The sequence below is a fragment of the Pan paniscus genome, chromosome 1 (assembly GCF_029289425.2).
Source record: "Pan paniscus chromosome 1, NHGRI_mPanPan1-v2.0_pri, whole genome shotgun sequence".
In the NCBI taxonomy this organism is placed as follows: Eukaryota; Metazoa; Chordata; class Mammalia; order Primates; family Hominidae; genus Pan; species Pan paniscus.
The window spans coordinates 178,340,899-178,629,256 of NC_073249.2; the positions used below are offsets into that span (position 1 = coordinate 178,340,899).

At 39.2% G+C, this 288,358-nt stretch overlaps 3 protein-coding genes, 1 non-coding gene and 1 pseudogene across 16 annotated transcripts; 2 read left to right on the forward strand and 3 right to left on the reverse strand.

The window, feature by feature from the left end:
* The first annotated feature begins 14,080 nt into the window (after positions 1-14,080).
* On the forward strand, positions 14,081-222,956 carry SPATA6 (spermatogenesis associated 6). 13 transcript variants are annotated; one of them, XM_063601220.1, is made up of 15 exons: positions 14,087-15,063; positions 33,195-33,303; positions 33,874-34,011; positions 34,815-34,859; positions 35,418-35,466; positions 73,743-73,784; positions 75,306-75,430; positions 83,036-83,116; positions 87,280-87,573; positions 91,567-91,654; positions 101,573-101,613; positions 124,426-124,610; positions 128,595-128,694; positions 178,467-178,558; positions 185,459-188,362. In XM_063601220.1, exons 4-15 carry the CDS (start codon positions 34,857-34,859, stop codon positions 185,637-185,639), a joined length of 1,281 nt encoding a protein of 426 aa, XP_063457290.1. In that variant the 5' UTR covers positions 14,087-15,063; positions 33,195-33,303; positions 33,874-34,011; positions 34,815-34,856; the 3' UTR covers positions 185,640-188,362. The 13 variants fall into 13 exon arrangements, with proteins under 13 accessions (XP_054949179.2, XP_063457292.1, XP_054949168.2 ...); XM_055093204.2 differs by lacking the exons at positions 33,195-33,303; positions 34,815-34,859; positions 185,459-188,362 and adding an exon at positions 222,677-222,956 and having other exon boundaries at positions 14,081-15,063; positions 128,595-128,646; XM_055093200.2 differs by lacking the exons at positions 33,195-33,303; positions 34,815-34,859; positions 185,459-188,362 and adding an exon at positions 222,677-222,956 and having other exon boundaries at positions 14,084-15,063.
* LOC100969488 (STE20-related kinase adapter protein beta-like) lies at positions 45,889-51,160 on the reverse strand. Its single transcript, XM_063601234.1, has one exon. The coding sequence runs from the start codon at positions 50,939-50,941 to the stop codon at positions 49,685-49,687; it is 1,257 nt and encodes a 418-aa protein (XP_063457304.1). The 5' UTR covers positions 50,942-51,160; the 3' UTR covers positions 45,889-49,684.
* On the reverse strand, positions 140,059-140,165 carry LOC112438276 (U6 spliceosomal RNA). The gene has a single exon (XR_003026731.1). It is a non-coding gene; the product is annotated as a U6 spliceosomal RNA (small nuclear RNA).
* Positions 150,784-163,413, forward strand: LOC129393236 (nuclear inhibitor of protein phosphatase 1-like; annotated as a pseudogene).
* Positions 222,957-235,767: 12,811 nt separating the features above from the next.
* SLC5A9 (solute carrier family 5 member 9) lies at positions 235,768-261,360 on the reverse strand. The gene is made up of 15 exons (XM_063601241.1): positions 261,068-261,360; positions 259,171-259,242; positions 255,349-255,453; positions 255,126-255,200; positions 254,844-255,008; positions 253,601-253,706; positions 252,678-252,758; positions 252,152-252,357; positions 251,801-251,936; positions 250,564-250,671; positions 248,447-248,597; positions 246,479-246,647; positions 244,788-245,003; positions 241,715-241,874; positions 235,768-236,999 (listed from the first exon to the last, which is right to left on the reverse strand). Exons 1-15 carry the CDS (start codon positions 261,227-261,229, stop codon positions 236,791-236,793), a joined length of 2,121 nt encoding a protein of 706 aa, XP_063457311.1. The 5' UTR covers positions 261,230-261,360; the 3' UTR covers positions 235,768-236,790.
* Between the last annotated feature and the right edge of the window lie 26,998 nt (positions 261,361-288,358).

The window sequence follows — 288,358 nt, forward strand, 5'->3', positions numbered from 1 at the left end:
TCCACCTGCCTTAACCTCCCAAAGTGCTGGGATTACAGGCGTGAGCCACTGCGCCTGGCCAAAAAGAGTATTTCTTATAGTCCTGTTTGATTATCTAATCCTGGTTATGAAGACATGCTAGAAATAGAGCAAATGGGTGATGAAAGCAGGAAAAGATGGAGTGGGAGGTAGGGAGATGGAGAGAGAGGAAGGTGAGGGGGAGAGAGATGAAAGTGAAGAGAGGTGGAGGAAGAATGGAGAGACTGAATGATCCTTTTAGTCTTGCATTAAATATGCCCCAATCCAGCTAGATCTTCCCTGTTTTATGAGCAAATAGTTTCTAGTTGTGTCTGCCACAACATATTAATCACTATCCCTATCCTATTACTTTTCCTGTCTTGCTATTTGAGTCCCAATTTTGTTCCAGATGACATCATGGATGAACCATTATCAAGAACCATTAGTTTAAGCCAGTCATGAATGTTCCTTTCCCATTTGTGAGGTATTCCACCTTTAGCTTCCCCTCTACCTACAGAAGGCTGTGACCTTAGCAAACTGAGGTCTGTTGGGAGGCTTCTGGAAAAGCTTTTACTTTACCATAAAAAGGGACAAGCATGACTTGCCAGTTACTTGGTGCTGCCCATTCTACTTTTTGTGGTAGGAATGTAAACAAGCAGCCTGAAGACAACCAGCATGAGGACAAAAACAAACAAAACCCACCAAAACGTGCTGAAAACAGTAAAATGGACAAAAAGAAAAGGCCTGGGCCTTCAGACCAGATGATCCTCTCCAGCATCTCTCTCCTCATCACCTGCAGACTTCTTATTATATGAGATAATTAAATATCTTCATTTTTTTAAGCAAGTGATAATTGAGTTTTCTATTTGCAACTAAAAGCAATTCACCTATTTGGCATTTTCTTATGCTGAAAGTTATTATTACTTTTTATCCCCTTGCAAAGAAGTATACCCCATGCTAATGTTCAGAGTTCAGATAATGAGTGTTTCTAGGATAAAAATGTTCAATGGATTTGATAAAAATTTTTAACTGGTATACTGGCTATACTAGCTTTGTTAGGACTGCCGTAACAAAGTACCACAAACTGGATGGCTTAAGCAACAGAAATTAATTTCCTCACAGTTCTGGAGGCTAGAAGTCCAAGACAAAGGTGTTGGCAGGGTTTCTTCTGAGGTCTTTCTCTGTGGTTTGCAGATGGCTATCTTCTCTCTGTGTCTTCACATGGTCTTTTCTCTTTCTGTGTCTATGTCTTAATCTCCTCTTTTACAAGGATACCAGTCACGTTGGACTAGGGCCTACTCTAATAACTTTATTTAACCTTAATTACCTCTCTGAAGACCTTATCTGCAAATACAGACACATACTAAGTTACCGGGGTTAGGACTTCAACATGGAAATTTGGGGGAGACACAATCACATTGGTGATTAAAATTTGGCCAGGAATAGGGTTTATCACTCAGTTAGAACAATGGTTCACAGTCCTGACTAATTACCTGGGGAAAATTTAAAATATAGATGCTTATGCCTCACTTCCAAAGGTTCTCATTTAATTGGTCTGGAGTGGAATCAGATATGTATTTAATTTCAGGTGTTGTTAACCATTATTTCTTTAAGCAAGAGATAATTTGTATTAGTCCATTCTCACACAGCTATAAAGAACTATCTGAGATTGTGTAATTTATACAGAAAAGAGGTTTAATTGGTTAACAGTTCTGTAGGCTCTACCGGAAGCATGGCTGGAGAGGCCTCAGGAAATCAACAAGCATGGTGGAGTGGGAGAAGGACAGTGAAGGGGGAAGTGGTACACAATTTTCAACAACCAGATCTCATGAGACCTCACTAACTATCACAAGAACAGCAAGGGGGATATCCGTTTCCATGCCAGTCACCTCCCACCAGTTGGGATTACAATTCAACATTAGATTTGAGTGGGGACACAGAGCCAAACCATATCATGATTAAACCAATTAATCATATATAAGAGCTCAGAAGTTTGAGGGAGAGGTGAAAAGCCAACCTTATTCTGATGGCCAGAAGCTGAGAAAGCCTCAATACAGAAGAGTGGGTCTTCAGTATGGGAATGGAGCTGCAATCTCATTGAGAAATGGAGAAAGATCCAACTCATCTTCACTCTTCCTCCCTATAAGAACAAGTGGACTTTGGGAGGCCGAGGCAGGTGGATCACGATGTCAGGAGATCAAGGCCATCCTAGCTAACAGGGTGAAACTCCGTTTCTACTAAAAATAAAAAAAAATTAGCCAGGCATGGCAGTGTGCACCTGTAGTCCCAGCTACTTGGGAGGTTGAGGCAGGAGAATGGTGTGAACCTGGGAGGTGGAGCTTTCAGTGGAGCCGAGATTGCGCCACTGCACTCCAGCCTGGGAGACAGAGCGAGACTCTGGATGCTAAGAAACCATCCTTAATAGACACCATAGAGGAGTTATTTACCTGAGGGCATGGCTTAAAAAGTCCCCTGAGCTCACTGTTTGTGTTTTGATTTTAAAATTTGTAATTTCTATTGCAAAATTGATTCTGGACTAGTTTAAGAAATTTGCAGTCAGCCTATTTCACTTTTAACCCACCTGCAGATTTTGACCAAATTAAGTATTGCATAAGGTTCTTATTGCTGCTGTAGTATATTATCACAAACATAGAGGCTTAAAACAACACAAATTTTTTGTCTTATGGTTCTGGAAGTCAGAAATCTGAGATGAGTTCTACAGGGCCAAAATCCAGGTGTGGGCAGGGCTGGTTCTGGAGTCTCTAGGGGAGAAGCCATTCATTGCCTTTTCCAGTTTCTAAAGGCTGTCCTCATTCTTTGGTTCATTGCTCTGTATCACATCTTTTTTTTTCCCTCTGCTTTCATCATATCACCTTCTTTCTGATTGACTCCTCTGCTTCCATTGCAACTACATGAGGCCCACCAGGAAAAACCAGAATAATCTCCCCATCGCAGATCATTAACTTGATCACTTATACAAAATCCCTTTTGTCATAGAAGTTAACATCGACAGGTTCTGGGAATTAGGATGCAGACATCTTTGGGAGGCCACTGTTCCATTTACCACAATTACTCAATGTCTCTGATACTTAAAACTTGGTAGTTGTGGACAAAAATAAATGGTATCAGAACCACTTATTTCAGAACCTTCCTTCCCCCAACAACTTCCTAGCTTCAACACCAGAAGGGAATTCTTCCTCATCCAAGGCTGTTATATGAGAAATTGGAAGTGATTCCTCATTGGCATATTACTTTCTAAAACTCAGCCAGAGGCATAACAATCTAATTATTATTGATGGAACTAGCATATCTTACTTGGAGAGACAAGATTAATAAAACAAAACATTCTTCTGGGTATGTATTATTAAAGTTGTATAATGCATTTGAAGCCCAAACACATTTTTTCCAAGATGTACAATTCATATTGTTCTATACATGAAAATTCTTACCAGGTTATTCCTGCTATATCTTTTCATTCTAAACTATATAAGAAATTTAAGAAGTCTTGTTTCTCTTAAATCATCCAAACCGTTCTCAGTGATAAATAAATCTAGTAGTAGAACTCTAGATGTAGTACTACTTTAATAGATACAGAATCATATTAGATGACAGGAACATGCTTTCAGAAATGCAAATTTCTATTCAAATTCAAGATTATAGTAACATACAAAACATGTATTTTATTGTAATAGTATAACAATTACTGTTGTCATCATGATTATCTGGTTGTATTGTATCTTAAGCTAATTGGTATGTTTGTTGTTGTTAATAATAAAATATGTGATAATGAGAGGCAGCATTTATAACAAATAGAAGGCTGCTTTTGGAGTTGGACAAATTTAGGTTTAAATTCCTGTTCTGCCAGGTACTATCTGTGTGACCTTGGGCAAGTTAATTTACTTGGACTTCGTTTCCTTATTTGTTAAATGGGGATAGAAATACCTCCCTGTAGAATTGTGTGAGGTTTACTCAGATGTATATAAAGTACCTTGTAGAATGCCTGATATATAATGGACTCTCACTGAATAGTTACTATGACTATTATTGTTGTTAATAATCTTATTACTAATGAAGACACTGATTTGTTGGAAATTACTTGCCTTGTGGAAAATGAACATGAATGAAAGACAACAGAGGTCTCTAAAAATGCCTCTGACCTTCTCATCAGTTGGCCAGGCAGCCTAAGCTACCGTCCTCACTTCGTAAATGCGAAGTAGACTATAAAAGAAAAAAATGCTCTAATTCATTCCCTCAAAGTATTCATCAAATGAGGTAGGATTTCTGGGAAAGATTAAGAGCTTACATTTTTCACTGGACTGATTTCCCATAAAATTTCATAGCGAATAAAAGGAGGGGAAGTGCAGAAGCAGTACTATTTGTTTTATCTGCTACCTGTGATTGTAAATCTTCCTGAGAGATCATTAATTATAATGGTGCTATTCATAATGCTGCTCTTCAGGCCATTTCCCCCCCCCCCCCACTAGATTTTATGCTTAGGGCTTAGAAATTGGCTGCTGAATTTCTGTGTGAGGCTGAAACTTAAATGCAATAACAGAGGGAACACTCTCAAACTGGTTATAACATGGCATAAGAATGATATGTAACCAGGGGTTTGGACTGAACTGGGGATGTTTTTGTTCATGATACACTGCTTCAGAACAGCTCAAAGAATTCAAAGAATAGCATAAACTCAAACAATCCAAATCAGGCGAGACCTCAAAACACCTCAAACTTGGACAGTGCTTATCTGAGAATATAAAGGAAAAGAACATAAACCTATTATCATTTAGCCTGTTATATTGGGCTATCATGGCTAAGGACTTCACATTTTTCACAAACTTGTAAGGAGGACCACACATACACAGAGAAAATGAGGTTCAGAGTGTTGAAACCACATGGCCAAGGTCACATAGCTATCAAGTGGTAAAGGTAGTATTAACCTCAAATCGGCCTGCCTTCAAAGGCTGGATTTTGTCCATTGAACAATATGGCCAAAAGAAAGAGATCCTCAGGTACAAAATCCCCTTCCAAGGGTCTTCAATTCAATCCAACACATTTGTAATTCAGTACCTTTTTCATGCTAAACTTTCTTGTTTTATACAAAGAAAATGAAGATGTGGTTATTGCTCACTAGGAGTTTACAATCTTGAGAAAAGATGTAGGCCAAGTTACTTGACCTCTAACTACTTCTTTTTCTCATCCACAAAGTGAGACAATTGGAATATTTTAAAAAATATATATATTTATATATGTGTGTATATATATATTTTATATATATGTGTATATATATTTTATATATGTGTATATATATTATATATGTGTGTGTATATATATACATTTTATATATATATGTGTATATATATATATATATTTTTTGAGACAGAGTCTTGCTCTGTCGCCCAGGCTGGAGTGCAGTGGCGCGATCTCAGCTCACTGCAACCTCCACCTCCTGGGTTCAAGCCGTTCTCCTGCCTCAGCCTCCCGAGTAGCTGGGACTACAGGCACGTGCCACCACGTCCAGCTAATAGTTTTGTATCTTTAGTGGAGATGGGGTTTCACCATGTTGGTCAGGATGGTCTCGATCTCTTGACCTCATGATCCGCCCACCTCAGCCTCCCAAAGTGCTGGGATTACAGGCGTGAGCCACCCCTCCCAGCCTAAAATATTTTTATGATCAGATTTTTTTTCCCATGGATATTTGGAAGAATATATATATATACAGATAAAATAGGATGTTAAGGGAGCACAGAGAAGAGGCACCTAACCCACACTTCAGATGGGATAGAAGTTCTTAACGATTTTTACAATTTGATATCTTACTTTCCTTATGTGGCCCAGCTAAAATGAAACCTTTTATGATTCCCCTAATTCAGAATTTCCCAAACTGGATGCTTAGTTAAAAACAAACAAACAAAAACAGTGGTTAGGAAAGGTTAAGAAGCTATTTTAGATCCAACCCTATATAGATGTTCAACACTATGACTTCTAAGTGTTTTTGACATCATAAAGTACTATTAAAGAAAGATTTAACTCAAAAAACAACTTTAAACACAACCTATGAAACATGCCATTCATTTAATATTTCCTAGCAACAAGCCACCTACTGATACATATTAAGGCTAAGGATAGTTAATAGTAAAACAGAATGGAATTGGTACTTTCACATCCACTCACAACGGAATAGCTGGTGCCAGATTAACCTTCTTGGTTTAAACAAATATTAAACTGGATGAAATATAGGAAGCAACTGTTTTCAGATGGTAGGCAATAGGTAGCACAATCTGTGATCCCTGAGATAATGAAACTGTAGCAGTTGCTAATGGACAAGCCTCTGGAGGCTCACCCTGTGCATGTAACATTTATCCCTCAGCCTTGAATGTTTGGAGAAACCCCTGCTAGGTTTCTGGGTCTCTCTCTTCAGGGTTGTCTTTTCTTAGATTCTCTGAATTGCAGATTCCAGCTGCTTCAACTGCCAAACTGATCTTGCCTCCTCAGTTCAGGGATCTGCAAGATAAGAGCATTTGCTTTTATATATGCTCTTATTTTATGAAGTTGGTATAATCTAGATTCCAAAATCAGGAAAGGGCAATAAAAGAAAAAAATTATAGGTCCAATTCTCTTATGAATATGATGCAAAAACCTAAATAAAATATTAACTAACAATACAGAAGCATTTTCACAAAATAACAGTACAGGGCTACAAGAAAGGTTCATCATCAGAAAAAACTATTGATATAATTTATTTCATAAATAGGTTGAAGTTGAAAGCTCATATGATTATCTCAATAATCAGTATAGAAAGAGCACTTGACACTGTTCAATATCTATTTACTTTTTATGTGTTAATATGGAATTAAACATAAACAAAAGTAGGAAAAAATAGTAAAATCAACTCCAGCATACTTGGCACTAGCCTTCAACAATTACGTGGCTAATTTGTTTCATCCATACCTTCACCTACTTTCCATCACTACCACTTCCAACCTCGCTTGGAGTATTCTGAAGCAAATCCCAGACATCATATTTTATCCATAAATACTTCAATGTGTACCACTTTTTTTGAAAGAGCTCTTTAAAAAAATAACAGGACCCTAGTATTAGTATTATACTTAAACATTTAACAATAATTCCTTAAGATCATGTATCCAGTAGCATTCAAATATCTGCAACGGTCTCATAAACACTTTACATTAGGTTTACTTCAGTCTTTTTAATACATAAAGTCTTCTTTGCAATTTATTTGTTGAAGAAATAATATTGTGTTTATTTTGCTGCTTGCATCCCTATGGTTTTGTCTAACGAGTTACTTTACATTTTATATGTCCTGTATGTTGGTGACAGATTTGGATGCTTGATCAGATTCAAGTTTGATTTTTTGACATGAATGGTGATATTGTGTACTTCTAATTGCATCATCTCAAAGGACATACTGTTTTTTGTGATATTAAGATTGATCAGTGTGTTTGAGTGCTATCAGACTATCTATTATGAAATTCTTCATCAGCTTTTCAGTAATGGTTTTTAGCAGCCAAGAATATTCTAATTCTTTATTCTTATTCATTTATAGTGGGGATTTTTCTATAAAGAACTTTCTTTCATCAGCTCTTTGGTCACCCTGAGGTAGAGTTCAAACAAGATATTCAGGATAAATGCTTGATTTGTTTTATTTCTCAGTTTTTGGAATGAACTGGTTCTTAAAGTCATCCAAATCTGACCAATGCTTTTTTCCCTTTGAATAACATTACCAACTCATGAATTTTCAACATATTTGATGTACTTCAATGCAATACAATTATTATTTGTTTTGGTATTTGTGGTAGGCAGAATAATGAGCCCCCAAAGATGTCCATGTCCTGATTTCTGAAATCTGTGACTATGTTATCTTACATGGAAAAGAGAATTAAGGCAATCAATAGAATTAAAGTGGCTAATCAGCTGACCTTTAGATAAGGAGATTACCCTGGTTATCTTTGTGGGCTCAGTGTAACCACAAGGGTCCTTAAAAGTGGAAGAGTGAAGTAGAAGAGTAGGTTAGAGTGATGTAATGTGAGAAAGGCTGAATGAGGAATTGCTAACTTTGAAGCTAGAAGAAGGGGACTATGAGATGAGGAAAGCTAATGGCTTTTACAAGTTGGAAAGGACAAGAAAATGGATTTTCTCCTAGAGCATTCAGAAAGGAATCCAGCCCTACTGACCCCATGATGTTAATCCAGCAAAACTTGTATTGGACTTCTGACCTACACAACTAAAAGATAATAAATTTATGTTGTTTAAGCCACTAAGTTTATGGTAATTTGTTATGTTAGCAATGAAAAATCAGTGTAGTGCTTATCATCTCTGTGAGAATAATATTAATACTAACAATGGAACAGAGAAACTATTTCAATCAGCAAGGGTTTAACAGATTTGCCAGGATTAACTTATAAAGACAAAATTTCTGTATAGTTGCAATAACAAACTAGTAAAAATAATTAAAACTTAAGAAACTATTCTCAATATTATAAAGAAAAATCTACAGTTAAATACCTAGGAATTACATAAGATCTCTAGGGACAAAACTTGAAGGACATAGAATATGTCTGATAGAGATACAGTCCAACTGGGCACGATGGCTCATGCCTGTAATCCCAGCACTTTGGGAGGCCGAGGTGGACGGATCATGAGGTCAGGAGTTCAAGACCAGCCTGGCCAATATGGTGAAATCCCGCCTCTATTAAAAATACAAAAATTAGCCGGGCATGGTGGTGGGCGCCTGTAGTCCCAGCTACTCGGGAGGCTGAGGCAGGAGAATTGCTTGAATCCAGGAGGCAGAGGTTGCAGTGAGCCAAGATTGTGCCACATTGACTCCAGCCTGGGCAACAGAGTGAGACTCCATCTCAAAAAAAAAAAAAAAGAGATATATTCCATGCACTTGGGTGGGATGACATAATATTACAAAGATGTCAATTCCCTGAATTAATCTATAAGTTTAATGTATCATTGTCAAAATTCCAGCTGGACTACTTGAGGAACTTGATAAAATTACTCTAAAATAAAAAGAAGCAATGAAGGATCACAAATAGCTAAATCTATCTCCTAAAAAAGGAGACTTGCCAAACAGAAGCCATAGTAATAAATAGAAGCAGTGTGGTACTGTTGCAAGAATAGACAAATAGAAGACTGGAACAGAAGAGCAAGGTTGAAATCAGAACTTTGGTAGTTAATACATAAGAAAGGTAGTACCACAAATCAATGAGGGGAAGCATAGAATGTTTAGTAGGTATTGTTGGAAAATCTAGCATACATTTTTAAAGGGGAAAACAACGACAACAAGAAAGTGAATCCTGGATTACTGTTTAACATCATGTACAAAAATTGAGTCTTAATAGATTAAACATCAAAATGTGAAAGGTAAACTATAAAGTTAATATAAGAAAACAGAAAATACAGTCTGTTTGAATCTGGGGACTAGGAAAACTGTTCATTTGTTTGTTTATTTTGAGACAGGGTTCTGTTACCCAAGCTGCAGTGCAGTGGCACAAACATCGCTCACTGCAGACCCCACCTCCTGGGCTCAAGCAATCCTACCTTAGCCTCCCAAATAGCTGGGACCACAGGCATGTGCCACCATACCCAGCTAATTTTGGGAAGACTTACTAAAATGTTAAAAACACAACACAAATATAAGGCAAAAATGATTGATTTACATCGAAGTTAGGTTACTTCTATGAACGAAAGTACACCCTAGTGGCCGGGTGCAGTGGTTCACGCCTGTAATCCCAACATTTTGGGAGGCCGAGGTGGGTGGTTCCCTTGAGCCCAGGAGTTTGAGACCAGCTTGGACAACATGGTGAAGCCTCATCTCTACAAAAAATGCAGAAATTAGCCAGGCGCTATGGTGCACGTTTGTAGTCCCAGCTACTTGGAAGGTTGAGGCAGGATTATCATTTGAGCTAGGATGTATTAGTCCATTTTCATGCTACTGATAAAGACATACCTGAGATTGGGAAGAAAAAGAGGTTTACTTGGACTTACAATTCCACATGGCTGTGGAGGCCTCAGAATTCCACATGGCTGGGGAGGCCTCAGAATCATGGCAGAGGCAAAAGGAACTTTTTCTTTTTTTTATTTTATACTTTAAGTTCTGGGATACATGTGTAGAATGTGCAGGCTTGTTACATAGGTAGTATACACATGCCATGGTGGTTTGCTGCACCCATCAACCCATCATGTACATTAGGTATTTCTCCTAATGCTATCCCTCCCCTAGCCCCCCACCCCCCGACAGGCCCTGGTGTGTGATGTTCCCCTCCCTGTGTCCATGTGTTCTCATTGTTCACCTCCCACTTATGAGTGACAATATGCGGTGTTCGGTTTTCCGTTCTTGTGTTAGTTTGCTGAGAATGATGGTTCCCAGCTTCATCCATGTCACCACAGAGGACATGAACTCATCAAAAGGCACTTCTTACTTGGCAGCAGCAAGAGAAAATGAGGAAGATGCAAAAGCAGAAACCTTTAATAAAACTATCAGATCTCATGAGACTTATTCACTACCACAAGAACAGTATGGGGGAAACAGCCCCCATCATTCAAATTATCTCCCACTGGGTCCCTCCCATAACATGTGGGAATTATGGGAGTACAATTCAAGATGAGATTTGAGTGGGGACACAGCCAAACCATATCATTCTTTCCCTGGCCCCTTCAAATCTCATGTCTTCACATTTCAAAACCAGTCATGCATTCCCAACAGTCCCCCAAAGTCTTAACTCATTTCAGCATTAACCCAAAAGTCCACACTGAGACAAGGCAAGTCCCTTTTGCCTATGAGCCAGTAAAATCAAAAGCAAGCTATTTACTTCCTGGATACGATTTGGGTACAGGTATTGGGTAAATACAGTCATTCCAAATGAGGGAAATTGGCCAAAACAAAGGAGTTACAGGGCCCATGCAAGTCCAATGTCCAGTGAGGCTGTCAAATCTTACAGCTTCAAAATGATCTCCTTTGACTCCAGGTCTCACATCCAGGTCACGCTGATGCAAGATGTGTGTTCCCATGGTCTTGGGAAGCTCTACCCCTGTGGCTTTGCAGGGTACAGCCTCCCTCCCAGCTGCTTTCACAGGCTGGTATTGAGTGTCTGTGGCTTTTCCAGGTGAATTGTGCAAGCTGTTGGTGGATCTACCATTCTGGGGTCTGGAGAACAGTGGCCCTCTTCTCACAGCTCCACTAGGTGGTGCCCCATTAGGGACACTGTATAGGGGCTCCCAACCCCACATTTCCCTTCTTCACTGCCCTTGCACAGGTTCTCCATGAGGGCCCCACTCCTGCAACAAACTTCTGCCTGGGCATCCAAGTGTTTCCACACGTCTTCTGAAATCTAGGTGGAGGTTCCTAAACCCAAGTTCTTGACTCTGTGTACTTGCAGGCTCAACACCATGTGGAAGCTGCCAAGGCTTGGGGATTGCATCCCCTGAAGCCACAGCCCTATCTCTATGTTGGCCCCTTTCAGCCATGGCTGGAGCAGCTGGGACGCAGGGCACCAAGTCCCTAGGCTGCACACAGCATGGGGACCCTGGGCCTAGCGCATGAAACCATTTTCTCCTAGGCCTCGGGGCCTGTGATGGGAGAGGCTGCCGTGAAGCCCTCTGACATGGCCTGGAGACATTTTTTCCATGGTCTTGGGGATTAACATTTGGCTCCCCATTACTTGTGCAAATTTCTCCAGCCAACTTGAATTTCTCCTCAGAAAATGGGTTTTCCATTTCTATCACATTGTCAGGCTGCAAATTTTCCAAACTTTTATGCTATTCTTCCCTTATAATACTGAATGCCTTTAACAGCACCCAAGTCACATCTTGAATGATTTGTTGCTTAGAATTTTTTTCTGCCAGATACCCTAAATCACCTCTCTCAAGTTCAAAGTTCCACAAATGTCTAGGGCAGGGGCCAAATGCCCCCAGTCTCTTTGCTAAAACATAACAAGAGTCACTTTTGCTCCAGTTGCCAATAAGTTCCTCATCTCCACCTAAGACCACTTCAGCCTGGACCTTATTGTCCATGTGGCTATCAGGCTTTTGGCCAAAGCCATTCAACAAGTCCCTAGGAAGTTCCAAACTTTCCCACATTTTCCTGTCTTCTGAGCCCTCCAAATTGTTCCAACCTCTCCCTGTTACCCAGTTCCAAAGTCACTTCCACATTTTCGGATATCTTTTCAGCAACACCCACTCTACTGATACCAATTTACTCTATTAGCTCATTTTCATGTTGCTGATAAAGACACACCCAAGACTGGAAAGGAAAAAAGGTTTAATTGGACTTGCAGTTCCACAGGGAGGGGAGGCCTCGGAATCATGCCAGGAGGCAAAAGGCACTTCTTACATGATGGCAGAAAGAGAAAACGAGAAGATGCGAAAGCGGAAACCCCTGATAAAACCATCAGATCTTGTGAGACTTATTCACTACCATGAGAACAGTATGGGGGAAACCACCCCCAAGACTCAAATTATTTCCCACCAGGTCCCTCCCACAACACATGGGAATTATTATGGGAGTACAATTCAAGATGAGATTTGGGTGGGGACACAGCCAAACCATATCACTGGGTAAGCAGAGGTTGCTGTGGGCCGAGATTGTGCTAGTGCACTCCAGAGCCTGGGTGACGGGTAAAACCCTGTCAAAAACAAAACAAAACAAAAAACACCCAAAAAACCCCAAAAGAAAACAAAATCCTGGACAAAGTTTATAAAAATACCATAAAGAGAGAAGATTTTTGTAGTGTCTTAGAATTAATTTATTAACTAACCAGAATACACAAAATTCCTAAAAAAAAGACAAAAATCCTGATAGAATATGGGGTAAAGCATTATGAGCAGATGATTTTTAGTAAAGATAGAAAATCTTATAAGCATATACAGACATGCTCAGACTCATCAGTAATCTGAAAAATTCAATAGTGAGATAACACTTTACATCTGTTATGTTGGGGGAAAACAAGAACCCTTGATAATGCCAAGCCTGGGAAGAATGTGGGGCCGTAGTAACCTTCGAATATTGGGAGCGTAGACTGGTATGGCATTCTGGAGAGCAACTTGGAATTATATGGTCAAACTGAGAATACTCATACTCCACGACAACAATTTATCTTCTGTTCATCACAGACTATATGTAAAATTAAAATACAAACACAAAGTGGAAAGGATATTTGCAACATATAGAGTAGACATATAATTATTATCCAGAGTATATAAAGAACTGAGAGAGAGACCAACAGAAAAGGGGGCAAGATAACTACTTGGCAGTTCAATAAGAGATAATGGAAAGGCTAACAAAACCAAAGGTACTCAACCTCTACGGTACCCAGAGATGCAAGATAAAACCACAATGAAATACCTAAAATACACACATCCAAATATACAAAAGTTAAAAATCCAAACACAAATGTTGCTGATGATGTGGAAAAATAAGAACTCTTATACATAAGTACCAGAAACATAAATAGGTACACTACTTTGGAAAATGGTGTGGTCTTACTTTTTAAAGACCCACATGTGCAAAACCCTAATACCCAGCTAACCCACTCCTACGCTAGTACATGTGCATTAATAGACACAGACTTGTACTACAATGTTCACAACATAGTTAATAATAGCTAAAAATGAAAACAGTGTAAGTGATCATCAATAGTAGGAAGGATAAATCAATCTATATTGGAATACTGTCCAGCAATGGAAAAAACTTCAGCTACACAGCATCACCGGTGGCATAATATTAAGTGGGAGAAGCAAATCACAGAAGAATACATGCAGTATTAATACCATTTATATACTATCAATACCAGAAAACATTAAACAATATCTTGTTTAGAAATGCATACATGAATGGCAAAAGGAAGAGAATTATTGTACAAAAGTCAGGGTAGTGGTTACTCCAGGGCGAGAAAGGCAATGTAATCGTTGCGGGCATTTTTCAGGTGCTGGTAATGTTTTATTTCTTAACCGGCTGCTAGTTGTACAGGTACTGTTCACATTAAGATAAACGTGTTTTATACACTTCTGCATGTATAATGTATTTTGCAATACAAATGATTTTTAACATGATTGGATTGGGCAATCTCTTAGGTTCTTTTATCTTTGATGGTCTATTGTCAGGCCCTTCACAGCTGGACTTATTGTTGGCACCTCATTGACAGTTCCACTTAAGCAATATGCATTAAGACGCATACATGGGTGAATTAGACAGGAAAATTTGAAGGGAAAAGGGAACGCGCTAACAAAGGGAATCACAGAATAGGAGACTAGGGGTATGGACCATCTGATGCAAGCCCCTCTCCTCAGGGAGGCAACTGGGGTTTAACTTGAGAGCTCCTGGATTCCAGTCCTGGTTCCGACTTTGATTTGGGCAAGTCTCTTCCCTAATTCCCAGTATCCTCATGCTGGCTTTGTAAACCGTGCCGTGAAATTTAAATAGGAGGACTAACAATAATTATTATTCTTTTACAGTTGGGAAAACTGAGGCCACAGTGGGTCGCCACAAGCCCAAGGTGCCATCACCACGTTGTAACTCAGGGGTTCCCTCCGACGGCCTTACAGGAACTCCAACTCCCTGAACAGAGCACCGTCCCATTATACAAACAGCTGCTCCCTTTCGTCCGGCTTTAGGCGCAGTTTGACGTCACAGAAGAGCTGCCTTGCCTCACCCTGCCCCTTCGGAAGCCCCGCCCCCTGCCCGGCTCCGCCTCGCTCGGCGTTCGTCAAGCTCCGCCTCCAGCGCTCGTCCCCGCGCGGGTAGCCCTGGAGTGCCCCGCGCGGCCTCTCTTCCGGCCCCGCCCCTCCTGGCTGCCATGACAACGAGTCTGCGCCCCGCGCTCAGCTGCTTCTCCGGCGGAGCCCAGGCTGGACCGCGGGCCCCGGCCTGGGGGCCACTGCTGCCACCGCCGCCGCCACCTCGTCTCCTCCCCGTCCCCGCCCAGCCCCAGGTCTCCCCGCCTCACTCGGGCCCGTGGCCGGGGTCACTTCCCGCCGCCCCTCCCCGCACGGATGCCGAAGGTGAAGGCGCTGCAGTGCGCCCTGGCGCTGGAGATCAGCTCAGTGAGTACCGGTAGCGCCTCCCACCCCCGGGCATTGGCTCAGGGACTCCCTCAGTCACCTCCGAGAGCTCGGAATCACCCCCAAACCTCCTTCACCCTCCGAATCATCCCTAGGGAGCGTCGACCTCACGCCCCTTCGGTCCTGCCCCACCTTGTTCTCATGAGCGCCCTCCCACTCCGGCCACGCAGAGGCCTGACCCCTGCTCCGCTACGCTGGCTTCAACCCGACTTCCAACTTGCGCGCTTTCAGATCGTTCCCAAATCACTTCAGAGTTCTTTCCTCGCTGCTAACTTTCCAGTGAGAGAGAGTGTATGTGCGCGGCGCGGGGGCTTTTCATTCCTCTTTCGGGCTCCAGTTCTCTTAGAGAATTATTGCCCCCGCCTTTCCCAAGTCTGGGGGTGGGGGTCGCATTTCCTCCCGAATCCCTGCAGGCACACCATTTCAGACCAGTTTCAAACCCGCATTAATGAAGGGGCCTTTCTTTATTCTGTCTTCGAAGGAGAATCTTCACATCCAACAACTGAAATGTGTCATTGCGCAAAGTACCTTGCCTTCCCTCCCAGGGCCTTACAGGAAAAACCCAACTCCTCAGAAATCACTTCAGGCCCCTCCCGTCCCCAGACCCTTCCGACTTTGTGCCAGCCATTGCAAGAAAGGCCCAGTCATTTTTATGAGGGAAACACCTCCTTCTCCAACCTTGCAACCCCACCCCTTCACTCTCCAGACTTGCCCAAGAGGATGCTTTCCTCCATCCTCCTGTGGAAGTCCAGCTGGGGCAGAGAACCCCACTCATCCAGTGAAGGGGCTGGACCTCTCCATGCTGGGAGAAAACTCTATTCCCCTTGTTGATCTCAGAAGACTTCCAAGGGTTTTGAACTTCTTCCCCTGCATTCTTTAGAGAACCCTCTCATTCCCCTGTTTAGAGGAATACTCCAGCTTGTGTGTTCTGGAGGAAATCTCCACAAGACCCTTTCCACACCCCGTTTTAGTCCTGCAGGAACAGACCTGTACGGAGTTTGGAACCAAAATTCACCATTCGGTCTCTTTTCACTCCTTCTTACTCAGTAAGTCTTCTTATGTATATTGCCTTCTGTTTGATCTCCTAGGAAAACTTGGGGGTTGAGAGTGCTGAAATATTACCATTACTCTCCTGGGTGCTGCAGCCAGGAGCCCTCTGCATTTCCTTCCTGTACACCCTACTGGCCAGGCTCCACTTAACCCGTGCTTGCAGCTTCCCGCCTTTCCTGGCTGGCCTTCGTCACGTTAGAATGAGGTTGCTGCAGCACAGAACTTAAACCCCTAGGAAAATCACAGGACTGTTTTAGGTCTTTTGTTAGGTCTTAAAGAAGGCAAGTGTGGGTGGGGCAGAGTGTGAGGCAGTGGTGGTGAAGTAGAAATTTTCTTGGACTCTCCCTTTATCTTCAAGCCTGCAGAGATTTTTCTCGGAAACTCCATAGCCCTAGCTTTGCTTGTTTTCCTCCCAAAGCTGCCATTTTTGACAACTTTTTGTAAAGTAAAATTAGTTTAGCAAGAAGAATGCACGAAGCTTTCTCGATCCCTTGGCCCAGGACACAAGTTAGTGAAACTCCTTCAGAGTTCAGCCTTAATGGATTTTGTTACTGGCTTCTTCCTCCTCCTGCCAACTAATGGTGTTTAGCAGTCTGGTGAGCGCAGCTGCCTGAGTGGCTGGCTGCAGCTTCCCTAACGTTGCCAATACAAACTTTCTAAGAGGAAGTACTCTGTTGTAACTGATTACTGCTTGAAGGAGTCGGAGGAATAGCTACATTTCTCCTGAGTATTAGTTGTATTGCAGAAAGTGAATGACTGTGTAATTCACTGTATAATGGAGCTTTGTTACTTATCAGAGCTAAAGAAAACTATGCTGGTGGAAATAATATTTTTCCCCAACAAACATTTAAGTCACAGAATTTTATAGTTCCGAGACATCTTAGATGGAAATCATTGGATTCAATCCCTTTTTACAGCCAAGAAAATCGATGCTTAGCATGGCTATTATTTATCTAGGATTGCACAACTGTTTAGAAGCAGATGTGCAAAATGTTCCCGAATTTTTGAACAACAAAAGCCTTTTAAAATGGCCCTGATGCTCAAAAGGAGCAAACAACGCCCCTGACCGCCCCCCCCCACAAAAAAAACCCCACTAGCAGACGTAAAAGTTAAACATGTTTGATTGATTGATTAATTTGGCTTTGATTGAATAGAAAGGTTATATGACCCTAGATATTTTTAACATCTTCATTTTGATTTTAGTTCCTTTCTTGTCTATTTCCTTTTTACATTTACATGGTTCAAGTTCAAGACTATAAAATGATATACTCAGAGAAGTGTTGCTTCCAGGCTCAAAACTATTTCCCACCTATACTCATCTGCTTTAACCATTTGCACTGGTTTTGATATAAACAGATACACAAACTCTCTCTCACATACCACACTATATATATATATATATATAAATAGATATTTGTTTTTATGAAATAGGTAGCGTATAAACTATTCTGTACATTTGCTTTTCTTCGTTCAGTATGTCCTGGAAATCACTCTGTATCTATTAAAACTGGCATCTTTCTCCCCAACTTTTTAAATGAAATTTTTCAAACATACAGAGTACTTAGAAGAATAGTTCAATGAATAACTGTCACCCATGACCATGTACATTAATTTGATTTGTCTATATGTATGTGTATGTTTATGTATAAATTTTTTATTTTTTTGCTAAAAATTGAAAATAAATTGACATAATGATACTCCACCTGTAAGTACTTCAGCATGTGTCTTCTAAAAATAAGGATATTAGCTGGGTATGATGACAGGCACCTGTAGCTCCAGCTACTCAGGGGACTGAGGCAGGAGGATTACCTGAACCCAGGAGTTTGAGGCTGTAGTATGCTGTGAGCACACCTGTGAGTAGCCCTGCACTCCAGCCTGGGCAACACAGTGAGACCCTGTCTCTTAAATAAATACATACGTAAATAAAATTAAAAAATAAGGAGATTGTTCTGTATAACCCCAACACCATTATTACACCTAAGATAATTGGTGAGAAATTATTAATATTTAGTTCATATTCAAGTTTTTCTGGTTGTCCCAAACATGAGTTCCATAGTTAACTTTTTCAAACCGGGATCCAGTCAAGGTTTATATATTACCTTTAATCATTTGATTGATAGGTCTTTGTAGTTCATTTTAATATAGAGCAGTTCTATTTTTTTTTTTATTCCCACAATGTTCCTTTTTTTTCCTCAGTTGGTTTTGGTCAATTCATACACTCATGTCACCATCACCCAGATCAAGATTTGGAACACTTCCATCACCCCTCGCAATTCCCTTGTTCCCCTTTCAGGTCCATTCCAGACAGAACTGCTTTCCAGAGAGAAATAAGTATAGGAGATGATGGAAATGTTAATTAGCTTGAATTAATCATTTCACAGTGTACATACCTGTAGCAAAACATCACTTTGTACAGTGTAAATATATGTAAGTTTTGACAAAAAAGAATGGATAAATATATTGTAGTATACACATACAATAGAATACTACTCCACAATTCAAAGGTACTACTGATAGAACCAACAACATGGATGAATCTCAAGAACATGCTGAGCAAAAGAAGTCAGATACTAAATATCACATACTATGTGGCTCCAATGTGAAGTTTAAGTACTGGCAAAGTAATCCATAGTGATAGAAATCGGAATAGTGTACACATACACCCCCTCACACACACATCTACCACATTTTCTTTATCCATTCATTCATTGATGGACACTTAGGTTGCTTCCATATCATGAGTATGGTGAATAATGCAGCAATGAATATGAGAGTGCAGATCTCTTCCATATACTAATTTCCTTTGGATACATACCCAGAAGTGAGATTGCTGGATTATATGGTAGTTCTATTTTTTAATTATTTGAGGAAATTTTTCTTTTTTTAAATTATTTGAGGAAATATGCTTTTTGTAATGGCTCTTCTAATTTACATTTCTACCAACGGTGTACAAGGGTTCCCCTTTCTCCACATTCTTTCCAACACTTACAATTTTTTGAATTTATTATAGTAGTCGTTCTAACATGTGTGAGGGCATATCTTATTATATTTTTGATTTGCATTTCCCTGATGATTAGAGATGGTAAGCACCTTTTCATACACCTGTTGGCCATTTGAGATATCTAGTCAGACCTCTTGCCCATTTTTAAAATTAGGTTTTTTGTTTTCTTGTTATTGAGTTTGGGTCCTTACATATTTTGGATATTAACCCCTTATCAGATTTTCTCCATTCTGTATGTTTACTGTTAGTGGTTTCCTTTGCTGTGTAGAAGCTTTTTACTCTGATGCTATCCATTCTCTTGTTGATGGTTGTTTGAGTTGTTTGCAGGTTATGGTTATTATTGGATAATACTATTATGAATATTCATTCTTGTAAAAATATTTTTGTGGACATTACCTTTTGAACATACTTGGCTCGGTTACAGAATAGTTCATGTTGTATTATTGCCTGATTTTTTCTTCTTTTTGTGGTGACATTCAATTTTTTCCCAATTACTATAAACTGGAAACTAGGTGTTATCTTTGATTGCCTGTTGAAAGTTGCAATCTCATTCTTCTCTACCCCTTCCATGCTTATTTTTTGCTGAAGTTTTGTGTTAGTGGCAATCTCATCTGTGTAATACTTTAGTAATATGAAAGTAAAAACATAGAAAGGTTTGGATGTGTCACACAACATTTTATGTTGCCCAACAGAGCCATATGACATGAGAGAAAATATATTGCTAAGAGGAAAGTGACTTTTCTCAATGAGTCTTTGGAGAATGATATAGTATGCTAAGTAACTTCTTTTTAAAGAGCATCAGAAGAATTATATTTTCCATCACTTACATTTTAAATCTTTAAAACATTTTATCTTTGATGGGAAGAAGTATTATTGCTGCTTTATCTCTTTACCTTCTTTTTATATTTAATATTTCAATTTTTATGAGCTTATTTGGGAAAATGGAAGATATTGGAGGTAAAGTAATAGTGTCAATTTGGGATTGCATGTAATTCTCACTTCATCTCATTACCTAACTGAAACTAATGATAGCACTGTGGCAGACAGATCTGGCTTCTTTCAATCACTACTCATCTGAACATTTATCTTTGTGATCCTTATCCAGGTTACTGTAGGTAGTGTCTCAGTCACAGTTAAGCCACAGTTGGTGGTAAATTTCGCTGTAATATAGACTTTAAAAAATTTTGACTATAAAATAGTTCAAATTTATAGAAAAAAAAGCTGAATCCTTTGATGCCCCACCCCCCATTTAACAAATGATAAATTTTACATGTTTGCTGCAGATTTTTGTTTTTAAGAAATATAATGTTGCATGTAGGTGAGTCCTCCTCTGTGCCTTTTACCTCTTCCTGACCACTTTTTCCTCCCTACCTTCCTTAAAATAACTAATATCCTGAAGTTGTAGTGTATTCTGTTTGTTCAGATTTTTGTACTTATTACTAAGTATTTGTGTATGTCTGTGTATAACCTATGCTGTAGTTTTGTTTTTAAATTTTGCACAAATAGTATCTTACTTGTATGTATCCTTCTGCAACCTGCTTTTTCTGATTCACTGTTTTTGAGATTTTTCAGTGTTGATTCTTGCAGGTCTAGTTCATTTCCTTCATTAGTATAAAATGGTATATGTTTATATTAACAGTGATATAATTTTTGTTCCTCTCTTAATGGACTTTTTATTAAATACTAATAGTTAATGCACAATGTTTCAATGAATATATTTGCACATATTTCCTAGTATCATTGTGTCTGTTGTTCTCAGGGGTGTATTGTGTGCCCTAGGGAGCATTTTACAAATTGACTAGACTACTTTTGTTTGTCACAGTGGTTGGGGAGTCCTGTGGTATTAATTGTTCGGTATCCTGCATGACTTGAATGTCTCATTGAATATGTAGATGAAAAACCTGTTTATAATTACTGGAGATTAATAACATAATAGCAGTTGATAATCAATTATCTGTTTATTTATAAACACAAAGTCTTCTTAAAAGGTTTTTAAAACGCATTTTACAGTAATGCAATTGCCATGTAAATTGAGGAAAAGAGTACACTTTGTTTGGTTTGGTGCTCTGCTAAGAGTTTACTTTTTTTGGAAAATCATGGCACCAGAGGCAATGCTGCTTGTGGTGTTTGAGTTGCTAGTATGGGATGTTTATCATCTCACGTTTGAAACTGCCCATTTCACATAGATTCTGTGTATAGGTGCAAATATATCTTCCAGTGTAGTCTTGCCCAAGCATTTACATGTTAGAAATATGTATTTTCTTATAAAGTATTTCTGTATTTTTTCAAACTTTAATTAGGATATTGGTTTATTGTTTAGTTATATGTATAGGTAAGTTGAAAATATTTTCTGTAAAAGGATGATTTTGGGTCTTATAGAATGGTGACCCAGTGCTCTAGGGAGTAGATCTAGAAATGGAACTATTGAGTCTCAGGGTATCCGGTTAGTTTCCTAGGACTGTCATAACAAATTATCACAAACGTGGTTGCTTAAAACAACAGAAATTTATTCCCTCACATTTCTGGAGGCCAGAGTACAAAATAAAAGTGTCAGCAGAACGGTGCTCCTTTCAAAAGCTCTAGGGGAGAATCTTTCCTGCCTCTTCTAGTTTTTGATGGTTCCAGGCATTCCTTGGATTGTGGCTGCTTAACTCCAATCTTGGATCCTAGAGGTTTCCTTTTCTGTGACTACCAATATCCTTTGTCCTTTAAAAGTGTATTCTTGTTTTCTTCTTCTTGTTAAATATATTTTGGATACTAAACCTTTATTGGTTATATGTAATGGAATTTTCAAAGATCGTCTAGTTGAAGTTTATATTTTACTTTGTTTTTGCTCTTTTTAGTACTGCATGTTTTTCATTTTCTAATTTTTTCGTTTCTGGTAAACAAAGAATGCTATTGATTTTTAAAATGATTATTTTACTTGACAAACTTGTATATATTTATTGCGTTATTGATTTTTTAAATTAAGTTTTTTATGGAACTATAGCATATATTCATAAAGTACACAAATCGTAAATGTATAATCACCAATAATTAGAATATTATCAGAACCCCAGATTGCTCCATTGGGCTGTCTCCCTCCCGCCACTTCACCTACCCCTGTTCCTCTCCCAAAGGTAACCACATCTTGACTTCTCTTACAATATATTTTGAAGTTTTGAAATCTAGCTATATCTATCTATGATCTGTCTATTTTGTATGGTCTGAATTCTTTTATGTCTAACCAATTTGTGGGAGTTTATCCTTGTGGTTTATGAGGCAATAGCCCTTTTTTCCCTTCTTAAATGAATATACCAATATTTATTCATCCTATTGTTGATGGACATTCTCATTGTTTCTAGTTTGGGGATATTACAAATTGTGCTCCTATGAGCATTCTTGTATATATCTTTGTTGCACATTTTATATTTTAATTTTGGATGCAACATTAAATAACATGAAATAACATTATTTCAATAGTTGTATTTTTTATGTGGAAAATGACGTTGTTTGAAAATAGACAGTTTTGACTTTTGCAGTACAATCCTTTGTTTTGTTTTGTTTTGCTTTGTTTGCCTTGTCTTTATGTTGATGGCTAGAATTTCTAGTATAGTGTTTAATGTTAGGGATAACAAAGTAGGTATCTTTGTCGTTTTTTCTAATTTTAAATTATGCTTCTGAAGTCTCACCATCATTAGATCAAATCCTATGAAATCGCTGATAATGGGCCATTTTTTTGGCTTAAAAAAACCTGAGCCATTTCAAATGTAGTTGAACCTAATAGAATATTGGCTGTAGGGTTTTCATTTATTGAGTTAGTGCAGTTCCCTTCTATTCTAATTTTAAAAAATCCTGAATGTTGAGTTATTTGGGATTTTTTTTTAATCCAGTGAAATTATTATATAATAATGCTTTCATAGTCTGTAAAAAAATGACACTTTTTGATGTTGAACTATTCCTATTCCTGTAATAAGTTCTTTTAAGTCAGGATGTACAGTTTTTACTCTATTTTGCTGGATTTGATTGGCTAATTTTTTATTTAGGATCTTTTATTTGTATTTGTAGAGAGATTTTAGCTTTATGAGTCAACTACTTTTTTTCACTTATTTTTAAAACATTTATTTTGAAATATTTCAGACATATAGGAAGTTATAGAGTAACATTTAATGAACACCTGTGTACCCATCCAGGTGAAGCATCCTGTAAATCTCTGCCTAATAAAATCGCTTTTTCCTTCTTCTTTTTGGCCAATCGGTATCCTGAATTTTGTATTTACCACTCCTCTGCAATTTGCAATATTTTTTCTCATTGTAATATCTGCCTTTAAGGCACTTGATTTGCTTCCAGTTGCTGTTTAACTGGCATCTCAAAGCTATTGATAATGTTTTAAAATCATTTGGCTCTAAATATTTTATAATTTTTATTATGATTTCTACTTTAGCTTATGAACTATCTAGGATTTGTTTTAATTCCAAGATGCATAAGATTTACGTGTGTGTAACACTCTCCCATACTCATACTGTCCCCCCTACCTATACACATACATACCTACACATATACATATATATTATCTTTTATTGTGGTATTTTAATGAATTGCATTGGGGTCATGTATTAGGGTTCTCCAGAAAAACAGAACCAATAGGATATACTATATAGTTATTTAATAGGGAATTTATTATGGGGATTGGCTCACTTGATGATGACGGCTTTGCAGTCCCATGATATGCTGCCTGCAAGCTGTCTGCAAGCTGTCTTCAAGCTGCAGAACCAGGGAAGCTTGGTGATGTAATTCAATCTGAGTACAAAGGCCTGAGAACCAGGTGTAAGTCTTGGAGTCTGAAGGGTTGAGAACCTGCAGTTCTGTTATCCAAGGGCAGGAAAAGATGGATGTCCGAGCTCAAGGAGAGAGAGCACATTTGCCCTTAATCTGACCTTTTGTTCTATCCTTGCACTCAACAGATGGTATAATCCCTGCGCACATTGGTGAGGGTGGTCTTTGTTACTCAATCTGCTGATTCAAATACTAATCTCTTATGGAAACATCCTCACAGACACACCAAGAAATAATGTTTACCAGCTACTCACGTATCCCTTAACCCAGTGAAGTAGATACATAAAATTAACCATCATAGCTAGTGAACAAGGTCTCTATGATATTATGTTTGTTATTTCCTTTGTGTCCTGATACTTATCCAATTGTTGTAAATGCTCTCTACTTGCTTAAAATAATATATAATCTCATTTGTTGGATGTATGGCTCTATCTGTCATTATCACACCAATCTTACTTACTCTGAAATTCAATTCCATATTAAATTTTTTGTCTGCATGATCTACCCATTTGTAATGGAGAGGTATTAAAATCTTCACTATGATTATGTATTTTCACTTTATCCTTGATGTATTTCAGTACACTGTGATGTATAGAGCTGTGGATTTATTTGTTTATTCTGTTTTGCAGTGGGTGTATGCTTTCCACTTGAGAATTTAAGGTTTTCTGTAGTTCTTGAAAATTCTTAGCTATCATATTTTTTATTTTTTGTTATTATTGTACTTTAAGTTTTAGGGTACATGTGCACAATGTGCCGGTTTGTTACATATGTATACATGTGCCATGCTGGTGTGCTGCACCCATTAACTCGTCATTTAGCATTAGGTATGTCTCCTAATGCTATCCCTCCCCGCTCCCCCCACCCCACAACAGTCCCCAGAGTGTGATGTTCCCCTTCCTGTGTCCATGTGTTCTCATTGTTCAATTCCCATCTATGAGTGAGAACATGCGGTGTTTGGTTTTTTGTCCTTGTGATAGTTTACTGAGAATGATGATTTCCAATTTCATCCATGTCCCTACAAAGGACATGAACTCATCATTTTTTATGGCTACATAGTATGCCACAGTGTATATGTGCCACATTTTCTTAATCCAGTCTGTCACTGTTGGACATTTGGGTTGGTTCCAAGTCTGTGCTATTGTGAATAGTGCCGCAATAAACGTACGTGTGCATGTGTCTTTACAGCAGCATGATTTATAGTCCTTTGGGTATATACCCAGTAATGGGATGGCTGGGTCAAATGGTATTTCTAGTTCTAGATCCCTGAGGAATCGCCAGACTGACTTCCACAATGGTTGAACTAGTTTACAGTCCCACCAACAGTGTAAAAGTGTTCCTATTTCTCCACATCCTCTGTAGCACCTGTTGTTTCCTGACTTTTTAATGATTGCCATTCTAACTGGTGTGAGATGGTATCTCATTGTGGTTTTGATTTGCATTTCTCTGATGGCCAGAGGAAAGGATTCCCTATTTAATAAATGGTGCTGGGAAAACTGGCTAGCCATATGTAGAAAGCTGAAACTGGATCCCTTCCTTACAGCTTATACAAAAATTAATTCAAGATGGATTAAAGACTTAAATGTTAGACCTAAAACCATAAAAACCCTAGAAGAAAACCTAGGCATTACCATTCAGGACATAGGCATGGGCAAGGACTTTATGTCTAAAACACCAAAAGCAATGGCAACAAAAGCCAAAATTGACAAATGGGATCTAATTAAACTAAAGAGCTTCTGCACAGCAAAAGAAACTACCATCAGAGTAAACAGGCAACCTACAAAACGGGAGAAAATTTTCGCAACCTACTCATCTGACAAAGGGCTAATATCCAGAATCTACAATGAACTCAAACAAATTTACAAGAAAAAAACAGACAACCCCATCAAAAAGTGGGCAAAGGATATGAACAGACACTTCTCAAAAGAAGACATTTATGCAGCCAAAAGACACATGAAAAAAGCTATCATATTTTTGAGTATTGTTTTTCTGCTGTTCTCTCCTGTCTTACCTTCTGGCAGTACTATTAGATATGTATTGGAACTTTTATCTATTCTCAGTGTTTCTTAAGAGCTTTATTTATTATTCTTTAAATTTATCAGGCAGCCCTTGAACCAGAACAGGTTCAGAGAGGCTCCTAAATGCTTTTTTTTTAACATTAAAAAAAAACTTATTGTTTTTAGATAATTCTTCAATATTAAATTTGTACTTAATAATTTAAAATTTATCTCCTGTTCTGGGATTTTTAACTTAATTGACTAAATTTTCCAAAATTCTCATTTAGTCTCTCTTTTTAAATATCTGCCAATTTTCATTCTTACCGGTATATATTGACTTTATATTTTGTGACTGTGAAATTTCCCTATTATTTCTAGTAGCACATTTTGCAATAGGTCACAACTAAGATGTTTGAAAATACATTGTTTTACTTCTTCCTTTTCAACCTGTGTGCCTTTTATTTCTTTCATTTCCAAATATCTTTTTCTTGTCCTTCTGCACTGGCTGGAACCTATGGTGCATTGTGGTATAGAGGTGTTGAGAGTGGACATTCTTAACTTTTTGCTGATATTAGGGGCAATTATTAGTCTTTCAGTGTCAAGTATGTTTGATATCAGATTTAGGCTTTTGCATAGATATTCTTTTTCAGTTGAGGAAATTTCCTTCTGAGTTTGCTGAGAACATTTATTATGAATGAGGCTTACATTTTGTCAAATGCTTTTTTTCCAAACAGAAAATTAATTAAAAGAATTTCAAAGATTTAATGCTGTAATATACCTTTTAGAAGTGATTTAATAAGCCTGGTGCAGTGGCACATGCTTGTAATCCCAGTGCTTTGTGAGGCTGCGGTGGGAGGATCACTTGAGCCTAGGAGTTTGAGACCAGTCTGGGCAACATAGTGAGACCCCATCTCTGAAAAAAAAAATTAGGCAGGCATGGTGGCACCTGCTTGTAGTCTTAGCCACTTGGGAGGTTGAGGTGAGAGGATTCCTGGAGCCCAGGAGTTTGAGGCTGCAGTGAGCTATGATCACGCCACTGCATTCTAGCCTGGGCAACAGAGCAACACCTCATATCTTAAAAAAAAAAATGACTTAATTACATCCCACAAATTTTGATACGTTGTGTTTTCACTTTTATTCAGTTGGAAGTTTTTTTCTAATTTGTCTTATAATTTCTTCTTTGACCTATGAGTGATTTAGGACCCTATTATTTAATTTCCAAATATTTAGGTATTTTTTTCAGATATTTTCCCATTACTGATTTCTAGTTTAATTTCATTCTGGTTAGAGAATATACTCTGCATGATTTTTAAAAAAAATTTATGTCCTTTTATGTTGATTGAGACTTGTTTTATGACTCACAGTATCATCTATCATGGTGAATGTTTTTATGTGCCCTTGGAAAAAAATACGTGTATCCTTCTGTTGTTGGATGAAGTACTCTGTAAATGTCATTTAGGTCAAATTAGTAAATATTGCTTATATCTTCTATATCTTTAATGATTACTTGACTGCTTATTTTTGTTAGTTATTGAAAGGGAAGTACTGAAATTCAAATGTGTAATTTTTTGCTTTATTTACTTTGACACTGTATAATTAGATGCTACTATATTTAATTTAATTTGATTGTGTTAGTAAATCAAACTTTTAATCAATATGAAATGTTCCACTTTATCCTTGGTGATTTTTCTCTTTCTGAAGTCTACTTTATGTCATATTAACATAACTACCCCAGCTTTTATGATTAGTAATTAGATGATAGATCTTTTCCCTCATTTCACTTTTATTAGTCTTTATCTTTTTGAAGTTGCTATATTATTCACATCCCACGAAATGTTCTTTTTTTTTTTTTTTTTTTTTTTTTGATATGGAGTCTCGCAGTGTTGCCTAGGCTGGTGTGCAGTGGTGCAATCTTGTCTCACTGTGACCACCGCCTCTTGGGTTCAAGCAGTTCTCCTGCCTCAGCCTCCCGAGTAGCTAGGATTACAGGTGCCTGCCACCACGCCCAGTTAATTTTTTCTATTTTTAGTAGAGATGGGTTTTCACTATGTTGGCCAGGCTGGTCTCAAACGCCGGACCTCATGATCCACCTGCCTCATCCTCCCAAAGTGCTGGGATTACAGGTGTGAGCCACCAGGCCTGACTGAAATGTTCCCTTTTAAAGTGTACAATTTAGTAAATTTTAGTATATTCACAAAGTTGTGCAAAAATCACTACTAATTTCAGAACATTTTCATCACCATATAAAAAAATCCTGTATCTGTTAGTAGTCATTCCCTATTCTCCCTCTCCCACCAGCCCCTGGATCTAATTCCCGTATCTGTAGATTTGCCTATACTGAACATTTCTATAAATGGAATCAAACAATATGTGGCCTTTTGTATCTTACTTTTTTTTACTTAGCATAATGCTTTTAAGGTTCATCCCTCTTGTAGCACATATCAGTACTTTCTTTCTTTTTATGGTGAATAATATTTCATTGTATGGACATACCATATTTTGCCTATCCATTAATCAGTTTGTTAGAGTAGACAGCCAAAAATGAGCAGACAGGGTTGCCTCTGGGAAAAGAAGTCCTGGATACTCTGCCCACTGACAGTCAGCAAAAAAGACAGCAAAAAGAGTGGCTACACCTGGCCTTGTGCTTTTAAAACTTTTTTCACTTAACATAATGCTTTTAAGGTTCATCCATGTTGTAGCACGTAATAGTAGTTTATTTCTTTTTATGGCCAAAAAATAGTTGGATCATAGTTTTGAATCCATTCTGCCAATCTATACCTTTTGGTTGGAGTGTTTAGTCAATTTATCTTTAATGTAACCACAGATAAGATTTACTTGTGTCATTTTGTCTTTTGTTTTCTGTGATTATTTTGTCTATTCCTCCACTATTGCTTTTTTTGTGTTAATTATTTTTTAGTGTGCCACTTACATTTTCTTTTTTTTAAGCTGTAGTTTTAAAGTTACTTTCTTAGTGCTTGTCTGGGGTTTACAATTAGCATCTTAATTTATAATCTAGTATGGATTAATACTAACTTATTTTCACTATTACATAAAACCTTTCTTCTATTTTGTTCTGTTCTCCCTCCCTTCCTTTATATTATTCTCATACAAATTACATTTTTATAAATATAAGTATACCAGCACAGTTTTATAATTATTGCTTTCTGTAATTGTCTTTGAAATAAAATAGGAGAAATAAGAGAAAAATGCCTTTACACTGTTTTTATATTTATATAGTTTCATTTACTGGTGCTCTTTTTTCTTCTTAATGTGGATATGAGCCTATGTCTAGTATCCTTTCAGTTCAACCTGAAAGATTCTCTTTAAGTATTTTTGATAGGGAAGTTCTGCTAGTGATGAGCTATCTCATTTGTTTATTTGGGAATCACTTAGTTTTACTTCCTTTTTGAAAGAAAATTTTTGTGGGTATTGAATTATTGTTTGAAAGTTTTCTTCTGTCAGCACTTTGAGTCAGTTATCACTCTGCCTACTGGCTTCATGTTTCTGATGAGAAATCAGCCGTTAATCTTATTGAAGATTATTGATGCCTGCTGAATCACTTCTATCTTGCTGTTTTCAAGATTCTCTCTTCTTGAGAGTTCATTGGATTATCTTCTTTTTTTCTTTTTTGAGATGGAGTCTTGCTCTGTTGCCCAGGCTGGAGTGCAGTGGTGTGATCTTGTCTCACTGCAACCTCTGCCTCCCCGGTTCAAGCAATTCTTCTGCCTCAGCCTCTTGAGTAGCTGGGATTACAGGCATGTGCCACCATGCCCAGCTAATTTTTGTGTTTTTAGTAGAGATGGGGTTTCGCCATGTTGGCCAAGCTGGTCTCGAACTCCTGACCTCAGGAGATCCACCCATGTGCGCCTCCCAGAGTGCTGGGATTCCAGGCATGAGCCACCACGCCCGGATAGATTATCTTCTGTTGAAAGTTTATTAGGTGCACAGGTTGGAGTTCTGTGATCTTTTAAAAAGTTTAAAATTTTTTTTTTTCTGTAGAGAGAGGCTCTCACTATGTTGCCCAGGCTGGTCTTGAACTCCTGGCCTCAAGTTATCCTCCCTTGATTTCTTTGATCTTGTTGGATTCTTTTATTGGTTTTCTTTAAACATCAGAAGATTTCATATGTCATTTCTTGTGATATCCTTTCTGAGGCTCCCATTCTATTTATTTTACTGTGCTTGGTGGTATCCCACAGGTCTGAAACTCTGTTCATTTTTCCTTCTGTTAATCAGACTGGATAATCTTAATTGACGTATTTTCAGGTTCCCTTATTCTTTCTTCCGACAGCTCATATCTCCTCTTGAACTTCTCTAGTGAATTTTTAATTTAATTTTGGCACTTTTTTAACTCTAGAATTTTTATTTGGTTCTGTTAAAAATTTTTATCTCTTTATTGATATTTCTTATTTGATGAGACAGCATTGCCATACTTTCATTTAGATCATTAGACAAGATTTCCTTTAGTTCTTTGTATTATTTACAATAGATTTCAGATCTTTGTTTAGTAAGCCCAACTTCTGGGCTTCCTCAGGGACAGTTTTTATTGACTGCTCTTTTTTTTTCCCCCATGTATAGGCTGTGCTTCCTATTTCTTTGCATGTTGCAATTTTTGTTGAAAATTAGACTTTTTAAATTATGTGGGACTGTGTAAATCAGAGCTCCCTCCCTTTCTCCTGAATTTGTTATTGTCTGGTATTATTGTTTTTTGTTTGTTTAATTAATTTCCTGAACTAACTTTGTAAAATCTGTAATCTTTGTCATGTGTAGCCACTGATGGCTTTGCTCAATTAGCTTTATGTTCTCCTAAAGAGTGGCCTTCTATTTCCTTAAATGTTTGAACCAAGAGGTCTTTCAGCCATTGTCAGGGTTCTCTGTGTATATGTTGGGGTATGCTTTCTGTGCCCTGGCGCCATTTGCAACTCTGCCTTAGCCTTCACTTCCAACTTTCTCAAAGCCCCAAGGTCAGCCAGAGGTGAAGGGTTATGGCTTTCTCAGGTCGTTTCTTGGCACATGAACAGCTTTGCACATGTGCATGCTCTTCTAAATTGCCAAGTCTATGTCATAGCTTGCCAAGGTGATTTAAGTCAACCACTTTGCTAGGTATTTTCTGTTTGTCCCATCTGATTTCTTTTAACCTCCCTTTTCTGGCTTTCTTTTTGGAAAGCTGCTGGGTGTTTTTTTAAGAGATAGCAGAATTTGTAGAATTGTAGATGAAAAAAACAATGCCTTCTTGCATATGTTACAAATTGGATAGAGCTTCAGCAGTTTCCAATGAGGACAATTAGAGCAGTACTGTCCAGAAAAAATATAAGAGCCTCAAATTTGAGGCAAGGATGTAATGTTAAATTTTCTAATAGCTACATTTAAAAAAGTTAAAGTAGTAGGCCAGGTGCGGTGGCTCATGCCTGTAATCCCAGCACTCTGGGAGGCCGACGTGGGCAGATCACAAGGTCAGGAGATTGAGACCGTCCTGGCTAACATGGTGAAACCCCGTCTCCATTAAAAATACAAAAAATTAGCCTGGTGTGGTGGCGGGTGCCTGTAGTCCCAGCTACTTGAGGCTGAGGTAGGAGAATGGCGTGAACCTGGGAGGGAGAGCTTGCAGTGAGCCTAGACCGTGCCACTGTACTGCAGCCTGGACGACAGAGCGAGACACTGTCTCAAAAAAAAAAAAAAGTTAAAGAGGTAGTCAAAAGTAATAATATGTTTTATTTAAATCAATGTATTCAAAATATCCTTTCAACATGCAATTAATATAACAGTTATTAATGAAATGTTTTACAGATTTTTTTTACTGAGTCTTAAAAACCCATTTCATATTTTACACTTACAGCCCTTCTTAAGTTAGACTAGTTGTATCTCTGGGTGTAATTGGCTAGTGCCTACCATTTTGGACAGCACAGATTTAGAGGGAATCTAAGACGATTTTAGTTTTAATGAGGCAAAGCAAGAAATGAACCTTATGGACAGAATGAGATTTGTTGAGGACCCTGGTTTTAATGATCAATTGGGAATATATTAGAGCAAAAGGGGAACATAGAGTAAGAGGGAGATGGAGTCAAATAGCTGGCAGAGAAGATAATTAGTATGTACAAAAGGATGTGAAGTATTTGTCATTTATTCAACGTAATAGTGTGGTAAGATGGCAGGTTATATGGTTTTTAATCTAATAATTGTGATAGTATTAATGAATGTTCTGTCAAGCACTGCTGTAAGCACTTTGAATATATTAACTTATTTAATCTTATGACTCATTTACTTTGTGACCTTAAGTTAGTAGATCACTTTAACTTCCCGGGGCTCCGTTTATTTCACATATAAAAAACTCAAAGCTAGACTAGATAATCTGTATGCTTTTTCTTAAATACTGAAAGTCTGTATCTTTGGATACAATGATGAGGAAAAGAAAATTTCTGTCCTCAGGAAATTTATGATCAAGAGGTGATATGTACCCTCTTAATTAAAATGCATGTACACAATGATTTGTACCATAATTACAAAATGCTACAGAAATTTAAGACATACTTACTTGCATATAGTAAGTTCATAATAAATGTTTGAATTAGGTTGACTTGAATAATGGTGAATCAAGAGAAATTTGGTATAGGAGATGTTCATTGATGTATGTCTTGGCAGGTGGTAGGAATAAATGAGGAGGAGATGGAATGGAGTAGTAAGGAGTTACTGCTCCTTACATTGTATTATATTATGTTACATTATACAATGATGAAAGAACATGAGTCAAGAAAAGAGAACAATAAAAAATATACTTTGAATGTGTTGTTGGGAGTGTTGGGTAATATTATATTGTACTCAAATCTTAGAGAGCCTTTAATATCCTGCTAAGGGTGTAGTTGATCACTGGCAATAGAATATGGTAGGTACTGGAGAGACTGTGCTATGTGTTATTTAATAACCACACATTTTTTTGCCTATATTTTCTGTCAATCACAATGAGGATAGTTAAGTGCAATTTAATATGCACTTAACTATATAAGTGCACTCCAGCCTGGGTGACAGAGCGAGACTCCATCTAAAAAAAAAAAAAAAAAGAATATATGATATTTTACTTATGACTGTTTCTTGGTACTTCTTTCTGTAAGTCTTTTTTTTCCCCCTAAAACTGCAGCTTTTGGTTAATTATGACCAATTGTGTTTCTTACTTTTTAATTTCCTTCTTTCTCACTTTCTTTCCTTCCTTCTCACCTTCCTTCCTTCCCTTTTTCCTTCTTTCTTTTCTACTTTTTCTCCAGAACCTACTCTATTCTGTGGACTTTTCTAGGCACTGAGGACACATGGTAAACAAGGGAAAATCCTCCCCTCTGGGAGCTTTCGTTGTAATGGGGGAAACAGACAGTTAAGGTATATGCATTTAACTATATAACTAAATAAGTTAAAGTAAAAAGTACTTTATTGGGCTAGAAACTTTCATTTTATTAGCTTTGAAACTTTGTCATATGACTTTTGATGAAGGTATCTATGGACTGTGATTTTGGGTGATAGAAGTCAGATTTGTGGTTTTTATCAGCGTTTTTTAAAATTCTCTAATATAGTGTTTTATTTCTGCTGAGTGTTAATCCTTTGTGATTAAATGATGCTGAATAACTTTATGTCAGCATTCAGCATAAAGTGGGAGCCTCAGGCTGACTGTTTAAAACTATTAGTGTCTGTCCCAAGAGCTAGTACATAGAACTTCAAATGTGGCACAAGTAACCAAATGGAAAATTGTAGTTTTCTCAGAGGGATGGAAGTTATAAAAGCATTTCATTTAACTCTGTAAACACTAGTCTCTGTCTCTCTCTCTTTATTTGTGAGTATTTTTTATTAGATTACCAGACTAATGTTTTTATGTAATATTTGATAAGTTATTTTAGTAGGATAGTTCAGGGAATTTATAAAGCAGTTACATCCATTTTATCTAATTTCTTTCAGGTAACTTGCCCAGGAGTCGTGCTTAAAGACAAAGAGGACATCTATCTTAGCATCTGTGTGTTTGGCCAATACAAAAAGACACAATGTGTCCCAGCCACTTTTCCCCTGGCCTTCAATGCCAGAATGGTGTTTGAAAAGGTGAGTTCAAATATCAGATCAAGTATTAACAAACAAAACATCAAAGTGGTTCCAATTTTTGAATAAAAGCCTATAACACAAATTATTACTGCTGACTGTGTGCTTTGGTTTAATTCAAAAGGACATTTGTAACCTAAGCCTGGAAGCTTGAAAATTTGCATTAAATATGCATTGAATCAGTGGCCTTTTTTCCCTTGATTAGCTTATTCCTAAAATTGATTTAGTGGACTTTATGTAACATAGAATCTTGATTTCTAAATAATGATTTTCATTAAAAGAGAGCAAAGTCATTAATAGATAAGAATATATCAGCCGTGTGCGGTGGCTCATGCCTGCAATCCCAGCACTTTGGGAGGCCGAGGCGGGTGGATCACCTGAGGTCAGGAGTTCGAGACCAGTCTGGTCAACATGGGGAAACCCTGTCTGTTCTAAAAATACAAAAAATAGCCAGCTGTGGTGGCACCTGCCTATAATCCCACTTACTCGGGAGGCTGAGGCAGAATTGCTTGAACCTGGGAGGTGGAGGTTGTAGTGAGAGGAGATAGCGCCACTGCACTCCAGCCTGGGTGACAGAACAAGACTCCATCTAAAAAAAAAAAAAAGAATATATGATATTTTACTTATGACTGTTTCTTGGTACTTCTTCCTATAAGTCTTTTTTTTCCCCCTAAAACTGCAGCTTTTGGTTAATTATGACCAATTGTGTTTCTTACTTTTTAATTTCCTTCTTTCTCACTTTCTTTCCTTCCTTCTCACCTTCCTTCCTTCCCTTTTTCCGTCTTTCTTTTCTTCTTTTTTTCCAGAACCTACTCTATTCTGTGGACTTTTCTAGGCACTGAGGACACATGGTAAACAAGGCAAAATCCTCCCCTCTGGGAGCTTTCATTGTAATGGGGGAAACAGACAATAACCAAATAAATATGTGAATAATTTTAGATAGTGATAAGTGCAAGAAGAGAATAATGGGCGGGTAAGGGGATTTGGGGGATTGTCTATTTTAAAAGGTGGTCAGAGAAGGCAATAACATTTAAGCTGAGCCTGAATTATGAGACTATATTACTCTTATTTGAAGGTCTAGGAGAAGAGCATTTTAAGCAGAGGAATAACAAATATAAAGGCTTGTAGTTGAAAATAATCTTGATGGGTTGGAGGAACACCAAGAAGGCCTGGTATGATCATGGTAACAGGAGGAAGAATGCTAGCAGAGGAAGTTGGAGACGGAGGCAGCACAAGCTATAAAGGTTATTTGTAGAATCTTTTGTAGTGATGGGAAGGAGAGAGGAACTGACAGTTCTCAATAATGTCAAAAGTTTCTGTGATTGTGAAAGGAATGATATTTTGGGGATGAAGGGAGAAAAAAAATACATATCTTCCTTCCTGCCTCTCCCTGTATCGTCTCACTATAGGTGTTCCCGGACGCAGTAGATCCTGGAGATGTGGTTACACAGCTTGAATGTAAGTTTTTTAACTTTTTAATTCCTGATTCTAAGACATTTTAGGATTTATTATCCTTATGATCTTTAATCTTGGGTTAAATAAAAGTTTAAAAGGGGTTAGTAGAACTTTAAAAATCTTGAGCTGAGACTTTTTAATACTTTTTAGAATTTCAGAATATTCCTGGAAATAATAAAAGATATACATGCTGCAGAGAGGCTGAGAATTATTTCTTTTTTTGTGTGTTTGGTCTGTGGAAAACAGAGACTTATTTAAGCTTTTTATTGATTAAAATGATATGGGGTGTTTGTGATATAATGACAGAAATTTATGTTAGTTGAGATTTTCCCCTGCAAACAGAAATATGTCTTCTACTTCAGTGTATTTCAAGTCAAGAGAGTGAATAACAGATCAAAGTAATGGTAGCTTAAAATATATGCTTTTGCACTTTACATTGCATTCATTACATTAATAAATTATTTGAAAAACACATTTTTTCAAGGCTCTGCATAACAAGTAAATTCTTCAAACTACTTAGAATAAGTATAAAAAGATACAACTATTTGTGAGAGCAGCAATGCAAAAGTGTACACTTTTTAAGCTCTGAGTGTTAAATGAAAAGCTCCGTTAATTTATCTTTGTAATTTGAAAGGGCTCTGGGATCACCAGATTGATCTAATGTATAAATGTGGCTCAAAAGGCCAGTAAAATTGAGCATAATCATTATTAACTTTCCTTTCCATTTGGCCTCCCCTGCTGGCCCCATTGCGACTTCAGCAATGTAGAAACATGTAGCCTGGAACATGCAAGAATCTGAGTATTAGAGGGAAGAAGAGTCTGGCCCATTGTCTGTCTCATGGAGCTTATAGTTTAGTGACTCTTCTCCAAATAACTCTTTATGGCCAATGTCAATATCTTATTTATTTTGTATAGCTGTTCTAGCCCTTGGTGTTATATTTTCCACTGTTGCAGACTAGCTAGGTGGCAGTGTGGTGCTAATGGATATATGAATTTTAATATTTACTGAACATCTTGTTCAGTATCTGGGAAATTGTGTATCTTAGAAAAAAATGAAGATACACATTTCTCTCATTTTGAAATTCTTCTGTTAAAAAACAATGCCTTTTTTGTCCCATTTGATTTGAAATTTTGAGGCTATAAGAAGAGTACTTAGTGGTTATTATTTTTTGGAAATTTTCTTTCTTTGATTTCCCTGATTTTTTTTTTTTCCTTGGGCTCTCTTCCCAACCACTAGTATTCCATTTTTTGGTACCCTTTTTAAATTCATCTTTCTCTGCCCTATCTTCAAATATTAATATTCCACTGGCTTTCTTCTCTGATCTCTTTTTATACTTTGTTTATGGTCTCTCCTTATATAATACTCTCCAAAGACTTGGCTTCATGTATTACCTATCCTCCAATTACTTCCATGTTAGTCTTTATCCCTGACCTCTCTAATGTGCTTTGGGCTCTTTTGTCTTTTACTCCTCCCTTACTGTACTGTTTTGCAGTCTTTTTCAGTTCCTTAATTAAAAAAAAAATGAGCGAGTTTATAATACCCACACTAACAGTGGAGAGAATAGAATGTGATGAAGTCCTGTGTATCTGTCACCCAGCTTCAATATTTTTTGACATTTTGCCAATCTTATTACATGTTCACTCTGCCACCTGAAGAGCATTGCTGGAATATTTAAAAGCAAATTCTATGCATTATGTCATTTCACCACAAATACTTTGGTATGGCCTCTAACAGATAAAGGCTTTAAAAAATACAGAACCACCATGCTGGTATCACACCTAACAAAATCAGTAATTTCTTAATAAGATCAAACAGTCATAATTCAGATTTCCGTAGTTATCCTCAAAGTGTCTTTTTGCAATCGATTTGTTAAAATCAGGATCCAATCAAGGTGTGGTTCACACACCATATATGTCGATTTCTCTCTTTTTTCCTATAGTAGTGTCCTACCTTTTTTGTTTTTAATACTGTGGATTTGTTAGAAAAACTAGCTCATTTAGCATGTCATACAGTTTGGGTTTGGCTGATTGCTTCCTTAAAATGTTGTTTGGATTGTTTATTACTTGTTTTATAAACTGATAATTAGACATAGAGGTTTGATTAGATTCTGGCTTATTTTGTTACTTTGGCAAGAAATCTTCATAGTTGGTGCTGTGTACTTAACAGCATTATGTCAAGTTGCATAAAATATCTGATTGTTTTACGTTTAGTGATGCTAAGAATGATAATTTGGCTCCAGGCAGCATCAGCCTGATTCCTCCATTATAAGGCGCCCATCAGTTTTTTCATCTAATAGCTGTAGTATCCCTTGAGATCCATTTTTTCCTTAGGGGTTGCACATTACTATTTTTCTAATATTGTCATTCTTTTGTATTTATTAGCTAGAATTTTTCTATAAAAGAAATTTTCCTAATCAGCAATTTTGTTACTTTGAAATATAGTTCCTAGAGGAAAGGCAGGGCAAATCCTTCATTCCCTCCTTCCCTTACTTTATTTAACAGCTTTAGTGAGGTATAATTTATATATCATAAAATTCACCCATTGTAACTATAGTTAAATGATTTCTAGAAAATTTATACAATTGTGTATCATCATGATTTTCTAATTTAGAATGTCTCTACCACCCCAAAAAGTCCCTGATACCTATTTGCAGTCAGTCCCTATGCCCACCTCCCAGTCCCCAGAAACCAATGTATTTTCTGTCTCTATATGTGCCTTTTCTAGAAATTTCATCTAAAGAGTTATATAATATGTAATCTTTTTTCTCTGGCTTCTTTTCATTTAGAGTAATGTTTTTCAGAATCATTCATGTTGTTCCACATCTAAGTAGTTCATTCCTTTTTATTGCTGAATAGTATTCTGTTGTATGGAATGTTTCCCTTCCACATTGACTATTGACTATTTGATGGACATTTGGACTGTTTTGGGCAATTATGTTTTGGGCAATTATGAACCATGTTGGTATGAGTATGTGGATATGTGCTGGGAATATGGGTGTGCTCAGAAAAGATATATTGCAGCTGATGGGGATGGAGAACGTCTTTTTTTTTTTCCTGTGGGGACACTGAATAAACTTGTTTGTTGTGTGCCTGCATTTTGACTGTGACCCATCATATGACGTTAAGTGTGGAATTTTCCACTTGTGGCATAATGTCAGCATTCAAAAAGTTTTAGATTTTGGGACATTTCAGATTTCATGTTTTTGGATTAGGGATATTCAACCTGTACCTACTTTGCCTATGATTTGCTCTTCCTTTTTCAGCTTCTCCTTTTTTTTTTTTTTTGAGACAGGATCTTCCTCTGTCACCCAGGCTGGAGTACAGTAGCATGAACATGGCTGACTGCAGCCTCTACATCCTAGGTTCAAGCGATTTTTCCACCTTAGCCTCCCAAGTAGCTGGGACCACAGGCATGTGCCACCATGCCAGCTAATTTTTTTTATTTTTTGTAGAGATGGGGTTTTACCATTTTGCCCAGGCTGGCAGCTTCTTGAGATGGAAGCATAGATGATTGATTACAGATATTTTTTCCTAATATAAGCTTTTTATTAGCAATAATCATGCCTTGGATAAATCTCATTGGCTGCGATACTGCCAATGTGCAAAGCTTAATACTAGCTTTTAAAGGTGTAAATTTCCATCTTCCCACTGACTTTGCCCTATTTCATGAGTTTTGATGTTATTTTTTGTTTCCATTAATTTTAAGATATTGTCTAATTTTTTTGGTTTGATTTCTTCTTTGACCATGGGTTCTTTTGAAATATCTTATTTCCAAATATTTGGGGATTTCCTATATTTCTTTCTAAAGTTAATTCTAATTTAATTCTGTTTTGGTGAGAGAACATAATTTGTAGGATTTTAACTTTTTTACATTTATTGAGACTTGTTTGTGGCCTATCCTATGATCTTGAGGATGTTCCAGCGCACTTGAAAAGATTGTGTGCAGTTGACCTTTGAACAAGATGGGAGTTAGGGGTGCCGTCTCCCCATGTAATCGAAAATTCATGTATAATGTTTTTTTGTTTTGAGATGGAGTCTCACCCTGTCACCAAGGCCGGAGTACAGTGGTGCGATGTTGGCTCACTGCAAGCTCCATCTCTCAGGTTCAAGTGATTCTCCTGCCTCAGCCTCCTGAGTGGCTGGGACTACAGGTGCGTGACACCATGCCCAGCTAATTTTTGTATTTTTAGTAGACATGGGGTTTCACAATGTTGCCCAGTCTTGTCTGGAACTCCTGACCTCAGGTGATCCGCCCACCTTGGCCTCCCAAAGTGCTGGGATTACAGGCATGAGCCACCGTGCCTGGCCACGTATAACTTTTGACTCCCCCGAAAGCTTACCTACTAATAACCTATTCTTGACCAGAAGCGTTACCAATAACATAAGCAGTCAATTAACATATTTTTTGTTATATGTATTATATACTATATTCTTATAATAAAGTAAGCTAGAGAAAAGCAAATGTTATTAAGAAAACCATGAAAAAAGAAAATATATTTACTCTTCATTAAGTAGAAGTTCATCATAAAAGTCTTCATCATCATCCTCATGTTAGCAGGCTGAGGAGGAAGAGAAAGAGAAGAGGTTGGTCTCGCGTCTCAGTGGTAGCAGAGGCAGAAGAAAATTCGTATATAAATGGACCTATGCAGTTCAAACATGTGGTTCAAGGTCAACTGTATTTTGCTGTCATTGATTGCGTTAATCTATGTCAATCTATTTCTGTCATTTAAGTTGATAATGTTCAAGTCTTGTGCATTCTGATTGTATTCTTTTGGGAGGGTTGGTTGTTTTACTAATTACTAAGAGAAAGGTATTTAAATGTCTAATTATAATTATTGAATTATTTCTTCTTTCATTAATATCAGGTTTTGCTTCATATAATCTGATGGTTATCAATTTATTGCACCTAACCAAATTCAATCTTCTTTCCTGTTCTGTGGAAATTGACTTAAACCCTTAAATTTTTTTTCTCTACCTGGCACTGAAGCTTTGTATATTAGAGGACCCTGAAGAAATACTGCAGGGGAACAGATTTTGTTTCCAGGTACCAATGTATTCACTTGACTTTTTCCAGCACCAGGCTTCTGAAGCCCTTGTAGCTTCTCAAGTGGCCAGGTATTGCAATACATGGTGGTCTGCAGTGTTTTTCCCCAGCTGGCCTCTCTTTTGGATGGTTCTATAGTGAAGCTTCTGATGAAATACCTCCCTTAAATAGCCTCCCTGCTATCCTAGAGGGAGAATTTCTGGCAAGTTCCAGAGGGCAGATTTTCAGTATATACCACTGGCACGGCAGTAGAGTGATTTCTTTTTCAGTGAGCTCAGACTGTACCCTCTCCAACAAGGTCTGATCTCAACACTGGGGAAGAGGGCTTATGTAGAGTTTCTTTGTTGGTACTCTGAGCCCTAGGGGTAATGGCTGCTTTTCTACCTGCTATTCCTATATTATTTTAAATTCTTTTTACATCTTCCTCGACAGTCTCTTACTCCTTGAATACCCTGTTTTAGTTAACTGTTCTTTATATTAAACTTTTCCTATGTGGCTTCTCTCTCCTAATTGGACCTAGTGTGATGTATTTATTTTGAGGCTCGGTCTTGATTGCTTATACATTTATAATTGTTATATTTTCTTGAATCTTAACCTAATTTATGGCAGCAAAATTTATAGTAGCAAAATTGCAGTGGTCTCAGGCCTCACATCTTCCCCACCATATCCTTAAGAATAAATAAGAGGTCTGTGTTCCATACTTTTCATCAAGTCTTGAGGTTTATTCTAATCAGAGTAGAAAGGGGGATGTAGTATGCTGTTGGCATAGCCTATGTACACATGTTCTACCTTTCGTTCAGGTGGTACATGTGTTAGCTGTTTTTTTTTTTTTTTTTTTTTTGGAGACAGAGTCTCACTGTCTCTCCCAGTCTGGAGTGCAGCGGCGCGATCTCGGCTCACTGCAAGCTCCGCCTCCTGGGTTCAAGCCATTCTCCTGCCTCAGCCTCCCGAGTAGCTGGGACTACAGGCGCCTGCCACCACGCCCGGCTAATTTTTTGTATTTTTAGTAGAGACGGGGTTTTACCATGTTAGCCAGGATGGTCTCGATCTCCTGACCTCGTGATTCACCTGCCTTGGCCTCCCAAAGTGCTGGGATTACAGGTGTGAGCCACCACGCCCGGCCGTGTGTTAGCTTTTTAAGAACTACGTAGACCTGTAATGGAAGGGGAAAGGAGGGGAATAGATGCCCTGGCAGCACCTCATAGATGTTCCTACAATGTGTCTCCATAGTACTGAGCCTTTAAATTTAAACACAGAATGATAGCAGAAATGACAGAAATAACCCATTTAAATAAAATATAAAGTCAAGCCAAAATAATCAGTTTGGCTCTATGTCAGTGGAAGCAAAGAGAAGAATTTCAAGTAAGGAAAATTATTGAACCAATGTGGAATCTTCTAGAATTTTCAGCTACCTATTCTAGTACTGGAATTGAGTCATATATACATTTCCTATTGTCTAAAATACAAAACTAATATATGCTTATCTGTCTGCCTAAAATCAAAAATTTATTAATTAAAAATGTTATTAAAAAACAAATTGAACATGCTCCAGATTGTCAAGGGGACCCTAGCACCCCTTTAACTGGAAAGCCTATAAATGGTCAGATCCTTGAGTAACCCCAGATCAAATGATTCTGACAGTCCTTGTGTGTCTGGAGTTGGTTCCTTCTGGTGGGTTCTTGGTCTCGCTGACTTCAAGAATGAAGCTGCGGACCTTCGTGGTGAGTGTTACAGCTCTTAAAGGTGGCACGGACCGAAAGAGTGAGCAGCAGCAAGATTTATTGTGAAGAATGAAAGAACAAAGCTTCCACAGCATGGAAGGGGACTTGAGCGGGTTGCTGCTGCTGGCTGGGATGGCCAGCTTTTATTCCCTTATTTGTCCCCGCCTATGTCCTTCTGTTTGGTCCATGTTACAGAGTGCTGATTGGTCCATTTTACAGAGTGCTGATTGGTCCATTTTACAGAGTGCTGATTGGTGTGTTTACAAACCTTTAGCTAGACACAGAGCGCTGATTGGTATGTTTTTACAGAGTGCCGATTGGTGCATTTACAATCCTTTAGCTAGCCTCAGTGCTGATTGGTGCGTTTTTACAGAGTGCTGATTGGTGCATTTTTAAAGAGTGCTGATTGGTGCATTTACAGTCCTTCAGCTGGACCCAGAGTGCTGATTGGTGTGTTTTTACAGAGTGCTGATTGGTGCATTCACAATCCTTTTGGTAGACAGAGTGCTGATTGGTGTGTTTTTACAGAGTGCTGATTGGTGCATTTACAATCCTTTAGCTAGACACAGAAGTTCTCCAAGTCCCCACTCGACCCAGGAAATCCAGCTGGCTTCACCTCTCAGTCCTCTCTCTAAACAGGACAACCCAACTCCTATTGGGAATTGGGCGATGACTGCTCTAGCTACTTCCTGCTGGATGGGGTGAAGAAGGGACCCTGCAGTTGTAGTGTCCTCCAGAGGGAAGCTCTTTAGGCCAGTCAAAAGGCCAGTGGGTCAGTCCAGGGGTCCTCAGTAGAAGTTGTTGGTTGAGCTCATTTGGGGTTCCATTTGTAAGACCATCTATAGCTTGATGGCCTCAATCCTAGAGGAAACAAATTTGACAAGGAGGTTAAAAATACAGGGCCTGAAGGCGAGTAATAGCAAGATGGCTGTCACAGGACCTAGAAAGGGAAGAAGTCATGTTGCCCAACTCCAGAGGTTGTTATAAGAGTTTGACAGGCGTTGTCTGATTTCAGAAGCCTTTTCCTGTAAACGCCGGGTGGCATCTCATACTATCCCTGACTGGTTAGTGTAAAAGCAGCACTCTTCCCCTAAGAAGGTGCAGAGTCCTCCTTTCTCAGCAGTGAGGAGGTCTAGGCCTCGGCAGTTTTGGAGAGTCACTGCTGCCAAAGAGTGTATTTGGGATTGTAGTTACTATCCTTACTGGATAGATTTTGTTGTTTCTTGCAAACTGTCTGAGAAATCCTTTGAGAGTGTGTGGTAGGAGGATAATGAAGTAGATAAACCTGCTTTTCTGGTTCCTGTAGCAGTGGCCATTTCTAACCCTATAAGTAGGGATATTAGTTGTATGGCCCTGTGCTGACAGACTTGAGCTTTGTGGGGCACTGATAGGGTCTGATTTCTATAAGATTTGAAGGTAGGATAATACATGTTACACTGTTAACTTTTAGCAAACTTTACTTTCGTTGAAAACCTTGTAAGTTTGGGATTTTAATTTTTCTTTGCTATTAATAAAACCTCGTTCGGTCCATATTCACTTAGAAGTGGTATGGATGGCTCCTTCCTGATTCTGTAAGTACTTTAAGGTTTGGCTGAGTGCCAACAAGTGGCACGTTGGAGCAGACCAATTGTTAGGCAATTTTCCTAAGTCTGCTTCCTTATCACTTACTGAATACCATTGTGTCTTTTTTCCTTAATTGCCTGGGAGGAACTGTCCTGAAGGGAGTTCCTTCTAGGTCTGGTTGGACTTTTGTATGGTAATTAGTTAAGATTTAGATTCCCTGCTAGGAAACCTGCTGGGTTAAGGATTTTTGATAGGAAGGCTATGGGTTGTCAGTGGCCTCAGTGCTTTCAGGCTACGCCCTTGTTTACACTGACAACAAGGTGGTATTGGAGTGTTACAGGGTTGCAGAGAAGACCTTCAATTATCATTATAGGTTTTAAATTTACCCTGGCTTTTAAAGGAATAGGGTACACTGTTTTTTTTTTTTTTTTTTTTTTTTTTTTTTACTACTTCCATCTCTCTTTCTCTTTGACTTGTCTTTCTCTTTCTCTCTTTCTGACTCCCTCTTTGTCTGTTTCTTCCTTTCTCTCTTTGACTTTCTGTCTCTCTCTTTCTCTCTCTCTCTTTCTCTGACTCCCTCTTTGTCTCTGTCTCTTCCTCTCTCTCTGTCTCTCCGACTTTCTGTCCCTTTCTCTCTTTCCTTTCTGCTGGTCTTTCCCTGCCTCTGCCAGCCGCTTATGCTGCTGTTCTCCTCTCTCCTTCCCTTTTTTGATGGCTTCAGCAGTGTAAGACTGCCACCTCCTTGGGTTTTTGCACTGCATGCAGTAACTCCATGATTTCCTTGTGGTATTTAATGGTGGTTCCCCCAGTGGTTAGGAACTCCGTTTCTTTCCATATTGCAGCATGGGCATGTAGGATTAGATAAGGATATTTGCTATCCGTGTACACTTTTATTCTTTTTCCCTTTCCCAGTTCTAAGGCTTAGGGAAGTGCCACTAGTTCTGCTAACTGGGCGCCAGTCCCTGGGGGAAGAGGCTTACTTTCAAGTACTGTTACATCACTAACTATGGCATAACCTGCCCTTTGTATCCCATTCTCCACAAATGAACTTCCATCGGTATATAGGTTAAGGTCATGATTAGCTAAGGGGACTTCTAAGAGATCCTCTTGGGCGGCATAAGTCTGGACTATAATTTGTTGGCAGTCATGCTCGGTTGGTTCCCCATCCTCTGGGAGAAAAGTAGCAGGGTTGAGGGCCACACACCTGCATATTTGAAACAGTCCCTCAAGGAGTAGCTCCTGGTATCTAAGCAGGCGGTTGTCTGATAGTCATAAACTTCCTTTGGCGCACCTAGTATGCCATTTACATTATGAGTAGTCCAGATAGTAAGATCCTTTCCTTGTATTATTTTGATAGCCTCTGACACTAAGACGGCCACCGCCGCAACTACCCATAAACAGTGAGGCCAGCGTTTTGCTACTATATCAGTTTCCTTACTTAGGTATGCCACTGGTTGTGAGGTTGTCCCACGAGTCTGAGTAAGGACCCCAAGAGCTATTCCTGCCCTCTCTGTGATGTGTAAAGAGAAGTTTTGTCCTATGGGAAGGCTTAGGGCTGGAGCTTGAGTTTGTTCCTTCCAGTGCCCAGACTTCAGGGTTGATTCCCTCCTCAAGCAGGGGACAACAAATGGGTAACTTGTTTCCCATATTCATGTAGATAATAGCTCCAGCTTTGGCTAATATGTCCCTCCCTAATAAGGGTATGGGACTTTCAGGCATAACAAGAAAGGCATGTGAAAAGAGCAAAGTCTCCCAATTACAACTGAGGAGGTGGGAGAAATACCTGATTACAGGCTGTCCCAGGATTCCTCGGATGGTAACGGACCTTGAGGACAGCTGTCCGGGACAGGAGATTAACACGGAGAAAGCTGCACCAGTGTCCAGCAGGAAGTCAATTTCCTGGCCCTCAATGGTTAAACATACCCGGGGCTCAGTGAGGGTGATGACATGAGCTGGCACTTGCCCCGGGCACCCTCAGTCCTGTTGTTGGATCATCTGGTTGGGGGCTTCTGGCCCAGAGAACCTTTGTCCTCTGGGGCAGTGCGCCTTCCAGTGATTGCCTTGGTGTAGTGGACATGGCAGGGTGGGCAGCTTGTTTCTTGTTGGACAATCTTTTTTATGGTGTCCTTGCAAACCACACTGGTAACAAGCCCAACCAGGTGACTGGCCTGCTCCGTTTTCTGTCCTCTCTGAACTGCCAAGGTTTGTTTGTCTGAGGGCCATGACTAAGGCTGCGGCCTTTGTCTGATCTCTCTTTTCCTTTTTGGCCTGTTCTCTTGGTCCCTATTATACAACACCAAGGTTGCCAGGTTTAATAATGCCTCCAGATTTTGTTCAGAGCCCAGGGCTCGCTTTTCGAGCTTTCTCCTGATATCTGTGACTGATTGGGTAATAAACTTATCTTTTAGGATCAGTTGATTCTCAAGTGAGTTGGGTGACAGGGCAGTATATTTTTTTAAGGCCTCCCGTAGCCACTCGAGGAAGGCAGAAGGATTTTCTTCCTTTCCCTGAGTTATGGTGGACATCATTGAATAATTCATGGGCTTTTCCCTAATTTTCCTTAGTCCTTCTAGAACACAGGTCAACAGATGTTTGCGATTGCAGTCCCCATGATCGGAGTCGAGGTCCCAGTGGGGATTCATACTGGGGGTGGGTTGCTGACTGGTAGGGAATTTGTCCCTTTCTTCAGCTGTCATTCTGTCATTTACTTGACTAAGATACCAGGTATCTCCAAACTCTTGGGCTGCAGCTAAAGCCACATTCTTTTTGTTAAAGGCCAGGGTTTGATCTAACAATAGTATAACATCTCTCCAAGTGAGATAGAAGGTTTGCCCTAGACCCTGTAGGACATCTGTATACCTATCAGGATCATCTGAAAACTTCCCCAGGTCTGCCTTGATCTGCTTTAAATCAGAGGGAGAAGGGGACATGTACCCGGATTGGGCCAGATTACCCTCCCCCTACAGCTTGAAGGGGACATAACCAATAGCCAGAGGGTTTTTGTGGTCCCTTGGAGATGTCTTTGCTTGTTTCCTTCTGGGTGGGGGAGATTAGAGGAGGCTTATCTTTAATAGGAAGGGGAGCTATGGGGAGGCTAGGATATGGGGGTAAGCTGAGAGGTCCTCTTGTGGGATGTAAATTGCAAGCTTTGCATAGTTGTGGATTCTCCTTCAATGAAAAGAAAGCTTGGACATAAGGTGTTTCACTCCATTTGCCCTCTTACAGAAAAGGTCAAACTGTAGTATAGTATTGTAATTTATACATTCCTCAGGTGGTCGTTTTTTCCCCATCAGACAGAGAATATTGGGGCCAGGCCATAGTGCAGAAAAAAATAAGCTGCTTCTTTTTCAGGGTTTGCGGGTCAAATTGGTCCCAGTGGCTTAGGATGCATTTCAAGGGTGAGCCTGTTAATAGCCTGAGTGTTTACTATCTGAAAGAAAAAAACACCGGTAGTTTTGGTTTGTTTGTTTTCCCCTCTTGCCCAAGAACCTACAACGGTCCCTGGACCCTGCTGATTGGAATAGTTGCGCTCACTGATGCAGCAGCAGAAACTCCTCTTGCCCAAGAACCCAAATGGTCCCTGGACCCTGCTGATTGGACTAGTTGCACTCACTGATGCAGCAGCAGAAATCACTCTTGCCCAAGAACCTGCAATGGTCCCTGGACCCTGCTGATCAGAATAGTTGCGCTCACTGATGCAGCAGCAGAAACCCCTCTTGCCCAAGAACCTGCAATGGTCCCTGGACCCTGCTGATTGGAAAAGTAGCGCTCAGCATCGCAGCAGCAGAAACACTAGTTTTCCTCCTTAGACCACAAGGAGGACTGAGGAAGGTTGGATTTAGTGGCCCTTACCGATGCATTCTTGAAAACCTGCACCCTTGCCTGTCCTCCTAGACCACAAAGAGTACCGAGAAAAATTGGACTTAGTGGCCCTTACTGACTCATTCTCAAAAACCTGTTAGAGTCCTAAGTGTTCTCCTGTTAGTATTGGGACCTTTCCCCTGTCTTATAAAGATGTTATGCCCCAAAAATGAAGTGGAGGGCCATACCCTGAGGGAGGGAAGGGATCTCCAGGGTTGGAAGGGTGATGCCTTTTGTCCTCATTTCTCATCATATGAATAGGAAGGATATCATTTCTGAGGTTCCCCATAGCCTAGCTTCAGGAATAGCTTTTGTTAGGCCTGTGCTAGTCTGAGGAAGGATCCTAAAATTCCAGATAGTCCCCCACCACCTGATGGGGCTTTGGGCAAAAATTATGTCTTTATGATTGGTGAGCTCAGGTGCCTAAAGAAGATAACAGAGTCCTGAAGTTTATACTAGAAATCACTCTTATAGGAGAAACTAGAAAAGCACCAGAGACAGGGAGTGGTTTTTAGAAGCGGGACTAGTCTCGGAGAAAAGAGGTGAGAGGAAGTTTGTCTGACAGGCGTTAGAACCCAGGAGGCAAGGGTCAGGATAGATAGGATAGATGGGTGAGTCTTGCTTGGGTGATGTAACTTTGAGAGTTCCGATCATGGCTACAGGGCCAACCAACTTTTTGTCAGGACCCTGGAGCTGAATGTCTTTCCTCTCTGTTGACCGTCGGCTCAGCCTGGAAGTACAGGAAAAACGGAAGCTGGTTCCAGGCAAACCAGTGCTGCCAACTTTGAAGAGTTGGGGGTTGTTAGAAAGCTCTTTCCCAGAAAGCCTGACAACTGGGTCTTTAGTCCGGCGGCTGCGCTAGTCGCTTTTAACTGGCCAACAGGTGCCCAGTATTTAGCCCCCAAATTCTAAGGAAAAATAGGACAGAATAGTAAGCAAAAGGGGTTCGATGGTACTCACTGCTTGGCGATGGTCCCTTTGTGGTTGCCAAGATGTGTCCAGAGTTGGTTCCTTCTGGTGGGTTCTTGGTCTTGCTGACTTCAAGAATGAAGCTGTGGACCTTTGCGGGGAGTGTTACAGCTCTTAAAGGTGGCATAGACCCAAAGAGTGAGCAGCAGCAAGATTTATTGTGAAGAGCAAAAGAACAAAGCTTCCACAGCGTGGAAGGGGACCTGAGCGGGTTGCCGCTGCTGGCTGGGGTGGCCAGCTTTTGTTCCTTTATTTGTCCCCGCCCACATCCTTCTGATTGGTCCATTTTACAGAGCGCTGATTGGTCCATTTTACAGAGTGCTGATTGGTGTGTTTACAAACCTTTAGCTAGACACAGAGCGCTGATTGGTGCGTTTTTTTTTTTTTTTCTCAATTCAGTATATCTTTATTGAGCTCCCACGAGGTGCATGAATTTAGGATCTATAATTTACAAAGTAGGAAAGTGTTACTTTAGCCCCCTTTTTTAAAAAAAAGTAAATTACAATTTCTGTATATATTTCAAGTGAATCATTTAATGTGAGTGAGGCTCAGTTAGGTGTTACCATAAGTATTAACAGAAGAAAAAAGGAAAGCACAAACATTTTCCCTCTACCAGAAAAGGGTCTGATGTAAGATAAACTAGCCTGCTGGTTTAACAATAGCTCATTAAAAAGGCCAGAGAATCTGGGAGAAGAAGATGTACTTGGAAGCACTGTCCTCTGAGGGCCCATTCCCAAGGAACAGCAAAATACTGAAAAAAATTAACTGGCTCAAAAATTATATTGAGAGATAAAAAGAGTTAGTCACAGCTTAGAAAAAAATTCCAGAATAAATGACACTAGCTAGATTGGTAATTCTGATGTTTCCTTGTCATAGTACTCTGTGCAAAACAGAGGGACTACAAACTGGTGCCCCTTTGAACAGAGTGGTTTTAAATAATAGATTCTCCAGTGCACCAACTGTATTTTCAAGTATAATTCTGGTATTTGTACCTAGAAATACAGAAGAAAAAGCAGCAAGGAGAAAGTGTCAAGTATATAGGACATAAAATGATTTGGCAGCCCTAGAATTCCCAGTATAAGTCTTTTTCATCAGGAAAATCACATTCTGGCTCAGTCCAAGGTAACACTGGAGGCAATGGTATTGATGGCTTGTTATAAGCAGGAGGCAACCGTGAAAGTATTGAATCCTGGCTTTCTTCTTTCATCTGTTTGAAGAAAACATGGGACAATAAACTGCTTGCTGATGGCCTTTTCTCAGGATCTTGTTGCAAACAGAGCTGTACCAAGCTAAAGAAGGCAGGAGAGAAAGTTTTTGAGGATGGTGTGTGTAATCGGTCACTATTTACTGTGTGAGTTCCACTGGAGACAAGCACACTTTCTCCAATCCCAGAGTCTACACCTGACTGGGAATTTTTCATTCTGGATTCTGATTGAGGGAAAATACTGATATCCAATGGGCTATAAGGAGGACCTTTCAGTTTCTGTAACAGCATCTGAGTTCTATGCATGTCCTGGAAAGGCACCTGCCCACTGGCTAATTCACATGCTGTAATCCCAACACTGTAAATATCTGACTTCACATTATACCCATGTAGATCCTGTCTCAGTAGTTCTGGACTCAGCCACGGCTGCACTGATGTGCTGAACTGTGGGAAATCATACACAGCCCTATGCCTCTGTCCATGCTTAACCAAACTATGCAGATGGGACAGGCCAGACAGGGTCACTAGGCCATCACCAGAAATGAGGATATGGCTGGCTTTAATACTCCTGTGAATACAGCCATTTTGGTGCAGATAGTTCAACCCTCTCACAGCTCCAAAGAGAATGTTTCTTATTAAAGTTTCACTCATTCCTTCAGGAAAACAGGTCCTCAAGAGTTGACTTGCTGAACCATAGGCCATAAATGGAGAAATAACCCAAAGCCAGCTGCCAACAGTGAAAACTGTCCAGTAAGTTGTAATATTGGGATGCTGGAAAAAGTGGGATAGAATCACGGCTTTCTGTAAAGCTTTCAGGCGTTCTTCATTGCAGTTTTCCAGATTTGTAATTTTTATAGTTACCAGTGTTCCCGTGGGAGTATGCCGTGCAAGATGGACAGAAGTCAAGTTGTCAAATCCTCTTCCTATTTCTACTTGGAGCTCGTAGTGAGAAACGTTGGTGGAACATAGTACTTCACTGGCTCTAGTGGATGGAGGTGACCAGGAAAGGGTTGGCTCATCAACCAAGTATTGATGGATACTGGTTTCAGACTGTTTTTCAGGTCTGAGTGATTCAACTTGTGTTCTTGAAGTGCAGAAGCAATCCAAAAGAGACATTGAATCACTTTAGTTCACACAGAAAGTGACAAAAATCCATCTATTCCAAAGAAGGCTTTTGTTTTATCTTCCTTTCAAGATGCAGATATATCCTACCTAGCGGTGACCACGGCCAGCGACTCTCTTCAGGCTGCCAGCGGTGCGGACAGGGGCGGGCGCCAGAGCCCTGCTCGCGGAGGGGCGAGGCGAGCGCTCTAGGCCCGCTCCCGGTGCAGGGCGCGGGAGGGCGGCGAGGCCGCGACCGGGGCTGTGGGCTTGGAACTCTCGGTGCATTTTTACAGAGTGCTGATTGGTGCATTTACGATCCTTTAGCTAGACCCAGAGTGCTGATTGGTGCATTTTTACAGAGTGCTGCTTGATGCATTCACAATCCTTCAGCTAGATGCAGAACACTGAGCGGTGTGTTTTTACAGAGTGCTGATTGGTGCGTTTACAATGCTTTAGCTAGACCAAGAGTGCTGATTGGTGCATTTTTACAGAGTGCTGATTGGTGCATTCACAATCCTTTAGCTAGACACAGAGTGCTGATTGGTGCGATTTTAGAGTGATGATTGGTGCATTCACAGTCCTTTAGCTAGACAGAGTGCTGATTGGTGCGTCTTTACAGAGTGCTGATTGGTGCATTTACGATCCTTTAGCTAGACACAGAGCACTGATTGGTGCGTTTTTACAGAGTGCTGCTTGGTGCATTTACAATCCTTTAGTTAGACACAAAAGTTCTCCAAGTCCCCACTCGACCCGGGGAGTCCAGCTGGCTTCACCTCTCACTTGGACATACTAATTACTTAAAATGTTCCTTGTTTATTATTATTGGTGATGTATTATTAGTGTCAGTACATTAGTATTATTATAGAACTTTCCAATTCTATTTCATACCCTATATGCCCCTCTAAGGAATCTCCAGGGACCCAGAATCACCTCAGGCTCTAGGGAGATATATATTAACTATATGTATTGTAATTTAATAAATTAGTTATATAATTATATTACATAAATTAATACAATTATATTAAATGCCCATATTAAAAGCCATAATAGGGCAATTTTACATTCATAGAGAAGGTTTCCTCTTCAAGGAAATGGTTTTAATTCTGGAATCTACCAGAACAAAATAAGTTATGCCTAATGTATACCCTGGGAACCACTTTTAGGCAGGAAAGAGAATGAAAAAGTTTTCTATTTCATAGAGTTTCTGTTGAAACTGGATTTTCATCTTCTTTCACTGAAGGTTTGTAGATTTTCATCTACAGACACACACACACACACACACCCCCGTAAGTGCACCACAGATGTTCTCTCACTATACTGCCACAAATGTACTGCCTGAAAAGCTCTTCCTCCAGATGTGTATATGGCTTGCTCTCTCACTTATTTCCAGTCACTCCTCAGATTTATCATAATCAGAGAGGCCTTCTCTTACCAACATATATAAAACAGCACCCCTCTTTGGTCAATGTCTCAATTCTGTTCTATTATCTTTAGATCTGTATCTTGTACACCAGTATGTTTTGAGAGTAAAGGGGTATGCTAATAATATTTTTGCCAAAACAAAATGTGTGAAAAGGTACCACTCAGGGCAAATGGAATGAATGGTTCTACTGTTTTTCTTTCTAGTACTGACATATTATTTATTTTTAAATTTTTTATCTCACTAGAATAACAGTTTTATAAGAGTAGAGATTTTTCCCGTTTTTTTTTTTTTTTCTTCTTTCACTGCTGTATCTCTAGTGCATAGTGCCTGGCACCTACTATGCGTTTGGTATCCAAGGAGTTAAACAAAATATCATAAAATGCTTCATATAACTGCCTCTCATTACCACTTTTATGACTGTTGGAACTGTCCTATTTAAAGACACCTGTTTGTAGTGTTACAATCTTGTGATTAGGAAATGTATTTTGTATTTGAAAATTTATAATAGAATAGCTGTTTCGGTCTCCTTTTTCCACCACTTGGATAAAGAGAAGATATGATCTTTATTTATATTGCAGTATGTTACTGGGTGTTTCTGTTGATTTCTCTTCCCTATAGGGAGCTAAAATAGCAGTTTTATTAGAGCTCCTGCTTCTCAGCTTCTAGGAATTAGTTCTTACCTGATATCTGGAATATCAGGTAAAGTCTTTTTTTTTTTGAAGCCCCTTTAAACTGATTTCAGGTGAAGTTTTGAGGCTAAGAATAAATTCCTCTAAGTCTGTGCATGAGAATATTTCTGGCTCAGTCCTCAGGAGAGCTTGTAGGACTAAGGATTTATATAACAAATATATTCAAACCAATTTATCTTTATAGTTTGGGGAGGTAAATAGGTATTCAGAAAAAATTATTATAGCAGCTGTTTGTGCTGGTACAGAGGTTTAATAGTAGTCTGGCACGTAAGTTATTTCCTATAGCCTTTTGATTTACTATTTTGCTATAATATTTCTGGAGTATCATAGTACATTTAATTCGTAACTCACAGTAAAAGTACATGTGAAAATGAGAAGTTTTACAGAAGAAGAAGGAAAATTATTTTTAGCTATAAGATAGTAGACAGTTACAAAATAAGATTATATTGTATGTTCCAGTAGATTTAGTTTACATTAACTTAATATTTGTGTTCCAGCAGCATTAGTTCTCCATAAAGCTTTTCTTTAAATAATTTATAGTCTTTCTCCTTGAAGTAATTTTTATTACAGTAAAACATACATAATGAAATTTACTATCTTAATCATTTTAATTATACAGTTTAGTGGTATTAAATACATTTATAATGTTGTGCACCCATTACCACCATGCAGCTCCATAACTCTTTTCATCTTGTAAAACTGAAACTATACCCATTAAACAATAACACCCATTTTCCCCTCCCTGCAGTCTCTTGCAACTACCATTCTGTTTTCTGTCTCTATGATTTTGAGTACTCTTGAGTATCTCAGATAAGCACAATCATGCTGTATTTATGTGTTTTTTTAAAAACTGGCTTATTTTACATAGCATAATGTTTTCTAGGTTCATCCATGTTGTAACGTGTCAGAATTTCATTTCTTTTTAAAGATGAATGATATTCCATTGTATGCATACATCACATTTAGCCTATCATTTCATGTGTTGATAGACACTTGGGTTCCTTTTCGTTTTAGTTATTGTGACTAATGCTGCTATGAACATGGGAGTACAGATATCTGTTTGTGATCCTACTTTCCATGCTTTTGAATATATATCCAGATGTGGAATTGCTGGATCATATGGTAATTATACTTTTAATTTTTTTCAGAAATTACCATACTGTTCCATTGTAGCTGTATCATTTTACATTTTCTTCAACTGCACAAGGATTCCAATTTCTTCACATCCTCACCAACACTTGTTGTTTTCTGTTGTTTTGATAGCCCTTTCAATGAGTGTGAGATGGTATCTCATTTTAGTTGTAATTTGCATTTTCCTAATTATTAGTGATCTTGAGCATCTTTTCTTGTGCTTATTAGCCATTTATGTATCCTCTATGGAGAAATGTCTATTTAAGTATTTTACCCATTTTTGAATTTTTTTTTGGTTTCGTTTTAGGAATTTTCTGTGTATTCTAGATTGTAATTTTTTATCAGATATATTATTTGCGAATGTTTTCTCCCATTGTTTGGATTGCCTTTTTACTGCATTGATAACTGCCTTTTTATGCATGAAATTTTAAAATTTTCATGGAGTCCTATTTGTGTATTTTTTTAAATTGCTTTTGCCTTGGTTGTGTTATCCAAGAAATCATTGCTAAATCCAGTGTCCTGAAGCCTTTGTTCTATATATTTTTAGGAGTTTTATGCTTTTCTAGGTCCTTAAATTGTAAAGTTAGTTTGTTGATTTGAGGTCTTTTTTATTATTTATTTATTTATTTTTGAGACAAGGTCTGGCTCTATTGCCCAGGCTGGAGTGCAGTGGTGTGTTCTCAGCTCACTGCAGCCTCTGCCTCCCAGGCTTAAGCCATTCTCCCACCTCAGGCTCCCACATAGCTGGGGCTACAGGCATGCACCACCATGCCCAGCTAATTTTCATATTTTTTGTAGAGACAGTGTTTCACCATGTTGCCCAGGCTGTCTCGAGCTCGTGAACTCAAACAATCCACCCACCTTGGCCTCCCAAAGTGCTAGGATTACATGCATGAGTCGCTACACCCTGCCCTTTCTTATTTTTTTAATGTAAGCATTGATAGCTGTAGATTTCTCTCTTAGTACTGCTTTCCCTGTATCCCATAAGTTTTGGTATTGTATTTTCATTTTTATTTATCTCCAAGTATTTTCTAATTTCCTTCATGATTTCTTCTTTAATCCATTGATTATTTAAGAGTGTGTTGGTTTATTTCCATAAATTGGTGAATTTTCCAAGTTTACTTCTGTTGTTGATCCTTATCCCATTGTGATTAGAGAATATACTTTGTATATCCATCTTCCTAAATCTATTAAAATTTAATTTGTGGTCTACCATATGGTCTATCCTAGAAAATGCCCCATATATACCCCATATATACTTGAGAAAAATATGTGTGTTGTTGTGGGTGGGTAGAGTGTTTGGTAAATGTCTGTTAGAGCTATTTGGTTTATTGTGTGTGTGTTTTTTTAGGTTCTCTGTTTTCTTTCTTAACTTCTGTGTGGTTGTTTTAACCATTATTTAGAGTGGTTATTGATGTCTTACTATTATTGTAGAACCATTTGTTTCTCTCTTCAATTCTGTCAGTTTTTGTTTCATGTATATTTATGATCTCTTTATAGATGTATAAATGTTTACAATTGTTACATCTTTTTGCCACATTGAACCTTTTATTAATATGTAATGCTCTTTTTTGCTTGTAATCTTTTTTGATTTTAAGTCTATTTTGTCTGATATTAGTATAACCACCCCTGCTCTCTTTTAGTTACTTTTTGCATGGAATATCTTTTCCCATCCTTTCACTTTTAAAATGTGTGCATCTTTAGACCTAAAATGAGCCCCTTGTAGACAGCATATCCCCAGGTCATATGTTTTTATCCATTCTACCATTCTTTGTCTTTTGCTGAGATGCTTTAATTCATTTACATTTAAAGTAATTACTGATAGAGACTTATTTCATTTTGCTATTGGTTTTCTATATGCCTTAACAACTTTTATGTCACTCATTTTCTGCATTACTGTCTTCTTTTGTGTTTAGTTGCTATTTTTGGTAATGAATTGTTTAAGTTTCTGTCTCATTTCCTTTTGTGTGTATTCTGTGTCTGTTTTCATTGTGGTTACCATGAGGATTACATTTAACACACCTATGTTGTAACACTAATTACATGTTTATACTTTGTGTGCTCCAAAACATAAACTAATAATTGAAAAAATATACTAGTATTTGAAAATACATTGCAAACAAAAATGTGGAGTTACAACCCATTGTTATAGTAATACTAGCTTTTATAACTTCCCGCTTATTTACCTTTATTGAGATCTTTATTTCTTTGTATGACTTTGTGTTACTGTCTAGTGTCCTTTCATTTCACCCTTTAGGACTCTCTTAAACATTTCTTGCAGGACAGGTCTAGTGGTAATAAACTTTGTCAGTTTTTATTTATCGGGGGACATCATAGTTTCTCCTTCAGTTTTGAAGGAGAGTTTTGCTTGATATAGAATTCTTGTTAGTTTTTCCTTTAAATATTTTGTATATACGAGCCTACTGCCTTCTGACCTCCAGTTTCTGATGCGATATCTGCTAATAATCTTTTTGAAGACCTTTTGTAAGTGATGTGTGGCTTGTCTTTTGTGCTGTCTTCAAGATTCTCACTTTGTCTTTAGAAATTTATAATGTGTCTCATTGTGGTACTTTTATATTCATCTTTCTTGGAGTTTGTTGGGCTTCTTGAATATTTACATTTATTTCATTCATCAAATTTGAGAAGTTTGCAGCCATTGTTTCTTTAAATATATTCTTTGCTCCTTTCTCTCTCTTTCCTCCTTCATGGATTTCCCCAGTGTGTCCATTGGTCCTTTTGATGGTGTCCTACACGTTCCTTAGGCTGCTCACTTTTCTTCAATTATTTTTCTTTCTGTTACTCAGACTCAATAATTTGTACTCTCCTATCTTCAAGTTCACTGATTCATTCTTCTTCCTGGGGAAATCCTCTTTTGAGTCAATCTAGTAAATTTTTCATTTTAGTTATTGTATGTTTCAGCTGCAACATTTTCTTTTGGTTCCTTTTAAATATTTTTATTGATATTTCCATTTTGTTCATACATTGTTTCTCTGACCTTCTCTTCATCTTTCTTTCCTTTTTGAGCATCTCTTTGACAGTGATTTTAAAGTCTTTTTCTAGTTTATCTGCCATAAGGTCTTTTCCACAGGTAGTTTCTGCCGATTTATTTTCTTCCTTTGACTGCAGCATATTTCTTGTTTCTTTTATCCCTTATGATTATTTTTTGTTGAAAACTGGGCATTTGATTCTGATAATGTGGTAACTCTGGAATCCAGATTTTTTTGTCTTCTCTAGTTTTTCCTGTTTCCCTAGTTTTTTGTTATTGTTTACGATTTTTTCATTGTTATGGGCTGTCTTTGTGTTGAAGATCAGCCTAAAGTATAAATGTAATGTCTCCTTAAGTATTTTCAGAGCCTTCCCCTGAGCATGTATGGTCACTTTATAATTTTCTCTGTATATGCAGTTGTTTTTCAATGTCTTATTCTTTAAGGCTCCCAAAAAGGGAAAAAGAAAAATAAAAGAGGGAAGAAGAATTCTGGTCCTTGGGAGGGGCTTGCAACAATGGGGTGGGGTGCAACAACATGGCCATAAGGCTCTTTATCTGCATCTCTGTTATTGGGGAGCAGAGTATAAATCTCCAGTATTTGGAGGACAGGATTTTTTTTTTTTTGCCCATCCTGGCAAACCTGTGTGCAGGTTGCTCCTAAAAAAAGTACTTATCTGCCTGCAGTGGGTTGGAGTTTGAGGGTTGGGTAGCTGTTATTGTACTAAGAGCTGAAATTGACTGAAATTGATCACGGTTTATAGTTGAAGCCTTCCCCTGGAAGTTGCAAACCTTTGATAGACTCTAGTCTTCCAAAATAGTTACATCAAATAGATCTATTAAATAGATCTGTCACACACACACACAAACACACACACACACGTATATATATATATATATATACACACATATATATACACACATATATATACACATATATACATATATATATACATATATATATACACACACACACACACACATATATATACACCTATACAGTTGACCCTGAACTAAGTGAATTTGAACTGTTTGGATCCATTTTCTTCTGTCTCTGCCGCTCCTGAGACAGCAAGACCAACCCCCACTTCTTCCTCCTTTACCTCAGCCTGCTCAATGTGAAGACAAGGATGAAGAACTTCATGATGAATATGTTTATGTTCATACATATTTCCACTTAATAAATAGTAAACATATTTTCTCTCCCTTATGATTTTCTTATTAATGTTTTTCCCTAGTTTCTTAATATAATATATGTGCAATGCACAAAACATGTTGACTATGTTTTTATGTTATTATGATTATTAGAGACGGAGTTTCGCTCTTGTTGCCCAGGCTGGAGTGCAGTGGCGTGATCTCAGCTCACTGCAACGTCCACCTCCTGGGTTCAGCGATTCTCCTGCCTCAGCCTTCAGAGTAGCTGGAATTACAGGCATGTGCCACCACGCCCAGCTATTTTTGTATTTTTAGTAGAGACAGGGTTTCTCCATGTTGGTCAGGCTGGTCTCGAATTCCTGACTTCAGGTGATCTGCCTGGCTCAGTCTCCCAAAGTGCTGGGATTACAGGCATAAGCCACTGCGCCCGGCCTGTTTTTATGTTATTATTAAGGCTTTGGGTCAGTGGTAGGCTATTAGTAGTTAAGTTTTTAGGGAGCCAGATGCATATGGTTCCATATGCATGGAGCTACAAGAAAGAATAAAATCATGTCTTTTGCAGCAGCATGGATGCAGCTGTAGGCCATTATCCTAAGTGAATTAATGCAAAAGCAGAAAACCAAATACAATGTGTTCTCTCTTACAAGTAGGAGCTAAACACTGGGTATACATGGACACAAAGATGGGAACAATAAACACTGGAGATTTCAAAAAGGTGAAGGGAAGGAAAGGGGAAAGGGTTGAAAAGCTATTAATAGCTGTCACAGGTGCTATGTGCACTACCTGGGCAATAGAATTATGATTAATAGAAACCCATACCTCAGCATCATGCAGTTTTTATCCATGTAACAAACCTGCACATGTACCCTCTAAGTTAAAAAAAAGTTATATGGAGGTTTTCAACAGTGTGTGGGTTTGATGGCCCTAGCCCCCATGTTGTTTAAGGGTCACCTGTATATGTAAATATCAGTGTCTTAACTTTTAAAATTTGGTTTTTACTTATATCAAAATTATGTCATTTTTAATTGGTTATAAAATTAGGTTGTTTTTCTTTAAATTCGTTATATATATTCTATAAGTCTTATTATAGAAAACAGCAATAATGTATCCATTTCAGCAAAGTTTCCTGAACGATAGTTTGTAGTATTCATTTTCTTTTTTTTTTTTTTTTGCCTCAATTTTCTTTATTAGGAACTACTATTATAGTATTTTGGATCATTTTGCCTGTTTAGTGTTTACTTTCTGTGCTATTTAAAATTCTTTGGTTTCTTTTTGATTAAAATATTCTCATTTTCTTGTATTTTAAGGCATTATATCTGTTGTATTATTTCCTCTCCTGTTTATTTTAATTCGTATTCAGTTATGAAATGATTTCTGATTGGGTGTGTGGTAGCTCATAAATATAATCCCAGCACTTTGGGAAGCGTAGGCTGGAGAATTGCTTGAGGCTGGGAGTTGAAGATCAGCCTGGGCAACATAGTGAGACCCCCATCTCTACAAAAAAAATTAAAAATTAGTCAGTTGTGATGGTACATGCCTATAGTCCCAGCTGCTCAGAAGGCTGAGGTCAGAGGATCACTTGAGCCCAGGAGTTTGAGGGTACAGTGAGCTATGATTATGCTACTGTACTCCAGCCTGGGTTACAGAGTGAGACCCTATCTCTTAAAAAAAAAAAAGATTGAACTGACTTTTTTCTCTATTTTTACTTTTTTCCTGATTTATATCATCTTACATCTATGTTTTTCTAATTTTGATTAATGTAGTTCTTCAGTTTCTTGTATTACTTCCTTAATTTTTCAATAGATTATAATTTTGCTCTATTTTGCTAACATGTTTTTTGGCTGCTGTCATTGTAGGAATTTTCTTCTTTTGCCTATTATTATTTAAACAAGAACTTGGTAAAATATTTGACCTTGATCCTTTTCTTTGTTCATTTTTAATTGAATTTAAATTAAAAAAAATTTTTTTTCTTATTTCTTAGAAGGAAGATTGATTCAGGACAACATTTTAACTTCAAAGAGCTTCCGTATGTAGTGTTCAAAGTGTGGTGGCTTGCTTTCTAGGGTATTCTGTCTCTGTTCCATTTCACTTTTGCTGTCCATTTTTTTCCTGATATTTTTATTTTTGTCCTGCTCAAGTTTTATTCTATTCCCTATAGTTTTTCCTAGTGTCTTGGGTTTTATCCTGCACAGGAACCCTGGGTGGTCAGTTTCTGTAGTTCTTATGGGCTACCAGGACTAATCTACCGTCTTCAGACTCTATTGTACAACTTTTGAATTTACCTGCTATTGAAATGAACAAACCCCTTTCCAGTTTCAACTGCTCTTTTTCAAATTGATCGACTGTGCTTCCTAGTATGTGTGTATTGGCTGTTTAGGGATTATCTTTCCAGGTCCTTTAGATACACTCTTCCTTCTCCTTGTGAAGTGCCTGTCTTTTGCCCGTTTTTCCATTGGGTTGTTTGTTCTGTTCTTATTAATTTGTAGGAATTCCCTACATTTTCTCATTTCAAGCCATTTGCCAGTTATATGTTTCAAGTATCTTGTCCCACTCTGTGGCTTACATTTTTAATCCATTAGCGATTCTTGTTCTTTTGATGAGCAAGTTATTTTTAACACAATCTGACTTAGTAATGTAGTTTGATTTATTAATATTTTCCTTTGTGCCTACTGCTTGTTTTTTTTTTCATTTTAAAGAAATCTTTGCTTACACCAGTTATGAAAATATCATTCTACATAATCTTCAAGAAGCATTTTTTTTTACCTTTTACATTTTGATTTATAGTCCACCTGGATTTAATTTTTATATATAGTATAAAGTAGGGATAAAATTTGTTTTATTCATATGTAATCTCTAATTACAATACGATTTGTTGAAAAGACTTATTCCCATTGCTTCATAGTGTTTATTTTGTCATAAATTAAGTGCTTGCTAGGGCACATGTAGGCATGTGGAACTTTTTTCTAGATTCTGTTCTGTTTCTTGGGTCTGTTTGTCCATTCTTGCATAAACATTATACTTTCTTAATTACTGTAGCTTAAGTTTTGCTATCTGGTAGTTTAAGCCTCCAAGTTTATTCTTCTTTTTGAAGATTGCCTTAGCTAGTCTTTGTATACTAAAGTGTCTAAAGCAAACTACACTCCTCTTATGAATACACTTCAATGACTATTGACATTTGTATATAACCATATAACCACCACTCACTGAAATACAAAATACTTGCAGCATCTAAAAGGTTCCCTTCTGCAGACACATAGACCAGTGGAACAGAATCAGAGAACCCAGAAACAAATCCATACACCTACAGTGAACTCATTTTTGACAGAGGTGTCAAAAACATAACACTGGGGAAAGATAGTCTCTTTAATAAATAGTACTGGAGAAACTGGGTATCTATATGCAAAAGAGTGAAACTAGTTCCCTATCTCTCACCATATACAAAAACCAAACCAAAATGTATTGAAGACTTAAATCTAAGACCTCAAATTATGAAACTACTACAGGAAAACATTGGGGAAAGTCTCCAGTTCATGGGTCAGGGCAAAGACTTCTTGAGCACTACCCCTCAAGCACAGGTAACCAAAGTAAATGTGGACAACTGGGATCACATCAAGTTAAAAAGCTTCTGCACAGCAAAGAATACAAACAGCAAAGTGAAGAGACAACCCACAGAATGGGAGAAAATATTTACAAACTGCCCCTCTGATAAGGGATTAATAACCAGAATATATAAGGAGCTTCAAACAACTCTATAGGAAAATATCTAATAATCTGATCAAAATATGGGCAAAAGATTGAATAGACATTTTTCAAAAGAAGACTTACAAATGGCAAACTGGCATATGAAAATGTGCTCAACATCATTGATCATCAGAGAAATGCAGATCAAAACTACAATGTGATTATTGTCTCACCGTAGTTAAAATGGCTTTTATCCAAAAGACAAGAAATAACAAATGCTGGTGAGGATGTGGAGAAGAGGGAACCCTTGCACACTGTTTCTGGGAATGTAAATTAGTACAACCACTGTGGAGAACAGTGTGGAGGTTCCTCAGAAAACTAAAAATAAGAGTTACCATATGATCCAGCAATCCCACTGCTGAGTATATACCCAAAAGAAAGGCTAACAGTATGTCAAAGAGATATCTACACTTCTACATTTGTTGCAGCACTGTTTACAGTAGCTAAGATTTGGACTTAGCATCCATCAACAGATGAATTAATAAAGTATACATTTACTCAATAGAGTATTATTCAACCGTAAGAAAGAATAAGATCCAGTCATATGCAATAACATGGATGGAACTGTAGATCATTATGTTAAGTAAAATATGCCAGGCACAGAAAGACAAACATCACATGTTCTCACTTATTTGTAGGATCTAAAAATCAAATCAGTTGAACTCATGGAGATAAGAGTAGAAGGATGGCTCCCAGAGGCTGGGAAGGATAGTAGCAGGTTTATGGGGAGGTGGGGATGGTTAATGGGTACAAAAAATAGAGAAAGAATGAATAAGACCTACTATTTGATAGCACAATTGGGTGACTATAGTCAATAATACTTTAATTGTATATTTTAAAATAAAGAATGTAATTGGTTTGTTTGTAACTCAAAGGATAAATGCTTGAGATGGATACCCCATTCTTCATGATGTGCTTATTTTACATTGCTGCCTGTATTAAAACATCTCATGTACCCCATAAATATATACATGTACTATGTATGTACCTACACAATTTTAAAAAATAATTAAAGCAGGATGCAGTGGCTCATGCCTGTAATCTCAGCACTTTGGAAGGCTGAGGCAGGCGGATCACCTGAGGTCAGGAGTTTGAGACCAGCCTGGGCACCATGGTGGAAACCCCATCTCTACTAAATACAAACATTAGCCGGGCATGGTGGCGGATGCCTATAATTCCAGCTACTCGGGAGGCTGAGACTGGAGAATCACTTGAATTCGGGCGGTGGAGGTTGCAGTGAGCCGAGATTGTGCCATTGCTCTCCAGCCTGTGTGACAAAAAAAAAAAAAAAAAAAAAGAAAATTAAACATTAAATAAAAGTTCTGTTTTGCCCCTACCAGTCAATACCTCTCCCCAGGATAGTCATTTTTCTGGTTTTTTTTTTTCTTTTTGAGATGGAGTTTCGCTTTTGTTGCCCAGGCTGGAGTGCAATGGTGCAATCTCTGCTCAAGGCAACCTCCACCTCCTGGGTTCCAGCAGTTCTCCTGCCTCAGCTTCCCGAGTAGCTGGGATTACCAGCATGCACCACCATGCCTGGCTAATTTTGTATTTTTAGTAGAGGTGGGGTTTCTCCATGTTGGTCAGGCTGGTCTTGAACTCCTGACTTCAAGTGGTCTGCCTGCCTCAGCCTCCCAAAGTGCTGGGATTACAGGTGTGAGCCACCATGCCCGGCCTACTTTTCTGACTTTTTATCAGCATTGATTAATTTTATTCTTGGACTTCATATAAATGAAATCATGTAATATGTATTTATTTGAATATGTTATTTTAATTTTTTTAACTAAACCTAGTGTCTGTTAGAATTATCTATGTTGTTATGTCCCAGTAGTTCATTCTTTAATGTTGTTTAGTATTACATTGTATGAGTATACTACCATTCATTTTTCTATTGATGACAATTGTTTTAAATTTTGGATTATTATGAATAAAACTATTGTGAGCATTCTTATAAATATCTTTTGGTAAAGAGATATACTTAGTTCTTTTGGTATATTCTTATGGGTATATGATTCTGAATCATAGGGTAGATGTATGCCTGTTTTTAGTTGACATTGCTGAATACTTCCCCAAAATTAACTGTACCATTCATGGTTAATTTTGAATATGTGGCGTTGTATGTGAAAAATTGTAAAAATAATTGAAGGTGTAGTATCTTGTTCTCTTTCTCCAGATAGGCTTTATGTTTGCTTTTTATTTGTTTATAGTAGGTTGCTAGTAGTACTAGCAATCCTTGATGATATCAATCCAGTGTCAGGCATTGAGATTATTTGAAGATGGACTTCAGTCCTTGTAAAGACCAGGTTCTTTTGAGTTAATCCTTATTCCTATGATCCTGTCTTTTGGGGGCCCTATCCAAATTGAAGAGACTTTATAAAGGCTTCCTCTTCTTGGTAGACCCTGCACTCATATTCTGCTTCTAGTCTGTGAGACCATAAAAATCTCAGCTCAGCTTTTCCAGTCTTTCATTTCTCTTTTCCAGAATTAGCAGATGCTCTTAGGGAGAAAGCAGCTTCAATGTCTGGTTCATCTCCCTGGCTTTGCCTTCTCCCAGATCTTGGCTTTGTCATTTGTCACTGCCTTATTAGCATCTCTGTGAATACAGGCAGATTTTAAAAAATAATTTGTCCAGATTTTCTTAATCTTTTTAGAATGATTGGTCTGCTTTGTGTAAATTGTCATTATAGAAGCAGAAATCTGTTTCTCTTTAATATATTTTCTTCTCTCACATACTCTCCCATCCTCCTTTCCCCCCATTATGCCTGTTTCATTATTCCAAATCTGTATTGGACTGATAATGCATAGTTAAGCATTACAGCTTTCTATGATGTATATTCTTTCCATTTGATACACACATTCATATTCCTGCATATTTATTTTTCTAGATGAACTTTGAATCATTTTTGAAGGTCTAAGATAAATCTCTTTGAGCTTTAATTTTATTTTGGGAGAATTGCCATTTTTACATTTCCATTCTTCCCATCCAAATATGTGATGAATATTGATTTATTTAAACTTGTTTTCTTCCAGCTTGTTACTACTAATGTTTTGGGGACTGTGTGTATGTGTATATTTGCTGTATATTTCTGACTATATTTGTTTTTAACTATTATATTTTTCTTGCTGCTTTTGAGAGTAAGATTCTTCACCCAATTTGTTTTCTTTTTTTCTCTTTTCTGTTTTTAAGGGAAGGTGGGGTTGATATATAGTAAAGTGACAAAAATATATTTATCTTATATTCAGTCATTCTACTGTACTTTCATATTATGTCTTAAGTCTTTTCAATCTATTTCAAATATTTATTTACGATTGGCTTAATGATCTTAAAAATATTATTAGTTTGCAATATAACCATAAGATGTGGCTTATAATACTACTGGTTCTTGGAATTTATTGACTTTTTCCTTGAACATATAAGATAGAGATCAAATATAACATGGCTACTTAAAAGGATTTGTTCTTTTTGTGTTGGTTACATTGAAGCTTTCTTTTTTTTTCAAGTTTTATTTTATTTTTAATTGACATAATAATTGTGCATATATATAGGGCATCATATGAAATTTTAATACATTTATACATTGTGTAATGATCAAATTAGGATAATTGGCATATCTAGCACCTCAAACATTTATTGTTTCTTTTTGCTGAGACTATTCAGAGGCCTCTCTTCTAGCCATTTTGAAATATACCATACATTGTTGATAACTATGGTCACCCTACTGTGCAATAGATCACCAGCATTAGTCCATCCTATCTAACTGTAATCTTGTACTCATCAATCAGTATTTCCTCATCCTCTCTTCCTCTTAACCTACCCAACCTCTGGTTATTACTATTCTGCTCTCTACTTCTGTTATATCATAGTTTTTTTTAGATTTCACCAATGAGTGAAATAATGCATCATTTTTTCTTTCTGTGTTGTGCTTATTTCACTTAACATAATGTCCTCTAGGTTTATGCATGTTATTGCAAATGATAAGATTTCATTCTTTTTCATGGCTCAATAGTATTCTGCTGTGAAACTTTCTTTCTACATCTTATTTTACCTTATTTATTTCATTATATCAAATGTCACATCAAAGCTAACATGTAGTAGATTCTTAATAAGCGTCTATTACTGGGTCAATGCTGCAACTTGCCTCCCTGGCTCTTATACTAGGTTAGTTTGTTGTTGCTTCAAGCCATGTTTTTCTCTATTCTCTTTTACCACAACAATCATCAACACAGAAGAAGACTTCTGTGACCAAAGTGGTAGGGGTTCTCCCCACCACCAAGCAAGCAATAAACTTCTTCAGCAGATACCAACTGAGCGTCCTCCAATTTAATTTTGACCCTTTCTACTTGGAGATAGTGTCAGATCCCACAGATTGAGGGGTTTAGTCCCTCATATCCTGCAGCCCCTAAAGACAGCAGGCCCAAGTCCAGGCTGGAACTTCCTCCTGACTGGCTTGAAGTTGGGGTTCCCGTGATCCTCTCTTTGACTAATTTGCTAGAGCAGCTTACGAAGCTCAGAGGAACACTTAAACCTATGTTTACCAGTTTATTATAAAGGCTAGTATAAAGAATATGGATGAAGAGATATATAGCATGAAGTATAGTAGAAGGGACACGGAGCTTCCATGCCCACCCTGGATGAGCCACCCTCCAGGAACCTCCACATGCTAGCTATTCAGAAACTGTCTTCTTGGGTTTTTACAGAGGCATCATTACATAGGCATGATTGTTTAAACCATTGGCCATTGGTGATCAACTTGACCCTCCACTCCTCTCTCCTCCTAGAGTTTGTGGGGGGTGCTGCAAGTCCCAACTCTAATGATACTCTTGTCTTTCCAGTGACGAGGCCCATCCTGAAGCTATCAGTCAGTATTGGCATACAAAAAGACAGTCCTTTGGAGGGGGATGAAGACCAAATATATATTTCATAGTATCAGATTGATAGATTCTCATGACCTTCAAATCAGTACCATCATAAATTGCTTCTCATTACTACCTTGAACTCCTTTTACTTCTTGGAAAACTTTCTCTTTAATTTCTATCATTGATATTGTAAACATATTCATTTTTCATATCAGGTGTCCCCTTGTTTAAACTCTAGTATTCTTAAGATGAAGAGATGATTACTTCCCATTTCACTGACCAAAATTGAGGTAATAGTAGTGATGTGCCTAAGTTTATTGTGCTCTGTCCTAAAAGTAACCTACCCTTACCCATACTTATCTTTGCCCAGTCTTACAGGACGAGGTTTCTCTGTTCTGTTTAAAGTTATTCTGTTTACATGTCTTCTTTATTTATCTCCTCATGCCATCTCTAGGAGCTTGTTCATTAGATGTATCCCGTAAGCCCCATTTCCTTAGTGTCTTTCTCGTTGCTGCTTTCTTACCCTATATAAACATGTTGTACATTTCCACCCTAAAAAGAAATATTTCCTGTCTTCATCCTTGTCTCCCTCTAGCAACTGTCTTATTTCTTTATTCTACTCCTCATTCAAATACCACGTATATTTTGTAAATCACTATTTTCTAGTTCTAGTCGAGTTGTTAGTGAAAAGAACACAGGTTTGAAGACAGTAATACCTGAGGTCAGGAACTGTTATCTTTGATAACATTAGCCTTTAGTCTCTGTTTTTTATCTGTAAAATAGAGGTAGTACTTACCTTGTTAGGGTTGTTTTGAGGATTTGTTTGAAGCTAATAGAAGCTTAGTCTTGACACACAGAAGATACTGTTTAAATGGTAGTAAATACCACTGTTTTGATTACTCATAAGTTTTTTGTTTTTAAAGTATTTTCTAGTTTGTAATCATGTTTTTCAAATAGTTGAGGTTGCAGAGTAATTGACCTCAGGAAAAATATAGTGTTAGTATATATGGAAAATTAAGAAACTGAGCGTATCCTAACATTGTTTAACTCATTTGATTTCTTCTTCCCTTCCCTTTCCCTTTTCTCTTTCTCCTTCCCTTTCTTCTCTCTCCTTTTCCTTCCTCCCTCTCCTTCCCCTCCCCTCTCCCCTCCTCTCTCTCTCTTTCCCTCCCTCCCTCCTTCCCTCCTTCCCTCCTTCCTTCCTTCCTTCCTTCCTTCCTTCCTTCCTTCCCTTCTTCCTTCCTTCCCTCCTTCCTTCCTTCCTCTCTTGCTTTCTTGCTTTTTTCCGGGTCTTGTTTTGTTGCCCAGGCTGGAGTGCGGTGGCAGTCTCAGCTCACTGTGACCTCTGCCTCCCAGGCTCAAGTGATCTACCTCAGCCTCCCAAGTATCTGGGACCACAGGCACATGCCACCAGGCCCAGCTAATTTTTTTTTTTTTTTTTTTTTGTAGGGATGGGTTCTTGCCATGTTGCCCAGGCTGGTTCGAACTCCAGGGCTCAAGCAACCCTCCCGACTTGGCCTCCCAAAGTGCTGGGATTATAGGAGTGAGCTACCATGCCCAGAAATTCATTTGATTTCTAATGAAATTTTATTGTATGCTCAGATATTTTCTAGAAGACAGGATTTTGCTTTGTGCTTAATCATTATAATTATTGTAAGGTCAGTCAAGTTTCATAGAAGCCAAACTCATATTAGTACCACTTCAGCATTTTCCCTTTTTTGTTCTTCCATTTATTGATAATGAGATTAGAAGAAGCATGATGTATTCATAGGATATATTGTGTTATTTGAGGGTTGATAGAAAAGTCTTTTTAAGCAAAAGTTGCTTATCCAGTGATCTATGATAATAACTAAGATTAGTTTAAATGTTTTTAAATTACCTGTACAGACACAATTACTAAAATAGAATATAGAGAATTAAGAAATGCATAAAATACAGACCCTTTGTTTAAAAGAACATCCATTTTAGTAAAAGAAGAATCAGGTATGTAACTATATAATCAGAATCCTTCCATAGGTGTCCTGGCTTTGAGGAGGTCAGAGAACTATCGGATGAGTCATTCACATGGATGTTGATGTTGTTCAAAATCAAACAAAAAAAACCAAACAACAACAACAAAAAACAAAAATGTTTTTTGTTTTGTTTTGTTTTTTTTGTTTTTGAGACGGAGTCTCGCTCTGTCTGTTGCCCAGGCTGGAGTGCAGTGGTGAGATCTCGGGTCACTGCAACCTCCGTCTCCCAGGTTCAAGCGATTCTCCTGCTTCAGCCTCCCAAGTAGCTGGGTAGCTGGGATTACAGGCATGTGCCACCATGCCTGGCTAATTTTTTTGTATTTGTAGTAGAGACAGGGTTTCACCATATTGGCCAGGCTGGACTCAAACTCCTGACCTTGTGATCTGCCCACCTCAGCCTCCCAAAGTGCTGGGATTACAGGTATGAGCCACCTCATCCGGCCTCCCTGTTTTATAATTTTTAAAATAGTCTTGTGTTTGAATTGAGACTCATAAATTCCATACATTGTGATTTGTTGATGTCTCTCAAATATATATATTTCTCTATTAATTTTCAACTTCTTTAATTATACATGATAATGTAGATACTTTTCTGTGTCGCAGTCTAAGCATCTTTCATTCAGTATTGTTCTAGGTATTTCACATTTAAAAAACAGATTATAAGATTGTTTCTAATTGTTGCTGTTACATAAAAATACATTTGACTTTGGCATATTATCTTTGTTTTAGCAACTTTGCTATATACGTTAATTTAAAAGAAATGTGTCTTTAGATTACTTTGAACATTTTGTGTTTGCATTGTCTTTAAATAATGAACATCATAGTTTCTCTTTTCTTGTTGTTAAATCTTTTAATTTATTTTTATTGCTTTATTACAGTGGCTCAGAACTCCAGTAAAATGTTGAAGTAAATGATAGCCATGAATGAAGTGTATGTCTTACTCTTTATCTCAGAGGGAAAGTTTCAACTTTCACCACTTGGTATGATGTTTGCTATAGGTTTTTGGTAGAAAGCCTGTATCACATTAAAAAAGGTCCCTTCTAGTCTTAGTTTGCTGAGATTTTTTAAAAGCATAAATAGTGGTTAAATTTTATGAAACACCTTTTTTTCTCTTTTATTCTGTTCATTTGGTGAATTATGCTGCATTATTTTTTAATATTAAACCATATTTGTATATTAGTGGATTTGAGTTGATAATATTTTGTTTAGGATTTTTGCATCTCTGTTCCTGAAATAGATTGCCTGTCGTTTTTCTTTGCTTATAAGGTCCTTGTCAGGTTTTAGTATCAAGATTTTGCAGGGCTCATAAATAAGTTGAGAAGTATTCTTTCTTTTACTGTTTCCTAGGAGTATGCACATCACTGGCATTTTGAAAATAAATTCACCAGTGCAGTCATCTGGCTTACGTGTTTTATTTGTTGTAAGGTTTTAAATAAAATATTATTTATTTGTGTGTATTTGTATGTGTGTACATATATACACATACATAAATATACACACACATGCACACATACATATGTGAGTATTCACTTTTTCCTATATGTTATGTAAATGTTTTCTTTTTGTAGGAATTTGATTTTTTCATACATCATTATTTTGAAGCAAATCTCATATATCCTTTTATCTATATATATGGATATTTCACTCTACTCTCTTCTGCTTGAATGGTTTCTGAGACAAGTCAGATGTATTTCTTATCTTTGCTTTTCTATAGGTTCAGTATTTTTTCCCTTTGGCTTCTTTCAGGATTTTTCATTTCTTTTCAAACTTTGTTTTGAGAGAGTCTCGCTCCTTCACCCAGGCTGGAGTGCAGGGGTATGATTTTGGTTCACTGCCACCTCTACCTCCCTGGCTCAAGTGATCTCCTACCTCAGCCTCCTGAGTAGCTGGGACTAGAGGTGCGTGCCACCATGCCCAGCTAATTTTTGTATTTTCTGTAGAGACAGGGTTTCGCCATGTTGCCCAGGCTGGTCTTGAACTCCTGAGCTCAAGCAATCCACGCTCCTCAGCCTTGAAAAGTGCTGGGATTATAGGTGTGAGCCACCGTGCCTGGTGCAAGAGTTTTCTTTTGTCTTTGATTTTCAGAAGTTTGAATATGACATGCCTACGGATATTTTGGGGGGCATTTATTCTCTTTGCTCTTCTCTGACCTTCCCGTATTTTGGTTTGGCATCTGATATTAATTTAAGGAAATTTGTTTTCATTATTGCTTCAGGCACTTCTGTGTTTTTTTTTTTTCTGTTTCTTCTCTTTCTGATATTCTCATCACGTGTATTTATACCTTTTGTTGTCATCTCAGAGTTCTTGAATACTCTGTTCTGGTTTTTTTTTCAGTCTTTTTTTCTGTTTGCTTTTCAGTTTTGGAAATTTTTGTTGTCATATCTTTAAGCTTTAAGATTCTTTCTTCAGCCATGTCCCATCTAATAGTGAGTTCATCAAAGGCATTCTTCATTTCCATTACAGTGTTTTCAATCTATAGTATTTCTTTTTTATTTGTGAAAATTGTCAGAATCAAAATCAAGTTGTCTGTGTTAAAAACAAAAACAAAAAACAAAAACACCAAAAAACCCCTGACGAATATGGGGAAAGGCTATGAAGGGAGGATTCTCACACTTATATGCCTGATAACAAAACTATCATAAAAGACTCTATAAAAATCTAAGCCTTGCACAAAGGCCATCGCAACCTAACCCAAAAACTACTTGCGTGAGCACATCTGCCCAGCAACTTCCTGTCCAACCTTGGACTGTCATCACCCTTGTTATTGATACTTGTAGTCAAGACTAATCATTTCAAAACAATTATGTAATTTTCCTCACATTCCCTTTAAAACCGTTTGTCTTCCTTTGCTTCCCTGAACGCACATATAGTTTACTATGGCACCTTTATTCCCATTTCAGTGCCCTATTCCTGAATAAATATTATTTTCTTTAAAGAACCTCTTGCTGTTTGTTATTCAGGTTGACAGTTTTTTTTTTTTTAGAATTTCTGTCTCTTTCTGCTTATATTATCCAGCTGTTCTTACATGTTGTTTCCTTTTTCCATTAGATCCCATGGCATGTTATAGTTTTTCAAAATTCATGATTTAGTAATTCCAATATTCCTGCCATATCTGACTCTGAGTCTGATGCTTGTTCAGTCTCTTCAAACTGTTTTTTTGCTGTGTAGTATGCCTTATGTAAGTATTTGTACTTAGTATGTACTTATTTGCTGAAAGCTATACTGAGTGAATAGAACTGTGGTAAAGAGCTTTTAGTAATGTAAGGTGTGAGGAGAGGGAGGTGTTCTACAGTCCTATGATCAGGTTGCAGTCTTTTGGTGAGCCTATGCCCCTAAATTGTGACCTTCACCGGTGCTTCTGATTTTCCCCTCTTAGTTTGGACAGGATGGCTGGAGGGAGGTGCAGTGAGTTTTTCCCTTCCCCTGTGTGGAATGCTAGATATGGCTGTAGTTGGGTATTTCCCTTCTCTCACATGGAAGGCTAGAGGGAGCTGGAGTTGGGTTATTTTCTTCCTACAAGTCAAGTTCAGAGCTGGCTGGAGTTAAGTATTTTCTTTCTCTCAGATAGGTTAGGCTCTGATATGAGCCCAGTAGATGAGGCTGTAGAAAAAAGAATTTCTCCTGAGGTCAGGTTTTGTTAAGAATGGAATGCTCTGACGTACTTCAAAATGGTTTCTTTTCTCTTCTCCCTGCTGGTGGAAATATGAGGGGATTTTTCTCCAGTATTTATAGTGAGAACCTAGTAGAACTCCTGGAAGTAAAACTTAACAAAAACTTGAGAGCCCAATGATTGGATTTCTCTGGAGTTTTAATCTCTTACACTTGTCCGCACTGAGCTTCCAGCAATTCATCAGTTCAGGCGACCCACACAAAGTTTCACTAGTCATGGTGGAAGTGCTCTCAAGAAGCAGAGAAAACTCATGACATTACAAGAAAAAGTTGAATTGCTTGATATGTACCATACATAGAGGTCTACAGCTGTGGTTGCATTCCATTTCAAACAGACAATTTATCTTGTAAGCAGACAATATAAACTTATGGTATAAATAAATACAGTACCATAAATGTGTTTTCTCATCCTTAGGATTTTCTTAATAACATTTTCTTTTCTCTAGCTTACTTTATTGTAAGAATACAGTATATAATACATATAGCATAAAATATATGCTAATCAACTATGTTCCTAGTAATGCTTCTGGTCAACAGTAGGCTATCAAGTTAAGATTCTGGGAAGTCAAAAATTATACATGGATTTTTGATGGCACAGGTGTTGGTGCCCCTAACGCTCAAGTTGTTCAAGAGTCAATGTATCTCACTGTACTCACCACTCTGCTTAAGAAATAGACATAATTTATATTTATAAAAGTATACATTAGGCTGGGCATGGTGGCTCACACCTGTAATCCCAGCACTTTGGAAGGCAGAGGTGGGTGGATCACAAGATCAGGAGATCGAGACCATCCTGGCCAACATGGTGAAACCTCGTTTCTACTAAAATGCAAAAAAAAAAAAAAAAAAAAGTATCCGGGCGTGGTGGCGCATACCTGTAGTCCCAGCTACTCGGGAGGCTGAGGCAGGGGAATTGCTCGAATCCAGGAGGCGGAGGTTGCAGTGAGCCAAGATTGCACCACTGCACTCCAGCCTGGCGACAGAGTGGGACCCTGTCTCAAAAAAAAAAAAAGAAGTGTACATTATATACTAATATATAAACATATATGTAGTCTACCTAGTGATTACTTTGGCTTTTAGACACTCCCATGGTAAATTAAGTAATTTTTTTGTTATTAATTTGTTTATTTAAGGAAATTTTTCTTTAAACTTTTAGATGATACAGCAGTGTTCGAGTTGATACAGCTAGTTCCACCAGGTAATATATATTGATGTAATATATACAATATAAGATATCATAAATTGATGTAATATATAATATATTATATATTGATTATACTATATTATTTGATAAGGATATAATATAGTGTATTATATACTGATAAAGTAAATTGACTTGGGAACTCATGTCAGTGACATTTTTTTTACTTCAAAATCTCATCTTTCCAGGCCGGGCATAGTGGCTTATGCCTGCAATCCCAGCACTTTGGGAGGCTGAGGCAGGTGGATCACCTGAGGTCAGGAGTTCGAGACTAGCCTGACCAACATGGTGAAACCCCGTCTCTACTAAAAATAGAAAAATTATCCAGGTGTGGTGGTGGGCATCTGTAATCCCAACTACTCGGGAGGCTGAGACAGAAGAATCACTTGAACCCGGGAGGCAGAGGTTGCAGTGAGCCAAGATCATACCATTGCACTCCAGCCTGGGTGACAGAGCGAGACTCCGTCTCAAAAAAAAATCTCATCTATCCTCCTCTTCCCAAGTTGAGAACAGTGTCAAATTTCTATTGTTGATCTACTATGTGTAAAATGTCAGTAGACCAAAATAATATATACAGAAAGATTGTCATAAATGTCACTTTAATACATTGTTCTAAAATTGAATACTAATAATTGAAAATGGAAACTAACTTATCATTCTAAAATATTTTGTGACAGTCATAAAAATTGACTTTTAAGTTTTTGTGATTTTTCTAAAACTATATATTTTTATTGATAAAGTAGTTAATTATCATTGTTTTTGTGTGTTGCATATTATTAGGGAAGGGAAGAGAATAAAACCTTACTTGTGTAGTAAATGTTACAGTTCCCTGGAGAAGGCAGAGTTAAAATATAGAGGCTAGTTTCATTTCTGATATTGATTTCTGTGATTATAGATGACATCTATATTAATCAAATTTTTATTTTATGTGAAAAATAGAGTGCTGGCTGGGCGCGGTGGCTCATGCTTGTAATCCCAGCACTTTGTGGGGCCAAGGTGGGCAGATCATGAGGTCAGGAGATTGAGACCATCCTGGCCACCATGTTGAAACCCCATCTCTACTAAAAATATATAGCTAGGTGTGGTGGCGCGTGCCTGTAGTCCCAGCTACTCAGGAGGCTGCAGGAGGAGAATCACTTGAACCCAGGGTGGGGTGGAGGTTGCAGTGAGCTGAGATGGCACCATTGCACTCCAGCCTGGGCAAAAAGAGTGAAACTCCATCTCAAAAAAAAAAAAAAAGTCTGTCTCAAAACAAATAAACAAAAACCAATGTGGAGATGGTAACTGACATATAAATGTTGGACCAACTTCATATTTTTGTAGTATGTTTCTGAAAAAGGAAAATGTGTTAATATTTTTAACATATCTTTATTTTAATTTTCCCTTCATAGAAAATAAACATGACCCAAAACAGGTATTTCAATAAGGCATCAGGCAGTAGATATATCATACTTGATGATTTTGTTTCTAAATAGAATATTTTATTATAATTTGAATAATAGGATATCTTTCTTGTAGTGGGTGAAACACTGTCTACGTATGACGAAAATACACGAGATTTCATGTTTCCGGGTCCAAACCAAATGTCTGGACACCATGATTCAAACCGCCAGGTTACCATGAGGAGGATTTCTGGCCTTCGAGTAAGTGCTTGCAATTTTCTGAATCAGTTTTTGATGGAAAATCATTGTCAGAAACCACCGCATAGCGCTCGCCATCTTAAATGTGAAGAACAAATTCAAAGTGTAATTTAGTTTACTTAATTGTTTTGTGGTTTAAATCTTAATTGTTTTAGATTTCAATATGTTACTTAAACATATAAAGATATTTACAGCAATGTAAAAACAGACTAATACAGTAAATTGGTTACTTAAACATATTGAAATCTAAATGAAAATAATTTAATAAAAAGTGCCATTCAAAATTTTTTACATTGTAATTGACATTCTTCAAATCTCTGTCATCCCCTTCTCTCCCCATCCCCATCCCATCTCTGTCTCTCTGTCTCTTTCTTCTCTTTATTTTTCTAAGGGATGATAACAAACATTTGAAAAAATACTCTAACTCATTAGTATTCAGAGAAATCCAAGTTAAAACAACCATATGATTTCATTTATATAGCTATAAGATTGGGAAAATTTAATAAATCTGATAAAAGTGAAAAACTTAGAATCTTTTATATGCTGCTATACCATGCGATATGGTTAGGCTCTGTGTCCCCACCCAAATCTCATCTTGAATTGTAATCCCTGTAATCCTTGTGTGTCAGGGGTGGGACCTGGTGGGAGGTGATTGGATCATGAGGGTGGTTTCCCCCGTGCTGTTCTCATGATAGCAAGTGAGTTCTCACGAAATCTGATGGTTTTATAAGTGTTTGACATTTCCTGCTGCACACACATTTTCTCTCTCGCCTGCTGCCATGTAAGATGATGTGCCTCTTCCCCTTCCACTGTGATTGTAAGTTTCCTGAGGCCTTCCCAGCCATGCAAAACTGTGAGTCAGTTAAACCTCTTTCCTGATACATTACCCAGTCTCAGATATTTCTTGCTAGCAATATGACAATGGATTAATACAGTACATTGGTACCGAGGTAGTGTGGCATTGCTATAAGATACCCGAGAATGTGGAAGTGAATTTGGAACTGGGTAATGGGCAGATGGAGGAACAGTTTGGAGGGCTCAGAAGGCAGGAAGATGTGGGAAAGTTTGGAACTTCCTAGAGACTTGTTGAATGGCTTTGACTATAATGCTGTTAGTGATATAGACAATGAAGTCCAGACGGAGGTTGTTTCAGATGAAGATGAGAAATTTGTTGGGAACTGGAATAAGGGTGACTCTTGCTATGCTTTAGCAAAGAGACTGGCAGCATTTTGCCCCTGTGCTAGAGATCTGTGGAACTTTGAACTTGAGAGAGATGATTTAGGGTATCTGGTGGAAGAAATTTCTAAGCAGCAAAGCATTCAAGAGGTGACTTGGGTGCTGTTAAAGGCATTCAATTTCAAAAGGGAAATGGAATGTAAAAGTTTGGAAAATTTGCAGCCTGACAATGGGATAGAAAAGAAAATTCAATTTTCTGAGTAGAAATTCAAGCCAGCTGTAGAAATTTGCATAAGTCACAAGGAGCTGAATGTTAATCACCAAGACAATGTGGCAGATGTCTCCAGGGCATGTCAGAGACCTTTGTAGCAGCCCTTCCCATCACAGGCCGTGAGGCCTAAGAGGAAAAGGTGGTTTTGTGGGCTAGGCCCAGGGTCCCTGTGCTGTGTGGAGCCTAGGGACTTGGTGCCATGTCTCAGCCACTCCAGCCATGGCTGAAAGGGGCTAACATAGAGCTTGGGTCGTGGCTTCAGAGGGTGCAGGCCTCAAGCCTTGGCAGCTTCCATGTGGTGTTGAGCCTGCAAGTGCACAGAAATCAAGAATTGAGGTTTGGGAACTTCTGCCTAGATTTCAGAAGATGTGTGGAAACGCCTGGATGCCCAGGCAGAAGTTTGCTGCAGGGGCGAGGTGCTCATGGAGAACCTCTGCTAGGGCAGCCTAGAAAGGAAATGTGGGGTCAGAGCCTCCACACAGAGTCCCTACTGGGGCACTGCCTAGTGGAGCTGTGAGAAGAGGGCCACCATTCTCCAGATCCCAGAATGGTAGATCTACTGACAGCTTGCACCATGTGCCTGGAAAAAACTGCAGACACTCAGTGCCAACCAGTGAAGGCAGCCATTAGGGAGGCTGTACCCTGCAAAGCCACAGGGGCGGAGCTGCCCAAGACCATGGGAACGTACCTCTTGTATCAGTGTGACCTGGATGTGAGATATGGAGTCAAAGGAGATCATTTTGGAGCTTTAAGATTTGATTGCCCTGCTGAATTTTGGACTTGCATGGGGCCTGTAGCCCCTTTGTTTTGGTCAATTTCTCCCATTTGGAGTTGTTGTATTTACTCAATGCCTATACCCCCGTTGTATCTAGGAAGTACTAACTTGTTTTTGATTTTACAGGCTCAAAAGTGGAAGGCACTTGCCTTGTCTCAATGAAACTTTGGACTGTGGACTTTTGAGTTAATGCTGAAATGAGTTAAGACTTTGGGGGACTGTTGGGAAGGCATGATTGGTTTTGAAATGTGAAGATAAGAGATTTGGGAGGGTCCAGGGACTGAATGATGTGGTGCGGTTCTGGGTCCCTACCCAGATCTCATCTTGCAGCTCCCATAATTCTCATGTGCTATGGGAGGGGCCTGGTGGGAGATGATTGAATCATGGGGATGGGTCTTTCCCACGCTGTTCTCATGATAGTGAATGGGTCTCATGAGATCTGATGGTTTAAAAAATGGGAATTTCTTTGCACAAGCTCTCTCTTTGTCTGCCACCATCCATGTAAGATGTGACTTGCTCCTCCCTGCATTCCACCGTGTGGAAGTATAAGTCCAATAAACCTCTTTCTTTTGTAAATTGCCCATTCTCAGGTATGTCTTTATCAGTACCATTAAAAATGAACTAATACAATACCTATCTTAAAGATGTATTCTCTCTGGTACACTAAGAGCCTTCTTAAGAATGTTTACCTGTTGGTTCATAATAGTGAAAAATGGAAATAATTGATATGTCTGTTAGTAGGAGTTTAGATAGATTAGTTGTAAAACATGTATATAATGGAAATATATATTCATACACCTAAAATTAAAAGCTGCATCAAGTGAGAGCCTACTCTATCCTTTACGATAACTTCCTTCAAGTTCTGTGGATGATTTGAAAATATTTTATTGCTGAAAGTAAGTCTTCCATGCAGAGAAACTGAGAGAAGCCCATGCCATTTCAAAAGAGGAAAAGCAAAAATTGTCCAGCTTGAAATTATTTGGATAGACCTTTAAAACTAATTTTATAAAATATTGGAGTAGTCCGAATAAGGAGAGTGTTGATATATGAACAAATATAGTGAACTAAGTAATTTCTCCTGTAGATTTATGATATGCCCTATTCCAAGAAAAAGCAGCTTCATCTTTATGAAAGTATAAAAGTTGACTAAGTAGCAAGTCTATAAAACTATACTTTCTTTGGGGATATTTCAGTGTCCATTAGCATGCTTCTGTAGTATGAAAGTCTTCAAAGAGTATTTCAAGATCTGTGTGGAAACATACAGTGAACAAATAATCACATTTTAAAATTATGGTCTCTTTAATGTAATTTAAAATTCTGTATTATACCAATGTGGTAATATAAACTCAAGAGTATGGAACATTAAGAGGGATTTACTTTTCATCATTTAATTTGAGTTACTTTTGCATTTATTTGGAAGATGATGGATTATTAAAACAAAAATATATAAAAATTAGGACTTCTACGAATGGCAGTTTGAAGAGATTGAGAGTTCTTATAAAACTAGACAAAATTTTCACAAACAATGAATTCAGGATACTGGAAACTGACAAGTAAGGTAAGACGAAGAAGTTTTCATGCTTGAAAAACTGCTAAAGCTTTGGGAAAAACTGGCGAGACTATTAACATTCTTGCCTGGGATGCTCTTATATTCTGTTTGGTAAGTGAGAACTAAAGTTTATCTATTCTGGAGCTAGTGCAAAAATCAACAGCTTTGCTACCAGAGGGAACAGAATCAGTTTTGGGCAGTGGCACAAATAGCACAGCTTTGCCAGCTAACTGTGGTGGATTCAGTTGGAGCAGATGAAGAAACCCCACAGCTTTGCTAGGCAGAGCTCTAACTGGGGCAAGGATTACCTGCCAGAAAGTTGACAGGGAGGTCCTGGGAGTAAGGTAACAATAAAGGGCTGAGATAAACTCTCCACCTATTCTTGGCTGACTGTGAAACTGCATATCAAGGGGAGACAGTGAGAGCCCAGCCAAAAGTGAAAGCCAAGGGAGACTGGAGTCCTGGCTGCAATTTTGAATGATTTCCTAATCTATACACAGGTCATCAGTAGAGGGTAGGACTCCTATGGGTTCACTGGATGACCACTTACCTATGCATATGCAGGTGAGACTCCTAGAAAGAATCAAAGAATAGAAATACATAGAGCATATATAAACTGAACACCAAATTGGCAGTTCTAAATCTAGCCATATCTATCATTATATTTAAATACGAATAGGAAAAATGCTTCAATCAGTAGTTTGTTGCCCTGGCAGAAAACAGCGCACTCCTTCTGGGAATTCTTGTGATTCTGCATAATCATCTGTAAGTCCCAGGCTATGCTCCTGAAGCCTTTACTATGGCAAGGATTCAGACAACATTTGGGATTAAATTCTGGCACTTTCATGGATGAACTGAGTAACCTTTGGCAAAGCACCATAGCATGGCAATATCATAGGGTTTTTGGGTAGATTAATGTAAACTTGTAAATGGTTATAGCAGTGTCTGGCAAGTAAACACTCAATAAATGTTAGTGATATGATGATAGCTGTGAATATCATGATGGTGATGATGGAGTAGAGATGATGATAATATCTCCTGTTCTAGATTGTGAACTCCATAAAAACAGAATCTTTGACTTTCTCATCTTTGAATTTAACTCTTAACACAGTACCTTGCCTGGAGTAGGTACTTAATAAATGTCTCTTAATTAAATTGAATGAATGAATTGCATCTTGTTGTAGACTTCATAGATGAACTGACATTTAAAATGGTGTGATGATTAATCTTATGTTTCAATTTGTCTAGATTATGGTGCTGAGTTATTTGATCAAACACAAGTTTAGATGTTATTCTAAAAAGTATTTGATAGTTGTGATTAATACTTACAATCACTTGACTTTAAATAAAGGAGATAACTTTGAGATTACTTTGGCAATTTGAGTGGGCGTGATCTAATAAATTGAAGACCTGAAGAGGAAAATCTGAGGTTTACTGATGAACAAGGGATTCTTTTGTTTTGTTTTGTTTTGTTTTGTTTTGTTTTGTTTTTGAGACAGGGTCTTTCTTTGTCACCCAGGCTGGAGTGCAGTTGTGAGATCATGGCTTACTGCAGCCTTGACCTCCCACGCTCAAACAGGAATGTCTATAATGATTGTCCTGTCCCTGCTGCACATGTGCACCTTGGGCATGTGTGAGGCAGATAACTTTTCTCTTTAGGTCATATGTCTTCTGATTGTGAGAAACTGCGTTTTAGGAGCTGTACATAAGGAACTACACCTCAGCAGCCCTATCTATACCAGGATTTTATTTAGATGCCAACATCCTGGATTTCAAGCTGAAGTCGTACAAGGATGAGATTTTAATTCTTTTCTTTTTTTTGGTAGAGCATGAATGTATTTTGCATGTGAGAGGAGTGTAAGTAATTTGTGGTCAGAGAGCAGACTGGTGGTTTTAAACCTGTGCACAAAATTTTTGCTACTCCTTCATTGAAAAGGTAGCCTAACTACTCTGTCATTGAGTTTGGATTATACTTAGTGAGTCTGATGAATAGAATGTGGTAGGGATGACAGTGTCAGATTCTGAGACTACATCATTGTGGCTTCCTTCTTGCTTTGCTCTTGGATCATCCCCTTTGATTAACTGGAACCACATCATGAGAACACTCAGTAGCCTTTTGGAGAGGTTTATGAGTTGCTGAATGTTCTTGCCAAAAGCTAGAAAGGAACTGAGGCTTCCAGCCAACAGCCCTGGGAATGAACCTTCTTGAGAAGCAGATTCTCAAGCTCCAGTCAAGTTTTCAGTTGACTGCAGCCTAAATGACATCTTGACCACAATTTCACGAGAAATTTCAACACAGAAACACATAGCTCAACCTCTCTCAGATTTCTGACCCATAGAAATTACTTGAGATAATAAATGTGTACTGATGCTTTAAACCGCTAAGTTTCAAGGTAATTTGTTTTGTAGTACTAGGTAATTAACAAGTAGATATAGTGGATATCACGGATATCACTATGAAGATACATTTGCAGAAGAACACACATTGAAAATGTAGCCTAACTACTCTTCTTGAGTGTAGACTGTAGTGATGCTAATGAATAGAATGTGGTAAGATTGACAGTGTTATATTTTCGAGAGTACATCAGTTCAGTCAATTGTTAGGCAACTCCGATTTACCTTTTCTTTAATATGTATGATGTTTTTAAACTTAGCTGGTCACAGACTTGATTTGTTGAGGCCAAATGTAGGTATTGAATCACAATTGCTTTTGCACCAACCTAATACTTTGGTCAATGTCTGATTTTTACTGTATTAGAATGAAACTGCCCTGGGCATAGACTGTATTCTTTAATGTTTTGGTGAATGCGTAATTGTGTGCTTCCAAATATTTTCACAGATACTTTGTGACTGTCCTTTTGAATTTTACCATTTATCTCTATTATTTCAAACAGTGTTCAAGGTGGTGATTGAAATGTTAGAAATATAAGCCACATTCATTTCTAGATACGAATGTAAGATACATTATAGGAAAAAATGTTGGCAGAATTAGTAGAGACTTATCTTTTCTGTTTTCAAGAACTACATGCCGAGGAGCTGGGTTTTTTGTTTTGTTTTTTTTTAAATTTTAATGGACAGGCCAGACCCAGTGGCTCATGCCTGTAATTCCAGTGCTTTGGGAGGCTGAGGCAGGAGGATTGCTTGAGGCCAGGAGTTTGACACCAGCCTGCATGACATAGTGAGATCCTGTATCTACAAAATAATGAAAAAATTAGCTGAATGTGGTGGTGTATCCTGTAGTCCTAGCTACTTGGAAGGCTGAGGGGAAAGGATCACTTAAGTCCAAGAGTTAGAGTCTGCAGTGAGCTGTGATGGCACCACTATACTCCAGAGACCTTGTCTCTAAGAAAAAAAATTAATTGAGTAATACTAATTGTATATATTTATGAGATACAACATGATGTTTGATATATGTATACATTGTGGAATGGCTAAATCAAACTAACATTTGTTTCTTGACTATATAGTTAAATATGTCGTAAGTTGTAAAAGTAAAAAGCTGAAATTTATTAAGTATGTTTATATATTTATGGCTATAATATATCATAATTTAAAAATTTAAAACAATTTGACAGGGAAATACTTAAAAATGAAAAAATAGACTAATTATTTTATAAAAGTAATATAATCACTCATGATGGAATCATCAGCAGAGACATTGTTACTTGCTAACATTTAGCCATACTATGTTGTCTTTATCTTTAATGAAAAGTTCAAACTAACAGTGAAACAGCTGAGCTTTGACAGGTGTTTGTTACTTTAGGTCATATTCTTATCATTAATAATTATCTCTATTTAAATGGAAATGTCTAATAATACCCTCTTTTTTCTTCTCAGGGAAATGCTCCAAGGCTGGAATTTTCTACAACTTCAGTGATTACTGAATGTCTGATAAGTTCAAGGAAATGCCACACTCAGGTTAAAATTATTTGTATAAAGTATTTAATGGTTTAATTTATTTGGTCATATTTGTGGCCTTTTGGCAAGCGTTATTTATTTTGGCTGCAGCTCTTTTCACTTTTTGGGGGGTCAATTTTTAGTTGAAGTAAAACAATATAGGTATTTAGCAGTTTGGTTACATCTTAGTAAATGTGAGAATGAAGAGCTTGGTGTGTATGATAGAGGATGTCATCTTGTGATTATTATTACTACTATTTTTTTACTTCTTGGACTTTTTGATTTTAGTGCACAGAAATCAAGCTGCCATAAAGATGTTAGGATCAAGTAGTCTCACAGAGATCTAGGCTTCTTTAAATGTTATGGAAGTTACAGGATACTGCAAAAAGTTCAAAGGATACCTTTTTAAGCAGATGTTACCAGAGTTATCAGACTGGGATACTGGTGTTTAGTGAGTATGGTTTCTTGACTGTCTCTGATTTCTTGAGGGACTGTTGCTCAGTTTGGTGGCCATACTGGTGCTGCCAGATCAAGAGAATCCTGGACATTCCAGCCTAAGGATCATCTATGTTTTTGAAAACAGCCTTTAGTAAGCGGAGATATCTGGATCTAATACTCCATTTGTCTGACTTCTTGTTTTTCCTTTTTTTAAATATATTTTTGAGACAGGGTCTCACTCTGTTGCCCAGGGTAGAGTGCAGTGGCATGCAGCTTTGACCTCTTGGGCTCAAGCAATCCTTCTGCATCAGTCCCCTTAGTAGTTGAGACTACAGGTACATGCCACCATACGCGGCTAACTTTTGTATTTTTTTGAGATAGAATTTGCCATGTTGCCCAGGCTGATCTCGAACTCTGGAGCTCAAGCAATCTGCCCACCTCAGCCTCCCAAAATTCTGGGATTGCAGGTGTGCACTTATCTGCCTGGCCTAGTCTGACTTATTACTGAGTCACCAGGGTGGCTTACTTCTTTGTCCACAGGTTATCTAATAATGTCCAGATATCATTCGTGTGCAGTTGCATTGTGATAGGGTAACAGTGACCTATCTATGATGAAGAGCCAATAATATGTAAAGCCCAGAGGGCTCGAAAGGGCAGGACTGGGCTTATCGTGGAAGGAGTGGATTGTTCATTTACTGCATTATCAGTATTCAAGTAAATTTGCTGAGGATGATAACTGTGACTTAAGCCAAGAAAGGTAAAATATAGAATTATCGAGGGGAACATTCTTATTTTATTTAGAAAGATATTTAATAATTCAGAGTCAGGCTGTAGTTATTTATCTTTTAGATGCAAGCTGAAACACAGCTTTTAGAGCTCTAAAAACCTGTGCTTGCCAAATGCAGAGCTATGTTATTGATTTGTTTTAGAGATGTGCACTGTGCACATTGTAAATGGTTAGATATGCTTTGCCTGGACTCAGACAGTTTTTTTTTCTTCACGCTGGAGTATGTTCTTCCAATAGATAGATAGAGAAGTCTTTTTTTTCTTTTTAACTTTTTGTCTGAAATATAGCATACACATAGAAAAGTACATACATTCTCAGGGTACAGCTTGGTGAAAGCCATTTCTAAATGTAAAACCATTACCCATTCATAGTTTAATTGTACTTATGAACTAACATTTCGCTCTGTAAACTTTTAACAAGAGTCTTCCATTTTATTTTTATTTTTATTTTTACTTTTTGACTTGGGATCTTTATTGAACAGAGATATGAGAGAAAAGGCATTGGTGTCAGTATTTAAGGAAATACATTTTCTTTAAATATTCTTTCTAGAAACAGACAGATCTGGGTTCGAGTTCCTCATAAGGCTGCTGTAAAGATTAGGGAATATATGCAATATGTCTAGCATGTAACATTATTAAAATGTTTTTACCTATTGCAAAGTGGAATTCATTATTAAATAGTTAAATATCAGTAGTAACTTTATGAATATAAATTTGTTAATCTGCTGTATCACATAGCTTTGGTTGTATTACAGACCTCATTAACTTAGTGACTTAAAACAGCAAGTGTTTCTCACAGTTCTGTGGATCTGCTGGTTGATTTCTTTAGTCTAGAATGGTTGGCTAGGGATGAATGGTTTAGGATGGCTTTACTCACATGTCGAACAGTGGCAGATGTTTTGCCCAGGGAAGGATCTTAAATTTCTAGTGATGAGCTTCATTTCAGCTGGGATGAGATAGTCCCATCATCTATCAGGCTAAGAATTCCAGCTCATTCATGTGATGGCAGGAAGGTTTTAGGAATAAGAGAGGATAAGCACTTTTGAAGTGTCTCTCCTTGTGCTTCATGTGCTATTTTCCTGTTGTCCAAAGCAAGTCACATGGTCAGTCCATTTTATAAGTGGTATAACACAGTCACTTTTTAAAAGTTTTACTAGGCATGAACAGGATCCATTAAGGAATAAGTAGGGTTAGACAGCATGCATTTGTAGTAGATAGTGTGTAATTTATAACTTTCTCTAGTAGTATGCAGTATTAAAAGCTTTAATAAAGATGAGGTTAATTAAGGTTTGATATAATCAGAGGTAGATATATAAGAAAGAACTTTACAGCATTGCTGAAATGGATGATTATGAGTTTAGTTGGGTCTGGAGGTAAGAGATATTAAAAATGTGTAAAGAACTTGGGGGAAGAGTTCTAGGGACTGAGGAGATGAGAAGGGCAAGTAACAGATTCAGTGAGTCAAGAAGTAGGTTGAGGAAAAGAGGTTTTGGTCAGCAAGGGATTTTCAGAATTGGGATGCAAGGGATCTGCATATTTATGAAATCCAAGATGGAGTAGAATTAGATAATTAAAACTGAAAGACAGAAACTCATGATTCCAAGGTCTTAGAAAGATTCATTGCTTGAATGTTTTAGTAAACTCAAAGATCATTTCTAGTGCTGACATTCTTTGCTTCTGTAAGTCTGTGATGTCACAGAGATGGGTGAAATGGATATGGTAGAAAAATTCTGAATTACTTTTTGAAATCATTGAACAAGGTGGAGAAGGTCCAGAAGCATACCACGAACTACAGAAGAAGGAAAGATGGAGTAATCTGATGCAACTGGTCTGTATGAAATGCATAGACCATTGCCCTAGCTGAAACTTACTTTTCCAATTAGGAAAATTAATTTTCTTTCCTGTGTATCCACTTAAAAAATTTGACTCTTCTTCATCCTATTCACATTTGTATTTTATTCACTTAGTTACCCTTAGCAAGTCAAGAGAGGTGTTGAGGAAATAGAGCTGGAGGTAGGATTGGTGGCTTTTAAAAGTGATTAAAGTTAGGAAGACATTTAAAAATTTTCCGCAGTCCATTTTCTTGAATTGAAAAGCTTCTTATAACTCTGGATAAAGTAGGAAGAAATATTATATTACTTGCTTGTAATCCAACTATTAAGGCCTTTATAAGGCAGAGATTATTTGAATAAGATGTTATTCTAATAATAAAAAAGTTAGAATTATTAAATTTTAGCCTCAAAACTTTTAGACTGCTAACCAGTTTTATTAGATAAAATGTTACTAAGTTTATAATGCTTTTTATATTCCTAATTTTATAAAAATATGGGACCAGAATTAAGATGGTATGTTTATCTGTCATTGTGAAGTTACAGCTCGGAAGGGAGCTTAAAAGTGTGTATTACAATCCAAATAACACATTTCATTAAAATATGTATAGAGTTCTTTATATTTTTGTGTTATACATATATATATATAATTATAGCAGAAGGGATGAAACTTATTTTTATAGTTTTATCTTTAAAGATTTTGTAATCAACTAATTTGGCATGTATTTTTAACATTACTAAACATAGTTCTCTTATATAGCCAGTTACATGAATATTTAAATATATATGTAACCAATGTTTGCACTTTTTTAGTATACTGAAAAATAATTTTTTTGACTTTGTTTCTTTAATTTTTCAAGTGATTAAGTATCGGGCTTTAATTTTTATAAAGTCCTTGTTAGTTGGACTTAAGGAAGTTTGAGACAATGTACTTTAATAACTACTGCAGAAAGAGTTATCTAGGAGAATGTGGATTACACTTATCCCAGGATCAGCACAGATAGGAAGGACTGATCTAGTTGGCTTTGATAGATTTTGCGTCTTATTTAAATTACTTTTTAATTTTTTCCCCACCAACAGGAATTTTAAAAATCCCCTTTGACCAAGTTAATTTTTATTTTTTATGTTTAGGATAAATTTATTTACCATTTGGCTCCAGTTGAAAAATCACATGGCAGACTGCAAAACAGAACATCAAGATCACAAAAGAAAAAATCCAAGTCACCTGAGAGAAGTAAATACTGTATAAATGCAAAAAACTACGAACAGCCTACAATTTCTTCAAAATCACACTCTCCATCTCCCTACACAAAAAGACGCATGTGTGAGCTATCTGAAGACACCAGGCGGCGGCTGGCCCATTTAAATCTGGGACCCTATGAGTTCAAAAAAGAAACAGATAAACCTCCATTTGTGATTAGACATGTATGTGTTCTCTTAAGCATTTCTATTTGAAACTGATCAGCTTTTTTCCCAAAAAAACTGTTATTCTGAAATATCTTTCAACTTCTAGCTTATATTAATAATACTTTTCTCTTCTGACTGCTACCCTAGCAGTCTAAGATGGGAAATTAATTTAGAATGAAAGAACTTGCTTTTTTTCAGTCTTCAGACCTGACAGAGATCAAGCTGTGTTATGAATGCCATGTTAAATCCTCTCAGTACCGGTTTCCTTTCTTATACAATAGATAGCATAATAACACTACCAATTGAACTTGGTTGTAATTGACATTAGTACTAAAATGGCAGAGTAGGGCTTTAAAAGAGAACCAAATATTCTTTATGAAAAGGAAGACCCTCCTTTTTTAAATTATAAAAATTAAAATGGAAAGTAAGTTTCCTTTTAAATTACATCCCTTGGGTAAACTTTGTATGATGGATCTTCAAAGCAAATTATTGTTTGATGGTTATGGGAAGGCCTTTGAAAGTGAAAAAAGTTCATTTAAGGGTAACCTAGTTCTAGTCTCTGTACTGAACTGTGCTTTTGATATAGTTGAAATTTAGAGTCTTGTGTTTATATGATTATCAAGTAGACTTTGGCTAAATTTAAGGGTTTATAATCAGAATGTTTAGGAAAGGACTCCCTCAGAATCTTCATAGTTTCCTGAATTTCTATGAAGTATTTTTACCTTAAAAGCAATTCTTTACTGAAAGCTTTCAGACTAATAAAAATATGGATTAATGTTATATATACATATATAATAATACTAAACCTCAAGATTTAAGTGCTGATAGAAGCAAAATAACTTTTTGGGATATCTATAAAAATATTTCTGACTAATGTCTTTAATTCATTTTTTCTAAATTCTAAAATGAATTCATCCAACATGTAAATATGCCCCTTCAGTGGTCTAATAACTTTTTGAACATACACAATCTGAAAGTTCAGATTTTCTTTATGATACCTTTTTAAAACAATTTAAATATTGTCTTAAGCAACATTTCATTCCACCTGTATTTTGACTATGAGTCTTTTTTTTAACTCTTAAGTAACAGATTGTTTTATCATAAAAGAAAATTTATAGTATAATGGATACTTTTAAGTGGCAACATTTTATTGAAGTTATTGCGACTACTTTTCTCATTTCTACAGAATTTGATTTTAACTTTTGGTCACTTTTTTGTTGTTGTTTGACCAATATTCAGATAATATTTTAGTTGCATATTTGGTGACAGTTTTAGAATGCCTTTAATTTTAAGTCTTCCCACATTTACAAATTAAATTGAAAAGAAAGGATATACTATATTTTCATCTGAAGGAATAGTAACATTTTAATTAAAATGCTATGTACAAAAATAAACTGAAATATTTTAGGGGTAAGCCACATTAAAATTCTTTGGAAAAATAACTGCTTTTCTTTAAATGTTTGTTTTATTATTACTTTTTATGTCAGTGTTTAGAATGGAATAATTCTAATATTGCTTGATACAAACTTTGAAGTTTGTATTTAAATGGTTTCCCTCTCTAGCTTTTCAATAAGCAGAAATGCCTACTCCTAAGTCTATACTTAGATTGCTTACATTATTAAATAGGAAAGTGGATTTTCCGATTGTGTTTGTAAACATAGAGATTTTTTTTCCTCCATAGCCATTCATGGTTTTAGAAGCACTTAGCAAATTGGTAACCAAACACAATTTTAACTTAATACATGCATATGCAAAATGTAACACTTTTAGGAGAGACATTGTAGTCAATGTACATGGTATGAAAAGTGATCTTAAAGAATAAGGAAACAGTTTTAAGAAATCAATTAGCGTGCTTCCAAGATTCTTTCATCTTAAAGAATAAGGAAACAGTTTTAAGAAATCAATTAACATGCTTCCAAAAAAACTGGTGCAATTATCCTAGACAAGTAAAACAGCCTTTTTATTTTCCATTTATGCAGAATAAGATCTTTTCTTTTTCTATTGTGGTAAAATATACGTAAGTTTACCATTTCGAATTTAAAGTGTACAATTCAGTTGTTTTAAGGATGTTCACAGTGTTATGCAGCTATCTGGTTCCAGAATTTCTTCGTCTCCTAAATGGAAACTCTGTACTTATTAAGTATTCACTCTGCATTCCTTCCTTCCCATAGTCTTGGCAATCACTAATCTGCTTTCTGTCTCTATGAATTTGCCTATTCTACCATTTCATATAAATATAATTATACAACATTTGGCCTTTTGTGTCTGGCTTTTTTCACTTAGCACAGTGTTTTTGAGGTTCATCCATGTTGCATATATCAGTACTTGATTCCTTTTTATGGCTTAATTATATCCTGTTGTAAGACTATATACCACATTTTACCCATTGTGTGGGCTGTCTTTTAAAAAAATTTGTTTTTTTAAATTGTGGTTATATATATTATAAAATTTACCATTTTAACCATCTTTAAATGTGTAGTTTAGAAACATTAAATATATTCATGTTGTTATACAACCATACCACCATCTATCTCTAGAACTTTTTTCATCTTGCTAAACTGAAACTCTGTGCCCATTAAGCAATAACTTTCCATTCCTGTCTCCCCCAACCCCTGACAACCACTACCATTCTACTATTTCTATGAATTTGACTACTCTTGGTACCTCATATTAAGTGTGATTATACATCATGTGTCCTATTTCGATTGGCTTGTTTAACTTAGTATAATATTCATAAAGGTTCATCTATGTTATAGCATATGTGAGAATTTCTTTCCCTTTTACCGTTGAATAATATTCTCTTATATGTATATACTACATTTGTTTGTTCATTCTTCTCTTGATAGACACTTGGGTTGCTTCCATCTTTTGGATATTATGAGTAATGTTGCTGTGTCACAGTGTGTACAGTGTGAATAACGCTGCTGTAAACATAGGTGTACAAATATATTTTTCAGGCCCTGCTTTCAACTCTTTTGGGTATATACCTAGATGAAAAATTGCTGAGTCATATGGTAATTCTGTTTTAAATTGTTTGAGACCCTGACATAGTGTTTTTTATAGCAGGTGTACCATTTTGCACTGCACACCAATAAATTCCAAGTGTTCAAAGTTATTCACATCTTCTCCCACACTTTATTTTCATAATAGCCATCCTAATGGGTACGTCACTATGATTTTGTGGTATCTCAAAATTACAGTGAAGTAGTATCTCACTATGATTTTGATTTCTGTCTCCTTAATGATTAGGGTTGTTGAATTTTTTCTTTGCATGTTCTTATTGGCCATTTGTATAACTTCTTTGGATAAATGTCTATTCAAGTTCATTTTAAAATCTATTTCATTTTGTTATTGAGTTGTAGGGGTTCTTTATTCTGGATAATAACCCCTTATCAGATAAATGATTTGTAAATATTGTGGCTGATTCAATGGGTTGCCTTTTCATTCTGTTGATATTATTTTTTGATGCATGAAAATTTTAAATTTTGATGAATAGGAATTTTTTTTATACATTTGTATCATTCTTTTTACTTTTTATTAGGAAATGTGGTTAACTATTATTATATTAAGCTATAGATCACTGAGCATGCTGGGCTCTGAAAGCAGCCAAATAAAGACTGTTTGAATTCAAAATGTGCATGCTAAGGAGCTAAGAAGCAAATGGCTAGACTTTTAAAAATATGGCAAAGTATATTGCTCTTTTTTTAACCTTGTGATGGAAAGCAAACTAGGCACTGGAGTAATAAACATTTCAATTCCAAGTCTGTTCATTTTAAAGTAGGCACATATATATAGAATTAAAAATTTTTGAAGTTAAATTTCAATTTTATTTTGCAACGAACAACAAAATACTTGAATAAACTCTTTGGAACATGTCTGACTCTCATGGGCACCATCATGTTTCCCTGATTATATATGCTGTCTGTACTCTAGTAGTTTTTCTGGTACCATGAGATTGAAAGTCTAGGAATGTTTAAACTCTCTTTTACATAAAAATCCTGCTTCCTCTAGGTTGATCCCCCAAGTCCCAGGGCTGATACTTTATTGGGATCTTCTGGAAGAGACTGTGAAAGAGATGGATGGTCAAGGGTGCACAATGGTAAGCTAGAAGTTGTCTTTATTCATTGCCGTAGTTGCCTGAGCTACAATCAAGCCTTTAATTTGGCATCAATTAACAAAAACAGAATCTTTGTTACATTATTGGATAATATTGTATAATGTAGCTTTTTACAACTTGTATGTTGTAAAGAGTAAAAAGTAACTATATACTCTCTAAGATACTAGGATTTCTGTGCTACTATAAATCATTTCCCACCTTGAGACTTAGAATATATATATTAACATGTTAAAAAATGTGATATATTCTACTAAAAAATGACTTGATTAATTTACTTTTACTCAACATTTTATAAACTTGACTGTGGAACCCTTTTCTCACCAAGTAATTTTAATTACGTTGTTAGGAATGGTTTTTCATCTTTAGCCCTAGTAGTGCTATGGTTAGGTAAGTTGCTTCTTAAGTTCAATATGAAGATAATTTTTATGAAGGTTAAATAGTATTTTATAATTAAGGGTATTGAGTGTTAATATCTGTAGACATTGGCTAGTGAGTTCAACAAGTATTCCCTAGCAGCCTTTAAAGTTAATTTACTACATACTGAGAAAGTCATAGAGGAAGAAAAATGAGATTGAGTGAAAAAAAATAAAATCATTAATAGAATCATTACATTGAGTGAGCTTCATCTCTATTTCTAACCTGTTGTGTGTAATCTCTTATTTTTTAATGATGAAATTAAACATTCTTTTCTGAAAACATGCAGAGTTTTTGCTTGCTTTTGTTTTTTAGCACGAGCAGGGAGATAGATGTGATAATCAACAGGTCTTTTATATCCACAATAGCAGATTATGTGAAATTAGAAACAGATGTTACATACTGTTTTCCCTCTTGGAAGAAGTTTATGGACATGGAAAATGAGCTTTAGGAACAAGCCACTGTAAAGTAACTTCAATATAGATGTTTCTTTGGAAGATTTTTTGGCAACACTTAAGCATCTGGTTTTTCTTGACAATTACATATTTGCCAGCAGAACTGTTGTGGTTTCTAATAACTTTTAATCAAAGCAGTCAGTTGTCTATGTAGAGGTATAATCAGAGAGATCAATAATGAGTTGTTTTCTTTTAACTTTTTATTTTGATTTTGGCATAATTTCAGACTTATGGAAAAGTAATAGTAGTACAAAGAATTGCCATATAGCTTTCACTCAGAATCCATAAACAATAATATTTGCTTTTTCTTTCTCTTTTTCTCTTTCCTCTGTCTGTATATGAGTCTGTGTATAGAATTTTTTGACAGGGATATTATTATGGACTGAATTTGTATGCCCTAAAACTTCATATGTTGAAGCCCTAGCCCCTAATATGGTGGTTTGGAGATGGAGGCTTTGGGAGTGATTAGGTTTAGATGAGGTCCTGAGAACAGGGCCTTCATGATGACATTATTGTCCTTACAAGCAAATATACCAGAGAGCTTGGGCTCTCCTTCTCTCGCTGCCATTTGAGGACCCAACTAGAAGGCAGCCATCTACAAGAGAGGAAGAGAGAACTTACCAGAACCTGACCATGCTGGCACCCTGATTTCTAATTTTCAGTCTTCAGAACTGTGAGAAATAAAATTCTGTTCTTTAAGCTACCCAGTCCATGATATTTTGTTATGGCAGCCTGAGCAGACTAATTCAGACAATATTTTATGTGATTAACGCCAGTTAATTAACAATATAGCAGATTAACAATGATATAATAATATTAACTAATCTATAAAGCTAAATCAGATTTTGCCAGTTGTCCTAATAATATCTTTATAGCAAAAGAAATACCATCATACATAGCATTCAGCTGCCATGCCTCTTTTGTTTTCTTTAATATGGATTAGTTCCTTAGTCTTTCATTGTGCTTAATGAAATTGATAATTTTGAAGTGCATAAGCCAGCTATTTTGTAGAATGTTCCTCAGTTTGGGTTTGTTTGATTTTTCCTCATGATTAGATTCGGATTATTTATTTTCCTCCAGAATACAACAGAAGTGATATGTTACTCTCAGTGCATCACACCAGGAGGTTTGTGGTATTTCTCCACTACTGGGGATGTTAATTTTACTCATTTGATTAAGATGGATGTGCTGGTTTTCTCCATCAAAAAGGTGCTATTTCTGTCTTTTGTAATTGTGCAGAGAAATACTTTGAAACTATGTAATATCCTATTAAACCTCAACTTTGACTCCTTTCGCATATATTGATGACTGTTGCCTGAAACAATTTCTTACTGTGATTTTTGCCAAATAGTGATTTTTAAAAATTCTATTCCTCTTTGTACATTTAATAACTGGATTTCTAGAGCTTTTCCTTCTTGTTTTTCTGATCTTAATGTCCCCCCTCAACTTTTTTTTTTTTACTATATTTTTTCCCCTGGCTGACAACTGAGCAGTACTTACCAACTTCTGGGTTCTCATCAACCATTTAAATACATATGGGAATTTCTTATGGTAGGATCTCTTACACATAGTGAATTTTCACTTTTGATTTTACTTTAATAGAAATTCTTCTTGAACATTTTCTTGCCAAATTATCTTGCCTAATATTTATTAAGTTTTTATAGGATGCCATTTTCACCAACATTTACTGCTTTAGTCCTCAAAATAATCAAGTGAAGATGGATTTAATTATATTTGAGAAAAATGGCAGCGGTTTAGAGAAGTTATGTGGCTTGATAGTTACAAATCTAGAATCCAGGTCTTCTAGCTTCTAGCTCCTTCTTTTCTACCAGTCTCATACTACTTTCTCTACTTTCATTAAGGTATATTTTTTAAAATAAAATTTTCAAGCACATTGTAGCTGTTACTGCCATGTTATATAATTCTAATTGTAATTTGTGCAGTCCTTTTGAAGAAACTCAATATCTCTTGTAATATGAGACTTTTTGTAAGCTTTATCTAGTTATTTGCATATTTGAAGAGGAAATAAAGTACATCCATCCTGGCCTCTTTTTACATTTTGCTTAGTAATTTAGGAAATATGTTAGACTCTGTCTCTCCTCTTAGAGGAAACTTCTTTCTTCTCTTCATTTGAAGATTCTTTTATGAGTCTCATTTCTATATAAGATCGTAATATTTTATGAACTTCCATTAATCCCTTATCAGATGATTAACTGTCACAAAGTAAAATAGAAATAACATTTCAAATCCTAATATGTCATATCTTGAGTAGACAACAGTAACTGGTAATGTTTTAATATTTTCTGAATAAAATAGCATGTAGTCATCATATACAGCCTCATTAGTAAATTTCTCATTAATTTGTTTGCTTTTAAACATGTCCCTCTTGTTTGAATTTCTTATGGATGAAGAAACCTGAGGTTTAAAGAAGGATAGTAAGTTGCGCCAAGTCATACACACAAGATTTGACCTATTTTTTTTTTCTTCCTACGTTTCTAAATGATTATGTCCATCTCAAGTTTCTTTGCCTTTAGGAAGTTTTTCCTGTTTGCCTTACCTTGAGAGATTACTCTCTGGTATAACTTTTTTATATTATAATTGTTATACCATTCTGACTTAGTTTGTTGTTTATACTGCTGTTGTTCAACTTTGGTTATAAGTTAACCAAAATAGATTATAAGTACTTCACAGCCATGGGCCATGACTTTCATCTCCTTGATTTCTTACATTTGAAATATAGTTTGTGACTAATTGGTGGTGAGGGTGATTAAATATGAACATTGGGAAACCTCAGATCAAAGTAATAGATTAATTTGTAGGAATAAAATTATAAACCTGTGCAAATCAGGGTAAGTTTATAAATGGTCTGTGGAATGCAGAAGCCATACGAGTGCTTTAACATACAGAAACTTTTAATATAATGCTAGCTTCCAGGAAATACATACTATTTCCAGAAATTATTACCTTAATTTTCAAAGTTAGCATATCCTTGTCCTTTTTTTTTTTTTGAGACAGGATCTTGCTTTGTTATCCAGGCTGGTGGGCGTGGTGTAACATGGCTCACTGCAACCTCGACTTCCCTGGTTCAAATGATCTTCCCACCTCAGCTGCCTTAGTAGCTGGGACTACAGGCATGCATGCACCACCATGCCCAACTAATTTTTTTTTTTTTTTTTTTTTCTGTAGAGAGTGGGTTTCACCATTTTGCCTAGGCTGGTCTTGAACTCCTGAACTCAGGAGATCCTCCTGTCTTGGTCTCCCAAAGTGCTGGGATTACAAGTATCAGGCACCGTGTCCGGATGTCCTTCTCATTTTTTTATTTTTTCAACTACTTGTGATCATGCTATATATTAGACTTGTACAGAAGAGAAGTTGGACTGTGATTTATCCTTATTTTTAATTTTTGAAAAGCATTTGAAGTAAATTGAATCTTACATTATGTGGAGAAGTTGACCTCGTGTAAAATGTATTAATATTTCAGCTGATTTCTGGTATGGTTCAGGGTACCTAGAAAATATCTTGTGCCATAAAAAATGCTAAATACAGACTATTATATGTCTTTATTTATTTTCTGGATTAGGTGGTTTGGGAAAGTAGAATATAGAACCATAGAATGCTTTTGAGTGACATGTGTGAGTGAGAAAGTAGAATTTTATGGTTCTGATTTTCTGTTTTAAAAATTGATACATAATATTTTACATATTTATTGGGTACGTGTGATATTTTGTTACATTGTGTGGAATGTGTGATGATCAATTAAGAGTGGTTAAATTATCTACCATTTTGTGTATTTGTCATTTCTTTATGTTGGGAACAATTTAAGTCCTGTCTTCCAGCTACTTTGAAATATATAATACATTGTTGTTAACAATAGTTACTATGCTCTCCTTTGACAACAGAGTATACCTGTTTTCTAATCTTATGTTTGTACCTGTTAAGCTACCGCTCTTCATCGTCCACCCCTACCAACCCATCCTTCCCAGCCTCTAGTATTGATTATTCTACTTTCTATGAGAGAATATTTTTAGCTTCCACATATGAGAACATGCAATATTTGTCTTTGTATGCCTGATTTATTTCACTTAAAATAATGACCCCCCAGTTCCATTCATGTTGCTGCAAATGACATGATATCATTAATTTTATGCCCTAATTACTTTATTATTCCATTGTGTATATACACAACATTTTCTTTATCCATTCATCTATTGATGAACAGTTAGGTTGATTCCATGTTTTGGCGACTGTGAATAGTGCTGCAATATCTCTTCAATATACTAATTTCCTTTCCTTTGGATGGATACCCAGTACTGAGATTGCTGATTGTATGGTAGTTGTATTTTTAGTTTTACATTCAAGTTTATTATTGGTATGTGTGGTTTTGTTCCTGCCATATTGTTATTTTCTGGTGTTTTTCTATATTCTTTGGTCCTTTCTTTTTCTCTTATTGTTTGTCATTGTGGTTTGGTGGTTATCTGTGGTTGTACCATGAATCTTTTCTCTTTCTCATTTGTGTGTTTGCTTTATCGTTGAGTTTTGTATTTTCGTGTGTTTTCAAGATGGTAAAGGTCATTCTTTTGCTTTCAGGTTTAGAGTTCCCTTGATCACATCTTGTAGGGCTGGCTTACTGGTGATGAATTCCCTTAGCTTTTACTTACGTGGGAAATACTTTATTTTTCCTAAATTTACGAAGGATTTTTTTTCTGGATATATTAATAGTGAGTGTCCTTGACTGGCAGGTTTTTTTCTTTCAGCATTTTGAATTTATCATCCCATTCCTGGTCTGTAAGGTTTCTATTTAGGAATCTGCTGTTAGTCTAATGGGGGTTTCTTTATAGGTGATTAGTCACTTTTCTCTTGTTCAGGATTCTTTTTTTGTCATTGACTTTAGACATTTTGGCTATAATATTCCATGGGAAAGACTTTTTGCATTGTATCTGCTTAGGGATTACTGGTCCCCCTGCATCTGAATGTCTAGTCTCTTGATAGACTTCAGAAATGTTTGTTTATCATTTCATTAAATAGTTTTTGGAACTCTTATATTCTCTTCCTTTGGGGATACAGATGATTTGTATATTTGGTCGCTTTATCGTGTCCCATAGATCACAAAGGTTTTGTTCATTTTTTATTTCTTATTTTTGCCTGACTGGGTTATTTCAAAAGACCTATCTCCAAGTTCTGACATCTGGTTCTTATGCTTGGTTTAGTCTATTGTTGATGCTTTCAAACGTATTTTGTAGGCCAGGCACGATGGCTTATGCCTGTAATCCCAGCACTTTGGGAGGCCGAGGCAGGCAGATCACTTGAGGCCAGGACTTCGAGACCAGCCTGACCAACATGGTGAAACCCCATCTCTACTAAAAATAGCTACTTGGGAGGCTGAGGAAGGAGAGCTGCTTGAACCCAGGAGACAGAGATTGCAGTGAGCAAAGATCACACCATTGTACTCTAGCCTGGGCAAGAAGAGCGAAACTCTGTCTCAAAAAAAATAAAAAATAAAAATAAAAATTAGGTGGGCGTGGTGGCACATGCCTCTAATCCCAGCTACTCCGGAGACTGAGGCAGGAGAAGCGCTTGAACCCAGGAGGCGGAGGTTGCAGTGAGCCAAAATTATGCCACTGCACTCCAGCCTGGGTGGCAGAGTGAGACCCTATCTCAAAAAAAAAAAATCAAATGTATTTTGTAGTTCAGTCAATTAATTCATCTCCAGAATTTCTGTTTGGTTCTTTTTTTTTGTGATATATATCTCCTTCGTAAAAGTTTCATTCATGTCCTGCATTATTTTTCTGATTCTTTTATATTGTTTTTCAGAATGCCTTGTATCTCACTGAGTGTCTTTAGAATCAATAATTTAAATTCTTTTTCTGAGATTTCATGACTTTGTTTTTGATTGGGATCTGTTTCTGGAGGATTATTTTGTTCCTTGGGAGGTGTCATATTTTCTTGCTTTTCATTTTTTCTTTGTCCTTACATTGATATCTGAACATCTGTTATATCAGTTGTTTGTTCCAATTTTTTGAATTTGCTTTTGTTTTGGGGGGACTTTTTCCTGCAGATGAATCCTCATTACTGGTTGGGTAGGGCACTTTGGCCTTTTTCTGGGTGCATGCAGTGGTGTAGTCTCTGTGTGATTTTGTTTTTGTTTATAAGCAGCATCCGTGGTATCTGAGACTTGCTCATTGGCTTAGTGTGCAATTATTAGTGGAGGCTGTGTTCTAGTTTTGCTGAGGACTGGGACACTAGGTAGTCTAGTCTTTGGGTCGCAGTGGTGGCAGTAGTGAGCTGACCCTGCCTGTCCTTGGGCTCCAGAGTGGTGTGCACTGGCAGCAATTTTAGCTGGTCCTGGTGGACTGATTCATGGGCCTCTAGTTGGCCTACTCAGATGCTGGTAGTAGCCATCATGGGCCAGGCAGATGGACAGGTTCTCAAGCCCCTGGGTAGCCAGTGTGGCATGGGTGATGACCGTGACAGTGGCAGGATGACCCTCTGGGTCCCAAGCGGTGCGCATTGTTTTTGACAGTGGCTGAGATCGTCTAGGTGTGCCAGTCCCCAGGCTTGAAGGTGGTGTATACAGGTAAATGCCAGCTCTGGTGGTAGTGGCTATGAGTGTAGGCCCAATCTCATTCCCTGGGGAGGAGCGTTCAGGTGCCAGTAGTGGTGGACTGGGCTGGGCAGTCTTCTGGCCCTCAAACTATATGGTCTGGCATGGGAGGAGGAGGGGCAGAGTCAGGCATGTCTTGCTTGCCTCAGGCTCCCTGATGATGTGAACAAGTGCTGGCCGTAGTAGGCAGGGGCAGAGTGGTCCCCAGGCCACTGGTGGGATGCTTGGATTGTGGAAGGTAGTACCTGTACTTCTGCCCTGCTACTTGGGCCTGGAGATGATGCTGCCATCTGTGATGGCACCCTAGCTGGCAGGTGGGGAGCATGTATATCACTCGTACCTCAGCCCAGTGGCACTTATGCCTCAGCTCCAGTGCTGCTGGACTTCAGGATAGTGCACAGTCTTTTGGGGGAATGGTTCCAGAATGGCATCTCGTTTGTGCTGCAGTCCCAAAGGCTCAGTCATGTCTCTGCCCTTGATATGGTTTGGCTGTGCCCCCACCCAAATCTCATCTTGAATTCCCATGTGTTGTGGGAGGAGCCTGGTGGGAGGCAATTGAATCATGGGGGCAAGTCTTTCCCATGCTGTTCTCGTGATAGTGAGTAAGTCTCACGAGATCTAATGATTTTAAAAAGAGGAGTTCCCCTGCACAAGTTCTCTCTCTTTGCCTGCTGCCATCCATGTAAGATGTGACTTGCTCTTCCTTGCCTTCTGCCATGATTGTGAGGCTTCCCCAGCTACATGGAACTGTAAGTCCAATTAAACTGCTTTCTTTTGTAAATTGCCCATTCTCAGGTATGTCTTTATCGGCAGTGTAAAAATGGACTAATACAGCCCTACATCCAGTAGCTTGTGACAGCTTGTTTCTAAGTCCTGGGGGCAGCCCTGCTGCCACTGGGCTCCAGGACAGCTCACAGTCTGTAGGGGACGGAGTTCTAAAGTGGTGCCTTGCCGTAGCTACTTAAGTGTCAGGGAACATGAAGGACCCAGGGGAAGCGTTCTCTCTTGGGCAGTGCATGGTACAATCTCCCGGCAGCTCCTTGTATTAGTTTCAGGGCTCACGAGGGTTCAGGAGCTCTTCAGTGGCCTGGTATCGTAGGGATCCATGGTGATAATGTGGACAGCTGAGAGTCTCTCACTTACCCTTTCTCTGTATTGAGAAGTATCTCTTGGGTGCCAGTCCTCACTGTACAGGCCATCTTGCTTCCTTCTCCTTCCTTGCCTTAGGTGTTGTCTGCCAATTTCCTTTTGAATTCCAGTATTCTCTATTGGCTGATCTATTCAATGTATGATTATCTATCTGCTCTTTTGGTTTTTCTTAGTGGAGGAAGGGAGTACAAAATGCCCCTAGTCAACTATCTTGAAGCTGCAAACTGATTGTCTCTGGTTCTTATTTTCTTTTCTGTCAGTGTAACAGATATTATAAGTTGTTATAATAAAAGTTGATTCTTGAAAGCTTATTCCCTTTAAGTAATGAGTAAAGCTCCAAATCTACATGTAGAATGTAGTGGTTATTATCTTACGGATAAATTTAGAATTAGTTTTTAAATCCACTACGTGATAGATACTTTTCTGGGGATTTTCACGAAGTGTATCATGTTATCATCACTCTGACTCTCTGATATAAGGTAGGCATTGTTTTCTTACTCTTAAAAATGAGGCATGAAACAGATCAATTGTCTTTATATAGTTGGACCAGAATACTATGTTTAATGAGTGGCAGAATTTGAAATTGAACCTCTGCTTGTTTGAGTTTACATTTGATAGTAATGATGTTGTTGTTGATGATGGTATTAGTAATAGTGGATTTCTGTTTTAGTGCCTTACGTGTAAGATCTTATATAATCTTTAAAACAATATTATGAAAGAGGCACATCAGACATATTAGGAATCTGAGACTTAGAGAGATTAAGTTATATGCCCAAGGTGCTTGGGCCTGGAATGTATAATGCAGATTTATTTGTCAACAAGATCTACAAACTACTGTATGCCACCACCCTCTAAAGCTGGTCCTGTTTCTTTACACCTGAATCTAGAATGGAGTATAAGAATAGGAAACATATAGTTTGACAATATCTGTCAAATCTGTGAATACAAATTATGTTTCATCATAAATTGATTATCAACTAAACCCTATTCATTTCATAGACACAAATTGGTTTATCGACTAAAAGTTACTCCTTTCTGTATTCAGATATTTCCTGCTATTTTCAAATGAAAATAGTATCTGTGAAATCATTTAATTGCTGAAGAACTAATACAAATTTTAACTAATTGGATTATTATCCTTTCTGATGTAACACTGTTGAAGGATTTTGAAGTATCTCTGAAATATTCTGAGTGAATTATAATTGTAGAAACAATGATAGTATTAAAAATCAAAGATGAAACCAAATTTAAACTTTAATTGTTTTGTACTTCCTTTTTCAGATCATTCTCATCTTGGCTGCTGCCGACCCAAGGATTATAAGGTGTGTAGAATGAATTGTAGAATAATAATTGTTCTGGCTTTCAGACAACAACATGAGTCTATTTCATATATATGTATATCAGATAGGGATTATCAAATTCATTTAGTAAAAAATGTAAAAACAATAATTGTCATATAATGTTATTTTGGTTACTTTGTCAGGCAGTACATTTAATGTCTTTCTACAAGTATTTTTTGGCTTTTGGTTATTCATTTGTATTAATTATTGAATATGTTAGTCTATGTTTATGTGTGTGCATGAGAGAGAGAAATCAGTTGTTATATTCAGTAATACCTTACATGGTATTATTTCCAAATTTCAGTCATTCATAGAGCACCCTCATAATTTTTGCAGGCATATGTATGTATAACTTTTGTAGTATTTGCATATATTTTATGCTCTTTTCCTTAAATTCACTTTCTTTCTGTTTGTTTACTCACCGTGATAAATGAAAATCCAGTATCACATGCTTTACATGTATGACAGCCTTAAAAATACAGTGAAAATAAAGCAATGTTTCTAAATTTTGGCTAGATACTGTTTTGCTAAAGGCTCTGAGACATGCTCTCTGTTTCTTAAAATGAGAAGTAATGGTAGAGAGGTGTAAAAGATATACCAATAGCTAACTGAGAATTTCTTATTGAAAGAGAATTGAAAATATATTTTTTCTGGTGATTCAGAATTATTTCATGTATGTTCATGTGCCATGTAAGATCTGTATATCTTCTAAAATCATTTTGGGTACCATTATTATTTGCTCTATCACCTGTAGTCCATGTCCTACATTTTGAGAAGAACTGTCTCATAGCTTATCTTTTCTGTCCCTAAGTGAAAGTATCTTGATAGTAAGTGTTATTATATGTGGGAAAACAAAAGAAAAACCATAGCTTCTCTTAAAATATCATTGTTTATGTACTTACTTAAACTATTTATTTTCTTAAACTATTTTGTGCTACTATTAAACTATTTTGTGCTACTGGTACTGAATACCACAATACTTTGCCATACTTTGACTATGATAAAAGAAGTATAGCACAATTAAATAATCAATCAAGGCACTGTTTAGGGACACAGATCTACCAGTGTCAGAATCATGTAGGTGAAGCTTTATAAATATTTATTCTAAGCCTACTAAATTGAAATTGCTGAGTATGGAGACTGGAATTTTCTATTTTTACCAAGTTTCTGGGTGATTCTTATGCATCTCTTTTGCCATCTATCTAAGGATTCATAACTGAGAGCCACTAGTATAGACTATGAATATAACACTTATATAGATAGGGCTCTTCCTGTATAGCAGGAGTCCCCAACCCAGGCCACAGACAAGTAGTTGTCTGTGGCCTGTTAGGAACTGGGCCACACCACAGGAGGTGAGTGGCAGGTGAGTGAGCATTATGGCCTGAGCTCCACCTCCTGTCAGATCAGTGGCAGCATTAGATTCTCATAGGAGCATGAACCCTACTGTGCTGTGCATATGAGGGATCTAGGTTGTGTGCTCCTTGTGAGAATCTAACTAATGCCTGATGATCTGAGGTGGAACAGTTTCATTCTGAAACCAGATATCCTCCCCGCCCCCCACCAGTTCGTGGAAAAATTGTCTTCCACAAAACTGGTTCCTGGTGCTGAAAAGGTTGGGGACTGCTGCTGTATAGTGTTTATATATAGAGTTGTTCCTTTTTTAAGGCCCTCACTAGAGGAGAGGAGGCCTGGAATAATTAACTTAGTCCAGTCTCATCCTAACATTTAAAATTTATGCAAACACATACACATGCACATTGGTATTTGTTATACACACAAATGTACACAGTATGGCAAGGACCTATTGATCTTGCTTATTGATAATAATTGGTAGTACCTAGCATATTATCTGACATATAGTAGGAATTCCTAACATATGCATATTATGTGAGTGGACTATTAAGGGAAAACAAGTAAACCAAATCTATACAAATATAGAATGAAGAGCAAGTACTAATCTTTATCCTAAGGTGGCTATAATCCTGCTATAAGTTGGCTGGTCCATTTAAAGTCAGGTATTAAGAGCCCTCTTTTCCAAATGAATTCCACCAAAAACTGCATTTCAACCCCTTTAATTCCTTTCCACTTCCGTCGCTGGATTCCTTAATATCAGGGCTTCCCTTGGGGGATAGTAGGTGGTAAGTTCACAGGATTATTTTTGTATTCAAGAGGTAGATTGTCATATAAATATATCTGCAGCATTGAACATGAAAATAAAAAAGGATTATTTTCATGTAGGTACATAGTAGTTAGTTAATAAATATTCAGGTAATAGAACACTTTAGGACTTCTATATGGAAAAGAGCCATGAAGCCAGGAGTGCTCACAGAACATTTTCTAGAAAAGTAGGACCTTGCATGAGTTCTTTGAATGAATGTACTTTGCATAGGCAAGAGAATTCTTTCCCGAGATTCTCACTTTTTCTTTTTTCTCCAGCTTTATTAAGGTATAATTGACAAAAATTTTATGTACTTATGGTACAACATGATGTTTTCATATATATATGTTGTGGAATGATTAAATTAAGCTACTTAACGTATCTATTACTTCACATACTTATTTGTTGTGGTGAGTTTTATTTTCACAATTTTTTAAGGCTATCATACACGTAAAGCATATGATACTGCAATTTCATTTATCATGGTGAGTTTTATTTCCATTGTATTTTTAAAGGCTATCATGCATGTAAAGCGTATGATACTGGATTTTCATTTATTATGTCACCATGATAAATAAATAAAGAAGAGAAAGTGGCTTTAAGGAAAAGAGCATAAGATATATGCAAATACTGCAAAGATTATGAGGGTGCTCTGTGAATGACTGAAGTTTGGAAATACTACCATATAAGGTATTACTGAATGTAACAACTGATTTTCTCTGCTAAGACAAATCTGTCTTAGCAATTTTCAAGTATATGATATATCATTAGTTATAGTCATCATGCTGTAAAATAGATCTCCAGAATTTTTTCATCCTGTCTACTTGAAACTTTGTACCCTTTGACCAACATCTCTGCATTCTGCCCACCATACCCCAATGCCCCCCTGGCAACCACCATTCTTTTTTCTGCTTCTATGAGTTTGACTTTTTTAGATTCTACATGTGATATTGTTTGGCTCTGTGTCCCCACCCAAATCTCATCTCGAATTGTAATCCCCACATGTCAAGAGATGGACAATTCCCACCTGTCGAGAGAGAGAGGTGACTGGATCATGAAGGCAATTTCCCCCTTGCTGTTTCATGATAGTGAGTTCTCACGAGTTCTGATGGTTTGATAAGCAGTTTTCCCCACTGTTGCTTGCTCTCTCTTGCCTGCCACCATGTAAGATGTGCCTGTTTCTCCTTCTGCCATGATTGTAAGTTTCCTGAGACCTCCCCAACCACGCAGAACTGTGAGTCAATTAAACCTCTTTTCTTTAAAAATTACCAGTCTTGGGTATGTTTTTATAGCAGTGTGAAAACAGACTAATATAACATGTAAGCATAATCATGTGACATTTGTCTTTCTGTGCCTATCTTATTTAACTTAACATTATGTCTTCCAGGTTTATGTTGTTGTATAATAAATGACAAGACTTTCTTCTTTTTAAAGGCTGAATAGTATACCATTGTATGTGTGTGTGTATACTACATTTTCTTTATCCATTTATCAATTGATAGGCAATTAGGTTGATTCCATATGAGCTTACCACTTTCTTGAAATCCCTTGTGATATGGTTTGGCTGTGTCCCCAGCCAAATCTCAACTTGAATTGCATCTCCCAGAATTCCCACATGTTGTGGGAGGTACCCAGGGGGAGATGATTGAACTGTAAGCGTCTATCTTTCCCATGTTATTCTCGTGACAGTGCATAAGTCTCATGAGATCTGATGGGTTTATCAGGGCTTTCCGCTTTTGCTTCTTCCTCATTTTTCTCTTTCCACCATCATGTAAGAAGTGCCTTTCACCTCCCACCATGATTCTGAGGCCTCCCCAGCCGTGTGGAACTGTAAGTCCAATTAAACCTCTTTTTCTTCCCAGTCTTGTGTATGTCTTTATCAGCAGTGAGAAAACAGACTAGTACACTTAGCTAAATACAAATAAAAGCCAGCACAAAGTACTGTTCTTCCAATTTATTTCCCTAGAGATATAAGCTTGGAAACCATGTGATCTGCCTTTCAAGCTATTGTAGGCTATAGTTTTATTAAATATTTTGCCACTGCATTACAGACATCTTAAATTTTCTATTCAAAAATAGCTGTTCCCCATGCTGCCTGCCCGCAACTGATAAGCCAGTGCATATATTGATTTCTGATAAGGCTAGTACATTAAGATAACAACTGGTAAACTCATTGGGTTAATGCTATTTGATATACCAGTAAGCCTCCAACTGTTGGAAGCTTAATATAATAGAAATTTAGTTTTTAATTACATAACAGTTAAATTGAGGATACTTTCGATCTGTATGCTATTTTCTCCATGCTGTGACCCATCTTACGGCTTTGGCTCACCCTGAGGCCTTGGTGTCTTCTTCACATGGTGGAAGATGATGGAAAATACGGAGAAGCCATATCTGTTTCTTAAATGCCTGGGCCCGGGATTGACACACCATTCTTGCCTACTTTCTATTGCCAATAACTAATCACATTCTCTTACCTAGATGTAAAGATTGCTTCTTAGCAACAATTTTACTCTGGAAGAGGGAAAGCTGAATTGTGGGCAGCCAGCAATTTCTATTACACCTATAATACTCTGTTCCGTTCCCCTGCTAATATCTCTTTATCTCTTTAAAAAAGATTATGTGACTGACACTATTATGCTAGAAATAGAAAAATTAGCAAAACTAGAAATCGTCTCTGCACTCATGGGTATTTCATGGTAGTGAAGGAAGAAGACATACTAAGAAAATCACAAACATTCATATGTACTTGGAACTGTGATACATATCATGGAGGACATACATAATGCTTTGACATTATGTACTGAGATGGTTTGACCTGGTTGAGGAGAATGGAAAAGGTATTTTGAGGATGTTGAGCTTTGAAGATGAATAGGAGTTTACTCTATGAAAAGGGGAGGGAAGAGCATCTGCAATAGAAAAGGGAAAATAGCATTCATTAAGGTTCAGTGGCTAAGCAACTAAAATATTAATGTTGCTGGAAGTAAAGACATGAATAGGTACATGGTGTAAATTGAGCCTGTAGAAGCAGGTAGGGATTAAATCTTTTAGGACATATTGGAGATTTTGGTAATTATCCTAAGTACAATGGGAGCAAATGAAATGATTTTAAATAGCAAGGTGACATGGCGAGATTTATACTTTGAAAATATCACTCTGAATTGCAGTATGGAAAATGAATGGACTGAGAAAAGAGTGGATGCTGGTAGCCAAGTTAGTAGGCCATTGAATAGTCAAGGTGAGAAGTGATAGGTTAGATTGGGGTGGTAGTAATGGAGGGTGATAGCCGTAGAGATATTAAACAGATATTTAGAATTAATGTTGGAAAAGTAGACCTGAAAAATGAAAAGAAGTGGTGTGTGATGATGTTTTGGTCAGCGATGGACCACAAATATGACAGTCGTTTTGTAAGATTATAATGTCTATTTTTGTTGTACTTTTTCTATGTTTAGGTCTGATATACAAATCCTTATCATTCTGTTAAAATTGCTTACAGCATTCAGTACAGTAACAAGTTGTACAGGTTTGTAGCCTAGGTACAATAGGCTATACCATTATAGCCTAGGTATGTTGTAGACTATACCATCTAGATTTATGTAAGTACACTCTATGATGTTTGCATGGTGACAAAATCGCCTAATGACGTATTTCTCAGAAGGTATCCCCATTGTTAAGCAATGCATACTTAACAATGAGAACACATGACTGAATGTGTTCTCATAGAGAAAAATTTGACGTTTTGAAGATGTTCTCTACCTAGAGTAATTTAAAAATTAGCAAGATCCCAGTAAAAATACCTCTAGGCTTTTTTTTTTTTTTTTAAATTCCAGAGCTAGGCAAAAATAGCAAGGAAGGCTTTGAAATCAGAGAACATTGAAAGGAACTTAGCTCTGCAATCTTAAGAAAAATTGTTAGATTTCTGATTTTCACAACTCAATGTTTGATGATACCATTTATTGAAATAGGAAAATGTACAAGGACTAGGTTGGAGTTCACAGAATTCTAAATTTTTCTGCAAATTCCTGTTTATCTTGTTTAGGCTTTGGAGAGTCTTTGGCAGTGGTTTTCATCCCAGAAGCTTAAAAATCAACAGACCAGTGCTTAAAACTCAACCACATGACACTTGTCACATTCTGAAGGGGATTTACCTTTAAGAAGTTACTGAACTTTTGTTTCTAGCAGGTCAGATGGAAAGGAAAGCAGGCAAGAGGAAGGATAGAGGCCTGAGGGTGATGGAGGAACATAACACAGGAGATAAGGAATAGTGGGATAAATGCTGTATCTTTCAAATTAGAATGTGAAGGCATCTGAAAGGCAAATGGTTTTAACATTTTATATTTTTAATTTGCCTTGGCTAGCAAATCTTTTAAGGAAGGAATTTTTAGAATCTGGATTAAAAAATAAATTTTGTCATAGCAATTAGGAAATATAGACCATTGGATGTATGAGATTTTGCTTCTTTCCATTTTAAGGTACCTTTCAAACAGTTTTATTTATATAAAAAATTATCCAAAGTTGCCATTGTAAGTCTAAAATATCCTTGGTGAAATCATGCTGTTTAGAAAAATAAGTGTATAATTTAAAGTTCTAGTATGTATACATGTAGGAAGCTTGAATATAACTTGGAAGGGGCATGGACCTAGACTGAAATAAATCCATGAGTCTGGTGGTGTTGGTCAAATATATTACTTGTGTGCATTTTGTCTTTGCCCTCATTTTAATAGTTGCTTATTTCAAATTGAAGACTGGACAGATTTGCAATTCTAGAAACATGGGAGATTTGGAGGCAGTCTCTCCCAGAGGAAATTTCTCTCATGAAGAAAACAATTAAAAAAACAAAACAAAACAAAACAGAGGAACGTTTTCATGATATTTTGACAAGTGACCCAGGGCAAAGATTTTATTATAAGGATGTTGGTACAGTGAGAACAGCTGAACCTGTGAGTCTTTGGGCCTGGCTCAAAAATGGGTTCGTGGCTTTTATCTGTTCACTTCTCTAGGAAATTTCTTTTATAGACTCCCCTCAAAAAGTAACAAAGACAAAGAGATACATATTAGTATTGTTAGTAATGAGACAGATTTCTCCCTGGCATACAAATTTGCAAATATGATCAGATAATTAATAGATTACTGAAAGTCTTCTGCATTTCTGAAAGACAGGGTAACTCAGTGATTGAGAGCTTAACCAAAGGAAATTGGAGCTGAGACTCAGTACCAAGACCCAGTTCACCATTATAGCCAGAGAGATCCCTGAAGAGAGAGGCTAAAAGAAGTCACAGAGGAATTTGGTATTTCTAAGTTGAAGATCTTAACTGTGGCAGCAAAAGGGCCTATTTGATCTTATTGGACTTCTAGGATTGTCAGCTGCCATCTGGTCAGAAGTACATCACAATAACTGAATAACCTGTTGATATGCAAAGCTGAGTTTATGACATAATACAGTATGGGAGAGCACTACCTTGACAGTCTTAGTGTTGTCTCTGAAAGAGGCAGGTTAATGGCTGATATTTATATGGTTTTGGGAACTAGGCTTGAGTGTTTTAAGAGAGCTTTCAGTGTGGGATTCTAGTAGGCAAAGTTTGTGATATAAAAGTTCAGGATTAATGGAATTAAGGCATGAGTCTTAAAGAAAGTCTTGACAAGTAAACACTATTTTGATAAGGAAGGGATTTGTTCAGTTGAGTGATCTATTGTCATAAGAAGGGAACTGTTTGCCAGGATTCAGAATCTGTTGTTTGGAGAAGGTAGGTGATTGATGATTGAGCAGTCTGTTGCTCAGGTAAATGATTTATGGGAAGGTCTTGAAGAAAATAACCAAGTTATTTACTGGTTTATAGCTTTATTTTCCTGGACAAGAATTGAGGAACTCATGAGAATGTCATGTTGTAGTAGGTAGGTCTTAGTTCTTTGTTCTGATAGTTAAGCCATGTGAATGCAAATGGTCTCAGTTCTCATGTCTCACCAAAGTTATATGTTTTTCCATTAGTGTGTTGTACATTGTTTATTAGACATATTCCTAGAAACTTTATGGCTTGTTCCTATTGTGAATGGACTTTTTTTTTTTTTTTTATAAAATTACATTTTTGTTGTTTTACTGATGTATAGGTTTGGAATTGATTTTTGCATGGTAGTCTTGTAATAGATGTTCTTGGATTTTTTTATAGAGGTAAACTTATCATCTACATATAAAGAATTTTATTTTTGCCTTTCATAATATTTGTCTCAGCTTACCAGGATCTTCAATACTGCAAATAAAAGTGGCAATAGTGAATGTGGCAGAGACATTTCTTACTTATTGGCTATACACACACTTTCCCATACTTCTAAGCCTAATTGCAGGTAGATGGGGCCTAGTTCTAGCCAATAGACTGTGCATGGAAATTATGTGGATCAGTTCCACAGCAAAGCATAGGAGAGTTAATATAAACATTGATATGTTTGGCTGTGTCCCCACCCAAACTTCAACTTGAATTGTATCTCCCAGAATTCCCCTATGTTGTGGGAAGGACCCAGGGGGAAGTAATTGAATCATGGGGACCGGTCTTTCCCATGCTATTCTCCTAATAGTAAGTAAGTGTCAAGAGATCTGAAGGGTTTATCAGGGGTTTCTGCTTTTGCTTCTTCCTCATTCTCTCTTGCTGCCGCCATGTAAGAAGTGCCTTTTGCCCTCAGCCATGAAAGTGAAACCTCTCCAGCCACGTGTAACTGTAAGTCAAACTTCCTTTTCTTCCCAGTCTTGTGTATGTCTTTATCAGCAGTGGAGAACAGATTAATACAGTAAATTGGTACCAGTAGAGTGGGGCGTTGCTGAAAAGATACCCGGAAATGTGGAAGCAACTTTGGAACTGGGTGACAGGCAGAGGTTGGAACAGTTTGGAAGGCTCAGAAGAAGACAGGAAAATGTGGGAAAGTTTGGAACTTCCTAGTGACTTGTTGAATGGCTTTGGCAAAAATTCTGATAGCGATATGGGCAATAAAATCCAGACTGAGGTGGTCTCAGATGGAGATGAGAAGCTTTTTGGGAACTGGAATAAAGGTGACTCTTGTAAAGAGACTGGCAGCATTTTGCCCCTGCCCTAGAGATTTGTGGAACTTTGAACTTGAGAAAGATGATTTAAGGTATCTGGCAGAATAAACTTCTAAGCAGCAAAGCATTCAAGAGGTGACTTGGGTGCTATTAAAGGCATTCTGTTTTATAAGGGAAGCAGAGCATAAAAGTTTGGAAAATTTGTAGCCTGACTATGCGATAGAAAAGAGAAACCTGTTTTCTGGGGAGAAATTCAAGCCAGCTGCAGAAATTTGCATAAGTAGCAAGGAGCCTAATGTTAATCCCCAAGACCACAGGGAAAATGTCTCCAGGTCATGTCAGAGACCTTCATGGCAGCCCCTCCCAATCACAGGCCAAGAGGTCCAGTGGGAAAAAGTGGTTTCATGGGCTGGGCCCAGGGTCCCTGTGCTGTGTGCAGTCTAGGGACTTGGTGCCCTGTGTCTCAGCCACTAAAGCCATGTTAAGGGGCCAATTTACAGGTTGGGCTCTGGCTTCAGAGGGTGGAAGCCCCAAGCCTTGGCAGCATCCATGTGGTGTTGAGCCTGCGAGTGCACAGAAGTCAAGAATTGAGGTTTGGGAACCTCTGCCTAGTTTTCAGAAGATGTATGGAAACTCCTGGATGCCCAGGCAGAAATTTGCTGCAGGGGCGGAGCCCTCATGGAGAACTTGTGCTAAGGCAGTGCAGAGGAGCCCCCACACAGAGTCCCTACTGGGGCACTGCCTGGTGGAGTGTGAAAAGAGGGCCACCATCCTCCAGATCCCAGAATGGTAGATCTACTGACAGCTTGCACCATGCGCCTGCAAAAGCCACAGACACAATGCCAGCCCATGAAAGCAGCAGGAGAGAGACTATATCCTGCAAAACCACAGGGGTGGAGCTGCCTAACACCATGGGAACCCACATCTTGCGTCAATGTGAGCTGGATGTGAGATATGGAGTCAAAGGAGATCATTTTGGAGCTTTAAGCTTTGACTGCTCCACTGGATTTCAGACTTACATGGGCCCTGTAACCCCTTTGTTTTGGCCAGTTTCTCTCATTTAGAACAGCTGTATTTACCCAATACCTGTACCCCCATTGTGTCTAGGCAGTAACTAGCTTGTTCTTGGTTTTACAGGCTCATAGGCAGAAGGGACTTGCCTTGTCTCAGATGAGACTTTGGACTGTGGACTTTTGGGTTAATGCTAAAATGAGTTCAGACTTTGGGGGACTGTTGGGAAGGCATGATTGGTTTTGAAATGTGAGGACATGATATTTGGAGGTGCCAGGGGTGGAATGATATGGTTTGGCTGTGTTCCCATCCAAATCTTAACTTGAATTATATCTCCCAGAATTCCCACATGTTGTAGGAGGGACCTAGGGGAAGGAAATTGAATCATGGGGGCCTGTCTTTCCCATGCTGCTCTCATGATAGTAAATAAGTGTCATGAGATCTGATGGGTTTATCAGGGGTTTCTGCTTTTGCTTCTTCCTCATTCTCTCTTGCCACCACCCTGTAAGAAGTGCCTTTCACCCTCAGCCATGATTGCGAAACCTCCCCAGCTATATGGAACTGTAAGTCTAATTAAACCTCATTTTCTTCCCAGTCTCGTGTGTGTCTTTATCAGCAGCATGAAAATGGACTAATGCAAACACTCTTGTTACAGTGACAATGAAGCTTCAGGTTCTAGATAGTACAGTTATAATTTGTTTAGCATGTTTTATCAGCATAAGTCCTTGGGCAGTTTTGTATAATTTCTCTTGCTAAACTGTGTTACCATATAGTGGAGGAAAAATGAACGTTTATGATGTCAAGCCACTGATTTCAAACTTAATTTGCTACTGCAGTATTGCCTAACATGCTGTAGTGTAGACTAATGTAGTGTGTATTCTTGTCTTTGATAGGATCATCTATAAATTTCCACACATATAAATATTATATGCAGTAAATAAAAAATAAATATTATTTGCAGTAAAGTTTTGTTAGCTATCCTTTAGCAAGTTAAGGAAGTTCCCTTGAAATTCCTTGTTTGAATATCTATCTATCTATCTATCTATCTATCTATCTATCTATCTATATAGATATATATTCAATGAATGGATATTGAATATTATCAAATGCTGTTTCCAGCACCTGTTGAGATGATAATTTTTTTATGGTGAATTGATAAATTTTCTAATGATAATCCATCCTTGTATTATTTGAATAAACTGCCTTGTCATGTTGTGTTCTTCTAGCTTATTCTTTAACATTCCTGAATTAAAATATTTTAGTTATAATTTTTCCATATATGGCCACAATTGAGGGTGGCCTATAATTATCCTTTCTTGTACTGTCCTTGAATGATTTGGTAGCATTGTTGTGATCACATTATAACTTTAGTTGGGAATGTTTTCTTTCTTTCTCAGAAAGTTTGTCAGTTTGTTCCTTAGCTGTGTATATTGGATTATTGGTAAATCATATCGTGAGCCCATCCTTTGTGGGACTTTCCTTGTAGAAATCCTGTTAGGCTTGGGCTATGAGAGTTTGCAATTGTTTCTGCCGTAGATCCCTCATATATAATTGGTCTGGAACCCCCACTGCTTAACAGCTGTTTGATTTTGCTTTTATTTTCTTACCAATAAAGTACAGATAATAAAAACGTCTACCTTATAAGGTTGTTGTGAGGATTTAAAAAGTTTTTTATATGTAAGTGAATAGAACAGTGGTCTAAGAGGGGAGGGGTTCCCCTCAAGAACTGATATATTTGGGAATTATTTTCTTATTGTATTATTTTAGAATATCTTTTAAATTCAGCTTCAGTGTAAAAAAAGTACATCTTACTTAAACCAAATCAGATAGTGCACATATGAATGTTTAAATCAGATAAGATAGGAATTGATCTTTTACTTGATGTAAGATTCACTAAGGAATGTTCTTGGCAAGATTGAGAAAGTGATTTCAGTTACCCATATCTACTGTTTCCCCTTTCAGAACCATACTTTCCTCTGGCCATCCTGCAAGTTGTACCTGCACTGTGCTTCTGTCCTATGGTCCTTATTCTCAACTACTTCCCAGCTAATTCCATTTGAATTATTTGTATTTATTTCTGAACTCTTCTGCCCTATGACAGAAGAGAAACTTTAGAGAATAGTGTGTGATACTAGGCACTATGTAGGCTAACAACAAATATTTGTTGAGTAACTGAATTTTCTAGTTCCCATTATTTGTAGTAGTTAATTCTCACCCACACTAATTTGACCTTGAGGTTTTTGTAAATATAACATTTTTATGGCCAATAATATGATTTGTCAACTTACTGTGTAAGCAACTTTACAGGAATCTTATTTCATACGTGTGGTATAAAAACTCTGCATATCATAGATTTGAAGAGCATGTCATTAATCAAATGAATTTAGTATATGAAGTTTCCTTTTGAGGGTGGAGCCAAGATGGCCAAATAGGAAGAGCTCCGGTCTACAGCTCCCAGCGTGAGCGACGCAGAACACGGGTGATTTCTGCATTTCCATCTGAGGTACCGGGTTCATCTCACTAGAGAGTGCCAGACAGTGGGTGCAGGACAGTGGGTGCAGCGCACCATGCGCAAGCCAAAGCAGGACGAGGCATTGCCTCACTTGGGAAGCGCAAGGGGTCAGGGAGTTCCCTTTCCTAATCAAAGAAAGGGATGACAGACGGCACCTGGAAAATCCGGTCACTCCCACCCCAATACTGCGCTTTTCCGACGGGCTTAAAAAATGGCACACCAGGAGATTATATCCCGCACCTGGCTCGGAGGGTCCTATGCCCACGGAGTCTCGCTGATTGCTAGCACAGCAGTCTGAGATCAAACTGCAAGGCGGCAGCCAGGCTGGAGGAGTGGCACCTGCCATTGCCCGGGCTTGCTTAGGTAAACAAAGCAACCAGGAAGCTCGAACTGGGTGGAGCCTACCACAGCTCAAGGAGGCCTGCCTGCCTCTGTAGGCTCCACCTCTGGGGGCAGGGCACAGACAAACAAAAAGACAGCAGTAACCTCTGCAGACTTAAATGTCCCTGTCTGACAGCTTTGAAGAGGGTAGTGGTTCTCCCAGCACGCAGCTGGAGATCTGAGAACTGGCAGACTGCCTCCTTAAGTGGGTCCCTGACACCCGAGCAGCCTAACTGGGAGGCACCCCCCAGTAGGGGCAGACTGACACCTCACACGGCCGGGTACTCCTCTGAGACAAAACTTCCAGAGGACCGATCAGGCAGCAGCATTTGCGGTTCACGAAAATCCGCTGTTCTGCAGCCACCACTGCTGATATCCAGGCAAACGGTGTGGAGTGGACCTCTAGCAAACTCCAACAGACCTGCAGCTGAGGGTCCTGTCTGTTAGAAGGAAAACTAACAAACAGAAAGGACATCCACACCAAAAACCCATCTGTACGTCACCATCATCAAAGACCTAAAGTAGATAAAACCACAAAGATGGGGAAAAAACAGAGCAGAAAAACTGGAAATCTAAAAAGCAGTGCGCCTCTCCTTCTCCAAAGGAATGCAGTCCCTCACCAGCAGTGGAACAAAGCTGGACGGAGAATGATATTGACGAGTTGAGAGAAGAAGGCTTCGGACGATCAAACTACTCTGAGCTACAGGAGGAAATTCAAACCAATGGCAAAGAAGTTAACAACTTTGAAAAAAAATTAGACAAATGTATAACTAGAATAACCAATGCAGAGAAGTGCTTAAAGGAGCTGATGGAGCTGAAAGCCAAGGCTCGAGAACTACGTGAAGAATGCGGAAGCCTCAGGAGCCGATGTGATCAACTGGAAGAAAGGGTATCAGTGATGGAAGACGAAATGAATGAAATGAAGCGAGAAGGGGAGTTTAGAGGAAAAAGAATAAAAAGAAACGAACAAAGTCTCCAAGAAATGTGGGACTGTGTGAAAAGACCAAATCTACGTCTGATTGGTGTACCTGAAAGTGACGGGGAGAATGAAACCAAGTTGAAAAACACTCTGCAGGATATTATCCAGGAGAAATTCCCCAATCTAGCAAGGCAGACCAACATTCAGATTCAGGAAATACAGAGAACGCCACAAAGATACTCCTCGAGAAGAGCAACTCCAAGACACATAATTGTCAGATTCACCAAAGTTTAAATGAAGGCAAAAATGTTAAGGGCACCCAGAGAGAAAGGTCGGGTTACCCACAGAGGGAAGCCCATCAGACTAACAGCTGATCTCTTGGCAGAAACTCTACAAGCCAGAAGAGAGTGGGGGCCAATATTCAACATTCTTAAAGAAAAGAATTTTCAACCCAGAATTTCATATCCAGCCAAACTAAGCTTCATAAGTGAAGGAGAAATAAAATCCTTTACAGACAAGCAAATGCTGAGAGATTTTGTCACCACCAGGCCTGCCCTAAAAGAGCTCCTGAAGGAAGCACTAAACATGGAAACAAACAACCGGTATCAGCCACTGCAAAAACATGCCAAATTATAAAGATCATCAAGGCTGGAAGAAACTGCATCAACTAATGGGCAAAATAACCAGCTAACATCAAAATGACAGGATCAAATTCACACATAACAATATTAACTTTAAATGTAAATGGACTAAATGCTCCAATTAAAAGGCACAGACTGGCAAATTGGATAAAGAGTCAAGACCCATCCGTGTGCTGTACTCAGGAGACCCAGCTCATGTGCAGAGACACACATAGGCTCAAAATAAAGGGATGGAGGAAGATCTACCCAGCAAATGGAAAACAAAAAAAGGCAGGTGTTGCCATCCTAGTCTCTGATAAAACATACTTTAAACCAACAAAGATCAAAAGAGACAAAGAAGGCCATTACATAATGGTAAAGGGATCAATTCAACAAGAAGAGTTAACTATCCTAAATATATATGCACCGAATACAGGAGCATGCAGATTCATAAAGCAAGTCCTGAGTGACCTACAAAGAGACTTAGACTCCCACACAATAATAATGGGAGACTTTAACACCCCACTGTCAACATTAGACAGATTAACGAGACAGAAAGTTAACAAGGATACCCAGGAATTGAACTCAGCTCTGCACCAAGCAGACCTAATAGACATCTACAGAACTCTCCACCCCAAGTCAATAGAATATACATTCTTTTCAGCACCACACCACACTTATTCCAAAAGTGACCACATAGTTGGAAGTAAAGCACTCCTCAGCAAATGTAGAAGAACAGAAATTATAACAAACTGTCTCTCAGACCACAGTGCAATCAAACTAGAACTCAGGATTAAGAAACTCACTCAAAACCGCTCAACTACATGGAAACTGAACAAACCTGCTCCTGAATGACTACTGGGTACATAACGAAATGAAGGCAGAAATAAAGATGTTCTTTGAAACCAACGAGAACAAAGACACAACATACCAGAATCTCTGGGACATATTCAAAGCAGTGTGTAGACGGAAATTTATAGCACTGAATGCCCACAAGACAAAGCAGGAAAGATCCAAAATTGACACCCTAACATCACAATTAAAAGAACTAGAAAAGCAAGAGCAAACACATTCAAAAGCTAGCAGAAGGCAAGAAATAACTAAAATCAGAGCAGAACTGAAGGAAATAGAGACACAAAAAACCCTTCAAAAAATTAGTGAATCCAGGAGCTGGTTTTTTGAGAGAATCAACAAAATAGATAGACCGCTAGCAAGACTAATAAAGAAGAAAAGAGAGAAGAATCAAATAGATGCAATAAAAAATGATAAAGGGGATATCACCACCGATCACACAGAAATACAAACTACCATCAGAGAATACTACAAACACCTCTACGCAAATAAACTAGAAAATCTAGAAGAAATGGATAAATTCCTCGACACATACACCCTCCCAAGAGTAAACCAGGAAGAAGTTGACTCTCTGAATAGACCAATAGCAGCCTCTGAAATTGTGGCAATAATCAATAGCTTACCAACCAAAGAGAGTCCATGACCAGATGGATTCACAGCCGAATTCTACCAGAGGTACAAGGAGGAACTGGTACCATTCCTTCTGAAACTATTCCAATCAATAGAAAAAGAGGGAATCCTCCCTAACTCATTTTATGAGGCCAGCATCATCCTGATACCAAAGCCGAGCAGAGACACAACCAAAAAAGAGAATTTTAGACCAATATCCTTGATGAACATTGATGCAAAAATCCTCAATAAAATACTGGCAAACCGAATCCAGCAGCACATCAAAAAGCTTATCCACCATGATCAAGTGGGCTTCATCCCTGGGATGCAAGGCTGGTTCAACATACGCAAATCAATAAATGTCATTCAGCATATAAACAGAACCAAAGACAAATACCATATGATTATCTCAATAGATGCAGAAAAGGCCTTTGATAAAATTCAACAACGCTTCATGCTAAAAAGTCTCAATAAATTAGGTATTGATGGGACGTATCTCAAAATAATAAGAGCTATCTATGACAAACCCACAGCCAATATCATACTGAATGGGCAAAAACTGGAAACATTCCCTTTGAAAACTGGCACAAGACAGGGATGCCCTCTCTCACCACTCCTATTCAACATAGTTTTGGAAGTTCTGGCCAGGGCAATTAGGCAGGAGAAGGAAATAAAGGGTATTCAGTTAGGGAAAGAGGAAGTCAAATTGTCCCTGTTTGCAGAAGACATGATTGTATATCTAGAAAACCCCATCATCTCAATCCAAAATCTCCTTGAGCTGTTAAGCAACTCCAGCAAAGTCTCAGGATACAAAATCAATGTACAAAAATCACAAGAATTCTTATACACCAATAACAGACAAACAGCAGCCAAATCATGAGTGAACTCCCATTCACCGTTGCTTCAAAGAGAATAAAATACCTAGGAATCCAACTTACAAGGGATGTGAAGGACCTCTTCAAGGAGAACTACAAACCACTGCTAAAGGAAATAAAAGAGGATACAAACAAATGGAAGAACATTCCATGCTCATGGGTAGGAATAATCAATATCGTGAAAATGGCCATACTGCCCAAGGTAATTTACAGATTCAATGCCATCCCCATCAAGCTACCAATGACTTTCTTCATAGAATTGGAAAAAACTACTTTAAAGTTCATATGGAACCAAAAAAGAGCCCGCATCGCCAAGTCAATCCTAAGCCAAAAGAACAAACCCGGAGGCATCACGCTACCTGACTTCAAACTATACTACAAGGCTACAGTAACCCAAACAGCATGGTACTGGTACCAAAACAGAGATATAGATCAATGGAACAGAACAGAGCCCTCAGAAATAATGACGCATATCTACAACTATCTGATCTTTGACAAACCTGAGAAAAACAAGCAATGGGGAAAGGATTCCCTATTTAATAAAGGGTGCTGGGAAAACTGGCTAGCCATATGTAGAAAGCTGAAACTGGATCCTTTCCTTACACCTTATACAAAAATTAATTCAAGATGGATTAAAGACTTACATGTAAGACCTAAAACCATAAAAACCCTAGAAGAAAACCTAGGCAATACCATTCAGGACATAGGCATGGGCAAGGACTTCATGTCTAAAACACCAAAAGCAGTGGCAACAAAAGCCAAAATTGACAAATGGAATCTAATTAATCTAAAGAGCTTCTGCACAGCCAAAGAAACTACCATCATAGTGAACAGGCAACCTACAAAATGGGAGAAAATTTTCGCAACCTACTCATCTGACAAAGGGCTAACATCCAGAATCTACAATGAACTGAAACAAATTTACAAGAAAAAAACAACCCCATCAAAATGTTGGCAAAGGATATGAACAGACGTGTCTCAAAAGAAGACATTTATGCAGCCAAAAAACACATGAAAAAATGCTCATCATCCCTGGCCATCAGAGAAATGCAAATCAAAACCACAATGAGATACCATCTCACACCAGTTAGAATGGCGATCATTAAAAAGTTAGGAAACAACAGGTGCTGGAGAGGATGTGTAGAAATAGGAACACTTTTACACTGTTGGTGGGACTGTAAACTAGTTCAACCATTGTGGAAGTCAGTGTGGCGATTCCTCAGGGATCTAGAACTAGAAGTACCATTTTACCCAGCCATCCCATTACTGGGTATATATCCAAAGGAATATAAATAATGCTTCTATAAAGACACATGCACGTGTATGTTTATTGTGGCACTGTTCACCATAGTAAAGACTTGGTACCAACCCAAATGTCCAACCACAATAGATTGGATTAAGAAAATGTGGCACATATACACCATGGAATACTATGCAGCCATAAAAAATGATGAGTTCATGTCCTTTGTAGGGACATGGATGAAATTGGAAATCATCATTCTCAGTAAACTATCGCAAGGACGAAAAACCAAACACCACATGTTCTCACTCATAGGTGGGAATTGAACAAGGAGAGCACATGGACACAGGAAGGGGAACATCACACTCTGGGGACTGTTGTGAGGTGGGGGAAGGGGGGAGGGATAGCATTAGGAGGTATACCTAATGCTAAATGATGAGTTAATGGGTGCAGTACACCAACATGGCACATGTATAGATATGTAACAAACCTGCACCTTGTGCACATGTACCCTAAAACTTAAAGTATAATAATAATAAAATAAATTTAAAAAATAAAAAAAGAAAAAAGGCAACATGAAAAAAAAGAAGTTTCCTTTTTTACCTGTACCAGTTTCAGATTAGTTTAAAAATATTAGTTATTTTTTCATCTTGATTCATTTTAGCATTTGCCATATTGAATGTATTGCATTTGTGGGTTCATAGAAAGTCATTAAAAAAACTCTTTTCATAAATGTAAAAAAAAGACTTTTTTATGCTGAAGTATAAATGCTATACACAGAAGAAAATTATCTTTATGAGCCAAGCTCTCCACTAGTGTTTTCACTTTCCTTTCATTTGATTTTTGTGTCAAATCTGTAATATTGTGTTTTCAGTTTATAGGTAAGGAAACTAAAGCCTTAATAATAGGGTAAATGACTTTCTCAGGGTCTCATAAACAGCAGGGATTTGAACTCAAGTTTTTGGACTCTAAGCCAGTATTATTGAAGATACACTGAAGAAATATAACCCTTCTGTGATGAGCTAAAGAGATAATATTCCATTTAGCTTTTGAAAGGAAATGATCTAACGGAAACTCACAAGAGCTATGGAAACATTTTTTAAGCTAAGGCTGAAGGCTTTAAGTTTGAAATGGATTCTTATCAAAGAGACGTACCCTTTCCTTGTACCTCGTAACCCCTTATTTTGATAAAAGACTTTACAAAACATACACTCTAATTCCATGGAAGGAATACATTCAAGCTGTGTTCCCATTGCGCAATTACTTCATGTCTATTTAGCTCTAATTTCCTTTCTCATTACTTGTACTTGATGTCTTATATTCTGTATTGTAACTTTTTTTGAGTTCTCCTGTTATATTTATTTAACACCCGTGATTGTTGTTTCCTACTTTGTTTGTACTTTATATGCAGAAGGTGCTTAATAAATCTTGAATACTGTTGAGTTACAGCATTTAAGATTCTTGTACAATGTATCCCTCCCACCTCTATGATATTCTCTATTACATTTGTATAGAAATAGCCAAACTATTATTCATTTTTCATCTTTGCTCATCTTTTCTTGTGCCTTTTTCCTATTCTGAATGGCTTTTCTCCTCCTTTCCTCTACTTATGGCTTTGATTTCAATTCTACCTCCTCAGTGAGACCTCCACCATTAAGACCATTAGAAGTCTTTCTTTCCTTTGAATTTCTTTTTGCAGTTATTGTCATTGGAATGTGTTTGACACTTCAGCATATCTTATTGTCATTTATCCTTCTGTATATGCCCTGTCTCATCTGGATTGTGAGTTTAAATTTTTGTATTTCTTTAGGTTTGAGTGTGAGCTAACATGTTCAAGAGATTCTCAGTGAATATTGTGATAGAAATTCAGTTGTAGTCACCTATAAAAGGCTTTATATAAAGCAATGCTGACTAGTTTGGGGATAAAATTTAGCAGATAAAAATGAAGTGGTCTGCCATCTAACATGTCTCAATTGACATCGAAATTGATAAAAAGAAAATAATCCAGGCCAAGTGGCTTGTATTTGGATATATTCTAGAAACAACAGTGTGACACCTTCTCCCACTTTCTTTTTCTTTCTTTTCTTTTTTTTCTTTTTCTTTGAGACAGAGTGTTGCTGTGTCACCCAGGCTGGAGTGCAGTGGTGCAGTCATAGCTCACTGCAACATAGAACTCCTGAGCTCAAGTGTTCCTCCTGCCTCAGCCTCCTGAATAGTTGAGACTACAGGTGTGAGCTACCTATTCTGTGTCTCTGAACATATGCACTTACATTGTTGACCACCAACCTCCTTGATCTTGTTTTTAACTTTTACTGTGTTTTTGTTTTGTCTCTGAATAGCTAAAAATGGAGCAATTTTAGTTTTTTCTTCAATCTTGATCACATATTTCTTGTTGGTCAGTTATTGGGGACTGTAACTGTGTCATTTGAACTATGTTCTATTAGGTTCTGGAATGAAAGCATGATTCTCTCAGCTGACCACTGACTTATTATTTGTTGTAATTTTGGAAAATAGTGAAAATTATGGTAGTGTTGAAGCAAAACCTATGCTGGACTTATGTTTTAATAACAAATGACATACATTTATTGGGCAACTAATGTATACACCTAGACATCCTGCAATATAGTTTAAGTAAATAATGTAAGATCTGTAAGCTAGCTATTATTAACTTTATTTTTCATGTGAGGGAAATGAGTCTGAGAAGAATTAGATAGCTGTCTAAATGGTCAAATATTTAACAAATAGCACTACTATAACATAAACTCTTAAAGGCAGAGACTTTGTTTTGTTCACTATTGTAGTCCCAAAACTTAGGACATGACTGGGACTCAAATATTTGTTAAATGAATCCAATTCCTCTCCTCTTATTCTCTCTTGAATTCAACTTCAGATTTTCACTCTTGTCACTCCATTAAAGCTATTTTTGTTGATGTTATCGATGACTTCACTGTTACTAACATCCAAAGGTCTGTCTTTTCTAACTTGACCTATCAAGTTATATTTACCCATTAGTTACTCCCCCTTCCTTAAAATACATTGTTTATTCACTTCCAAAACAACACATTCTCCTGTTTCTTTCCTTTCTTCCCTGGCTACTCTTCAGTAATGTTTTCTTTTCATCTTTCAAGCCTCTAAATATTGGAGTATTCCCAGGGCTAATTCTTCAGATGTTTTCTACTTTTGATTTACTTTTACTTCCTTGGCAATATCACCCAGTGCAATACCTTTAAATACCATTTAGACTCTAGTAATTACCAATTTATATTTTCATCCTGGACTTTCCCCCAAACTCTGCTGTAATATATTGAATGATTAATAGATTAATAGATATGTGAAGCTTAATATGTCCAAAACTAGACTCCTAATATCTTAATTTTCTATACTTACAATTGGAAGAGTATATCTAATTCATACAAACCCAACCCTTCTAGTTGATTAGGACAGAAAACCTTAGTGTCATCTTTGACATCGAGACCAGTTGTGACCTGTTGGCTGTGTCTTCTAAATATATTGTGAATCTGATCACTTCTCACCTCCATTGCAGTCATTCTGGCCCAAGCCAGCATGCTTTTCCAGATTTTATTATAATAGGTTCCTAGCTGATTTCCTCCCAGGGCCCTTGGCCCCTCTGCAGACTATTCTCAATATAATAGCCTGGGATGTCCTATTTATAGAAGGAAAAAGTCAGGACATATTTTTCTCTCAGAATAAAAGATTAATTTCTTAAAACCTACCTTTTTGACCTCATTTCTTACTACCCAGTCGAGCTCCACTGGCTCCCCTGCTAATATCAAGTATGTCCTTCTCCTACTCCCAAGATCTTTGCATTTATTTTTCTTTCTTCTGGCATAGTCTTTCCACAGATAATCTTCGTGACTTAGGTCTTACGGTCTTTACTGAGGTCTTCAGGTCTCAGTGAGGTTCCTACTGACTATCCCATTTAAAATTACAGTTCCTTTCCTGCATAATCTTTCCATCGCACCCATCAGCACTTAACCCCCCTGCTTCTCATGTTACTTAATATCCTGTAACACACTCTATTCTAGTTCTTTATCTTGGTGTGTTTTTGTGTTTTACATTTATCTCTTCTTATTAGAATATATATTTTACCAGAATATATGTTCCACAGGAGCAGGAATTTATTCATTTGTCTTTTCTGATTTGTTCATGTGTCCATTCCCAGAACAAATGAAGTAGTGAATGAGTATTAGACCTGAATTTGAATCTAGTTCTGTTTGATCTGATAGCTAAACTAGGCTACCATTTGGTTCATGTGGATGTATTCTTTGTTTTAGATACACACATCCCTATGCGAACCCCACCACTACTCAAAAGCCTTTCGAACTATCTTATACATTTTATATATAATGACAATCTTGATACATTTAATATTTAATCTTACAGTGACTAATTACTATATTCTGAATTTTATCTTTATAGCTGTGGCATATATTTGTTTTATTACTTTTATAAAATTAGTGTGTGTGTGCACATGCATATTACTACTATGCATACTATATTACTATATAATATGTTATATACATATGTATCTGTATTTGTATATCTATATGTATATAATTTTTAAAACAGGTTATCAGAACACCCCATGGGAGAGACTTCGATGACTCTTTAGAAAAATGTGAAGAGTATTTGAGCCCAAGGTCGTGTAGTAAGCCCCGGCATTCAGCGAGGACCTTACTAGTCCATTCAGCACCCTCAACAATGCCAAAGCATTCTCCAAGCCCTGTGTTAAATAGAGCTTCTCTCAGGGAAAGGTAATTATGTGCGGTCTTCATTTCTGTACTGATTTTTGAATAATAAGTATTAGAAGGGGAAGCAGCAATTATGCATGTGAAATGAATGTTTATAAAAGTGTAATTTGATTTTAAAAGGCTTAAATTGTTTTTGTTTAGAATATATTACATATTAGATAATGTTAGATATTTCTTCCTAGCACAGTTCTCTATATGTGAGTTTATTAACCAGATATGGGTCACATTAACCTTAATTACAGATTATAGTTCTTAAAAGTGAAAAGTAATATATGTGATTGTTTTTAGTAGATTCAGAGGAATTTAATATTATAGGCTTGCCTTAAGTGTAAACACAACACAGATTATATTTTTTATTTAGTCATAATGGCTATCTATATATTTTTGGTAGATGGTATCTAGTTTTCTCAAACAACCTTCCCCCAGCTCCCTAAGAGCATCTTAATCATGTAAAGATTCCAGCTCTCCCTTTAAAAATGCTATGGCAACCAGAGTCTGATCCTGTTATAATTTGGATGTGAAATAAATAGTTCCTTTTCATATATTTTAAAATTGAAATAGGAAATTCCTTGCCTCTGTCACTAATAGTAATATAGAAAACCATGTTTCTGTAATAAGTTGAAAATAAATCAATCCTGGTTAAAAAATTATAGAAGTTTTTTTCTATATGTAAGAGAAACACTGGACACTGAACAACATGGGAATCAATGTATCTTTACAGCTGATGTCAGAAAGCTAAAGTAAGCACACCAAATTCCTACTGGGGCCATCAGACATAATTAACAAAGATTTAATTAACTGCAGAGAATATATCGAAAGTTTAACTCAAAACTGATGATTTGAACAACAGTGTGTTAGTTTGGATGCTATATTAAAACAAATCTATTTTAAACATACAGGTTTGTCTGTTTACTTATTAGCTTTGAAAGTATTCATAATGGATATATGGAGGCATGTTGTAGACCCTAATCCTGAGATATGGAATTTTGATTAAGGTTGCTTCTAGTCCATTAGAATCATGCCTGTTGCGGGGTAGTGGGGGATCATGGAATCGTTAACATAGGTGTGCACACACACAAACAACAACAATAACATCAAAAATTCAGGAGAAAAACTGGAAGAGCGGTTTTTCTGCTGAAGTTGATAACTTGCATCTCAGTATCAGGGGACTTTCCTCGATTTCCTCATCTGCCCAGCTGTTTAGACGTACAGTTGGTGCTCCTTTCTTTTTACCGACTTTTAGAATTCATCTCTTGTGATTTTGTTGATTAGGTCCTTTGTCATCTCTGTAAGTTTTCCAGAATTTTTTAAATCTGTATTTCCTTGGATATGTTTTTATTTACTTTTATAATAAACTTTTATAAATACTTTTATAAATAAATATTATTTACTTTTATAAATAAATTTGTTTTTATTTACTTTTATAAATACTTTTATTTTTCTACCTTTTCACATATTTTGCAGAACTCTCCAATTGTAAACCTACCACTCTAGTACAGTATTAATTTTAGTTCAGTGTTACTTTATCTTTGTATGCAATTTTGTTCCAGCTTTTGACCTCAGTCTTTTCTGGATTGATCAATTTGTCATTGAGGCTATATTCAAAAATTCTTCATCGATGACAGCTAAAGTTAGCTGTCCCTTTATTCATATTTCAGTGTGGGGAAGGGCTTAGAGTAGATAGCGGTGGCATTTACACATTATTTTCACTCAGGATGATAGATGTAGTAAGTTATTTGCTAGAAGAAAATGAGTGATTCTAATGTTAAACATTACCTAATTTAACTATAACTTGAGGAAGGTTAGGTAATTTTAAAATAAAAGAATACAATGGCAATTTAGTTTTGAATTTACCTATACAAATTAACATTCTGTTGGTATACTCTCTGGGGCAGGCATGGTAGATAAGCTTTTTTTACTTTCGCTAAAGCAGAACACCTTTGATTTGAGTGTATTTTCTAAATATCTTGTCTCTAAAGGAAGATAAAATGTCTAAGACGTACTACTGGGAACAAAAAATTTTATTCTTTTCAACACTCAGTACCTCATCTTTAAATATAAGACATTCTCTGAAATGGCTTTTTATAGGTCACTAAGCAGTATACTTGTAGGGTGTTTATACAATCTATTGAAATCAATAAACAATTTAAACTGATGTAAATGTGGATTATATGTTCCAGGCAAAATTGGAAGTTTTGCGTGGATGATGCATGACAGAACATACAGTTATAGGAGTTTATCTGTGTAAATATTTATTGAAATTAAGTAAGTTTTCTCTAAGATTGCAGTAAAATGCTGACTCCTTAATCATGTATATAAACAGATTTTTAGAAACTTTCCCAATGGCTTTAATCAAATGAATTGCTTTATTTATAGTGAAGGTGTTTTTTGCTTTGTGCCCATTTAAGAAATTCCTCCAGTAAAGTTAGCACAACATAAAATGGTTTCAATTTTGGTTATAAGTGTTATATTTCAGAAGTTGTTTCCTTCTCAATGTGTAAATATTAATATTATAATATAAAATTTGTGTGAGCTTTTGAGTTATTACTAAAATTAGACCAAGAAATACTAGCAAATCTACTGAAAAAGGAGCTGATATTCTTTTGAATCATGCTTAAAGTTTTGACTTTTATAAATGAAATTAGATTGGCAAGCAAGCATTCCTTATCCCACAGCACAGACTAGTGGATCCTCTAATAGTATCATTGAAGAGATCCAGTGGATTCTCAGAGCTGCATAGTTGGATCTCAGATTTCCAAGATGTGCTATATATATTGCAAATAACAAAGTCTGCTAATGTATTTTTCATAGATGCAATAGAACTTGCTTTTATATATACAGGAGATTAAAGTTTAGATAATTGATTATTCATTACTTATTGCATTCTTTAAAGTAGATTGTATAAAACATTTATCCTGTTTAGTAGTTTATATTTTGTATAAACTTATGATATTGTAGCTTTTAAGAACAAACTGGGCTCATGCCTGTAATCCCAGCACTTTGGGAGGCCAAGGTGGGCTGATCATGAGGTCAGCAGTTTGGGACCAGCCTGACCAACATGATGAAACCTCTCTACTAAAAATACAAAAATTAGCCAGGTGTAGTGGCAGGCAATCCCAGCTACTCAGGAGACTGAGGCAGGAGAATTGCTTGAACCTGGGAGGCGGAGGTTGCAGTTAACCAAGGTTGCGCCATTGCACTCCAGCATGGGTGAGAGAGCGAGACTCTGTGTCAAAAAAAAAAAAAAAAGGAAGGACAAACTGGGAAGAAAACAAGGCAAAGTTTTCAGCAACATAGCAACATTTTACCTATTTCATTATAAGGGAATTATTAATAACACTATATATATTATAATTAGAAATTTTCATTATTATATGAAATAAAGTCGTTTATCTATACTAGTGTCAGTTTTGAATTTGAGAAGGGCATACAAAAGAGAAAGGGATGCTTTGTTTCTTCTTTCATATCTTTAATTTCAACCCCCAGACTCTAATAATAAAGTTATATTTTTCAATTTTTTAGATGCATTTATTCATAGCTGAGACTAGAGAGATAATATCATCTGTGTTGAAAAGAAACCATTTAACTTCTGTGTTGCTCTATATTCTGAAAAAATGAGCATGATTAAATTGTAGATATTTTTGTCTATTATACACATTTTGTTTCATAAAATTAGGTATTTTTTTTCTCTGCAGAAAGGAATTTTTTCACACAGTTTGAGGGTATGATTACTAAAGAATAGGAACTATATGTAAAGGCATTGTACATAGAATTACTGTTTTCATATGAAAATCTGTATCTTTAATTAAAGCTCCAAATAACTGTGTGGAAATCATTAAAATGGTCAGATATATAGGTATGTTCTCCCAAATGTATGCCAACCTTTATTAAGACTATTTGTTGAACATACTGTGAAAACTTGATAGTATAGCTTAGAATCATTACCTGATTTTAGTAACAAAAATAAAACTTATTTTTTGCCTACAGATTTCAATCTGATTGGTGTTCACCTTCAAACTGCGATGAGATCCATGACCGGGTAAAAAATGTCTTGAAATCACATCAGGCTCATCAAAGACATTTATATGTTAGTTTCTAAAATTTTTTTTTGAAGACTATTTATAATAGGTCAAGAAAACCACCAAAGATGCCTAAAGCTTACAAAATTTAGTCACCGGGAAGAAAAAAAGAAAGAAAGCAAGCTCCATTTGATGGAAGTCAGTGGTTTTGCCCAAGGCAACATATCTAAATGCCTGCTTGACCTAAGTCATTATGCAAAATGTTTGAAATAGACCATCTTAACTATAAACAATGTTAGTGATAATTATCTTATAAAGTTTCAGTACATAGTGACTTGATGATAATTATTTCACAGCCTTCAAAATATGAGAACTCTTATTTTGTGGCCCAATATAAAGCAATTTCATCTACTGCAAATAAATTTAATCCTAAATGGTAGCATGAGTGGGTAGGAGAGGTATGTATTTTGAAGAAACTTCTCAGTTAATTTGTATGTTAATTGAATAAAAGAGGAAAAGGGCAGGTCAGGTTTGTCAGGTTGAACATTAGGAAAAATCTGTATGAGGATATTTTCTGAGAAAAAGCAGATAAGCATTCATATAAATGACAGCTGGGAAATAATGACAGTACTTTTTTATGTGTTTGATCCCTTGTTTCATTCATTAGTTTAAAAAGCAATCATTTATCATCAATGTGTGCTGGACACTAAGATTAGTCTTGGGGGGGGGGGTATAAGGGGTTTATATGACCTTGGGATCAGTTTTTACAGTTTTAAGTTTCTATATACATGCTGTTTTTAAAATTAAACTTCTTTTCAAAGCATAGAAAAGAACACATAGAAAATGCACAAATAATAAGTAACAGCTTGAGAAATTATAAAATTAACAGTCTCATGTAAACTACCTACCAGATCAAGAAATGAAACAGTTCTCTGCAGAAGCCCCTCTTGTTTCCTGCCAGCTACTGCTATTCCAAGTGTAAACATTATCAAATTTCTAACAAAATTTTTTATCTTCTAACAGCAAGATATAATATTGCACGTTTTGAGCTTTATATAAATGACATCCTACAGTGTCTACTTTTTTATTCCTGTTTCTTTTTGGTTTTTCAATTCAAGCATTTTTGCAATTTAGACATCTTGTTTTACCTGGCAGTGTAGCAGTAGTTCATTATTGTTGCCATGAATAAAATGTATTCATACAATACATTTTATTGTATGAAAATGCTACCATTTACTTATTCATTCCTCCATTGGTGGGCATTTGGTTTGTTTTGGGTTTGGGCTATTACAGAGCTGCTGTAAGCAGTATGCACATGTCCTTGGGTGACATTGCATACATTTTATTTGGGTATGTATCTACCAGTGGAATTAATCAGAGGGAATGTACACTCAGCTTTAGTAGATGCTATCAAAGAATGTTGCACATGGTTTTAACAGTTACACTCCCACTACCAATGTGGGAGATTTCTACTTGTTTCACATCCTCCCTACTTCTTTGACTGATTGTGTATGTGTATGTGTGTGCATGCATATGCCTCTGTGCTTCTCTGTGTTTTCTTTTGGCATTTTGATAAGTGAAAAGTAATTTATCATATAATGGTTTTAATTTGCTGTGTCCAGTGACGAGTGAATATTCTTATTGGCCATTTGGATATCCTCTATTGTGTTCACATCATTTGTTCATTTTTCTACTGGATTGTCCATCTTTCATTTTTAGGTAAGATTTCTTTGTAGATTCTTCATATGAGTCCTTAGATATATGTTTTGCAATTTTTTTTCCACTCTGTGCCTTATCTTTTCACTCTTAATAGTATCTTTTGGTTAAAAGTAGTTATTAATTCTAATGAATACAGTTTATCATTTTTCCTTTTTGATTAGCATTTTTATAGTTTTTGTCTACTTTAAGACTTTCTCCTATGTCTTCTAAAGGCCTTTTTCTTTAACATTTAAATATATGAACCATTTGGAATTATTTTTTTCCACATAGTGGTAGCTAGGGGTCACATTTCAAGAAAGGTTCAAGTCTCATGATTATAGATTTGTTTATTTTACTTTCTGGTTCTCTTAATTTTGTTTTATATATTTTGAAGCGATGTCATTGGATGGATTATGGAACTTTAATTATGAAATGTCCCTCTTTATCTCTAGTAATATTCCTTGTTTCACAGTATATTTTATCTGATATTAGTATAGCTACAGCAGCTTTTTTTGTCTAGTATATGCATGGTATATATTTTTCAATTCTTTGGTTTATGTCATTATATGTAAAGGATGTATCTTGTAAGTAACACATGAGGTTTTTTTTTTCAAGAATGAAAATCTAGTATTTTTATATAGGTTGTTTTGTCTTTTGTTTGGGTTAATCAAAATTTTTAACAATTTATTTTCCTTTGTATTAACTCGTGGTTCTTTTAACTATTTTGTTATTGTTTGCCTTATTTCAACATACATACATGACATTATTTTTTATGATTTTTTGAATAATATTGGAACATGAAAACATTTAGCTGTTTTTAATCTGCTTTCTTTTTGGCTTATCTATTATCATGCATCTTAATTCTACATGTATAAAACACAAGAAATTATTTTTGTTCATCTAGTAACACTTATTTTAATCACATATTATTATTCATTCTTTCTTGCAATTCACTGTTTCCATTTGGGTTCTAGAATCGTTTTCCTTCTAACATGAAAAACTCTCTTTAATGCTTCTTTTTATGACACACTCCTGGATGAGAATTCTGAGTTTTCTTCAAAACATCTTGGTTGTATTTATGAACAATAGTTTTGCTGGATGTAGAATTCTAGGTTAAAAGTCATTTTTTTTTTTTTTTTGGTATTTAAAAGAAGCTAATCCATTGTCTTCTGGCTGCTTCTGTGTCTGTTGAAAAATCAGCTATTATTTATTTGCAATAATATGGCTTTCCCCCTTCTGTTGCATGTAAGATTTGCTATTTGACTTAGTAGTTTTCCTATGATCTATCTAAATGTGGTTTTACTGAATTAATATCCATTCAGTATGCAGAACTCATGTCTTTCATCTGTTTTGGAAAACTCTTAGCCATTCTTTCTTTAAACATTGCTTCTTCCCCAATATCTCTTTGCTGTTTTTCTGGAACTTCAAATTACACTTATATAAAAATCTTTAAAATGTGTCTCATATGTATCTTATGCCTATATTCATATTTTTCATTATTTTTTCTCTCCAGTTTGGATATTTGCTTTTAAACTGTTCTTTGCTAATCCTATATTCTGCTGTATTTGCATTGATGTTAAAACTTTGATGAAATTTTGATTGTGAAGTTTTGATGAAAGCTTTTCATGAGGTTTTGCTGTTGAAACTTTGATCAATGAAATGGGCCAAATCCTGGAAAAATACAAACTACTATAACTGATATGGTTTGGCTGTGTGCCCACTCAAGTCTCATCTTGAATTCCCATGTGTTGTGGGAGGGACCCCGTGGGAGGTAATTGAATCATGGGGGCAAGTCTTTCCTGTGGCTGTTCTCTTGATAGTGAATAAGTCTCATGAGGTCTGATGGTTTTTAAAAGAGGAGTTCCTCTGCATAAGATCTCTCTTTTCTTGCTGCCATCCATGTAAGATGTGACTTGCTCCCTATTGCCTTTAACCATGATTGTGAGGCTTCCCCAGCCACGTGGAACTGTAAGTCCAATTATACCTCTTTCTTTTGTAAATTGCCCATTCTCAGGTATGTCTTTATCAGCAGCATGAAAATGGACTAATACAATAAGTAACTGAAGATGAAATAATATTACTGGTTGTATATCTATTAAAGAAATTGAATTTGTAGTTAAGAACTTTTTCAAGGAGAGAGGCCTAGGCCCAGATGGTTTCTCTGGTGAATCCAAACAAAATTTAAGGAGAACACAATACCAGTCTTGCACATCCCTGAAAATAGAAGAAGGAAAACTTCCCAGGTCATTTTATGAAGTCATTATTTACTGTAATGCTATAACCAGACATCAACATTACAAGCAAAGAAAAATGTAGACCAATGGCCCTCATGAATGTATATACAAAAATTCCCAACAACATATTAGCAAATTAAATCCATCTGTATATAAAAATGAAAATACATCACAATTAATTGGACTTATTGCAGAAATGCAGTATAAATTTATCCTAGTAAATGATTAAGAAAAAGCATATTTCTTATATGTAGTTTCAGCAGACCCAAAAAGGCATTCAATAAAATTAAACTCCATTCATGATAAAAACTCTTAGTAAAGTGGGAGTAGAAGTGAACTTCCTTTGAGCATCTGTTGAAAACCTATAGCTAACATTATACTCACTGGTGAAAGACTGATTACTTTCTCTCAAAGTTCGGAAACAAAGCATTGTTTTCTTTAGCGTCATACTGAAAATCTTAGGCAATGTAATAAGGCAAGTAAAATAAAAGTCATACAGATTAGAAAGGAAGAAACGTAACTGTATTTGCAGAAGATATGATTATTTATGTAGAAAACTCTAAAGGATCTATAGAAAAGCTCATAGAAATAGTGAGTTGAGCATGGTCACAGAAAGAAGGAAAGTCAATTTTTTTTCTATATACCAGCAATGAGCAATTGAAATTTCAAGTTAGAAGATCTATGCCATTTACAATAGCAGCAGGAATTTAAGTGCTTAGCTAAAATTCTAACAATATGTGTAGGATCTGTATGCTGAGAACTAGAAGACACTACTGAAAGAAATCAAGGAAGAGAGAAATAAGTAGAGTTGACATACCATGTTCATGGACAGGAGGATTCAATATTTGAATCTCAATTTGATGTCTAGATTTTATGCAATCTTAATCAAAATTCCAGCACATGTTTTTAGTAGATATTGACAAGCTTATTCAACAATGTGTATGAAAGGCAAAGAAACTTGAAAAATCAAAACGATCTGAAACAAACGAAGCTGGAGGACTCACTGCCTAATTTTAAGATTTTTACAATAAAGCACAGTAATGAAGATTGTGTTATATTGATTAAATTATGGACACATATATCAAAGGAATAGAATAAAGATTCCAGAAATAGACCCACGTAAATACTGTCAACTGATTTTGACAAAAGTGTAAAGCCAATTAAATGTCGACTTTGTTTTTGTTATCTTTTAAACAAATGATTCTAGATTTTTTTTTAAAGCCCCTTGGCATGTAATTCAAAATAGATCATATATCTTCAATGTAAAACTGTAAAACTTCTAGAGGAAAACATAGTAGAAAATCTGTGTAATTTAATTTCAGCAATGAGTTTTTATATGATAGCAAGCACAACATCCATAAAGTTAAAAAAATTGATAAATTGGATTTAATTTGCTCTGTGGAAGTCACTATTAAGAGAAAGAAAAAAGGCCACAAGTTGGATGAAAATATTTTAAAATCACATATATGAGTTAGGACTTGTATCCAGAGTTAGGAAAAAAAAAAAAAAAAGAAAAGCACAAAACAACTATCCAAACTTAACAAAAAGAAAATAAATAACCAAATTAAATAATGGGCAAAAGATCTGAACAGGCACTTCACCAAAAGAACACATTAAAACATGCTCAACTCATAATGGAAGTGCAAATTAAAACCATAATGATATACCACCATACACCCAAAAACAACAACAACAAAATTATGCTGACAAGGATGTAGAATAACAGGAACTCCCATTTCATGCTGGTGGGAGTACCAATGGTATAGCCACTATATAAGACAGTTTTAAATAAAATTAAACATATACTTATATGACCTGGCAATCCTACTCCTAGGTCTTTATCCAAATGCACTGAAAATTTATGTTCACACCAAAATTTGTACACAAATATTTATAGAAACTTTATGGTTGCCAAAAGGTGGAGGCAACAGAGATGCCCTTCATTGGTGAATGGTGAACAAACTATGGCATGTCTGTCTTCAATGGAATACTACTCAACAATAAAAAAGAATGATCTATTAATTCACACAACATGATGAATCTTAAATACAGCTTGTTAAGTGAAAGAAGCCAGATCCCCAAAGCTACCTGTATGATTTTATTTATATGACATTATTGAAGTAACAAAATTTGTAAGGAGGGGGACAGAAGATGTTGACTACAAAAGAGACCAGCCTGACAGGGAAATTTTTAGGTTTCAGGAACTGTTATGATTGGTATGGGAGTGATCAATAAATAACTTTATGCATTTGTCAAAACTCATAGATATGTACATCAGAGTTAACTTTACTATATGAAAATTAAAAGAAAAAAGCATGATGTTGTGTCATCCAAGGATGTAATGACTATCATAATTGATGAATATAACAGTATTAAAATGTAAGACATGTTTAAATTAACTGACCTAAATAACTTTGGAATATGATGTTTTAAATGCATACGGTAAGGCTAAGACAAAAAGAACTACATAGTCACTATATTCTAGTTCAGTGGTCAGCCAACTTTTTCTGTAGACTGTAAGATGTTAAATACTTTTTACTTTTTAGGTCATAGCATCCCTGTGACAACTACTCAGCTGTGTGGTTGTAGCAAGAAAGCAATCATATGCAGTATGTAAACAAATGAGCATTTCTGTGTACCAAAAAAATTTTATCATTGTGCACTAAAATGTAAATTTCATGTAATTTTCACGTGAATTTTCATAAAATATTCTCTTTTTATAGTCATTTACAAATGTAAATACAATTCTTAGCTCTTATAGTAAAATAGTCAAAGTGCCAGTAGTTTGATAACCCCTGCTGTAGTAGATAAATGTGTTTCATACAGGGATATGGATTAGCAATACTGAAAATATTTTACACATGTATTAGAGTTGAACCAATAAGTAAATAAACTGTAGATAAAGACAGTAGATTTCTCATTGTCAGAAAAAGAATGTACAAAGAAGCCAGGAGGATGAAGGCTAGAATGAACTCTGTGATGTTGGGTTAGAGTTTGAGATAAGCTTTAATTCATGTTTATTTTAAAATATATACAAATAGATTGATTCAGAAATAAAAAAAATAGATATGAATATATACCTGAGTTAGAATACATACATATTTCCTAGCTCTGCCCTTCAAAAGGGCAGAAGCAGTGACAATAGCAGTGAGCACACCCAGATCCCAGATCTTGGTTTCTAAAAGACCTTTTTCCAATGAAAGTTGCTAATGCTCTTGTAACAATGGCTAATTCTGGGGCTGGGGTAGGGAAAATACAAGATTAACATGGAGCATCTTGTAGTGCAGAAAGTGAAGATTTGCTTGAAAAAGGTGATGGAGAGGGAGAGGGGGCATGTCAACAGGATACAGAAGCCAATCTAAATGAGCCTCTGGTCATCAGTATTGGAATAATATTATACAAAACTGTAGAATTGGATTATAATTCAAAGAATAAAATAAATATCCAAGAGTCCATACTGATGTAAATGAAACAATGAATAACTAATAGTGAGAATGGACAAATCTCCATTCCAGAATTCTAAATAAATGATTATGAATGTTGTACCCCCTACAGGAAGTAGAGCTTGCTTTCTGTCCCCTTGGGTGAGTACTGGAGTGACACTGGACTTAGTGACTTGCTTCTAATGAGTAGTGCATGGAAAGGACAAATAGTAACTTGGGTAGAGAAATTGTAATCACCCAGTAGGTTGTTCTTGCCCACTGCCCGCAAAAGCTAGTACACTGAGAAAAGCAGGAGTTGCAGTGGAGAAAGTATTTAATAATAACAGGGCCAGTCAAGTGAGGAGATGGGAGGTATTTCTCACATCTGCCTCTCTGAGAATTCAGAGGCTAGGGTTTTTAAGGATGCTTTGGTGGTCAGGGGGCTGGAAAACTGAGGCAATTTATTAGCTAGGGATGAAGTCACAGGAGTGTTGAGACAATCTTCCTGCAGCTGAGTTAGTTCCAGGGAGGGGTTGCAGGACTAATTGAGTCAGTTCCTCGGTGTGGATCACAAGTCCAGGTGGCATCTCTTGGTCTGCCAAAATGCTAAATCTGAAAAATACTTAAAAGTTCTTTAGGTTTCACAATAGTGATGTTATCTACAGGAGCAGTTGGAAAAGTTATAAATCTTAAAACCTCCAGTTACATGACTCTGGGATAGTAAGCACTACAGAAAAACAAGCTAAGCAAGCAATTATGGGTTATTGTTTAACTATTCTTATTTTTTAGCAAAGTTAAAATATATACTTTTATATTTTAACTGTACTTAAATTAATTATATAATTAATTACTATAATTAATTTAATGCATTATATATACATTATATATACATATATACATTATATATACATTAATAATATATATTATATATACATTATATATACATATATATTATATATGTATATATAATGCATTATATATACATAGGCCCATGCCTATGTAGTGAATGGTATTGCCTAGGTTATCTTCCAGGGTTTTTATATTTTTGGGTTTTATATTTAAGTCTTTAATTCTTCTTGAGTTACTTTTTGTATATGGTGTTTTCCCCCACTTTCAGCCTTCTGCATTTGGCTTGCCAGTCATCACAGCACCATTTATTGAATAGTGAATCCCTTCCCCATTGCTTGTTTTTCTCAGATGTGTCGAAAATCAGTTAGTTGTAGGTGTGTGGCCTTATTTCTGGGTTCTCTGTTCTGTTCCATTGGTCTATGTGTCTGTTTTTGTACCACTACCATGCTATTTTGGTTAGTGTAGCCCTGTAGTATAGTTTGAAGTTGTGTAGCATGTTACCTCTGACTTTGTTCTTTTTGCTTAGGTTTGCCTTGGCTCTTCAGGCTACTTTTTGGTTTAATATGAATTTTAAAATTTTTTCTATTTCTGTGAAGAATCTCAATAGTAGTTTAATAGGAATAGCATTGAATCTATAAATTGCTTTGGACAGTATGGCCATTTTAAGGATATGTTGATTTTTCCTATCCATGAGCATGGGATGTTTTTCCATTTGTTTGTGTCTTTTCCCATTTCTCTGAGCAGTGTTTTGTAGTTCTCCTTGTAGAGATCTTTCACCTCCCTGGTTAGCTGTATCCCTAGATATTTTATTCTTTTTGTGGCAGTTGTGAAGGGTATTGTATTCCTGACTTGGCCCTCAGCTTGACTATTGTTGGTGTATAGGAATGCTAGTGATTTTTGAACATGGATTTTGTATCCCCTGAGATTTTGCTCAAGTTATTTTTCAGCTTAGGAAGCTTTGGGCTGAGATTATGGGGTTTTCTCAATATAAGATCATACAATCTGCAAACAGGGATGATTTGACTTCCTCTTTTCTATTTTCATGTCTTTCTCTCGTCTGATTGCTCCATCCAGGATTTCCAATCCTATGTTGAGTAAGAGTGATGAGAGAGGGCATCTTGTCTTGTGCTGTTTTCAAGGGGAATGCTTCTAGCTTTTCCCCATTCAGTATGATGTTGACTGTCGGTTTGTCGTATATGGCTTTTATTATTTTGAGTTATGTTCCTCCAATGCTTAGTTTATTGAGAGTTTTAACAGGAAGAAATGTTGAATTTTATCAAAAGCCTTTTCTGTATCTATTGAGATAATCATGTGGTTTTTGTCTTTAGTTCTGTTTATGTGATGAATCACATTTTTTGATTTGTGTAATGTTGAACCAACCTTGCACCTTCTGGATAAAGTCTACTTGAATGTGGCGGCTAAGCTTTTTGATGAGCTGCTGGATTCAGTTTTCTAGTATTTTGTTGAGGATTTTTGCCTTGATGTTCATCAAGCATTGGCCTGAAGTTTTATGTCTTCCAGGTTTTGACATCAGGATGAGGCTGTGGTCTCATAAAATGAGTTAGAGAGTAGTTCCTCATCCTCAAATTTGTGGAATAGTTTCAGTAAGAATAGTACCATCTCTTCTTTGTACATCTGGTAGAATTCAATTGTGAATCCATCTGGCCTGAGGTTTTTTGTTGTTGTTAGTAGGCTATTTATTACTTCTTCAATTTCAGAACATGTCATTGGTCTGTTCAGGGATTCAGTTTCTTCCTGTTCAGTCTTAGAAGGGTGTTTGTATCTAAGAATTTATCTATTTCTTCTTTATTTTCAAGTTTATGTGCATAGAGGTGTTCATAATATTGTCTGATGGTTGTTTTCATTTCTGTGGGGTCAGTGGTAATATCCCCTTGTTGTTTCTAGGATTGTGTTTATTTGATGTCTCTTTTCTTCTTTATTACTCTAGCTAGCACTCTATTTATTTTGTTAATTTTTCAGAAAAACAGCTCCTGGATTTGTTGATCTTTTGAATGGTTTTTCGTGTCAATCACTTTCAGTTCAGCTCTGATTTTGGTTATTTCTTGTCTTCTGCCTGCTTTGGGAATTGCTTGCTCTTGGTTCTCTACTTCTTTTAGTTGTGATGTTATGTTGTTTTAAAATTTGAGATCTTTCTAACTTTTTGATGTGGGCATCTAGTTCTATAAATTTACCTATTAACACTGCCTTAGCTGTGTCCCAGTGATTCTGATATGTTGTATCTTTGTTCTCATTAGTTTCAAAGAACTTCTTGGTTTCTGCTTTAATTTCATCATTTAGCCAAAAGTCATTCAGGAGCAGTTTGTTCAATTTCTATGTAATTGTATCTGTTTGAATGGGTTGTGTTGTGGTCTGAGAGATTGTTAAGATTTCAGTTCTTTTGCATTTCCTGATGAGTGTTTTACTTCTGATTATGTGATGAATTTTAGAATATGTGCTAGGTGGTGATGAGAAGAATGTATATTCTGTTGTTTTTGGGAGTAGAGTTCTGTAGATATCTGTCAGGTCCATTTGATCCAGAACTGAGTTCAGGTCCTGAATATCTTTGTTGATTTTCTGTCTCGATCTGTCTAATATTGTCAGTGGGGTGTCAAAGTCTCTTACTGTTATTTTGTGGGAGTCTAAGTCTCTTTGAAGGCCTCTAAGAACTTGCTTTATAAATCTGGGTGCTCCTGTGTTGGGTGCATATGTATTTAGGATAGGTAGATCTTCTTGTTGAATTGTCCCCTTTACCATTATGTAATGCCCTTCTTTGTCTTTCTTTATCTTTGTTGGTTTAAAGTCTGTTTTGTTAGAAACTAGAATCGCAATCCCGATTTCTGTTTTCCATTTGCTTTGTAGATTTTTCTCCATCCCTTTATTTTAAGCCTATGTGTGTCACTGCATGTCTCTTGGGTCTCTTAAAGACAGCATACCAACAAGTCTTGGTTCTTTATCCAGCTTGCCTATCTGTCTTTTAATTGGGGCACTTAGCCCATTTAGATTTAAGTTTAGTGTTTATATGTGTGTATTTGATCCTGACATCATGGTGTTAGCTGCTTATCTTGCAGACTATGTGGTTCCTTTATAGAGTCACTGGTCTGTGAACTTCATTCAGTGTGTTTTTGTAATAGCTGGTAATTGTGTTTCCTTTCCATATTTAGGGCTTCCTCCAGGAGCTCTTGTAAGGCAGGTCTGGTGGTAATGAATTCCCTCAGCACTTGCTTGTCTGAAAAATATAGAATGCTTCGTAAATTTGTGTGTCATCCTTGTGCAGGGGCTATGCTAATCTTCTATGTATCCTTCCAATGTTAGTATATGTACTGCCAAAGTGAGCACTAAAATAGCTTTATGTGGTTAGTGTTTTGCAAGAAATATCTTCTTTCATACTTACACTTTTAACATTTTTGTTTATTTAACAGGGATTTTTCATAGCGTATATTGACTTTTTTATACAGTGTGGAAATCATGGTGTTTTAATTGTAGTAGTCAGTCTGTTCCTTTCTTACGTTCCTACTGATATATTTGGGTATAAACCTATTGTTTTCTATTTGCACTACCTGTTCTATATTCTTTATTTCCTTTTATCCTCTTTTGGGTTGAGTTATATTGTTATTTAATTTTTCTACTGTTATTAACTGGGGATTTTCTTTCCTATTCCTTTGATGGTAACTTCAAAGATTAAAACAAGTATTCTTACCAAAGTTTAACATAAATGAACATGTTAATTTTATTTATTTCTCTTCTGACTTAACAATGTTTGCCAACCCCTGCTTTTGTATTTGTATTCCCGTATAATTTTTCCATAAGAGTTTGATGATACGACTTCTGTGGTATAAGCATGTTCCATTGTTATCTGCAGTATTTTCTCTAAATTGGTACCTTTAAATTGAGATCTAGAGGCTTAATCAAGTTCAGTTTTTATTTCAGAAGTCATATTGTGTCTTTCATTGGCAGTTACTTAATATCTGATTCATATTCTCTCCATCTCTACTTTCCTTCCCTCTCTCTCTGGCAAATCCAATGCAAAGATGCATTACATAGGCGTTACAAAAGTATTGAATTTTCTTATCTGTCCTTCTACTCCTCATCCCGCTTCATCTGTTTTGTTACTTAATGTCATTGTTCATTCATCCCTTCATTTTCTAGTGTTCATAATATTTTGTTCTTTAACATTCTCCAAAGGTGACCAGTTACTTTTCCTTTTTCTTAGATCATTGTGAACTCATGGATTTGAACATATTGATGTGTTTTGTTGTATTTCAGTTACTATTGGTACCCAAATAAGCTCAACTTTGGCCAGTGGGAAACTCTTCATGTCTTTATGTCTTGCAAATCTTTTTATGTGGCCCTAGTAGGCCACATAGATGAGTCCCAGACTCATCTTGTACATTTCATCACACAAAAATCAAAAACCTCTCCCAATTTCTGTTGCTGTTCTTAAATTAACCCACTGATATTTTTGAGTGAGCATTTTTTTGTTATTTTGAAGTTATCAGGTTTATTAGATGCCTCCTGTTTTCCTCTGAGCTCTCCTCCACAGATGCAGATACCAACTTTATCTTATTACTACTGGTGGTTTGTTCCTCCTCATACGTTGGGGTTCATGAAGATATCTTGTCACCTCATTTTGTCACAGATGCTTTCCATGTATTATTTGGTACTACTATTCTAGGTCCTTTAAAATTTTTTATTTCAGAATAGTCTGCTTTTATTCTAAATTATATTGCACAATGAGTTTTCACAAAGTGGACCCATGTGTGAACAGCATCCAGGTCATAGACTTGACATTACCAGCACCCTAGAATTGTCTCTGGTGCCTCTTTTCAGTCACTACACTCTCTGCTCTTCTAATATCTCACAAAATATAAATTTGTTTGTTTTTGAATGTTTTATAAATTGAGTCATATTTATTCTTTTTTTTTTTTTTTGAGATGGAATCTCGCTCTGTCACCCAGGCTGGAGTACAGTGGCACAGTCTTGGCTCACTGCAAGCTCTGCCTCCGGGGTTCATGCCATTCTTCTGCCTTAGCCTCCCCAGTAGCTGGGACTACAGGGGCGGGCCACCACGCCCAACTAATTATTTTGTATTTTTAATAGATAAGGGGTTTCACCATGTTAGCCAGGATGGTCTCGATCTCCTGACCTTGTGATCCACCTGCCTCAGCCTCCCAAAGTGATATTTATTCTTTTGTATCTGATTTCTTTTGATTAATGTTTGTGACATGCATGTGCTTCATTTTCATTGCTGTATAGCTGCAGTCAACAAACTGTGCCACACAGGCAAATTCTAGCTATTTTTTAAAAAACAAAATTTTATTGCAGTATGGATATACTCATTTGTATACATGTTACCCATGACTGATCTCAAACTACAACAGCAGAGGTGAGAATTGTGACAGAGATCCCATAGTATACAAATCTGAACATATTTCCTACCTGGCCCTTCACAAGAAAAGTTTGCCAACCCCTGCTTTTGCATTTGTATTCTTCCAAAATAATACCATAATCAATTCTACTTTTAATTTTGGGCTAATACTAATAGTGCTACCATAGACAATATATTATGTATATTCTTTGGTGAACATGTACACAGTAGTCCTCCTTATCTTTAGGGGATATGTTCCAAGACCCCTTAGTGGATGCCTGAAACCACAGATGTACTGAACTTGCATTCTGTCGGTTAGAACATGTTTCCATCCATGGCTTCTGCCTGCAAATTTAATGCCTTTCTCAACTTAACTAAGCACTTACCATGCACCATGCCATAACCTTTTATAGTTTGAAGTGTGACAGCAAAACTAGTATGAACTTTTTTTCTTCTTTATAATCCCAGGAATAGAAGATTAGTTCTTACCATAGATTATAGCACTCTCAGAAACCATGTTTTTTTCTTTCCAAGTCAAGAACTTTCACCTTTTCACTTAAAGGAAGCACTTTACTGCTTTGCTTTGGCATATCCAAATGGCCAGCATCACTATTGTGCTTTGGGGCCATTGCTAAGTAAACTAAGGGTAACTTGAATGCAAGCTTTATAATACTACCACAGTCAATCTGATAGCTGAGATGGCTGCTTAGTGACAAATAGGCAAGTAGTGTATACAGCGTGGGTATGCTGGACAAAAGGATGATTCATGTCCTGGGCAGACGGAGCAGGACAGCGTAAGATTTTATCATGCTACTCAGAATGAAACTTATGAATTACTTATTTCTGGAATTTTCCATTTAATATTTTTTAGGCTACTGTTGACCACAGATTATTGAAACCATGGGAAGTGGAACTGATGATTAGGGGTACTACTGTGTGTATTCTGGCTGGAAATATACCTAAAAGTGGAATAGTTGAGGCATAAGGGAGTTGACTCTTCATCTGCAGAAGATAATGCCAAAAAGATTTCAAAGTGTGCCAGTATCAGTGTTTAAGAATTCTAGTTTCTCCCCATCCTTGCTAGCACACTGTATTTTTATTTTGTTTTGTTTTGTTTTCCCAATACTAGTGTTCCACAGGGTGTGAATTGATAATGTGTCGTGGTTATGCTTTGCACATTCTGAAAGTGTGTTATTGGATACATATAGGTTTAGAAAGTGTTTTGTTCTTGTCTGTTGACCTATTTGTTATTGTAAATGTCTTTGTTTCTGGGAAAGCTTCTTGTCTGCAAATGTGGTTTATCTGACAATTTTATAGTGACACCAACTTTCTTTGGAATAATGTTGCTTGGTATTTCTTTTTCGTCCTTTTACTTTCACCCTTCTTGTATCCTTATATTTAAGGTATGTTTCTTATATAAGAAGGTTTTATATTATTTAACTTTTCTTTTGATTTACTTACTGTAATCATTTAATTACTTGATGTTGGATTTGTATACTATCTGATAAATCTGTTTATATTTCTTTTTTATCTCCTTCATACTTTATTTGACAATAAGATAGTTTTGTTCTTTTTTTATTTCTAACTTATAGAGTGCTTATTTTTTAATAGTTACCCTGTACAAAACATGTATTCTTTATTATAGTCTAATACAATTTTTTTTACAAATTTTTTGATAATTCTAGATTAGAGCATTTGCATTCCATTTATATTCCTTCCTCTTTAAAGTTATTGATATTACACATTTTAATTCTACATCTATTTTTGACTCCACAGTATATTGCTACTATTGTATAGTAATATTATTTTATATTTACTTACTTATCTTTTCTGGTGATCTTTGTTTTTGGATTCTGTTTCCATTTTAGATAATTTCTCATTTGCATGGAAAATTCTCTGTATTTTTTTTTTTTTTTTAGTGCAGGCCTACTGTGGATAATTTTTGTCATCTTTAATTGTCTTTAGTGTCTACTAAATTTGTGAGTAATTTTTTCTCCCTGGGTATAGATGTCTACTTTGGCAGCTGTTTTTCTTCCTACACTTTAAAGGCACTATTCTATTATCTGATATCTTCCATCATTTTGTTGAGAAGTGTGTTGTTAGTCTTATTCTTGTTCTTTTGAAGGTAATGTCATTTATCTCTGGCTTCTTTCTTTGCTCTTCTGAGATGTAGTTTTATGTATTAATCTGCTTGGCGTACTCAGACTTTCTTCACTCAATCATAGCTAAAAGGATGAGCAATTCAGAGCATCTTGAATCTGTAAATTCATGACTTATATTGCTTGGGACATTCTAGCTCATTATCTCTTCAAATATGTCTTATTAACTATTATTTCTTACTCTTCGGGTGTTCAATTACCTCTGTTAGATCGTTTGATTGTGTCCTGCAAGTTTCTTGCGCTCTTTCCCATTTTTATCATTCTATTTGCTATTTTATTGTGGATATTTACTATGAACCTTATAGTTCACTAATCTTGTCTTCTACTGATTCTGATCTGCTGTTAAATTCATTTATTATATTAGGTAATTGATTTTAATAATTATATTTTTTAGATCTAAAATGTCTCGATTCATTTTTATAGATACCAATTTTTCCAAGTCTTAAACTTTCTCTATTTTGCCCAACTTTTCACCTATTTTCTTGACCAAATTAATTCTAATTACTTTAAAGATCTTCTAACTCTTAATACCTGGATTCTGTTTGTGATCTGCTTTGTCTTTTTTACTCTCACTTACCAATAACATTGTCCTGACTCTTTGTGTACCACTTATTATTTTAGAGTTAAATTCTAGATATTATATGTCTATACCTCTTCTAGGCAGGTAGCATCAAAGGCTAATAACCTTGATCCAAAAGGGACTGAACCAGGGTCAGTGTATATTGATGATTTGGTGATTCTCAATTTGCCCTTAATCAAAGTCCTGATAAATCACAGTTAAGTCTTTTTAGGGCATTAGCCTCCAGTTTTTCCAAATTATTAACCTTTTAGGTCCTTATCTTTTCAGTACCGAGAGACTGAGGCAATTTCTGTCCTGTTAACAAAGGTTTTGGGCTTAGTTTATTACATTTTCACACTAGGAAGTTTCAGAAATTGGTCGTGTATTTCAGTCCCCTACTCTCTGGTTTTGTCACTGTATCTCTGCATAATTACCAGTTATGTTGAGCAGTATCAGCTCTATGACAGAGACCAGCTTCTACTAATCTCAGAAGTCAAGTGTCCTCAGGGTAAATGGTGCTTGCAAGCAGTCAATGTCAACTCATCGGTTCTTTTCAAGGCTTTCAACTCTCAAATGTTATTAAAGTCATTCTTTGTGATACATTTTAAGTAACATATAATTGTAAGAGATGTTTTGTTTGCTTTTCAGAGACTTTGGATTAGCTTATTTTACCCCCAACCTGGCACAGCTTGAGAATTTAGAAAATATCTTGACAAAAACCTCTCATATATTTGAGGCCTTTCCTGTTTTCAGTTTTACCTCTATAGCCTGGTGTGATTCTCACACCAAAAACGTCTTGCCTGTTTCTCGATTCTTAGAGATAGCCTTTGCATCTGTTGCCAAGACCCAATTTTTTATCCTAGCTAGTCCCAGATTTTCAAGTATCTCCAGGTTAAAAGCCTTTATAGTCTCAGCAATCAACGTTTTGGTTCTTGTGTTTGCAGGGCCTGTGCCCTGATAGATCCTTATCTCTTAAGTATCATGAGACAGCAGGAAGATGCATTTTGCTTTTCAGATGTGTTTGGTGTAGCTTTATACCCTCTGGTCCTAAGCAACTTCATAAGTCAACAAATACAATCATTGTGAAAATGGCTGTGTATCTAAAGCCTCATAAAACTCACGTTTTGTCACTCCACCCTTGTACAGGCAACAGAAGCATTGCTTGTCAAATGATTATGACCTAGCATCTTTCTTTAAAAGCTATTCTTTACCCCTCCGCTGTGTTTATGCGGAGATAGTCCTGGATTCTGTTCTCTTCCATTGCAATTGTATATATGTGAGTCATTCTTGATTTTCTTCTATTTTATTGGTTTAATTATCTATTTTTGTACTAATAATGTAGTTTCTCAATTTACTATAGGTTTATAGTAACTCTTTATATCTAATGACATAACTCCTTCACGTTTGTTCTTGCTTCAAAATTGCTTTTGCTATTCTTGGTTCTTTTAATTTCCATCTGTATGTCAAAATCATCAGCTTGCCAGAACCCACTGAGTTTTTGATTGAGACTACATTGAATCTATGCTTTGATTGGAGGAGAACTGACATCTTAACAATATTCAGTCTTCCAGTTCATGAAATTGTGTCTATTAATTTAGATCTTTAATTTCCACCAATAATTTGACATAGTTTTCATTTCATAGGCCTAGCATGTCTTTCTATAGATTTAGCTCTAGATGTTTGATATTTTTATGCTATTATTCATTATACCGTTTACAATTCTGTTTTTTCTTGGTATGATGAATATAATTTACCTGCTTTTAGTCATCTGTAATCCACTGACCTACCTACATTCACGCATTAATATTAATAGATTGTAGTTTTTGAGTGTTCTAATGTATAATAATATAATCTGTAAATAATGATAGTTTTAAATCTCCCACTTTAATCTTTATGCATTTTATTTATTTTTCTTGTTTTGTTATTTAGGGTTTCTAAAATAGTATCAAATAGAAGTGGTGATAGACAGTTTCTTGTCTTATTCAACATGAAAGATGAAAGGTTTTTATAATTTTTAATTAAATATGATACTTTTTGTAGATTTCTTGTGGGTATTCTTTGTCAGATTACAGAAATTCCTTATTTTCTAATATTTTTTATTTTTAAAAATTACAAATACAAGGTTTTATTCCATTGTATCTACTGAGATGATTATTCTGCTACCACTCCTTATTTTAATATAGCAAATCACTTGATTTTCAAGTCTTAAACCATGGTCACATTCTTGAAACAAATCTCTTATTCATGATTTTCTTAAAAATATAATCACTGGTTTCAATTTGCTAATATTATACCTAAGATTTTTGCATCTAAGTTAATGACAGTGATTGGTCTGCAAGTTTCCTTTCTTGTAATATTCTCCTCAGATTTTGGCTGACCTCATAAAAAGGAAATAGTGGTTGGGAAATATCCCCAGCCCTTTTCAGGCAGCTTCTATGCAAAATTATTTCCTTCTTAAATGTTTTGAACAAGCCTATTTTTGTGGGATAGTTTTCAGTAATGGATATAATTTCTTTAATATCAGTTATTTGGGTTTTCTATTACTTGGTCAGTTTTATTAGGAATTTTCCTGTTTCATTTATATTATCAAACTGAATGATATGAAGATTTTCATAATATCTTCCTATGCATTTTTTCTTAAATATTTTAAGAAATTTTATTTTAGGTTCAGTGGTACATGTACAGATTTGTTATATAGGTAAATTCATGACTCAGAGGTTTGCTATACAGAATATTTCCTCACTGGGGTACCAAGCGTAGTACTTGACTTTTTTTTTTCTTGAACTTCTCTCTCCTCTTATCCTCCTCCCTCGAGGAGGCCCCATTGTCTGTTGTTGCCCTCTTCTTGTTCATGTATTCTCTTTATTTAGCTCTCACTTATAGGTGAGAACATGTGGTATTTGGTTTTATGTTCCTGCATTACTTTGCTAAGGATAATGGCCTCCAGCTCCATCCATGTTCCTGCAAAGGATGTGATCTCTTTCTTTTTTAGGGTTGCGTAGTATTCCATGGCATGTATGTACCACATTCTCTTTATCCAGTCTACTGTTGATGGGCAGTTAGATTGATTACATGTCTTTGCTATTGTGAATGGTGCTGCAGTGAATATACACATGCATGTATCTTTGTTGTAGAACAGTTTATATTCATTTGAATATATACCCAGGCATGGGATTGCTGGGTTGAATGGTAGTTCTGTTTTAGGTTTTTGAGAAGTCACCATACTGTCTTTCACAATGGTTGAACTAATTTACACTCCAGCCAGCAGTGTATAGGCATTCCTTTTGTCTGCAGTCTCACCAACATCTGTTATTTTTTGACTTTTTAACGATAGCCATTCTGACTGATGTGCGATGCTATCTTATTGTTGTTTGTATTTGAATTTCTCTAATGATTAGTGATATTGTACATTTTTTCATATGCTTTTTGGTGCATTGTATGCCTTCTTTTCAAAAGTGTCTGTTCATGTCCTTTGCCCACTTTTTAATGGGATTGTTCATTTTTTGCTTATGTGTTTAAGTTCCCTGTAGATTCTAGATATTAGATCTTTGTCATATGTATCGTTTACAGATATTTTTCTTCCATTCTGTAAGTTGTCTGTTTACTTTGTTAATAGTTTCTTTTGCTGTGCAAAACCTCTTTCATTTAATTAGGCGCCATTTGTCATTTTTGCTTTTGTTGCAATTGCTTTGGACATTTTCTGTCATGAGATCTTTGCCTGTTCCTATGTCAAAAATGGTATTGCCTAGGTTATCTTCCAGAGTTTTTACAGTTACAGGGTTTACATTTAGGTCTTTAATCAATCTTATGTTGATTTTTGCATATGGTTTAAGGAAGTGGTCTAGTTTCAATCTTCAGCTAGCCAGTTATTCCAGCACTATTTATTGAGTAGGGAGTCCTTTCCCCATTGCTTGTTTTTGTCAGCTTTGTCAAAGATCAGATGGCTGTAGGTGAGTGGCTTTATTTCTTGGCTCTCTCTTCTGTTCTATTGGCCTATGTGTCTACTTTTGTATGAGTACCATGGTATTTTGGTTACTCTAGCCTTGTAGTATGGTTTGAGGTCAGGCAATGTGATTCCTCCAGCTTTTTTTTCTTTTTTTTTTTGCCTAGGATTGCCTTGGCTTTTCAGGTTCTTTTTTTGTTCCATATGAATTTTAGAATAGTTTTTTCTAATTATTTGAAAAATTTCATTGGTAGTTTGATAGGAATAGCATTGAATCTGTAAATTGCATTGAGCAGTATGGTCATTTTAATGATATTTATTCTTCCTATCCATAAGCATGGAATTTTCTTCCATTTTTTGGTGTCATCTCTGATTTTTTTGAGCAGTTTTGTAATTGTCATTCTAGAGATATTTCACCTCCCTGCTTAGCCATACTTCTAGGTATTTTATTCTTTTTGTGGCAGTTGTGAATGGTATTGCATTCCTGATTTGGCTTTTAGCTTGGGTGCTGTTAGTGAATAGGAATGCTACTGATTTTTGTACATTGATTTTGTATCCCAAAGCTTTACTCAAGTTGCTTATCAGTTCAAGGAGCTTTGGGGCCAAAACCATGGGGTTTTTAAAATACAAAATCATGTCATATACACACAGGGATAGTTTTACTACTTCTTTTCTTATTTGGATGCCTTTTGTTTCTCTCTCTCGCCTGATTGCCCTGGCCAGGACTTAAAATACTATGTTGAATAGGAGTGGTGAGAGAGGGCATCCTTGTCTTATGACGATTTTCAAGTGGAATGCTTGCAGCTTTTGCCCGTTCAGTGTGATGTTAGCTGTGGGTTTGTCATTGATGGCTCTTACTGTTTTGAACTATATTCCTTCAATGCCAAGTTTCTTTAGGGTTTTAACATGAAGGATTGTTGAATTTTATCAAAAGCCTTTTCTGTATTCATTGATATAATCATATGGTTTTTGTTTTTAGTTCTGTTTATGTGATGAGTCACATCTATTGATTTGCATATGTTGAACTAACCTTGCATCCCAGGGATTAAAGTCTACTTGATTGTGGTGGCTAAGCTTTTTGATGTGCTACTGGATTCAGTTTGCTAGTATTTGGTTGAGGATTTTTGCATCTATGTTCATCAAGGATATTGGGTGGAAGTTTTCTTTTTTGTTGTTGTTGTGTCTCTTCCAGGTTTTGATATCAGGATGGTGCTGGCCTCATTGAATGAGTTGAGGAGGAGTAGCTCCTCCTCAATTTTGGGGAATAGTTTTAGTAAGAATGGTACCAGCTCTTCTTTGAACATCTGGTAGAATTTGGCTGTGAATCTACCTGATTCTTGGCTTTTATTGGTTGGTCGGCTATCGATTGCTGATTCAGTTTCAAAGCTTGTTATTGGTCTGTTCACAGATTCAATTTCTTCCATGTTTAGTCTTGGAAGGATGTATATGTCCAGGAATTTATCCATTTCTTCTAGATTTTCTAGTCTGTGTGCATAGAGGTGTTCATAGTAATCTCTGATGGTTATTGGTATTTCTATGGAATAGTAGTAATATTCCCTTTGTCATTTATTATAGTGTTTATTTGGATATGCTCTCTTTTCTTGTCTAGCTGACTATCTTATTAATTTTTTCAAGAAACCAATTCCTAGATTTGTTTATCTTTTGTATTTTTTTTATGTCTCTGTTTCCATCAGTTCAGCTCTGATTTCGGTTATTCTTTGTTTTCTGCTAGCTTTAGAGTTTGTTTGCTCTTGTTTCTCTAGCTCTTCTAGTTGTGATGTTACGTGGTTTGAGATCTTTCTAACTTTTTGATGCAGGTATTTAATGCTATAAATTTCCCTCTTAACACTGCCTCAGCTTTGTCCCAGAGATTCTGATATGCTATGTCTTTGTTCTCATTAGTTTCAAAGAACTTCTTAATTCCTGACTGTATTAGTCAGAGTTCTCTAGAGGGACAGAACTAATAGGATATATGTATACATGAAAGAGAGTTTATGAAGGAGAGTTGACTCACATGATTACAAGGTGTCTCATGATAGACTGTCTGCAAGTTGAGGAGCAAGGAAGCCAGTAGTGGCTCATTCTGAGTCCCAAAATCTCAAAAGTAGGGAAGCCAACAGTGCAGCCTTCAGTCTGTGGCCAAAGGCCCAAGACCCCATGACAAACCACTGGTGTATATCCAAGAGTCCAAAAGCCAAAGAACTTCGAGTCTGATGTTTGAGGACCGGAAGCATGCAGCATGGGAGAAAGATGAAGGCTGGAAGACTCAGCAAATCAGCTTCTTCTACCTTCATCTGCCTGGTTTTCCTAGCCGCACTGGTAGCTGATTGGATGGTGCTCACCCACATTGTTGGTGAGTCTTCTTGAGGATGGGTCTTCTTCTCCCAGTCCACCTACTCAAATGTTAATCTCTTCTGGTAACAGCCAGATACACCCAGACACAATACTCTGCATCCTTTAGTCTAGTCAAGTTGACACTTAACATTAACCATCACACTGCCTTAATTTGATAATTAACCCAAGTTATTCTGGAGCAGGTTGTTTAATTTCCATGTAATTGTATGGTTTTGAGCGATTCTCTTGGCCTTGGTTTCTATTTTTATTGTATTGTGGTCCAAGAGTGTGGTGGTATGGTTTTGCTGTTTTTGAATTTGTTGAGGATTGTCTTATGTCTTATTGCATGGCTGATCTTACAGTGTGTACCACGTGGCGATGAAAAGAATGTATATTCTGTTGCTTTGGGGTGGAAAGTTATGTAGCTGTCTACTAGCTCCATTTCGTCAAGTGTTGAGTTCAGGTCCTGCATCTCTTCGTTAATTTTCTGACTCAGTTATCTGTCTAATACTGTCAGCAGGGTATTGAAGTCTCCACTATTATTCTGTGGGAGTCTAAGTCTCTTTGAAGGTCTGTAAGTATTTGCTTTATGAATCTGGGTGCTCTTGTTTTGGGTACACATTAATTTAGGTCTTCTTGTTGAATTAAGCCCTTTATCAATATGTAATGCCCTTCTTTGTCTTCTTTGATGTTTGTTGGTTTAAACTGTCTTTTATCTGAAATTAGGATGGCATACTCTGCCTTTTTCAGTTTTCCATTTGTGTGGTAGATATTTCTTCATCCCTTTATTTTAAGCCTATTGATGACATTGCATGTGAGATGGGTCTCTTGAAGACAGCATACTATTGGGTCCTGTTTCTTTATCCAGCTGGCAGCCACTTTGTGCCTTTTAATTGGGGCACCTAACCCATTTACATTCAAGTTTCTTATTGATATGTATGGATTTGATCCTGCTATCATGTTGTTAAATGGTTGTTATGCTAGACTTGTTTGTGTGGTGGCTTTATAAGTGTCACTGGTGTGTGTGCTTACATGAGTTTTTGTAGTGCCTGGTAATGGTCTTTCCTTTCCATATTTCATACTTCTTTCATGAGCTCTTGTAAGGTAGGTCTGGTGTTAACAAATTCCCTCAGCATTTGAATAGGATCAAATTGAAAATGATCATATTTCTCCTTCATTTATGATGCTTAGTTTGACTGGATATGAAATTCATGGTTGGAATTTTTTTCTTTACGACTGTTGAATACAGGTCCCCAGTCTCTTCTGGTTTGTAGGGTTTATGTTGAGAGGTCCTCTGTCAGTCTGATAGGGTTCCCCTAGTGAGTGACCTCCCCTTTATTCTCTAGCTGCCTTTATCATTTTTTCTTTCATTTCAACCTTGGAGTATCAGATGATTATGTCTTGGGGATGATCTTCTTGTGAAATATCTTGCAGGAATTCTTTGCATTTCCTGAATTTGAATATCGGCCTCTCTAGCTAGAATGGGGAAGTTCTCATGGACGATACTGTAAAATATGTTTTCCAGGTTGCTTCCTTTCTCCTCATGTCTTTCAGGGATGCCAGTGACTTGTAGATTGGGCATCTTTACATAATCCCATATTTCCAGGAGGTTCTGTTCATTCCTTTTCAATTCTTTTTTCTTTATTCTTGTCTGACTGTTGTATTTGAGAAAGCCAGTCATCAAGCCCTTAGATTCTTTCATCAGCTTGGTCTGCTGTTAATACTTGTGATATATGAAATTTTTGTAGGGTTTTTTTTTTTCTTTTTGCTGTTTCAGGTTGGTTATATTCTGTATACCGGCTATTTTTTCTGTCAGCTCCTGTGATTACTGTGATTATTAGCTTCCTTGCATTGGGTTTCAGCAGTCTCCTGAATCTCGACAATCTTCATTTCTATTCATATTCTGAATTCTATTTCTGTCATTTCAGCCATCTCAGCTCAGTTAAGAACCCTTGCTGGAGAGTTAGTGTGGTTGTTTGGAGAAAAGAAGGCACTCTGGCTTTTTGGGTTGTCAGAGTTCTTCTGTTTATCATCTTTGTGGTCTTACGTTCTTTCAGTCTTTGAATTTGCTGTCCTTTGAATGGATTGTTTTGCTTTTTTCTTCTTTAATGCCCTTGGGGGTTTGATTATGGTATAAGGTGGGTTTGGTTGACTGCCTTCTATTCTAGTCTACTACTGGGTCTTGGAGGAGCCCCCTCTGCAATTACTGTCTTCCTCTCTGCATTTCTTTTGTTGGGGGTTGTGGTCCATGGAGCTCCCTCAGGCTGGGCCTTCAGTTGGCCAGCTAGCTGTGTCCTTGCCCATAGTCTGCTGTTTGTGTGCTTCCTGGGAGAAAGATGGGGTTGTGTCTACTCACAGAGTTCAGGTGGATGTGGGACTTTTGGGTTGGAAACTCTTACTGGGTATTGCCTGTCTGGCTATGGGTAGCTAGGGATTGGTGGGGTTTCCAGCCCTGCCTTTCAGGCTTTTTCAGGGCAGCAGGAGGCTGTGCCCCTCAACACATTCAGGCAAACGTAGGGCCACTTGGCTGGAAAGCCTAGCAGGTGTTGCCTGCCTGGCTATGATTGGCAGGGGTTATAGGGCCATGCACACTGCCATTCAGGCATTTCTCAGAACAACAGGAGGCTGCACCCTCCAGCCAGGCTCACACAGAAGCAAGGCTGCTGGGCTAGAAGCTCTAGCAGTTGTTGCCCACCTGGATACTAGTGGTGGTGGTAGCTGGGATCTCTTGCTCTGCCATCCAGATATTTCCTGTGACAACTGGAAGCCGCACCCTCCAGCTGACCTCACACAGCAGTGGAGCCACTGGGCCAGAGGCTCTAGCAGGCGTCACCTGCCTGGCTACCAGTGACTAGGGCTGTTGGGGTCTCATGCTCTGTGGTCTGGATGTTTCATGTGACAACAGGAGGCTACACCCTCCAGCTGAATTCACACAGAAGTGGGACCTCTGGGCTGGACACTCTAGTAAGCATTGTCCAGCTGGCTACCAGTGGTGGGGGTGGGAGGATTGGCTGACCAAGTTTGAACCAAAGTACGGCTGCTGGGCTGGAAGTTGCTGCTGAGGCCTGGCTGGCATGCAGTGGTGGAGCAATGTTACTGCTCCGTGGCACCGTAGCTGACTGCAGCCTCTATTGGGTTTGTGGTACTGGTGCTGGTCTGCTCCAGGGCCCAAGGCTTGTGGCAGTCCTCTTGGACTCAGAAGTTCTCCCTGCAAAATGTCCAGGTGGCTCTCTGCCTCAGTCTAGAAGTATTGTGGAGGAAGGTGCAGGATGGGTGACAGGGTGATTCTCCTGTTCCTGGTCTTGCACAGGTCCCTGTGGAGAGTGTAAATTCCCCTGGGGACTGTCACTCACCCTTTCCAGTGTTGGAGGGGTCCTCCTGGTTCTGCGCTGAGCTCAGATGGGTGGTGCCCAACTTTACTCCTTTGTGCTCTCTGTGTTCCTCTGCCCTGTTGGATTCCAACGTGGTTTCTCATATGAGCGGCCTGCAGCATCTGTGTTCGTCAGCCCTTTTGTTTCCTTTCCATGACAGTGACACACACGAGCTGCTTCTAGTCTGCCATATTGGCCCCGCCCACTTTTAAACACAAGTATAGAATTTATAAGCATATAAGTATCTCCCTTTTCAATCATGATAATAGTAATTCGAGTTTAATTTGTCCCCCTATGTTTTAAGAATTTGTTCATTTTATTATTCTTTTTGAATAACAGTTTGTGTCACTTTTACTTGTCTGGGACAAGTCTTTTTCTGTTACATTAACTTATGCTGAAAGTTTTATGTTCTACTTTTTCTTCTAGTCTTTTAAAGTAGAGGCTTATGTTATTGATTTTAAGCCATTTCTAATCTATACATTTAAGAATGTAATTTTCCCTCTACGCCACTGCTTTAGATGCATCTAATAATTTTATGTTGTATTTGTATTATTCACTTCAAAATATATTCTAATTTCTATTGTGATTTCTTCATTGGCTCTGTGGTAATTTAGAAATGTATTTCTTAATTTTCTCTTAGTTGGTTATTCTCTCACCTTTGCTTATTGACAGCTACTTTAATTTCTTCTCAGCTAGAGAATATACTTTGAATTATTTGAAATGTATTAATATTTCATCAAGACCTGGCATATAGTCAGTCTTTGTAATTCTGTATGTACTTGTTAAGAATATGTACTCTTAACAAGTGTACAATATAGAGGGAAGCATTCTGTGTAAGTACAGGTATTTCATGTTCAGATCTTTTCTATACTTACCAGAAAACACTGTACAAAATTAATGAATTATTTACCCTCTTTTATCTGTAAAATTGATGTATCTACTTGAGATAATGAAAACTAATAATGTCACTTATTACTCAATTCTAAAGGCTTTTTATTTTAAAAAAGCTTTGTTAAGATATAATTCACCTACTATACAATTCACACATTTTAAGTACACAGTTCAATGGCTTTTACTATACTCAAAAAAATCACATCTAATTTCAAAACATTTCATCACCCCACAGAGAAGATATTTTGTAACCATTGGGAGTGAAGTACCATTCTCCCCCTCCTCATTTCTCCTCCACTCCTAAGCAGCAACCAGTCCAATTCCTGTAGATGCCAGTTCTGCACATTTCATATAAATTGAATCATATGATATATGGTCTTTGTGACTGGCCTCTTATACTTAATATAATATATTAAAGTCTTGCCCAGGTTGTAGTACATGTCACTTTATTCTTTTTTATATGGCTGGATGGTATTCCATTGTATAGATAATGACACTTTTTTTAATCCATTCATCAGTTGATAGATGGATCATTTAGTTTGGGTTGTTGCCACTTTTTGGCTGCTAAAAAATAATAATACTGTCAACATTTATGTGATAAATCTATTTTGACCATTTTGAGAAATTGCCAAACTATTATTTATAATGGCTTACCATTTTGCCTTTTCACCTGGCATCCTTGCTGAACTTTTTTATTAGCTATCTTTTCTGATTATAGCCATCCTAGTGTGCATGAAGTGGTGTCTTATTGGGGTTTTGATGTACATTTCCCTTCTGACTAATGATGTTGAGCATTATTTCATGTACTTATTGGTAATTTGTATATCTTCTTTGGAGAAATATATATTCAAATTATTTTCTGATTTAAAAATGTGGTTGTCTTTTTATCGAGTTTTTAAAAAACTTTTTAAAATTTTAGACTCAGGAGGTACATTCTATGTTTGTTACATGGATATATTGTGTAATGTGGAAGTTGTGGTTCTAGTGTAATTATCACCCACATCACCCAAATAGTGAACATTTTGCCCAATAGATAATGTTTCAACCCATATTTGCCCTCTTCTCCCCACCATTTTTGGAGTCTCCAATGTCTATTCTTTTCATCTTTGTGTCCAGTGCACCTGTTGTTTATCTTCCACTTATAAACGAGAACATGCAGTATTTGATTTTATGTTTCTGAGTTAGTTCATTTAGGACATTGGCCTATCTGTGTTGCTGCAAAGGACATGATTTCATTCCTTTTATGGCTGTATAGTGTTCCATGGTGTATATATATACATCACATTTTCTTTGCCCAAGTTCCATGACTTGGTTATTATCAACAGTGCTGCAATGAATATATGAATACAGATGCCTTTTTAATGTAATTATTTATTTTCCTTTGGGTAAATACCCACCAGTGGGATTATTGGCTCAAATTGTAATTCTATTTTTAATTCTTTAACATGTCACCATACTGTTTTCCATAGAAGTTGAATAATTTTCATTTCCAAGAACAGTGTGTAAGCGTTCCCTTTTCTCCACATTCATGCCAGCATCTGCTGTTTTTTGACGTTTTCGTAGTAGCCATTCTGATGCATGTGAGATGATATCTCATTGTGGTTTTAATTTGCATTTCTCTGATGATTAGTGATGTTGAGCATTTTTTTGTGTGTTTGTTAGCCGCTTTTATTTCTTCTTTTGAGGAATGACTGTTCAGGTCCTTTGCCTGGTTTTTTACTGGTTTTTCTTTTTTTAGTGTGTGTGGGAGTTGTTTGAGTTACTTGTGGATTCTAGTCCTTTGTCAAAGACATAGTTTGCAAATATTTTCTCCTACTATGTAAGTTGTCTGTTTACTATGTTGATTATATATTTTGTTGTACAGAACCTTTATAGTTTAAGTCCTATTTGTCTATTTTTGTTTTTGTTGCATTTGCTTTTGGGGTTTTTGTCATAAGTTGTTTGTCTAGGCCAATATTCAGTAGAGTTTTTCCCTAGGTTTTCTTCCAGGCTTTTTATAGTTTCAGGTCTTACATTTAAGTCTTTAATATATCATGAATTAATTACTGTGTATGGTGAGATAAGGGTCCAAGTTTAATTTTGCATATGGCTAGCTAATTTTCCCAGCGCTATTCATTGAATAAGGTGTCCTTTCCCCATTGTTTGTTTTTGTCAACATTAGTTAATTGTGGGTATGTGGCTTTATTTCTGGGTTATCTATTCTATTCCATTGATTATGTGTCTGTTTTTCTTCTAGTACCATGCTGTTTTAGTTACTATAGTTTTGTAATATAAGTTAAAGCTATATAATGTGATGCTTCCAGATTTGTCCTTTTTACTTAGGATTGCTTTAGCTATTCAGGCTTTTTCTTTTTTTTTTTTTTGTTTCATATGAACTTTAGGATTTTTTTTCTAATTCTTTAAAAAATGATGTTGGTAATTTGATAGGAATTGTGTTGAATCTGTAGATTGCTTTGGGTAGTATGGTCATTTTAACATAACTGATCCTAATGCACCATGAGCATGGGATGTTTTTCCATTTGTTTGTGTCACTTACAATTTCAACAGTGTTTTGTATTTCTCCTTGTAGAATTCTTTCACCTCCTTGGTTAAATGTATTCTTAGGTATATTTCTGTGTGTGTGGCTATTGAAAATGGGATTGAATTCTTAATTTGGCTCTCTGAAGGTTACTGGTTATAGAAATGTAACTAATTTTTGTACACTGATTAATTTTTAATTTTTTCCTTTGGGCCTACCAAATGGGAGGGGAAGATGCAAGATGGTGGCAGTCACAAACTCTGGCTCCAGCCTCCCGCTGCTCCACTGCCCAACCTGGGCAGGTAAGCCCCCTCCTGGTTGACATCTGGATTTAGTTAAACAAGACAAACTAATTGAGAAACTGATTATTGGTGAAAAGAAGTATTACTTATTTGGGATAAACCTTGATTTGTGTGACTTTACCACTGAACACCAGTCTTGCTCTTGGATCCATACTGCACTTGTCTACCACAAGCATCTGAGGAGAGTTTTCCTGATAGATCTCAACAGTACACACAGCACTTTCTTGGTCACATTCAGTTGGAGCCTCACAAGCCTCAGCAAATTCCGATTGATTCCAGGGTCTCATTTGACACATCCACAGGGGCATACACTTTGCGCGAGATACTTGGGCCATTGCCATTGGCTCTGAAAGGAGTTGAGAAGACGGGTGAAGAGGATGATTAACTCAGGGGCTTACTGGGGCTTCCAGAGGAGAAAACTAAGCTTGATAACCTGACATAGTTCAACACTGCCCACAACAAGTGGATTTCCACCTTTACCATTGAGGAGGGAAATCTAACATTCCAAGACCAAAGAGGAAGAGGAAGAACTCCCGGGTGACATTCAGTGAGGATGATGAGATCATCAACTCAGAGAATGTGGATCCCTCAGTTTGTCGATTCAGGAACATAGTGCAAACTGCAGTGGTCCCAGTCAAGAAGAAGCTGGGGGAGGGCCCTGGCTCCTTGGGCCTGGAGGAATCAGGGAGAAGGCGCATGCAGAACTTTGCCTTCAGGGGAGGACTCTACGGGGGCCTGTGCCCTACACACAGTGAAGCAGGCTCCCAGTTTCCACAAGACAGCACTCATTGGTGGCTTGTTTATGCCATATCCAAACCTTGCCCCTGTTGTGGCCTTGACTCCCATTGTGCCGGCAGCAGTGAACACGAACCCTGCACCAAACCTTACAGTCCATAACCCTGAAACTGTAAATGAACCCAAGAAGAACAAGTATGCAAAAGAGGCTTGGCCAGGCAAGAAGCCCACATCTTCCTTACTGATATGATATTTTTGGTCATGGAGAAATGTGGGATTGGGTGGGAATGGGGTGGAAGGTTGATGGGGAGCTAGTGAACTAGGGAGAAAAGCTTTCCATGTGTGCAGTATCAGTTTTGTTTTTTGGTGGGGTCTTTAGGTTTTTTCCAAATATAAAATTGCATCATCTGCAAGGAAAGATAATTTGACTTGTTCGTTTCCAATAAAGTTGGATGCCCTTTCTTTCTTTCTGGTCTGATTGCTCCAGGTAGGACTTCCAGTGCTATATTGAATAACAGCGGTGAAAGTGAGCATCCTTGTCGTGTTACAGATCTTAGGGGAAGGGTTTTCAGTTATTCCCGACTCGGTATGATACTAGCTGTGGGTCTGTTGTATATGGCTTTTATTGTGTTGAGGTATGTTCTTTATATACTCAGTTTTTTTGAGAGTTTTTATTATGAAGGGGTGTTGAATTTTATAACATACTTTTTTAGTATTAATTGAAATGATTATATGATTTTTGTCCTTCATTCTGTTGATACGATGTATCACATTGATTGATTTGCTTATGTTGAACCATCCTTGCATCCCTGAAATAAATCTCACTTGGTCATGATAAATAATCTTTCTAATGTATTGTCAAATTCGATTTGCTAGTATTTTGCTGAGAGTTTTTATATCAATGTTCATCAGGGTTATTGATCTGTAGTTTTCTTTCTCTGATGTGTCTTTATCTGGTTTTGGTATCAGGATAGTACTTGACCATGTAATGAGTTTGAAAGTGCTCCCTCCTCTATTTTTTGGAATAGTTTGTTTAGGATTGGTATTAGTTCTACTTCCAATGTTTGGGTTGCAAGGCATGATGGCTCATCCCTGTAATCCCAGCATTTTGAGAGGCCAAGGCGGGAGGATCTCTTGAGCCCAGGAGTTTGAGACCAGCTTGGGCAACATGGTGAGACCTTGTCTCTACAAATAATAATAATAATAATGATAGAGTAGATAGGTGTGGTGGCATACATCTGTTGTCCTAGCTACTTAGGAGGCTGAGATGGGAGAATTGCTTGAGCCCTGGCAGTCGAGGCTGCAGTGAGCTGTGATCACACCGCTGTCCTCCAGCCTGGGCAACAGAGTGAGATCCCATCTCAAAAATAAAATAAAATAACAACAAAGTAATAAAATAAAATAACAAAAATAAATGTTTGATAAAATTATTTAGTGAATCCATCGAGCCCTGTGCTTTTCTTTGCTAGGAGACTTTTTATTACAGTTTTCATATTATTACATATTAGTCTATTCAAGTTTTGGATTTCCTCATGGTTCAATCTTGGTAGGTTTTACGTGTTTAGAAATTTGTACATTTTTTTCTAGGTTTTCCAATTTATGGAATACAGACACTCGTAGTATCCTCTAATGATCCTTTGAAATTCTGCCATATCTTTTGTAATGCCTTCTGTTTCATCTCTGTTTTTATTTATTTGGGTCTTCTCTTTTTTTTTTTTTTCTGTTGTGGCTAAAGGTTTGTTGATTTTGTTTATCCTTTCTTTTTTATTATACTTTAAGTTCTGTGGTAGATGTGCACAAGATGCAGGTTTTTAACATCAGTATACATGTGCAATGTTGGTTTGCTGCACCCATCAACTCATCATTTATGTTAGGTATTTCTCTTAATGCTATCCCTCCCCCAGCCCCCCACCCCTCGACAGGTCCTGTTGTGTGATGTTCCCCTCCCTGTGTCCATGTGTTCTCATTGTTCAACTCCCACATATGAGTGAGAACATGCAGTGTTTGGTTTTCTCTTCTTGTGTTATTTTACTGAGAATGATGGTTTCCAGTTTCATCCCTGTCCCTGCAAAGGACATGAACTCATCATTTTTATGGCTGCATAGTATTCTATGATATATATGTGCCACATTTTCTTAATCCAGTCTATCATTGATGGGCATTTGGGTTGGTTCCAAGACTTTGCTCTTATGAACAGTGCTGCAGTAAACATATGTGTGCATGTGTCTTTATAGTAGAATGATTTATAATCCTTTGGGTATATACCCAGTAATGGGATTGCTGGGTCAAATGGTATTTCTAGTTCTAGATCCTTGAGGAATTGGCACACTGTCTTCCACAGTGGTTGAAGTAACTTACACTCCCACCAACAGTGTAAAAGGGTTCCTATTTCTCTACATCCTCTCCAGCACCTGTTATTTCCTGACTTTTTAATGATCGCCATTCTAACTGGCATGAGATGATATCTCATTGTGGTTTTGATTTGCATTTCTCTAATTACCAATGATGATGAGCATTTTTTCATAAGTTTGTTGGCTGCATAAATGTCTTCTCTTGAGAAGTGTCTGTTCATATCCTTCACCCATTTTTTGATGGGGTTGTTTGTTTGTTTTCTTGTAAATTTGTTTAAGTTCTTTGTAGATTCTGGATATTAGACCTTTGTCAGATGGATAGATTGCAAAAATTTTCTCCCATTCTGTAGGTTGCCTGTTCACACTGATGACAGTTTCTTTTGCTGTGCAGAAGCTCTTTAGTTTAATTAGATCCGATTTGTCTATTTTGGCTTTTGTTGCCATTGCTTTTTCAGTTTTAGTCATGAAGACTTTGCCCATGCCTATGTCCTGAATGGTATTGCTGAGGTTTTCCTCTAGGGTTTTTATGGTTTTAGGTCTTACATGTAAGTCTTTAATCTATCTTGAGCTAATTTTTCTATAAGGTGTAAGGAAGGGATCCAGTTTCAGCTTTCTGCATATGGCTAGCCAGTTTTCCCAGCCCCATTTATTATATAGGGAATCGTTTCCCCATTGCTTGTTTTTGTCAGATTTGTCAAAGATCAGATGGTTGTAGATATGTGGTGGTATTTCTGAGGCCTCTGTTCTACTTTGTTCATCTTTTGTATTGTTTTATTTAATTCAACTTTATTTATTTCTTCTCTTTAGTATTTCTTTACTTCTACTAATTTTGGCTTTGGTTTTTTCTTGCCTTTCTAATTCTTTAAGATGCATCATTAGGTTGTTCATTTGAAGAATTTTATCTTTTTTTTTCCCACCTACTTGTCGTCTTTTTAAATTTAGGCGCTTACTGCTATAAGCTTTCCTCTTAGTACTGCTTTTGCTGTATCCCATAGATTTTGGTATGTTGTATTTTCATGTACATTTACTTTAAGAAATTTTAAAATTTTCTTCTTAATATGTTTATTGACCCACTGGTTATCCAGGAGCATGTTGTTCAATTTCCATCTGTTGGTGTAGTGTCCAAAATTTCTCTTGTTATTGATTTCCAGTTTTATTCCATTGTGGTCAGAGAAGACACATGATATAATTTCAACTTTTTAAGACTTGTTTTGGGGCCTGACATATGATTCACCCTTGAGAATGATCCATGTGCTGAGGAGAAGAATCTGTATTCTGCAGCCCTTAGATGAACTGTTCTGTAAATATCTATTAGGTTTATTTAGGCTATAGTGCAGATTAAGTCTGGTATTTCTTTGCTGATTTTATGTCTGGATGTCTGTCTAGTACTGAAAGTGGAGTGTTGAAGTCCCCATCTATTACTGTATTGGGATCTATCTCTTTAGCTCTAATAATATTTGCTTTATATATCTGGTTGCTCCAATGTTGGGTGATATATATTTATAATTGTTACATCCTCTTGCTGAATTGATTGCTTTATCATTATATAGTGAACTTGTCTCTTTTTATAATTTTTATCTTGAAATCTATTTCATCTGATATAAGTTTAGCTACTTCTACTCTTTTTTGATTTCCATTTGCATGAAATCTTTTCCCATTCCTTTGTTTTCAGTCTGTGTGTGTCCTTATGGATGCAGTGTGTTTCTTGTAGGCAAGAAATTGTTGATTATTGTTGTTGTTGTTGTTGTTTTTAATTTATTTAACCGCTCCATTTCTTTTGAGCGGAGAAGTCTGTCCATTTTCATTCAGTGTTATTGATAAATAAAGACTTACTTCTGCCATTTTTGTTGTTTCCTGGTTGTTCTGTGGTCTTATCTTCCTTCTTTTCTTCCTGTCTTCCTGTTAGTGAAGGCGATTTTCTCTGACAGTGTGTTTTAATTTTTTGCCCTTTATTTTTTGTGTTATGTTGTATTATTTTAGATTTGAAGTTAACACGAGGCTTACAAATAATATGTCATAACCCTTTGTTTTAAACTGATGACAACTTAACACTGATTGCTTAAACAAACAAGCAAAAAGAAAATGAATAAAAACTCCACACTTTAATTTCATCTCCCCTCTTTTTAACTTTTTGTTGTTCCTATTTTTATCTTACTTTACTGTCTATGTCTTGAAAAGTCGTCTTCATTATTTCTGATAGGTTCATCTTTTAGTATTTCTACTGAAGATATAAGTAGTTTGCCACAGTTAGTGTTATAATATGCTGTGTTTTTCTGTGTGCTTACTATTACCAATAAGTTTTATACCTTCAGATGATTTGTTATTGCTCATTAACATCCTTTTCTTTCATATTGAAGAATTTCCTTTTGCATTTCTCATAGGACAGGTCTGCTGTTGACGAAGTCCCTCAGCTCTTGTTTGTCTGGGAAAGTCTTTATTTCTCCTTAATGTTTGAAAGATCTTTTTGCCAGATATACTATTCTACAATAAAAGGTTTTCCTTCAGCACTTTAAATACATGTTGCTACCCTTTCCTGGCCTGTAAGGTTTCCACTGAGAAGTCAGCTTGCTGCCGGATGATTTGGAGTTCATTTGTGTGTTACTTGTTTTTCTCTTGCTGCTTTTTGGATCTTTTCTTTATCTTTGGTATTCGGCAGTTGGATTGTAAAATGTCTTGAGGTAGTCTTAGTTGGGTTAAATCTTCTTGGTGTGCTATAACCCTCTTGTACTTGATTACCAATATCTTTATCTAGGCTTTGGAAGTTCTCTGTTATTATCCCTTTGAATAAACTTTCTACCCTATCTCTTTCTACCTCCTCTTTAAGGCCAATATCTCTTAGATTTGTCCTTTTGAGACTATTTGAGCAATGGTGGTGACTGTTGTAGGAGACGAAGGGCTCATGAACAGCCTCTGGGGACTGGGCTCTCAGAGAAATGCTGAGCTGCAGTGGTAGTCCACAGGCGGGGAAGGGTGGCTGCACTGGGGGCATGACACTAAGGCAGGGGTGCCTTTTTCTGCAGGGAGCAGTGGAAGTGGGAAGTTGCACAGTGCATAGTTTGCCCTCTTCTCCATACTGTGGATGTGGTATCTGTCTTTGGGGCATGTGAAAGTGCCCGGCCTTCCTCCTTGGTTGGGTGCAGCAGTTGTCACCGGGATGCTCAGGGATCACAAGCCTGTGGGATTCCACCTGGGCTTGAGCAGTGCCTGTACACAATCTCCAGGTGGCTCGCTGTGTTAGTCTGGAGGTGCTGGAGCAGGGGTGCAGGGTCAACAGGGCTCTGCAGTGAATAGGATTACAATGTTCTGTGATGGAAGGGTGGAATACTGAGGATCTCTTATTTAGTCATCCCTTTCCTGCTTTAGGGAACCTTTCCTAGCTCTGCGCCAGTCCTGCTTGGAGGGCTGCCTGACTTCACTGTCTTCTTTCCTTGATTTTCATGGCTTCTCTGGTGAATTTCATTGTGCTCTCTTAGACAATCTACTTGAAGTGTTAGCATTTCCTTGCTATTTTGATTGCTCTCCATGAGAGAGGCGCTCACTAGCTGCTTATAGTTATCTGCCTTATTACTGGATTTTGAGAGCTCTTTATATATTCTGAGTACAAGTCCCATCTTAGATAATAAGGTTTGCAAATATATTCTTATGTTTGTGGTTTGTCTTCCACCTTCCTAATACTGTGTTTTGAAGCATAAAAGTTTTTTAAATTTTGATGAAATCCAACTTTTCTATGTTTTCTTTGGTTACTTTTGCTTAGGATATCTCAGAAATTGTTGCTTAGTCTAGGGACATAAAAATTTATGCCTATGTTTTCTAAGAGTGTTACAGTATTGGCCTTTACATTTAGGTCATTGATCAATTTTGAGTTGATTTTTGTATTTTGTGTGAGATAGAGAGTCCAAATTCTTTTTCATGTGGAAATCTGGTTGTCACAGCACCATTTCTTAAAAAGATTGCTCCCCCATTGAATTGTCTTGGCATCTTTATAAAAAAATCAGTTGACTATAAATGTATGGGTTTATTTCTGGATTCTTAATTCTGTTTCATTGATCTATATATCTGTCCTTATGCTATTATCATACTATTTTGATTGTGATGGCTTTTGTAGTAAATTTTGATATCAGAAATTGTTAGTCTTCCACCTTTTCTTCTTTTTCAAGAATAACTATTCTAGGTCCTTTGCATTTCTGTATGAATTTTAGGATCAACTTTTCAATTTTTGCAAGAAAACTGTGGCCGGAATTGTATAGGAATTGTGTTAGCTCTCTAGATCATTTTGGAGGATATTGCTTTCTTAATAATAATTGTTTAAATATCTTTTGATCTGTGAAGATAGCACTTTAAAAATTTATTTATGTCATCTTATATGAAATATGTTTTATAGTTCAGTGTTCATTTTAAGCCATTAAAAAATCAAGTTTACTCCTAAGTATTTTGTTATTTTTGATGCTATTTTACATGGTATTGTTTCCTTAATTTTATTTTCAGATTGTTTATTGATAGTGTTTAGGAATACAATGCATTTTCATATGTTAATCTTAACTCCTGAAATCTTGCTGAACTTATTAGCTCTAATAGTTATTTTGTGTATGTGTGTGGAATTTTTAAAATACAGAATCATCTTATCTGCAAATAGAAATATTTTTATTTCCTTTCTGATCTTGATTTCTCTTATGTCATATTCTTGGCTAATTGTTCTGGATAGCACCCCCAATATACTGCTGAATAGAAGTGGGGAGAGTGCCCATCCTTGTTTTATTCCTGATCTTAGAAGATTTCACTCCTTTAAAAATAAGTATGCTATTAGCTATATGTTTTTAACAGATGGCATTTACCATCTTGAGGAATTTCCTTCTACTCCTAGTTTGTTGAATGTTGTTGGTATTTGTCAAATGCTTTCCCTGCATCTATTGAGATGATCCTATCATTTTGTCCTTTATTCTGTTAATATGACTTTACATTGATTGAATTTTATATGAGTCAACCTTGCATTGTTTGGATAATTCCCACTTGGTTATGGTGTATAATTCTTTTTATGTCTTGCTGGATTTGGCTTGCTAGTATTTTACTGAGAAATTTTGCATCTGTATTCATAAAATGTATTGGTTTTCAGGGTTTTTTAAAATTGTGTTATCTTTGCTTTTGGTATCAAAGGAATAAAGACCTTATAGAATGAGTTGGTGAGTTCTTCCTCTTAAATTTTTGGGAAGAAATTGTAAAGATTTGGTGTTCATTCTTCGTAAATATATAACACCATGAAGCCATGTGCTTTTGAGCTCTTCTTTGTGTTAAGTTTTTTCTTTTTTTTTTTTTACTTTAAGTTTTAAGGTACGTGTGCACAACGTGCGGGTTTGTTACATATATATACATGTGCTATGTTGGTGTGCTGCACCCATTAACTCATCATTTAACATTAGGTATATCTCCTAATGCTATCCCCTCCCCTCTCCTCCCACCCCACAACAGGCCCCAGTGTGTGATGTTCCCCTTCCTGTGTCCATGTGTTCTCATTGTTCAGTTCCCACCTATGAGTGAGAACATGCGGTGTTTGGTTTTTTGTCCTTGCAATAGTTTGCTGAGAATGATGGTTTCCAGCTTCATCCATGTCCCTACAAAGGACATGAACTCATCATTTTTTATGGCTGCATAGTATTCCACAGTGTATATGTGCCACATTTTCTTAATCCAGTCTATCATTGTTGGACATTTGGGTTGGTTCCAAGTCTTGCTATTGTGAATAGTGCCGCGATAAACATATGTGTGCATGTGTCTTTATCACAGCATGATTTATAATCCTTTGGGTATATACCCAGTAATGGGATGGCTGGGTCAAATGGTATTTCTAGTTGTAGATCCCTGAGGAATCACCACACTGACTTCCACAATCGTTGAACTAGTTTACAGTCCCACCAACAGTGTAAAAGTGTTCCTATTTCTCCACATCCTCTCCAGCACCTGTTGTTTCCTGACATTTTAATGATCGCCATTCTAACTGGTGTGAGATGGTATCTCATTGTGGTTTTGCTTTGCATTTCTCTGATGGCCAGTGATGATGAGCATTTTTTCATGTGTCTGTTGGCTGCATAAATGTCTTCTTTTGAGAAGTGTCTGTTCATATCCTTTGCACACTTTTTGTTGGGGTTGTTTTTTTCTTGTAAATTTGTTTTAGTTCATTGCAGATTCTGGATATTAGCCCTTTGTCAGATGAGTAGATTGCAAAAATTTTCTCCCATTCTGTGGGTTGCCTGTTCACTATGATGGTAGTTTCTTTTGCTGTGCAGAAGCTCTTTAGTTTAATTAGATCCCATTTGTCAATTTTGGCTTTTGTTGCCACTGCTTTTGGTGTTTTAGACATGAAGTCCTTGCTCATGCCTATGTCCTGAATGGTATTGCCTAGGTTTTCTTCTAGGGTTTTTATGGTTTTAGGTCTAACAAGTAAGTCTTTAATCCATCTTGAATTAATTTTTGTATAAGGTGTAGGAAGGGATCCAGTTTCAGCTCTCTAAATATGGCTAGCCAGTTTTCCCAGCACCCTTTATTAAATAGGGAATCCTTTCCCCATTTTTTGTTTTTGTCACGTTTGTCAAAGATCAGATAGTTGTATATATGCGGCATTATTTCTGAGGGCTCTGTTCTGTTCCATTGGTCTATAGATCTCTGTTTTGGTACCAGTACCATGCTGTTTTGGTTACTGTAGCCTTGTAGTATAGTTTGAAGTCAGGTAGCGTGATGCCTCCAGCTTTGTTCTTTTGGCTTAGAATTGACTTGGTAATGCGGGCTCCTTTTTGTTTCCATATGAACTTTAAAATAGTTTTTTCCAATTCTATGAAGAAAGTCACTGGTAGCTTGATGGGGTTGGCATTGAATGTGTAAATTACCTTGGGCAGTATGGCCATTTTCATGATATTGATTCTTCCTACCCGTGAGCATGGAATGTTCTTCCATTTGTTTGTATCTTTTATTTCCTTGAGCAGTGGTTTGTAGTTCTCCTTGAAGAGGCCCTTCACATCCCTTTTAAATCGGTTTCCAAGTATTTTATTCTCTTTGAAGCAATTGTGAATGGGAGTTCACTCATGATTTGGCTCTCTGTTTGTTCTTGGTATATAAGAATCCTTGTGATTTTTTCACATTGATTTTGTATCCTGAAACTTTGCTGACGTTGCTTATCAGCTTAAGGAGATTTTGGGCTGAGATGATGGGGTTTTCTAGATATACAATCATGTCAGCTGCAAACAGGGACAATTTGACTTCCTCTTTTCCTAATTGAATACCCTTTATTTCCTTCTCCTTCCTGATTGCCGTGGCCAGAACTTCCAACACTATGTTGAATAGGAGTGGTGAGAGAGGGCATCCCTGTCTTGTGCCAGTTTTCAAAGGGAATGCTTCCAGTTTTTGCCCATTCAGTATGATATTGGCTGTGGGTTTGTCATAGATAGCTCTTATTGTTTTGAGATACATCCCATCAATACCTAATTTATTGAGAGTTTTTAGCATGAAGGTTGTTGAATTTTGTCACAGGCCTTTTTTGCATCTATTGAGATAATCATGTGGTGTTTGTCTTTGGTTCTGTTTATATGTTGGATTATGTTTATTGATTTGTGTATGTTGAACCAGGCTTGCATCCCAGGGATGAAGCCCACTTGATCATGATGGATAAGCTTTTTGATGTGTTGCTGGATTCAGTTTGCCTGTATTTTATTGAGGATTTTTGCATCTATGTTCATCAGGGATATTGGTCTAAAATTCTCTTTTTTATTATGTCTCTGCCAGGCTTTGGTATCAGGATGATGCTGGCCTCATAAAATGAGTTAGGGAGGATTCCCTCTTTTTCTGTTGATTGGAATAATTTCAGAAGGAATGGTACCAGCTCCTCCTTGTACCTCTGGTAGAATTCGGCTGTGAATCCGTCTGGTCCTGGGCTTTTTTTGGTTGGTAAGCTATTAATTATTGCCTCAATTTCAGAGCCTGTTATTGGTCTATTCAGAGATTCAGCTTCTTCCTGGTTTAGTCTTGGGAGGGTGTATGTGTCGAGGAATTTATCCATTAATTCTAGATTTTCTAGTTTATTTGCATAGAGGTGTTTATAGTATTCTCTGTTGGTAGTTTGTATTTCTGTTGGATCGGTGGTGATATCCCCTTTATCATTTTTTATTGCGTTTATTTGATTCTTCTCTCTTTTCTTCTTTATTAGTGTTGCTAGCGGTCTATCAATTTTGTTGATCTTTTCAAAAAACCAGCTCCTGGATTCATTGATTTTTTGAAGGGTCTTTTGTGTCTCTTTCTCCTTCAGTTCTGCTCTGATCTTAGTTATTTCTTGTCTTCTGCCAGCTTTTGAATGTTTTTGCTCTTGCTTCTGTAGTTCTTTTAATTGTGATGTTAGGGTGTCAATTTTAGATCTTTCCTGCTTTCTCTTGTGGGCATTTAGTGCTATAAATTTCCCTCTACACAGTGCTTTAAATGTGTCCCAGAGATTCTGGTATGTAGTGTCTTTGTTCTTATTGGTTTCAAAGAACATCTTTATTTCTGCCTTCATTTCATTATGTACCCAGTAGTCATTCAGGAGCAGGTTGTTCAGTTTCCATGTAGTTGAGTGGTTTTGAGTGAGTTTCTTAATCCTGAGTTCTAGTTTGATTGCACTGTGGTCTGAGAGACAGTTTGTTATAATTTCTGTTCTTTTACATTTGCTGAGGAGTGCTTTACTTCCAAGTATGTGGTCAGTTTTGGAATAGGTGTGGTGTGGTGCTGAAAAGAATGTATATTCTGTTGATTCAGGGTGGAGAGTTCTGTAGATGTCTATTAGGTCCGGTTGGTGCAGAGCTGAGTTCAATTCCTGGATATCCTTGTTAACTTTGTGTCTCGTTGATCTGTCTAATGTTGACAGTGGGGTGTCAAAGTCTCCCATTATTATTGTGTGGGAGTCTAAGTCTCTTTGTAGGTCTCTAAGGACTTGCTTTATGAATCTCGATGCTCATGTATTGGGTGCATATGTATTTAGGATAGTTAGCTCTTCTTGTTGAATTGATCCCTTTACCATTATGTAATGGGCTTTCTTTGTCTCTTTTGATCTTTGCTGGTTTAAAGTCTGTTTTATCAGAGACTGGGATTGCAACCCCTGCCTTTTTTTGTTTTCCATTTGCTTGATCTTCCTCCATCCCTTTGTTTTGAGCCTATGTGTGTCTCTGCACATGAGATGGGTCTCCTGAGTACAGCACACTGATGGGTCTTGACTCTTTATCCAGTTTGCCAATCTGTGTCTTTTAATTGGAGTATTTAGCCCATTTACATTTAATGGTAATATGGTTATATGTGAATTTGATCCTGTCATTATGATGTTATCTGGTTATTTTGCTCGTTAGTTGATGCAGTTTCTTCCTAGCCTCGATGGTCTTTACAATTTGGCATGTTTTTGCAGTGGCTGGTACCAGTTGTTCCTTTCCATGTTTAATGCTTCCTTCAGGAGCTCTTTTAGGGCAGGCCTGGTGGTGCCAAAATCTCTCAGCATTTGCTTGTCTGTAAAGGATTTTATTTCTCCTTCACTTATGAAGCTTAGTTTGGCTGGATATGAAATTCTGGGTTGAAAATTGTTTTCTTTAAGAATGTTGAATATTGGCCCCCAGTCTCTTCTGGCTTGTAGAGTTTCTGCCAAGAGATCAGCTGTTAGTCTGATGGGCCTCCCTGTGTGGGTAACCCGACCTTTCTCTCTGGCTGCCCTTAACATTTTTGCCTTCATTTAAACTTTGGTGAATCTGACAATTATGTGTCTTGGAGTTGCTCTTCTCGAGGAGTATCTTTGTGGCGTTCTCTGTATTTCCTGAATTAGAATGTCGGCCTGCATTGCTAGACTGGGGAAGTTCTCCTGGAAAATATCCTGTGGAGTGTTTTCCAACTTGGTTCCATTCTCCCCGTCACTTTCAGGTACACCAATCAGACATAGCTTTGGTCTTTTCACATAGTCCCATATTTCTTGGAGGCTTTGTTAGTTTCTTTTTATTTATTTTTTCTCTAAACTTCTCGCTTCATGTCATTCATTTGATCTTCCATCGTTGATGCCCTTTCTTACAGTTGATTGAATCAGCTACTGAGGCTTGTGCATTCGTCACATTTGTGTCTTGCCCTGGTTTTCAGCTCCATCAGGTCCTTTAAGGACTTCTCTGCATTGGTTATTGTAGTTAGCCATTCGTCTAATCTTTTTTCAAGGTTTTTAACTTCTTTGCCATGGGTTCTAACTTCCTCCTTTAGCTTGGAGTAGTTTGATCATCTGAAGCCTTCTTCTCTCAACTCGTCAAATTCATTCTCCATCCCACTTTGTTCCGTTGCTGGTGAGAAGCTGCATTCCTTTGGAGGAGGAGAGGTGCTCTGATTTTTAGAATTTTCAGTTTTTCTGCTCTGTTTTTTCCCCATCTTTGTGGTTGTATCTGCCTTTGGTCTTTGATGATGGTGACGTACAGATGGGTTTTTGGTTTGGGTGTCCTTTCTTTTTGTTAGTTTTCCTTCTAGCAGTGAGGACCCTCAGCTGCAGGTCTGTTGGAATTTGCTGGAGGTCCATTCCAGACCCTATTTGCCTGGGTATCAGCAGTGGAGACTGCAGAACAGCAGATCTTGGTGAACAGCAAATGTTGCTGCCTGATCTTTCCTCTGGAAGTTTTGTCTCAGATTAGTCAGTCTGCCCCTACTGGGGGGTGCCTCCCAGTTAGGCTACTCGGGTGTCAGGGACCCACTTGAGGAGGTAGTCTGTCCGTTCTCTTATCTCCAGCTGCATGCTGGGAGAACCACTACTCTCTTCAAAGATGTCAGACAAGGACATTTAAGTCTGCAGAGGTTTCTGCTGCCTTTTGTTTGGCTATTCCCTGCCCCCAGAGGTGGAGTCTACAGTGGGAGGCAGGCCTCCTTGAGCTGTGGTGGGCTCCACCGAGTTTGAGCTTCCTGGCCGCTTTGTTTACCTACTCAAGCCTGGGCAATGGGCGCCTCTCCGCCAGCCTCGCTGCCACCTTGCAGTTTTATCTCAGACTGCTGTGGTAGCAATGAGTGAGGCTCCGTGGGCGTAGGACCCTCCAAGCCAAGCGCGGGATACCATCTCCTGGTGTGCCGTTTGCTAAGACCATTGGAAAAGCACAGTATTAGGGTGGGAGTGACCCAAATTTCCAGGTACCATCTGTCACCCTTTTCCTTGGCTAGGAAAGGGAATTCCCTGACCCCTTGTACTTCCCGGGGGAGGTGATGCCTTGCCGTGCTTCGGCTCACGCTCGGTGCACTGCACCCACTGTCCTGCACCCACTGTCCGACAGTCCCTAGTGAGATGAACCTGGTACCTCAGTTGGAAATGCAGAAATCATTTGTCTTCTGTGTCACTCACGTTGGGAGCTGTAGACTGGAGGTGTTCCTATTCAGCTATCTTGGCTCCCTAAGTTTTTTTAATTTAAATTTTTTTGATTACTAATTCACTCTCTTTCTTTATTATAGGTGTATTCAGATTTCCTGTTTCTTCTTGGATCTGTTTAAGTAGTTTTTATCTTTCTAGTAATTTGTTCTTTTATTTATAGATACCATTCTAGACAATTCTATAATTATTTTGGTTTACAGTTATTTCATGCATTTCCTTATTATCCTTTTTATTTCTGTAAGATCTCTAGTAATGTCCCATTTTTCATTCCTGATGTTAGTAATTATAGCCTTGGTCTAACTAAAACATTGTCAAATGTTTTATGATTTCAAAGAAGCAACTTTGGTTTTCATTGGTTTTACCCAGTTTTCTATTTTTGATCTCATTTATTTCCATTCTAATGTTTGTATTTTACTTGTTTTGGATTTGGTTTGATGTTCTTTTTCTGGTTTTTGAAGTAAAACCTTTGGGTTATTGATTTGAGGTCTTCTTTTTTCATGTAGGTGTTTATAGCCATGTTCCTCTGGAAGCACTGCCTCATTTTCATAATTAAGTTTTATATGTTTTGTTATATTTTAAATTTATCTTGAAGTATTTTCTAGTGTCCCTTGTGCTGTTTTATTTGACCTACTGATCATTTAGTAGTGTATTGTTTGATTTCTACATATTTATTAATTACCCAAATTTTCTTCTGCTATTATTCTCTAATTTCATGTTATTGTGGCCAGTTAACATATTTTGTATGATTTCAGTTCTTTCAAATTTATTGAAACTTGTTTTATAGCCTAACATTCTTCGAGAATTTTTCATATGCACTTGAAAAGAATATGTATTTTGCTATCATTGGGTGGAATGTTCTATAGATGTTGTTGGGTCTGGTTGATTTATATTGTTGTTTAGGTCTTCCATTTACTGGTTGATCTTCTGCCTGATTGTTCTGTTCATTGCTGAAAAATCAAATATTGCTGTCTTTGAACTGTACACACATCCTGTTGGTTCTGTTTTCTCTAGAGAATCCTGACAAATACAGCATGAGAGTAAAAAACTCCTTGGGGCCAGAGTCCTAGGGGGCTCTCACAAGTTCATACACTTTATCTCTAGAAACTCAAGCAAATGCTTCAACATGAAAAACAGCTAAATATTGGTAGGGACAGTAAGTTTTCTGGCATTTTAACTTGACCGAGTCCCATCTCCTGCTTTCTAGCTGCATAGTAGGCTTGATAACCAACATGCCACAATCTCAGTGAAAACCAAAATTTTGGCAGGCACTGTCAGAGGTAAAATAAAGTTAGGATTTCTTCAAAGACCATTCCCAGAGAATTCTAATTACTTGACTTGCTGGAGATTGCCTGGAAGACCCCACTTTGAGTGAGAGCTTTCCCAGTGCAAAATCTTTGCCCTGGAGGGCATTTTTAAAAGAAATAATTACAGGCAATTGTTAAACCTCATTGCCAACTGAAATGGTGGATAGCCATTGAATTAAACAATAGACCAATCAAAAACCTTCAAAGAAAAAGCTGAATGTGTGCATAGGGGGCTTTGAAAAGCTACCACACATTCCTGGGATTTTAGAATACCACTCATATTTGTAGGACTGTGCATATGTCCAAGGCTATGTACTTGATTAGAAAAGACAAGAAGGCCCTTAGCTTTCAATTCCAGCCTACCTTAAGGCTCTGCATAAACAATCAGTTACGGCTTAGGCTAAGTGTTGAAAGTGTACTCTCAACATACAGAGCTGCTCAGCAAACACTGGGAGACTTAATGGTTCTAAGCATTTATAGAAATGTCTGTCCAATCATTACTTGATGACTCAGCTAACAGAATAGAGATATCAGTGATCACCCACAAAAAGGAATGTTGACTTTGCAGAACTAAGTCAGAAAATCACTATGCTAATAACTAGAATAAACAACAACAATAAACAGTGGAAATGGAGAAAACAATGAATAGAAACTGTCCTTGAGGATTCTACACATTGGACTCACTAAACAAAGACCATAAATCAGTTATGTTAAATATAGTTATTCAAAGAACCAAAAGAAAGCATTTATAAAGAAATAAAGTGTTAGAATTATGTCTGATAAAATATAAAATTTCAATCAAAAGTTATAAACTATTTTTTAAGTAACCAAATAGAAATTCTGAAGTTGACAAGTACATATTCAGAAATGAAAAGTTTTTGAAATGAAAATCTCCAGAAATGAAAAATTTATTAGAAGGACTCATTGGCACCCTACGATCAGGCAGAAGAAAATATTATTGGACTTGAAGACAAGTCAAATGAGATAATTCAGTGTGAGGAACAGAAAGAAGAATAAAAGTAATGAACACATATGGATTTGTGGGATACCATTAAGCATGCCAACATACTGTAATAAGAATTCCAGAAAAAGAGGGAGAAAGGAAGGGACAGAAGGAATATTTGGAGAAATAATGGTCCTTGCCAAATTGAAGAAAATTATTATCTAAGGAGCTCAATAAACTCTTAAGTAGGATAAACTCAAATAGATCCACACTTGAGACTCATTATAAACCGTAAGTCTGAAGCCAAAGATAAGCCTGGCATTGTGGCAAGTACCTGTAATCCCTAATATTCAGAAGGTTGAAATGGGAGAATCACTTGAGCCCAGGAGTTCAAGGCTACAGTGAGCTATGATTTCACCACTGCATTTCAGCCTGGGTGACAGAGTTAGACCCTATATCTAGAAAAAAAGTGTTTTGAAAAAAGCCAAAGTCAAAAAGAGAATCTTAAAAGCAGCAAGGGAGAAGGAATTCATCACATAAATGTGTTCCTCAATAAGATTTAAAACTGGTTTAAATCAGAAACTGTGGAGTCCAAAAGGCAGTGTAATGATATATTCAATGTACTGAAAAGAAAAGAACTCTCAACCATGAATATCCAGCAAAACTGTCTTTCAAAAATATGGAATAAATTAGCATTCTCAAATAAAACCAAGTTTATCACTAGCAGATCTGCACTACAAGAAATACTAAAAGGAGCTCTTCAGGATGAAGTGAAAGGACACTAGACAGTAGCTCAGATTCACATGAAGAAATAAAGAGCAATGATAATGGTAACTAGGTAAATATAAAAGATAGGCTAAATACAGTTTTTGCCAGTAACTCTTTAGTTCTTATATCTGATTTAAGAGATGACCTCACAAAACAATAATTATAAATATTTGTTGGTAGGAACATATTATATAAAGATGTAATTTATGTAAAAATAGCAATTAAAAGGGGAGGGATTGTAAACATGTAAGAGCAAAGTTTCCATATCCCGTTGAAATTAAGTTGATATCATCTAAACTTAGATTCTTCTGTATTAAGATGTTATTTGTAATCCTCATGGAAAGTAGTAAGAAAATGTCTCAAAAATATAGTGTATAGGGAATTAAAAATGAACCCTGGAAAATATGTAACACAAAAGAAGGCAACGATGGAGAAGTGAAAAAAGACATAGAAAATAGCAAAATGGCAAATGTAAATCATATAGGTATGTAAACATACCTATAGGTGGTTCATGATATTTAAAATATTAAACACTCCAATTAGGAGCTAGAATTTTGGAGACTGGATAAAAATCGTGATTATACTATATTCTGTCTACAAGAGATGCACTTTAGATTCAAAGGCACAAATAAGTTCAGTGTAAAAGAAAACAAAAGCATAGCATTCAGCATAAGAGAATTGCAGTGGCTACACAAATATTGGACAAATAGACTTTAAGAGAATTTTTTTTCTTACTAATACTAAAGACAAATAAAAATGTTTTATAACGGCAACAGGGCCAAACCATCAGGAAGATATGACCATTACAAATATATATGCACTTTAAAGAGATCCCAAAAATATAAGGAAAAACTGATAGAATAGAAAGAAGAAATAGATATGCAATATAATAGAGACCTCAGTATCCCATATTCACCAGTGGATAGGACAGACAGAAGATAAATAAGGAAATATTCCTTCCAGATATGTCACATCATATTACTTAAAATTTCCACATGTCAACACAAAATTACAAGATGTGCAACAAAGCAAGAAAGACCAATACATAGTTAATAGCTTATAATAAGATGTGATCCTTGTTGCCTCCTTGTTTGTGAATAACTTGTCCTTTGAAAAAATAATCTATACAAGGACTCTTACAAAAGATGGGTCCTTGTATAGATTATTTTTTCAAAGGGCAAGTTATATATATATGAATATAAATGTATATGATTATATATAAACAAATATATAATTATATATATATAAAATATCACAAAATATAGTCTGAAAATTTGAAAGGAATAACTTTTAAGCTAATCTGTTCCTTTTTGTTTCTCAGGTCTGAATACCCCTATATGATATCCTTGATCTAGATGGGCATCATCACTCCACAGGAATAGTTTTAGTAGTTGTATTTTTACTCCCTTTAAGACAGCTATCCTTTTTATTTCGTTTCTTTGCGAAGTCTTTCACACTCACTACAGGCAATTACATTTTCTTTGATAATACAGTAAATGCTCCACTGCATTGACTTCTCGGAATAGGTAAAAATAAGGAACATCCAATAATATGCCATTCAAGAAAAAGATCTAATAGTAAGGAATGGCTGAAAATAAAAGGACAAATATATACCATTAAAGCACTAACTAAAAGAAAGTGGTTGTATCTATATGAATAGTAGACCAAATAAGTTAAGGGAAAAAAAAGCAGTTACAGAAATAAAGGCTACTTCATAATGATAAAACCGAGAAACTATAACAATTCTAAATTTGTATGCATATTTTCTGTGATTTTTAAACAAGCTCTATCATTTATTGCACACATGTTTACACATAATGCTCTCTTCCTAGTTTCATGCCATCAGCAAATTTTTAAAATCATTTTTCTTCACAATGTGCATTCAGCTGATTTCTTACATAAAGTGAATGAACCCCTTACTAATACTAATCCTTATTTGTGCTTACTAGTTTCTTTTGTTATCAGTTCTGTTTATTTCTCTTCTTGTTTGACTAAGGAACACAAGGATATTGGCTAGTAGTTGAAAAAGATATTTGGTATTAAATTATATACCATTACCACACATATGAACTTAACTGTGAATGATATAGTTAACAAAGCCATCTCTTCAGAATACTATTTCTTATGTCCTTGTATGTGTCTATTAGAAATTAAGAACAGGCTGCCCATACAAGGTGGGGGTAACCATATATTTTCATTCCAATTACCTTGCCTTTCATTTTTGCCTTTTCTGGCTTGTTATTTTGGCTTTTGATTTTGCATTTTGGCTTTTGATTAATAAGTCTAAGCCATTTCCTTTGTAAGTCATAGGTGCATGTTAGAATGCTTGTATCTACATAATTTTCTCAAATACTTAGTCCTCAAAATGCAGGTACAATCTCTTGAGTTCATATAACAATGTATAAGATAATGTTAACTTACATATCATGACACAGGATTCATTCCTCTATTTTTATGGATTCAAGAGGTATCTACTGGATACCTAGTCTTTGATAAGCAATATTAGCAAAAACTATAATAAAACTGTATTGTTTTGTTGAAAAGGATAGTAAATCCTCACTTAACCTTTCCCCCCCCAAAGAAACACTAGCATTTAATTCCCTTTCTTATGAATTAAAATTTATAAGGGGAGGGGAAGAGCATTTTATGAAGAAACATATGCATCATTTTGGGGACAATGAGACAGTGAGTTAATGGAAATCTTTAAAATTTTTCAGGATGAGAGAGACCTAGAGAAAGATGATGAACTGGAACTGAAAAGAAGTCTTTTATGTAGAGACTCTGCCTATGACAGTGACCCCGAGTATAGGTATGAATGAAATATATGTATATCCTTCTCATAGTTCTGATAAAAATAACTGTTTTATAATATGCTGAATTTGTGGGAAATTTAGACTCAAAAGGATAATTAGTATTTATTTTTAACTGTAAATTCCTATTAAAATTTTAATGTTTGCATTACTGAAACTTATCTGTAAAAACAAATATAGTCAATTATTGGTGATGCCCTTCATCCTACTTAAGATTTGTCTGCCCTGAAAACTCACATACTTCAGAATGTGTATTTATTTTAATATAAAAAATAGTTCTTATAATTTTAGACCATGAACCAACCTTTTTTAATAATTTGAGATCAAATTCTGTAAGAGCAAATTCTATTCTCGCCTAAAATTTGAGGAATGTTAATAATAACATTTGTACAAGTTTATATGAGCAAATTTCATCAAGATTTTTGACAGCTCTGTGTCAACTGACATAAATTTAATGCAGTATTAAAAAGTGTAAATTTTGGATTTATACAGCCAAAAGTTCTTTGAATTCTTGGATGTTATACCACTAGTTACTGCAATATATAGCTTTCACCTTCCTGAGATTCCTGAGGAACAAACATAAGAAACAAAGCTCCAAAGAATGGAATATTTTTTAATTGCTAACTTGGGTTTTGCATTCAAATCTCTGATCTTTACTCTGGTAAGCTAGGCTAGACCGTCTATGAACATGTGAGGACTTTTCCTTATGCCCCTTACACAGACTATAAGTGGGAGTGTGACTTCCTTTCTCAAAGTTATTGCCTCCCAAGCAAGAAGCAACCTAGGCCTCTCTTTAAATAGTTTATTATAGGTAAATTTGAAGGTGAAGCAATCCAAAGAAGAAAAGAAAGATTCAGAGGTACACACCCTGAGGAAGAGTATTTTTTACCATTTGTTATTTTTCATTAAAGGCATATTCCCTAAATTGTTACATGGATTAGCATCCCGATTTTGGGTGCTTAACCCATATAATTAATTCTAATTTGGGCAAGAAGTGAGAAGAACTGATATAGGAAAGAGCCTTATTTTCAAATTATCTAAGTTGTTTTTAAAAAATATAGATTTCCACTTTTTACCCCCATAGATGCTGGTTCTTATATATAAGTAAGATGTGGAAATCTGTATTTTAAGAGATGTCATGGGGCCAGGTGCAATGGCTCACGCCTGTAATCCCAGTGCTTTGGGAGGCCCCCATCGGAGGATCACTTGAGGCCAAGAGTTTGAGAATAGCCTGGGCAACATAGCAAGACCCTGTCTCTACAAAATAAATACAATAAAATAAAAAATGGGATATCATGGGTAATTCTAATGTAGGTAGATAAATACTACATTTTCAGAAGTGCTGCTGTCAATTTAACGTTTGCCGTAAACCCCAATATTGGTTCTTTTTTCAGCTACCAAGCAATGTTATTGATTAAGCTTTTGATCACCCTGAACAATTTGGTACCTCTCAAATGAGAGTTAAGCCGAGTGTCAGAAAAGTTCTGCTTACACATTTTTGAGATCACTTTATAATCTTTGCTGCTTCTCTTATATATATACTTGAATCAATTGGATGAAGTGGTCAGTCCTTCAAGACCTTTCAGAAGAGTATCTTTGATATTAGCTCCAGAAGCTATTGAAATGATTAGGATATTATTTTAATTTTATCCTCAAGTAATATTATGTACTAGGCCAAGAAGTCCTCCCGTTCTGCTTTCCATCTCAAAGGTTAGAGGAACTACACTCAAAGTAATCAACCTCCTTGCCAGCCTTGAGGTTTCTGTCAGCAGAAGTCAAGAGAGAGTTTGCAGTCTTGACTTACTATCAATCCTCTACAGATGCCGTTTGACACAGGCATCATGAAGAAGTTCGCATGAACCTCTGGAATGACTGAGTGAGGAGCTCAGCAAATCCTCTTCCCCCAAAGAAACAAACGGAACAGAATTGTCAAAAACAATTTAAGAACTCTTGGAATTGACCAAAAGCATATAACAAATTGAGAAGCATTTATCAAGAAAATCTACTGGTTATACTACCTAAAAGAAAGGAAATCAGCATATTGAAGAAATATCAGCACTCCCATATTTATTGTAGCATTATTCACAATAACAAAACTATGAAATCAACCTAAGTGCCCATCAGTGGATGAACGGGTAAAGCAGATGTGGAAAATATACACAATGGAATATTATTCAGCTATAAAAAATGAAATCTTTTCATTAGCAACAACATGGATGGAACTAGAGGACATCATGTTAAGTGAAATAAGCCAGGCACAGAAAGACAAATATTGCATGTTCTCACTCATCTGTGGCAGCTAAAAAAGTTGATCTCATGGAAGTGGAGAGTAGAATGGTGATTACCAGGGACTGGGAAGGGGAGGAGGGAATAGAGGGTGAAGAGAGGTTGGTTAATGAGTAGAAAAATACAGTTATGAAGAAGGGTTAAGTTCTAGAGTTTGATAGCCCAGTAGAGTGACCATAGTTAACAAAAATTTGTTGTATATTTCACAATAGCTAGAAGAAAGATTTGGAATGTTTCCAATACAAAGAAGTGATAAATGTTTGAGGTGATATCCCAATTACCATGATTTGATTCACTGCACATTGTATGCAGGCATCAAAATATCATATGTACCTTAGGAATGTGTACAATTATTATGTATCGATTTAAAAATTAACTTTAAAAATTTACTGAATATCAGTAAGAACAGTTAGAGTCTGTGACATTATAACCTGGAGGTTCCATCCCCATCTACCACTCCCCAGCTCCATGGCACAAAAGTTCTACTAGGGAAGTCATTGAAATACTGGCAGCTTTGCTCCCAGAAATAACTAACTATATGGAGCAGAGCATGGGAAATTCCATTAACAGAAACAATAATGGTTTGTTGGCAAACAAGCAAGGGAGGACTGAAGTTTTAATACTACTTGGCAAACAAGCAGAGGAGGCCTGAAGTTTTAATACTGGTTGGGGCAGACAGTAAAGATCCTGAGAGAAGATAGCCACAGTTGGCTGGCCTTGATAAAGTTCTACTTATTCCTGGTTGGGTAGAAGATTATGTTTATGCATAAGGCTGTACATATGCATGAGAGATATTGGTGAAGGCCCTAATGAGCCACTAATTTATGGCTGAATGTGAAGCCTTGTGAAGGCAGAAAGTAAAATCCAGGGCAGAATTATAAACTAGATAAACTTTGACTATATTACCAAAGCCACATACAGATCCATTGGCAAAATATGGAAGCCTTATAGGCTTACTGGCTCTGACTAGTCATTTGCTGGCCACTAAGCTATGCTAACTCCGGGGTAGCCCCTGAGAAGCCAAGACAAGTACCACATGTTCTCATTGTAAATAGGAGCTAAACAATGGGTACACATGGACATACAGAGAGGTATAATAAACACTGGAGATTCTAAAAGGTGGGAAGGTGTGGAGATTCTAAAAGGCGGGATGGGGTTGAAAAAATACCTGTTGGTTAGTGTTCACTATTGAACCATGAGTACACTAAAAGCTGAAAGCCCAGATTCGCCATTATGTAATATATCCATGTAAGAAAACTGCCCTTGCACCCTCTAAATCTATAAAAATAAAATAGCAACAATTAAAAAAATAAAGAAACAAGAGACACAAGGAATTGGACAGTGTGAAGAAACAGTTCACAATATCAGTCCAGGCAAATCATTGAACAAAGAATCGGAAAGAATCCAGAGTTTCTGCAATCTCAACTAGATCTAAAACTTTGTTTTCTACAAAAACTTTGAGACATGTAAAGAAGAAAGTATGACCCATATACATGAAAAATGAATTACTGGAAACTGGATGTTACTCAAGTAATCTTTGCCTAGATCAATATCCTAAAGCATTTTCCCAATATTTTCTTCAATAGTTTCATCCTTTCAGGTCTCACATTTAAGTATTTAATCCATTTTAGTTCGATGTTTGTATACGGTGAGATATAGGCATTATTTTTATTTTTTTGCCTATGAATATCCAGTTTTCCCAGTACCATTTATTGAATAGACTGTCCTTTCCCCAATGTATGTGCTTGGTGCCTTTGTAAAAAATGAGTTTACTGTAAATGTGTGGATTTATTTCTTCATTCTCTATTCTGTTCCATTAGTCTATTCGTCTGTCATTATTCCAGTACTATGCTATTTTGGTTACTATAACGTCACAGTTTAATTTCAAGTCAGGTTATGTGATGCCTCCAACTTCGTTCTTTTTGCTCAGGATTGCTTTGGCTATTCTAGTTTTTTTTTTGTGTGTGTGTGTGGTTCCAAATAAATTTTAGGATTTTTTTGTTATTATTGCTGTGTAGAATGTCATTAGTGTTTTGATAGAGATTGCATTGACTAGATTGCTTTGGGTAGTATAGGCATTTTAACAATATTGATTCTTTCAATCCATGAACATGGAATATCTTTCCATTTTCTTGTGTTCTCCAGTTTCTTTCATCAGTGTTTTATAGTTTTTGTCATAGCAGTCTTTCACTTTTCTGGTTTTTTTTTTTTTCTTTTAGTATTGGAAATGGGATTGCTTTCTTGATCTCTGTTGCAGATTGTTTACTGTTGGAATATAGAAATGTTGATTATTGCATGTTAATTTTTTATTTTGCAACCTTACTATAAATGTGTTTATTCATTTTAATTTTTTGGTGGAGTCTTTATGTTTTTCTAAATATAACATCATGTTTTCTATGGAAGGGAATAATTTAACTTCTTCTTTTTCAGTTTGGATCCCCTTTATTTCTTTCATTTGCCTAATTGCTCTGGCTAGGACTTCCATTACTATGTTGAATATAAGTGGCGAAAGTGGGCATCTTTGTCCTGTTTCAGATATTTTTCCCATTCAGTATAATATTAGCTGTGAGTTTGTTGTATATGGCCCTTATCATTTTGAGATATGTTCCTTCCATGCCCAGTTTATGGAGGGGTTTTATTATGAGTGGATGTTGAATTGTATTGAATGCTTTTTCAGCACCCATTGAAATGATTATACTTTTTTTTTGTTTTAATTCTGTTGATATTATGTATCACATTTATTGATTTGCCCATGATGAACCATCCTTGCATCCCTGGAATGAATACCATTTGATCATGGTGAATGATCTTTTTCATGTGTTTTTGAATTCAATTTTCTAATATTCTGTTGAGGATTTTTGCGTCTGTTCATCAGGAATATTAGCCTGTAGTTTATTTTTGTTGTTGTTTTTGTCTGGTTTTGGTACCAGGGTAATGCTAGTCTTATAAAATGGGTTTTCTCATATCTTTAATTTTTTGTAATATTTTGAGTAGACTTCTTATTAGTTCTTCTTTAAATATTTGGTAAAATTCAGCAGTGAAGCCAGAGATCCAGGGCTTTTCTTTTATAGGAGACTTTTTATTACTGTTTCAATATTGTTATTCATTATTGGTCTGTTCAGGTTTTGTATTTGTTCATAGTATAATCTTGGTTTGTAGGTTGTGTGTATCTGGGAAGAAACTTTACAATCTCTAACAGGCCTGGAAGGTCTAATCTATAAAAAGTATTTCATTGACCTTGAAGAAGGTAAATTATTTATATAAGAAAATAAACTCAACATTTTATCCATAAAAAATGTAATTCCGGAATTTATGTTAGTAAAATTATAACACTGATAACATAAAAAGTGCTATTAATCCTTAAGAAAGAGTTACCTTTTCTTTTCTATCTTCATCACAGCTAGCCCAGTCTTAGTCTATTTCATTAGCTTCCTATGGGCTTCCTCTCACTTACATGCGTGCTCTCTTGCATGCGCTCGCTCTCTCTCCCACCTTCTTTTTTCCTTAAGACCCTCAAAACTACAGTTGATCCTTTCACTTCAAACTCTTCTGCCTTGTTTCCATTTTCCACAAATGTTCACAGTTAGCCTAATTTTCTACTCCTTGAGGGCAATAGCAGCATGGCATAGTAGAAAGGGTCTTAGAGCACACACGTTGTCTTTTTCATTTTGCCACTTACTAGCTGAGCAGTCTTAGGCAAGTCACTTAACTTCACTGAGTCTTAATTTCTATATCTACCAACTTCTATGTGTTGTAAAATGTATTCATAAATAGATATAAAGTACCTGGTTTAGTGTCTCATATTTAATAACGTCTGTGTTTAAATTTTAAAACAATCCTGTAAAACTAAAGTTAAGGAAGTTGAGACTCTGGATAGTTAAATAAATTGCCCAAGGTCTCACAGCTTGTAAAGGACTGAGCTGGAATTCAGTTTCAGGTATGCCTGACTTTTAGCAACTATGCATTCTTTTTTTTTTTTTTTTTTTTTTTTTGAGACGGAGTTTTGCTCTTGTTGTCCAGGCTGGGGTGCAATGGCGTGATCTCAGCTCACTGCAACCTCTGCCTCCCGGTTTCAAGTGATTCTCCTGCCTCAGCCTCCCGAGTAGCTGGGATTATAGGCAAGCGCCACCATGCTCAGCTAATTTTGTATTTTTTAGTAGATATGGGGTTTCTCCATGTTGGTCTGGCTAGTCTCGAACTCCCGACCTCAGGTGATTTGCTCGTCTCAGCCTCCCAAAGTGCTGGGATTATAGGCGTGAGCCACTGTGCCTTGGGCTGTGCATTCTTATACTGGCCATACCAGGCCAGTATAAGAACTGCTTTTATTATGTTCTGCTTTTATTATGCTGTACCTGTGTCTGTTCTCTGAATTCCTTTTTCACTCTAACACAAAATTTTCATTTTACTGTTTTATAACAGTTTTACACAGATACTTCTGCCTCCCCTTTTAAAATGTCCCTCTTTGAAAGCACAGGCCTTACTGTGTTTTATTTTTCACAGCACCAGCAGAGAATTAAATAGCCATAGAGTACTCAATAAATATTTGATTTACATAGTACTATCTCTAATTTTGTTTCATTATTGTTTTGAACCTTTTATATCCCTTTTTATAGCTCATGTCAGCAGCCACGTGGCACTTTCCATTTGGATGACGGTGAATACTGGTCCAACAGGGCAGCCTCTTATAAGGGAAAATCCCACCGACCCATCTTTGAGAACAGCATGGACAAGATGTACAGGAACTTATACAAAAAGGCCTGTAGTTCTGCTTCACATACACAGGAAAGCTTCTGAGACCATCCATGATAAACCTCATTAGTGTCCGTGTCAATTTCTCAATGAAAATGTTTGATGTGATCAATATCTGTATTCCTTTTTTTTAAAAAAATGGGATTATAACTAAGTACAATAGTTATACTTGAATAAGTTCATTACTTCAAATGGTAAATTATCATAGGCAAGCCTTTTAAAATAATTATTACAGAAGAGTCTGCTGTGTTACAAACATTAGAGCTCTGTCACACAATCACAACTTCCAATATGTGACAAGGATATTCTGTTACATGTACACCTCATATTCCATCTGCAAATCCAAGAATAGTTCCTTTCTAGAAATGTTTTTTTTGCCTTACTCACCTTGCAATTTTCTTCTCATCTACTTAACTGGTTATCTTGCCTGTGTAAGATTTAATTACTATTGACTACCTTTTCTTGGTGATGAACAAAATGATATCCTATACAGAAATGAATTTCCTAAGGGTTTAAACCCTGTTTTCACTAACATTTTCTACTTTTTCCTTTTTCAGAACAGGCTATTATATTTCTTAGCTCATAGGCTTTCTTTTTAAAGACTATATGATCATTCACTCTTTCTCTGGAAGAACTGTCTAAGTTGCTTAAAATGCATAGCAGTTAGCTAGAAATATCAGTGCCATGGATGATCAAAAATTTGAATAACTAATTTTTAAAGATAAAATTCTTTGCATGATTTTTTTTCTAGGGCCATACCTTTTGGTGCAACCAGAATCAGAAAATGGCCTCTGTTAGTAAGCTTATAGAAACCTAAAAATAATAATGGAATTATATTGTAATTTGACTGCTTGGAATTTGTGTAAGTACCATATGGCCCAAGGCACTATTATAGTATCCTCACTTTAAAAAAAAAAACACTTGGAACCACAATGCGAGTAAAATATTATAGCAGAACGCTTTGTGGTAGACACTGAAAATGTTGTTGATTGATGGATAGAATTAACTTCTCCTCCCCCACCCCAGCACACACCTGTGAAGCCAATGATACTATAAAGATATAAAGAAATCAGCTACTTTATATTTAATAGAGAGTGAGGGGAGGGAAAGGAGAGTGTAGGAATAAGTGAACTGGGCTTATAGTCTTGAAGAGTTGCCTAAAAGATAATATTTTCTCATTGACTCTGTTTTTGATTAATTTTACAGTTATGATTGAAAAAGAACAAAATGAACTTCCTTTAAAATGAAATTAAAATGTGAAACTTGCTGACTTATTTTTGTAGTAGAACTTGTTAACATCATGTTAAGGGTGCTTTAGTATCACAGTCTGTGATATATCAGAAAGGGCATTAGAGCTATCTCTATGAGCCAGGAGTCCTAGGCTTTAGTATCCCATGTCTGCCGTTTTCTAGCTGAGTCTATTTAATTCTCAGATCCTTTGTTTCCTCAGCTATCAAATGATAAGAATGTAGTAGACCCCAAACTATGTTCTGTGGACCAAGATCACTGTTTTAGGAGATAATCGTAGGAATGTAGATATAAGTATGTAATTGGCCATCTAAGTTTAGGAAAATCTGTTTGCTACACACACACACACACACACACACACACACACACACACACACACACACACACACACACCTCTTAGAGAGTCATATGTAGGATTATAGAGGTAAAAAGAGATGATATTAATGCTGGAATGGCGCCTGTAAACTGGGGCTGTCTACAGCAAATTAGGATATATGGTCACCGTGCTCATTGTGAACAGTAGCTTGTTCGAGGCTTTAAGAAAATTCTGGTATAAATCTGTCTTACTCTGCATCTAGTAGACAGCCTGGCATGTAATTGATGTTCCTTAAATATTTATCGAATTAACCCAGAATTTTCTAAACTAAATTTAGCATGTACCACTATTTGTTATTCTTGCCACCACCCCCCATTCCCCTAGCTCCTCACACTACCTGCCAATGTCATCCTAAGGTACATGTGGATACCTAGGTTGTAGAAATGCTGGACTACACAATTGCTGAGTTACTCTCTGGCTGTAGATTATATGATGAGGTATTTTACAATCAGCTTTTGAAGGTCAACACTGAATAATGCTCTTTTAAAAAAATTATATCCTCAGTGTTTTTCCATGGGAAAATAAATGAAAATTCTTTTAAGAGTTGCTGTTTGGTGAAAAGAACAAACATGACTTTCAAAGAAAATGTTTTACTATCACCAAAATCTCCCAAGTGAATAAGTACCACAGAAATTACTTATTGCACCTGTATCTGCCATTGGCTGTGAAAAAGGCTGCAAAAAGTAGGGCTGAAAGGGAAACTTTAGAAACTAATACTCTGAAAGATGTTTTCCTATGGATTAAATTTAGTGTCTTTCTGAAAGTTGGGGGCAAATTCCCAGATACTAATAGCATCTTTGCTAAGTGTCTGATTATCTTCTATCCCCTAGGAGTAAAGAGTGGTCCATGTTGCTGTAACTACTACTATGAGTGCTTATGCTGTATTGTTTTTAAAGAGTAAAACCTTTAAGTACTAATAGTTGTCTTTTCTCATTCACAGGAGCAGAAAGGTGCAGTTGTTTATTCTCTTAGCCTTTTTTTTTTTCTGTATTTCCCACAAATCTAGAAATAATTATTGGAGTTAATATGAAAGATAAATAGGCTTTTCTTTTTACTTTTTAATTTTTTTCTTTAAATCATAAAAAACCTGGGGATTTAGAAAAATGTCAAAATCAACAAATAAAGATGAATCATTGGAATGAGACTCTTCCTTGGTTCTACTAGCTAGTTATATAACCTTATTTAAGTCATTTATGCTTCTTGGAGCTCAGTTTTCTCACCAACAAGGTGATAAAAGGGTTAATTTAGAATGATCCTTTGACATTTCATAATTGTACAATTAATATGTACGATCAGGAAGTCCTAGGCAGGCAGAGATGTTTTCTGATTTCCAAAGATTAAGCCCCTGATGAAAAATCTGGAACAAATAGAGAATTTTCATTATTGTGTTCATTTGCTAATAATAGCTTTATTGAGATATAATTCACTCTGAAAAAGTATACAATTAAGTGGTTTTTACTATATTCACAGAGTTGTGCAACAATAACCACTCACTAATTACAGAATATTTTATAACTCCCAAAAGAAATCCTGTAACCATTAGGGATCACTTCCCACTACCTCCTCCCCACAACTCCTGGAAACCACTATATGCTTTTTGTCTCCATGCCTATTCTGGACATTTCATATAAATGGAACCATACAACATGTGACCTATTGTATCTGGCTTCTTTCACTTAGCAAAATATTTTGAGAGTTCATGCATGTTGTAACACGTATGAATACTTCATTCCTTTTTATTACTAAATAATAATCCATCATATGAATATACCATATTTTGTTTATCCATTCAATTGATAGATATTTTGGTTGTTTCCACTTTTTAGGTATTCTGAAATGCTGCTCTGAACACTTGTATACAAGTTTTTTGTGTGGACATATGATTTTATTTCCCTTGAGTATACATCTAGGAGTTGACTTGCTGGGTCCTATGGAAACTATGTTCAACATTTTGAAGAACTACCAAATTGTTTTTCAAAGTGAACGTGCCATTTTACAAAGATCAACTGTGTTGATCTTTATCTTAGGATCTTAGGCAAGTTATACATTCAAGCCTCATCAATTTATTCATCACATATGTATTAAGAACTATGTTAGAAATAGAGGGTATATAAAAATGTATCTTTAAAAGTATGAAAACAAAAAGTGTATTTAAACATTTGCAGTCGTTTGGTAACTTCCATGGTATGAAAATGCAAGAATGGGGATAAAGGCCTTCTAGCTTGATGAAACAGAACATGCAGAGGCATGAAAATGGGAGGGAGCATGATTGATCAGGAAACTCCTCCAAGTGCTTTAGCTAGAAGTGGTGTGCAAGGTTGCAAATGCTATGGTAGAATATGACTAATGCAGTAAGAGAACTACAAAGAAGTCTAGAGCAGCATTAGAAGAGGTGACCATTGAGCTGAATATTGAAAGATTGAAAGGACTTTTGAGAATAGGAAAACAAGGTGGAATAAACTAAATATTGATCAGATTTTACAAGAGTGGAGGTGGAGTTTAAAATATCCAGAGTCAGTTAAGAATAAAGATCTAGAACTTGGGAGAACTCAAGAATACAAAACACATTTTGAAGTCAGATAAAAATAATGAAGTCAGATAAAAACAAATGAAAGCTCTGCTTTTTGTTTTTCTCCTAATTTATATGTGACCATAATAGGCACCCTGAGAGTGCTGGACCTCAAGTAATTTAATGTTTTGCTAATTAAGGAGGCTCTGGTGGTAGTGAGATAGTTTGAGGGCAGCCCTTTTAAAAATAAGATAGACAGCCGGATGCAGTGGCTCACGCCTGTAATCCCAGCACTTTGGGTGGCCGAGGTGGACGGATCATCTGAGGTCAGGTATTTGAGACCAGCCTGGCCAACATGGTGAAACCCTGCCTCTACTGAAAATACAAAAATCAATCAGGCGTAGTGGCATGCACCTGTAGTCCCAGCTACTCGGGAGTATGAGGTAGGAAAACCACTTGAATTTGGGAGGTGGAGGCTGCAGTGAGCCAAGACTGTGCCACTGCACTTCAGCCTGGGTGACAGAGCTCAAAATAATAATAATTAAGAAAGAAATCCTCCTTCTAACTAGCTACAGTTTCAATGTACGAAATGAAGAGGTAAGTAAGAGAGAAAATCCAACATTTTGTTAAGTTAATGTGTTTATTATCACTGAATGATATACTTTGAGTTTAATTATATGGTTTCCTCAGATAATCAGTACTTGTGACTGTTCACCCATTCGCAAAATATTCCAGGCAATCTGCAAGACATTGAGTGATAACCCAGAGATAAACAGAAACACAGTTCTCAATCAAAGTTTGTGTGTGTATATGGGGGTTGGGGAGAGACTGGCATTTACTTGAGGGATAATAATTGAAATTAGTTGATATTCTTTCTAGCTGTCTTGGATAGCATAAGCCTTAGAAATTCCACTTACTAAGGTTTGTGAAGTAAGAAGGAAATAAGCTAACACAGAACAGATATCAGCTGATATACTGTTCTCTAAAAGTTAATAAAGTTACTTAACATTACTTAACAGTAACTTAGCATTACTCTCATTACCAAGGTATTTCTGCTTTTGAGGGGAAAAACATATAAGATATTCAAGAAGGAAGTATTACCAACAAGATGGTAGAGTAGGAGACCCTGGCCCTCAACCCCACAAAACAATCTGATAGACATCCAGGAATGGAAATAGCTGTGGGAGGGCTTTGGAGTCCAGATAAGAAGCTGCGGCAGCATAGTAGAGCAAAAAAGCAAAGCAAAACCAAACCAAAACAACAACAACAAAAACAAGAATAACCACACAGAATGGGTATGAAGAAGTCTCATTTTATCTTTATGCCATCCGTCAGGCTGGCACAGCTCATTACCAAATGTTACCCTCAGGTGAAAATGAGAGCAGGGTGAGTGTCCAGCCTCTTCACAATTTGTGGGTACTGCCCAAAAGATCCACATTGGTTTTATCCCACTCAAATCCCGGGGAAGACTGGCATAGCTGAGATATCTGGAAGCAGCTAGGAATAAAGAAGGACAGAGGGCATTGTGTCAGCCACGTGGCAGGGGATACCATGGTTCATAGTGGCCTGGTCTTCAGATGACCCCAGCACCCTTCTCCACTGAAGACCTCCCAGCTGGCTTGGAATTCCCATGGGTTTCACCGCAGATGGCCTTCTGGCTTTCTCCTTCATGGACCCCAGCTGACTAGGCTATTTTTACCTCCAGTGGAGCTGCCCCAGCCAGCGCCTCTGTGGGCACCCAAACCCTGGGAATCAGTGCAGTCACTGCATGCATGCCTGCAGTTGGCACTGACCCACTAGCCCCAGTTTTAACCACCACATTCATCTGTGACCAATTCTCATGGGCATGTGCATGCACACAACTAGCCCTGGCTGTTAAATCACAGTGCATGCAAGCACTGCTTATTTGCACCACTGCGTGCATGCCCTTACCCAGCTCTCACCACTGCGCATATGCCTGCTATTAGCTTTGGCTGTTGCAGCCACATACTCACTGGTGGTTTGCACTGCTGCACATATGCCTGCCTATGGCCACCTCTTGCCACCACATAAACACCTGCTGCTGGTCTTGGTTGTTAGTGCCACAGGCATACTTGCCACCAACCCTCCTGTTATGTGCACCCCTAGCTCTCCCCAGTCTTGACTGCCAACTTTGGCATTATCTATGCAGGTGCACTTGCTGCTATATCCAGTGGCACCACTAAGGACCCCAGCAGCCCTCATGGGCACCACAAAACCCCCACAACATTCACAGCTGAGGACAACATAGTTGCCAAATGTTGTGGACCCTGGCTACTTCAGCTCCTGTGCCACCACTCCTGTCCCTCCTTGACACAGAGCTGTGACAGGTTACAGCAGTTGGCATCTCACATGCCATTAGACTCAGTGTCACAGCATACTTCTGCTCCCCCTCTCAGTGAAGAACTTTTCTTACCAAAGGTGGTCTGGAAGAGGTAAGTGCTGCTTCAAATGCACTGACACCAATGCAAGGATAAAAGAAGCATGAAAATTCAGAAAACTATGACACCACCAAAGGAATACAAACTTACAGTAACTGACCCCAAAGAAATGGGTATTCATGAGTTAGCTGCCAAATAATTTAAAGTAATTGTCCTTTAGAAGCTTGGTGAGCTACAAGACAACACAGGTAAACGATATAACAAAATTAGGAAAGCAGGGACAAAATGACAACTTCAACAAAGATTTAAAAAACCCATAAACATAAAGAAGCAATGGGGGAAAATGGTGGCTAGGAGGCAGGACTAACTTGGAGCTCCCACTTCAACAGATAGAGCAGTGTGTGGAGACCCACAGCATGAACTCTTGCTCTTAGAACTACTGCAGGAACACCAGGAAAGCCTAGAGAATCCACAGACCCTTTGAAGGAAGTGGACTGCCACTGCAGGCTCCCTGGGACAGCCAAGGAACTGTGAGTCTGCTTGCTTTCTCAGCTGGGATGCTTGTAGCCTGGGGCAAGTTCTCAGCCCTGCTCACTGGCTGCCTGGAAATAAACTCCGTGCTACCAGGTGAGGGGGGCAGGTGGGCACAGAGGGAGTGAGACCAGCCTTTTCGTCTGCGGGCTGTGTGGGAGCTGGTTGAGGCCTGTGGCTGCCGACTTTCCCCCACTTCCCTGGTGACCTGTGTGATGCAGCAGAGATAGCCATAGTCCCCCTGGGAACATAACTTCATTGGCCTGGGAACCACACCCCCATCCCCCACAGCAGCTGCAGCAAGCCCAGCCCAAGGAGAGTCTGAACTCAGCCTAACCCTGCCCACACCTGATGATCTTTCTCTACCCGCCCTGGTAGCCAAAGACAAGGGACATAATCTCCTGGGAGCTCTATGGCCCTGCCTACCACCTGATCTTCCCCATACAACCCCAGCTGATATGCTTTTGAAAGTGCCACCTCCTGGCTGGAGGCCAACACAAAACCAGTGAACTTAACAAAAATTAAATCGAGGACCCTCACAGGGTTTGAGAGACAGTTTGTTATAATTTCTGTTCTTTTACATTTGCTGAGGAGTGCTTTACTTCCAGCTATATGGTCAATTTTGCAGTGAGTGCGATGTGGTGCTGAGAAGAATGTATATTCTGTTGATTTGGGGTGGAGAGTTCTGTAGATGTCTATTAGGTCTGCTTGGTGCAGAGCTGAGTTCAATTCCTGGATATCCTTGTTAACTTTCTGTCTCGTTGATCTGTCTAATGTTGACAGTGGGGTGTTAAAGTCTCCCATTATTATTGTGTGGGAGTCTAAGTCTCTTTGTAGGTCTCTAAGGACTTGCTTTATGAATCTGGGTGTTCCTGTGTTGTGTGCATATATATTTAGGATAGTTAGCTCTTCTTGTTGAATTGATCCCTTTACCATTATGTAATGGCCTTCTTTGTCTCTTCTGATCTTTGTTGGTTTAAAGTCTGTTTTATCAGAGACTAGGATTGCAACTTCTGCTTTTTTTTGTTTTCCATTTGCTTGGTTGATCTTCCTCCATCCCTTTATTTTGAGCCTATGTGTGTGTCTGCACATGAGATGGGTCTCCTGAATACAGCACACTGATGGGTCTTGACTCTTTATCCAATTTGCCAGTCTGTGTCTTTTAATTGGAGCATTTAGCCCATTTACATTTAAGGTTAATATTATTATGTGTGAATTTGATCCTGTCATGATGTTATCTGGTTATTTTGCTTGTTAGTTGATGCAGTTTCTTCCTAGCCTCAATGGTCTTTACAATTTGGCATGTTTTTGCAGTGGCTGGTACCAGTTGTTCCTTTCGATGTTTAGTGCTTCCTTCAGGAGCTCTTTTAGGGCAGGCCTGGTGGTGCCAAAATCTCTCAGCATTTGCTTGTCTGTAAAGGATTTTATTTCTCCTTCACTTATGAGGCTTAGTTTGGCTGGATATGAGATTCTGGGTTGAAAATTCTTTTCTTTAAGAATGTTGAATATTGGCCCCCACTCTCTTCTGGCTTGTAAAGTTTCTGCCAAGAGATCAGCTGTTAGTCTGATGGGCTTCCCTTTGTGGGTAACCCAACCTTTCTCTGGCTGCCCTTAACATTTTTTCCTTCATTTCAACTTTGGTGAATCTGACAATTATGTGTCTTGTAGTCGCTCTTCTCGAGGAGTATCTTTGTGGCGTTTTCTTTACTTCCTGAATTTGAATGTTGGCCTGCCTTGCTAGATTGGGGAAGTTCTCCTAGATAATATCCTGCAGAGTGTTTTCCAACTTGGTTCCATTCTCCCCGTCACTTTCAGGTACACCAGTGAGACATAGATTTGGTCTTTTCACATAGTTCCATATTTCTTGGAGGCTTTGTTTGTTTCTTTGTACTCTTTTTTCTCTAAACTTCTCACTTCATTTCATTCATTTGATTCTTCAATCACTAACACCCTTTCTTCCAGTTGATCGAATCAGCTACTGAAGCTTGTGCATGCATCAAGTAGTTCTTGTGCCATGGTTTTCAGCTCCATCAGGTCATTTAAGATCTTCTCTACACTGTTTATTCTAGTTAGCCATTCATCTAATCTTTTTTCAAGGTTTTTAGCTTCTTTGCGATGGGTTTGAACGTCCTCCTTTAGCTCGGAGAAGTTTGTTATTACTGATCCTCTGAAGCCTTCTCTCAACTTGTCAAAGTCATTCTCCATCCAGCTTTGTTCCGCTGCTGTTGAGGAGCTGCATTCCTTTGGAGGAGAAAAGACTCTCTGAGTTTTAGAATTTTCAGCTTTTCTGCTCTGGTTTCTCCCCATCTTTGTGGTTTTATCTACCTTTGGTCTTTGATGATGGTGATGTACAGATGGGGTTTTGGTGCAGATGTCCTTTCTGTTTTTCAGTTTTCCTTCAAACAGTCAGGACCCTCAGCTGCAGGTCTGTTGGAGTTTGCTGGAGGTCCACTCCAGACCCTGTTCCCCTGGGTATCACCAGCGGAGGCTGCAGAACAGCAAATATTGCAGAACAGCAAATGTTGCTGTCTGATCATTCCTCTGGAAGCTTCGTCTCAGAGGGACACCTGGCCATATGAGGTGTCAGCCAGCCCCTACTGGGAGGTGCCTCCTAGTTAGGCTACTCGGGGGTCAGGAACCCACTTGAGGTGGCAGTCTGTTGGTTCTCAGATCTCAAACTCTGTGCTGGGAGAACCACAACTCTCTTCAAAGCTGTCAGACAGGGACATTTAAGTCTGCAGAACTTTCTGCTGCCTTTTGTTAGGCTATGCCCTGCCCCCAGAGGTGGAGCCTACAGAGGCAGGCAGGCCTCATTGAGCTGCAGTGGGCTCCACCCAGTTTCAGCTTCCTGGCTGCTTTGTTTTCCTACTCAAGCCTCAGCAATGGTGGGCGCCCCTCCCCCAGCCTTGCTGCCGCCTTGCAGTTCGATCTCAGACTGCTGTGCTAGCAATGAGTGAGGCTCCGTGGGTGTGGGACCCTCCGAGCCAGGCACGGGATGTAATATCCTGGTGTGCCGTTTGCCAAGACTATTGGAAAAGCACAGTCTTAGGGTGGGAGTGACCTGATTTTCCAGGTGCTGTCTGTCATGGCTTCCCTTGGCTAGGAAAGGGAGTTCTCTGATCCCTTGCACTTCCTAGGTGAGGTGATGCCTTGTCCTGCTTTGGCTCACGCTCTGTGGGCTGCACCCACTGTCCTGCACCCAGTGTTTGACGAGCCCCAGTGAGATGAACCGGGTACCTCAGTTGGAAATGCAGACATCACCCGTCTTCTGCATCAGTCACACTGGGAGCTGTAGACTGGAGCTGTTCCTGTTCAGCCATCTTGAGGAATTCTCTCTGCTTCTTAAACTTTCAATAATTAGAAAAGGGAAGACCCTCCCAAACTCTCTTTATGAGGCTAGCATCATCGTGATCCAGTTCCAAAGACACTTCAAGAAAAGAAAACAGCCAATATCTCTGATTAACATAGATATGGAAGTCCTCAATAAAACAGTAACAAAATAATTCAATGGCACATTACAAGGATCATACACCACAACCAAGTGATATTTATCCCTAGGATGCAAGGATGGTTCAGCATACAAAAATAAATCAATGTGAGATACATTAACAGAAAGAAAGACAAAAACCACATGATAATCTCAATATATGCAGAAAAGGTACTTGACAAAATTCAACAACATTTTATGATAAAAACTTTAAACAAAATAGATATACAGGAAACTTATTTCAACACAATAAAAGCCATATATGAAAAACCCACCGCTAACATTATAATCATTTGGATAAAGCTTAAAACTTTTCCTCTAAGATTATGAACAAGGAAAAGATGCTCACTCCCTCCACTGCTATTCAGTATTCTACTGGAAGTCCCAGTGTGTTAGTTTGTTTTTGCATTGCTATAAAGAAATACCTGAGATTGGGTAATTTATAAAGAGAAGTTTAATTTGCCCATGTTTCCGCAGGCTGTACAAGCATGGCTTCAGCATCTTCTAGTGAGGGCCTCAGGGAGCTCATAATCATGGCAGAAGGCAAAGGGAGAGCTGGCAGTGCCACATGGCAAGAAAGGGAGCAAGAGAGAGAGAGAAGGGAGAGGCCCCAGACTCTTTTAAACAGCCAGATCTCATGTGAACTACTTGAGAAAGAACTCACTTATCACAAGGGGATGGTGCTAAATCATTCATGAAGGATATGCCCCCATGATCCAATTACTTCTCACCAAGCCACACCTCCAACATTGGGAATCACATTTCAACATGAGATTTGGAAGGGACAAACATGAAAACCTAATATAGTTTGGATGTGTGTCCTCCCACAAATCTCATATTGAAATGTAACCCCCAATGTTGGAAGTGGGGCCTGGTGGGAGGTGATTTGATCATGGAGGCTGATTTATCATAAATGGTTTGGCACCATCCCTCATGGCACTATCCCTGTAATAGTGAGTTCTCATGAGATCCAGTCATTTAAAAATGTGTAGCACCTCCCCCTTCACTCTCTTAACCCAGGCTTTTGACATGTGACATGCTTGCTCCCCCTTTGCCTTCTGGCATGATTGGAAGCTTCCTGAGGCCTCCCCAGAAGCAGATGCCACTATCCTTCCCTTACAGCCTGCAAAACAGTGAGCCAATTAAACCTCCCTTTTTTTTTTTTTTTTTTTTTGAGACAGTCTAACTCTTGTTACCCAGGCAAGAGTGCAGTGGCGTGATCTCGGCTCACTGCAACTTCTGCCTCCTGGGTTCAAGTGATTCTCCTGCCTCAGTCTCCCAAGTAGCTGGGACTACAGGTGCCCGCCACCACACCCAGATAAATTTTTTGTACTTTTAGTAGAGACAGGGCTTCACCATGTTGGCCAGGCTGGTCTGGAACTCCTGACTTCAACTGATCTGCCTGCCTTGACCTCCCCAAAGTGCTGGGATTACAGATGTGAGCCACTGTGCCTGGCCAAACCCTCATTTTTTTAAATAAATTACACAGTGTCAGGTATTACTTTATATCAATATAAGAAGTGACTAATACAAAACTATATTACCTAGCCAGAATAATCAGTCAAAATTTTAAAAAGGCATCTAAATTGGAAGGATGATATAAAATTATCTCTGTTTGCATTTGGCATGATCATATATATATAGAAAGCCTAAAGACTCTACAAAAAAGCTGATAGAATAAATTCAATAAAGTTGCAGAATAGAAAATTAGCACATAAAAAATCAGTATTACTTCTATACCCTAACAACTATCTGAAAGGGAAATATAAAAAGCAATCCCATTTACATTAGCAACAAAAAGAGTAAAATACTTAGGAATTAACCAAAGAGATGAAAGATTTTAATGCTGAGAATCATAAAACATTGATGAAAGAAATTCAAAAAGACACAAATAGACATCCTATGTTTATGGATTAAAAGAGTTAATATTTTTAAAATGTCTGTACTACCCAAAGCAATCTCCATATTCAATGCAGTTCTTATCAAAATCCCAATGGCATTTTTGTTTTACAGAAAAAGAAAAAAAATTCCTAAAATTCATATGAAACTAATAATGTCCCCAAATAGCCAAAGTAATCTTAAGCAAGAAAAAGGAAGCTGGAGGCATCACATGTCCTGACTTCAAATTTTATTACAAAGCTATAATAAACAAAACAGTGTAATCCTGGCATAAAAGCAGACACATGGATCAGTGGAACAGAATAGGGAGCCCTGAAATAAACTCATGCATATATGGTCAACTAATATTCAACAACAATGTCAAGAATACAAAATGTGGAGAGGATAGTCTCCTCAAAAAAAGATGTTGGGGGGTGGCTGGCAAGGTGGCTGAATAGGAACAGTTCTGGTCTGCAGCTCCCAGCAAGAACAATGTAGAAGGTGGGTGATTTCTGCATTTCCAACTGAGGTAGCTGGCTCATCCCACTGGGACTGGTTAGATAATGGGTGCAGCCTGCAGAGGGAAAGCTGAAGCCGGGTGGGGCATGGCCTCACCCAGGAAGTGCAAGTGGTCAGGAACTCCCTGCCATAGTCAAGGGAAGCTGTGAGGGACTGTGCCATGAGGAATGGTGCATTTGGCCCAGATACTATTCTTTTACTACGATGTTCGCAACTCACATACCACAAGATTCCTTTGGGTGCCTATGCCACCAGGGCCCTGGGTTTCACACACAAACCTGGGCAGCCATTTGGGCAGACACTGAGCTAGCTGCAGGAGTTTTTTTTTTTTTTTTTTCATACCCCAGTGGCACCTGGAATGTCAGTGAGACACAACCATTCACTCCCCTGGAAAGGGGGCTGAAGCCAGGGAGCCAAGTGGTCTAGCTTAGCAGATCCCACCCCAACGTAGCCCAGCAAGCTAAGATCCACTGGCTTGAAATTCTGGCAGCCAGCACAGCAGTCTGAAGTCAACCTGGGACACTTGAGCTTAGTGGTGGGAGGGGTGTCCACCATTACTGAGGCTTGAGTAGGCAGTTTTCCCCTCACAGTGTAAACAAAGCTGCCGGGAAGTTTGAACTGGGAGGAGCCCACCACAGCTAGGCAAAGCTGCTGTAACCAGAGTGCCTCCCCAGATTCCTCCTCTCTTGGCATGGCATCTCTGAAAGAAAGTCAGCAGCCCCAAACAGGAGCGTATAGATAAAATTCCCATCTCCCTGGGACAGAGCACCTGGGGGAAGGGGTGGCTGTGGGCGCAGCTTCAGCAGACTTACACGTTCCTGCCTGCTGGCTCTGAAGAGAGCAGTAGATCTCTCAGCACAGCGCTCGAGCTCTGCTAAGGGTCAGACTACCTCCTCAAGTGGGTCCTGAGCCCCGTGTCTCCTGACTGGAGACACCTGCCAGCAGGGGTCGACAGACACCTCATACAGGAGAGCTCTGGCTGGCATCTGGTGGATGCCCCTCTGAGACAAAGCTTCCAGAGGAAGGAACAGGGAGCAATCTTTGCTGTTCTGCAGCCTCTGCTGGTGATAACCAGGCAAACAGGGTCTGGAGTGGACATCTAGCAAACTCCAGCACAGACAGCAGAGGGGTCTGACTGTTAGAAAGAAAACTAACAAACAGAAAGGAATAGCATCACCATCAACAAAAAGGATGTCCACACAGAAACCCCATCCGAAGGTCACCAGCATCAAAGACCAAAGGTAGATACATCCACAAAGATGAGGAAAATACAGGTCAAATAGGCTGAAATTTCCAAAAACCAGAATGCCTCTTATCTTCCAAATGATCACAACTCCTCCCCAGCAAGGGAACAAAACTGGATGGAGAATGAGTTTGATGAATTAACAGAAGTAGGCTTCAGAAGGTGCATAATAACAAACTCCTTCGAACTAAAGGAGCATGTTCTAACCCAATGCAGGGAAGCTAAGAATCTTGAAAAAAGGTTAGAGAAACTGCTAACTAGAATAACCAGTTTAAAGAAGAACATAAATGACCTGATGGAGTTGAAAAACACAGCATGAGAACTTCCTGAATCATACACAAGTATCAATAGCCAAATTGATCAAGTGGAAGAAAGGATATCAGGGATTGAAGATCAACTTAATGAAATAGTGTGAAGATAAGATTAGAGAAAAAAGAATGAAAAGGAATGAACAAAGCCACCAAGAAATATGGGATTACATGAAAAGACCAAACCTACATTTGATTGGTGTACCTGAAAGTGACAGGGAGAATGGAACCAAGTTGGAAAACACTCTTCAGGATATTATCCAGGAGAACTTCCCCAACCTAGCAAGACAGGCCAACATTCAAATTCAGGAAATATAGAGAACACCACAAGGATACTCCTTGAGAAGAGCAACCCCAAGACACATAATTCTCAGATTCACCGTGGTTGAAATCAATGAAAAAATGTTAAGGGCAGCCAGAGAGAAAGGTCGGGTTACCCACAAAGGGAAGCCCATCAGAATAACAGTAGAATTCTCTGCAGAAACCCTAAATGCCAGAAGAGAGTGGGGACCAATATTCAGCATTCTTAAAGAAAAGAATTTTCTTTCTTTCTTTCTTTCTTTTTTTTTTTTTTTGAGACAGAGTCTTGCTCTGTCACCCAGGCTAGATTGCAGTGGTGTGATCTCGACTTACTGCAATCTCCGACTCCCTGGTTCAAGCCATTCTCCTGCCTCAGCCTCCTGAGTAGCTGGGATTACAAGCACCTGCCACCATGCCCAGCTAATTTTTGTATATTTTGTAGAGACGAGGATTCACCATGTTGGCCAGGATGGTCTCAATCTCCTGACCTCATGATCTGCCTGCCTTGGACTCCCAAAGTGCTGGGATTACAGGTGTGAGCCACTGCGCCCAGCCAAGAAAAGAATTTTCAATTCAGAATATCTTTTTTTAGATTTTTTTTTATTTTTTATTCTATTATTATTATACTGTAATTTTGGGGGTACATGTGCACAATGTGCAGGTTAGTTACATATGTATACATGTGCCATGCTGGTGTGCTACACCCATCAACTCGTCATTTAGCATTAGATATATCTCCTAAAGCTATCCCTCCCCCCTCCCCCCACCCCACAACACTCCCTAGAGTGTGATGTTCCCCTTCCTGTGTCCATGTGTTCTCATTGTTCAATTCCCATCTATGAGTAAGAATATGCGGTGTTTGATTTTTTGTTCTTGAAATAGTTTACTGAGAATGATGATTTCCAATTTCACCCACGTCCCTACAAAGGACGTGAACTCATCATTTTTTATGGCTGCATAGTATTCCATGGTGTATATGTGCCACATTTTCTTAATCCAGTCTATCATTGTTGGACATTTGGGTTGGTTCAAAGTCTTTGCTATTGTGAATAGTGCCACAATAAACGTATGTGTGCATGTGTCTTTATAGCAGCATGATTTATAGTCCTTTGGGTATATACCCAGTAATGGGATGGCTGGGTCAAACGGTATTTCTAGTTCTAGATCCTTGAGGAATCGCCACACTGACTTCCACAATGGTTGAACTAGTTTGCAGTCCCACCAACAGTGTAAAAGTGTTCCTATTTCTCCACATCCTCTCCAGCACCTGTTGTTTACTGACTTTAATGATCGCCATTCTGACTGGTGTGAGACGGTATCTCATTGTGGTTTTGATTTGCATTTCTCTGACGGCCAGTGATGGTGAGCATTTTTTCATGTGTTTTGTGGCTGCATAAATGTCTTCTTTTGAGAAGTGTCTGTTCATGTCCTTTGCCCATTTTTGATGGGGTTGTTTGTTTTTTTCTTGTAAGTTTGTTTGAGTTCATTGTAGATTCTGGATATTAGCCCCTTTCTCAGATGAGTAGGTTGGGAAAATTTTCTCCCATTTTGTAGGTTGCCTGTTTACTCTGATGGTAGTTTCTTTTGCTGTGCAGAAGCTCTTTAGTTTAATTAGATCCCATTGGTCAATTTTGGCTTTTGTTGCCATTGCTTTTGGTGTTTTAGACATGAAGTCCTTGCCCATGCCTATGTCCTGAATGGTAATGCCTAGGTTTTCTTCTAGGGTTTTTATGGTTTTAGGTCTAACGTTTAAGTTTTAATCCATCTTGAATTAATTTTCGTATAAGGTGTAAGGAAGAGATCCAGTTTCAGCTTTCTACATATGGCTAGCCAGTTTTCCCAGCACCATCTATTAAATAGGGAATACTTTCCCCATTTCTTGTTTTTGTCAGGTTTGTCAAAGATCAGATAGTTGTAGATATGTGGCATTATTTCTGAGGGCTGTGTTCTGTTCCATTGATCTATATCTCTGTTTTGGTACCAGTACCATGCTGTTTTGGTTACTGTAACCTTGTAGTATAATTTGAAGTCAGGTAGTGTGATGCCTCCAGCTTTGCTCTTTTGGCTTAGGATTGACTTGGTGATGCAGGCTCTTTTTTGGTTCCATATGAACTTTAAGTAGTTTTTTCCAATTCTATGAAGAAAGTCATTGGTAGCTTGATGGGGATGGCATTGAATCTATAAATTACCTTGGGCAGTATGGCCATTTTCACGATATTGATTCTTCCTACCCATGAGCATGGAATGTTCTTCCATTTGTTTGTATCCTCTTTTATTTCATTGAGCAGTGGTTTGTAGTTCTCCTTGAAGAGGTCCTTCACATCCCTTGTAAGTTGGATTCCTAGGTATTTTATTCTCTTTGAAGCAATTGTGAATGGGAGTTCACTCATGATTTGGCTCTCTGTTTGTCTGTTATTGGTGTATAAGAATGCTTGTGATTCTTGTAGATTGATTTTGTATCCTGAGACTTTGCTGAAATTGCTTATCAGCTTAAGGAGATTTTGGGCTGAGACGATGGCGTTTTCTAGATATATAATCATGTCATCTGCAAACAGGGACAATTTGACTTCCTCTTTTCCTAATTGAATACCCTTTATTTCCTTCTCCTGCCTAATTGCCCTGGCCAGAACTTCCAACACTATGTTGAATAGGAGTGGTGAGAGAGGGCATCCCTGTCTTGTGCCAGTTTTCAAAGGGAATGCTTCCAGTTTTTGCCCATTCAGTATGATATTGGCTGTGGGTTTGTCATAGATAGCTCTTATTATTTTGAGATACATCCCATCAATACTTAATTTATTGAGAGTTTTTAGCATGAAGGGTTGTTGAATTTTATCAAAGGCCTTTTCTGCATCTATTGAGATAATCATGTGGTGTTTGTCTTTGGTTCTGTTTATATGCTGGATTATGTTTATTGATTTGTGTATATTGAACCAGCCTTGCATCCCAGGGATGAAGCCCACTTGATCATGGTGGATAAGCTTTTTGATATGCTGCTGGATTCGGTTTGCCACTATTTTATTGAGGATTTTTGCATCAATGTTCATCAAGGATATTGGTCTAAAATTCTCTATTTTGGTTGTGTCTCTGCTCGGCTTTGGTATCAGGATGATGCTGGCCTCATAAAATGAGTTAGGGAGGATTCCCTCTTTTTCTATTGATTGGAATAGTTTCAGAAGGAATGGTACCAGTTCCTCCTTGTACCTCTGGCAGAATTCGGCTGTGAATCCATCTGGTCCTGGACTCTCTTTGGTTGGTAAGCTATTGATTATTGCCACAATTTCAGAGTCTGTTACTGGTCTATTCAGAGAGTCAACTTCTTCCTGGTTTAATCTTGGGAGGGTGTTATGTGTCGAGGAATTTATCCATTTCTTCTAGATTTTCTAGTTTATTTGCGTAGAGGTGTTTGTAGTATTCTCTGATGGTAGTTTGTATTTCTGTGTGATCGGTGGTGATATCCCCTTTATCATTTTTTATTGCATCTATTTGATTCTTCTCTCTTTTCTTCTTTATTAGTCTTGCTAGCGGTCTATCTATTTTGTTGATTCTCTCAAAAAACCAGCTCCTGGATTCACTAATTTTTTGAAGGGTTTTTTGTGTCTCTATTTCCTTCAGTTCTGCTCTGATTTTAGTTATTTCTTGCCTTCTGCTAGCTTTTGAATGTGTTTGCTCTTGCTTTTCTAGTTCTTTTAATTGTGATGTTAGGGTGTCAATTTTGCATCTTTCCTGCTTTGTCTTGTGGGCATTTAGTGCTATAAATTTCCGTCTACACACTGCTTTGAATGTGTCCCAGAGATTCTGGTATGTTGTGTCTTTGTTCTCGTTGGTTTCAAAGAACATCTTTATTTCTGCCTTCATTTCGTTATATACCCAGTAGTCATTCAGGAGCAGGTTGTTCAGTTTCCTTGTAGTTGAGTGGTTTTGAGTGAGTTTCTTAATCCTGAGTTCTAGTTTGATTGCACTGTGGTCTGAGAGACAGTTTGTTATAATTTCTGTTCTTTTACATTTGCTGAGGAGTGCTTTACTTCCAAGTATGTGGTCAGTTTTGGAATAGGTGTGGTGTGGTGCTGAAAAGAATGTATATTCTGTTGATTTGGGGTGGAGAGTTCTTTAGATGTCTATTAGGTCCACTTGGTGCAGAGCTGACTTCAATTCCTGGGTATACTTGTTAACTTTCTGTCTTGTTGATCTGTCTAATGTTGACAGGGGAGTGTTAAAGTCTCCCATTATTATTGTGTGGGAGTCTAAGTCTCTTTGTAGGTCACTCAGGACTTGCTTTATGAATCTGCATGCTCCTGTATTGGGTGCATATATATTTAGGATAGTTAGCTCTTCTTGTTGAATTGATCCCTTTACCATTATGTAATGGGCTTCTTTGTCTCTTTTTATCTTTGTTGGTTTAAAGTCTGTTTTATCAGAGACTAGGATTGCAACCCCTGCCTTTTTTTGTTTTCCATTTACTTGGTAGATCTTCCTCCATCCTTTTATTTTGAGCCTATGTGTGTCTCTGCACATGAGATGGGTTTGCTGAATACAGCCCACTGATGGGTCTTGACTCTTTGTCCAGTTTGCCCGTCTGTGTCTTTTAATTGGAGCATTTAATCCATTTACATTTAAAGTTAATATCGTTATGTGTGAATTTGATCCTATCATTTTGATGTTATCTGGTTATTTTACTCGTTAGTTGATGCAGTTTCTTCCTAGCCTCGATGGTCTTTACAATTTGGCATGTTTTTGCAGTGGCTGATACCGGTTGTTCCTTTCCATGTTTAATGCTTCCTTCAGGAGCTCTTTTAGGGCAGGCCTGGTGGTGCCAAAATCTCTCAGCATTTGCTTGTCTGTAAAGTATTTTATTTCTCCTTCACTTATGAAGCTTAGTTTGGCTGGATATGAAATTCTGGATTGAAAATTCTTTTCTTTAAGAATGTTGAATATTGGCCCCCACTCTCTTCTGGCTTGTAGAGTTTCTGCTGAGAGATCCGCTGTTAGTTTGATGGGCTTCCCTTTGTGGGTAACCTGACCTTTCTCTCTGGCTGCCCTTAACATTTTTGCCTTTATTTAAACTTTGGTGAATCTGACAATTATGTGTCTTGGAGTTGCTCTTCTCGAGGAGTATCTTTGTGGCGTTTCTGTATTTCCTGAATCTGAATGTTGGCCTCCGTTGCTAGATTGGGGAAGTTCTCCTGGATAATATCCTGCAGAGTGTTTTCCAACTTGGTTCCATTCTCCCCGTCACTTTCAGGTACACCAATCAGATGTAGATTCGGTCTTTTCACATAGTCCCACATTTCTTGGAGGCTTTGTTCATTTCTTTTTGTTCTTTTTTCTCTAAACTTCCCTTCTCGCTTCATTTCATTCATTTCATCTTCCATCACTGATACCCTTTTTTCCAGTTGATCACATCAGCTCCTGAGGCTTCTGCATTCTTCATGTAGTTCTCAAGCCTTGGCTTTCAGCTCCATCAGCTCCTTTAAGCAGTTCTCTGTATTGGGTATTCTAGTTATACATTTGTCTAAATTTTTTTCAAAGTTTTCAACCTCTTTGCCTTTGGTTTGAATTTCCTCCTGTAGCTCGGAGTAGTTTGATCGTCTGAAGCCTTCTTCTCTCAACTCATCAAAGTCATTCTCCGTCCAGCTTTGTTGTGTTGCTGGTGAGGAGCTGTGTTCTTTGGAGGAGGAGAGGCGCTCTGCTTTTTAGAGTTTCCAGTTTTTCTGCTCTGTTTTTTCCCCATCTTTGTGGTTTTATCTACTTTTGGTCTTTGATGATGGTGATGTATAGATGAGTTTTTGGTGTGGACGTCCTTTCTGTTTGTTAGTTTTCCTTCTAACAGACAGGACCCTCAGCTGCAGGTCTATTGGAGTTTGCTAGAGGTCCACTCCAGACGCTGTTTGCCTGGGTATCAGCAGTGATGGGTGCATAACAGTGGGTTTTCTTGAACCGTGAATGCTGCTGTCTGATCATTCCTCTGGAAGTTTTGTGTCAGAGGAGTACCTGGCCATGTGAGGTGTCAGTCTGCCCCTACTGAGGGGTGCCTCCCAGTTAGGCTGCTCATTGGTCAGGGGTCAGGGACCCACTTGAGGAGGCAGTCTGCCCATTCTCAGATCTCCAGCTGTGTGCTGGGAGAACCACTGCTCTCTTCAAAGCTGTCGGAGAGGGACATTTAAGTCTGCAGAGGTTACTGCTGTCTTTTTGTTTGTCTGTGCCCTGCCCCCAGAGGTGGAGCCTACAGAGGCAGGCAGGCCTCCTTGAGCTGTGGTGGGCTCCACCAAGTTCGAGCTTCCCAGCTGCTTTGTTTACCTAAGCAAGCCTGGGCAATGGCGGGTGCCCCTCCCCCAGCCTGGCTGCCACCTTGCAGTTTGATCTCAGACTGCTGTGCTAGCAATCAGTGAGACTCTGTGGGCGTAGGACCCTCCGAGCCAAGTGCGGGATATAATCTCCTAGTGCACCATTTTTTAAGCCCGTCGGAAAAGCGCAGTATTGGGGTGGGAGTGACCCGATTTTCCAGGTGCCGTCTGTCACCCCTTTCTTTGACTAGGAAAGGGAACTCCCTGACCCCTTGCACTTCCCAAGTGAGGCAATGCCTCGCCCTGCTTTGGCTCACGCATGGTGCGCTGCACCCACTGTCCTGCACCCACTGTCTGGCACTCCCTAGTGAGATGAACCCGGTACCTCAGATGGAAATGCAGAAATCACCCATCTTCTGCATCGCTCACGCTGGAAACTGTAGACCGGAGCTGTTCCTATTCGGCCATCTTGGCTCCAGCCTCCCAATTCAGAATTTCATATACAGCGAAACTAAGCTTCAAAAGTGAAGGAGAAACCCCATCTCTACTAAAAAATACAAAAAAAAAAAAAAAAAAAAAAACAAAGAAGGCCATTGCTAATGGTAAAGGGATCAATGCAACAAGAAGAGTTAACTATCTTAAATATATATGCACCCAATAAAGGAGCACCGAGATTCATAAAGGAAGTTCTTAGAGACCTACAAAGAGAATTAGACTCCCACACAATAATAGTGGAAGACTTGAACACCCCATTGTCAATATTAGATCAATGAGACACAAAGCTAACAAAGATATTCAGGACTTGAATTCAGCTCTGGACCAAGTGGACCTAATATACATCTACACAATTCTCCACCCAAATCAACATAATATACATTCTTCTCAGCACCACATCATACTCATTCTAAAACTGACCACATAATTGGAAGTAAAACACTCCTCAGTAAATGCAAAATAATGGAAAAATAAGAAACATTCTCTCAGACCACAGTGCAATCAAATTAGAACTCAGTATTAAGAAACTCACTCAAAATGCACAACTATATGGAAACTGAAAAACCTACTCCTGAATGATTTCTGGGTAAATAAGGACATAACGGCAGAAATAATAAGTTCTTTAAAACGAATAAGAACAAAGACACAACATACCAGAATCTCTGGGGCACAGCTAAAACAGTGTTTACAGGGAAATGTATAGCACTTAATGTCCACAGGTGAAAGTGGGAAAGATCTAAAGTTGACACCCTGATATCACAATTAAAAGAACTAGAGAACCAAGAGCAAACAAATTCAAAAGCTAGCAGAAGATAAGAAATAAGATCAGAGAAGAACTGAATGAGAGAGAGACATGAAAAACCCTTCAAAAAAATGAATGACTCCAGGAACTGGATTATTGAAAAGATCAGCAAAATAGACAGAAGGCTGGCCAGACTAATAAAGAAGAAAAAAGAGAAGAATCAAACAGACACAATAAAAAATGATAAAGTGGATGTCACCACTGATCTCACAGAAATACAAATACCATCAGAGAATACTATAAACACCTCTATGCAAATAAACTAGAAAATGTAGAAGAAATGGATAAATTCCTGGACACAGACACCTTCCCAAGACTAAATCACAAAGAAGTCGAATCCCTGAATAGACCAATAATAAGTTCTGAAATTGAGGCAGCAATTAATAGCCTACCAATAAAAAAAAAGCCCAGGACCAGACTGATTCACAGCTGAATTCTACCAGAGGTACAAAGAGGAGCTGGTACCATTACCTCTGAAACGATTCCAAACAATAGAAAAAGAGGGACTCCTCCATAACTCATTTTATGAGTCCAGCATCATCCTGATACCAAAACCTGGCAGAGGCACAACAAAAAAAGAAAATTTCAGGCCAATATCCTAAATAAACTGCTAAATCGAATCCAGCAGCACATCAAAAAGCTTATCTGCCATGATCAAGTTGCCTTCAATATATGCAAATCAAGTATGTTAAACATAAAAACATACCATAAAAACATATGCGAATCAATGTAATCCATCACAGAAACAGAAACAATGACAAAAACCACGTGATTATCTCAATAGATACAGAAAAGGCCTTTGATAAAATTCAGCACCCCTTCTTGTTAAAAACTCTCAATGAACTAGGTATTGATGGGATGTATCTCAAAATAATAAGAGCTATTAATGACAAACCCACAGCCAATATCATACTGAATGGGCAAAAGCTGGAATCATTCCCTTTGAAAACCAGCAAAAGGCAAGGATGCCCTCTCTTACCACTCCTATTCAACATAGTGTTGGAAGTTCTGGCCAGGGCAATCAGGCAAGAGAAAGAAATAAAGGGTATTCAAATAGGAAGAGAGGAAGTCCAATTGTCTCTGTTTGCAGATGACATGATTGTATATTTAGAAAACCCCATCATCTCAGCCCAAAATTTCCTTAAGCTGATAAGCAACTTCAGCACAGTGTCGGGATACAAAATCAATGTGCAAAAATCACAAGCATTCCTATGTACCAATAATAGACAAACAGAGAGCCAAATCATGAGTGAACTCCCATTCACAATTGCTACAAAGAGAATCAAATACCTAGGAATAAAACTTACAAGAAATGTGAAGGCCCTCTTTAAGGAGAACTACAAACCACTGCTCAGAGAAATAAGAGAGGACATAAACAAATGGAAAAACATTCCATGCTCATGGATAGGAAGAATCAATATAGTAAAAATGAGTATACTGCCCAAAGTAATTTATAGATTCAATGCTATCCCCATCAAGCTACCATTGACTTTCTTCACAGAATTAGAAAAAACTACTTTAAATTTCATATGGAACCATAAAGAGCCTGCATAGCCAAGACAATCCTAAGCAAAAAGAATAAACCTGGAGGGATCCTGCCACCTGACTTCAAATTATACTACAAGGCTACAGTAATGAAAACAGCATGGTACTGGTACCAAAACAGATATATAGACCAATGGAACAGAACAGAGGCCTCAGAAATAATGCCACATATCTACAACCATCTGATCTTTGAAAACGTGACAAAAACAAGAAATGGGGAAATGATTTCCTATTTAATAAGTGGTGTTGGAAAAACTGGCTAGCCATATGCAGAAAACTGAAACTGGACCCCTTCCTTATACCTTATACAAAAATTAACTCAAGATGGATTAAAGACTTAAAAGTAAGACCTAAAACCATAAAAACCCTAGAAGAAAACCTAGGCAATACAATTCAGGACATAAGTCTGGGCAACGACTGCATGACTAAAACCCCAAAAGCAATGGCAACAAAAACCAAAATATAGAATGGGATCTAATTAAACTAAAGAACTTCTGCACAAGAAAAGAAACTATCATCAGAGTGAACAGGCAACCTACAGAATGGGAGAAAACTTTTGCGATCTATCCATCTGACATAGGGCTAATATCCAGAATCTATGGAACTTAAATAAAATTACAAGAAAAAAACAAAACCCCATCAAAAAGTGAGCGAAGGATATGAACAGACACTTCTCAAAAGAAGACATTTATGTGGCCAACAAACATATGAAAAAAAGCTCATGATCACACGGATGATTAGAGAAATGCAAATCAAAACCACAATGAGATACCATCTCATGCCAGTTAAAATGGCGATCATTAAAAAGTCAGGAAACAACAGATGCTGGAGAGGATGTAGAGAAATAGGAATGCTTTTACACTGTTGGGGGGAGTGTAAATTAGTTCGACCATTGTGGAAGACAGTGTGGCGATTCCTCAAGGATCTAGAACCAGCAATACCATTTGACCCAGCAATCCCATTACAGGGCACAGGCCCAAAGGATTATAAATCATTCTACTATAAAGACACATGCACACATATGTTTACTGAAGCACTGTTCACAATAGCAAACACTTGGAACCAACTCAAATGCCCATAAATGATAGAATGTATAAAGAAAATGTGGCACATATACACCATGGAATACTCTGCAGCCATAAAAAAAGGATGAGTTCATGTCCTTTACAGGGACATGGATGACACTGGAAACCATCATTCTCAGCAAACTAACACAGGAACAGAAAACCAAACACCTCATGTTCTCACTCATATGTGGGAGTTGAACAATGAGAACACATGGACACAGCAAGGGGAACATCACACCACCGGGGCCTGTTGGGGGGTGGAGGATGGGGAGGGATAGCATTAGAAGAAATATCTAATGTAGATGACTGGTTGATGGGTCCAGTAAACCACCATGGTACGTGTATACCTATGTAACAAACCTGCACATTCTACACATGTATTCCAAACTTAAAGTATAATAAAAAAAATGATGTTTGGCAAACTGTATATCCAAGTGCCAAAACAAAAAATAAAATTGGACCATTATACCATACACAAAATCAACTCAAAATGGATTGACTTAAATGTAAAACTTGAAACCACAAAACCGTACAAGAAGGCATAAGGAAAATCTCCTTGAAATTGGTCTTGGCAATGATATTTTTGGATATGATAACAAAAGGACAGACAACAAAAGCAAAAATAAAGAGTTGAGGCTACACCCAACTCAAAAGCTTCTGTATAGCAAACAATCAACAAAATGTAAAGACAATATTCGGAATGAGGAAAAAAGATTTGCAAACCATATATTCAATAAGGGGTTAAATCCTAAATATATAAGGGACTCATACACCTTAATACCGAAATTACAAATAGCAATTTAAAAATGGACAAAGGACCTCAAAAGAAGGAATTCAAAAGGCCAACAGGAATACGAAAAGTTGCTCAACGTCTCTAATTATCAGGGGAAATGCAAATCAAAACCACAATGAGATATCACCTCCCACATGTTAGAATGGCTACTATCAAAAAGACAAAAGATAACAAGTGTTTTTCCATAGCCGTTATGGAAATCAGTATGAAGGTGACTTAAAAAATTAAAAATAGAACTATCATATGATCCAACAATTTCACTTCTGGGTATATATTCAAAGGAATTGAAATAAGAATTGCAAAGAGGTATCTATATTACTATGTTCATTACAGTATTACTCACAATAGCCAAGATATGGAATCAACCTAAGTGTCCACCAATGGATGAATGGAAAATAAAATGTAGTATATATATACACAAAGGAATACTATTCTGCCTTAATAAAAGAAGGAAATCCTGCCATTTGTGACTACATGGATGGAGTTTTATGGCATCTTGCTAAGCAAAATAAGCAAGACACAGAAAAATACTTCATGATCTCACTCATATGAGAATCTCAAATAGTCAAACTCATAGAAGTAGAAGTAGGATGGTGGTTGCCAGGGATTGAGGGGAGAAAGAAATGGGGTGATATTGATCAAAGGGTACAAAGTATAAGCTATGAAAGATGAATAACTTCTGGACATCTAATGTACAACATGGTGATGATAGTTAATAAACTGTGTTGTATAATTAATATTTGCTAAGAAGACAGGTCTTAAATCTTCTCAACAGACACAAACACAAATGGTAACTATGTAGAGGTGATGGATATGTTAATTAGCTTGATTGACATCATTTTATAGTGTATACATATATCAAAACGTCAAGTTATGCCTTAATTACATAAAATTTTTTATGTCAATGATACCTCAATAAAGCTACTAAGGAGATTTTCAAGAAAGTGCATTTTGCTATATTTGTAGATGACCTTCATGAAAGTACTGGACATGAGAGTGAGATAAATCAGGATTTCTGAACTCAAGGAGCTTACCCTGACTATTGATGGTGGGACAGACAAGTCAACAATTACAGTACAATATCTATTGATTGACTCATGTTTAGCATATTGTGTGTAGGCTCTTCTAGGGAAGGGTCATTTCTTCATTTTTATATCCATGGCATCACAAACTGGACATATCTTTATTATAGCACTTAGCAAACTGAATTATCAGTGACTATCTTACCTGTTTTTACTGGTCAGTGATTTGGGGCCTTGTTTACCTCTGCATCCCATGGCCTAGTTGTTAAATCTGCATCCCTAGTGCAGATTGCTATTCTAGTTGTTTAACTGTGCATCCCATGGCCTAGTTGTTCAATCAAACTTTGTTGAATGACTGCATGAAAGAAAAAACACATCGAAGGGCCAGCAAAAGCAATACAAAGCCTATTTCTATTTGGATATAGGAGATGAGAAGTCTAACAGGGTTGTTGCTATCAGCAAGTCTACCTGTATTTGCAGCCAAGAGACATAAAAATGAAAAGGATGAGAGAAACATCTTGGTTGTACCCACAGTACTCAAGAAGAAAGAAATAGTTCCTCAGTTCAGAGTTAATGTTTCCATAATGAAATCTGATTTTCAAATGGATACTCTTAAATTTTTTTAAATAAGAAGTTTTCTAATATAATGGCCTGCCTTTTTGTTTATTACTTGGTTAACTAACTAATATACATAGAGCTCAGGTGACTAAGACCAGCTCCTAAACTGCTACTGCAAGGGGTGATAAGTATAATGTTAGAAAGTGGATCGAGGTAGCAATTGCCTGCAATGGTTTTGAGCACCTTATATTTCAATGGAGTTTAAACCTCTTTTATTAAATGCAAATTTCTTGGTTCCAAAGATGAGCCTTAAATATTTTCTTTCCCAATGCCTTATCTTTTGTCATTCACAAACAGTTCATTTTTGACTCAAAGATTGAATAATTCTCTATCTTCTAGCTTTCAAATGCAACCAACTTAATCTAGAAACTATGGTTAGCTGTCTTAATTAAGAGTTAATATGATAAGTAGGGTATTTATGTGAATATTCAAACAAAATCATCTCAGTGAAATGCAGCATTGTTTAAGTTATATCTTAAATCTTGGTATGTTGCATTCAAGCTGAGGAGCCTGATGGAGGATAACATATTCTCCTCTAATTTGTATAGTATATGAAAGTTTACAGGTTTTTTTGTGGAGTGGGAAGATGGTTTTTTTTTTTTTTCCTCTTCTTCTGACCTTAGTATATTTTTTAAAGGTCTTAAACCAAGGGAATTAAACTAATATTTATTAAGGACTGCCATCTGTACTCGGTAATTTACATCTTTTTTTTATTTGATTTTCACAACATATCTGTGTAGTAGGGGGTAGGTATGTGTAATCTCAGTTTTACAGACTAGGAAACTGAGAAATTAAACTGCTGTGATTAGCCAGTGATAAACACAACCAGTAAATGAGAAAGCTTGGACTTGAAGGTAAACCCAACTCTGCCTCTCAACTGGATAAGTGGTTAAAAAACTCAGTTTGTTAGAGTTCATATGTTTTTAAATGGTGGAGCTGGTATCTCTTCAGAAAGAACTTCAGTGGATAAAATAAGTGAACTTACCTTTACGCATTAAAACCTATAGCAAATTTCCAACATCTGAGCACTAAAAACAAAGAGATTATCTCATGAACTAAGGAAGAAATTGGCGGAAGTGTATGAAAGGCACATCAATGCAGAATTATTTTAACTGACCTGAGAGTTCATGGGCACCGGAGTTATGTATGGGATAGTTCTAGGTAAAGACTTAGGATGCACTTCCTCTGGAACCCCAATCACCTGTTTAGCTGAGTAACCGCACGTTTAAGCATCACTACATTTCTGTTTCAGTAAAAATTTAAAGAAGTTTAGCTTTTTTTGGTATATCATAGAATTCAGAAGGAAGGTGAGGAAAAAACTCTTAATGAAAGACAGTGTCTTTGAACAGCTGCCATAGAATTGAGAATAAGTGTATCTTGTTAGAGACTTTCATTGATCAATGAAAATAACTCTTCACTAATTTACTGATTTCTTTTTTTTTAAAGGTAAAATTAGTTATATAAGCAGACAAAGGTTGGAGAAGGATTTATTTATATATATATTTTAAATTTTATATACCAAATGTATATTTGAAATACATAGGATTTATTTATGTTTGTTATATAAGTGTATTTATACTTTGCATATTTATTATATTATATATGTATTTCTATTACCAAAAGACTGACAGCAACATTGTATCATAGAAAAAGCACTGCCTTTCAACCTTCTGAACCTCATCTTTGTCTACCTATGAAATAGGATAATAAATGTCCTCCATTCTTCAGATAAGTGTTATGATTAAATGGGAAAATATGTATGGACATTCTTTGTCATATATTAGGCCTTATCATAATACCTTGCTTTTATGAATGATCTGGTAAACAGTATTTGTAGTTTGAAAAATATTCCATTTGGCATAATGGCAGTATTGTTGGTTCTACAGTTGAACAGACCCTGGATTTCATTCTCTAAATTTGTCACCTCTGTATTCTTTAACTTTTATGGAAACATGCTTTCTCACTGGTAGAATGGAAGATATTTTCATAGAGTTGTTGTAATTGTTTAAAGAGCTAATGTACATGGAGTACCTAGTACAATGCATGGTGTTCATTAAATGGTCATTGTGATGACTAAAATTCAAAGTCAGTAGAGATAGTACTTGGGAAGATGTTGAGGATTTGATCAGAGAAAAAAATGGGCTATTTGAATATGTATAGAAAAATATAAGAATTATTTTAAGACATAGGACCAAATTACTGTGTTCAGATATTTTGATATGGCTCTTAAATTTACTAGTTATTTAATTTATGTAGGCTGTGTGAGATAATAAAAACAGCACTATATATGTGGGCTTAGAGTCTGTAATGTGGGAATACCTAGAGATCTCAAACCTTAATTTTACTGTCCATGGAATGGGAATAATACCCACCTAGGATGGTTACTATGAAGACTGCATGAGGTAAAAGATGCAAAGTGACTAGACTGTACCTGATAAATAGTAGATGCATAAAGATAATTTTGTACCTTTTCCCCTGTCATTAGTTTCATTGTTTTGTGCACAAATCCATCCAGGCATAGACAGCTGCCTTAGTGTCATTATTTCAGTTTTTAAAAACATTCTATTAACCTTTTATACCTTGTGCATATTGGTAAGGAAGTTCTATGTAGGTTTTACATGTGAAGCTAAACACGAGTTCAGTTAGAGAATATTATCCATTTATATGTTATACAGTTAAGGTAGTATTTTTAAAACAAAAATAAATTTAGTTTGAGAGTATGTTCTCTAAAACCAGTTTCAATCCTAGGAAGTTTTTTCTGGATTTTTTTTTTAATTTAGCACACTTACGTTTTATAAAATTAACCATATTTTTCCAATTTGGAGAATGTTAGAGGTAGAAGTTAATCACCCTAGTTCAGCAGAAGTGACCCTACAGGAGCTCAGCCAGATGAATGTTTCCATAGCTCTTAGGAATGTTCAATGTGATTTCACCTTTTTCAGAAGATTATAACATATGATTACATATGTACATACAGATAGATACACACACACACACACACACACACACACATATATTTTTATTTTTAAGTAGACCCATCTCAAGTGCTTAAAAGAATGCCTAGCACATGATAATGATATGGGATGGGGGCACAGAAGTGCTGGGTAGAGAAGGGTGGGGTCCCTGGCAAGGGCTCCACCCTTGGACCTGTGCCCACATACCTAGGTGAGGACAGGCACTCCTGTTTTTGCGCCCAAATGTCGCATTTTCCAAGACCACCCTGGCCCCCCACGTACCCCATTCTGTGACTATAAAAACCCCGAGACCTGGCCGGGCACGGTGGCTCATGCCTGTAATCCCAGCACTTTGGAAGGCTGAGACAGGTGGATCACGAGGTCAGGAGATCGAGACCATCCTGGCTAACACGGTGAAACCCCGTCTCTACTAAAAATACAAAAAATTAGCCAAGCGTGGTGGCGGGCACCTGTGGTCCCAGCTACTCGGGAGGCTGAGGCAGGAGAATGGCGTGAACCCGGGAGGCGGAACTTGCAGTGAGCGGAGATCGTGTCACTGCCTGGGCCACAGAGCGAGACTCCATCTCAAAAAAAAAAAAAAAAAAAAAAAAAACAAAAAAACCCAGACCCTAGTGGTCACAGACTCGAGCGCTGGACGTCGAGAGGAACACACTGCAGAAGAACACACACAGGCGGCTGGATATCAAGAGGAGCAGAGTAGCGGAAGTGCACACTGATAAGGAGGAACAGACGCCTGTAGACCAGGTAGGACAATGCAGAATTCGGCCAGCAGTGGTTGGAGGAGAGTCCAGCTGCTGGGTGGCCGACTTCAGGGGAAGACCACCTTCCCACTCCATCCCCCTTCTAGCTCCCCATCCACCTGCTGAGAGCTACCTCCATCCTTCAGTAAAACTTTGCACTCATTCTCCAAGCCCACGTGTGATTCGATTTTTCCAGTACACTCAGATGAGAGCCCGGAATACAGAAAGCCCTCTGTCCTTGCAATAAGGCAGAGAGTCTAATCGAGCTGATTAATGCAAGCCACCTGCAGATGGCAAAACTGAAAGAGTGCACTGTAACACATGCCCACTGGGGCTTCAGGAGCTGTAAACACTAAACCCTAGATGCAGCCGTGGGGTCGGTGCCCGCCTCACGACCTGCCCGTCTGCATGCACACCCTAGGGATATGAGCAGGGGCACCGAAGAAGTGAGCCACACTCCCATCGCAGGCCCTGAGATGGGGATAAGGGAACTTTTCTCATTTCAGTAAGGGCTCTATAAATAATATTTATTATTATTATTATATAGCTCACTATTTGACTCATCTAAAATATTTATTTCAGAAATAATTACTTAGCATAGCTCCTAATATTCTGTGGTTAAAGAAAATATTATATTGAAAAGGAATCTATCACTTAACAAGGACATGTTGAAAATATTTTGAATATTCCTAATGGATAGAAAAAAATATGCTATCCTAATTCCCCTTTGTGGTCCAGCAGTGGCTCACATATAATACATTCCTACAACTGTGCTGCATAAAGAATGTGTTTTGGCATAGAAGCAGCATAATTTGGAGAGGTTTTTGTTGATAATCTTAAACAAAAACAGTCAAAATAATTTCACTTCCACTGGAAACCTGGAGGGGAATTGTTTTTGCCAAATGAAAGAAAAGATGCCAGCTTTTGAATTACGAAGTATTTTCAAGTGTTTATGTTGGGAAAATGGAAAACAAAGAACATTTGACTTTAGTGAATTTTTGTCCACCAAATATTTAAAACCTTGGAAAAACTATTTCTAATAAGCTTTTTTTCATAAATAATAGCTTGCATTTTATATCATCCATTATCCTTTTCAAGCATTTAACTTATTTCATTGTATCCTTCCATGACACATTTGAGAATTAGGTAGAACAGGGATTATAATTTACATTTTTTACAAACAAGAAAACTCAAGTTTGGGTTAAGTGTCTCCTGTGGGTCACACGGTGGGAGTGTTAGTGTCTGAACTAGGACTTACATTCAAATGTTAGTATTTTCTCATAAATAGTCTATAGAACTTTTCCCTACTATTGTTTGATTTTCCTTAGGTATTGAGTTTAATGTTGGATTTTAAGAGGTGGTATTTGATTTTCAGTGATTGATCCATTGCTATATTGGAGGAAGCTAGTTTTCCATTATTTAAACATTTGTAATATGTTTGTGAATAGCTCCAAACATTTGCTTTCTCTGCTCTTACTCTGTCCCTGTTGGTTAGTTCACCTACTTATTAACCCACCTTTGCTACATTGAATAGGAAAGGAAATTAGTCAACTTGTAATTTGTTAGCAGCTCTACTAGAAATGTTTAGTAATGAAGAGTGCATGGGATTATTAAAATGCAGTAATCTACTCACCACGCATAATTGGAAATTGTCATAATTTGTGAAGAACTTTTCCTAGGTGTAGGATTCAGAACTAGAATATCTGAGACATATCTAATATTAATCTATTTAGGGGGATAAGCATGACTATATAACATCCAGGTCTAAAGCTGATGAGGCTTTTGATTATTTATGTTCAAGGTCAGTGGTTCCAAATCCTAACTGATCAGAATCACTCAGGAAGCCTGTTAAAAATCCCAGCCTCTGGAGATCATGAAGCAGTAAATTTAACATCTGTAAGTTTTTAGTCTCTCTAGGTGATTATAATGCTTACCCAGGTTTGAGAACCATGGATCTAGCACCTATTCACAGCTTTCTCTGTGGGAAGGAGCATATGGGACTTTTTTTCTGATTTTAATTTTTCCTTCTTTTAAAATATTTTCATTGTGTTAGCCTCTTCACCATCTGGATCGATTTTATTTTTATTTTTTATAAAAACAGGCAAAAATACCTTGAGCTCCAAGAAACATAATGCTTGGCTCTAGATTCCATGTGAACTATATACCTTTTGGTTTATCCATGACTAACCTTTAAATCCCAGGGTTTTTTTTTTCTCCTTTAATATAAGCAGTTATCAAAATCGCTCATTTATGCATTCATTAAGCAAATATTGATATTTGCTTATAATGAAGCTGATAATACAGATATTATCAGTAGCACTAGGAAAATATAAAATAAATAAATATAAAATAAAATAAATAAGATGTATCCAGATCTCTCACAAATGCATTACAGTGTGTTATAAAATGTTGTGTATTATGGATATGTACAATATAAGTAAATATATGAAGGAAATGTTTAGGTGGGTACTTATGGAGCATGAAAGGGGAAGCAACCACTTCCTTAACAAATGAAGAAAGATAAGATGAAGGATTCAGCCTTTCATCTTGACCTTAAAGGATGATTTTGTCAGAAGAGGAGAAGTAGGCCATTAGAGCTTGCATGGAGGCATGAAGAAGCACAGCATATTCAGGGAACTTTTAGTTCAACCATTGTAGAAGACAGTGTGGTGATTTCTCAAGGATCTAGAACTAGAAATACCATTTGACCCAACAATCCCATTACTGGGTATATACCCAAAGGATTATAAATTATTCTACTATAAAGACTCATGCACACATATGTTTACTGCAGCACTGTTCACAGGAGCAAAGTCTTGGAACCAACCCAAATGCCCATCAATGATAGACTGGATACAGAAATGTGGTACGTATATACCATGGAATACTATGCAATCATAGAAAAGGATGAGTTCCTGTCCTTTGCAGGGACATGGATGAAACTGGAAACCATCATCCTCAGCAAACTAACACAGGAACAGAAAACCAAACACTGCATGTTCTCACTCATAAGTGGGAGTTGAACAATGAGAAAACATGGACACAGGGAGGGGGACATCACACACTGGGGCCTGTCAGGAGGTGGGGGCTAGGGGAGGGATAGCATTAGGAGAAATACCTAATGTAGATGACGAGTTGATGAGTGCAGCAACCCACCATGGTACGTGTGTACCTATGTAACAAACCTGCATGTGCAGAACATGCATCCCAGAACTTAAAGTATAACAACAAAAAAAGAATTTTAATATGGTTAGAGTATAAGGGTATATGGTGAAATTGGGATCAAGATAAGGTGGAAATGTGTGTTGAAATCACATCAAGATCCTTTGTATGCCTTATAATAGAATTTAAATTTTGTCTTCTTCCCCCAAAAATATTTGAGTACTCAAATAATGGGTTTCCATTTTCATAATATGATTGAGCAGATGTATCTGACATCCCAAAGGTTACATTAAAGCCAAGGGTAAGAGTTTTGTAGTCAGTGTTTCTCCAGCCATTTCTCATCTTTCAGCATATTTATTGAGCACTTGTGAACTACACACTGGATGACATAAAGAAAAAATACTAGCCTGGGCAACATAGCAAGACTTAGCTTCTACAAAAAAATACAAAAATCAGTTGGGCATGGTGGTATGTGCCTGTAGCCTTAGCTACTTGGGAGGCTGAGGTAGGAGGGATCACCTGAGCCCAGGAGTGCAAGGATGGAGTGAGCCATGATTCCACCACTGCACTCCAGCCTGGGCAACAGAGTGAGACCCTGTCTCAAAACAACAACAACAACAACAACAACAAAAACTGGCTTCTTAAATGTTCTCACAGAACTTTCAACGTAGTTTAGCAGATGAAATAAATACTTGAAAAGATCATAGTAAGAGATATCACAAAGGAATTCATATTTGCTGAGGAGTCAATGAGTAGTATGAGTTCAAAGGATGGAGAGAACTAAAGTTATTTATCTGAAAAGGCTTTATGAGTAGAGTAGGGACATGACTTCAGTCTGAAGGACAGGTCGAATTGCAATAGGTAGGAAAGGAGAAAATTACTGTTAACTGGGAAAAATTAAGCAGTGGCATAAAGGTATGGAAACAAGGGTTAATGAAGTGTGTTTGGGAGCAGCAAATTGATCACTTTTCTTGAGCTAGAGTGTCATGTAGGGGCGCACATCGGTGGGTATTGACAATAAATAAATATGGCTTCTAAATGAAATGAAACCTTCAAAAAACCTTGTAAGGAAAGCTATTTCTGAATATACTTTTGATCCATCTTAAAGATCTCATAAAAAACTCCAATTTCAGCTGAACTTTTAAAAATAAATATTTTGCAATATAAAAATATTTCCTGGCATTAAGATATGCTCAAATACCAAACTCACTGCCAAGAGATTTTCCAGCTTAAACCCATGCTTTTTAAATGTGTTGTAAAGAGCTTTAGATATCATTTTATGTTTGCTTTAAACTTTTTTTCAAGGAAAAAATAGAAAAGTATATCCATTGGCCTTGTGTGCTTCTTATACATTATTGTCAGATCTTCATCTGCTAGGTGCCTGGATTTTTAGTGTAGAGATTACCTGTCATTCTTTGTTTGCCTATAGCCAGTGAACTTCAGGAATAATTTTTTCTTGTCTTGAAACAAGAATGAAGCTATATAGATAATGGTCACCATTATTTAGACATCAAAGATTAATATGAAAATATTTTCTGATAAACTTAGAACCATTTTTGTTTTATATCAGGTTTTCTAGATAAATATTTCAACTTTAATTAGACTTTTCAAATGTCCATTATTTTGTGATTTTAAAAAGCAGTGTTACGTAAAAACTATTAATGGAAGAGTCAGAGAAGTCGTTATATGAAAGTAAAAACTTTGAGGTAACTTGCTAATATTTTTGTATATTTTATTGCAATGTTCTTGCATTTTTAAAGTTGGGGTTCTTTTACAAATTTTGTATCCTACTATTTTGACATTAATACATGTACATTTCTTCATTTTTCTAAAATGATGCATAAGTGTATTTCTTAACGGCTAATATCCCATTGATAGAAAGTAATTTAACCATTCATCTATTGGACATTTAGATTGTTCCCTAATTATGTGTGTCTATTATATATTTAAACTGGAGAGACATGTATTTGCACCAAAGGTAGGTTATATGATCTACTTACGCAATGTGCAAGTGGAAAATGGATGGCAGAAGGATTGTTCTTCCTTCCTTGTTTGTTTGTACCAGAACTCTTCATTGTTTACATACATTTTAGCCTTGGTGCCATTTTCAGAAGCTTTATTTGTCTCACTTACTTTTTTGGTTTGGATAAGACTTAAATATAAAATCCATCTGTGAAGCATATTGTATATTCACATTGAAGGCTAAAAACCCTTTTTTAATTAAAACTTTATTCAGCACTCATGGTTCACTTTGTCCTGTTTTTATTATGAAACACTTCAGTCTTCTTCCTAAAAACACATATGTCTTGAACATTTCAAGATGTTTCTTGTTGCTCATGCAGAACTAGTTTCTTTATGCTCTCAGCTCACTGCCATATGTTCTAGCTGTTCATTTGCTTCCCTTTCTGGCATCTATGTAGGCAACATCTTGTATGTAATGTAAGTTAGTTTTATTCCCTTCTCCTTTATAAAACTTGTCAGAAGGTAAAATAACACACTGGAAACAGTGAATAGTACTCTGGGAAGTTAGAGTTTTCATGATTCTAAAGGATGTGGCCTTTCTTGTAATCTTAATGTTTGTAAGGTATGAAGAGAAAATGTGTCTAATGACACCTGAAGTCTTGCCAGGTGTGAATAATTACAGTTAAGGTGCTATGGATATTATTTGGTAACAACATATATTATAGAAATTGCAATTCTTTGTATTGAGTATTATACCAAGTGTGAAGATTGGGGAAATGTGGAGAGGAAAAATAATAATCAGATCATCCCTTTTATTTTCAGGAATGCACCATATGTCCTCATCTGAAAGTCTCTGCAGGATGGTCTGACTCACGCGAGTGGTTTTGAGATAAGTTGTGTTATACCTCAAGTTAGGTAAAGTCGAGAGATGAACTAACTTAAAAAGTAGTGATGTTTACATAGAATCTAAATTGGAAAAGACAATAATATCAGCATTAGAAAGTTTGCCTTTAAGTAAAAAAAATTATTAGCCATAATAGGTTTTACATTCTTCATAATAGAATATCCTAAAGCAATAAAACCTCCACTATGTGAACTCTAAGTTCTGAACATCCGAATTTTTCAAATAGTTCTGAGTTATATTTAATTTGTTCTTTACTGACTAGAACACTTCCTAATTTATCACATCATTTTAACCTCCTCAAACATACTGAATATATTTTTTCCAGGTTTATTGAGGTATAATTGACAAACAAAAATTGTGTATGTAAGGTGTACAATGTGATGTTTTGATATGTGAATACATTCGATGATTCTGGCTTCCCAATATGAAGATCACTTATTGTGTCAGCCAGCATAAAACGTAGGACTGTTGAGATAGAGTAGAATCATTTATGTCTGCATTGACTGCCTCCATGCTAATATGTCTCAATTTTGTTTTGTTTTTAGAATTTATATTTTCACATTTGCTGCATATGATGCAGAGTAGGCTTAGGGACCAGGTTACCAATTTGATATGATTGCATAAAACAAGAATGAAAATGTTCTGTGTCAGGGCCTTTTAAGTATTGGTGTTATGTCATCAGCTTTGACTATTATAAGAATTTTGTGCTTGCTTCCTGCTCCATTTAGATGCATGAACTTGGTGCATTTAAAGAGTATGTCAGTGTAGATGTCAACAGTCTATCTCCCCAAATCCAATTTAATATGTAAGGATAAAATTACATTGATTAAATGTTCTAATTTTATATACATTTTAATATAACAGAAACATAAAAGCATTTAGACTACATTTAGATTTCTTTATATGATGATTTACTATATCATATACCATCCACTCCCAGATAGATTAGAATGCACATCTTTAACTATAGTGTTGTACAATTTATGATGCAAAATTTATCATTGTACCAATACAGACCTTATGGTACATTTTATTTAAGTTCATGGTGTTTTCTTTCTGAAAGGAAACTTTTCTTCAATCACAACACAAATGAAAGAGCTAAAATAGAAAGCTTTGCAAATTCAGTATAGCCATTTTTAAATGGCTTAATAAATTATTCTTTCAGTAACACTTGACTTAACTTCAATAAATACACACTGAATTACATCCTATAGGTTAGTACAGTTGATAAGCATTTTTTTCTCTCCCTGAACTAAGACATAAAAATCCACACCCAGGAGACAAGCTTAGTAGGTCACAGAAATACCCCCATGTGTCTTGCATGAGGATGTTTGTTCATGCAAAGAACATTTATTGAGCACTTATGTACTAGGGACAGTGGTCGCTGCCAAGGATAGGGGATACAGATTCATCTATCCCTGCTCTTGAGGAACTTAGAGTCCTAAAAAGAAAGACACAGTTAGGTGAGTTACATTTCAATATGGAAAATACTATAATAGGTATAAACAAATTTAATCATCACCTTTAGAGGCTGAGAAATTTTTTAAAAAAAGGAATAAAGTGAGGAGTGGTGGGTAGTGGGGAAAGAAAAATGCTCCATCCTGTTTCAAAGAATAAGAGAAATATATCTCCTCGACTCAATGTTATGAATACTGGAGTTGTAGTCATGAAACATTTTTGAATGCTGTTACTATCCCATCTTGAAAAAACACAAAACATCCAGGCACAGAATATTGTTAAGTCAAAGGGAGGATATGATTAATTCTGCTAGAGAAAGGAATGGTCCAGGGAAAATTTTACAGGTACTTGAGGTGAGCCTTAAAGGATCCATGTGATTTCAGTAGGCAGAGATGTGCAAAGAAATGGTGTAGGCCAAGGGAACAGCCAGAATAAAGATCAAAGAAGGCGTGGTAATGAGGATGACACTCTCCTGCCACAATTAATTGTTACGCCTTACAGCAGAGTAGCTGGTACTGTGTAATGTAGTAAGAACCACGGACTTGGCCAAATGAGCTTGGTTTGAGACCTGTCAGTATTATGCACCAACTGTGTAGGTTGGTGGCAAGGTGCCGAATCATTCTGTGCCTCCATTTCTTTATCTGAGAAAGGGAAAATGATGCCTAACCTGAGGGCTACCATGTTGTGCAACTGTAGGACGCATCATTCACATTGTACAGAGGCCCTAGCTATCTCAGGTGGGCTGGGAGGATTAAATGAGACAATACATATAAAGTATTTAACACTGTGGCTGGCACATAGTAAGTGCTCAATAAACATTCACTACTGTTAATCAGGCAACTGTCATTTTAAAAAATGGATTCACTTGAAATCCCTTTTATTTGTAAAGCCTTATGTATCTCTACCCTTGGAAAACAATCTATGTGTTCCCGAGATTAATTTGAGTAGAATGCAAGATATATTTTGCTTCATTTACTGGGCTTCAAAATTTGTTGTCCAGGAAATATAGAAAGACAAAAACATACCAAAGAAAAACAAAACAACAAATAAATTAAATCCCCCTAAATCATTTTGAATGAACATTTTTCTCCAATGATGGTTCATTTTATTCATGCCATTGCATAGAAGTCCCAAATATATTTATTTTTATTTGTAAAACACCCCTTCTGTTACCATCTGATGTTTCCATAAGGAACATTTTCCATCACAGTTTTATGTCCCTGAAACTTAAAGATGTTTATTTTTTCTTCCCCCTTTATATCCAGAAGCAAGGCTATTTGGAATGGATTAGTTGATTAGGACATCTGACTCAGAAAATGAGACAGCCATGAATTTGGCTGAGAATTCAGAAACATGGATGGGGACATTGATTATTACCAGTCTTCAAATGTCAGCAAAGACTTCAGGGTTGCAGGAGGGAGAAAATAAAACACATAAAGTTTAATGGCTTTGGCTCTGGGGGTCTTTGGGGCAGGTTGGATGGAGTTATTTGCTGAACACATGATAGTCTTTTTGTTACTTGTCCAGCTGGATTGATTGAAGCTGGTTTTCACTCTATCTTGTAAAACAGAAAATAGCCATTAGCTACTCACCAGTAGATATGGAAAATGCAGAGGGTTGTGCTTCAGTTAGGGTCTGTCTGCAGCAATCTAGTCCTCATAGCATGGGATTATAGCAAGTACTACAAATAGGCAAAGTCAAAGGAGCTTGCTTAGCCATTTAACACCTATCATGGACTCTTAAACTGGAGTTTGGATTGCAGGATGCTTTTTATGTAGTGATCTTGGATCTATACCAGTGGGAGGGAAGGATTGGGCAGAGGGGATAATTTTAGCTGCAATGCAGGCCTGATAGCAACCTTGCTCAAACTCACAGGGAGCGCTGGAGCTAAAATGGCCCATTGGAATAAACTCATGTTAGGCTGAAATGGCCATGTTTTCATACTTATTATTCACTGGATGTGGACTGCTCTTGGAAGGGTGGGACCTCTGGCAAGGTGGATCTGTGGGTAAAGAAATGCTGACAATTGAGGGCTGCCTCCCCACAGAACTGCCAGCAGCTGGGGCAACAGACCTTTTCTTGAAGAGGAATCTGGTGACACATCACCCTGCCTTTGCCTCCCCAAGTTCTATTATAACATATATGATCCAAACCAGTTTGCAGAAACATGGCTGGACAAAGAGGCTCCACCCTCTCACTCTCCCAGTTTCTTCCACAAAATAAAGTCTCAAGTAGCTCACTGTTCCAAAAGTGACTTAAACCACTGGACATCACCACCATTCCCAACACAAAACCATAGATCTAATACTAGGCCTATGAAGAGTTAGTGTTTTTCCCAAGCAGTAATTATAAGGAAGGTGTACAGCCCTAACCTGTTTATCAAGCTCCAGATTCACAGATATAAAAACTATCTGGCTATGCCAGTGGGATATCCCATGGGTACCTCCAAGTCGGTGTGCTCAAATCTGAACTCATAATTTCTTCTTTCGAGACCAAACCTGCTTTCCACATCTCAATACATTAGAGTACCTACTCTTTAGATCTAAAGCCTGGGAATTATTCTTAATTCTCTCCATCCCCCCAGAGTCAGTAAGTCCTGCAGATTTAACTTCACGAATGCTTTTAGCGGCCTTCTCCCCTCCTCCAGTCCTCTCCCCTCCTTCACGGCTACTGTCCTAATTCAGGCCTTCATTCAAAGGAGGTTATCTTTTTGTAATTGTACTAACTTTTAAAAGTTAAAATAGTATGTTGTTGCAAATAGTGTAGTACAGCTTATGATATTCTCTTTTCTTACCCCATACCTGCAGGTACCCAGGGATGACCTTCTGTGAATGGTCTGCCTAGGTATTCTGGTGGATTCCTCCACAACTCCTTTTGATATTATGTAGATATAATACCTTTTATCTTGACTTCAACAAGCCAAGAACAATCTCTACTATGAAAGATGAAAATTTAATGTTGACTACCTTTCCTCCCTTCTCCCAGTGTTTGATATTCATGTTATTATTAGTTATTTTATTGATTACATATGTAATTTTCAGTAACAGACTTAAACCTCTATTTCTTGCTCCACCTACTTTGAACAATCTGTTGACTACCTACTTTGTAAGAAGACAGATATTAACACTTCTGTCTTTGCCCTCTCAATTCTATCTTTTGTCAACTACATGTTTATGTTGTCAAAGTTGTAACATTTACATTCTGTTCTTTAGCCAAATTAATCTTCCATGCTCTTCCTTCCATAATTTTTTATTCTACAATTAACATTTTGATGTGTTTGCTTTAGTACAGTATTAATTTATCAATCCTTTTTTAAACAGTGGTAAAATGTACATAACATAATATTTATAATTTTAACCATTGTAAAATATACAAATTTTAACCATTTATAATTTTAACCAAATGTACACATTTGGTTACAGCATTCATAATGTACATAATGTACAGCATTCATAATGCTGTATACCTATCACCACTATCTATACCCCAAATTTTTCATCATCCTCAACATAAACTCTGTACCCACTAAACAATTTCTCCCCCTTGCCTACTCTTCCCCTGCCCTCTATTCAGCTTTTTCTCTCTCTGAATTTGCCTATTCTGGGGACCTCATGTAAGTAGAATCATTCAATATTTGCCTTTCTCTGTCTGGTTTATTTCAGTAAATGTAATGTTTTCAAGGTCCATTCACGTTATAGTATATATCAAAAATTCATTCCTTTTTAAAAAAACTTTTATTTGAGGTTCAGGGATACATGTGCAGCTTTGTTACACAGGTAAACTGGTGTCACGAATGTTTATTATACAGATTGTTTTATCATGCAGGTACTAAGTTTAGTACCCAATTGTTATTTTTTCTGATCCTCTCCCTCCTCCCACTCTCCACTCTCAAGTAGGCCCCAGTGTGTGTTGTTCCCCTCTTTTTGTCCATGAGATATCATCATTTAGCTGTCATTTTTACATGGCTGAATAGTATTCTATGTGTATGTATAAGATTTTGTTTATCCCTTTATCTACTGATGGATTTTTCCTTTCTTTTTTCCAGTGATACTGCAACAACCTCAAAAATTGCCATCCCTTAGCAGCCTCTGGCTCTATCATTTATTCTCTTACTGTTGCTGGAATGATCTTTCTAAAGATAAGATGCTCTTTGTATATATTAGTTGCCCTTACCCTTCCTGACTCTGTCCCATTCTTGGCTATACCGTGGCACCCAGTGTCCCTAGGCTCACCTCTACCTCTTCTCCAATGTCATCTGTGTTACACTCTCACAGACCCTGTGCTTCAGCCACAAAAGGTACCTCACTCTACCTTAGAGATGTCATGGCCTTTTACATACTTGTCTTGCTTTGTGCAGTTTCTTCTGTCTCTCATATAATCATTTTGTCTGTCTACACAGAAATCTCTATACTCCAAGTAGAGTTAAATGTCTAAATCTAAGTTAAACATTATTTCCCATGAAGACTTCCCCATTTCCACGAGGTAATTTGTTGCTCGTTTATCTGTTTTTCTGAAGTATTTTGTTCCCACCTAGAATTTCAGTGCTTAATTGTTCTGCAATAATTTGCTGACTTGCCTGCCTTTTTTATTCGACTGACCTCCGCGTAGATTGCAGCTGTTTTCCATATTTATGTCATGAACCTGGAAACTGTAACATTCATGAAGAATGCTGCATGAGTGAGTAGTAGTACAATGAGGGTAGGGTTGAATGTGGAGTCAGAAATCTGGGCTTAAGGACCAGTTCAGCCACATTACCTCACCTCTATGAGTTTGTTTCTTCATTCATCAGTCCTAGACTGGTGTTGAGAACTAAATGAGATGGTTAATGTGGGAGCACTCTTTATAGAATAATTGCAAGGATTTTAAAAATTATCAGTCTTACTAGTCTTCCTGTACTTCTCATCCCAGATAAATTTACTATTCTATAGGAAGTTCCCAGTTTGTGAATCATTCCTTTAAGAAGAAATCATAAATAGTGGAAATATAATTTTGGAATACCTGATGTTTGGTTTGTTTGCTTAAGTGGTTAGAAATTTCAGGGATGCAGAATTTAGCTAGCAAAAGGAAGAACTTTCTAATTGGCAGTGTGGTCCAGTAATGAATGCTCTCAGGAGGTCATCATTGCTCCATCTCTGGACCACCCTGCCAATTAGCAAGTTCTAATAGAGGGCTGGCTAAGTTTACCTGTCAGGGAGACTGTTCAGATAAATTCTGACCCGGAATGAAGAGGGAGGAGAGCTGCACTAGCTGACTCTGAGGTTCCTTCTCATTCTGAATGTTTATAATCCTAAAATTTACATACAAGGCATACTGAGAGAGAGACCAATGCTGCTTTTGTAGTCTATTCAGGAGATAAGGTATAAAGGTTGGGTTTTATTTTTTCCTCTTTAAGAGAAAGTTGTAGATTTTGTATAAGACCACAGTAAAAAGTCTGACATTTCTACTTTGTGAGTCTGGGCTGAAGCTGAAATTTGATTTTGAAATATGAAAGTAAACTGTAACTACCTTAATTTAAGCCTGTAGGATTTACGTTTATATATAACCTTTAAATTTCTCCCAAATTTTCACCCTGGAGAAAAGAAGAAATTACAGTAATCTTACTTAAGGCTAGAAATCTAGACAGACACTCATTCTAGGTTAATGGATAACTGACACTGCTTTGCCTGGGCTTCTAGCAGTTTCCATCCCCTCTGACTGATGTGAACTCTCACACCCAAGGACATGGTTACGAGTCTCTCATGTTAAATTGAGTGCTTTTGTAGTCCAAACTCAATAACAAAAACACTTTAGAACACATTTTCTTCATGATATTTTTAAGAGTGCTATTTTTTTTGAAACACCATCCTTTCACAGTTCAAAGCTGCTTCTTAATGTTGTTATTGCTCATGGTAAACCCATTTCAATTCTCTGAAAGCTACTCTGCAATGTTTTTCTATTTGTGCTGTTGCCTCTCAAGCTGACATATGACTTTCCCTGTATACCCTCCACTACCACCAACCAATCCATCCACTTCCTGCCCCAAGGAGACAAATTGTGGAAACAAATTAGAAGCACACAATGTCAACATGAGAAGCGTCCATAGATTTCATCTAATCTAATTCAAGCCTTTGCGCCTCTCCTCTTTTAAGGAAGAAGCAACTGAGGGATGGCTAGGGAGGGTCATAAAGCAAGTAATGACAAAATTAAACTAGGATACAAATCTTTTACCTGCTTATCTAGTACTTTTACCACTGCCCCATGCACCGACTGGAGGTGAGTTGGGGTAGGGGCTCTGAAAGATTTCAGAGAGGTGGTTACAGCTCTCACTGTGGTGACTGACAACTGACCCAATGGACAGGCAGTTTCCTTTTAAGTGACTTGGTAGAAGGCCTGACATCATCTTGCAATTGAATGAGGGGCTAAGAACCCTGCTGAAATATATACATATAGAGACAGCCGGGTGACATCTCATATGTACATATTGGGCAGGTAGAGATGGAGAGATCAACCTGAGAACAAGGTCCTGCTGGAATGAGAAAGCATGGCAAAGATGAGAGGTTTGGAAAGGGGCCACAGGAGCATTAGAGTCAATGAGACTGAAGGTCCACATTAGAGACTGGAACAACTGAGGCACAAATGGTGAATGCTACCATCTGAGATTCCTCAGATACATTGAGGACATTCTGAATGTGAAGGGGGTTGTTGGAACTTGGAGGCAAAAGAGGCTGCTTTGCTTTTTAATTTTTACAGGCTGTCCTGAAGCTCACATTTGGGTGTTGACTGGCCTTTCTGAAACGGAGATGAAACTTGTCTACCTACCTCTAAGAGTTGTAGGAATTTAATGAGACCTCACCCGTGGCGGGACTTTGTAACTCCAAAGTCTGTACAGATTGTACAGATATTGTCTATTATTCTTTCTCTTGATTGTGGCTAAGAACTAAGGAATCCAGAGCCAAAATATGATGGAGTAAATTGAACATGCATTCATTCACTCATTCATTGAACATTTATGAAGAGCTTACTAAATGTCCTAAAACAATGCAACCCCTAGATGAATACCACACCTACTTTCAAAGAGCACCAGTCTGTGGCAAAGAAGAGATGAAAATAATTATAACACTTGCATGAAACTTGCTATGGTAGAAACACAGGGGCCTGTGGAGGCTCAGAGGAAGGACACAAAACCAACTTGGGTGAGTGGAGGAAGTAGCATGAAAAGTTAGTAGGAAATGATTCCTGAGGTGAGTAGGAGATAGGCAATGATGGTAGAAGGTCAAGGGTAAGTGTTCCAGGCAAAGGGAGCCACATGAACAATGGCATGGGATAGGGGAAGTAGGGCTGAATGAGAGGACCTTGGAGACCCCTTCAAACGGTAAGTGTGACAGACACATTAACGAAAATGTAAATGTGTGTGTGATGTGTGTGCCTTCAGTAGACCTGCCCAGGGCTTGGTGGTAATATAGGCCTCAACATGCCTTTGTCTCCAGCCCCTCCTATGTCATTCTTGGCTTGCCCACTACCCCTGAAACACTTTTCATCTTGAAGGGCCTGGATAATTGTTGCTGAACACTTGCATGGCCTTAAGCAAGTCCCATCCCTTCTAGAAGTCTCCAATGTCTCTTTCTGTGAAATATGGGGGTCTGATTAGCTGGTCACTGAGGTCCCTTCTAGGACTGACCCTGACTTGTGAGCTTCCTACACTGCAGTGATTCACTGTTTGCCTCTGACTCTCCCCCACACTCTGGGAATGGAGCTTAGGTCTCCTGACTTTCAGCTTAGGGTTCTTTTCTTTCCACCACATTGGTTGTTTTACTGTATCATAAGAGTTAAAGGAGAAACATCCTGTTCCTCAGAGAACTGAGTCTAGCTGAGAGCTAAGAAGGCACCAAAGCTTGAACACCATGGTACCCCTAGTGCCTGGAACAGGGTGCGGCCCATGACATTATTTGTAGTGTTTAGTGCCAAAATGAAAGAAATCTTGATTGTAAAACCTCAAAACTGGAGATAACCTCATAGATCTCTTTGTATGGGCTGTTCCCTCTGCCTGAAAACCTTCCCTTCAGCACCCACTTCCTGTGGCCAGCAGCAGGGCTAAGACTTGATACTAGACAGGAGAGCTTCTCTCCCTGTGGGTAAGACTTTATGGTCAAAATCCTCCAGACTTTGCCCTTTTCCCTCTCCACAAAGCCCAACTTCAAAGCCTGATTTCCTGTTAAAAAACTGTCTTTGGTTTCTCGGAAGCAGCACATGAAACCAGGTGCCAGCGGTTTATTTCAGAGGAGATCGCAGGAAACACCTCCAAGGAAATGGGGAAATGAGACAGGGAAGGGAAGGGAGCTATGCAGGGTGTGTTAATGGACATATTAACACGGTGGGTAGCTGCGCCTCATTGTCCCTCTGAAAGATATTTTAGAGCAAGGTTCCAAGTTGTCCCACTTCAGGGCAAGGGGCTGACAGTGCTTATCCTCAAACTCTTTTTTGTCGCTGGTTCAGGGCTGCTCCCAGGTGTGTTAACTCCAAGCACTTCTAGCTTGTTGTATGAAGGGGACCGAACATTTTTCTACAGTCAGAGAAAGCCCTCAGCAGAGAGGTGAAGGGGCTTTCAGCAGGAAGTCACAGTAAACAGCACTGCTGAGACCTAGGGGATGTGGGCAAGGACACCGACAGCCTCTGCCCCAGTGGTGCAATGCCCATTATCTTCAGTCCCTGGTCAGTAATCTTCACTGCTCTGCCTTAGAGGCAAGAGGCTAAATACAGACAGGATTTATAAGGGGAAATTAAATATGCAGGGTTGACATTTGCAAATGAATAAATAGTATCCCTATTTTATGGGAATTCATTGTGCACTTTTGTACCTTAACCCTTTAGCACATGCTGCCTCACTACCTTGTATGACTTTTTCTAGAAAACTCCAATTCATTCTTCCTTCAAACTCTAGCTCCATTATGCACTTTTATGTTATGCCCTTTCCTGATTGCCCTGATAGAACTAATTCCTCCCTGCTCTTTTCTCTGACAGCATTTTCTGCTAGATCTAAAATAACATTGCTATGTAGTGTCATGCCTCCTTATGTGTTCATCTTGCCTGCTACTAATAGCAGTAATAATGTTGTGGGACGTTTTCCTTAGTTTAGCTAAGAGCCAGGTCCTTATCACATGGCCATGAAAAGTTAGGCTCGCAGATGATTTGAAGGGTGAGAATAATGGGATTTATTGGGCAAAAAGGAAAAAAGGGGGAACAGGAACTCACTTCAAGGCCAGAGTTCCTGCTAGTGTAGGATTCCCACCTCACAGATTGAATTCCAGGTTCCACCCAAGGAGAGGAGAGGCCAGGCTCCCCCCTGCTGCAAATGGCACGAACGTCTGTGGCTCCATCCCAGTGTGCACTCCTCTCAGTGCATAGGCCAGTTGAAGTTTTGCCAGGGAGCCCTTCCCACCTGGCTGTCTCAGTAATAGCTAACATTTATTAAGTACTTTAGTTATGTGCGAGGCACTATTTTAAATACTTTATTTGAATTAACTAATTTAATCTTCTCATCAACCCAATGAAGTAGCTGCTATTACTGTCTCCATTTTGAGGATGAGAAAAGATAGAGAAGTTAAACAACTTTTCCAATATCTTGTCATTAGAAAATGACAGCATGAGGAATTGGTTCCAGAAGATCAGTCTTTCAAGCCCCTGCAGTCTTCTTAACCACTGCACATAACAGCCTGTCTTTGGCTGTAGTACAGGGGCACAAGGACAAAACCCTGGGATATATTTCTAGCAATTTTCATAGGATCTCATGCCAAGCTGGAAAACACCATCTATGGAGAGTCTTAAATAGAACAATACTTGCATTTTAGAAAAATCATTCTTGCTATAGTGCATAGGATGAATTGCAAGAAGAGAGACTGGGAAGAGAGATAAGAGTCAAAGGGCTGTTGAAATGATCCAGGTAAGAGATGAAGTCCCAAGTTTAGCATGGACCTTCCTTCCTGAGCTATCACCTGCTTACCTCCCAGTCACTGCACCACCCATTCCCCAACATGCAGGCCTAACACTCATGGATGTGCAGGTGGTGCCCTACACAAATACACCTGGCCAATAGGGGCATGTGGGAGCTGAAGTGAGCGTGGGCTCTGGCTGCCACCTGTCACCCTATAGTGAGGATCTGTATCTGCCAAGAAGAAAGGCATCTTTTGCTCACTTTCACAATGAAGCATAAGGACTAGCAGTGGTCCTGTCCACGTGTATCTTCCACTCCCGACATTTAAAACTATTTTTGTTCCTAGTTATATCATAATTTTTCCCACCTCTGTGTTTTTTAATCTTTGGTTTCCTCTGCTAGGGGTGCCCTTTCACTCACTCATTTCATTCATTTATTCTTTCACTTATTCATACAACACAGAATTTTGTACCCACCATGTGCCAGGTACCTATCTAGGTGAAGGGGATTCAGCAGGGAGCTCACAATCTAGGGGAAGAGATGCCTATTAATGAAATAATCACACAAATTAGTAGTATACACTGACATATGCTTTGAAGGCAAAGTTGGGGGATCATGAGACTGTATCTTGGGTGTTAGGGGCTCATCTTTGTGATGTAGGTGTTTGTGCTAAGATCATGACCGGGACTATATGGCTTTACTTGGATGTGACTTTTGAGCTGAGATGTGAAGAATAAGTAGGAATTAATCAGGCAAAATGGTAGGGAAGGGGAGCAGCCACCCTTCTGCAGTCCTACTGTATTCAACAGCATGTCTTGTCTTTGGGTCAGATGAGATACGTCCGGAGTTTAGTAGAGGCTCAGTACAATAACAGGACAATAAAGGAGGAGGAGGGCCAAGATTGGAGGAATGGAGAGACATCTCTCAAATCTACAGAGGGGGAGGCGCCAAGAGCCAGGCAGAAGGCAGGAAGTTGGAGATTGAGGAAGAGACCTCTGAGAAATTCTGGGAGCTGAGGAACATTTAAAAATAAGATATTCAGTATCCAATTTTAGATTGTGCTTCTGTGGTTTAAAATTCTTCTCCCCAAACCTTCAATATAATATGTCACACACAAATACTAGTGTGAAAGGTTTTGGGAGAAATCAGGGGAAAACTGAGTTCTCAGTAAGGATCAATGGGGAACAATGGAGAGGGCAAAGCCAACTAAGGTGAGAAGCAAGTGAGGTCAAAAGGTCAATGGAAACAAAAATGTGGAGGCTGCAGTGACATGAGGTATTCATCGAATCTGCTGTGTCTACACCTCAAAGACATAGAATTTTATTTGTATCCAGTTGTAATTACTGGTCAGTGTAAATGGATGAGAGTAGAGGCAGCCTTGACTGGGAGACAGAAGAAAGGCACGCCCTCACCTGGTGTCTGTCAGTAGGCTGGGGCTGTGATCCCACTCTAGGTGTCTGAGACTCAGTTACTTAAACTCCAAGTGAAGGAGACTCACCCCTAACAGCTAACTCTCCAAGTCACTACCCAGCCAGCTGCAGCACAAAGTCTACCAGGACCATGGAGAACTAATTAACTCAATACACATTTATTGAACAGCTGTTATTTTCTGGGTACAAAGTCACTTGGGATATGGCCCTTGGTCCTTGCCCCCTGGAGTCTTCCATCTCAGTGTGATCAGTGCTGTGACAGAAGCAGGTCAAGGCTATGGGAGCAGGAGTGGGACCTTGACCCAGGTCTGGACGTTGCGGCAGCTTCCTGGCAAAGGGACACTTAACTGGGGTCACAGTGTATTCCAAGGTATGCGGATTCATGGCAAGCAAAGGGAGAAGGACAGAGAAGCACAGGCACAGTGGCTCCCAGGCTGTTTGTGCTGCCCGCTGTGGGGCTTACCCTTAAATACAGAGTAACATGTCTTGATTCCTTGAGGTTTTAACAAGTCATGTCTCTCCAACTGCTTCTCAAGGCCATAGAGAGTTCGTGCATATTTGGGTTAGAGAGTAGGAAGAGGCAGAATTTAAATAGTGCTTTGGATAGTCCATTGTCTAAGAGCTTTCTGCCCAAAATACCATCTGTCACCATGCTTAAAGTCCACCCTTGGCTCCCCACCCCTTCGGGGCTGACAGCCACCACTGTGGAGCCACCAATGGAAATATAGGACTCTCCTGGGTAAATTCATGCAACAAATAGATTATTGGTGAGAATAGAAAGATAGAGAGGTAGGGGAACTAGAAAGGGGAAGAGGAAGGAGGATAAGAGGGAGCAAAGGTGCTCTTGGATTTTTGCAAATTTCTTCCTGCTCCTTTTCTTGTATCCTCCACTTTTCTACTCTCAAGACACACATTCAGTAAAGGCTACTGAATACATTCAAGAAGAGGGTGGAAACAGTGTGTTTGAGGTAGGTCTGTAAGGCAATATATCAGAAAGAGTGGGGAAACCCCATGTGACACCTTCTGGGTGGTCCTGAACAAACCCAGTGCTCTCTCTGGGCTTCTGTTTCTCCACTTGTCAAGTGTGCAGGTTGAGTTGGATTCTCTTCAGGGGAGCTTGCAGTCTTGACTTCTGTGGTCTCCAGTTTAGACAGCAAAGTAAGAGGAGAGCCTGTTTCTGTGGCTGACAGGCTTGGGCTTTGTTTAATCTGTCTACACTGAAGCCAGGTCTGTGGAATCACGCAAAATAGCCCCAGAGGAAGATGTTGATGGCCAGCAAAAGGACAGCATTGATGTTGCAGACATGTCTCCAGAGTGGCTCCTCCTCAATGCTTGTCAGCTTCTGTTCTAGTGCAGCCTTCTCTGCTGGGCTCAGGGCCTGCTCCGGTGTTCCAGAGAGCCCACAGAACCAGCTCCAGAGCAACTTTCCCCAGGACCTGCTTGGGGCTGGAGGGACAAAGCCAGAAGACAAAGGAGAGCAGGAGGGGAGAGGCAAAGAAGATTGGAGAAAGGAAAGTGATAGGAGAGTAGGGGAGGGACAGAGATGGTGAGATACTGATGGAAAGTATGGGGGGTGCACAGAAACTGGGGAGGGGTGAAGCCATAGACTTGTACTTTCTGCAAACCACAGACTGGGTGCTGAGCTGGTACTCTAGACTAAGTTCTGATCTTGGCCACAGCACCCAAACAGTCATGTAGTGGAAGCACCACTTTCTTCAAGAGGGGATGGTGTATTAAGGTGGCAGGATAATGCAATTCATCCCAATTCATAGCACAAGTCCTGAATAAGGGAAGAAGGAAGGAGCATTATCTCACCCGGGAAGAAGGAAGGAGCATTATCTCACCCAGGAAGAAGGAAGCGTTTGAACCAGACAGACTGCTACAACCGCAATTGGAAAGGGCACTGGGCTGCAAGCCAGAAACCTGGTTCCAGGGCCAGCTCTGCCATTAGCTGACTGTGAGGCCATATGCAAATCACTCAGCTTCTCTGAGCTGGAGGTTCTTTCTGTCTCAAATGTATCAATGACATATGCCCCATTCTTCTCCAGGTTGTTCTGACTACCAAATGAGGATGGAAATTGGATAGCACTTTAAAAAGTTACCAGTACTGGAGCAGTGGGAGAGGTTCTGGTGTATATGATATGCTAAATGTGCACGAGACCGAACCCATACAGACACGGGCTTCCTTGGGGTGAGAAAGGGGCCTGCTCTGAGGTTAAAAGGTAGCACAATTCACTAAAAACTAAATTCAAAAGAAGTAATAAGGTAAATATTTTTAAGTTTTTTAAAAATCAGCGATATTATATTACAAATAAAATTAATATAAAAATCCTTTCATTGAGATTGAAAAGAATGTACTGGGAATGAATGCTTTATTATTTTAATGGGTTTAGAATGTGGTAGCTGGTAAGTTCAATAAAACCACAGGGTGTCAGAGATGCAAGAACCTTGGATGCCATCTGGTCTGGCTCCCTGATTGCACAGAGGAGAAAAAAGTCTCAGGAAAGGGAAGAGACTTATTTAAGGTCACATAGCAACAGAACTGCACTAACGATAATAGGAATTCAGCATTTCGTTTGTACTAGGCTTTATCATTTTCCAAGCTGTTCCAAACATTCTCTCTTTTGATTCCCTTGGCAACCTTCTGAGACAGAGGATGCACAGAGCTTCATATTTAAATTCATATGCCCAGAGAGCCTATGTCACTAAAGGAGTTATTAAGTGGTGTGCCATAACTCAATAAATTCGTATCTAAAAACTGGGATGTACATATTTCTTTCAGATCTACTCTGCTGTCCTTTAAATATTTTTCATATTTAAAAAAAAAAAAAAAATATATATATATATATATATATATATATATTTTGAGACAGGGTCTCACTCTGTTGCCCAGGCTGGAGTACAGTGGCACGTTCATGGCTCACTGTAGCCTCAACCTCCTGGGCTCAAGCAGTCCTCCCATCTCAGCCTCCTGAGCAGCTGTGACCACAGGTGTGCACCACCACGCCCTGCTAATTTTTGTATTTTTTGTAGATATGGGGTTTTGCCATGTTGCCCAGGCTGGTCTTGACTCCTGAGTTCAAGCAATCCCCCTGTCTTGGCCTCCCAAAGTGCTGGGATGACAGGTGTGAGCCACTGTGCCAGCCTCCTTTAAATATTTTTAACTTTTCTTTTCAGGACTCAACATTATACTATGCCTACCTGCAGGCCTTTGGAGAGGGGGTGCCTCTTCCGTATTCCTGATGTTTGTTTCTCTGGGCAGGGAAGGAGCTTTAGTGTATAATGGCACCAGCCTTTCCCTACCCTTCTACTTCCTCATGGTGGTGGTCTGTGAAGGGGGATAGGTTTCTCTCATTGGACTTCTTGGCTGACTTGGTGCCTCCTTTTTCTTGCTTGGGAGCAAGTTGTCCACAGGGAGCAGGCATTTCTCTTGGCTTCTCCAGGGACTACTCTGTCCCTTGGCATGGGGACCAGCTGGGGAGTAGGTCCATTTGTGTAACTCTGTGTAAGTCTGTCTAGTTCTGGGTTTCAGCCGTGGGAAAGTACAAGCTGTCTCCTTCCTCTTTCTCTTTGGGAACTTCCTTTGCAGCTTTGCCCCTTCTTCCTTCCTCCTTCTCTTGGCAGTTGCCTCATCTACAAAAGCTCATGCTCTCAGATTGCTTTCTTCAATACCGTAAGTTTTACAAGGCTCAGGACCCAGTCTTTGCAATGATGATGGGGGAGCAGTTTTTTATATGTATATATATAAAAGTCTCAGGAAAAGGAAGAGACTTATTTAAGGTCACATAGCAACAGAACTGCACTAACGATAATATGAATTCAGCATTTCATTTGTACTAGGCTTTATCATTTTCTAAGCTGTTCCAAATATTCTGTCTTTTGATTCCCTTGGCAACCTTCTGAGACAGAGGTTTTATATATATATATATATATATATATATATATACACACACACACACACACACACACATACACACACAGGTTTTATATATATAATTTATATATATATAATATATATAAATTATATATAATATAAATATAATTTATATATTATATATATATTATATATATATATATATTTGCAAAGCAAAATATACCATGAAGTAATTGGGGCAACTGATAAGACCAGGCAGGGTGATGTTGATCTTCGGTAGTGTCTTCTGAAGTGAGCCTATGTGAGTTTTAACCATGAAAGTTTGGAAAAAATTATATCCATCATTATGAATAGCTTTTTATACTGGATTATTGGCTTTTAACTGCTGAATCGTGGGAAGAAGCTTTGAGCCTTAGACCTTGGTGGGATTCTGGGGCTTATGATGTCATTAGCTCTAGGCAAGTGGCTGTTTCTCTAGAATCAAGGCCTTAAGCAAAGGTGAAGGGCCTCAAGAAAGGTGGGAGCCTTCTCAGGTCTGGAGGAAAGTATAGGGCCCCTAAAACCTGGCAAAGTCACGAGAACTGAGTGGCATGGCATTGCCAGCCATGCTGGTGCAGCAAGTGATGCTTTGCTAATCCTGTCTGTGCTCTTAGCTCTCTAGAATTATTTAAAGTTTGGCACACAAGAGGCTGGTATAAAACTAGAGCTATGGCCAATCCAATGAGAGAAAGCAGCTGCAGCTGCTGAGGGAACCCTAACTCCATCCAGGCACTGAGACCTCTTTTTAAAAAAAATCTTAATGATTTTACTGTTTTTTCACATGAAGATGCATTTTATTTCTCTGCCTGGACGTTATAAACAATGATATACCATTGTGTTTAAAAGCCGAATATTACTACGTTATTGACATTTTTATCCATTTTAGTGTAAACCCTACATCTTTGCACTACCTGTTTGCCTCCAAGAGATTCTCACCTCCTTGGGGACAGAGACTATGTCTTATTCGTCTACTTGTATTAAGACTTTCTTTCACTGAGGCAGAAAATAAATTTAAGAATTAAGTGTCTGAATTTTTAATTCACAAGGGCAAGAGAGATTAATTTTGGACTTTAATTTGCAAACTTATTTAACTTTTCGGAATTTATTTATTTATTTATTTATTTATTTTCCTGGGACGCCTTTTTTTTCTTTTACTTTTATTTTAGTTTCAGGGATACGTGTGCAGGTTTGTTATATAGGTAAATTGCATGTCACTGGGATTTGGCATACAGATTATTTTGTCACCCAGGTAGAGCTTTATAGAGTTTAACATTTTCCTTGGGAATTCTATAATTGAAAAAATCTTTATAATATTTTCACTCTATAATCAGAATGTTTTGATGTTGGTATTTCATTTCACTCCAGGAAGGTTATAGCTGCATTGTGACTAACACAGGTACCTCAAATCATGTCTTAAAATAATTTTCAACTTTAGATACTGTGTGGCCTTGGAGTAGATTTAACTGGCAAAATCTTCTAACACATGTAGGAACCTCCAGGGGTGCACTCCATATGTCATATGGCCCATCAGCCGCTCGAGGAGACACCCAGAGGTGTAGGAACCTCATGAAAACAGAAACAACTGTATGGAGGCATGGCTGCTCTCATCCGATGAGGGACAACCACGCTTCCGTATTACTATAGGCAGACTTGTTGAGCCCGGGGGAGATAAATAAATAATAAAGAAAAGTGGTGGGGGGTACATGGGTAAGGGGTTTCTTTGTCATGCCTCATGTTTCCTTCCTTGTGGAGGAAACACCGTGGGTGTAACATTCTTTGATTTTCTGCCCTTGTACTCATTCAACCTAGGGGAGGTGAAGGGACTTCCGTGTTGGTAGATTTGGGAAGGATAAAGAGGACATGCTTAGCTCAGCCATGCCCTTCTTTACAGGAAGGACAGGACTGAGCCAAGCATGCCCTCTTTATTCTGTGCCCCGATCAGATCTGCTGGTGACTGGATGGGTACCTCTGTGGAATACAGGGGTTCAGTATTAGGAAGTGCATCTCCCTATAGATATAAACCAACTCTTTCCACTTATACTTGATCAGTAATGAGGGCACTATTTTGGCTCCAATCTGCCTGACTCATTTGTCTTATTTTTCAAATAGTTCAGTAGCCACGTGGGAAAGGAGTTAGGGTGATATTTATTGGGCTCCCTCAGAGTCCCCATCCCAAAGACCGCCCATGACATAGGTCTGTCCCCCCTGTTCCTCTGTGATGAGTATCCCCCGGCCTGCCGCAGCCTACCTTCAGGCTGCTCCTGGCCCAGGCTCGAGTTCTCTGCCGCTCCACCTCCTGCAGGGCACTCCCCGGCTGGCCTCTCGGATATCTCCGGTGTGCTCTCGTGGGCCTCCTTCTCCAGCTCAGAGAGGGGGCAGTTCCGAGTCCACCATGTGAGGCGTGTGAGCTGGAGGGAAAGAAGACACTGGAGTCAGTTGCCTTGGAGAGAAGTCATGCTGTAGAAGAACAGAGGCCCATTTATGGAAGGCCATCTGAGCAAAAGCAAAGAGTACAAAGAACAAGGCCAGGGCTGGGAGTCAGGAGGCTTGGATCTCATCCCTGACTTCCTCTTTCTTCAAATATGAGCACTTCCTGCTCTACGCCAGGTGCTCTACCCCAGGCTTGTGCTAGGTGCTGGAATACAGACCTGAAACACACCTGGGCCCTGTCCTCATGGATTTTACAGACTGAGGCAAATGAGGCTGGACAGGGAGGCAGGCACTTGAGAACAAGTCTTCAAAGGTCAGGCTGAGGAGTCATAGCTTAAAGAACAAAAACCCTGTAGGCAATGGAGAGTCACTGCAGACTTTAAGCAGCAGATAGACTCTAAGTGCCGGGATCTTCAAAGTTCTCTTGGAGTGAATTGAAAGGGGTCCAGCCTGGAGGATGTTGTAAAAGTGAAGCCAAAAATAATGGGCACCTGAGGAAATGGGTAAAGGAGGTGAAATCAGGACACCATGACTGACTGAAAGAGCCAGGTGAGGGACATGGGAGAGGCTAATATGGCTCCAGGGTTCCTGCCTTGGGTGACCAGACATGTAGTGGTGCCTTTCCCAGGAATAGAGAACACAGGACAAGGAGTGGGTATTAGTGCTGGTGAAAGAAGGGATAGAGATAGAGAGAAAGAGATAGAGAAAGAGAGAGAGAGAGAGAGAGAACATGTACACACACAAATATGATGATGTGCTTCAGGAGTCTGCAGGTCCTCCAAGTGGAGATGTTCAGGTGAGGAGAAATGAAACTTACTTCCTTGGATGGCCCTGGTGGCTTTCTCTCTTCTCCTTTTTGGTGGCTCAGTAAACTAAAACACAGCAGTTCTCTGCCTTATATCAGTGATGTTGGACTCACCACTGCCTGAGCTCTAAGGCAGCTTTCTAGTGCATGTTGAGCTGGGTATCCCTTATCCTGCTCCCAACTTCTTACTTTCCACTGTGCTGGGCCCAAGCATGCATCTCTCTGGGATCATGAGAGCCTGGGAAGCTTCCTTGCTTGTAAGTATCTCTCAATAAACCTTACCTAATACTTCTAATGGGTGTCACAAATACGATATGGACTGTGTCTCTTTATGTCACCAGGGTACAGTTGGATTTTGGGGTTTGAATCTTGGGAGAGGGGTTTTGGCTGTAGATAGAGAATTGAGGGTCACCTTTATATAGAAAGTTGTTGAATTTATAGCCCAGGGGTGTTGTAGGGTGAGACAGGTTATAGGCCACAAATGGGTTCCTAAGGAACACTGATATTTCAGGAGCAGACAGAGAAGCCTGTGAAGAAGTCAAAAGAGTGATTGGAAGGGTAGGCAAAACAAACAACAAAAAAACAAAACCTAGGGGAGAAATATTTCATGGAAGTGAACAGAAAAGAGGTCTTCGGGGTACAGGAAGTGGTCAGTAGTGTCCAGTTCTCTTGGGAATTCACTTAAAGACAGGAACATGACCTTTGATTTTAGCAATAAGATGTTATCAGTGACTTCAGTGAGAGCGATTTCAGCAGAATGTTGGGGACAACAGTCAGACAGCAGCGGGTTGAGAAGCAGACAAGAGGTGGGAAGTGGAGGCTGGGAAAGGAAACCATTCTTTGCAAAAGTCTGCTGTTGAAGGGAGGAGAGGGAGGCAGCAGGAACTAGAGGATAACAGGATTCAGGGAAGGATTTTCAACTGGGGAAGACTTCGGGAAGAAGAGTGAGGAAACAGGCAATGGAGAAGAGGTTGAGGATTCGGCAGGAAAAGGGGCCCATTTCTGGTGTGAGCCACTGGAGAAGTCAGCCTGGAAAGGCCCTGCTTTTTTGTAGGAATCAGTGAAACCAAGGGTATAAAGTCATCTTGCAAACTCTAAAGCACCATCCATCAAAAGAGTATTATCCATGATGTCCACTCAGTGTTTCAGGGACTGTCTTCCAGCATGGGCTCTGTTATGGGCTGAATTGTGTCCTCCCAAAATTTCTGTGTCGAAGTCCTAACCGCCAGTACCTCAGAATGTGACTATATTTGGAGATGGGGTCTTTACAGAAAATTAAGGTTAAATGAGGTCACCAATCCATTATGACTTAAAAGAAGAGGAGATTCAGTCACAGGCAGGCATAGGGGAAGACCGTGTAAAGACAAAGAGGAGAAGACAGTCTTTTACAAGCCACAGAGAAAAACCTTGGAAGAAACCAACGCTGCAGACACCTTGATCTCAGACTTCTCGCTTCTGGAACTGTGAAATCATACATTCTGTTGCTTAAGTCACCCAATCGGTGGTCTTTTATTTCAGCAGCCCTAGCTCTAGGCTGTAAGTGTTCAAGGGCCGTTGCTTGTGACAGGGGAGGATTTCAATTTGAGTTCTTCACCTAGTAAGCTCTCTGTTTCTTTTCTCTTGTATTTGTTTCTTGCCCACTCAAAAATTCTCTATTCATTCTTCAGGGTCTAATTCAAAGTGTCCTCATCAGTGTGCCCTCCCTGGGCCCCCAGGAGGTGACTGCCTCTCCCTCTGTTCTTGGCCCCTCTGGTTGAGCTTGGTCCTTCTGCACTTTCTCTTTGTATAGTGATAGCTTGTGTCAGCGTCTGTTTCTCCCTGAGGATAGTCTCTGGCAGGGACCATTCATCTTTGTAAGCCCAGCACAGTGCCTAGCACATAGTAAGTACTCACTGAGTAATTTTCAAGTTGAATGAATTACTTTTCAATGGGGAATTCATAGCCCAAGGCACTTTCCCTCCCAAGGACATCTGTGTGGCCACAGGGGAGACCATAACCCAACAGAGTAAAAGTCAGCAGTGGAATTCTAGGCTATGGGGGAAGGGAGAGCATTTCTGGAGGGCCTCAGTATGAGCACAACACTTGCCTGTTCCTCAGGGATGGGAGTTGTACAGAGGCTGACAATGACAATGACGATGGCAGTGAGCCCACAGAGGAGGATTGCAAAGTACAGGTAGTGGAAGTCCTTCAGCACTGCTGGCCTCCGGTCCACCTCCCCACAGGCTGGCGCTGGGTATGAGAACTCCAGGATCATGCGCAGAAGCCCCACTCCCAGGCCAAACACGAGGCCCCAGAAAGCTCCCTGTGAGAGAGGGCAGACAAGAGCTGAGGTGAGATCCAGGTGGGAGACCCTAGGAAGGTAAAACTACTCTCTCCCCAAATCTCTCTCCCACTGGTTTATTGCCATGTTGGGCAAATCCATCTACTAATGGGAAAATGAGTTCTCCATTAATACTGAGACTTCGTCTTGACTTAAAGGCACAGTGGAATAGCGGCTCTAGAGTCAGGTAGACTAAGATTTGAATCCTGGCTCCATTGTGAACTGACTGAACCAATGACTCGGCCGTGCTGACTCAGAGTTTTCTTATTGGGGGCAGTAATTTAAAAATTCATAAAATTAAATCAGTACTAAGTTAATTAACAGATGGTTAATATTCAACTACAATGGAATAAACTTTTGTAATAATCAGGGAATACCAGGATCCCCTTCCCAACCTTCTGTTACAATAAATCAGAAATCAGAATAGAGACTTTCCTTTAGTTGCTGTTGTTTTTAAGAAAAGCTCTGGTACTTCTCATGTCTTTCTTCTTTATAGCTCCATTTGGCCCTAACCTGTACCTGTTCCCAGCATGTAAGAGTATGGGAGATACTGATCCTGATTTCAAAAACTTTGGAATGAGCAGAAACACCCAGAGTTCAGCCAGGTCCTGCTGTGCGACATGGTTGTCTGTGAGATGAGACCTGTGCAGACAGTAGACACTTGCCTTAGGTGCACCATCAAGGGAGGGGGTTCCATGACCTCATTTTCAATGACCTTGAGCTCTCACATTATTTTTGTGGAGTGGTGTCCATGATATCCCTCAGCTTCTCAAAGTACAGCCAGCCTGTCTCTTCTAGGCTATCCTGGGGAGTAACCAAGGCTCCAGCCCTGGGGTACTGCTAGCTTCCTCCCAGATTCTGTCAGGTTTCAGTGGCACTGCATGACTAATGCAAGTGCAGGAGCCCTTGTAAGGTCACACTTTGTCATCATCATTGTCATTGCTGTTATTTTGCTTACACATAGAACCTTATATTGTTAGACATGGAACAGACCCTAGAGATCTTACAGTCTCTCTTGCACGTTCACACACACTGTTCCTTGTGTCTGGAACATTCTTCCCCCTCCCATTAATCCTTCAGGCCTCAGCTCAGATGTCACTTCATCCAGGAAGTCTTACCTGACTCCTCCCAGGAGCCCCATAGGTTAGGTGCTTGTGCCCTTTACTCTCCCACCAGCCAGCATACTTTGTAACTATTGTTTATTCAATTATCTCTCTGCCAGCCAAGTGATGGCACATCTATGTGAATCTCGTAAACCACTGCATCCCTGGAGCTGCCATTATAAGACTGATAAATGTTTGTTGAGTGAATGAATGAATCTAGGCTGGATGCTGTGGTCAGGAAAATGGAAGCCTAGAGAGGAAGTGGATTTTCTCAAGGTCACAGAGACCAGGTGATTGAGAGACCAGGTCTCCAGCCCCTCTGCTGTATGTGAGAGACAGGTACACTGCACTCACGGGCTCTGTGACCCTCTTGCAGAAGATGGCCAGCAGGAAGAGAGCGGTGATGGGTGGGGCCAGGTAACTGGTGACAGCCTGGATGTAGTCGAAGAGCTGCCCACTGTTGGAGCTTTGGATGATGGGGATCCAGAGGATGCTGATGACAACCAGGAACACCACAAACACTCTGCCAGAGAGAGCACAGGGCACTGAGGCACACTCGGGTGGGCATGATGTGGTGTGGGGTGAAGGTGATGCGCAGGAACCAGGAAGGGAGAAGGGAGGGGAATGCACAATCACTAGATCAGAGAAGGTTGGCAGCCAGAATCTCAAATACTAAGATTCAGAAACTTAGTCTTAAAATCCCAGAATATAGGAATTTTGGAACTGAAGAACCTTATAATTCTAATGCCTCCGTGGCACTTATATATTAGACGCCTTCAAGGTCATGTCACCCACCTGTTGCTGTTCAAGGAGGAATTCATACATTCCACCCCACCCCCCCACCCCAGTCAAAGGCCTCTGGTCTCTGCTTAGAATGTCTTCTCCTATTTTCCATCCCAGCCCTGTGTAGGGCAGCTCTTTCCCAGGATGACTGCAGCTTCCAGGGACTGCTCCTTCCTCCAGGCGCTGATCCTCTCTCCCTTACTGTGGCATTGATCTTGGGAAAGAATCCCACTTATTCACCTGACTCCCTCTCAACAAACTGTGGCTCAGACCTAAGTCCCCAAAGCATTCTGCATGTATGATTTTGCAGATGTGTGAAGTTGATGAAAAACTTTTCTTGGATGTGGTGGGTGCAGTAACACATATGACCAGTAGATAGAGCCCAAACCTCACTGATTGAGGAAATGGTAGCAAAACCAGTTCATGTGCACAGATAAGGAATGCTTCTTTTGACATGTCACTGCATACCTGTCTTCTCCTCTCCTTTTCCTCCCATTTTGCCTCTCTCAGACTCCACTAGAGCATCAGCCCCCCAAGTAGCTTCCCTGCTGCTCATTCCCCTCCTCTTTGCACAATCTGTCCTGCACTCAGATCCTGCAATGGCCAGTCCCCTTGCCTAGGGCTGGGGGTGCACAGATGAGCAGGCAGTAGGAATCCATTAGGCAGCCCTGGGCAGAAGGCATCCTAGTGGAAAGAACCATGAGTGCAAAGGCAGGGAGATGTGAAAGAGCAAGCTTCCTAAATTCAAGTACCTATCCACAAAGTGGGAGAACTTTGGTCCAGAAATCCAAGTTAGGGAACCTTCGATTATGAAGCAAAGATCTAAAAAAGGGCCCATTAACCTTATGTAAACTACAAATCTCCAGCCTATGGAAAACCAAAAATTTTAGCCACCAAGTTATGCTTTTAAAAGCATAAAACTGTTAGCCACAAGATAAAGTTCAAATTCCTTAGCTTGGTGTCCAAGGCTCTGCATCATTTGGAGAGAGCCCTCCTATGAAAATCTCCATTGACGCAAATACCTTGCTGTGTTACCTGTGTTTCTACCTTTCTTAATAAACTGTGAGCACGCTGAGGGCAGGGCCATATGACCTATCCATGGGTCCCCTGCATGTGGGATGTGATGCATAGTAGATGTTCAGAGTGAATCTGATGGATTAAATTAATAGCATTTTTTTTAACCGGGCGTAACATCCAGAGTTGGTTGGGAATACCTTGGGTGAGCTGCTTGCTAACTTTCCTTGCACTTACACAGTTTACCTTTCATTTCTTAAGTACTTTTTCATCTCTCGACAACCCTGTTGATCAATTCCAAGATAAAGTTACCAGGGAAGAGGTGTTTTTTCCTATTATTCTGAAAGGAGGAGCGGTCCAGGGTTGGGGAAGGACTTACTTGAAATCATGTGGAGAGCTGGAGCTTGAACCCAGTACTCTGGCTGCCAGTCCAGGGTCCAACCCAGCCACGTCTGTTCAGGGTAACCCAGGGCAGGGCAGAGGGGAGAGGGCACTTCGGAAGGAGGGAAGGAGGGGCTGGCGCACCTGCCCACCACCATCAGCTCCTGCTCTGTTGCCTTCCTGCGGAAGCGCTGCCACACGTCAATGGTGAACAGGGTGCTGCTGCTGTTGAAGATGGAGGTGAGTGAGCTCATGAGAGCGGCCATGATCACGGCAATCATCAGCCCCCGCAGACCTGGGGAGAGACGAGGCTCATGTGAACGGCTGGCCCATTAAGGCCGGCTCTTCCAAGACCACAGAGGCTGCTGGAGCATTCTGTAGAGTCAGGAGCTGGGGGTGGGGATGAGAGAGGGAAGGGGTTGGATGAGGCTCCCATCCAGCACAGATAAGAAATCCTAGACCACAGAACTAGAGGCTGGGTTCTGCCCAGGCTCTGTCCCTGCCTTGCTATGTGGCCTTGGGTGACTCATTTGTCCCTCCACCCCCCACCCTAAGCCTCAGTTTCCTCATCTATCCTATTAAGTTATGTAAGACTAGGTAATCTCTAAGGTTCTCTGGAGCTTTGACATCTCAGTCTAGGTTTCACAGCTTGTAGACACTTGGTTAGTGGGTTGCTGCTGGGGAGAAGAGAAAGGTGATTATTAATAATTGGGTGGATCTGTTTAGTGTTTCTATACCTTCTTCATTGACATGGTGGTGTTGGGCTAAAGCCCTGGCTTGGGAGGTAGCAGCTTTGGGCTTATTTCCTGGCTCTGCAAGTAACCAGCTGTATGTATGATCCTTGGACTAGCTCCTTGCCATTTCTGGGCCTATTTTTCCACTTGAACAAGGGAGGATGGGACCCACTGGTATCTGAAGTTTCTCTGACAGTGACCAAGCTTCTAGAGATATGGCTGCTCACCCCTGGGGAGATGATCCCAGCCCTGGTGCCACCTCAGTCCTCTTTCCTTCCAAATCCATATATTTAACCACCTTCTGATGTCCCCCTCTCTCCCTTGAAGTGTCACAGGTGCCTCAGGCTCAAGTGCTCCAAACTCAGGTGCCCATCTCCCTCTGGGGCCTTCTGTTCCCCTCTTTAGTTATTGTCTTTCCAGCCTCACAGCAGACCTTAGGGCTACCTGAGACCCTTGCTCTGCTCCCCTCCCTGCTTACCTCCAACCTGCCCCTCAGGGCAGCTCTGTCCTAGCTGGGCCTCCCTCCATGGCCACTACTTCCCGGATTCACTCCTCCTTCTACCACAGGGAGGGAATAACTCTACTCTGCTGCCCTCCATAATCCCACCTCTCTTCGTATGTCCCTAATCTCAATATCATTATAAGCCCACCACCTAAAGGCCAAGATCTGGGAGGCTTCTTGGATTTCTCTGTCTGTATTATCCCTCAAATCAAGTCCTGTCAATTCAACCTCACAAACATCTTTAAATCCCTTCTCTCCATCTCTGATGCCACTGACTTGGTCCACCTACCTGGACCACTGCAAACTCCCCATGGACAATCTCCCTGCCTACCCACAAGCCTGCCTCGTACAGAGTTGTCCACACAGACTGGTCTTGCTAAAACACAAACCCAGTCATGCTCTCTCTGACCAAAACCCCGCAGTGTCCCAGCGCTCTGCTCTAGAACAAGGCTTGGCTGTGACATCCCCACCAGGAAGGTTGTCTTCCTTCCTCCTGGCTCTTGCGTCCACACTGGGCTGCTTTCAGTTCAGACTTCATGCCCTCTCTTCACCCTGGGCCTTTGCACGCACAGCTTCTCATCCCTAGAATGACATTTCCCATGCTCCTCCGGCTGTGTCTGCCTAAGATTTAACTCAGGAAATAGCTCCATTTCCTTCCCTCTGGGAGACATTCCAGACATCCTCCAGCTGGGTCAGGTGCCTTCTTAGGGCTCCCTTAGCCCATACTGGGTCGCCACACTGGTCCCACTGTATTGTGCCTGTGGCAAGTCCAGGTACCCTGGAGACCGCATGATGCCTGAGCAGGGGACTGCCTTTTATCTCTGCATCTCCAGAACCTGCCCACAAAGCTGGTGTCTTACGTACAAATGCTTGTAAAAAGTGTGTGTATGTGTTAGGATGGCGGTGCAGAGGTGAATAGTTTTCTTCCCTCTTCCCATCCATGTTAGTGCCTTCCCTCCTGGGCAGTGGAGATTGGAGGAGGCTGGAGGTGAGAGTGCAGGGTGGGGTGGGGAGAAGAGACTCACCAACAGGCATGAGGGCCATGACCAACTTGGGGTAGGCAATGTTGGAACATCCCACTCGGGCCCCACAGATTCTTTGGCAGACATCAGGGTCCACGCAGCCCACCTCGTCTGTGGAAGAAGTGATGGCAGTTAGAGTCCGTGATCTCGTGCCTTCTCAGGTTGGCCTAGTATTTGCTTTCCAAAACTACAGGATAACGTTCACTGGAGACTCTGACAGGGACCCATGTCTACAAGGTTGGGGGGCAAATGGTGTCTGGGTCTTTGGTAAATTTCTCGTCCATATACTTACTACCTGATTCACATTTTTTCTACTGAAATACTTATTATATGTTTGGCCCGCAAAGCCTAAACTGCTTATTATGTGTTCTTTTCTATCTTTTTTTTTTTTTTTTTTTTGAGATGGAGTCACGCTCTGTCGCTCAGGCTAGAGAGCAATGGAGCAATCTTGGCTCACTACAACCTCCACCTCCTGGGTTCAAGTGATTCTCCTGCCTCAGCCTCCTGAATAGCTGGGATTACAGGCATGTGCCACCACTCCCGGCTAATTTTTGTAATTTTAGTAGAGACGGGGTTTTACCATGTTGGTTAGGCTGGTCTCGAACTCCTGACCTCATGATTCGCCCATCTCAGCCTCCCAAAGTTCTGGGATTACAGGAGTGAGCCACCATGCCTGGCCTTCTTTTCTTTTCTTTTTTCTTTTTCTTTCCTTTCCCTCCCTCCCTCCCTCCCTCTCTTCCTTCCTTCCTTCCCCTTCCTTCCTTTTCTTTCCTCCTCCTCCTTTTCTTCTTCTTCTTTTCTTTCTTTCTTTTTCTTCCTTTCTTCTCCTTCCTTCCTTTCTTTCTTTTTCTTTTTCTTTCTTTGTTTTCTTCTTTTCTTCCTTTCCCCTTCCTTCCTTCCTCCCTCCCTCCCTCTTTTCTCTTCTCTTCTCTTTTCTTTACTTTTCTTTCTTTTCAATAGGGTTTCTCTTGCTCTGTCTCCCAAACTGGAATGCAGTGGGGCAATCACAGCTCACTGCAGCCTCAACCTCCTGGACTCAAGCTCCTGGACTCAGGATCCTCAGCCTTCCAAGTAGCTGGGTCTATGGGTGCATGCCACCATGACCGGCTATGTATTCTTAATAGACAAACCTTGCCAACCCCTGCTCTGGCCTAACATTGCCCAGGGCCACATTCCCATTCTCCAGACACTCCTTGAAAGCCTCAGATCCCAATACCCAGAGAGCAAGGCTCATTCTTACCTGGGAACAGGGCCCGGCTGATCATGCCAGGCATGACGATGAAGAACATGGGGAGGATCTTCAGGTAGCCCCCCAGCACGGAGCCTCCCTTGGCATGAGACAGACTCTTGGCCGAGAGAGACCGCTGCACAATGACCTGAAAGGGCAGCAAATGAGGAGTGCAGCGCAGGTAGAGGAGAGGCTCACTAAGCCACAGGTGAGCCCTGACACTGGGCATGACTGTGTCCCTACTCCAGTCCAGTCACAATCCCAGAATAAGGTCCAACCCTCTATGCATCCAGACACTGGGTTTTTCTGCAGGAAGCCACCCCACTTCCTGGCAGGCTGGGCTAAGCCTGGCTGGGGGATTACCTGGTCTGTGCACCAACACCAGGTGGCCAGCACTGTGAGCCCGAAAATGAGACCTGGCCAAGGGATGTCCCCGCTCACAGGGTCCCGAAGCATGTGGAAAGCATCGGGCCGTGGGAGGTGACAGGTGGTGTTGGGGACTGTGACATTAGGGATGGCCTGCCTGTACCGCTGCTCCAGGCCTGGGTACCAGCCCACGTCCTGAAAGCCTGTGAGGAGAGAGTGAGTGAAGCAGCCCTGAAACCCCACTGAGCCTGTCACTCAGCAAGCCCAGCCCCAGCCTCATGTGGGCCCTCAGGTTGGAACTGGCATGGGGATTGGGGGTGAAGGAGGAAGATGGGGCTTGGGCTCAAGACCCTTGGTTTGAAGTAGCGAGAACCCTGCTCTTTGGGAGCCGCAGCCTGGAGAGGGGACATGGCTCACATGGCTCTATGCACTGGAAACTTTCAATCGAACTGTGGAGGTGGCAGAGACAGGACAGAGAGGAATTTAAGAATGAGGGTGGGGTATATTTAGGTCTCTTCCTTACCCAGAAACATGAGGACCAGGGCTCCCCCTACCATGATCACCGTCTGCAGAGCGTCTGTGTAGATCACGGCCGTGAGGCCCCCTGGGGACCCAAGGAGAGGGCTCATCAGTCAGCACCAGTTTGGGGTCCTCTCTGGCTGCCTGCCCTGTGCATGGCCACACTGGGGAGACCAGAGAGGACACAGAGCCCTGTTAGCAGGGGAACTCTGGCCACCTGCCTTTCTCCACACCTAGTGCTCCCCTCTCTCCCTCCCCGGCAGGATGCCAGCTGGTCACAGTCAAAGGTGCTGGGGTCCCTTCTTTCTGTCTTGACAGCAGCTGACTGTGGCCATCACACCACAGCTTTGTGTTATTGTTTAATATCCCAAGTCCATTCCTTGACTTGTAGTTCTGCCGGGAATACTCCCTGCTTTCTCCTCCCAAGGCCCATCTAAATGCCCCCCGTCCCTGGACCCCAACTTAACCATAAGTAAGGCTGTCCTGTGCTGGCCTCCCAGGGTGCCCAGCCCTGTGCAAGGAGATTTGGAGGAGGTGGGTTGTGGTCTCAGCCTGGGGCAGCCTGCGGTGACTCTGGCTTGGGTCATAGTCCTCCTCTCTACCCTGCTCCCCAGGCAGTTAGTCTTTTGTGGTATTTCTTACTGTCTCTCCTTCCCTGTCTCTGCCTGACCTGTTCCTCCTCCCATTTCTGCCCTTTTTATCCCCCTGGTCTCTGTCCCTGTGTCTGTCATTCTGTTCCCCTGTGTTCTTCTCTTCTACGTCTCTGTCTCAGCCTCTGTTTGTCTCTGCCTCTCCTGTTTCTCCTTCTCTCTGTCAGCATCAGCTTTCTGTCACTCTGTCTCTCTCTCTGGTTGTCTCTCCTTCAGTCTTTCTCTCTGGGTCTCTGCCAGTCAGAAGCTTTCCTCTTGCCCTCTTCCCTCTGCCTACCTGCAATGGTGTAGACGGCAGTCACCACCAGCAGGATCCCTGTGGAGAGGTACAGGTTCCAGCCCAATGCCATCTGGATGAAGAGGGCTCCAGAGAAGATGTCAGTCTGCAGACAGCCAGGACCCAAGAGGCCAGACCACCCGAGGCCCTCAGTAGGGTTGTATGGACACATCACCTGCCTTCCCAGCAACACCAGGCACCCTCAGCCCTCATCACATGATGAAAATGAGCTTTAAGTGCTATGCTAAGGAGTGTGGGTTTTATCTTACAGACACTGAGGCGCCATGGAGACTTTAAAGCAGAGAAGTACTGTATAAAGCCTCCAAACTGAGATAAATTTAATCACGTAGCTGGTCTGCTGGACATGAAGGGAGTGGTGAGGAATGAAGTGGAAGGCTGAGGAAGTGAAGGAAGGCGCTGGGCTGGAGAAGAGCTCATTTAGGAGAAGAGAGGAAGAACCGGAGAGTTGCTGGCTGCTCCCTGGGAGAGCAGAGCCTGCTTGGCTGTCAGGTGGCCCATGGCTGACCCAATGCGGCAGGAGCCCTGGTGCAGATAGGCATGGGTCTGGGTCATCTACATACTTGGGTTTATTAGCAGACATGGGCTTATAGCCTGAGCTTAAGCTGACTTAGGGTGTTCTCAAACATGGGTGGAACAAGGGCCTTAAAGTGTTTTTCAGCCCTAGACCTGGCAACGGAGTGATTCAGTTCCCTTTAGTGTATGCTTGTGGATACCATTCCATGATTGTTTTGTGAACCTGTTACAGGGTCTAAAACATAACAGAGTGGAAGGAGCCTGGACTGGGTCATGGAAGCCACACTTCAACTTCAGTTCTAGAGCTAGCCCTCTGTGTGGGCTTGGGCAAGTCATTTGACCTGTCTAGGTTTGTTTCCTGATTTTAGGTCAGTAGAGGAGGACTAAAGACCTTTCTAACTCCAAAAATCTAGGCAACTAATGCACAGTTGATGAACAAAGAATCCATTAATGAAAAAATAAATGAATGAACTCTGGATTGTGATTTATTTGAGTATAGGGGCTGTCATTCACTTCAAAAACATTTATCATTCATCTCTGAGTACCCCAGTGCTGAGGCAGAACATGCATTAAATGTTTATAGGTCCTGCCTTCCTTTTTTTCAACAGTGATTGTCAGCTTCCCCTCAGCAACACGCACATGGTGATGCACTCAGCAGTTCCCTAATTAGCATTTCCAGACACAGTGACCACATTGCAGTGACACCTACCGAGATCTTGGTGAAGATGTAGAGGATGAGAGACAGGACAGACATGTACACCTGGATCCTCTGGCCCCCAAATCGCTTCTTCAGGTACTGTGGCATTGTGACCACACCTGCTGCGATGTACACAGGGACGAAGACCCAGCCAAGGGCCAGGAGCAGCCAGGTTGCCTGGGAGAGTGGGGAGAAGAAGAAGGTATCCAGGTCCTGGATGTAGACAGAGGGGCGGCTTCCCACCCAGAGGCAGTGCTGTGCTGTGGGAGGCCCCCGAACAGAGAAATAAGAGACCTGGGACCTGACCCCAGTCCTCCCGTGTGACCTTGGATGGATCCCTCTGTCTCCTCCAGACCTTGATTTCCTCATCTGTGAAATGGATTCTCGATTGTGAAATGGATTCTCGATTCACCATGTAGCCTCCCAGGCATCTCTAAGGATCCTCCCAGCACTAATGCCAGAGACAGAGGTGGGTTAGACCCTCAGTATTCTGGAGAAACCAGGCCAGCTTCCTTACGTTCCACTCGAAGCCACCCACAGCAAGGCCTCCGGCAGCCCCTGTCCCAGCCAGGCCGATGAACAAGCCACTGCCCACATTGCTGGACATCAGAGATGCTCCAATCTGCAAGGCACAGTTGGATCAAGGGTCAGGAGTCGGGAGTGATCTGAATGACTCTGGAGTGAGGACCATGAGTAGTGAGGAGGCATGGAGCTGATATTTGTTGGGTACCCACTGTATGCCAGGCACTGCATTCATAAATACATTTAATTCCATAGATATCCGCAGGGAGGGGTATTAGTCATCCCAGGTTACAGAGGAAGGAACTAATGTAAGGAAAGATGAATTCGCTGGCTCCAGGTCACCCAGTGAGTAAATGGTGAAGTGGGAAAAAAGGGAAAGTGGGAAGGAAGCCTGGAAGTGGGGAGTGTGGACCTCCGCCCTGAGGCCATGGGTCTGAGGGCCTCCAAAGGAAGGAAGCTGAAGGGGATAGGGAAGTCCCACAGGAGGGAAGGAAAAGCCCTCCCACCACCCCAGGGCGAGCCAGGCAGAGGGAGGAGCCGAGGGACTGAGCACAGGCCAGGTCGACCTCTGAGTTAGTTCTCCAGGGGCGCAGCCAAGCACTTGGAGGCAGTAGAGAGCAGTGATGATGGTGAGCATGATCAGGGCAGTCAGGGCCTGTGCAGCATCTCCAGGAACCAGCTGGCCTTCTGAGTATGGGAACTCATTTAATCCTCACCACAACCCTCAGTGCTACTTTTATCCCCATCTTATCCATGAGTGAACTGAGGCACAGATAGGTAACTTGCCCAAGTCTCAGAACTAGTAAGTGACCAAATGAGAATTCAATCCCTGGCTGTCTGGCTCCAGTAACACTACACAAATGGTGCTTGCCACTTAATGAGCACTTGGTCAATGAGCACTCTTATTATTAGATGGGATCTCTGACTGGGAGGGGAGAAGGGGGAGAGGAAGGGGCTCTGGAGCCTGGGAAGAGGCTTAAGGAGACCTCGGGGAGAGGGCTGGGGGCAGCTAGGGGCAGAGCCGTGTTCCTTTTCGTATCCTGTGTCACCACAATAAAATCACTTCCTCTATCAACGCCTCAGCTTCTTCACCTATACAATGTGGGACTCACTTCCGCCCAACTTCCTGTTCTTCCGGAGGTGCTGTGAGAGAGAAAGTGAGAGGAGAGGAAAAGCACTGAGAAATTCAGACAAAGGCAGTAAGCAGTGCAAAGGCACAGAATGAGGAACGGGCCTGACATTGCTGAGGCCCTGGTGCTAGCGCCTCTGACATGTGCACATGCACACTCACATGTACACTCACACACACACAGGCACAGTACACACACTCACACATGCACACACACATGCAATCACACACACAGGCACAGTACACACACTCTGACACACATGCACTCACACACACACAGGCACAGTACACACACTCACACACGCACACACACTCTGACACACACACACACTCATGCACTTGCACAGTCGCACACATACACTCACACACATGCACATGTCCTCATATGCCCTCACATGCACAGGTATGCACACACGTGCACATTCACAAAGCACACACACACAAGCACACTCATGCACACATACAGTGCCCACATTCACACATGCATACATACTCACACATGGAAACAAATTCACACAGACACTCACACACACACTCACTCTTCCTCTCTCAGGCGGTCCCAGGGTGCTGGTAGGGCTGGGCTGAACCACCCAGTCAGAGCAGAGAACACCAAGGCCTCCTACCTCAGGGGAAGAAGGCTCCCCCAGGCAATTCTTGGAGCAGTGAGGCACCTCCACCCCAACCCAGCCCAGGGTTTTTAACCTCACTTCTCCTGCTCCTAACCCAGGAGACATCAACAAGGTCAGCAGGGGAGGCATGGGGAGGAGGACCATGCAGACCTCTCTGGAAGAGGACGGGCGACTGCACCTTCTGCTCTCAGCCTCCCAAGCCCCACACTGTTCATGGGGCACAGACTCAGGGCAGGGCAGATGCCCAGACAAACACTCCAGCAGTGCTGGTGGGACTGAGCTTTCCCTACCCAGAGCTGGTTCTTACTCTGGCCTCAGGCAGGACCCAGGTCTCAGGTGCAGGAGGCACAGCTCACAGCCTGGCCCACCAGAGGATGGGGAGCACATCCTCTCTTTCCCACTGGGTGCCTGCTCTGTGTTTGGGGCGCAGTGGGAACCTGGGAGTGCCTGCCAAGGCCTCCCTCTTGTTTGGAGGCCTCAGGTTCCTCACACTAATTGTTGGGCCAGAGCTCGGCTCTCTGTGGGTTGACCAGACAATCAGCAGGGCCCCTGGGCTTCTCCTGAAGTGGTCAGAGGAACCTGCTCTGTCCTGCTTCTTTCTCCTCCTTTCCTTCATTTCCAGGGCTGTGATTTGGGGGGCACTAGCTGAAAAGAGCCATTTTGAAGGGTTTTTCCTTTTTCCTGATGAGAAGGTGGCTGTAGCACCAGTGACCCCACCACTGTTCCTGAGCTGCAAGGCCCAGCTCCCCGCCATCCCTGGGGATTCTGTCATGCTGGACAGACAAGAGCTCCCTGCTCCTACTTCTTCCTGTCCCAGATACCTAAACCTTCCAGAGAGCCCTGGAGGCCTCCTGTGTTTCTGCTACTCTTTAATGAGTCTGTGACCACTAAAGAGTGGGGAAGGTGGTGAGAAGGAGAAGGGTGGGGAGAGGCGTGAAGATGGCTGGTGGTGTGAGTGTGCATGAATGTGTGAGTCTGAGTGTGCACGTGTAAGTATGTAAAGGAGCATGAGTGTGAGACTGCATGTGAGTGTATGTGATTGTGACAGTGTGTATGAGAGTGAGAGTGTGTGAGTGCGTGAGAGAAGGTGTGAGTGTGAGAATAGGAGTATGATTGTGTGCATGAGTTTGCAAGCATGTATGAGTGCGGGCATGTATGAACATGTGTGGGTGCCTTTGTATGTGAGTGTGAGAGTGTTGTGTGTGTGTGTGTGAGAGTGTGCCTGTGGGAGTGGGTATGCACACATGCCGTGTGTGAGTTTTGCATGCCTGGGTGTGTATCCTGCTTCAGCTACCACTGGGGCTGATGACTCTACTGGTAATTTTTGAGGCAGGGCTTTCCTCCCTCCATCCCATTCCAGGAGGAGGAAGTTAATTTTGAGGACCAATAGAAATGTGAGGTGGCTTGATGGGAGAAATTGTGGCTCACGAAGGTTTGGGGATCGATTCCCTGAGGTTTTTGGGGATTTTACCTCTGTGATTCCCCTAACTTAGAAATGTGGTGTGGCTTGATGGGAGAAACTGTGGCTCACAAAGTTTTGGGGATCGATTCCCTGAGATTGCTGGGGATTTTACCTCTGTGATTCCCCTAACTTAACTGTTCTTCAATATTAAGCTTATGTGTCACCTTCCCCCCAAAATCTTTCCTAACCCTAGCTGACTCCACTGTCTGGTGGTCAGGGGCTTCCAAGCTCTGGTGAGTGCCCCCTGCTTCCCTCTGGCTCAGCAGTGCGCATGATGTTTATGAATCTATCTGCCCCACTCAGCTCTGAGCTTCTCTAGGACAGGGACATTCCAGATTCATCACTGCAAGTCAAGTGCCAGATGTAGGGCCACACCTAGGAGGGGCCAGGGGATGTTTGTCCAAGGTGCGTGCTAGCAGGACCACTCAGGTTGCGGGGCGGGTTTGGGCGGGAGAGAAGGGGCCCAGAGTCAGGAAACACAACGGGGAGGTCTTTGCCTTGGTCCAGGTGTGAGAAGATGGGACAAGTGCTTGGATAGTGGGGAGGAAGAAAGTTGGGAGCCTCTGCACTAGGGGTGGTTGAGAAGGGTCAACTCACTGGCCACCAGCTCATGGACCTCCCGGCCAGGAAATAGCCGCCAATGGTCCCTCGACTTGCACGGATGGACGACTGGAAAGGAAATAGATGAGATGAGGATTTCTCAAGACTCTCTGAACCTCTGCCCTGCCCCCTCCCCGCAGATTTCCTTCCCCTCGGTGCAGGCACTGTGGGGACACAGAGGGTGAAAACTGAGGCAGAAGAGAGCTGCCTGAGGCTGGTTCCACAGTTTCTAAGCTATGTACCTTGGCAGAGTCACTTTCTCTGTGAGCCTCGCCATTCATCTCCCAGGGCCAGTGCGAAGAGCAAAGGAGGTAACGGATGTCACGTGTGTGAAGCCATTGATTGTGCACTCTTGTCCCCTTATCCTTCCCTCCCCAAAGTGCGCTTTCAGAGTATGATTTGTTATCACCTCCTTAGATGTGTAGTGCTCACCCTTTCTCTGAGCTGATCCCCTCCCTGCTCCCAGCCGAGCTCCCACACTAGAGGCGGGAGGACAGAGAGGGCTGCAGTTTGACTGTGAGACTTTGAGCCCTGAGTAGAGTTATGGGTACTGTTTTGGAGTTTCCCTTGCCCTGGGTTGAAATCAGATCACGCCACTGAGCCCCATCCAGGACCTCCCTGTCTTACACCAGTAGGTGGTCAGTTAGCAGCCTGTTGGAATATTCTCTGGAGATACAGGGTGAGGGCAGGGCAGTGGGTAGGGAAGGATGAACTTGAAGCAGCCATTCAGATGCAAAAGCCAACAGTTCTCTGACTTTCCCCTAAGGGAAAATAATCAGTCACGAGGGAGTGATAAATGTGTGTGGGGCCTTGTGCTTGTTAAGCTTTTGCTTGTATTTCCCTTGTCAGCTCTGATCCTCTTGGAGGCCATATGAGCAAAACAGATCCATTTTACAGATGTGAAAATGGAGGCCCAACATTGGAAGCAATTTGTCCAAAGTCACAGAGGAGTTGGTGCTTTTCTCGGCTGGCCACTTCCAGGAGCCAGTGATCATCTGTTAGCCCAATTCTTCCTCACACCAGCACTAGAAGGCAGGGACTGTTCACCCCCCTTTATAGATGAGGAAACTGAGGCTCAGAGAGGGTCTCTGACCTGGCCACAGCCTAGGAAGTGACCATCTGGGACTTGAATCACAGCAGAGTCTAAAGGTGCTCACACTTCTGCAGAACGTGTGGTGATAATAGCAGCCATTTATTGCCTGCTGATCGGGCACCAGGCACCGTGCCAGGTGCTGCAGTATGTCCTGTTGCTGAATGATCACAGCGTAGTCCTTATTCTCATTGTTCACCTGAGAAAGCTGATAGGCCTCATATGTTCCCAGGGACATGAGGCTCTCATTGTTGCAGCTGGGACCTGAACTCAGGTTTCCCTGACCCCGAAGCCTGGCCCCTGCCTCTAGCACTGAGGCTCCTGGGAACAATGGAGAACAGAGGAACCTTGGAATAAGCCTGGCACACTTCCCTGAGAGCACATGAGCCCCTTCTCATTTAGAAATCACCTTAGCCAAGATGCTAACGAATGCAGGACTGAGGTAGGGCCAGGGGTCAAGAGTTCTCAGAGTTGGGGGCCTTGGGGTGGGAAGAAGGAAGGAGTGAGGCTCAGGGCAACCAGGGATGGTTGGGGCCAAAGGCAGCAGGTGCTCAGAGAGGAGTCAGGAGTCGGGGGCCTGGTCTGCCTCTGACTCTCTGTGTGACCTCAGACCAGCCACACCCCTCTCTGCCCTTCTAAAAATGAGGAGATCGGGAGCCTGATTCCTGAAGGCCCTTCCTTCTCAGCCACATGGTTCTATGATCTGCTTCTTTCTGCCTAGCCCTGCCCCAGCTCCACAGCCCCACCCAAGCTGAGAGACCACTACTACCTCCCCTGCTAGCCCCAGCCTCAGGGCCCACTTACCCAGATCCCCACAGCAATGACGAAGACAAAGTAGATGACCACCACGCTGATGTCGTAGGCGTGCAGACCAACTCTGGAGTCCAGTGCTATATGTGGAGCTGTCTCAGTCCTGACCCCGTCCCCTGAAGCTCCAGGCCCCATTGCTGCCAGCTCCTTGCTCATCTGTTAGTGTTGGTCAACAGCAGGCTGGACTTTGAGGCGCTCCTGGCTTCATTCCTTTCCTTTAATGATTAAACTGCCCCAAGCACCATTAGTTGGTGAGAAAACTCTGAGCCCTGCTGGCACATACAGTCCTGCCTCCTTTTCTCCCAACTGCCACCACCAACCCCTGCAGGACTCCTTCCTTCCCCTTTCTTGCTGCCACTACGCGCACACACATACATGCATGTGTACACACATGCACACACATACACGCAATCTCCCTAACCCCAGATGAGCAGGAGGAGAAAGAGGAGGGGGAGGAGGAAGAGGAGGAGGAAGAGGAGAAAAGGAACAGAATATTGGAACCCCAGAGGTGGGAAGGACTTCAGAAATCAAAGTGTTCAAACTCCTGTGTGGTGGGAAAACCAAGGCCCAGGGAAGTAAAGGTGGAGGCGGGACTGGAGTCCAATTTTCTTAAGAGTTCAATGCGATTGTCTTTTACCTAGTGAGAGGAAGACAAGGGGAAGGAGGTGAGGAGTCTACTGTGACCCTAGCAAAGTGGCCACCACCTCATGTACTCCCATTCCAACCTACCGAGATGTTGCTTTCTCTTTTTATATAGTGTAGGAAACTGAGGCTGGGGAAGACATCATCATTTATTCCAAGGAACTAGGCAGGGCCATCTCTGAAAAGGCAGAGCTAGAATTCACATCTTCTGGTGCCTGACCCATACTTCCTATTCTGTACTGTGACAGATGAAATGGTTGTGTTCAGGAGGCCTTCCCTGAAAAAGATACAGTGCTCCCTGGGTCCAGGGAAGACCATCTCTGGGACTCAGGCAGCCTAGATTTCAGTCCCAGCTCCACCTCTCACTGAACTACAGATGCCCTTGGGCAGGTTGCTAAATATCTCTGGGCCTGGGTGTCCTCATCAGTGTGACCTGTGCCCTGCCTGCCTCACACCACCAATGAGGCTAAGATGTGCTCCTGAGAACCTCTGCAAACCCTGAGCTACTGAATGTTCTTGGGGTTAACACAAAGAAACCAACATCGACCACCATCTAGCCAAGGGGCGCAGATGCCACGCACTTAGATATCTGCTCACATGGTCCTTCCAAAGTAGCTGCATTTGGAATATTTCAGTCTTACAAATATTACTCTGCATGCATCTGCTGTAGGGCCCAGACTGGAGCAGCAGGAAAACAGATCTCACTGGCCCTGTCCCACACCCCATCCCCAGCTCTCACTGGCCCTGTCCCACACCCTATCCCCAGCATCTTATAAGGATCCCAAGGCTGGGTGTGAGGACCAGATCCTCTTTTTTCCCCTTTTGGTGGAAAGAAAAGTGAGAGGAAGGGTCCTAGGCCTTCTCTCCCCAGTTCTCCTATCCCAGAACATCAGGCACTGGCCAGGCTGAGCCCCGAGGAGAGGGATATTGATCTGGGAGAGAGGTCAGCGTAGTCCCCAGCTGGATCAGGGCTCTGTGGGATCTAGCACCTGTTAGGATTAGATACCAGAGGAAGAGTCCTTCATATACACATTTAAAGGCAAGTTTATCAGACGAACAGGGATGCAGGAGGGGCAGCATTAGAAACATCAGGAAAATGTGGTGGACCAGGTGCCCGGTGGTCCCTGGGGGTAAGCTGGATACAGGGGCAGTAGGAAATAAGGCTGGCAGATCTCTGGGTGTTAATCAGGGAGCAGGGAAGGAGTGGTCTGAGCTTAGGCCCCTGAGCACACCATAGTGAGGGCTTTGGATCCGGATGACTCTTCCAGAGAAGGGAAAAGGAATGTCGCAGGGAGAAGACAGCTGAGTCTTGTACTTCTTTCTATGCTCCCCACAAGGAGCCCCCTCACCCAGCCCTTGGGGTTTGCTATAGTTTGGATGCTTGTATTGCTTCCAAAATTCATGTTGAAACTGAATCCCCAATGCAACAGTACTAAGAGGTAGGGCCTTTAGGAGTGATTAGCCCGTGAGGGCTTCTCCCTCATGGGTGGGATCAGTACCTTATAAAAGGGCTAAGGGAACTAGCCAGGCCCTTTTGCCTTTTTACCTTCTGCCATGTGAGGACACAGCCACAACGTGCCGTCTTGGAGGCATAGACTGGGCCCTCACCAGACACCAAACCTGCTGGGGCTTTGATCTTGGACTTCCAGCCTCCAGAATTGTGAGAAATAAATTCCTGTACTTTATAAATTACCTGGTCTTAGGTGTTTTGCTGTAGCAGTAGGGATGGACTAAGACAGTGTTCTGCTGCCTGCATGCTCTGTCTTCCCATCCACCTCACAGATACATGAGGCTGACCCCCAACCCCTGCACACTTACCTAATCCAAAACTAGCAGGTTTGGGTTTATAGTAGCCTCTCCTCAAATGCATCTAAGACTTATCTGTAAGCTAACCAGGCACATTAGCAGCCCAGAGACCAACAGAGCATGAGGAAGGGAGCAAAAAAGGCTTTGAAACAGCCAGAATAGACATTCTAAAACTCATGCCCAAAACCTAAATCTTTGACTTATCAGTGAGCCTTGTGACCCCACTCAGAGACTGTTTATTTTTGTTTTAGCCAGAGTCTTGTTATTCATATCCCAACTCACAACAAATTAGAAGAGAGGGGGCAAAGCTACACAGGGACAGCAAGGAGAATGGCAGCTGATGGGTTGAAGGTGCATGAGAGGTCATTAAACCTGGAAAGACCAGGAAAGACAATGTAAAAGATGACTAAATCGGGGCAAACAGACCTATAAAACTGGGTAGATCAACTCTCAACAAAGGGCATTCTTGAGTAGCAGCCAAGATTCACACACATACGGATGACCCAGAGTCATCAAGGAAAGATGACTGTGGTCATTATGAGTTTTCTATTTAGAAGGCATGGAGTATGAAACCCAGGCAGGAAGAGTTTCATGCAAAATGGTCAAACATTTTAGGCAGGTGTTGGCATTCAAAGCTGAGGTCTCAATTATCCAGAATATTCTCTCAGAGCATTTCCGAGAGTGAAGGATGTCCTCATGCTGTCAGTCCTACATGAAGTGAGGCCTGTCCTATCCCTGACCCTGTTCAGGGAGCACACACGTCTTTAGTTGTTCATGCCTTGTGGGGAATACAGACAGTCAAAAGACCGGTGCTTTTGACACAAAATAGGTCACTTTTGTCCACCCCTTTCTTCCTTTTAGCTGGATAGCCCAGAGGAAGGATCAATGAAGTCCTTTGTTGGAGAGACTGAGAAAGCTTTATGGGAAGGGGAATGGTTTCAGCCATGCATAAACAAGTATAGAAATATAACAGGCCAATAAATGGAAGTTGCCACTGAGGCACAAAGACATACTACACATAAGAAGAACAAAGTTGGAGGTTTCATGCATCCTGATTTCAAAACTCACTACAAAGCTACAGTAGTGAAAGCAGTGTGGTACTGGCATAAAGACAATCATATAAACCAATGGAATAGAACAGAGAGCCCAGAAATAAAGTCTCACAGTTACAGTCAAATGATTCTTGACAAGAGTGTGAAGACCACTCAGTGGGAAAATGACAGCATTTTCAACAAATGATGCTGAGAAAATGGAATATTCCTATGCCAAAGAAAGAAGCTGGATCCTTACATTGTACCATATATGAAAATTAACTCAAGATGGATTGAAGACTTAAATGCAAGAGCTAAGAAAATAAAGCTCTTAGAAGAAAACATAGGGTAAAATCTTCATGTTGTTGGACTTGGAGATAATTTCTTGGTGATGATGCCAAAATCACAGGCAATAAAGGAAAAAATAAATAAACTGAACTTCATCAAAATCAAAAACTTCTGAGCATCAAAGGACACTATCAACAGAGTGAAAAGGCAACCGATGGAATGGGAGAAAATATTTACAAATCATACATCTGATAAGGGATTAGTACCTATAATATATGAAGAATTCCAGTAAATCAACACAAATGAAACTAACAACCCTACTCAAAAATAAGCAAAGGAGTTGAATAGACAATTCTCCAAAGAAGTTATACAGGTGGCCAAAATGCATATGAAAAGATGTTCAACACCACTAATCATTTATCATTGTGATACAATATTACTTTTGGATGACTATTTGTATTGACATACAAATATTACATTTGGATGACTATTATCAATAAAACAGAAAATAACAAGTATTAGTGAGGATGTGGAGACAGTGGAAACCTTGTGCATCACGGTTAGAAATATAGGATGGTGCAGCCTGCATGGAAAACAGTATGGTAGTTCCTCAAAAGATTAAAAATAGAGTTACTATGACCTAGCAATTTCACTTTTGGGCATATATCCAAAAGAATTGAAAACAGAGATTCAAAGAAATATTTGTACACCCATGTTCATAGCAGCATTAATTTTAACGGCCAAAAGATGCAAACAACCCAAATGTCCATCAACAAATGAAGGGATAAACAAAATGTAGTCAAAACATTTAATGGAATATCATTCAGCCTTAATAAGGAATTCAGGGCTGACACATACTACAACAGAGATGAACCTTGACATTATGCTCAATGAAAGAGAATTTTTGAGTGGCAAGAAACAAATACATAAGAAAAGAAATAGAGAGTTCACTAGATTAAAAGCTCACATTGAAACCCTCACCTCTCATAAGCAACAGTCCTTGATCATTGATGCCCAGTCTTGCTGCCTTTTTTCCTTAGAGCCTGTAGCTAGGGCTGTCATAATAAGGACCACAAACTGGGTGACTTAAGCAACAGAAACAACATTCTTGGCTGCCATTCAAGAATGCCCTTTGTTGAGAGCTGATCTACCCTATATGAATGGAACCATATAGCATTTGTCCTTGACCCAAATGCTGTATGGTTCCATTCATATAGGGTGCCTAGAGTCGTCAAAATCATAGACACAGAAGGTAGAATAGTGGCTGCCAAGGTTTGGAGGAGGAGGGCTTAGGAGTTGTTGTTTAATGGGTACAAAGTTTCAATTTGAGATGAAAAGAGTTATGGAGATAGATGGTGGTAATGATTGCTCAACACAGTGAGAGTACTTAATATTACTGAACTCTATTCTGAAAAATGGTAAGTTATACATTATATATATTTAACCACAATAAAATGTATAGGAAAAAAAGACATAATATACATACAAATTACAAAATAAAGAGCAGATTTGAAAAGGAAATACTAAGAACTGAATTTGCAATTCCAAAGACTCTATAAGGGGGATACAAAAAGATTTTGTAAACATTTATTTAGACAAATCTTTGTTGCATTTTCCTAATGATGGGGGAAGGGGTTTGGGGCAAGCAGCCTTGAGCTTGCCCCTTGCCCCAAGTGTAGTTTCGGGTTCAGGAGCGTTGGCAGGGAAACGTGGAGAGCTGGGAGGCATGCCCCTCAGTTGGGGCACCGTGGACCAGGGTCGGACTCAAGTCAAAAATACATAAAGGGCAAGAGCCTCTGGCTTCCTCGCTGCTTCTCACTCACTTCCTTCCCACTTGAGAACTGTTAAGTCTGGCGTCCAGGAGCTGTGGTTCGAGGAGGGAGGAGGAGTTGTAGGGAGCAGGAATGTTTTGACTTGAGTAGGATGCTCCTAAGAAGGCTCTGGCTCTTGGGCCTGAACAGCAGAAGGCTGACTCTTCTCTGTGGATGTTCTGGTGGAGTATGCAGGTGGGGGTAGTTGGGAGTCGTTGGTTTGGGATTGGCCTGCCCCCTAGGGGTTGGGCAAAGATTGTGGGAGTGTTTCTTTAGCATGTGTTTATGTGAACTAGATGTTGGCCATGTACATGAAAAAGATAGTGTTGAGATCTTCCATCCTGTTCCATATGCTCCCTAGGGGGATTGGGTCCTCAGCTGACAGGATCTGGAAGTGAACTGCTGGAAGTGTGGAGGCTGTGGAAGAACTGAAGTGGCCCATGGCTTAGGGATGCAGTGCTTAGTGAAGAGTGCACAGGGAAGGTTCCCAGGCTGGGGGAATCCTTCATACTCTACCAGGGCATCCACAGGGAAGATGCCTTATGCTTGATCCAGGCCCATGAGCCTGAGCCTTCGTAAGAGCATCCTACTAAAGGCAGAACTTCCGTGCTCCCTACAACTCCTCCTCCCTCCTCAAACGGCTGCTCCCAGGGGTCAGACTTAGCAGTTCTCGAGTGAGGAGGAAGAGAGTGAGAAACATGACAAGCTGGATACATTCCCTTTTCCCAAGGTAGGTAGGCCCTGCAGCAGCCCTAGCTGGGGGTGGGAACTGCAGGGAGGAGAAGTCTTACATTTGCATGAAGACTGAAGTGTTGCATAATCTATGGCCTTGGGCATTACAATATCCAAATTGAGACTGTGTTTTCAGACTAAAAGTGGTAGCAGGGATTTCTATGGCTTAATTGTAACCAGAAGACAAGGGAAGGATTATACCCATTGAACAAGTTGCTTAAGTCAGTTGATTAAGAAAATTGCTTTTAGGATTACGTGCCCTGAGTCCACTTTACTCCATCTACAGTTCACAGTAAGTGGAGGGTCAGGCCCCTACTTATAGATCCGTAGCTCCTGTCTCCCATAGGCTTTAGGCTGTGCCCTCACTGAAGATTCTGGAAACCAGAGTCTTGCTTGGAACCTCAGAGCCAGCTAATCCCACTAGCTTCACAGCCTTGTCTTCTGACCACACTTATGTATGAGTTCCTGTGCAAAGCTCAACTCTCTCATCTTCCTGCCCTCATGGGGCTGTGTTTGCCCTGCCCCATCCAGCTTCCCATTGCCCCTCCTTCTCCATGCTGCAGGGCCCATGTAAACCAACACCTCTCTGTTCTCAAGCTTTCCATCGGCTGACTGTCCACCAACTGTCATGGTGACTAGGTTGTCCTGCAGGCACCTTCTTCCTTGGCAGCTTCTCCCAAAGAGGCTCTTCCCTCTCCATGCCCCCTGGGGTTTGGGTCAGAATTCTCCTGTGCTTCCTGGCTGCTCAACTGAACTCCATGCAGTTCCTAGAGGGGCACACCCTCCCTCACCTTCAGCTCTCTGAGCGCTGTTTCCTCAGAAGCACGGACTCCTAGCCTGGGAAAATCCACAGCCCCAGTGTACTCCCCATTTATCTCTCTGAATGTGATTATTGACTTGGGGTGCATCTGCCTTAGATGTGAGCCCCTTGAGGGTGGGGACCTTGGTATCTTACTTGTGTTTATGCCTACAGTGACTGGAGCAAGTCAGTGAATGTAGGTGGTGACTGGCGTTTCAGAAAATCCCTCTTGGGGCCAGCATGGGGGTGGATAAGAAGGAGGTAGCTGATGCAGTACTTTAGGCAGAGACGGGTGCTGAGCTGAGTGGGTGGAGAGGAGTGTCCTGGCTGTTCTTACTGAACTGGAAGCATGCAGACCGGTGTGGCTTCCCCCACAATTCTTCCCACCTGGGGTCCTGCCCCCACCCCTTAGTGCTCCTTCTCCTCACTCAGCTCCCAGTTCCTATGAGTGCTCACTGAGTGCCTGCAGCCCTGAGTGAGAAGCAGCCTTGAGTTTGTTCCACTCCCAAAGGGACTGACATTGTTTCTAGGCTAGGTCAGTTGGCAGGCCTTTGGCTGAGGAAATGCAGCACTGTGGCAAGCCCTGAAGCATAGAGCATTATGGGCTGAGGATACCAAATGGTCTTCAGCCTGGAACCCTCGAGCTGCCCCACAGAATTACAGTATTACATACAGAAAATAAGCCCCTTTTATGCGGCTGCCTGGGTGTTTCTCTGTCTCCTTCCAGCATTCCCCACCCCAAGGAAAATCCTGGGCATGTTCCATGTGCCTCTGGCTGGCTTCCACCCTGGGCACTGCAAGTTCTTCCTGAAAAACCACTCTCAGCCAGTCTTCCTGCTGACAACTTCCCTTGCCAGAACAGTGAGGGGTAAGGAGGCTGATGATTACCAGTTTGTGCCAGAATTATTGGGTAGGTCACATCCCAAATATGATCTACATTGTTTTACTAACTGTGTGAGCTGGCTTTATGAATCCCATTTTTAGGTGAGGAAATGAGGCTTATTGTCAGGTCTCTGAGCCTAAGCTAAGCCATCATATCCCCTGTGACCTGCATGTACACATCCAGATGGCCGGTTCCTGCCTTAACTGATGACATTCCACCATAAAAGAAGTGAAAATGGCCTGTTCTGCCTTAACTGATGACATTGTCTTGTGAAATTCCTTCTCCTTGCTCATCCTGGCTCAAAAGCCCCCCTACTGAGCACCTTGTGACCTCCACTCTGCCCGCCAGAGAACAATCCCCCTTTGACTGTAATTTTCCTTTATTTACCTAAATTCTATAAAACGGCCCCACCCTTATCTCCCTTCACTGACTCTCTTTTCGGACTCAGCCCACCTGCACCCAGGTGAAATAAACAGCTTTATTGCTCACACAAAGCCTGTTTGGTAGTCTCTTCACACAGATGCGAGTGAAATTTGGTGCCGTGACTCAGATCTGGGGACCTCCCTTAGGAGATCAATCCCCTGTCCTCCTGCTCTTTGCTCCGTGAGAAAGGTCCACCTACGACCTCAGGTCCTCAGACCGACCAGCCCAAGAAACATCTCACCAATTTCAAATCCAGTAAGCGGCCTCTTTTTACTTTCTTCTCCAACCTCCGTCACTATCCCTTAACCTCTTTCTCCTTTCAATCTTGGCGCCACACTTCAATCTCTCCCTTCTCTTAATTTCAATTCCTTTCATTTTCTGGTAGAGACAAAGGAGACATTTTATCCGTGGACCCAAAACTCCGGTGCCGGTCACAGACTGGGAAGGCAGCCTTCCCCTGGTGTTTAATCATTGCAGGGAAGCCTCTCTGATTATTCACCCACGTTTCAGAGGTGTCAGACCATGCAAGGACGCCTGCCTTGGTCCTTCACCCTTAGTGGCAAGTCCCGCTTTTCTTGGGGAGGGGCAAGTACCCCAACCCCTTCTCTCTTTGTCTCTACCCCTTCTCTGCTTTTCTGGAGGAGGGGCAAGAACCCCTCAACCCCTTCTCCTTCACCCTGAGAGGCAAGTCCCGCTTTTCTAGGGGGCAAGAATCCCCAATCCCTTATTTCTGTGCCCTGACCTCATCTCTGCACCCCGATCCCTTATTTCCCTGCTCTGACCTCATATCTCTGTGCCCTGATCCCTTATTTCCGTGCCCCAACCTCTTGTATCTCTGCACCCTGATCCCTTATTTCCACACCCCGACCTCATATCTCTGCGCGCCGACCCCTTTCCTGCTTTTCTGGAAGGTAAGAACCCCTGAACCACTTCCCTTCATGTCTCTACTCTCCCTTTTCTTTAAACTTGCCTCCTTCACTATAGGCAACCTTCCACCCTCCATTCCTCCTTCTTCTCCCTTAGCCTGTGTTCTTAAGAACATAAAACCTCTTCAACTCTCGCCTGACCTAAAACCTAAATGCCTTATTTTCTTCTACAATGCCGCTTGACCCCAATACAAATTCGACAGTAGTTCTAAATAGCCAGAAAACGGCACTTTCGATTTCTCCATCCTACAAGACCTAAATAATTTTTGTCGAAAAATAGGCAAATTGTCTGAGGTGCCTGACGTTCAGGCATTCTTTTACACGTTGGTCCCTCCCTAGTCTCTGTGCCCAGTGCACAGATTATTATTTGGGACGATTATTATCATCCCAAATCTTCCTTCTTTCCCTCCCGCCTGTCCCCTCAGTCCCAACCCCAAGCGTCACTGAGTCTTTCCAATCTTCCTTTTCTACAGACCCATCTGACCTCTCCCCTCCTCCCCAGGCTGCTCCTTGCCAGGCCAAGCTAGGTCCCAGTTCTTCCTCAGCCTCCGCTCCTCCACCCTAAAATCTTTTTATCACCTCCCCTCCTCACACCTGGTCTGGTTTACAGTTTCATTCCATGAGTAGCCCTCCCCGACCTGCCCAGCAATTTCCTCTTAAAAAGGTGGCTGAAGCTAAAGGCACAGTCGAAGTTAATGCTCCTTTTTCTTTATCAGACCTCTCCCAAATCAGTAAGTGTTTAGGCTCTTTCATCAAATATGAAAAACCCAGCCCAGTTCATGGCTCGTTTGGCAGCAACCCTGAGACGCTTTACAGCCCTAGACCCTAAAAGGTCAAAAGGCCGTCTTATTCTCAATATACACTTTATTACCCAATCTGCTCCCGACATTAAATAAAACTCCAAAAATTAAATTCCGGCCCTCAAACCCCACAACAGGATTTAATTAACCTTGCCTTCAAGGTGTAAAATAATAGAAAAAAGTTGCAATTCCTTGCCTCCACTGTGAGACAAACCCCAGCCACATCTTCAGCACACAAGAACTTCCAAACACCTAAACCGCAGTGGCCAGGCATTCCTCTAGAACTGCCTCCCCCAGGAGCTTGCTACAAGTGCTAGAAACCTGGCCACCAGGCCAAGGAATGCCCGCAGCCCAGGATTCGTCCTAAGCCATGTCCCATCTGTGCAGGACCCCACTGGAAATCGGATGGAAATCGGACTGTTCAACTCACCTGGCAGCCACTCCCAGAGCCCCTGGAACTCTGGCGCAAGGCTCTCTGACTGACTCCTTCCCAGATCTTCCCGGCTTAGCGGCTGAAGACTGACGCTGCCCGATCACCTCGGAAGCCCGGTATTCCATCACGGACGCCGAGCTTTAGGTAACTCTCACAGTGGAGGGTAAGTCCGTCTCCTTAATCAATACGGAGGCTACCCACTCCACATTACCTTCTTTTCAAGGGCCTGTTTCTCTTGCCTCCATAACTGTTGTGTGTATTGATGGCCAGGCTTCTAAACCTCTTAAAACTCCCCAACTCTGGTGCCAACTTAGACAATACTCTTTTAAGCACTCCTTTTTAGTTATCCCCACCTGCCCAGTTCCCTTATTAGGCCGAGACACTTTAAATTATCTGCTTCCCTGACTATTCCTGGGCTACAGCCACACCTCATTGCCACCTTTCCCCTCAGTTCAAAGCCTCCTTCACATCCTCTCCTTGTATCTCCCCACCTTAACCCACAAGTATAAGACACCTCTACTCCCTCCTTAGCGACCGATCATGCACCCCTTACCATCCCATTAAAACCTAATCACTCTTACCCCGCTCAATGCCAATATCCCATCCCGCAGCATGCTTTGAAAGGATTAAAACCTGTTATCACTCGCCTGTTACAGCATGGCCTTTTAAAGCCTATAAACTCTTCTTACCATTCCCCCATTTTACCTGTCCTAAAACCAGACAAGGCTTACAGGTTAGTTCAGAATCTGCGCCTTATCAACCAAATTGTTTTGCCTATCCACCCCATGGTGCCAAACCCATATACTCTCTTATCCTCAATACCTCCCTCTACAACCCATTATTCTGTTCTGGATCTCAAACATGCTTTCTTTACTATTCCTTTGCACCCTTCATCCCAGCCTCTCTTTGCTTTCACTTAGACTGACCCTGACACCTATTAGGCTCAGCAAATTACCTGGGCTGTACTGCCACAAGGCTTCACAGACAGCCCCCATTGCTTCAGTCAAGCCCAAATTTCATCCTCATCTGTTACCTATCTCGGCATAATTATCATTAAAACACAAGGGCTCTCCCTGCTGATCATGTCTGATTAATCTCCCAAACCTCAATCCCTTACAAAACAACAACTCCTTTCCTTCCTAGGCATGGTTAGTGCAGTCAGAATTCTTACACAAGAGCCAGGACCGCACCCTGTAGCCTTTCTGTCCAAACAACTTGACCTTACTGTTTTAGCCTAGCCCTCATGTCTCCGTGCAGTGGCTGCTGCCGCCCTAATACTTTTAGAGGCCCTCAATATCACAAACTATGCTCAACTCACTCTCTACATTTCTCGTAACTTCCAAAATCTATTTTCTTCCTCATACTTGACGCATGTACTTTCTGCTCCCTGGCTCCTTCAGCTGTACTCACTCTTTGTTAAGTCCCACAATTACCATTGTTCCTGGCCCAGACTTCAATCCGGCCTCCCACATTATTCCTGATACCACACCTGACCTCCATGACTGTATCTCTCTGATCCACCTGACATTCACCCCATTTTCCCATATTTCCTTCTTTCCTGTTGCTCACCCTGATCACGCTTGATTTATTGATGGCAGTTCCACCAGGCCTAATCGCCACACACCAGCAAAGGCAGGCTATGCTATAGTACAAGCCACTAGCCTGCTTCTCGGAACCTCTCATTTCCTTTCCATCGTGGAAATCTATCCTCAAGGAAATAACTTCTCAGTGTTCCATCTGCTATTCTACTACTCCTCAGGGATTATTCAGGCCCCCTCCCTTCCCTACACATCAAGCTCAAGGATTTGCCCCCACCAAGGACTGGCAAATTGGCTTTACTCAACATGCTCCAAGTCAGAAAACTAAAATACCTCTTAGTCTAGGTAGACACTTTCACTGGATAGGTAGAGGCCTTTCCTACAAGGTCTGAGATGGCCACCGCAGTCATTTCTTCCTTTCTGTCAGACATAATTCCTCAGTTTAGCCTTCCCACCTCTATACAGTCTGATAACAGACCAGCCTTTATTAGTCAAATCAGCCAAGCATTTTTTCAGGCTCTTAGTATTCAGTGAAACCTTTATATCCCTTACAGTCCTCAGTCTTCAGGAAAAGTAGAACAGACTAATGGTCTTTTAAAACCACACCTCACCAAGCTCAGCCACCAACTTAAAAAGTACTGGACAATACTTTTACCACTTTCCCTTCTCAGAAGTCAGACCTGTCCTCAGAATGCTACAAGGTACAGCCCATTTAAGCTCCTGTATAGACGCTCCTTTTTATTAGGCCCCGGTCTAATTCCAGACACCAGACCAACTTAGACTGTGCCCCAAAAAAACTTGTCATCCCTACTATCTTCTGTCTAGTCATACTCCTATTCACCGTTCTCAACTACTCATACATGCCCTGCTCTTGTTTACACTGCCGGTTTATACTGTTTCTCCAAGCCATCACAGCTGATATCTCCTGGTGCTATCCCCAAAGTGCCACTCTTAACTCTTGAAGTAAATAAATAATCTTTGCTGGCAGGACTATGCTGAATCTCCTTAGGCACTCTCTAATCAGATGTCCTAGGTCCTTCCAATTCTTAGACCTTTTATACCTGTTTTTCTCCTTCTGTTATTCCATTTAGTTTTTCAATTCATACAAAACTGTATCCAGGCCATCACCAATAATTCTACATGACAAATGTTTCTTCTAACAACCCCACAATATCACCCCTTACCACAAAATCTTCCTTCAGCTTAATCTCTCCCACTCTTAAGTTCCCACGCCGCCCCAATCCCGCTCAAAGCAGCCCTGAGAAACATCGCCCATTATCTCTCCATACCACCCCCAAAAATTTTCACTGTCCCAACACTTCACCACTATTTCATTTTTTTTTCTTATTAATATAAGAAGACAGGAATGTCAGGCCTCTGAGCCCAAGCTAAGCCTTCATATCCCCTGTGACCTGCATGTACACATCCAGATGGCCTGTTCCTGCCTTAACTGATGACATTCCACCACAAAAGAAGTGAAAATGGCCTGTTCCTGCCTTAACTGATGACATTGTCTTGTGAAATTCCTTCTCCTGGCTCGTCCTGGCTCAAAAGCTCCCCTACTGAGCACCTTGTGACCCCCACTCTGCCCGCAAGAGAACAACCCCCCTTTGACTGTAATTTTCCTTTATCTACCCAAATCCTATAAAACGGCCCTACCCTTATCTCCCTTAGCTGACTCTCTTTTCGGACTCAGCCCACCTGCACCCAGGTGAAATAAACAGCTTTATTGCTCACACAAAGCCTGTTTGGTAGTCTCTTCACACAGATGCGAGTGAAATTTATTGGCTGATTTCCACTGCTTGTTTGGGTTGTCTGACTCTGAAAGCTGTGCTGCACCACCATCCCTTCCCTCCAGGGCAGAGGGCATGGAAGGGGCATCCCTCCTGGTGGTGGGTGGACAGTGGCTCTGTTTTGCCCCTCTGCATGGGAGCTCTGAGTGATACAGGAGCTAGAAAGAAATTATTTAGGCAGATAGAAAGGGCACCAGGGTCCTCGCAGATTTCCCTTTTAACAAAAAGCAGCTCCCAAATCCTCTCTTTTCTAACAAAGAGCAGTCTGAAAAATCGAGCTGCAAACATAGATAAGCAAGCTGGAAATTTGCACGGGTGAATGCTGGCAGCTGTGCCAATGGAAAAGGGCTACCTGGAAGCCAGGTATGTTCAACATGGAGGCTCCACCTTCCCTTTTCTTTGTCACGACAGGTACATTAAAGAACAAGGTAACATGGCTCCGGCCAGGGAGAACCCATCTGCATAAGAAAAGATTAGGGTGGGGCGGTCAGCTTCTTCCACACTATGCAAATGACGCACCTCATCTGACCAATCTTTTGTGCCCTATGTAAATCAGACACTGTCTCCTCAAGCTCATCTACAAAATCTGCATTTCACCACGGAGGCGGCAACCCATTTTCTCCACGACCCCCATGCACAGAGAGCTCTTCTCTTTCTTTAGCCTATTTAACTTCCACTCTTAACCTAACTCTGGGGGGTCCGCGTCCTAGATTTCCGTGGCCATGACACAACGAATCTTGGGTATTTACCCCAGACAACAATGCCACTTCATGAGAGGGCACAAAGATGTCTGGACTGGGGATAGGGGTTTCCACTGGGTCTGGGCCCCAGTTCCAGAGGCCGTGCCACGCCCTCCTCTGCCAGCTGTCCCTCACTTATCCCTCCTTTCCTGCCCCCCTCTAGCCCTCATTTCATAAGGCTTAGTGATGCTATTTTTTTCCCACATGCCTATGCTCAGCTCAGTTCATGCACAAATGCAATTCCATTGATTAATCTCAGCCACTCACGGAGCACATTCTGTGCCAGGCCCTGTGTCAGGCTGTCCCACTGCACAACTCCAGGGAGCACCATTACTCAAGAATACAGTACCAGTGATGCCCCTGGCATTGTGGAAGCAGTGCCTCTGCTCTCTGCACTGGGTACAGGGGGAGAAGAAGCTCACGGGGCCCTTGCAGACCAGGAGAGGTGCTCTCTGTCCTCACAGTATGCCCCGCTCAACCATCAGGGCCAAGGCCTCAGGGTGCTTCCCTGTCAGATGGCAAAGTGCTGGTGGCAGGAGGGGGGTGGAAGGAGACCCTATGTGGACAGGCTAAATGCTCAATTCCAAGAGGAAAGGATTGTTATGTAGGTGAGTAGGTCTGAGGAGGATGGTGACAGGAACCCAAGGGTGGAGAAAAGAAAGGAAGGCAAATGAAGGAGAATGGTACACTCTAGCCACTGAAACCTCACCCCTGCCAGCCCCGGCCAACCCTTACCTGTGCAGCCCTCTGCAGCCTGGCCTGGATAAAACCTCCTGGGGCCCTAGTTCTCTGGCCCAGTCTCCTGGGCAGCAGCTCCCCAGGCATGGAGCAGCTCCTGCTGGCCTCTGACAGCTGCTCTGACAGCGCCAGGAGGGCTGTGAAGGTTATGGATGTGGCCTGGCTCCACTCCCAGGTGAGGCAGTTGGAAAGGCCCAGAAGTCTCACTCCAGTCTACGGGGCCCAGGCCTCTGAGGGACAGCACTTGGCTTTGCTACCAGATTTGGTTCTGGAACAGAGAGGTCTTGCTTTGGGCTCAGAGTGCTCCAGGCCCCCAGGGTCAGATGTGGAAGGAAGACCCCACCTCAGGGCTGGGAGCTGTTGTTGCTGCTGGCAGCCCAGCTGCTATGTAGGGCAAACAGGTTTCTCAAGTCAGGAGGAGAGTACAGACTTGCAGTTGTAAGACGAGTAAGTCCTGGGGCTCTAATGTACAGCATGGTGACTGTGGTTAATAATACTGAATTGTTTATATAAAAATTGCTAAGAGAGTGGATCATAAGTGTTCTCACCACACACACACAATGGTAACTATGTGAAGTGATAGATGTATTAATTAACTTGATTGTGGTAATCATCTCACAATGTATACCTATATCAAGTCATCACACCATATACCTTAAGCAGATATAATTTTTATTTGTTCATTATGCCTCAATAAAGCTGAAAAAATAAAAATAAAACAATGCATCCACACACACAAAGACAGGAGGAAAGGGCGGCTAATACTAGAGACATGGCCATCGTTTGGACCTTAGAAAGTAGGTCTTGGTGTTGAGTTACAGTTCATGCATGGGTGTGTCCAGCAGGTGCACACCCGCGCATGCACACACCACCCACCCCCCCCCACACACACACACACTATTGGTAGCTTGTCTGGGAAAGCACTATGGAGTAGTCATGAGTGCACATTGATGACCCTGGATAAGACTGTATGTCACTGTGAGTCCCTGCTTCCTCATCTGTGAAGTGACGTCTGCAGTAGTTTCTAATGACCTTGGAACTCTCAAGTGTGATAGACTAAATTATCCATGAGGGCTCAAGTCCCAGGCTTTAAAAGTCAGGCGTGTGAATCTGAGCCTGGCCCGGGCAGGGCAGTCACAGGTGTGTGAGGCTGGCCAACTCGTTTTCCCTCCCCAGCCTCAGCTTTTCTGTAGGTGAAATGGGGACAGCAAGGCTTACCTCACACAGTCATCTTGAGATATGAAGTGAGTGTGTAAAGCACAGACCCCTTGGCCTGGCACAGAAATGCTCAGTCAGTAGGAGCTGGTGCTGGCCTTGTTATCATTCACAGGTGAACGGCTTCTCCTGGCTCCACACTGGTGTTCACCCTGGAACACCAGGTCCAGCTACTCGGTGCTGACAAATCCCAGAGCCCCAAGAGGCCTTAAGTTGGGGTGGCTTCTGCCTGAGTCTGAAGCTCACCTTGTCACATCCTCTACAGAAAGCAGAGACTGCAGTTATCCCAACAAGACTCTGGGGAGCTCTTCAACCAGCATCTGGTCCTCACTGGGAGGGCAAATACAGGCCACAGGTTCCCTAATGCCTCCATAGGAATTGAGCCAAGGAGATTCAGAGGAGCCTGGGATTAGCAATCGGAGGCAGAGCCTGGGATCTGGAGCCACAGCTCCTGCCACCATTCCCATCCATCCCGGACGTCATGCCTTTTCCTAGATCCTGGGTCCTATGGCACCCCACAGTTGCCCATGCTTCCCTCATTACCACACCGCTCAATTGTGTCATGACTGCTCATCTGTTTGCCTTGCTAGTGGTGGGCTTGTGGGAGGCAGGGGTTTTACCAGCTTCATTTCTGTTCCTGGCATGTGGCCCAGGGCCTGACACACAGTGATGCTCATTGTTTCATCACATAAATGAATGAGTGAATATTACATTAATTTCTTCCTTTCCCCTGAAAGCTATCTATAAAGTATAAAGTGTAATTCAATGTAAATATTGTCATTAGCAGAACCATATGTATCAGCTGCGATTAATCTGGCTATAATACATGCCCAAGTTAAGAGTAGCTTAAGCAGGAAAGATTTTTTTTTTCATGTAAGTCTGGAGATAGATAGAACAGGACTGGTAGGATAATTCACAATTTTTAAAGGTGCACAGCCCCTTTTATCTTTCTTCTCTACCATATTCCATCTCATTGTTAACATGGCTGCTCAAACTCCTGCCATTGCCTCAGTATTCCAGAGCATACTTCCTAGAAATTGCACATAACCTTTCCACTATTATTCTGTTGCTCAGAACTTAGTCATGTGGTCTTATCCAGCCGCGAAGCAGGATGGGAAACACTGTCATTATTTTGGGTGATCTTGTGCCCTGTCAAGAATCTGAAATTTTAAAAATCACGAACAGATAATGGTGCTGGAGGATCCTAGGAGTCCCAGCCATACCACCCTTTATAGTCTAAACGACACACCATGTTCTTATCTTCACCTACTAGCCCTGTGTGGTAATTAGGGATAAGGGATTCCTTAGAAACTGAGGGGGAGTCAGGCAGTTTCTCAGGGTCTCAGTGAATTTATGGGAAGACTGAGATGTACCCCCAAGGCTCCCAGCTACAGGGCTATGCTCTTTTCTCTTCATCATCTCATGCCAGGGCTTCTTGGGAATGGTGGAGGTTGAGCTCCTTCCTCACAATTCCGTCAACAAACATTTCGTGACTATCTGCCATGTGTGCAATAGCCACTTGGGACTCAGAAATGAACCAGGCCTAATCTCTTTCAATGACCTCGTGCTCTGACTTGGAAGGTGGCTGACCCTTAAACAACTGCTTATAATGTACTGTTATAAATGATGTGAATGTTGTAAGTATAGATGGCTCCCTAGGCTCAGAGGATGGGAAACTGACCCTTCATGGTGTGCAAGATACAGTCTTAGGTTCCTTCCAACTCCAGTATTCTATCTGAGACAGAAGATAGGGCTGAGTTCAAGACCTTAAAAGAAGGCCATTCCTGTTTATATTTGATGTGGTAATTATAGCACCAAGGCTCAGGGAGTTCCAGTCACTTGTCCGAGGTCAGACAGCAAGCAAGTGGCAGGGCAAGATTTAAACACAGGTCTCCGACCTCCAGGCCCATGTCTTTTCCTTTAACACACTTTGGTATCAGTTATTTGTGTCAGCTTGAACATACATATTAAGTCTCCAAAACGTTCATAAGTTTGTAGTTAGTTATTTCCATTGTAGAAATTTATTCTATGAAAATTATCATGTATTAAGATTTTACTCAGATTTAACACCAGGTCCAGGTACTTGGTCCTGACAAAGCCCAGAGCTCTGAGAGGCCCCAGGTGGGGCTAGGGGTGGCTTCATGTTAAAAATAAAAACAATTTAAATATTCAATTATAAGGGAATTTTTGTATAACGTAGTGAACAACTTTGTAGTTCCCAGACCAGCAAGATCAGCATTATTGGGCAAATTGTTAGAAATGCAGATTCTTGTCCTAGCTGATACTTCTTGATTCAGAAACTCTTGGAGTGAGGCTCAGAATTCCTAAAGCCCTCAATATAATTTTGATACCTGCTAGAGTTTGAGAATCATTGATGGAATGGGATGTTACACAGGCAGTTAGTGTTTTCAAAGAATGCTTAACATGAAAAAGTGCTTATAATATTAAGTAAATAAAAAGAGAAAAAATTGTTTATGTTTAGTGTGATAATTTGTGAATTACAGATAGTATGATTTCCATTTGTAAATATGTGAGTATGTACCATATATTTGTAAAATCAAAACCATTCATATATGTGCATATATACATTCACACATATGTACTAGCAGAAAAAGTGCTATTCTCAATATATCAAAGAAGGTAATTTTGAATTACTCCTTCTTTGCACCTTTATGTATTTTTCCAGATTGTCTTCTCTGATGACGCATTTTTTATTATCAATAAATAGCTTGCCTACAAAAAAAGGCTTTTTCAGAATATGCAGTACAAAAGATGACCACAGTGGGGAGGAGTAGAGCACACTTTAACATCTCCCATCCCACCTGCCTTCTGGGCCATGAGGCAGATCACTAGGTACCTGTCCTTTCTCCGCTCCCTTCTACCCCATCTCATTCTCCATGTAAGGCTAACTTCCATATACAATATTTGTAGATAGCCAAGGAATTCACTGGGCTTTTCATTTTGCAGCAAGATGTTGAACATTCTCTGAGACGTTCCTGGCAAGTAGGAGCCGATGTATGAGAAAAATCTCTGACCCTATCTGACTTTTTATTTATTCTCTACCTTGTTCTGAATTTTCTTAAGTTCTATGTGTAACTCTCCCAATCTTTCTCTCTCTCTGAAAATCCACAAGTATCTATATCTCTGAAACTTTTGTAAACATTCTCTGGAACACTGTGATAATATCTCAGAAATATAATGAAACTGGCTGAAATGTTATGGCTTTCTCTTTAAACTCTCTCTGAATCTCAGGACTCTTGGTCCATCTGTCCATCGCAGCCCATTATCATACAGCAAATGGGTGTCAGGCAAAGGAAGCTGCTATTTGTGACAAATACTCCCTTCCCGCTCACTAGCTCATCCCTCTTAGGAATTTGCTCACTTCCCAGTTCTGGGCTACACCTTTCTTGGTTCAGAAGAAGGTGGAGATCAAATCCCTTTCCTCCAGTGAAGTTCCAGCTAGATCTGGGAACAGAGAAAGCTGGGCAATTAGGGACTCAGATCTAGGTTTGATTTTCCACTCCTCGTCTTACTATTTGTATGACCTTGAGCAAATGGCTTCCTTCAAAGTGTCTCCTTCCTAATCCAGTGAAAATAATGATGGGGGCTGCATGACTTTTGTGAGGACTGGGGGTGATAGTTCACGTGCCACTGCTACATGCTTATGGTCAGTAATAGATGAGTCAAGTGTAAAATGCCTGGGTAAACAGCAACAACCCTCATGACTTTCATTGAGACAGGAGTTCAGAGCATGGAGAGATCTGTGTGTGTTTCATAAGCCCTTGCCATGGAGAGGTAGTAACTCAGAAAGTCCATTGCATTTAGGAAGTTGCTTTGTGTAAGCCCAGGACATTCTCTTCTCTGCGGCTTTTAGTGGGATGGTGGATCTGTAAGAATTATTTGCACATTGAATGTGCAATATCAAGGGTTGGGCACAAGGTGGCGCAAGGGGGCAGGTTTCAGCATCTTTCAGAGGCGTTCCCATTCAGGGATGAGGAGTAAAGCATTAGTGGTGCTTTTTCCGTATACTATTTTATGTGTGACCTCATCTGCCTGCAGTGTTAGCATCAGATGGGGATTTTCTGGGCAGCTGGAAGTCTGAGCTATTGCTGAACAGTACGTCATTGCATTTAGAATTTAGACCAGTGTGGTTTAATAGAATTTTCCACGATGATGAAAATGTTCTGTCTGTGCTGTCTAAAATCTTAGTCATTAACCACATGTGGCTACTGAGCACTTGAAATGTAGCCAGTGTGGCCAAGGAACACAATTTTAAAGTTAATTTATTTTTAATTTTAAATATAAATAACCACACACATGGTTTCTGAATTGTACAACGGAGAATTCTAGATAATGCCAGTTTTTCTAGTAATAAATGCTCTCCATCCTAGCCCCTTTTTGAGGTTGGGCTTCTAAAGATTAATTCGGTTGTCTCCCAAGTTTCTCACAGTGGAGGAGGGGAGGAAGTGCAGGAGGAAGCAAAAATGAATTTATAAACACTATAATAAAAGTGAGCCTAATTACAGCAAGAGATCAAAATAAATAATACCGATAGTTGCTTTTAGTTTTGAGTGCTAGCCAGGTGTAAAACACTTTAAAATGTGATTTAATCCTCAAAGAATTCCTATGTGATTTTGTAGCTGAAGAAACCAAGGCTCAGAGTGGCCAAATGGTTTGTTATTTGTGGCAGAGAATTTAGATGCCAATCTAGGTGAGCCTCGGACTCTAAAACCTTCCTACAATGCTGATGTGAGGCTTTAAAGAAGCATACATCTCATCGAGTGAGAATACTATTGAAGGCTTTCTAAAGATGGTTGGGTTTGAGCTAGGCAGGAAGACTAAATGGGGTTTTGTTAAAAAAGAAGACAAGATAAGGTCCAAGCAGAGGGACAGTATCAGTCAATGAGTAAGAAATGCTGGGAGCATGTTCAACACATTATCATGGTATTTAACCAAAATTTGAGGAGGGACACGTCTCTCCTTTGTAATGGGCTTGGCTGGGTCCAAGAAGAGGCGACTGGTGCCTGACTAGAGGGAATCTGTATTTGTAGGAAAATAGAGAGAGCCTGGTCTGCATAAGAGTATCACTGAAACCACTAGTCTGGGAGAAACATTATGGTGCCCCCATAGGAAATGGAGGGCTGCAGAGCCAAAAAAGGAGGGGCAGGAGGGGCAGGAGGGGCAGAAGGGAATGGGGCTCCCTTTGAGGTGGGTAAATAAATGGAGTGTAAACATACACCCATGTATGCTTGAATGTCAAGGGAGACTCACAGGTCATTAAAGGATCCACTGAGACTACTTGGAGGAAGAAACAGGGAGTGATGGAAGCCAGTGGGTCTCGTTGAGACTAAGTCATGTGAGACATGCCTTACTGCTTTACCTGTGTTTTTAAGATTAATTGATTAACAGATCTAAGAGAATCTATTGACCAAACAATTAAGTAGTTCTTAGGCATCAATTATGTGATGGGCCCAGCAGTCAAAGCTTTTCATGTTGGTGTTTCAAAAGGACATTTTCCAAAAATCTCTTGAGAGAAATATGGAGAAATGCATGTTTGATGACTCTGCAGTAGCTGATGCTACCATGGCAATCTGGAGGCAGGCTTCCAGGGACTTAACCACGTTCTTTCTTGACAAACATGTTGAGTGATTTGAATAAAGAATTTGCCAAAGGGCTATCAGATTTGGTAAGGACAACTAATTCATTATCCAGAGAATCAAAAGCAAAGCAGTTATTATCTGCTATAATTGATTTGACTCTATCAGGATAATATTTAATTACAAAAACTATAAAGTTTAGCATTTAGCCTCAGGAAAACCAATTTTAAAAGAGAAGTAATGTCTGCTTTGGTAATGTCAGCCTGCTAGCCATTTTTTTTTTAGCTTGAGCTATCAAGATGCTGTGGTGAATAAACCACTGCCTTACAGGTCTTTCATTCCTGTCAAAAGATCTTTAGAGACAGATGGAATTCCTTTTACACGCGCTGCTTGAATGAGGACTGCAAACACTACGGTGACTTTTAGTGTGCAGAGTGGAGACCTGGCTGTGAATAAACAGTGACATCCTGGCTTTTCTGCTGGAAAAAGAGAATTGTTTAAGTTAAAAAATTTAAAACTGAGGGGTGGGGTTGCTGTGTGTTATTTCTTTTCCCTAAATGCAGATCTCTGCTTAGAAAGCCAGAGTCTATTTATCAGGCTTTAGCCCTGAGGGAATAAGAAGAAAGGAGAGAAGGGAATGTCTCTAAAGTAGCACTGGATGGGGGCAAATGTGGGCAGAAGAAAAGATTGAGCTGCTTGAGAGTGGGATTGAGTTTGCCTTACTTTGCTCTGCTTGTTGTAGGCACGTGTGGGGCAGGCTAGATGGAGCGTTTGTTAACTGACTACTTAGGTGATGGCAGAGTCACTGACCTGGCCTTTCCTCCCTTCTCCAATCTTTTCTCACACTCAAGCCAAAGAGATAGTTTCAAATGAGTATTTGTGTATGTCCTTCCCAAATCTTACACTCTGCTTAAAACCTTTTAGTGATTTTCCAGAACTCTCAGAATAAAGCTGATTCCTGAACATAGTCTACTAGTCCCTGCCCAGTCTGCCTTGCAGCCTCATTTTGCCTCAAATCTCCCTCTATTTTGCTATGTTTCACCTGCTATTGTCTTAGATTTCCTGGCAATGTCCTGTACTTCTTCCCACTGCAGGACCTCTGCACATGCTCTTGCTTTTGGCCAGTGAGTTCTCCTGGGCCCACTCCCTTACTCTGAGCTCTCAAAGATCCGTGTTCCTCCCACAAGCTCCAGAGAACAGGGATTGGCCTTTGTTTGCTCATTATATTATCCCCAGCACAGTGCCAGACACATAGAAAATCCCTAATTGAAACCACCTTTGCAAAAACTATAACAGTGGGAAAATTATGACAGAGAAAGAGATCTTATCTAATCAACCCCCATCTTACCCTTAACCTTGGTCATTCCTGGGCTTGGGCCAAGCTAACTTTGGGAGAAATTTAGTATATAGTTTAAATAATAATAGCCCTTCCCCAAACTAAACCACCTTTGTAAAACTAAGACCATCAGGTTAGGAGGATGAGAGGAGGCTGAATTCGGCTAAGATGTAGGTATAAATGATGACTAGTCATTATTCTGGAAATCAGCTTCCTCAATTACTCCTGCAGATAACATCACTATTGTAGAACCTAAGACTGGCCTTTTGAGTTGTCTTTTCAGGCTTTTGCATTTATGATGACTGGATGGCCCCACCTGGACCCACGACTCTGGACTTAACTGGTCCTGTGGCCCTCACCCAGAAGCAGACTCAGTGTACTACGACCGTGTTCCACACCCCTGGGATTGCATCCTCAATTAATCAGCAGAATCTATTCCCCTGCCTCCCCTGTCCTTGAAAAGCTCCAGCCTCTGAATTTTTGAGAACATGGATTTGAGTAATAAAACTTCAGTCTCCTGTTCAGTTGGCTCTGCGTGAATTAAACTCTGTCTCTATTGGAATTCCCCTGTCTTGATAAACTGGCTGTATCTGGGAAGTAGGTAAGGAGAATCTGTTGGGTGGTCACATAATTATTGAAAGAATGACTGAATTTTCTTTCTAGATTGCAGGACCTTTGTGCTATCCATCAGATTTTGCTTTTAGGAAATGAGAAGAAAAAATAACTCAGAGCAGTCTGAGTCATGTGAGGTATAGAAGACTTATCAGGCCCAGAGAAACAAGAGTTTAGGACATCAGTCACCCCCACCTCCACCCTGCACCTATATCTGGGGGCAATTTTTTAAAGATATTTTGTTCCTGACTAGTTGCCTCACTCATTATCTTCATGTTTCTGAAATTCGTGATACAAAGAACAATGTATAGCCAATCAATAGCTTATGTTATTTTAAGAACATCTTGATAAACAACATAGAAACTGCCTCGTTTTTTCCTTTAAAACTTGACCTGTGGCCAGGCGCAGTGGCTCACACCTATAATCCCAGTAATTTGGGAGGTCGAGGCAGGTGGATTGCCTGCGCCCAGGTGTTTGAGACCAACCAGGGCAACATGGTGAGACTCTGTCTCTACCAAAAATTTAAAAATTAGCCAGATGTGGTGGTGCTTACCTGTTGTGCCAGCTACTTGGGAGGTTGAGTTGGGAGGATTACTTGAGCCTGGGAGGTCAAGTCTGCAGTGAGCCATGACTGCGCCACTGCACTCCAGCCTGGGTGACAGAGTGAGACCTTGTCTGAAAAAACAAAACAAAAGAAAACAACCAACTTGAGGCTGGGTGCAGTGGCTCATGCCTATAATCCCAGCACTTTGGGAGGCTGAGGTGGGTGGATCACTTGAGGTCAGGAGTTTAAGACCAGCCTGGCCAACATGGTGTAACCCCATCTCTACTAAAAACAAAAATACAAAATTTAGCCGGGAGTGGTGGCAGGTGCCTGTAAACCCAGCTACTAGGGAGGCTGAGGCAGGAGAATTACTTGAATCTGGGAGATGGAGGTTGCATAGAGCCAAGATTGTGCCATTGCACTCCGGCCTGGGTGACAGAGAGAGACTCCATCTCAAAAAACAAAAGAAAGCAAAACAAAAAAACAACTTGTAACTGTTGCCAATCAGAGTGTATATTCAGGGCAACTTGAGTCTATGGTCCTGGGTTTCAGTCCTCAAATGTGGCCCCAATAAACTCTCTACTTATATTAATTTTGCCTCAGTCTTTTTTTTTTTCCTTTTAGGTTAACAGAAAGCATGTAGTATCCATTTTTCATTGCTCTTTTCTTAACTTCTGTGTGGGTTGGGGTGACATCTTTACTTCCTGATGGGAAGGCTTTGATGTTGATAAAAGGCCAATGAGTAGGTAGGGAAGGTTTCTGGGGCATGTGACTGGGGGAGAAAGAAATTTTCCCAGGCTGTCTTAGGAACCACCTGCTTTGCCAATAGCCACATTTGTTCTGCCCGGCCCAATCTGAGTTGCAGGAATTTAATCTTAATAATTGGATGATAAAGAACACATCCACCCATAGAGCCCTAAAGGAGCTGGGGTTTCACCAGCTTGAGGAGCAGTATTCTATTCAAACCTATGCATATGTGGGAGAGGAAAAAATTTTCTATCCTCTTAGAGTTTCTAGCTAGGCCCAAAAATGAAACCAATATAAAACAGATTAACAGAAGAACAGCATGCAAACTTTATTCCTTTTTTTTTTTTTTTTTTTTAGATAGACTCTTGCTCCCACACCCAGGCTGGATGCAGTGGTGCGATCTTGGCTCACAGCAACCTCCACCTCCTGGGTTCAAGCAATTCTCCTGCCTCAGTCTCCTAAGTAGCTGGGATTGCAGGTGCCCGCCACCACGCCCAGCTAATTTTTTTTTTTTTTTTGTATTTTTAGTAGAGATGGGATTTTGCCATGTTGGCCAGCCTTGTCTCAAACTCCTGACCTCAGGTGATCTGCCTGCCTCCCAAAGTGCTGGGATTACAGGCATGAGCCACTGCGTATATGGGGATCTTTATAAGAGGACAAAGACCTGAAGGAGTGACCGGAACAGAAAGCTTTTATATCATTTAAATAAAGAAATGATACTGTAGGGAAAGCTCACTGAAAAATCACTGACATGAGACAGCTTAATACGATAAAATGCACACAAATTTAAGAAGTGAACTGCCTGCATGCAACGTGCACAGAAAGTGCACATGGAGGGAATTACAGGGTGACTACTCACCTTGCAATGGGGTTAAGAAGCTTATGTAACATCCTGACAACAGGTTATGGGAGTGGTGAGAAGAGGAATTCCATTGAGGGGCAATAAAGGATCATGAGGGAGAATGAATGGATTCTGGAACTGAGAGTAACTTGTAAATAGTTCTCTTTGACAGTGAAAGGGCCTGTTCTGGTGTGGTCACGTTTGTGGTCTTACAGGAAGGGGAAGTAGGTATGGATAAAGGAAATTCCTCTATCTTTAGACTGTATGGATAAAGGAACTTCACCTTCCTTGGGAGAGACAGCAGAGGGAGAAGGTCAGAGAAACCTTGAGGCTTCTTCTGTTCAGCCTGTCAACGCATTGAATTTGGGGTATCTGTTTCTGAGCCTCAACAATACATTTGTGAAGAAATGACAAGACAAAAGGGTTTGAACTAGGAGCTGTAAGTTGTGGAGAAGTCACTAGGAGATATATGGTGGTGGTGGGGCAGGGAATAAAACTAGTGGAAGATAAGGGTTATTTTAGTATGTTTGTTTGTACAGATCGATTTCAGCATTGATTCCCAGTCTCTGGTGATAAGGGTATTCTTCTCTTCCTGGCACAGGGAGGGAATCTTTCTCATGGAAAATTCTGTGGCTTGTTTTCAGTAGAAAAGGAGCCGTCAGATGACTCTTCCTGCATCTGCTGTTTCTCAAGTGTCGTCAGCTGGAAATAATTAATATGTCAAAGCAGCATATTTTGGCATGGCTTGTCCTTAGCTCTTTCACCTGTCGTATCTCATGTGACTTTAAACCGTGTTAAACCGTGGTGCTGTGGAATTGCCTCATGAAAGCGGAATAGAGCTGTACTGAAAGGTTGCTGTTTTCCTATTATTGATGGGGATAGCCACAGATTCTTCTCTTGGAAGTCAAGCAACCCACACAGACCATGTGCCCCCAACTGCCTTTGGGCATATGCCATCAGGGGGAATCCCTGGTGGTACAAGAATTCCAGTGCTGGAATGGGAAGGTTTG

Excerpts from the sequence above, each read along its gene's own strand:
- SLC5A9 (XM_063601241.1), bottom strand. The coding sequence starts at position 261,229 with ATGAGCAAGGAGCTGGCAGCAATGGGGCCTGGAGCTTCAGGGGACGGG. Across the intron at positions 255,009-255,125 it reads GGACTGGGGTCAGGTCCCAG|GCAACCTGGCTGCTCCTGGC; the intron begins GTCTCTTATTTC and ends CCACTCTCCCAG. Across the intron at positions 252,759-253,600 it reads TGCCGTCTACACCATTGCAG|GGGGCCTCACGGCCGTGATC; the intron begins GTAGGCAGAGGG and ends TTGGGTCCCCAG.
- SPATA6 (XM_003829574.5), top strand. The coding sequence starts at position 15,013 with ATGCCGAAGGTGAAGGCGCTGCAGTGCGCCCTGGCGCTGGAGATCAGC. Across the intron at positions 15,064-33,873 it reads TGGCGCTGGAGATCAGCTCA|GTAACTTGCCCAGGAGTCGT; the intron begins GTGAGTACCGGT and ends AATTTCTTTCAG. Across the intron at positions 35,467-73,742 it reads TGTGGTTACACAGCTTGAAT|ATGATACAGCAGTGTTCGAG; the intron begins GTAAGTTTTTTA and ends TTAAACTTTTAG.
- LOC100969488 (XM_063601234.1), bottom strand. The coding sequence starts at position 50,941 with ATGTCTCTTTTGGATTGCTTCTGCACTTCAAGAACACAAGTTGAATCA.